The following is a 243,793-nucleotide window of genomic DNA, read 5'->3' on the forward strand; positions in this document are numbered from 1 at the left end:
GCATCAACTACCAGATATTTTATATAATGAAGACTTGAATTGGATATTTCTTTTTTCAATAATGGGACCTTGTGTGTAGTGAGCAGGTACTCTACCACTAAGCTATTCTGCTACCCCTGGAATTGTTTTTTAAGGGAAAAATGCAAGAGTCATTCAAAAGGAGAAATTCTGGATTTTGCAACTAATTAGATTTGGGAACAGAAGAAAGGGAAAAGTTCAAAATTATGTCCATATTTTTAGATGGAATAAATAGAATAATGATTATGACATTAACATAGGGGAGAAAAAATGAGACGACCCATTTGGGGCCAATGGAGTTGAATTGACAGCAAGACACAGTTATCACCACCTAAGGATAGATGGTGACTCGTGAAATGTTATGTTCAGCCTTGATCACTCAGATTCCAAACGTCAGTTTCATATGGCTACTGGGTAGGATCACAAGTTCAAGGCCAGCCACAGCAATTTAGGGAGGCCCTAAACAACTTAGCAAGACACTGTCTCAAAATAAAAAATAAAAAGGGCTGGGGATGTGGCTCAGTGGTTACTCTCCACTAAGCTATCTCCAAGGCACCCCCAACTCCAAATATCCAAAGTGGAACTCATCCTCCTCCTCTCAAAGTCCTCTTCAAGTTTCCCTAATGTGGTAGATGGCACCCCCATTCCTTCAGAACCGCCAGAATCTTAAGAGTCGTATTTCACGACTTCCACCGATTCCCACCATCATTTCTAGTCTGCCACCGAGGACTACATGATGTCTGTTTTTCACATCTTTATGCCTTTGGCTCATCTCCATCTCTGGTCCATCACAATCACCCAACTACCATCGTCTCTCACTTGAACTACTCCCAGCCGCATCCTGACTCCTCTCTCATCTTGTCTCTACCCGGCAGCTGCAAGATATTTTCACAATGAAACTTTGATTGAATATACCTCCCTGATTTAAAAACATCTCAAAACCAGCCTTTTGATTTCAAGATAGAGATGAAGTCACATGGGCTACACAAGGTCTGTTCCTTAGCGCTCTCTCTCTCTCTCTCTGACTTCATCTTACACAGGGTTAGTTGTGTTCTGTGTTGTTTCACACTCTGGCCTTTGTTTATAGAATACTCTGCACCCACCCTGCTATCTCCCATCTGAACCAGCCACCACCACCGCCCCACCGCCCCAGCTAACTTCTACTCTCCCTTCTCATATGGTATCCAAAATCCCTTCCATGGGGACCTCCTCCAACCTCTTCGCCTAGTTTAATTCCCTTATCATGGCTCTCATGAGACCATACACCTAAAGCCAAGAAAAAACAGAGCCACACAGGCCTATTGAGAACAAAACAAGATATTAATGTCTCCTACTTGCCTTCCAGCTAAGGATATTGTGTTCCTTCTTTCAAGGACAACAGATAGACTTATGCAATAACAAGATAGGTAGCCAGCATAAGCCCTCTGAAGTGGCCTGTGTTCGTCTCAAAAAGTTGAGACAAGCAAGATATTCAAGAGAGACGGATAAAGAATTCTCTGCAGCACCCCCTGGTAACCACTGTTACAGCCGCTCAGTCCTGCTGATTGAACGGTTTCCTGGTTCTTGCTTATTCTGACTGTGCCTGACAGTTCCAGTTAGTAGACTCAGAACCTGGGGCTAGTAATTTGTACTACGACATATAGATGTGCTAAGGGAGAGGTTGTGGGTCCAAGTTGGAGAGAGGAAATCCACTAGAGTACCCCACCAGTCACCACCCCCACTAGAACACATAGAGCCAAGAGCTCTGTACCCCACCGTCCACTGGATAGCCCTGGCCTTTCCCAAACCGCACAGAGTCAGACAGAAGTCAAGGATGAGAGGTCACAGATGGCTTTCCGAGTGGTGTTCCCTAGGAGACAAGTCAGGGAATTGAGGATGCATTTATCTCTGTGTTAAAACATGGGGCCTCACTCAAAGTGGGCCTGAATCAATGTTTTCTTATTGATGAATAAATAAACATTGACTAAAACCAAGCTTGTGCTGTCCCCTCTGAATCAGAGGCTGCACCTGCTCTCCAGCCTGTCCACTCCGCACTCACCCAGGCTTCCAGGCCCCATATGTTCCATTGTAAGCCAACAGTCCTCGTGGAGAGCTCTCATTAGGCCATTTCCCTGCTCAGAAGCCTGCCAAGGACCCTGCTGCCCAGGCCAGTCCGACCCTCAGAACCACACAGGGGGCTGGGAATGCACCTCTGCCCTCGCCTGTATAAGGCCCTGACTGGGTTCAATGCCCAGCACTGGAAAGAAAAAAAAAAAGAAAGAAAGAACCATTTGGAGTTCTTCTCAAATAGGCAGAACCATCCCTGATGATTCTCCTGAGCAAAATGGAAAGTGAACTCATACTTCTTTGGTCCCTGATGCATGTCAAGCAGTGTGCATACAATACACTATTTGATCCTTTCCCGTTCCTTAGGGGGTGTATGTCCATCACCACCGTAGATAGGAAATGAGGCCCCGAGACTCAAATAATTCGTCCAAGATTACACAGTGAGCAAAGGAGGCGACTGTTAATCCAATGCCAAGACGGTCTTTATTGTGTCAATACAGCCTCTGGTCTTCCAAATTTCTTACCTGTGCATTCAACGCCATGAAAAAGTAAGACTTCTAGATGGGTACGTTAAATTGTATGCAAATAATGACTTAATTTAAAAGTGAAGATGACTCTTGAAACCTTTGCTACATCTGGATTTCTCAATAGTGGTGAATCCAGGTGGCATCTAACAATGGCAGCTCCTCTGCTTTTAGCCTTTCTTATTTGTACTTAAAGCTGTAAGCGCTGCTTTAGCTGTGACATACAAGTTCTAGCATGTAGTGTAGCATTTAGTATTTTTTAAACTGAGTGCTATTTAATAAAATGCTGTCTAGAGTGTGAACAAACAGGACTTTTTAAAAATTTTTATTTGTTCTTTTTAGTTCTACTTGACAGTAATGACAGTTGAGTACATTTTGGCATATCATACGTACATGGAGTACAGCTTCCCATTCTTGGGGCTGTACGTGATGTGGAGTTACACTGTCGTGTGCTCCTATAGGAACCCAGGAAAGTTGTGTCCAATTTGTTCCACTGTCTTTCCTATTCCCAACCCACTCCCTTCAGTCCCCTTTGTCTAATCCAAAGTACTTCTATTCTTCCTTCCCCCTCCATATTGTGTGTTAGCAGGGACAGCATTTTTAAAGTGTGAATTCCATTATGGCATCATACTTGGAAAATAATGTCTGGATGGGATTGATTCTTTGGAATTTATTGAAGCTTCTTTTATGGGCCTATTTTTGTGACTGTTCTAGGTATGTTCCAAAAAAAAGGGTCTGCTTTCTGTTTATTGTGGATTTACATATATTTTATCGTATTTTCAGCTCATTTGTATCCATGCTACTTTTATTTCTATTAGACCTAAGTTTCTTAGAGATGCATGTTAAAACATTTCCAACTATAATTTTCATTTACATAGTTTTCATATTTATTTGATATAGCTCAAGAGTATATTGTTTGGTGTGTGTGCGTTTATGATGATTATATTGATTTTTCCACTGTTCTTTAAACAACTTTAAGGTATGAAATATAATATATATATATATATATATATATATATATATATATATATATGCAGAAAGCATATAAAGCTTGTATATATATTTAACTCCTTAAAAAGCTAACATACTTGTAGCCAATAAAACACTGTCAACATTTTTTTAAACTTAACATTCAACCCAGTTTTCTTCTTTAATATTTTTTTTAGTTGTAGATGGGTACAATATCCTTACTTATTTATTTTTAGGGGGTGCTGAGGATGGAACCCAGTGCCTCGCAGTTCAAGGCAAGCACTCTACCACTGAGCTATAGCCCCAGCCCCCCCACCCAGTTTTCTAAGCTTTCCTGATGTCCATCTCCTCCACCAAGTTTTCCTCGAACTTCAGGCTTCTCAGGGGTCAGGTCAACCACTGCCATGTCTCCTGCCATCATTCATCACACCTGGCCATCTCCAGTCCTAACCTCACACTTTGTGACTCCTCCTTTATGGGGGCTCCTTATCCCACCTGCTCCTGCCAGGAAACCTCCCCAGGCTTGAGTCTCGACTACTCAGCACCTCTGTGCAGTCTTCCTGCAGCCCGTCCTCTGAAGGGACTCTCTGCCTCTCTCCTCTTTGTACCGCTACACATTAAAAAAAAAAAAAAAAAAAAAAAATTACCCATAAGCCAGTTTCCATGTCCTCTTCCTACTGTAGTTATTTTCTTCATCTACTAGATTTAGGATCCTTGAAGGCAGACTGGGGTTTTACCTTCCTGATTCCTCACAGCACTTGTAATTGCACAACCAGTATTTTTTATTGTTTGTTTTTGTTTGGTTGATTGGCTGGTTTTTTTGTTTTGTTTTGTTTTGTTTTGGGGTACTGGGGATGGAACCCATGGGTACTTAACCATTGAGCCATATCCCCAGCATTTTTTATTTTTTATTTTTTAATTTTAAGACAGGGGTCTCACTAAGTTGCTGAGGCTGGCTTTGAATTTGTGATCCTCCTGCCTCAGCCTCCCACACCCAGCTTTTCAATCAGTATTTTAAAGAAATGAATAGAATGTCTCTTTATTCCAACTATGTTTCATCTGTCAAGATAGCAGGCATTTTTTTTTCCTTTAAAATGTCTCTATGTTGATTCTTCTCTGCTTGGATTGCTACTTATTTCAGGCCTTTATCACACCCAAATAGCTGCAGAAAGAGATGCAGGGGGTGGGTGGAGAAGAGGAAAGAAGGAAGGGCAAGAAGGAGGGAGAATGATATTCTGCTCCAACTCCCTCCCCAGACCAAATACATCAGAATTTCTGGGGAAGGGGGTCAAGGAATCCATGACTGCTCAGTGTGCCTCCAGGGCTGAGGACAGTTCCCTTTTAATTTGATCCATCTGACCTCCAAACCTTAAACCTAAAAAAGCAATTCATCTTTCTAAAACACAACTTTCAGTCCATGTTCTACTCTGAAATCTCTTCGGCCAGAGACCAGATGATTTGCATAGTAGATGCTCAGAACAAGATAAATAAACAAAGGAAGGAGAAAAGGAATTGAAAGGCTTTCGGGGCCTGGCATAGGGGACCCAGTGGATAGCTTCTGCTGCTCCTGCCAACAGGCCCCTCTGCTGCAGTCTTCTCCTGGCGCCACATGTGCCCCATTACACTCTATTCTTTGCTCCCTGTACCTGGAATTTCCTTCTCCCTTCCCCCCACTCACATCCTAACCATCCTTGGTGGCCTTGCCCATAACTTAACTCCTCCACAGAGCTTCCCAGACTTCTGTCTTCCTCCCTTTCTAAATTCCTGTGGTGCCGACGATTAATAAGATTGGTTTATAGACTGCAAACTTGCTAAGAGAGTAGATCTCTCCACGTGCACAAGAGAATGTAACTGTCCGGAAAAGGATATGTTGATTTGCTTGGCTGCAGTAATCACTGAGCTGTGTATATCTCTATCAAAACTGGGTATTGCACACCTTAACTGTCTGCAATTTTTTTTTAAAGAAAAAAAATAAGCCAATCAGATCAACACAAAATCCCAAATGAGGAACTTGTCACCAACATCAGTGTATGAACATGTCTCCCCCCAAAGCACAGAGTCCTTAAGGAAGGGCTGGAGATGCTATACCTCCTCCCCCTAGCCTGGGGCCTGGCCAGTGTGGAGAGGGGATGGTGAGCTAATTGTGTGCTTTCTCCAGAAGGGGCCTGGTAGCCCCCACCCTCTCCTGCTGCAGATAAGGGTGAAGCAAGTCTAGGTGACTTGTTGGAGGTGGCACACCTAGGGGATGGCAGCGCTTGAGATTCAAAACACTTTACATGGTTTTTAGAGACTGGCTAAATACTAGTTGTTTTTGCGCTTACGGTTTACAAAATAAAGTAATGCTTTGCTGTCTTGTTTATTGTTGTCTTAGTGTAAAAGGGGTTCACTTGATGCTTTGACTATATCCCTTGTGGCTTGAAAATTTACATTTTTTTTCTTTTTCCCAGTCTTCTTTTCCCTGAACTTCTCCTCCCTGATCTCCTCCTGCCTGATCTCTCCTCCCTAATCTCATTTTCTCTGAATCACCTCCACAAAAGCCCCCTGTTCCTGTGGGTGGGCAGAATCACAGCCTTTGGGACAGGAGTGCCCTGTGTTTCTCCTTTGCTATCAAAGCAATAAACCATCTTTTTTCCTTTTTCTCAAAACCATGTCCTTGGAGACAAAGACCGAGCCTTTGGCAACATTAGCATGATCCCTGCCCTATGTACACCTTGTCCAGTCACCAGCCATCTGCCACCGTGGACCTCTGGACTGCTCTGATGCTGAATGCTCTTAACTGTCCACACCCCACTGGATAGAGAACAAGAGCTGTGGATCATTTCCCCCAACTCCACCTTCTTCCATCAGGAAGCAGCTCAGAGAGGTCATCCCCCATTTTCCCCATAGAAATGGAAGGTAGATATTATCGACAGTGGGAAAGATAACAGTGGTCCACTTTATGCTTCGAATAGAGCACTGGCTGCTTGGTCGCTGCAACTGACTTTTAAAATGGACAGGTTTCTTTCTCTTCCTCTCTGCCTGCTGCTCCCTAATCTCAGGGGAAACAGGATTCTTCCCCATTTTAGACAACTATCTGTCCTTGAGCACACACCCACCATAGGAATGAAGTTATCCAGATTGGGGGGATGATACCAGAAGATCTCAGAAATGACTGTCTTCCAAATTAACAAGTAAAGTACAGCTCCAACAGAGAACATGTCTCCACGTGGAATGGAGCCTTTGAATCACCTCTTTAAAAGCCCCCTGTTCCTGCTGATGGGCAGAATCACAGCCTCTGGGACAGGAGTCTCCTGTGCTTCTCCTTTGCTAGCAATGCAATAAAACTTCTGTTTCCTTTTTCTCAAAAAAAAAAAAAAAAAAAACCTCAAACCTCAAATCTCCTGAGCTCAAAGCTCCTGTCCAGATGCTCGCCCGAGGTTCTCCTTGTTCTCAGGTTCTTCCTCGGAGGGGCAGAAGGCTCTCTTCTCTCATCTTACTTATTGGGAGTAGCATCTTTCCCAGTGAGAGGTCACTCACCTGGTGTCTTTGGTGACAGTCCTAAAGAACAACACAGAATCACTTAATCAGGGAAATTCAGATACAACTTGGATTGTTTTCCGAAAATCTTTCTCCAAAGAATCGTTCTTCACATATGTGGGGAACAGTTCTGGACTTGTCACTGATATACACCTCAAAGACTAAGTTTGGGGCACTGGGGTTGTGGCTCAGTGGCAGAGCACTTGCCTAGTCCATGTGAGGCACTGGGTTTGATCCTCAGCACCACATAAAAATAAATAAGTAAAAATAATAGCAGATGGAATAAAAAAATTTAAAAAAAAAAAAACAAGATTGTTACCCTCTGGGTTGGATGGAGGAAGCACTCATCTTAAATTGGCCAGGGAGAGGCTTCAATAGAGGCCCCAGAAGGGCAAGCCACTATGGAGTATAAACGGGAAAAAAAAAATAACACTTAATTAGAAAGACCCTGTTGCCACCAATTTGGGAAGATGCAAGTTCTGTGAGCCAGTCTAAAGTCGAACTAGCAGAGGGAAAAGGTGCTACTGGAGAAGCCAAGTCTGTTCTCCTTGCAGAAGCAGCTCCTAACAATGGCAAGCCTGGGAATTCAGGCTGAGAGCATGTGACAGCGAGATTAGAATTCTGCACTCCAGCAATAATGGCTTATGTTGTCCCAAGTCCTTGGCAGTCGTCAAAATGATTTCCATTCCCATGGGATAGAGAGATGCCAGGAATTTCCCCTGAATTTCTTGCTGGGCAAGACAATTGGCAGGGTCTCCAGTGAAGGGAAGGGAAGAGAGGAAGACAATAGAGGTGAGCCAGGCAGGTGGCTGCTCTCCACATTTGCAGCAGTTGGTGGCCCAGACCAGGGCCAGCCTCCTTCCCAGGCACAGCTGAAGGACACCAGTGACCAGGACAGCCGCTGAAGGTGGGCCCTCTCATGCCCTGTGTGCTAAGGATCCTCCCTCTTATGCATACACCCACTCACACCTGGAACCACTTTTCCAGCCTCCAAGAGATTTAGAGAGTTGGAGCCAGAGGATTTTGTAGCATAAAATGGCTGACTCCTGTTTGTGCAAAATTGGACCAGAAAGCAAAGCAAAGATGTGCCACCTATCTGTAGTAATACAGATACCCAAGCCACAAGAAGGAGGGCTCGCCATCTTTCAAGTATGTGTCCTTGAGCATGGTGGGTGTGGCTCCTGATTCCCACTTCTATCAAATGAGGAGGGTCAACAAGATGACCCAGTGGAAATCACCCTGACACTTCTCTAGTTTCACAATCAGGAACTGGACGAGAAGGCCATACAGCCAATTAGGGACACAGCAGGACAGCAAACTGCTTCCCCAGTGATTGTGGTACTTCTCTGCCCTCCAGGCTCCCGATTCGGCTGCCAGAGGAGGATCCTTGAGCATTAAGTCTGGAGGAGACACTGCCCCACCCCAAGCGGGTGGCTGCAGGGGAACTTCCCAACTCCCAGAAAGGACCTCGCTGCCCCTCTGTCAGCCAACAAAACAGACAATGAGTTCAGTTTCACCACCAGGGTGCTTAAGGGACAACTTGACTTTATAGGCACTCTTTGAATTCAAGCAATTGAGTTTCCCAGCACTACTTGGATAATTAAAAACTGAGTACAGATGTAAAATTATACTATCAATTTGCTCTTCTGTTTTTCTTTCAGCCTCAGTAATACTTGGTAAAACACAAACATGCCACAGGTGGAACATTCACACAATTCCCTGAGGATAACAACCACAGCTGAGATTTACTGAAATCACCCCATGTGACATTCCATGTATCATTTCATGTCATGTTTACCACAACCTAAGAGGTATGTGCAGCTGTGGCTCGCCCCTTACAGAGGCAGCTCAAGTGTCTGGACACACAGGGGGAGATGTGGAGCTGGCCCTGCCCTCAACCCATGTTTTTCTGACTTCTCGCCCCACATCCCTAACCCTTAGATGGCACTGCCTTTGGGTGGATATTTATGCTTGGCATTAATGTGTCTCTAGTGCCTTTTCTGAAATCAGGTTTGACAGTGCAAGAAAGACAAGAGAGAGAACTTCAGAGTACCTGGGTTCAAGTCCCAGTTCTATCACCTACTTCATGAAAGTTTGGGAAAGAAAGCTTAACCTCTATGACCCATAATGCCCCATTGATAAGGTAAGAGTTTTTATAGATACTGCCCACAGGGTTGTTGTGAACACGTTTAAATCAGAGAATTTCACTAGAGTTCTCAATGCAATGCCTGATAAGCTCCCAATAAATAGTAGATTTCCTCATTGTATTCCGGACACCAGAGATCAACCTGGCCCCATGGGCAGTGCTGCTGATAATCAGCCCCGCCTGGAGGGGTCATCTCCCACAGTTGCTGGCTACCCTGAACATTCTCTATGGCTTCCAGGAAAGGAACATTTGTTCCCGAATTAAACTGAGATGTCAAAGACCAGCTGCCATTCGTATGGAGTGTCTTGTGGCTGCAGGGACAAATTGTGGGTGATGCCAGTCCTTCAGGGCCCTATCACACATTCCCCAGGTGCTAACTAGTAGAGAATTCATGAGCAGGCTGCTTTAGAAAGTCCTCGGTCACCCCAGTGGACTGTGTTGACAACAGCAATCTTGATGTATCATCTGAGCCTGTGTTCGGCTTAGCTGTGTGTGACGCCAGTTAAAATCGTTTAAAATGTAAGTGACACTTCTCACCTTTCTGTCTTAAAAGCCAAAAGAAATGATCTCAGCTGTTTTTATTTATGCAAGACAAACTCCAGAAGGTATAAACTTTCCAATGCCATCTTCGATGCCAAACTACTACTCACTGCTCTGAAAACGTGTCATGCCTCTGTACTTTTGCTCTTGCCCTAAGAATGGGTCACTTCCTGGTCTCCATTTGAACTCTTCATTACTTCCTCGCTTTCCATTCTTTTGCATGAGGTGTTGGGTATGCATTTGGCTCCCTTCTGAACTGAGCATTCTTGAAGACAGAGCACCCTCATGTCATCTCAGTGTCCTCCAGACAATTGGAGAAGGTAAAAAGAGGAATTGGGATGGCCCTTCAGATGTGACGCAGATGTATTTGCAGAGCCGTAAATGGTAGTTTTCCAACCCTTGTCACAAATGTCAAGCCACCTGACTTCCTTAGCCTTTTACAGATTGTAACACATCATTATAAATTGCAAGTAACCAAGATATTGGCATATTTTGTGGTAAAGAAGAGCGAGTTTGACAACTTTAAATGATGCTTTTTATTCTTTATCATTTTAAATGTATCGTTCCTTTTGATGCCGTACTTAATGATATTTATTGCTTCCTCTGCAAAGCACAAGTCGCTGGCTCACTCTCAAATTCAATATGGACCTGAAGAAAGAAGCTAAGTATCACGAGGCTTCACTTTTCCATTCACTGTAGTAAATCCCTCTTGTTGGGATTGTAATTGCAGGTGGTAATCAGAGAACGCAGAGACCTCTGAAGAATTTGATGGCGTTCCAGCCAGGACACAGCACAGCCTGGAGACTTAAAAACTGGAAATGTGGACAGTCCTACAATGCTAAGACCAACCAGCAACTGAATGGGTTCTGATGCAGTAGGGCAGAATTTTTAGAGGACGCCTCCCTTTATTTAAAAATAATTATTTTTTCCGTATGTATTCAGTATTTGTGCAACATAAGCATTCTGGTATTGCAGAGTTATAACACTGTAGCTATTCCCACAATGCCTTTCCTCCTACAAGTTCTTTTCTCTTTCCATTCTCTTTAAATCTTCTCCCATCTGGCTTTTCTAAATTAATTTTTTTTTTTTTTTGTAGCCAGAGCTTCCGTTTCAGAGCGATGGTTACTTTTGTGTCTCCGATTGCTTTCTTTAATAACTTTTAATGACCTAAGAAATAGTTGGCTGGGTTCCATTTTTCACTTCCTCCAAATCCAATGATAGCACCTCCTACACCCTGTGTTTACAAGTATCACAGAAGGCAGTGCTAATTCCTTTTGCCTTATCTCCACTGAAGGATGCCTGGATTCTTGACAAGACCGGATAGAAGGTGCAAGTGGTTTTTGACACCGCTAAGAAACAACAAGCCAGTAGGACATCACGAGAACTAGCCACTTGAAACCATCCCTTCATTCTTTCACATATTTGCTGCACGTTTCCGGGTGCCTCCCGTCAGAAGGACGCCAGCTATGTGCTTTGTGGGGTGCAGAAATGGGAAAGTGAAAAACAGACATCGAGGAGTTTTCATTCTGCAAACGGGTGCTCTGATCAATACCGCATGGGTTGCATGGATGAGGTGCCCCAAGAGAGGGACAAGTGGCTGAGGAAGTTCAAATGAGGGAGAGATCATATCCCCCCAGGGGAGACTCTTATGGAGGTCCAACTCCATTCTGATTGATGAGTTTGAAGTCAGCCGGCTTTCAAGTGCAACAGAAGAGGGCAGTGGGAACCCAGGACAGAAACCCAGGAAAAGAAGGACGAGTGGGAGGTAAAGATTCCAGAGCCGACTTTAGAGAGGTTGTAGTTCCCTTGTTATGTTCGATTTCAGGACCCTTAAAAGACCACCAGAGACCAAGATCAATGTAAGCAGCAAAGAGGTGTTTATTGTGAGCTAGCTCGGTCCTACACACGCACACAGCAACTGCTGACGCTGAGAGGCCCCGAGCCCAGGGTTTGCAGCAGTTTTATACACTCTTTGGGGAAGGCAGGGACTTCACATACATCATAGCATCTCTTAGCAAATCATCTAACCGCAGGAAAATCATAAAACAACTCTAAAACATGATTAGCACATTCACTGGCGGGAACAAGTTGGGTAGGGTGATTGGTTACTACAAGAGGGGGATTCCTTTGAACTGATTGGTTTAAGCCATGAGGGGTGTACGTGCTGAACTACATGGTTTCCCAACATGTTATCTACCACCATAAACTACTGGGGGGTCATCTAGCATCCCAGGTATTTCCCTGTCTCATGCTGATTGGTGGTTGCTAGGGGGTTGCTATGGGTCCTCACCTAGCCTGACTGAGTCAGGGACACCTGGCGCAGCAGATCTCTCCTGTTATTTGTAGATAAACAACTCAGCAGGGTGGGAATGTGCTTAGGAGTGCTCTGTGGGTCTTTCCAAGGACAAGGGTCACGCCCCCTTCCTTGGACAGGCTTTGCTCTGAGGTAGAGGCTGGTTTCTCACCCTGACTCCTGTTTGGACTACCAGGGCCCTTCCACTGCGGTGGCTTCCAGAGCCCAGGACAGCTGGGGCTTTTAATTTCCCAGTCAAGAGACTTCCTGCTGCAGAGGTGTATTCAGGACCCACGGTAGGTATTTCTGCTTAGGAAAAGTTGCATTTATTTTTTAAAGGAATGGGATTTTTTGTAAGGTCAGGCAGAGTGGCGACCACAATTGATGTAAGATCAGGCAGCAGTGACCACAAGGAGACAGATTTAAAAAGGCTTTACTGAGATTTCACTGGTGTGGGGGGTGGCGCTCAGACTGACAGAGCAGGTAACAAGAGGGTCTGAGGAGAAGTGCACAGGGGCTAGACTGGACTAGAATTTTTATTGGGCTTAGGACAGGAAGGGAGGGCTTAGGACAGGAAAAGGGGGTTTTAGAGTCCATTGTCCTTCTGGGGTTGCTCCCGGGTAGCTGGCTAAGATCCAGGATTGGCCAGGAGATCCCCCTGATTGACAGACAGCTGTGTCACTGCCTGATTGGTGGTTCTTTGGGGGGTGTGGGTTGCTTGGTGCTTTGTTCCTCAGCCACCTCCACCTAACATTTTTGTTTTGATTTGTTTTTATTATTTTGTTGTTTTTCTCATTTTTAAAGTAATCTTTACGGGTTAGATATGAAGTGTACCCCAAAAGCTCACGTGTGAAACAATGCAAGAATGTTCAGAGGTGGGTGGGTGTGGTGGCGCACACCTGTGATCCCAGCAGCTCTGGAGGCTGAGGCAGGAGGACCACAAGTTCAAAGCCAGCCTCAACAAGTTAGCAAGGCCCTAAGCCACTTAGCAAGACCCTGCGTCAAAGTAAGAAATAAAAAAAAAAAAGGTTGGGCATGTGGCTCAGTGGTTAAGCACTCCTGAATTCAATCCCTGATACCAGGAAAAAAAAAAAAAAAGGATCCTTCGGAGGTGAAATTATTAGATTATGAGAATTGTGACCTAATCAGAAGATGTATCCACTAAAATGGATTAACTGGGTGGTAACTATAGGAAGGCAGGGTGTGGCAGGGAGGCTCACTGTGGGTGTGCCTTTGGGTTTTACATTCTGTTCCTGGTGAGGGGAGCTCTCTGCTTCCTGGTTGGGGTTGGGGGGCTGCTCTCCTCCTCCATGCCCTTCTGCCTTATCTGGGGCCCAGAGCTGTGGAGTTGGCCTGTTACAGACTGAACCTCTCAAACCATGAGCCAAGACAAACTTTTCCTCCTCTATGTTGTTGTCAGGTCTTTTGGTCACAGCGATGAAAGAACTAACTAAACAAGTAATACTCATTGAGTATTTTTAATCTTTAAAAAAATCTGTATTCCCACTACTCAGAGACAATATAGTACATGTACCAAAGTTTTCTATTTAATTAATACAAATAAATGGTTGCATATTGATTCTATTTTTTTTACTTGCATATATTTAAAAAACAAAATTTAGATGGGTGTTATACCTAATTTTTGGTATGATTTTCCTTCACACTAAATTAAAAAAAAATTATGATCTCTTTTGACTTCTGCATCTTTATCATTTTGGATTCCTACAAAGTATTTCAACTCTGATTGATAGTCAGGTTATTTCAATTTTTATGCTACTTTTAGACAATACCATGATAAACATCCTGGTATGTCTATACTTGTGGGTGCAGCTAGGCATCTTTCCTTAATAAAGATGTGCAGAAGTAGGTTACAGGGTCACAGATGTGTCTAACCACGTTAATATACAGCCTCCATAGATGAAGATTAACATCAGGTGGTTTAAACTTTGGCCCCATCATCCCTCTGTGTTCAGTGCACCTCCCCCATGAGGCCCTACCACTTCCCATTCATGCCGCCATCTTGACTCTCATTCTTGCAAGGGCTGAGTTGACTATCAGCTAATCATTTTAATCATTAGGACATTCACTTTTATGGCTTTTAAAGCTATGACTCATTTTTTATAAAGATTAAAGTGGCTTCTAGAGTTAAAAGACTGAAGATGAGACAGGAAAACTATTATGGAGGGGACCCTTGACTGATATACTTCAAAGAGACCCTTACTGCCCCGATGGAGGCATCCTGAGCTAAGATCAGATAATCTGCCCATCGGCAGTGGGGGAATATTCTAGATCTTTTCTAAGCAGAATCCTTTTCATTGAAACGGTCACCAGAATTTTCATTTCTAAGATCTCCTGCCTCTTTCCCCAAAGTACCATCTACTGCCATTACAGAGAAAGAAAATGTTCCCCGCTAGTAATGAAAATGCATATTTGGACCAGTTCTCCCCACTGTGTCCAACAAAGTGAGTTCACAATCCCTTGGCCTCTGAATTCCTTTCTGTGGTCCATTTCCATGGTTATTGCCACTCAGGATTATGAGTCAATAATCACTAAATCCATTCATCTCAAACTCTACTGCAACAACCACCAACATCACAGGCTAAGATTGCAAAGCACACATGTGGGCAGTCCACGGAAAGCCAAAGACAGTTTACCATGGGATTCTGGGGATCTTAGTCTACACCCATACGTTTCTCTGAAGAAAAAAAAAAAAAAAAAACCGTGACTTGTAAACACTGAGTCAAATTCTTACAAATCTGTACCCTTCACAAAACAGAAAGGGAACATACTCTTGAAACCTTGGTCTAAAAATGTCAATGCATATATGTAATTTTTAAATTACAGCCAAAATGAATGTCTACTGTTTTTTTCTTTCTGATAGTTAGATGTTTGAATAGATACCTTGCTTGCCACTGTGAAACTTTATTCTCTATTATTGCTTTACACACAATAGGCATTAAATAAATGTGTGTTAAAATGAACTAAATTTAATAGTTAGGTCAATATCTTTTCATACATGTTTATGATATTTAATAGTTGGAAAGTAACATTAACTGCAGCCATTTCCATAAATATCATTTCCTTTGTCCATGTGGAATGTAAAAACATTACCAATGGGAACTGTCCCGAGGTGCCTGAGTTAAGTTATTAAATTCTAACTTAATTACAGCAGATACTACCAATTTTTGTTTGTGTGTTTGTTTTGGTACTAGGTATTGAAATTCAGGGGTGCTTTACCACTGAGCTACTTCCCCAGCGCGCCCCCCCTCCCCCCGCCGCCACTTTTGTTTTTGGAGGAGAGAGGGTCACTAAATTGCTGAGGCTGCTCTTGAATTTATAATCCTCCTGCCTCAAGTTGCTGGGATACAGGCATGCACCCCTACCCCTGGCCCTACCAATTTGTTTTAAATAACTTGTCCCACTCTTAAAAAGGAAAATTGATTTGAGGAGCAGAAGTAAATGAAGAAAATTGATATTAAATGGCAGGAGTGAAGCAAATATTTGAAATTCTGGTTTCCTGGAGTTTCAGGAAGAGTTGAAATCTCTCCTTACTAGAAAATAAATTCTGGCATCGAAAACCATTCAGATCATGGTAGATTTCTATCTCAATTCTATCTCCTCCTCCTAGGCAGCCTATTTACTAAAGCAGTATTATAGCTGTTAATATTGTTATTTAATAAACATATAACCAATGGAAAAAATAAAACCATGGAATAAAGGTGACTTCTCAAAACCTCTGCTGCTTTTTCTTTCCCGTTGATCTGCCTCCTAGGAGTCAACCTACACCAATCCATGGAATTAGGAACAGGAAAACATAAAGTCTGCTCTTACGTCCATGTCTTCTTCTAGTCTGAGAAAAACAGTATGCAGGAAGGACAGGGCAACAAGAAACTATCATTTAAAAGGCTTTAAAATATTTTTTAAAATTGAAAACCATATTCAAGCAGACCTATTGTTGTTGTTGTTATTTGTTGTTTGTTTTGTTTGTTTGTTTGTTTGCTGCTGCTGCCGGGCACTCTGCCACACCGTTCAAGATTTCCTAATGGGCACGTATACTTCACGCTTCGCTGTCCTACGTGTTCCTTGGTTAACTTCCCCTCGTGTGAACAGATTCAGAACCGACACAGTTCATGCTCTGTTGTCTACAGAAATTTACCGAAAGAGAAGACTTTCAGGCACAGATCTTATCGTAAGTGAAAAATATTCTATTATCGTTTCGTGAACAACTTTATAAATATAATCATAGCAATCTTTTGAAAGATAAGATAATGTTCCTTTAAAACCAATTAAAAATTTTTAAAAGATTATTCAGGATTGTCCTCGTGTTAAAACTAAGAGTCCCAAGTCCTGGGAATCCCAACACACAGACCCAAACTAAGGCAACTGGTCACCCTCACATCAGCAATCCTGAATATAAATACCAGCTCTGAACACTCCGTTTAATTGAGTTAAGCAAGACTTTATTGAATGCAGAACTGTGTCTAAAGTACTGTGTTAAACAGGAGTCCATCAAGGCCCATGCAGGAGACAGCTGGTATGGTCAAACTGAGTCATTTGAGTAGAGTTTCATTAAAAGGCTATTTACAGAGGCGTGGAGAGAGCAAGGAACCCGTGAGATGTAGAGAGGCATCCTGGGCTAGCAACAGTAGGCAGCCATGCGCACCCTCAGGGGAAGCTGCCCAGCCTGAATTCATCACAAGCCAACGGGGAGGGAACCCAGGACCTTCCTCCCCCACCCTCCAGATATGAACTAATGCCTCCCCAAATCCAACCGGAAAGAAGAGGAAAGGAGTGTCTGGTAAGGGGGTCTGCAGCTTCCCAGGCCACAGCACAGGGCAGAGAGTGGTGGGGAGGTGCCCAAAGAAGTCCTAAGCCTGACATTTCAAAAGAAATGCTAAATGTAGGTCTTTGGAGCGATGACATTATGGGTATCACTGTTATTTTCTTCTACACTGTGCATTTTCAACATTTGGGCATGGAACATGGATTACTTCGGTCATTTTTCATCTTCATGTTCAACACTGAGTGTGCCATTTGGCTGTGGTGGGAATATTGTCTTGCTGCTACCACTTGTGTTTAAAGTTTACACTTCTGCAAATGCATTCTGTGATGGCATTCATCGTTTTAACACTTTCAGTTTGCATAAATCTCGTTGTTAACTAAAGCGTGGCCCCTGCTCTTAGTAACTTAAAATCTAAGGGCAAGTTGAAGGTGTTAGTTTAGGCACATACCAACGCAACTTAATAGTAGCAATACCCGAGTGTGCAGGTCTAACTAGCTCTTGAAGAAGTAAGCAAAAACCAAAATCAAGATGTTGGTTTTATGCCTCCTGACCTGGCTTGCTTTTAGTTAATTTGGAATTAATGGACCCTGGAAGTATTTTTATACACATGCACACATATAAATATATGTGTATGTATATACATATATGTATGTGTATATACATATATATCTATGCATACGTATATACATACATGCATATACACAGATATGTATATACATATATATTTTCAGACATAAATATATTGACATCTAAATATATGTAAGACATATTTATACGTCTTAATCTTTTTTTTTTTCTTTTTCTCTTTTTCTTTTTCAGTACTGGGGATATTTACCCAGCGGTGCTCTACCACTGAGCTACACCCCCGACACCTTTTTATTTTTTATTTTGAGATAGGATCTCACTAAATTTGCCATTTGGCCTTGAACTTGCCGTCTTCCCTATCTCGGCCTCCCACGTAGCTGGGATTACAGGCATGTGCCCCTGTACCCAGCTGTCTTTGTCTGTTTTTTCTGTAGTTAGTCACACAATGCCACAGACTGAGTTATAAAGAAATCTATTTGGCTCCGTGGTTCTGGTCCAAGGTCAAGGAGCACATCTGGTGGTGGCCTTCTTGTGGGCAGTGTGCCCAAGTGGTGCAGGGAATCACGTGGTGAGAGAAAGAGAGCACGCAGGACCCGACCAGATTGGGTTTTACAGCAGCCTCGCCTCAAGGTGACCTATGACCCATTAGTCTATTAATCACGTGAGTGGATGGTCCATTCATGAGGGCTGTTAGTTTGGATCTGGAATGTGCTCCTTGTGTTAAAGGCTTGGTCCCCAGCCTACTGTGCTATTCATAGGTACTTGAAATTTTAAGTGGAGAAAGAGACTGAGAATAGCTCAGTGGTAGAACACTTGCCTAGCAGGCCCAAGACCCTGGATTCAATTCCCAGTGCCACAAAGAGAGAGAGGTGGAGCCTAGAGGGAGGTTTTATGTTATTGGGTGCATGCCCTCAGAAGGGATTGTAGGACCCTGGTCTATTCTCATTCTCTTCTTCACACCCTACCCATGAGGTAAGCAGTTGTACTCCATCACCTCCTCCCCTTCATTATATTCTGCCTTGCTATGGCCCACCAGTCATGGACTGAAACCTCCAAAACGGTGAGCCAAAATAAACCTTTTGTCTTTATAAACTGATTATCTCAGGCATTTGTTATAGTAACAGAAAGCTGACTAATACAAAAGCAGAGACTTAATCACTTCTTCAAAGTCCCACCTGGTCTCACCTCTTAATATAATAGCAATTAAATTTCAATATGTGTTTCAGAAGGGACAAACCATACTTGAATCATAGAATAAACTTTAAATTATTTTAGTCATCCTATTTGGCTGTACTAGTTTCATGATTGAGCCTTCATATAAGTCCTGCATCAATTCCCCTCCCCTTATAATTACAAAAAGAAAATGACATCAGGGTACCCATAGCACTGAGGAGCTGACACTGTTGGATTTATCTTCAGTATTCTGCCCATTTTCACTCTGAAGCCACCTGCTCTTATTGAAGATGCATATATCCATGCTTCTCCAAAATGTATTAATTCTTGTCAAAGCCAGAAACAAATGAGCAAATTGCAAAGCAGGGTTTAACTATTTGTAAGCTGTCTGCAACTTCTGACTTGCAAAGCCGCAACTTCAGTTTTCAGAAAGAACGTTATAGGAAGTTATCGCCCCTGCAATCTCCAATGTGGCCCTTAATATAACCATCTTTCCAATGGTTAGAGTTTAAAATTCTAAAACACATATCACAAAAGCAGATTTCATTCTTATTGCACTGAACCACAGAAATCTCTCACTCTGTGGCATCATAGGCGCTAATAGCTTATGAACAGACCACAGGTTTTCATATGAAGGGTGCTTGTTATCTTCAGAAGGATTTGGACCGAGTACTCTAAGTCTCCTTTTCTTCCATTGGAAAATGGGAGAAATAATGATACTCATTGGTTGTTATAATGATGAATGTAATTTCCAAAAAATATCTGACCCTGAGTAGGCTTTAAAATCAGGATTCCCACCATAACACTCTTCACCTTAGCCAACATGGTTTCAGTAACTTTGTGTTTAGTAACTTTACATTTAAATAACTTAAGAAATATATTTTCTATCAAATGTCTTAGAACTTCTAAATATACTGGTTCATCTCTGCCTGCCTGACACGGAGAGTAGCCATTTGCAAATACAGGGATGAAATGAGACAAATATAACCCTCCTTTGATCAAAAGGTTTCCAGAGAAGCACGAATTTTCTTTCAACCTAATTGATGTGTAATCCAAATCAGTAACCAATGAAGTCTATCCAAGTGATGTGCATTCAGGTGAGGGAGATGGGGAGGGATCTTCACAAGTTTATGGGCTCCTTTTTGACACCATGAATGCAACTCCCTTTCCATACCTGGGGTAAACAAGCCAGTCTTGAGCCTTACTAGTCTTGAGCCCACCTTCCGTAAGAAGTATGAATGTGCAGCGTCCACACGCCTGTAATCACAGCGGCTGTGGAGGCTGAGGCAGGAGGATGGTCAGTTCAAAGCCAGCCTCAACAAAGGAGAGGCACTAAGCAACTCTGTGAGACCCTGTCTCTAAATAAAATACAAAATAGGGCTGGGGATGTGGCTCAGTGGTTGAGTGCCCCTGAGTTCAATCCTTGGTACCCCACCAAAAAAAAAAAAAAAAAAAAAAAGGTATGAATGAGGTACAGACAATGAGGAAAACTACCGAATCGTCTCTGGGCAATTCTAACCAAGTCTCACTTGCTTTTTCAAAAGCCTACTGTGTTTTTCTCTCTTCCATTCCATTTTTGCCCGCTTCCCCCTAGCAAAAGAAAATTTTAGTTTTTCGAGTACCTCTACTGGACGTTGTATTTAACAGAAGCCCCCAGTAGACATAGATTCTCCTTGAATTTTCACTGACAGACTGCTTCCAGCTGCCCTCGGGGTGGGACGCCACCACAATAAAATGCAGTGTTTGCTGAGGATTTCAGCAGCCACCTGGGGGCCCAAGGAACTCAATGAATGCTATTTAGCAGGGCCGAGCGGTAAAACGGTGACAAATGGCAGGTTGACTTTTTTTTTTCTGTTTGTGGTTTTAGGACGGCTTGGTTTCAGCCTCTGCTGGCTCCTTCTTCTGTGTTGCCAACCTTTTCCACATTAAAAGCCTGTAACGGCCTCTCCCAGCGTCTGGCAGCCAGCTCGGGGCTGTTGACAGAAGCCATTTATTGGTTAGATGTGGCCTGTTGGAAACTACTGGCAAATACTGATTTGAGAGTTGATCCATGCTTCGGAATTTGTGTGCATTCTTTTTTTAAGGGAAATTCTTTAACTATCCCAGTTTTTGCTCTTTAGAGTGTTATCATTTCAAAATGACCACCGACTGTTGGCTTCTTTTATCTCTGGTCACACCCAGTAAAATTAGGCTGGTTTGCAGATGATTAGCCCTAGACTGATCCACCTCTGAGCTAAACCTCCGCTGGCTTTGCTGGTTGGTTGGACTCTGCGCAGGCTTAGCCCCTGGGACACCCCCTAGTCACCTCTACAGTCCCCAGAGCCCCTTCCCTGCCTAGGCTCTCAGACTCTCCGAAGCTCACTCCTCTGGAGAAGGCTCATTAGCCTCGGCCTCCTCCTCCTCTTTGCTTCCGTCTCCTTCCACAGCATTCTTCCCCCATCCCTCTTGGTTCTAGAACGTTTCCAATTATTTCCGCCGCGAGGTTCTGAGTTCAGAGTGTTGACTGAACTAAAATATGGAAAAGATGAGAAGAGCCTGGCACTGAGAGGCCAATTAGTTAAGTTGTTCAATGATCCCAAGCAAGGCCGGTTTCTCTTTCACTCCTGATGAGTCTTGGACTCATTAAAGGGAACTCAAGTTTCACTGAAGGCTTGTCCAGGAATTCCCCAAAAGCTCTTGAATCGAAGGCTTCAGCTGCCCGTGTAGATTTCTGTTTCCAAATGTGAAAAGACCTGAGAGCATTTCTCCCTCCAAAAAGATGTCATGGATTCAGGGCCCTTTCTCTGCCCTGCTCCGGATCTTGCCCACTCCAGGACTCAAGGTCAGGTGCTGCTATTTCAAGTTGAAAAAAAATGATATTTCTGTAATCCAAATCGATTTTGGGAAACGGTCGATAGGCCACTTAAAGTGTTGCACAGTTTCACACGGATCCCATATTTTACTACCCAGACTTCAACATGGTCTCAGTTCTACCTTCTAGACCCAAACCCAGCGAGCGGCACACCTTCCCAAAGCTCTTCTTTCCTCCCACTTCCCAGTCTCCCTCTTGGGGTTAAACCAATTCAAATTAAGCTATTTAGTGCGTCCCGTGCGCCTCTTCCATCCCGTGTGCTAGTGGGGTGTGTAAACCCATGGACTACAACACAGAGTGAGCAGGGCAACCCCAGAAGTGAGATAAAAGCCCTCTTTCCCAAACACACAAATCTCACCTCTGTGGCACCTGGAATTTCCCCAACTGGACCCTTCCTCACGCTGACCCACGACCCAGTTCAAAGTTCTAAAGAGGCCTTACAACCTATTTTTGCTCAGACTTCCTTCGAGACTTGAGCACACACATGCACACACCCAGGATCAACATGTCACACTAGGATTACAAAACCCACACCCGTATTCTTCCAGACCCTCTTACCTTTCCAGATCTTTCCAGACCAATCCGTTCAATTGTTCTATAGAGGCAAAAAGTAACAGCTCGGATGGTGGTTATCTCCAGGTTATTCACTATTTTAGAGAAGGAAATATTTGTCACCCGTGGACATAGATCTAACAAGTCATCTCACATGCCCACATGCCAAAAGGCCCATCCCTCAAGTATTCAGAAATCCATCATCTAAAAAAAAATACTATTTAAGAGTGGCCCCAGAGCCATTTCCCTATTAGGATTCAAAGATAGATTGTAATGCAGGAAATGTCTAAAACTCTCAGAGCTTTTTTTATTCTAAAAGCATCAAGAGATTTTTTTTTTCTTTAAGGACACAACATTTTTTTCTGATGATGCTTTGATTAAGGTATTATTAGTTTACAACCACGGGTAATCTGGAACACGGTAAAGGTGATCTCAGGGCGGCACAGTGGAACTGGCCCGATTAAAAGCATCGCTAAAGGTCAAGTGGACAATTGATCATGGAGACATAATTCAATGTTGTTCTAGGATTCTATAACTAGATAATGTAATTTACATTATCCTTCCTTCCCAAGGGAGGGGAGGAAGACCTATGGGAGGCAAAGCTTAATGGTTCCGGTACTGGCACCAAATGTCTTCTTGCTCAACAAATCTGTTTCAAAGTACTGCTCATGAGCTAAGCTGGATACATATACAGGGGCCAAAAATTAACAAGTCAAGGAAACATAGATTGTTTCGCATAAGTTGTCCCCCATAATCGATAGTCAAATCAGCCAGCATATATTTACATGTATCTGTCCGGGGATGGAGGAGAGGGGTTTAATAAAAAATTTAAAAAGACAGAGGCTCCTGACTTCAAGAAATTTGGAGTCCAGACAGAGCTATAAATCTAGCACCTTCATCCAAGTTGGATACTGGGAGAGTGGCTCTGGGAAGGACTGCTCACAGAGGTAGTAGCATTTGAACTTGATGTTGAAGGATTTAAAAAAAAAAAATTTGGTAGAGAGAGAATGCACGGACAGGGAGGCTAGTCACAGGCTGCTGCTGGGGTGAGCTGTGCTCTGCGGAAAGGAAGAGTAGGAGGTTGACGGGGCCCTGGGTGCACAAGGACACGTCACCAGAGGCATCACTGGAGAGGCAGCTAGAAATGAAGTCAGATACCAGGCCATGCAGGACTTGGAATGCCATGCTAAGAATATAAGCTGTCATCCTGGAGACAGGGAAACTGCCACCTGTTTCTCAGGACCATGACAAGCTCCCAACTGTGCTGGAGGAGAAAGTCTTCACCTTACTAGGGAAGGACCAGAATGGAGATGAGCGGAAAGGCAGGAGACAGTAAGAAAAATGACCTCAGGCAAAGTCAGATGAATTCACAGACAGGACATCCCGACTGTCTGCCTCCTCAGCTCCCCCTCCCTCTGCATTTCTCTGAAAGGAGGCAGAAGTGATGGTCCCCACCCTAAGGCTGTGGTTAGACACTCTCACTCCCCGCCCATTCTTCTCAGCTTCCTCTGGATACATCCTGTGTCCCTGTCCCTCTAAATTCTTTGCTCCTGTTTGACAAACATACTGGAAGTCGGTTCCCACCCCCATGGCCCTGCCCCTCCCTCCAAATGCTAAATGTGGCCAATGTTATTCCTCACTCTGTATTTTCCACGTGTGGCCTCGGAACAAGGATTCCTTTGATCATTTCATCATGGTGTTCAACGCTGAGGATGCTGTTGGACCGTAGTGGGGCTACTGTGTTGCTGGTATCCACTGTGTCTGGAACTTAACGCTTCCAATGATACATTCAATGATTGACTTCATCCATTACCAAACCACTTAACACTTTCAGCATCAGATAAGCCTTGTAGTTGGCTAAAGCCTCCAGGTCGCTTTCACATGAAATGTTCACATCAATCATGACTCTCCTCTCCTGTTCATCTTTGAGTAGTGAAGATCTAATCCTTCTCACAGTACTAAAGGTTGCTTCTGTATTAAACTATCTAAGTAGCCAACATGCTTCTGAGAGGGGACTGTCATGATCTAATTCACATGGTAAGGATTCCAGGAACTGGGCAGGTGGCCCTGGCTCCCTCTATCTCCCATCCTTCCACCAAGGAACCACAAAATATTCCTATATATAAAAATGAATACATAAAAAAATTCAAGATGCTGTTAACCTGTGCAGGGCATAGAAAGATTGGTAACGCTTTAAGTCTTTGGTATATCAAATTCTCTTGTATATATGAAATATTTCATGATGAAAATGTCAAATATGTCCTAATTTTAAGTAATATGTAGGGACAATTTAGGTGGGAAGAAAATTCTCAGTATCCCTCGAATTTTGAGTAAAAAATAAAGGTCATAGAGAAAAAAATGAGAAGAAAGAAGGCATTTAATTAAGAAAATTAAAAAAAAAAACATAAAAGGGGAAAAGGAAGTAAAAGAAGAATGAAGGAAATAAGAAAATAAATAAGTCTGAAAGACGAGCTGAAATAATGGAGTTGGGGACTGGGGATGTAAAGCATTTGCCTAGAATGTTTGAGACCCTGGTTTCAATCCCCAGAACCAAAATAAATAAATAGGAAAGAGAGAGAGAAACAGAAAAGAAAGAAAGAGTAGGGTTGAAAGGAAGGTTTGGCCAGATGGGAGTGGTGGAGGTGGTTGATCAACAGGTTGATGAAGTATCACAGCCAGGTGCGGTGATGCACACCTACGTTCCCAGCAACTTGGGAGGCTGAGGCAGGAGGATGGTAAGTTCTAGGATAGCCTCAACAACTCTGTGAGACATAGTCTCAAAAATAAAAATTAAAAAGGTCTGAGGATGTAGCTCAGTGGCAAAGTACCCCTCAGTTCAATCCTCAGTACCAAAAAAAAAAAAAAAAAAAAAAAGGTATCACCAGGTGAGGACTGCAGATGCAGACTGGTGGAGGACAGGGAGCCATGGAAAGTGCCTCAAATCCTCCAAGAACCATCAGCAAATCCATGATGGCCCTTGGCCTTGACTTCAGCCACCCCAGGGATCAGTCTTTCACTGTTGTCCAGACTGTGTGGCGCAAAGTCAGGAGGCACAGGAGCCAAGTTCCTGCTGGTCTTTAGCCAGTCCTTCCCTCAGCTGTGGGTGCAGAATCTCCTGCTCAGGAGTGTCACTGAGGTGACTCAGCATGCTGTCCTTCCTTCCCCTCCTGCAGAGCCTGCGCAGTAGCCTGCCCAGCCAAGAGAAAGAAGAGCCCTACAAGCCTCCAGAGGAATGGCAACATGTTTCTCCCGAAACCTGCCAGGTAGGTGTGCAGTGACGGTCCAGGGGTCTCCTGGCCACGTTGGCAATTCTAACTTCAGACTAAAAACAAGGTTGCCCTCTGCCCCACCTGGCATGAAAAGTCAACTCCAGTGGGATTAAAGAGTGACATGTTTATTTAAAAATGAAACCATAAAAATATATATGATTCGAATACGTGGGGGGAAAGGGGGGTCTGTTTAAAAAGAGAGCCAGCAGAAAAGTTTCTCCAACCCCTGTCCAAATCTCCAAATTGCTGGGCCCTTCTTGACTCCTTGGGCTGAACAGATGGCTCTTTAGTGACTCAATTTGAAGAGCAGCTGTATCCAAGTCATTAAGATTCCATTTCAGGTGTTTAAAAGTTCAGGAGGCTAAATCAGAGATTAATTTTAATCCCATTCAAAGGCTTCCCCACCTCCCTCCACCATCTCAGGCCTGACTTGTGACCCAGGGGACTGTTTTGCAATTTTGTTTCTCTTCATCTCTCTGTGGCCCTCTGAGGTTGGGGGAAGAAGGGTGGAAGGCTTAGGGGGAAGGAGTCATTCCTACAGCTACAGTCCTGTCTCGGGAGGGTCTCCCGGTGCAGGTCCTTCTGATGTCCAGGTCTCGTCAGTCACACTATTGCTGGATGCACTGGGGGGTCCCACTTTTTTCATAGCCCCACTTTAAGGCTCCCGCCCACCTATGCCCATCAGAGCCGAGGGGCTCAGGGAAGGGGGCTCCGCACCAACCATCCAGCCACATTTATTGGCCCACATTTATGGGCCCACAGCCCGGTCTCCCATCCTGGACGCTCTGGAAGGGGGAGAATGGGAGCTACCCTCTCCTGGGGTGGGCTGCTGCAGCAAGACATGGCATCCCAAATTCTCTAGATGGAAAAGAGAAAGTAGGGATCAATTTTTAGGTTCGCACAGGCCCCTAAACTCCGAGGGGGGCGGTGCAGATCCATCCGTCTTGAGCATTTTCCCAATTGCTCTGTGTCATGGTGGAGACAGGGTGGGACTCCAGGGCCCCTGCATCTCAGTAAGCTGCCAGCAAGGGAACAAGTCCACCGCCTCCCTGTCTGTAGAGAGGGCTGGCTTTGTACTCTAGATGCTTCTCAACTGACTTAGGAGGAGGTGATGCTCCCCCCACCCGCTCCATAAACCCCTCATAAATGGAAAATGCATTTAACTCACCTAACCTTCCAACACCCCCGCTGAGCAACCCTGACCACAGTGGAGTGTCTGCTGCTCCACGTGGGATCGGGGGTGACTGGGAGCCGCGGCTGCTGGCACTGCCCGGCACTGAGGCAGAGGACTGGACGATTCTGGAAAAGACCTAAGTTCAAACTTTGCAGGTACAGTTGCTACTGAATGTGCATCACGTTCACCCAATCATAAATTTAAAGGAAAAAAAAGTAAGTCGAATCATTATGTTGGGACTGTTCCTAGTGGTGACCTTGGAACCCCTTATTTGGCTTAAGGGCCAGTAGGGAAAGCCCCCCACATCACACACTGCCCTACTAGATCCTTCCTGTGCTCTGTTCCTTTGGCAAAATCTCATGGGCCTCCTTCTCCAAATAGTGCTTTTAAGTACATAAGATAAAATATACAGAATTACAAAAGAAACCAATGTTATTGAAATGCAGTTGTCAAAATCACTTTAAAATTGATGCTCTAATAATAATCCTTCCTTTTTTAAAAAAATCACTTTATTGAGATGTGATTGGCACACAAAAAGCTGTATGTATTTACTATATACAAACTAAGGAGTTTGGAGACAAATGCATGTTCATGAAACCATCACCACAATTTAAACCACAAATAATCTCCAAATATGTCCATCAGCTTCAAAAGTTTCCTCCTGCCCTATTCATCCATCCATCCATTCATTCTGAGAACATGTAACATAAGAGCTACTACCCTCTTAACAAATTTTTAAGAATGTCATAGAAGATTGTTAACCAGGGGCAGTATGCTGCACAGTAGGTCTCCAGGACTTACTCATCTTGCATAAGTAAAACGTTGTGCTTTTTGCTTCCTCCTCCCCGGTCCTGGCAACCACCGTTCTACCCTCTGCTCCTACGTGTTTGACTTTTTTGGTTTGCTCATTTACGGGGTATCATGTGGTATTTTTCCTTCTGTGTCTGGCTTATTTTTGCTTAAATGCTGTTTTATTAATACTTATCAATAAGTTCTAGCAGTAATTTCTCAGTAGGGATGAATCTAAGTGACATTTCGAGATATCCACAATGACTGCATATGATGTGAAAAAACCTGAGGTTTCCATTGGTGACAGAGTTACCAATGTTGCTAATTCTACTGTACCTTGTTGGCTACATTCATAATCCAAGGATATACTAAACTTCAACTACAGAATAGAGAAAATAAGGATGGAATATTTTTTCCACCCTTGATCTTGGACCTCCTGAAATCTATCCACAGACTCCTGGGGACAGATGAGGAGGCCCCATACTGCAGGCTGCCTCCTCCAGGGATCTCCCCACATCCTTCCTGGGCGTATGTAGGTCAGCGGGGGTGGAGAGGAGGTGGCTGCAGGGCCGGTTTGGTGGCCTGTTGGTGAGGTTTGCAGGTCACCTAGCAACTCCTTTAGGAGTGGAGCGAAGTTACAGCCCGAAGTCCTCAGCTTTGAGACACGCAACTTGAAGAAGAAGTCTAATAAAGGACCAGTGGCTGTAAATTCTGTTTATGCTCCCTGTTCCTTACAATGTTCAGAATTGATTCCAAAGAAGCTGTTGAACTACTGAAACTATTGACTACCTCTGGGGAGTAGAAATGGAAGTTAGGAGGAGGAGGGAATAATTTTTCATGTTAAACTCTTTTGTGCTGCCTGAAAAAAAATTAATTAAAAATTCATTTTAGTGGGGAAAAGGGTACACTTGTACATTGCTGGTGGGACTGCAAATTGGTGTGGCCAATTTGGAAAGCAGTATGGAGATTCTTTGGAAAGCTGGGAATGGAACCACCATTTAACCCAGCTATTCCCCTTCTTGGACTATTCCCTAAAGACCTTAAAAGAGCGTACTATAGGGATACTGCTACATGGATGTTCATAGCAGCACAATTCACAATAGCTAGACAGTGGAACCAACCTAGATGCCCTTCAATAGATGAATGGATAAAAAAAAATGTGGCATTTATACACAATGGAGTATTACTCAGCACTAAAAAACGACAAAATCATAGCATTTGCAGGGAAATGGATGGCACTAGAGCAGATTATGCTAAGTAAAGCTAGCCAATCCCTAAAAAACAAATGCAAAATGTCTTCTTTGATATAAGGAGAGCAACTAAGAACAGAGCAGGGAGGAAGAGCATGAGAAGATCAACATTAAACAGGGACGAGAGGTGGGAGGGAAGGGAGAGAGAAGGGAAATTGCATGGAAATGGAAGGAGACCCTCATTGTTATACAAAATTACATATAAGAGGAAGTGAGGGGAAAGGGGGAAAAATAAAAAAAATAAAAATTCATTTTAAAAATATCTTGTTCAGGGGTTGGGGTTGTGGCTCAGTGGCAGAGCGCTCGCCTAGTACGTGTGAGGCCCTGGGTTCGATGATCCTCAGCACCACATAAAAATAAATAAATAAAATAAAGATGTTGTGACCTACTAAAATAAATAAATATTTTTAAAAAATAAATAAAGATATCTTGTTCATATGATGGAAAAGAAGTTTGAAAGAAAACTTTTAAGTTTTTCTAAAGGAAACTGATGTGACTTGAACTTATCTGAGGCAAGTAAGAATTCTCTGAGTATAAAAGTAATAAGAGAAATGATGGGGAAATTGAAAGATTTGATTACACACACACACTTGAAAATATGGTCAAAACAACAATATCACAGATAAAACTCAAAGAGAGCCAGGCATGGTGGCACTCATCTGTAATCCCAGTGGCTCATGAGGCTGAGGCAGGAGAATTACAAACTCAAGGACAGCCCCAGCAATTTAGTGAGACCTTAAGCAACTTAGCAAAAGCTTGTCTCAAAATTTAAAAAAATAAAAAATAAAAAGCACTGGAGATGTGGCTCAGTGATTAAGCCCCTCTATATTCAATCTTTGATACCAAAATAATAATAATAATAACAATAATAATAATAAGCATGAAGAAATATTTGCAATTAAAATTACAAAAAAAAAAGAGCAAAAAGTCATATATTGTGAAACAATCTAATAAATCAGAGAGGGAAAAAAATAAGATACTATAAATAACTGTTTGGGACTATTCATTACTTTTCTTTCTGCCCTAATTTTACCATATCTACCTCCAGAGAAAAACTGAGCAGCAAAAGAGATACATAGTGAAAGCCAGGCTTGGTGGCACACACTAATAATCCCAGTGCACAGGAGGCTAAGGCAAGAGGATTGCAAGTTCAGGATCAGCCTCAGCAATTTGGTGAGGCCCTAAGCAACTTCATGAGACCCTGTCTCAAAATAAAAAATAAAAAGGGCTGGGGTTGTGGCTCAGGGGTTGAACATCCCTGGGTTAAATCCCCAGTACCTGCCAACCTACCCCCCCCCCAAAAAAAAAAAGAGAGAGTGAAGCCCAATATACAGATCAAATGTCAGCATTCAGTGATGGCAGATACCACTTCCACCTCACTTTTGTACCCACTTTAGGCTCAGGTTTGTTACTGGCACTGGTGCTTTAAGCCAGATGGAGAAGCATACACCAAACTGGACCTGAACTTCCGCAACCCTGGAATGCAAACAAATAAACTTCAGATTCTCCATTCTATCTTGCACCTAAAGGTATTGATCAGACCCTTACAATAAAGATGCAGGAAAGTTTCTAGAAAAATAAAATATCATGCACATTTGCACCAGGCCTTCTGGAACCAGCATTGTGCTGTGTGGAAAGGAACATGGTCTTTGAGACCAGACAAACATGGACCCAGTCCTGGCCTGCCGCCTTTTACTGACAGTGCAACTTGGGCCAGTCATGTATCTGTGTCTTGGTTTTCCCGTCTGTGAAACAGGAGCAGTGTGCACCCCATAGACTTGCTGTGAGGTTGAGAGATAACACATGAATCACATCCTGACCTTGCATCATATACACAAAATACTCCAGATGGATCAGAAGATAAACGTTGAAGTAAAACATTAAACCTCTTAGAAATGCAGGATAATGGTTGTATGACCTTGGAATAGGAAAAGATTTCTTTAAAAAGTCCCCCAAAGGCCAAATGATAAAAACAAACATATATAAATTGAACTGCATCAAAAGTAGGAACGTCTACACAATAAAAGACATCTTGGAAAAAAGTAAAAAAGACAACCCAAAGCCAGGAAGAAGCTGTCTGTAACCTATTTTAAAAGAATAAAGCATTAGTATGTGGCACATACTAAAATTCTTTTAAATAAATTTGTTGAAGAAAACCAAGTTAAATAAGTGGAGTTAAAAAAAAAAAAAAAAACCTCAAATAACACCTTTTCCTGATCTAAAAGAAAAGAAAACCTAATAGAAAATGAGCAATTTCTATTGCTCACGGGGTGGTATAATTGACAGAAGAAACACGGAGGTCAACAAATGCAAGAAAAGAAGCATAGCTTCACCGCACACATGGAACTGCAAATCGATCCCCATTTCAGTCCTATCAAATAGTTCCCCTTTCATAAGAACTGAAAAACTCCCCTAAGCTTAGAAAAATTGTAAAATCCTAATAATAGCGTTGAAGAAGATTGTGCAGAAAAGAGGATTCATATGCTCCACTAGTGGGAGTATAAATTGATTCAACCACTTTGGAAAATAGCGTAGCTTGATTCAGTAAATGGGCACAACCTCCCATCAACAGTTCATCTGAAGAGACCCTAGTGCCTGTGCTCAAAGGGGCAGATAAGGCTTTTGCTGGAGTGTAGCTTTTGGGTGGAGATGAACTAAAATCAATGTGAACCTCTCTCTGTAGAAGGATGGACAGATGGACTCCAGCACCCTCATACAGTGGGATACTATGTGCCAATGAAAACAAAGTTGCCAGATTTACATGAAACATCAAGGGTGAATGATAAAAAATGCAATTTTTAAGTTAAAAAATGCTGCAGAAAGTTTTATACAGTTATGACATCACTTGTGTAAATACTTATGGATACTCAAAGCTACACTAAATGTTCTTTACATATGCGTGTACTTTATGGTTTGCATCTTCAATGTCTCCCAAGACCCATGTGATAAAGACATGGTTCTCAGCTCATGATGTCCATTGGAGGTGGTGGAACCTCAGGAGGTGGGGCCTAGCGGAAGGAAGTTAGGTCATTGGGAGTGTGCCCTTGAAGGGGATACTGGAACCTTGTCTCCTTTCTCTCTCTTCTCTCTCTCTCTCTCTTTCTCCCCCACCTCCATGAGATGAGCAGCTCTCTCCTGCACCCCACCGTGATGTACTTCTGTGCTGCCAAAGGCCCACAGCAACAGAGCCAAATGACCATGATCTGAAACCATGAGCCAAAATAAACCTTTTCTCCCTTTGAGCTGGTTATCTCAAGTATTTTGTCACAGTGACAAAAAACAGAATCTCTGTAATATAAACACATGAAAATGTGACCTGGATACACACCAAATTTCTAATGGGAAAGAAATTGGGAAAGATACATAGGAGAGTTGTGGTTATACTTTTGTCTACTTTTAAAAAGCTTTTCTGGCGGGAGGAAAGAAGTAAATAGGAAGTACTAAGGAGAATGCATGGCCTTTATTAGTGCCTTACTTAATTGTAGCCATTTTTAAGTTATCTACCAAGTATAGGTAAGTGAAATGTACTTTGGTCCTGTGGCCCTGACTATACCCAGCTTGTAGCTTCTCCCTGCCCAGTTCACCAGCTTGAACAGCAGACTGTGTGTATGGTAGAACACGTGAAACTGATGTTAAGCCTCACAGTAAGCCAGCGGTTCTTAGCCGGGGACAAGTGTCACCCCCAAAGGACACATAGCAATGTCTGAAGTCATCTTGGCTGTTACAACCAATGTGGAGGGTGTTGCTACTAGAATGCAGAGCATAGAGCTTGGGGATCTACTTTCAACCTGTGATGCATCCAATGCCCCCACCACAGAGACTTAGCTGGTACAGAACAGGAGGACTGGGGTCAGGGAGCCAGCACTTGCCTAGTATGTGCAAGGCCCTCTGTTCACTTTCCAACATTGCCAAAAAAACAAAAAGAAAAATAATAAAGGAAGCAAAGAAAAGAAAGTAAGAAAGGGAGGGAGGGAGAAAGAAATGTCAATAGTGCAAAGGTTGAGGATCCCAGTGTAAGCCCACAGAAAATTAAAAACACACATCCCTTGAATTGCAAATAACATACTAAAGTTAACTACTTTTCGGATGAGTCCTTTTTCTAAATAACTGGGGATTACTGAAACCACTCCTCTTTTTTAACCCAGACACTGGGCTACATCCAAGAGTGTGGAGGACTAGAGATGTTTCTGCCCAAACTGTAGCCTCCAGTTCTCTTATCCAGGTCATCTGCAGGAGGGAGCATATACTCCAATCATTTCAGTTGAGAAAAATTCTCCCAAATCTGAATACGTATAGGTTCGCGTCCTATTCAGACTAATGCTGTCTGTTTCCAAAACTAAAGGAAGCACAACATGGGTTGTTTCCTTTCAACCTCCCAGGAAATCATTTAGCAGATCCAGGGACTCAGGCCTCAAATCCACACCCCTAAATCTATTGCTCCATATTCTTAAAGTTCAATGGGCCAAATCATGCATGAAAAGTGTATCAATCATGATCCAGCTTCATATGAGCAAAGCCCCATATATAGTGGCTTAAGTAAAATTGAATTTGATGCCTCTCTCGGTCAATTGAAATTTAGAGTTAGCCCAGGCCAGGTTTGGCAGCCCCAGGATGCTTCTTAGTATTCTCTGTAGCTTGGCTCTTTTTATTGTCCAGGATAGCCGCTGGCATGTCACAAGAACATCCACCTTCAAGTCAGAAGAATGGAGAAGGGAGAAGGACATGCCTCTCCCCTTTTAAGAAGTCTTCCAGAAAATTCCTTGCCACACAATTGCTTTTAGCTCATTGGCCAGAATTTAATTACCTACCTAGCCATACCTAATGATAAAGGAGGCAGGGAAATAAAGCCGGCCCTCAGTGTTCACATGAGATTGGTCCCAGAACCCCTGTGGATACCAAAATCTCCAGGATGTTCATGTCTCTTCTGTAAAATGACATAGTATTTTCAGATCACCTGCACATATCCCCTGTAGACTTTAAATCATCTCTAGGTAACTTATAATACGTAATATAATGTAAGTGCCGTGGAAATAGTTGTTAACACTGCATTATTTAGGGAATAATGATGAAAATGTCTACACGGGTTCACTGCAGATGCAGTATTTTAAAAATATTTTTGATCCACTGTTGGTTGAATCTGCAACCATGGAAGCTTCAGGTGAGAAGATCCAATTGTCTAGATTTTTTTTTTTAGCTGAGTGGCAATATGCCTACTAAAAATCAGGGGTTTTGTATCAAAGAAGAGCAGTGTGGATTCTGGAAGGCATCTAGCATTTTCCACTGTGGTCTGCTCCTTTGGCTCCCCAAATACCCATGAATGCTCTTCTCTTTCATACCCATGCATTTTCCTCAAAGTCTCATACTGTTACTAAATCTCACTTAAAGTCCAGGTGACCTAGACTTTAAGGATCCCTAGATGAAACGCGATCGTCTCCATGGAGTCCAGATGGGACTCCTTGTGCTCTGCTCATTTTTAAACCCAAAAGCAAGTTATCCACATCTACATGCAACATCACTGCTGGAGCAGAAGCCAGATAACCACCATAAAAACTCTCCCCCAGCCAGGCATGGTGGTGTGGTCTGTGGTTCCTAGTTTCTTGCGAGACTGAGGCAGAAGAATCACATGGTCCTCAGAGTTCAAGGTCAGCCTGAGCAACACAATGAGACCCTCATCTCTAAAATAATTAATTTTAAAACTCACAGTAGACAAAGGACAAAAGATAAACATCGCAGGAATTTGTCCATGGCAATGATCAAATCCTGCTCAATGGAAATGGCAAAGACCCCCACTCCTTGCTGTCCGTGTGAGCCTTGACTGCCGCTCTGGCAGCTCTGCCTTGGAGAAACTCTCTTGTCCATTGTCCGACGTGACCTCTGTCCGCCCTCTAGGAGGTTCTTCTATGGAGGGAAACGGACAAGCCCCGTGCATCAGAAGTTATGATCATTTCCGTAGCCAACTTCTTGCTTTGGAGGGTGTATTTGAGAGCTGAATGAGCAGACGTTTTCGCAGGCCAAGCCCAGGGTTTCTGTCCAAACCTAAGTAAGCTGCCATCCAATCTATTTGCTTCCAGTCGGTTCCCAACATGAGTTACTACAGCCCAATGTTGTGTCCAAAAACACGGTGTAAGCCTGAAGGTTCTGATCTTTTATTTATGTCTCTTTATGCTTTGCCCATCCTTCCCTCTCAAAGTGATGCTAGCTCCTTTGAGACTATTTGAAAGGCAGAGAGAAAACATTGGGTGGGACGGCACATCTTTAAACTGATCACTGGGGCTGGGCGCAATTCCATTGTCCAGAGGCAACTGCCAGGAAGATGCCTGGGAAGGGCCTGGGGCCACATCCTTATCTCCTGCCAAGGCCCATGGGCTTGCTGTCACTCTGCTACTGTTTCCATCTGGGGGAAGAAGCAGTTGGATTTTTCACCCCTGCAAGGCCCACAATTCCAGGACTCCTGGTGGATTTAGATTGCAGGCAGAGACTCTTAAAGTGCATTTTTTTTTTTTTTTTTTTTGCTTACACTTCTGCTGGTGGGTGGGATAGCTCCAGCTCAAGTTCATATCTTTATTACAGTTCATAGCTAGAAGCTATAAGAAGTAATCAACGCTGGGCATGGTGGTGCACACTTGTAGTCCCAGCAGCTCAGGAGACTGAATCAGGAGGATAACAAGTTTGAGGCCAGCCTCAGCAACTTGGCAAGGCCCTGAGCAACTTAGCAAGACCCTGTCTCTCAACAAAAAATAAAAAGGGCTGGGGATGTTGCCCAGTGGTTGAGCATCCCTGGGTTTAATCCCCAGTACCAAAAAAGGAGGAGGAGAGAGAGGAGGGAGGGAGAAGGGAAGAGGGGGAGGGAGGGAGGGGGAAGAGGAGGAGGAGGAAAGAAAGAAAGAAAATCAATACAAACTTTTACATTTCCTATCTCTGGCCCTAGCTACACCCTCAGTTTGCATATTACTTGCTTGACATAATACATCTGGTGATCATTTGATCAAACGTTTTGCTACAGCATAACAAAGTTACAAACTATACAACAAAAATATCCACTCCATTTCTGCTCTATACCTGACTTTCTTTACTAAGCCATTAACACAATTGGATTTTATTACATACACTACCCAACTGCCAGGTGTCAAATTTCATATTGATAAGGATACAGTTTAGTTGCTTAAAACAGAAAAATGCAAAATAATGTGATTTGCTCGTAGAACAAAGTGCTAAAAACCCCACAGATGGGACTTGTTAGCCATGTAACATGACAAGAAATACATTGTGTTAGTCAGTTGACTGTTACTATAACAAATACTTAAATAATCAACTTACAAAGAGAAAAGGTTTATTTTTACTCATAGTTTTGGAGATTTTGGTCTATGATTGGTTGATGCCATTGCTTTTGGGTCTGGGGAAGGGAGTGTATGGTGGAGTAAAACTGGTCACCTTATAACTGGGAAAGCTAAAAAGAGGGAGAAAACAACATCTATAATCAGCACTCCCCCAGTGACCTAAAACCTCACTGGGCCCACCTCTTATAACTTCCACCAATAGCATTAATCTAGGGAGCAAGATTTAACACATGTGCTTTGGAGGACAAGGACAATCCAAATTATTGCACACATTATTAATCATAACAGATTATTAATTAAAATAGTTCCTAGCAATAACCTGCACCCGAGAGTTTAGGATTTAGATAAAACACCACCAGAAGTGAATGTGCTAACCATCTCTTTTCCTATGAGCTCATAAGCTTTTTCTCAAGCTGGAACAGAATTTCAGATGATGTCTCTCATAAGGAGAGATCCAGATATTTCATGATAATGTCAATTGATTCCTGACCCAGAAATAGAGCAGAGGCTGGTGATGGAGGGGTGGGGGCATACTCACTGCTGAGGGGGACAAAGGTCAGATGGGAATTGGGAAGAAGGACATGGAGGGAAAGCCCATCAGTTGAGGTCCATCAGTCCAGACTCTGACTATAAAATTGCTAAATTAGGAGAGACAGAGAGAGAGTCACTTGTTGAAATCAAAGAGAAATCCAAAATCCTACTGCTATTGATTATTACAAACAACTCTTCTTGTTTGTTTGTTTGTTTGTTTTTAGTACCGGAGATTGAACTCAGGGTGCTCGACCACTGAGCCACATCCCCAGCCCTATTTTGTATTTTATTTAGAGACAGGATCTCACTGAGTTGCTTGCTGCCTTGCCGTTGCTGAGGCTGGCTTTGAGCTTGCAATCCTCCTGCCTCAGCCTCTCCAGCTGCTGGGATTACAGGCCTGCACTACAGCGCCCAGCACAACCAACTCTTTTGGAGAGCGCTACTGGGGATTGAACCCAGAGCCTTGCCCAAGCTAAGTAAGCACTCAGCCACTGAGTTTCACCCCCAGCCCTTTTTGTTTTGAGACAGTCTCACTAAGTTGATGTTTTAGTTATTAGCTTATCATTGCTGCAACCAAAATACCTGACCAGAACAATTTAGAGGAGGAAAAGCTTATTTTGGCTCATGATTTCAGAGGTTCAGTCCATGGTTGACTGACTCCATCGCTTGGAGCACAGAAGAACATCATGGCAGATGAAAGCAGCTCTGGATGTGGAGACCAGGAATTAGAGAGAGAGCCTCACTAAGGACAAAATATAAACTTGAAAGGCACGCCCCCATGACCTACTTCCTTCAGGCACACGCTACCTGCCTGTAGTTAACCACCCAGTTAATCCATATCGGTGGATTAATCCACTGATTAGCTTACACCTCTCATAATCTAATTATCTCCCTTCTGAAAATTCTTGCATTGTCTCACAGGTAAGTTTTTTTGGGAGCACCTCAGATCTAAATCGTAGCAGTTGCCAAGGCTGGCTTCAAATTTGAGATCCTCCTGTCTCAGCCTCAGCTGGGCTTATAGGTGAGCAACACAGTGTCTGGCTGACCAGTAACTATGTTCCAAGCAATGTACTAACTTCTTTATATGCTACAGATAAGGAAACCAAAGCTCAAAGAGGTTAAATAATTTACCCAAGGTGATGACAAATAGTGGAATCCGGGCATGAACTCGGGTCTCTTGGAGACCTGAGCTAATTAATCTCTTGAACATTGTGGTACATTGTTCAGATGGTAAATTTGGGGCGGTTTGGGGGTTTTGTTATTGTTTTCTGTTTCGTTTTGTTTTGTTGGAACTGGTGATTGAACCCAGGGGCATTTTACCACTGTGTGTCACATCCCCAACTCCCCCGTTTTTTTTGTACCAGGGATTGACAAAGGGGTGAACCACTGAGCCACATCCCCAGCCCCCCCCCCTTTTTTTGAGAGAGAGAGAGAATTTTTTAAAATTATTTTTTAGTTGTAGATGAACACAATATTTTTACTTCATTTTTTATGTGGTGCAGATGATCGAACCCAGTGCCTCATGCATGCTAGGCGAGCACTCTACGACTGAGCCACAACACCAGCCCTGTTTCTTTTTTTTTTAATTTTGAGACAGGGTCTCACTATGTTGCTCAGGGCCTCACTAAGTTGCTGAGGCTGGCCTCAAATTTGCGATCCTCCTGCCTCAGCTTCAAGAGACACAGGGATTACAGGCATACACTGCCGTGCCCCCACTTTTTACTTTGTTTTCTTCAGAGGGACGATTCCTGGCTGTGTTAATTATTCAGTAGTATACAATCACCCGTTATCTGCATAATCAGTCTCATTTCATCACAAGGAAAGCCACTGCAGCCCCACATTCATAATTGGCATTTTCAAGCCACATATTATAGTCTTTATGCGCAGGAAGGAGGGGAAAGGAAGAGGTTTGCATTTAGGAAAATGAGCAAACAGACCAAATGGGATTTGAAGCCCTCTCGTCCTTCCTTCCGTCCCTCCATCTGAGCATCCACTCCATTCTGCTCTTAGATTGCAAACGTCCCAAAGCCCAGCTCTGCACTCATAGAACAGGCGCTGGGGTGGGTGGGCAAGCTCAGGAGCTGTGTACCCTTGAAAACCATGTCACCCCCCATCTGTGGGAAATGGGGGTAGAAAGGCTTCCTCTAGGGCTGGAATGTAGCTCGGCCATAGAGTGCTTGCCCAGCATGTTCAATGACCTGGGTCCATTCCCAGCATTTATAAAGTAAAAATTGCCCAAGTGAAGACCTAGATGGATAAATAATAGAAGCCAGCCAAACCACGTGTCAGAAGGTCATCCGAGCACAGGAGGCCACCTGTGCAAAAGCATGTGTTCAGGAACTGTTGAGGACGGCCAGGATTGGGGAGCTATCGGAAGGGATGTGGCAAGAGACCACCCGAAGGTCAAATCCTGAAGGTCTTCATATTCCCCACAGACTAAAGTAGGCTGCATCCTCAGGGAAGCGGAATGTTAACCACAAGAGGGACATCAGATGTGCTCTTTAGGAGGGCCATTCTAGCACAGGGGTAGAGAATGGTTTGAGAGGTGACTTAAGGTGGGCAGTGCCCGCGAGCATCTGTCAGGGTACAGGAGTCTTGAGATGGGGGTGGCCCAGCTCAGGGGCAAGACCAAGATGGGACAGAAGCAGAGGGGCTGCTGTGCCCCTGAGGAGGCTGTTGCAGTCTGAATTTTCACCACTGTGACCAAAACACCTGACAAGAAGAATTTCATAGGAGGAAACGTTTATTTGAGGGCTCACAGTTTCAGAGGTCTCAGTTGATAGACGGCTGACTCCATTGCTCCAAGGCCTGAGGTGAGGCAGCCCATCATGGGGGAAGGAACTGGCTCAGGACCTGGCACCAGGAAGCAGAAAGGAAGCTCTGCTCAACAAAGACAAAATATATACCCCAAATATGTGCCCCCCCATGACCCACCTCCTCCAGCCACACCCTACCCGCCTTCAGCCACCAGCCAATCAATCCCATCAGGGATTAGTACACTGATTAGGTTAAGACTCTCCTAACCCCATCATCTCACCTCCAGAGTTTCTTGTACTGTCTCCGCTGTGATCCTTAGGGGACACCTAATATCTAAGCCAAACCAGAGATGGAGAGAGCACAGTATGGTAGATGAGACAAGAAAGACAGGCAAGTCCACGTGGTGGATTCTGACTTAGAGTGTTCGGTGGGTAGGAGGAACAAGGAGCAATTTGGAGACAGTTACACGTCATGTAGAGGTCACGGAGTTCAGAGTCCACAGGAGAGCTCAGGCCCAGGAAAGCAGGTGTGGGACTACTGGCATACAGAGTCTCTAGAGCCAGAGGGACAATGACATGGTCCCAGAAGAGCACCGCCGGCCTCCCTCCTCTGCCTCGGCACGCCCTGGCCAGTTCTTCCCACTGTGCTGGTCCTCGCTAGTCCCCTCCTCCGAATCTGGCCAGCACTTAAATAGTTGCCCCCATCCCCATCCAAAATTAGTTCTGAGTCTCTTAGTGTGTCTCTCCTAGCCATTCTGATGAATGGTTTATAAAAATTATACAGGCATTCAAATCTTGTTGTTACTTACAACATTTCTGGATTTTAATGGAAGAGAATCAACAAGATTTGAATCCACAGAAATCTCTGAGGTCTTACTGTCTTTCATTTATTTGTTTACTTATATTTGGTTGGTGGTTAACACTGAGGTTAACGTCCCTTCAGTCCTCCACCCATGCCACTAGAAGCCCCATTTCTTCAACCACATATTTTTTTAAAAAATTGAGCCCTTAGCTTTGTATTTAGATGTCTTTTCCACTCCAGTACTGGGGGTTGAACCCCGGGCTTCATGCATGCTAGGCAAACACTCTGCCACTGAGCTACATCCCCAGCCCCTGGTTTTTTGCTTCAGAGCCATGGATATACATGGACTGTGCAGGTCCTCATCCTTTTTATCTAGGAGCATAAAGTACACTGCTCTATCTGTAGAAGTGGACAACTCAGGTGCTGGCTACTTTAGTGCTGGACATGGACAAAACAGAACTGGAACATATATCTGTTTCTGACCCATGCAAGGTCCCCAATGTCTGAGCCACCTGGCAGTGGGTGGCCAGGAAGAAACCACTGTGCTGTGAAAGTCAAATGCCGCTACCCCAGGGAAGCTCTCCTCGGGAATCATTAGGGACTGCTTTGCCATGTCCCGTGGCAGTGTGGCATTTGTCAGACTGGGTTGTGATTCTTTTTGTTTACAAATATGTCTTTCCTCCTATTCTGTAAGTTCCAGGAAGAGAAGTGTCCTATCTTACCCATCTTCTCACTCCCCGTCCCTGGGCCTTAACACAGTGCCGTGTGCAGCAGGCGTTCCATCAATATCCACTGAACAAACAGCTTCGTGAATGAATCTGCAGAGACAGATCCCACTCACAGAACGTGGGGATAGCAAATGTGCAGATGTTTCTCAGCTGAGAGACTGAATGAGTGACGGCACAGAGGGATGCCACCCTGGGCACGTCGGAGGGATTCCCAAGGCACCAAGCCACATAGGCAGGTTCTTCAGGAGATACGAGATTCTTACTGTCTGTCTTCCTTCTGGGAAAAAGCATAAGAAATATTTATTAATAACACAGGCCACGAGGCAAATGGCTAATGGGCTAGGTGGGGAGAATTCTGGAGAGATGGAAATGGGTAGTGAGAATTGGAATGGGACATAACCGGGGCACGATGGCTTTGAGAGATGCCAGACAAGTGACAGAAGGCAAGAGGATGAACGGCAGTGGGAGGAGGGACAAGGAAGATGACGTGGTCGGATGGAAAGACAGACAGAAAATGTAAATTCTAGTAAAAGAAATAATAAAGAAGGAAAATCTTGGCATATTGTAAAATTGAAATTGAAAGACAAAGGAAAATATTCAAAATTACTCATCCCTAAAGGTTCCTACCATCTTATTCTCTCTACTATTCAAAGCTTTCCTGAAATTCTTCTCTTCCTAGAAGCCTTCACCACCATCAGAGGAAACACTCCCTCCCGTCCCACCGGCCCAATGCTGGCACGTCCCCACCACTGACCTGCACCCCCAGCCCAGGGGCAGCTTAGCTCCTATAAGAGAACCGCAGGACTGAAAGGAATCTCTGAGGTCTCCGTCTCCTTTGCCTCACAGGACCTCAAGGGCCACTCCCTTGCAGACACATTGTCAGATCATATGGAGCCTGAGCCCAAATCGCAGTCTCTGTATTTCTAGAACCATGTTCCTCCAATAGATACTCGTCTCATGCTCCCATTTTTCCAAACAGATGACTGTCACCGATACTAAAAAAAGAAAAGCCTACTTTTGAGTTGACAAACATTTCTATGTGCAGGAGTTAAGCAGTCAGCCTGGGAGGAAGCGCTGTGCTTTCACCGTTGTACTTCTAGGATTGAGCTCAGGGCCCGGCACATCCTCTTCAATAGAGTGTTATTGGGTGGGTGGATGGATGGACGGATGGATGGAGAAAGGGGTGGGTGCATGGATGGATGGATGGGTGGGTGGGTGGATGGATGGATGGATGGAGAAAGGGGTGGGTGCATGGATGGATGGATGGATGGATGGAGAAAGGGGTGGGTGGGTGGGTGGATGGATGGATGGATGGATGTGTCCTATTAGTGATGTCATCACTACCCAGATGTCAATTAAACAGACATAAGTATTTTCTGGTGTTATAAAGCATCTGAATCCAACTTGCATCTGCAATGATCCCAGGTTGTTTTAAAGAGTACGCAGTAAATGTTGATCTGATGAATGAAGGAGACTAGTGATATTCTCAAATAAGTTATCATCTCACTGGAAACATGAGACACGGACACAAGTAGAAATGATTAACAATGTAGGAAAATGGTGTGTTAAATACCACATGGCTGCCCACACAGTAAGAGCTAAGAATAGGATGATTTACAATTTATCCTTTAAACTGGGTCTCGTTTGAGAGTAAAAAGTGGCTTTGTTAATATGCATAGACAATGGAACCAGCTGGGCCACATGGTCAAGATAGGTACAAGGGAGTTCAAAGAAAGGGTCAATGTTCCGTTTGCTTGAGGAAGCCTCTGGGCCTTTGCATATGTTGTTCTCACAGCTGGAACACTTCTCATGGCTCATTACTATTCAATTTTTAAAATAATTTTTATTTATTTATTTATTTTTTTAGTTTTAGGTGAACACAATGTCTTTATTTTTACTCAGTGCTGAGGATCAAACCCAGTGCATGCTAGGTGAGTTCTCTCTACCACTGAGCCACAACCCCAGCCCTATTTAACTTTTATAATTAATAAATATGATGCATTAAAATGAGGAGACAAAGTATACATAAATGACAAAGGCTAGAAAGAGAATAAAAGGAAATTCTGCCCATGCTTTAAGTTTGTAGACATGAGCATTTCATGGGGATTAAAAAAAAAAAAAAAAGCCAAGCATGTCTTTCTAGATTCCAGATATTTATCTTTGAGTAAATTTCTCTTAATAGTCTAGTGAAGCTAGTCCAGAATTTTGACTTTTTAATGAAAGAAATGTTGCTAAGAAAAAGGTAGGTTCATACCCTTGCTATTCAGTGTGCTCCATAGACCAGTAAAGCCCACATCACCTGAGGATCTGCTGGAAATGTGGATACTGAGGCCTCACCCCAGACACACAGAGTTAGAATCAGCCTTTGAACGAGGCCTTTAGTTGTTTTGTAGGTACATTAAATTTGAGATAAACTGGCCAATGGCACATTAATTCTTCCAAAAGAGTAAATTTTATTTAAACATTTAAATCTACTTTCTCCTTTATAAAATATATTCAAATTGTGCTTCTTTATGCTTTGAATCCATTTAATTGTATAGATCTTAAGTAATGATCATGAGGAGGACGCTGTCTACAAAGAAAACGGTACATTCCCACAAATGCATTCTGCACAGGGGTAACAATGGAAGACAAATTCCCACAATAAGCTGCTCCATCCCGGACTAGATCTACTTGAACTTTATTCAACTAACTTTCTTTTTAAAACTCCCAGAGGGTTGGGGCTGGGATTGTGCCTCAGTGGCAGAGCACCTGCCTAGCATGTGTGAGGCACTGGGTTCGAATCTCAGCGCCACATATAAATAAATAAATAAATAATTTTTATCAACGACTAATAAAAGTATTAAAAAAAAAAAAAAAAAAAAAAAAAACTTCCAGAGGGAGAAACAAAGAATGATAGAAGCAGAAACCATACTTGGAAATGCCAAGTATTCCAGGAAATCTTCACTTTTAGTTGACTGTAAATATTTCACAAAAGGTTTTTTCCTGAAGGAATCCAGTTAAAGGAATACTCACACGCCATGGGATACCTTGCCCATCTTTTCCTGTGCCTGTTTTGCTGGCTCTGGGCCCAGCATGAATATGGTTACACCAGGCAAGGCCACAGCTGCATGCTGATCTGCATGGCCTCTTTATTTGTGTAGCCATTAAATAGCTTCTCAATCTCCAACATGTGTTGCTGCACGTGACGTGTGACCCGATGATTCAATGCCCTGTAGAATGAAGCAACAATAAGAACTCTGGGGCAATTAGCACAGGGTGGGTGGCTCTTCCTCACCGGCTCTTGCCTGTGTGAATATTCACAGCACATTCTGGGTAGGTGCTCCTGGGAACTCCACAACTGCCCGGTCACCATCACCAGGATAGGAAGGGCACGGTTTGTGGTGGGCCATTTCCTTCTTTTCCCAAGACAAAAGCTGTGAAGGGCCCGTGGGGGTGGGGCCAGGTTTGAGTGCCTTCAAATAAAGGTCTTTTACAGCTCTTTAAAGCCGTCATTCAGTCATAGACTCTTTTGCCTGCTGGCACGACAACTTTAAAAATTTACATTTCTGAACTGGTGCTTTAACAGGCTTTTATCATTACTTCTGGGAAAATTTAAGTGTAGAGTCTGCACTGAGATCAGAATAATATTGACTAAGCTTCCTACTGGGGCTTTTCTAACATAAACAATTACCCTGCCTCCTAGGATTTCATATTCCAAAAAGGATAGTAAATGTTAAAATAATGCAATCCCTTATGCTGAAAGGCTAGATAAACAAGGTATTTTATAGTGAAAATTATGAAATAGCTCTCAAAGAGATTTTAAAGATGTTCTTCCTTTTTTAATAATTGCCTATAAAATGTGTTAGTCAGCCTGCTATCACTGTGACAAAATACCTGAAATAATCAACTTAAAAAGAGAAAAAGGTTTATTTGGGTTCATGGTTTCAGAGATTTCAATCCATAGTTGCTTAGCTGGCTCTGTTGCTTTGGGCCCTAAGGCAGTACAGTACTTCATGAAGGGAGTGCTTGAAGGGGGAAGCTTCTCACCTCTTGGTGACCAGGAAGCAAAAGAGAGAGGCAAGGAGTGGATCCCAGTATTCACTTCAAGGGCACACCCCCAATGACCTAAAGACCTCCCACTAGGCCCCACCTCCTACAGGTTTCACCACCTCCCAACAGCACCGTGGGCAGGTGACAAAGCCTTCAACATGAGGTCCTTAACAAGGCACTTTTCCAAACTATAACAGTAACTTTCTAAGAAAAGCTTTCCCTTTTCCCTTAGGCCATTGGTAGTAGAATAATTGTATTCTGAGCTCTCGTTACAAAATACAACCTTGAGTTCTTTGTTCTATGATTCCTTAGCAAAATTCTAATTTTTGAGAAATGATGTTTGTGGAAGGGTATGAGAATTCTCCATCCTGCTGGATATCTTAAAATTTACCTTTGGATCAAGTCTGATCATCAGAGCCATGTGTATGTAGATCACAGATGTTTGCCTCCTTGTAGAACTGATTTGACTGAATTGTGCTTATGTGAAGGGGTGCTACCCAGTCAACACTAAGATGTGCATTCTTACATTTAACTCAGGGATTTTACTGATAGCCCAATCTGAGAGAGTGCCAGATTCCTCTTCATAAGGACCCACAGGAGATATTTTCCTGGGACGACAGCTGCAAGAGAACTTTGGCTTCACTGAACACCCTTTATCTTGCTGGGTGAGGTGGTCACACCTACAATCCCAACAACCCAGGAGGCTGGAGCAAAACAGACTGCAAGTTCAAGGCCACCCTTAGTAATTGGGCGAGGCCCTGTCTCAAAATGAAAAAAATCAAAAAACACTAGGGATATAACTCAGCAGTAAAGCATCCCTGGCTTCAATCCCCAATAAATGGTGCAATCCCCAGTCCCTCCCTCCCCACCACATACACACACACACAAAAAAAAAAAAACACACAAAAATTTGTTTTTGTACCAAGAATTGAACCCTGGGGTGCTTAACCACTGAGCCACATCTCCAACCCTTTTTAATATTTTAATTAGGGTAAGGGTCATTCTGAGTTGCTAAGTACCTCCATAATTTGCTGAGGCTGGCTTTGAACTCAGATCCTCACCTCAGCCTCCTGAGTCACTGAACCCGGCAAAAAAAAAAAAAAAAAAAAAAAAAAAAAAAAAAAATATATATATATATATATATATATATATATATATATATATATATATATATATGTTAGCTTTACTGTACTATACTGTTCCTTTACTGTAATAAAATACCTGAGATATTCAGCTTAAAAGAGGAAAGATTGGGTTGAATATACAGCTCAGTTGGTAGAGTGCTTGCCTCTCATGCACAAGGCCCTGGGTTTGATCCCCAGCACCACAAAAAAGAGGAAAGATTTACTTTGGTTCCTGGTTTCAGAGGTTTCAGCCCCTGGTCATTTGACCCCTCTGCTTTGAGCCTGGGGCAACACACTGTAGCAAGACTGTGTAGTGGATCAAAGCTGCTCATCTCATGATGACCAGAAAGTAGAAAGGAAAGAGGAAAAGTCCAGGGTCCCATATACTTCAAGGCCATGACCTCAATGACCTTGGACCTCCCTCTGGCCTCCACTTTTTAAGGTTTCCACCACCTTGCTGGGGACTGAGCCTGTAGCACGTGGGCCCTTAGCGGACATTTCAGACCTGACTGTAACGCGAGGAGTACTTTTCCTTTTGCTCTGGCTACTAGGAAATGTAGAGCCAAATTTATTTAGAAAATGGATTATATTATTCTATAGTGATCTTATCCTTGGCTTTAATTTTCTTACCCTTTCCCCTTTGCTGATATATTTATCTTTTTGCCTGCTCATATCTTGTAAGCTTTCTTGTTTTTAAAATCAGTTGTGGTGATATTGAGGCAGAGGGATCATAAGCTTTGGTGATTTACAGCCTGTCTCAAAAAATAAAGCTGGGCATGGTGGCTCTCGCTTGTAATTCCAGCAGCTCAGGAAGCTGAGGCAGGAGGATCACAAGTTCAAAGCCAGCCTCAGCAATGTTTAGCAAGGCCCTAAGCAACTTAGTGAGATCCTGTCTCAAAATAAAAAATAAAAAGGGCTGGGGATGTGGCTCAGTGGTTAAGCACCCCTGGGTTCAATTCCCAGTACTAATAAAAATAAAGTAAAAAATAGAAATTAAATTAAAAAGAATCATTGCATTATTTTATTTATTCTAATTTGTTATATAGGACAGCATAATGCATTTCAATTCATATTACACATATAGAGAACAATTTTTAAAAAATTTTTTTTCAGTTGTTAATGGACCTTTATTTATATGCAGTGCTGAGAATCAAACCCAGTGCCTCACACATACTAGGCAAGTGCTCTACCACTGAGCCACAACCCCAGCCCTAGAGCTCAATTTTTCATGTCTCTGGTTGTACACAAAGTAGAGTCATATCATTCATGTCTTCATGCATGTACTTAGGGTAATGATGTCCATCTCATTCCACCATCTTTCCTACCCCCAAACCTCCTCCCTTTCCCTCCCTCCCCTTTTCCCTATCCAAAGTTCATCTATTCCTCCCATGCTCCCCACCATCTCCATTATGAATCAGCCTCCTTATATCAGAGAAAACATTCAGCATTGTTAGAGTCTGTAAACAAGCCTGGATGGCGCCTGGCATTTTGCCAGAGGGAGTGGTTTGTGAAGTAACGCCAGCGAGCCATTAAGTGTGGAGATTCCTTATTGGTTGACTGCTGTATCTAGTTTATGTTAATTAGATAAGCTGTGTGGAATGTATAAATACCTCTGTTGTCCTACAATAAACGGGGCTTCCACTCCTGCTGTATCAATCTACACAAGTTCCTCATCACCCCCCGGTTATTTTGCTGCAGCCGGACTGCGGCACAGCATTTGTTTTTTTGGGATTGCCTTATTTCACTTGGCATTATATTCTCCAACTCCATCCATTTACCTGCAAATTCCATGATTTTATTCTCTTTTATTGCTGAGTAATATTCCATTGTGTATATAGCACGTTTTCTTTATCCATTCATCTACTGAAGGGCATCTAGGTTGGTTCCACAATTTAGCTATTGTGAATTGTGCTGCTATAAACATTGATGTGGCTGTGTCACTGTAGTATGTTGTTTTTAAGTCCTTTGGGTATAAAATGAGAAGTGGGATAGCTGGGTCAAATGGTGCTTCCATTCCCAGTTTTCCAAGGAATCTCCATACTGCTTTCCATATTGGCTGCATCAATTTGCAGTCCCACCAGCAATGTATTCATTGCATTATTTTCAAAAGTAAAAGCATTTAAAGATGGATTATGTTAACTTCATAAATTTCAGAAGAATTTGCTTAGTTCTTGATATTATTTTCCAAGGATTTGGAAACCCTAATCTAGCTTGAGCTCTCTGCTTTGAAATTAAGAGTATACTGACTTGTCCAAGGTCACACAACTCACTAATACAGACCCAAAGTGTATTAACTCTCCACACCTCACTCCTTGAGTGTGTCTTTCCAAAAAACTGTCTTTCCGACAAACAGAAAGAATTGATTTTCCACATGACATTTGAAGAAAAGACTTTATAATTTTTGTTCATCAATAATAAACTTACTGAAATCTTTCCAAAGAATGACTTTGTTACTGCATGGAATGAACTGGATTAAAAGCTATACATCTTTTTTTTTTTTTTTTTTTTAAACCAGGGATTGAACCCAGGGGCACTTAACCACTGAGTCACATCCCCAGTCCTTTTTATTTTTTAATTTTGAGACAGGGTCTTGCTAAGTTGCTTAGGCTCTTGCTAAATAGCTGCCTGCAATTCTAGATGCTCAGGCAGGAGGATCATGGGTTCAAAGCCAGCCTTATCAATGTAGCAAGACCGTGTCTTAAAAATAAATAAATAAAAGGGCTGGGGATGTGGCTCAGTGGTTAATCGACCCGGGGTTCAACTCCCAGCACCAAGAATAAAAACAAACCTTATAATTTTAAGGGCTACCTAACGTTATTATTATTGTTTTTCATATCGGGGATTGAACTCAGAGGCATTTAACGGACTGAGCCACATCCCGTCCTGTCTGTTTTATTTTGAGAGGGGGTTGTGCTAAGTTTCTTGCAGCCTGGCTAAATTGCTGAGGCTGGCTTTGAACTTGCAATCCTCCTGCCTCAGCCTTCCCGGTCACTGGGATGACAGGCCTGTGTGTCACCACGCCCAGCCCTAAGGACTACCTAATATTATATTGATCTATTTAGTCACAGAGATGAGATAGGGAAGATGTTCTGAGTTTGCTTTTTATTAACTTTGCAGATTCTAGAGCTTAAGCCAAAAGTGCCCATTCATCTCTTTATTTTTAGAAATTATAGAACTGTCCCAATAACTTTCCTTCTACTCCTGTTCCCAAAAGCCTGTCTATCACTGCTTCTGCTGAAGCTAGACAGTCAGCAATCTCTTGTCATCATGATCTGACCTATGATTGGATACACTCACATCCTCCAATACCCAAGAAAGCACATGCCCCACGTCATGTTCCATAAACATTTATGGTAGGAATGCCACCCAGAGTGGATGGCATTTTGACCTCACCATCCAGGGCTCCTGTGTCCTGGGAACTCTGGGAACTCACGTGTTCAAAATATTGTGCAAGTCTGCCTTTGGAGCCCTTTCTTTGTAAAGCAGGGTGGTGACGCATTCACACTCATACACACAAGGACAAAGACAGAAAGCATAGCAATAAAAAAAAAAAAAAAATGATGATCCAAGTAGAAAACATACCCCAGAATAAATAAATGTTTATGCTACTTTCAAAGGACTATGCAGTGTTGATGGGTTTGGTGCTAAATGCTGAAGGCATCAGTTCTTTATAGATTGGTCAGGAAAAAGTTTGCTCCCTTAGAGGAATATTCATGGCATTGGCAAGGAACAGAGAGACGAGAGGAAGCTTCAGCAGAGTGGGGAGGGAGGAGAGGCCGACTATTTCTGGCCTCCAGGAAGGTAGATGTGAAATTGAGCTATTCAGAGGGAGAAATCTGGACCTAAGCTATGAGGAGATTAACATAAAGGAACAAAAAAGAAGCCTGAAAAATACTTGGTTGAAAGATTTGTAGTAAAGAGGGGAAAATATGGGCTTAAAGTAGGTGGAACTGTCAAAGATACGTCTTACCTTTCAGGGGAAAAAAAAAAAAAAAAACAGATATATCAGTGGGGCTTCACTTCAAGCTTTTTTTTCTAGAATTTTCTCCCAACCAACCCAACTTCTAGGCCCATCCCACCCCAGAAAACTAAAGTCTACTGCCCTTGCCTCATTCTTTGATATGGAAATTGAACATGTTCTCAATTCCATTCAAGTGTTATCATTCAATGCAACTTGATATGGAACTGGGTTCCTCTGACTGTGCTTCCTACTCTGCGATTGAAATAAGCAAAAACTCTCCTTGATAGAAATGTTCAGAGTAACTGTGGCAAAATTAACGTTTGCTCTCAACCATTTCATACATTTCCTAAAAACTATTTCCACAACCTGAGAGCTAATTTAAGACAAACTCTTAGGGGCAGATGAAGGCCCAGATTGAGCACTCCCAGTTACAGTTAAGTTAAATAGATCTTTAAATAGATCCTTTCAAAGCTGTATTTTCAAGGAATATAGAGTACCACAGGGGATCTGTTGCATACATATCTGGTATAAAGGCTCTTTCCCCATGATTGTCAAAGGGAACGCCTCATGTGGTGTTATTTGAGGGTCCAGAGACCACCTCCTCTTAATTAGCAAATAAACAGCTTGTATTCTATCTACGACTTTGCCCCTCCCCCTTTTGGGGGGTACTGGGAATTGAACTCAGGGCTTTGGGCACTGAGCTACATCCCCATTCCTTTTTATTTATTTATTTTGAGACAGAGTCTCACTAAGTTGCCCAGGCTGACCTCTAACTAGTGATCCTCTTGCCTCAAACTCCTGAGTAGCTGGGATCACAGACGCCATCACCCCAGCTCAAGACTTTGGTCCCATTTATTATTTTTTTTCTATTTTCCCCCATTCTTCTTCTTTTTAGACATACATGACAGCAGAGTGTTTGTTTTGTTTTGTTTTTTGAGTATGGGGATCGAATTCAGGGGCACTCAACCACTGAGCCACATCCCCAACCCTATTTTGTATTTTATTAGAGACAGGGTCTCACTGAGTTGCTTAGCGCCTGGGTTTTGCTGGGAAGCAATGAAAGGTTCTCATGTTATTCAGGAAGTGACAGAGGTATAGATCTGACAGTAAAAGGTAAAGGGCACCACTGTATATTGTAAAGGAACAAATGACTTTCAAGGTAATAATGAGGAAAAAATAGTCATTTTATTTTTCCAAAAATTCTCAATCAATGATTGAAGAAAAAAAAAAAAACAGGTAGGATAAATAGAAAATGCTCAATAGCTGGGCTCGGTGGTGCACACCTGTAATCCCAGCAGTTCAGGAGACTGAGACAGGAGGATCATGAGTTCAAAGCCAGCCTCAGCAAGGATGAGGCGCTTAGCAACTCAGTGAGACCCTGTTTCTCAATGAAATACAAAATAGGGCTGAGGATGTGGCTCAGTGGTCGAGTGCCCCTGAGTTCAATCCCCAGTACCGCCCCCCCCCAAAAAAAAAACAAGAAAGAAAATGCTGAATAACATGGAAGAGTCAAAACTGCACATATCAATAATTACCTTTAATGTAAATTCATTAAATGCTCAAATGAAATGGCAAAAATTGTCAGAGTGAATAAAAAAAATGAAATTGCTATTTTTAAGAGACACATGGAAATATGAGGATCCAGAAATGTTAAAAATACAAAGATGGAGAAAGACTTTTCTATCACAAAAACATGAATCCAAAGAAATTTGATATCTTAATATCAAACAAAGTAGATTTAAAGTCAAAAGCATTATTGTTGTCTTCATGATGATGAGAATGTTTTGTTTACCAGGGAAATAAACAGTTTTAAATCTGTATGTACCAAATAACATAGCTTAAAAATATATAAAGCAAAAATTAAACAAACCAATAGTCATACGCAAATTCACGATCATAATGGGAGATTTTTAATATGCCTATCCTAGGGCTGGGGCTGTGACTCAGTGGTAGAGTGCTTGCCTAATATGTATGAGAGCCTGGGTTGTATTCCCAGCACCACCAAAGGAAAAAAAAAAAAAAATATATATATATATATATATATATATATATATACCTATTCCACTAACTGAAAGATTTGAAAAACATAAATAGTAAAATTGAATGTATATATGGTGAGAATACTATGCATAATAACTGCAAAATTCACAGTCTCTTTGAAATACCACAGAATATTTACAAAACCTGAGAATATTTGTGATATATATGAAATCAACAAATTTCAAAGGATTGAAATTCTACAGATTGTTTTTGATCACAATATCATTAATCCATAAGTTAAAGTAAAAAAAAAACTAAAAAATTCCCTGTAACTTAAAATCAAGAAATATACTTTTAACAACCCATAGTCTAAGTAGAAGCCACAAAGAGTATACTTTGAAGTAAATGATAATAAAACATAAAATATTAAGACTTGTGAGATGAAGAAGAATTTGTAAATTTAAATATAGATTTGGAAAGTAGAAAAATTGAAAATCAGTGAATAAAATTGTCTTAAAAATTAGAAAAAGAACAATAAGACCCAAAGGAAAAAGGAATTAATAATAGTAGGAGTATACCAACGTAGAATAGACTTCACAAAGCAGAGAATCAAAAAAGTCCAAAGTGGGCATTTTCAAAAGACTAGTAAATTAATACACCCCTGGAAAAGCTGATAAAGAAAAAATGAGAAAACTCATACATACTCTCTCAAGAATCAAAAATGGGGCATGACTATTGATCCCACAAGTATTAAAATTTTATAAAAAATGTTATATCATTAATCTTGAAAATAGATGAAATGGACAAATTGACACAGGAAGAAATAGAAAACCCGAGTATTTCTTTCTTAAAGCACTGAATCTTTAATCTAAAACCTTCTAACAAGAATGCTCCCTTATTTGATGATTTTACAAGCAAATGCATAAAATACTAAAGGAAGAAATAAAGCATTCATAGATAAACTAAAAACTGGAAAAGAGGAAGTACATGACAACGTCTTTAATGAGATTTGTATAACTTTGATATCTGACAGGGGCCTGATGTGGTGGTGCCTGCCTGGAATACCCACCACTTAGGAGGCTGAGACAGGAGGATGGCAAGTTCAAGGCCAGCCTTAGCAATTTAGTGAGACCCTGAGCAACTTAGTGAGACCCTGTCTCAAAATATAAAATAAAAAGGGCTGGGGATGTGGCTCAGTGGTAAAGTGCCCCTTCGTCCAATCACCGATACCAAAAAGAAAGAATGAGAGGGACTAAGGTTATGGCTAGAGGGGTTGTGGCCTAGCATGCGTGATGCACTGGGTTAGATCCTCAGCACCACATAAAAATAAAATAAAGATATTGTGTCCACCTATATCTAAAAAAATAAATATTAAAAAAAAAAAAAAGAATGAGAGAGAGAGAGAGAGAGAGAGAGAGAGAAAAGAAAGAAAAAACCTAACAAAGACATAAGAAAGGAAAATTTCGGGTCAACCTTCCTCATGAATATACATTCAAGATCCTAAACACATTATTGGCACACCAAATCCAGTAATTTATAAAAAGCATAATACACCAATACCTTATTTAGTATATTCCAGAAAAAGAAAATTGGCTTAAGATTAAAATTAGTGCCTTGGGTTTAAAAAAAAAGAAGAAGAATATAAGTCAACACATTTATAAAATGAAGAAATAAAACCAGATGACAAAATTTGCTATCCATTCATAATTTAATTGAAAAAGATTTCTGGAAAACTAAGATTGGAAAGGGACTTCCTTATTTGATTAAAGATGCAGCAAAAATTCCTTCAGCAAATATTATTTCTAATGGCAAAAGCTTTCCCTTTGTAATAAACCCTAGGAGAAGATATCCATTATTGCTACTTTCATTCAGTTTTACATTGGAGAGCCTAAATTGGGTGCCTGTCACCTAATGGCCTTTGGAGTATGCACTTGGCATCAGCTAACTAGGATCACCACATTTTTATTTTGAAATAAATTCATATCTAAAACCAACAAGCAGCCAGGCAAGTTGGCACATACCTGTAATCCCAGCAACTCAGGAGGCCAAGGCAGGAGGAACACAAGTTTGAGGCCAGCCTGGAAAATTTAGGGAGACCCTATATCAAAATAAAAAATAAAAAAGGGCTGGGGATGGGGCTGGGGTTGTGGCTCAGCTGTAGAGTGCTCGCCTAGCACATGGAGGCCCTGGGTTCGATCCTCAGCACCACATAAAAATAGAATAAATAAAGGTATTGCATTCAACTACAACTAAAAAAAATATATATATATATATTTTAAAAGGGCTGGGGATATAGCTCAGTGGTAGAGTGTCAAGCCCCGGTACCACAAACAAAAAAGCAAGAACAACAATAAAAACAAACAAACAAAAAAAACTCACAAAGCATCCAATTTAATGCAATAATGCAAGAATTCCCTAACTGCTCCACCCTATAACCAATTCTTCATAGAGCCAAGCTTTTTAAAAACACAGATCAGATCAGAGTGGCGCCTGTCTATTTTCCCAGCAGCTCAGAGGCTAAGGCAGGAGGATCACAAGTTCAAAGCCAGCCTCAGCACCTTAGTGAGGCCCTAGGTAACTTAGTGAGAACCGGTCTCAAAATAAAAAATAGAAAAGGGCTGGGGATATGGCTCAGTGGTTAAACGCCCCTGGGTTCAATCCCTGGTACAAAAACAACAACAACACCCCCCTCCCCAGCAGAGCAGATTGTTGTTCACAAGACCCAGGACATTGTCATAACCTACCAGACTCACCTGCCTCTTCACCCCCACCTTTGTCTCTCTTCCTGTTCTCTGCATTTCGGTTCTTTCTGGTTCTCAGAGGTGTTTGCTCCTTCTACATCAAGGTCTTTGCACCAGTTCCATCTGGGACCGTTTCCACGGCCCTCTTGTTTAAGTTTGTCCTTCAGATTTCAGTTCACTAATTTAGGTATGTCCTAATCGAAAAGTAAAAACAATCTCCAGGAGCAAAGAACACACCTGGCACCCAGATACTGCTTTCTAGCATAATATTGCTTTTTTCATGAAAGAAACCAGCGCTCCTTGCAGAAGTGGCTGATTCTAGGACTAGAGCCGAAAATATACAAGATGAGCCTGGAGTGTCTTATAGTGCCAGAAAGAGAGGAAATGCTCAAAATATACACCCCATAAGGATGGGTGTAATTCAAAGGAGCCAACTAAAAGATCTCCCACCAGGCACCCTGACGCAGGCCTCTAATCCCAGCAGTTTGGGAGACTGAAGCAGGAGGATCACCAGTTCAAAGCCAGCCTCAGCAACAACGAGGCACTAAGCAACTCAGTGAGACCCTGTCTCTAAATAAAATACAAAGTAGGGCTGGGGATGTGGCTCAGGGGTCAAATGACCCTGAGTTCAATCCCCAGTAACCACCACCCCCCCCCCCCCCGAAATAAATAAACATAAAAGAGTTCCCAATGGCCAGAGCTGGAACAATTTGAACAAGAAGATAAATAAAGTAGTATGAATTATAATTCAAAATATAAAATAAATGTCCAAGAGTCTATACTGATATAAATGATTAATTAACTAATAAGTGGGGGAGAAGAGACAACTCTCTTATGCAAAAGAATTCCAAATTCTTTTGTATATGTTCTGCCGTGAGGACTGTGGGTCCTCATTGCTTAAGTGTGGACTCTTACTCTGATGCTAAGAGCACAGTATGGAAAAGGGGGCTCAGGGATGTGTGGGACTGACAGGCTTGGCTGCAACCAGGTGATCAAGGTCAAGGTCAACAGTGATAAGTAATGTTGGTTGCTATGTGCCCTTGATGGGATGTGAGCATGGCACTGAACCTCTGTGGTCTTCCTTACCAAAACACTAAACCCCAGTCTAATCAAGACCTGATATCGGACAAATTCCAGCTAAAGAGATTCTGCAAGCACTCTGCAAAATAACTGACAAATATCTCCCAAACTGTCAAGGTCGTTAAACAGAAGGAAAGTCTGAGAAATTGTCACAGCCAACATTAGCTTATGGAGGCAGGGGAACCACCTGCAATGTGACATCCTGAATGGAACCCTGGTATATAAAGAGAAAATTAGGTGAGGACTAAGGTTGTCTGAATAAAGTTTGGACTTTGGTTAATAATGTGTTGGGCACAGGTTGTAACTTGGTGGTGGACACTGTGCTTGGTATGCACCAGAGCCTGGGTTCAATCCCAGACACTGGGGGGGGGGGTAATAACAATAATAACATATCAATATTAGTTCATTAATTGTGACAAATGAAACAAACTAATATAACATGTTAATCATAAGTGGAATTTGGGTGTGGAGTATATGGGAACTCTCTGCCCTATCTTTAATTTTTTTTTCTGTAAATCTAAATCTAAAATAAGAAAACATTAATGAGAAAACATCAACAATTCAATATGCCCCCATACTGAACACAATATGGTATACTTTATACTTCCCAAGAGTTATTTAAAAGTCTGCCAAAGTATAATGGCAGGAACACAGGATTATCATTCTTTTTAAAGTAAGAATTAGGTCCACAGGCCTCTGTTGTATTATTCTTTATACTTTTTTTTTTTTTTTTTTATATTGAGGATTGAACTTAGGGGCATTTTGCCACTGAGCCACACTCCCAGCCCTATTTTTATTTTATTTAGAGACAGGGTCTCACTGAGTTGCTTACCACCTCACTTTTGCTGAGGCTGACTTTGAACTCACAATCCTCCTGCCTCAGCCTCCTGAGCCACTGGGATCACAGGCGTGCGCCACCATGCCTGGCACTTCTTTATGCCTTTTTGAAAGTCAAGTATTTCACTTTTTAAGCATGTTAACTGAAAAGCAATCATTCAGAAGGAAAAAAAAATGTTGATTTCTCTCATGATGTCTGCTTAAAATTTTTTAAGCTATTAATTTATTTGAAAATACTTTTCAGTGATCGTGCTTTGTTGGTTCCCCGGCAGGTCCCCTGTGCCCATAGGGTGATGGGCACTGTCTTTTGGAAAGCAGCAGGACAGAGTCGGCCTTAAGTGGTCGAGGCTCACAGCTTCTTGCCATTTTCCTTGATTAGTAATTAAGAATGTTTTTTCCCCTGACAACTTAATGTCTATCTATTCCAGTAGATTGTGAGCTGTCTGGGAGCAGGGATGATTGTATATATATTGATTAGTAAGGGGCCTGGAACACAAGTGGCCGGAAATATTCATTGAATGAATGAATGACTCTAACTTGGTGATGAAAAACCCAGGCACTAGAGTTACCTAGACCTGAGCATGAATTTTTGTTTCCCCAACTTCTGGGAATAAAGTCAGTTATGGTGCTTATTCCAAAGGGTGCTTTTGTGGACAAATGTGCTTACTTAGGAGTCTTTGTAAATGTTAGCTATAATTTTATCAGGTGCTTGTTGAATTAAAGAGCTTAATATTTATGAAGTGTTTAGAACAGTTCCCAGCACAGGGTAAAGGCTTCTTATTTGTGTTCTTTTTTTTTTTTTTTAATGGTGTTGCTGACCAAATTAAACTTCATTCATTTTATTCAGTCTTCCACATTCTTTGGAGAGAAAAGGACTAAAATACATACTATAAATGTTCATTAGTTTAAAATACACCACTCTAGGATATGTGATAATTCAGCAAGGAACCCGGTCTGAACACCTTTGTAGTATTTATGGAGAAATAATGTGTACTACCAAAAAAAAAAGGGATCATTACACCATTGAAGAAAATGGTTTCAGAGCTCTTAGGTAATACGATTCATACAATATTAACAATCCAACTTTTCAAGGGGTTTGTTATCCATCTTTACAAACATTGGCTTTCAAAATTTTTTGACTTAACTCAAAATGTAAGAAATACATTTTGATCTAGTCACAATAAAATACATGTGTGTGTGTATATGCACATATATACATGTATGAACATGTATAAGTACAATGGAAATTGATGAATTTCATGACACAATAGGTACCCTAAGTGACTTGTTGAATGTACTATGATACTTTCCCTACATTGATTCCATTCTATCCATTCCCTTCTGTCTCATTTTAAAACTGTTAGTCAAGATCTACTAAAATGATCTAATGATCTACTCATGATTTGAAACCTTTAGCTTGATGAATGTATTGCTCTAAACCAGTCTTTCCAAATGTTAGTTTGTATTAGAATCTCCTGGGGTATTTGTTAAACAGATTGGCAGGCTCCAAAAGGTGGTAGGGTGAAGAATTCACATCTCCCATCCACTGCAGACCTGGAGCTTGAAACTTTGGCCTTGCGCGTACAAGGCAAGTACTTTGCTACTGAGCTAAATCTCCAGCCCCAAGTATTTATACTGCCAACAAATTCTAAGGTGATACTCTTGCCCTGGTCTGGGGACCACACTTTGAGAACTTCTACATTAGATAATATTTTTGATTAAAATAAATAAATAAGTCCCACTATGTGTTTTCCAATATTGTTTGGCCCCAGTTTTACTTTCAAATTCATTTATACTTTGCTTTAGATTCGGTGCCCACCTGCTTGGGTCCTGAGCTAATTCTGGGTTTCTCTATTTTGGGCAGACCTGCTGTTCCTATATTCCTTACCAGACACAATGTCCACACTCATCTCCTACCTAGTTATGTACTCTTTCTCCAAAACCAGAGGGTAAGGAGGTTACTGGGGATGGTCTTGGTTAAAGATAAATATAATTAATCATCAAAATAATTCAAGAAAAAGTTATATTTACTGCCCCCCCCCCCCCCCCCCCAGGATTCAAAATAAGTTAGCTACTGCCGTAACTGGCATAAAATCAACCAAGTCATAGGAGTGCCTTGGACTCTTTGCTCTTTATGATTTCAAGTCTTTTTTCTTTCCCAAGGTGGGGTGATGTTTAAAGCTATCAGTAAAAACTTCCTTGCTCTTACTCAAGCACTTCAATTAAAAGAAGACACAACAGATATAAGGATTCTTTCATAGAATCACCATCAAGTAAATAAAAAAGGGACTACAGTTAAAAATACTAAAACTAGTTGAGACAGAAAAAGATGCTTAATTGTCAGTTGCCCTTTGGGTAGTGGTGGTACCTAGCTCAAGAGGAAACTGGTGAAATGTTAAGAAGTCTCAGAATCGACATCATTAGGGCAAAGAGTTAAATAAATGGTGTTTGGCTGGGAAGCAGCAGTGTGGCAGCTGGTTACTGGCTTCCATATGAAAGAGAGAAATGATACCCAGGACCAGGATGGAGAGAGGCAGGGAGAGGATGCCAGTTAAAATGGGGAAATTGACTATTTGGCCAAGAAAGGAAACAGAGGCTGAAACCAGGAATCAGATGTTATTGGTTGGCTGGAAAAGGGCGCTGGTATCCAATTTAAGCTCTCTGGGAAGGCAGAACTGGTTGGCTCCAAGTTCATAAAAGTGCCCAAGCATCTGAATTCATCTAATGACTGGTTCTCTATTTCTCTTTTTTGCATATCAGGTTTGCAATGTTCTTACTTTCTTGACTGATTGAGATGGATAGATAGTCCACCAACTTTTATGGAATGGATATGCTATAACAAGAACAGTGATTTCTTTTTAGTCTCAGTGTGTTTAAACAAACAAACTTAGGTCCCTTCCTCATAAAAACCACAATTAAATTTTGAGTTTTGGAGCAGGTTGTGAAGATAGAGTATGCTTTTGGGATACAAAACTGCTGAAGGGACTCAGGACTCACATCTTTTCACAGCCACCCAAGCTTAAACTGCCTTTGGCTTGGGGAGCAGTGGTTGCAAGATTTTGGATTCTTTTGTCTTAAAAGTCCCATCCCCCACCTCCTCTTGCGTGCCTTGGGATTCAAATGCAGATGAAATGCAGATTATCGAGGGAGAAAGGAAGGAGTGGCCAGTTTGGCTGTTGAGTGGGGAAAGGAGAAGACCTCGAATTTAAGATTTTAGTCATTGTTCTTCCAAAATATAAAACGTCTGTGATTCCATATCAGAAGAGTCTTGGGTAGACTGGTTGTCGATTATCAGTTGTTTGGATATATTTGGAAAAGGTGTAAAATGGATTATGTGGATCTCCATCACTGGCTCAGGTCAGGTAAGCATTGGAGTTTATTGCCGGTAGATGTGTATTATAATTATGTGTGTCCTTCATCTCTCTTGTTGACCACTTCTATAATCTTTTAGAATGGCTATATCTTTATAAGCACATTCTATTGTACAATGTGTATTTTTGGTACAGTCTTCCTGATGTTTAGGGAATGTGATTTCGCTTTTCTCAATCCACCGAGAAAGTACTTTTGTAAAGAGCACCCACACACGTGGTCATGGTAACTACTGTAAAACTTCACTATTTTATAAAAGATGATATAAATTCAAAGCCACTCAGTGATATCGGGCATATTTACTTCAGTGATGAGCATCGATAAAATGTCGTTTATATTAAAAAGTGAGAGAGGAAAGCAGAATTTGCTTAAAAGTAAGATAAACTGAACTGATGAAATAAAAAACAAATTAAAATAGCATTCAGTAAACTAGTGGGTGTTTTAAGTGGAGGGCAGCCAGAAGAGCAGGTGAGATGAACAAAAGTGGACAATAGAAAACGTGGCCAACTTCTCAGTCACTAGTTGGGTACCTTAGTACTGGCCTTTTCTGCGTTGGTGGGAGCAGCTCATTGTTGGAGGAGAGAGGTGGTGGAGCTGAGTTTAGAGGTTGGCTTGTCCCAGCCTTGGTACAGATGCTACCAATGGTAATACTTTTAACGTGGATGAGTACCCATGGCAATATACTTAATCCAGATAACCAGGATTAAAGGTCTAATGTAAATTGACTTTTTTGAGTTACCTGTTTTAGGCTGTAAATCGCCCCCTTCTGCGAGCGTGTGCGCGCACGCGCACGCGCGCGCACACAAACACAATGAGAAGAATCACCATTCTCTGTGTGTACTAGCTCAGTATCTGAATATGGTTGTCATGGATGGGCTTCCTTCCTACTTGCCCTCTCTCCTTGGGCAAAAGTGATAGTGTTTGAGGCTCTTTAGAGATAATATATTTAACATTTAACATTGAGTCCATGATGGAGTATCATGTGAATGCTTAACAATTTCTGTTCTGAAAGTGGCAATCAGTAGGATGGTCCTGGGAAAAAGAAGAAATACTCATATTTATATTGATCTATCGCTGTATATAGGTTTATATGTGAGATGTATCTGTTCATTTTATATCGAGGATCCCCTTTTCAGTCAAGAGTTTATTTTGTTTGTGTGATTTTTTTTCTTTAAAAAACATCACCTGCAAGTATCTGAGCACTTGCTATAGTGTTTGTATGGGTTCTAATTGCTTTGAGACTTCTCAAATGTATAAAACCCTGCTCCTTACCTTCAAAGGGCTTGCAATTTATATCGATGAATTGCAGCTTATCATTTGTATTGATGCTTGGCACACCTCGGAAGATAATCGCAAATAATGGAAATGCTAAATGAGGGGAAAGAAGTGCTCTTTGGAGGGGAGTCAGAGAATCGGACCCTTAGGGAAAGACGTCTGGACTGGCAGATGAGTTGGAGGCTTTGTGATTCAAGGAATTTGATAATGGGAATTGTGGGTAACTGGCTTTCTCGTGAACACTTAAATTCCACTGATTGGACATAACGACTTGTTTTGTATGTATAGGACGGTGCTATGAGCAGAAGAGTCAAATTGGAAGTTGAGGTCTAATTGAAGGTCATGGTCTAGAGATGGGGATGGGACGAAGAACGGATAAACATTAAAACATACTGAAATAAGTTCTGCAATGGAGCACGCATGGGTGCTTCCGAAGCCCCTGGAAAGGGGGTAAGTCTAGAAGACCATGCTTTGTGAAATGACGTCGGAGCTGGGAATTCAAGGTTCCAAAGGGGCTTTCAGGCAGTGGGAGCCCAAGGTAGCGACACGCGCGTGAAAAGACGCGGCGATGATTTGACTTCTGGTCTAGCGTTGTCCTTGTTTCTGGGCGTGGGGAGGTCAGGAAACTCCGCGAGGTCTGTGGTTGTTAAAACGCTGTTCGGACTGGTTGGAGGAGCCTGGTGGCCGAGAGGTTGGTTAGGCTTGAGCACTAAGGAATGGGTGGCTGGGGAGGGTTCACTGGAAGAAATGTAGGAACTGGTGAAGGCTTCCAGATGTAGGGTCTGGGGAAGAACATGAAAAAAAAGAAAAAAGTCTCTGCAGGGCCTGGTGGGGGGAAGTTCCGCCGTATTTGGCGGGAGGGTTCGGAGTTGCCGGCTGTTTGGGGGAGTCCGGCCCGGAAGCCCCCTTTCCTTTCCCCACAGATGGTGAAACGTCTAGTTCCCCGCAGGTGAGCTCTGGCAGGTAGCCCTGCGAGCGGGGCTCACTTTGGCCATCTCCCCTGTATGCTGGGGGAAGGGCCGGCCCTTCAAACCTTGTGGCGGAGAAGGCTTGTCGCGTAGTTGTCCACACCATGCCCCCAACGAGTACCATCATTGACAGCTTTCTTCCATTAGAACCCGAACCTCCCGGGAGTTCAGATTCCGGTCCCAGCTCCCCTTCGAAGGAGGTGGACACTCCAAGAGGAACCCGAGGCCCGGCGCGGGGGAAGCTGCGGGCAGAGCCCGGGCAGCCGCGCCCTCGCGCCGCCCTCCGCGGCGCCGGACTCCCGCCCCCGGCTCCCACCCCCGGCCGGCGGCCCAGCCAGCGTGCCCGCCGGAGCGCGCCCAGACACTCGGCGGGGCGCGAGTCCGAGTTCCGGGTCTTGGCGGCGGCCTCCGGGGAGGCGGGCACGTGGTAGGGCTGGGGTTCCACCTGGCCACGCCGCTGGCCTCAGCGCGCTGGATGACTTGTCTGGGACTCGCGGACAGAGGCGGGCGCACAGAGGCGGCAGCCCCGCCGTCCCCGGGAGAGGCGCGCGTTAGGCGGTGCGGCCGCTGCCGTCGGGGCGCAGGCCTTTTAGTCTACAAGGTCCCCTGCCCAACTTCGGCTCGCCGATGCCTGTCCCAATGGGCACCACCGCCCTTCTCCTGGGTCCTCGAGGTCCTGGTCCCTTCCTCTCAGAACCAGCCTGCACCCACGTCTAGGCTGGTCGGTGGGCGGCGCCACAGTTGGGCCGACCCCCGCGAGCGGGACTCGGGGAAGCCAGAGTACCGCCCACCGCCTGGCCCCGCCCACAGCTCTTCTGGGCCCCGCCCACCACACCGGCTCCTCCCCTTCCTGCTGGCTGGCTCCCGGCCGTCCGCCAGCCCGCCCGCCCGGGCCCGGAACGGAGCCCACTGCTCCCCTCCGCCGCCCCGCCCCGCCACCTCCCGGCCCCTCCCGCGAGGGCGTCCCGAAAACCCGGAGCGCGGGAGCGCGGCTCCGCCGGGCCGGGTGGCCGCACTGGGCATGCTCAGTAGCCAGGGCAGGTTTTTTGGTCGCAAGTAGGAAGCTTTTTGCACTACACCGGAGAGGGGGAGCCGCGGATCCGGCCGCGCCGCCTGCACCGCCGCCGCGCCCGCCTCAGCCCGCTTGGCCCCGCGGCGGGGCGCGATGAGCCCGAGCCCAAGCCCCAGCCGGCCCGCCGGGGAGTGAGCGCGGGGCGCCCAGGGCGCGTTGCGCAGCTGCTCCTGCGCACAACCCCGCCGCCGCCGCCGCCGGCCCGCACTGGCCGCGGAGTGGAGAGGCTCGTCCGTGCACAGCGCCCGGCGCCGGCAGCGGGAGCAGGAAGCGCAGGCCACGCAGGGACCCAACTGAAACAAAGTGTCGGCCGCCCGGCGCCGCGCCCGCCCGCGCGCCCGCAACTCCGCCGCCCACCATGGCTTCCGAGGAGCTGTACGAGGTACCTCCCCTCCCCCCGGACCCTCGGGCCGCCCCCCGTCGCCGCCGCGCTGCCCCTCCCCGGCCCGGCCGCTGCCAGCCCGACGGCCCCGCTCCGCCGCCGGCGCCCGCCGCGGCCCCTCCCCCGCCGCGGCCGCAGTTTGCTGGACGGGAAATGTGTGCGAAGGGGACCCCGAGCCACGCTGCTCCGAGGGGCCCGCGGGCGGAGTGGGGGCTCCTGGAGTTGTCGGGCCGGAGGGGGGTCCCGGCCGTGGGGAAGTAGCGCTGACATAAGTGACTTGCTTAGACTGAGCCCGAAGTGTTGGTGGCGTGGGCAATGGGAGTGAAGCCCCTGTGGGCGCTTGGCGGGGTCTGTGGGCGGTGCAAGGCGGGTGGTGGTGTTTTTCTTGTCCATTTAATAAAGCATTTGGGAGAGGGTTTTGTCTCTGGTGGGGGGGGGGCAGGAGAACCAAGGCAACTGTCTCGACTCTACTGCTAACTAAAGCGATGCAAAATATCGCACCGAAAATGCTAAACGGTGACCACATGCTTTAATTAGGTTAGCATTGTGGCCAGAGCCAGGAAATTTAAATTTAACGCCGATACACCGTCGCCGCAGCGTTGCAAATAAGAAAGGGTACAATCAGAACGCTAAGTTATGGGCGATGGGTTTGCCAGCTTCAACTTCCGAGAGTTATCCATTTGGATCTTTGGGCATGTTTTGTATGTCTTGATTTAACTTCTTGATGTAGTTCAAAGTAGACTTGCTGAGACTACAGAAGTGTGGCAGGATAGATGGTTCTCCTGCTTCACACGTACTTGTAAATGCATCTTTTTAAGAGCCTTAAAACTTCTGGATATTCTCTACACTCATCTCTATGGTGTCTTTAGGGACCTGGTGTTTAGGGACCTGGGTGTAAGCGTCTGTAACATGTAGAGTCCCTTGGCCCTAAGTGATCCTTCCAAGGTGTGGTGTCTTCAGATTGTTTTTGCTATTGTCTTGGAATGGAGCTTTGTTGACAGTGATAGTCTTTAGCAACTTTTTTGTTGGTTTTAAAAAGCAAGTGTTTGTAAAGTTATCCAGAGGAGGCTGCCTTCTGTAGACTAATAGTAGGTTGTTGCCTCTCCCGACATTGTGTGTGGTCAGTGTGCCTTAGCTGGTACTGAAAATGTTCCATTATTTTCAACCATTTTACATACTAGTTGTGTCCTAGTGTATTCAAAATGCTGTCTTAGATCCTTTGAGGATCTAAGCTTCCCTAGAAGCTTCCCTTCTAGGAAGGATAAGTGTTTTGTGTGGGGAAGGCCCAGAGTAGAGGCTAGGATGAACGCTTGAGGTTTTACCAGCAATGTTCTACAGTGGGAAAATACATAGGATGAAGTAGGAGGGATTTTACTTTCTGTATTAGATCATTCTTGGGTAGTTTAGTCTTTGGTGTTCACTCTTGCATTTGGTTTTGTGATTTTAAGTAATGGGTTCAGTTGGTGTTTGGATGAGAGTAGCACCTTATACGTAAGTTGTATCTATGCCTATAAAAATGAACCTAAAACAATGTATTCATCACTAGTGCTGCTTAATTTATTCTCTATTTATTCTCTATCTTCAAGTTTCTCTTCTTCTATTTTTCTAGCAGAAATTACTTATAAGTAACAATTAATACTGTTTTGTATTCATTCAGCGTGTTTATTGAGTGCTTTATGGAGATTCTATTGTGCTGTATGGAGGTTCCATTGAGAAGATGGAGTGGTGAGAATGTTCATGCCCTCAAGGAGCAGCTACTGGGGAAGAAATAAGTACATTGCAAAGAAATGATGCATCTGCACATTCGAACTTTCCATTCTGTTTTTTTTTTTTTAATTGTTGTTGTTTGTTTTGGTAGGTTTTTTTTTGGGGGGGGGGAGTGATACGTGTAAAGAGATATAGCATGTAGTAAGTGCCTAGCGGCCAGTATCTTTTAGGCTATTAGTTCTAACTTCTTGTAGTGAGCACTGTGACTATACTACTATTAATTATCTCTCTCTCTCTCTCTTTTTTTTTTTTTTTTTTGGTACCCAGGATTGAACTCAGAGGCACTCAACCACTAAACTGCATCCCCAGCCCTATTTTGTATTTTGATTAGAGACAGGGTCTCAGTGAGTTGCGCAGAGCCTCTCCATTGCTGAGACTGGCTTTGAATTCCTAGTCCTCCTGTCGTGGCTTTCCAAACCACTGGGATTATAGGCGCGGGCCACCCGGGTCGGCTGCTATTAAAAATTGACATGTAAAAGTTTTGCATTGTGGTTGAGGGCCTGGATTTGGAATTAGACTACTAGTTATTGAATTCCAGCAGTGTCTCCTTGGGTAAATTAGCCCTGAATGCCCTGTTTCCTCCTCTGTGAAATTGGGATCAGTGTTTCCCTGGTAGAGCTGTGACGTTTAAATAAGAAAATACATAAAGTATATCCTACGATTCCCACTGCAAGCACTTAGTAAGTGATGATTGTTATTGTATGGTAACTGAGGTTTTTATTGTTTTTCCTCACTGAGTCCTGTTTTTCTTTGTAAATTCATAGAGTTGGATTGTTTTGGTCAAGGCAGTCTTATTTGTGGGGCAGTGATGATATAAAACTGTAAATGAATACTGTGGTCCTACAGGCTGGGAAGAACACCAAGGTACTTTTCTGGACAGCTCAAGAGACATAGTGGCCATGTTTTTTCCCAGTTGTTCCCAGATGAAAATAAGTTTCATGTTTGGCCTGAGGTTTCACAAACCTAAGGGAATGTTGAGTCTCTAAGTTCATGGCATGGTAGGAGGATGGGTACCTAACTTAACTGGTTAGCCTTTGTTTTCCCACCTAAAAGGAAGTAACCTCCTGTGTTTAGCATGGCCCCTGGTATATGATAATATAACCTTATAAATATTTAAATGGTTATTGAAACTATGCTTTGTAAAAAACAATAAGGGAACGAGTCCTGGAAATGTTGGTGGTCTATCAGTCTTGCAAATTTTGAAGTGTTCTTGTTAGTGGAAGGATAGAATAGATTTACCTCCTGTGTTGCAGCAGGTTTTTGGTTCAGCATAGATAAGAACTTCAGATCTTTCACAAAAAGGCCAAGCAAGCACCTTTTATTTTAAATTTAAAAAGTTAATCTTTCAAAAAAATTAACATAAGATTGTGTTTCTTATGTATAACAATGTTTTGAAGTCTATATGCATTGTGGAATAGTTAAATCTAGCTAGTTAAGAAGAGTAGTATCTCAATTATTTTGTAGTGAGAACAGTTAATATCTACTCAGCATTTTTCAATGATACAGTGTGTTATCATTAACTGTAGTCACCATTGTTGTCTAATAGATCCCTTGAACTTAGTCTTCCTATCTAACTATAATTATGTGTCCTTCGACCATCATCCCCTGAACTTACCCCCCCATCCCCTGCTCCCAACTACTCCAGCCTTACCACTGTACTATTCTCAACTTCTGAGCTCAGCCTTTTTAGATTCCACATATGAATGAGTTCACATAGTATTGGCTTTCTGTGCCTGGCTTATTTCTCTTAATATAATGATTTCCAGTTTGATCTATGTTGTCACAAATGACAGAATTTCTTCCTTTTTTATGGCTGAGTGGTATTCCTCTATGTATAGAAACCATATATTCTCCCTTCATTGATGAACTCAGGCTTGGCCCATATCTTGTTGTGGTCAACAGTGTGTAATACACAAGGGAGTGCAGGTGTTTCTTCAATATTGGTTTTATTTCCTTTGGTTATATACCCAGTAGAGGGATTGCTAGATCATGTGGTAGTTCTGTTTTTAATTTGTTGAGGAACCTACATACAGTTTCCAACAAAAGTTGTACTAATTTACGTTCCTACCAGCAGTGTGCTAAGGTTCCTTTTTCTCCACATCTTTGTTCGTGGTTACTTGTTATTTTTTTGCATAGCCATTGTAACAGGAGTTTCATTGAAGTATTGATTCTCATTTCCCTGATGATGAGTGATGTTGAATATTTCTAATAAACCTGTTGGCCATTTGTGTGTCTTTTGAGAAGTGTTTATTCAGGTCATTTGTTCATTTCTTAATAGTTTTTTTTTTCCCCCTTGTTTTTATCCCTGCTTTGAATTGAGCTCCTGCGTAGTTTGGTCATCGACCCTTTATCAGAGGACAGCTTGTGAGTACTTTCTGCTGTTCTGGAGGCTGCCTCCTGCTCTTAGTTGGTGCTTTCCTTGGCTGCAAAGAGATGTCTTAGTTTGCACAGACCTACTGTGTTGCTCCTGTGTTTGAAGTCATATCAAAGCAATCATTGTGCAGAATGACGTCTTAGAGTCCCCCCCCCCCCCCCCCCGTGTTTTCTTCTAGTAGTTTCATAGTTTTGGGTCTTACGTTTAACTCTTTAATTCCTTCTAGTTGATGTTTTAATATGGTGAGATGTGAGTCTATCGTTCTTCTGAGTGTAGACAATTCGTTTTCCCGACACCATTTTTGGAAGATCCTGTCCTTTCCCCGTTGTGTGTTCTTGGCACCTTGGTTGAAGATCAGCTGGCTGTAAATGTTAAGCTATGTTTTTGAGCTTTCCAGTTTGTCCCGTTGTCTTGTCTTTTTATGCCAATACCTTGTTCTTCTGGTTACTGTGATTTTGCAGTGTATTTTGAAGTCAGGTGGCATGATGCCGCCAGTTTTGTTCTCTTTGCTCAAGACTCTTTGGTTATTTGGGGTCTTTCATGGTGCCACCTAAATATTAGGATTGCCTTTTCTGTTTCTGTGAAGAAGAGTGCCATTGAGGTTTCGATGGAGAGTACACTGAATCTTTATTAGCTCACTTTGGGTAGGATGGACATTTTAACCATTTTATTGCTTCCAAGTCATATCTTTCCACTTATTTCTTTAATTTCTTTCACCAGTGTTTTACAGTTTCCAGTGTAGAGGTCTTTTTCTTCAGTCTGTTCCTAAGTATTTTATGTCATTGTCGTTATCATAAGTGAGATTTCCTCTCTCAGATAGTTTGTGGTTAGTGCATAGAAACACTACGGATTCTTGTTATATTGGCTTTGTATTCTGCACTTTAATTGGCCCTGATAGTTTCTTGGTGGCGTCTTTAGGGTTCTTATGTATAAAATAATATTGTCTGGGCATCGTGGCCCATGACTGTAATCCCAGTGACTTGGAAGGCTGAGGGGGGAGAAAAGGACTGGACTGGAGATGTAACTCAGTGATAAAGCTGCTGGGTTCAATCCCCAGCAGCCCCCCTGCCCCTCCCTCCCAAAAACCAAACCAAAACAACAACAACAATAACAACAAAAAACAAGAATCACATTGTCAGCAAACTGGGAGAGTTTAATTTCTTCCTTTCCAATTGGGATGCCCTTTATTTTTCTTGCCTAATTGCTCTGGCTAGGGTTTCAGTACCATGTTGAGTAGATGACGGTGGCATCCTTGAGTTGAGTAGAAGATAGTGGGTTCCAGACCTCAGAGGAAGAGCTTGCGTGTTTTCCCCGTTCATTATGATGTTATCTGTTGTTGTGTTGAGGTGCATTCTTTAATTTGTTGAGGGTTTTTGTCATGAAGGAATGTTGAATTTTGTCAAATGCTTTTTCTACACCTGTTGAAATGACCGTATTTTTTTGTCCTTCATTCTGTTAACATGATGTATCATGGCATGGCAAACCATCCTTATATCCTAGGATGAATCCACTTTATTTTGATTTTTATGGATAATCAGCTGTCAAATTGGGTTTGCTACGACTTTGTTGAGGATTTTACATCTGTGTTCACCAGGAATATGAGCCTGTACTATTCTTTCTTTCTTGTGTTTCTGGTGTCAGAATACTGGCCTTGTCATGTGAATTTGGAAGCATTCCTTCCTTTTCAGCTTTTTTTTTTTTGAGAGATTTTAGAAGGTGGTGTTTGTTCTTTAAATATTTGGTAGAGCTGGGCATGGTGGCTCACGCCTGTAATCCCAGTGGCTGGGGAGGCTGAGACAGGATGATCGCGGGTTCAAAGCCAGCTACAGCAATGACGAGGCGCTAAGCAACTCGTGAGACCCTGTCTCTAAATAAAATACAAAATAGGGCTGGGGATGTGGCTCAGTGGTTGAGTGCCCCTGAGTTCAATCACCAGTACCAAAAATAAATAAACAAACAAACAAATAAATAATTCGTAAATGTTTGCTTTGATGGGACCCTTTTTATCCTGATTCAACCAGTATTTTTATTTAGTGTGTTCAGATTTGCTGTTTCAAATCCAGTCTTGGTAGGCTATATGAGTCCAGGAAGTCGTTTCTTCTAGGTCATCCAATTTGTTGACGTGTAATTTTTTTTTTGAAGGTGTGAGGGATACCAGGGACTGAACTCAGGAGCACTTGGCCACTGAGCCACATCCCCAGCCTTATTTTGTATTTTATTTAGAGACAGGGTCTCACTGAGTTGCTTAGCGCCTCTCCATTGCTGAGGCTGGCCTTGAACTTGTGATCCTCCTGTCTCAGCCTCCCAAGCTGCTGAGATTACAGGCGTGTGCCACCACACCCGGCTTGTAATTTTAATAGTTTCTTAGGATTCTTTGTATTTCTTGGTATCTGTTGTAATGTCTGCTTTTTTACCTCTGATCTTATTTATTTTAAATATTTCCTCTTTCTTGTCTGAATATTTGTTGATTTGGTTTATATTTTCCAAAGCCAATTCATTGTTCTTAAATTTGTTAAGACTTCTTTGTGGGCTCCTAATGATCTGTTCTGGAGAATGTTCTGTGTGCAGTTGGGAAGAATCTGAATTCTGTTAATGTTGGATGGAATGTTCTATGTATGTCTGTTAGGTCCATTTTATATCTTCTATTTTTCTAGTTTCAGTTTTATTTATTTCTGTTGTGATCTTTATTGTTTCCTTCCTTCTACTGATTTTGGACTTTTATTCTTGTCTTTCTAGTTTGTTGAGGTATAAGGTTTGGTCACTAGTTTAAGGTCCTTTTTGATGTGTATTTATTGCTTATATACTTCCCTCTTAAAATTGCTTTTGCTGAATCCCAGAGGTTTTGTATTGTGTTTCCATTTTTGTTCCAAATTTAAAGATCTCCTCATTTCCCCATTGGTTGTTCAGGAGCATGTTTAATTTTCATGTATTTGTGAATTTTCTGAAGTTCCTTCTGTTAATCATTGCCAGTTTTATACCACTGTGTTCAGGGAAGAAAGATACTCGACACAGTTTCAGTGTTCTTAAATTTGTTAAGACTTCTTTGTGGGTTCCTATGCGATCTGTCCTGGAGAATGTTCTGGGTGCAGTTGGGAAGAACTGTGTTCTGTTGATTCTGGATGGAATGTTCTGTGCATGTCTGTTAGGTCCATTTGTTCTAAAGTGTGCGGTTTCCTTGGTTGAAGTCCAGTGTTTCCTTGCTGATGCTCTGCCTGTGGCTAGAAGTGGGGCTGTTAAAAGTCCCCTACTACCCTTGTGTTACAGCCAGTTTCTTCCTTCAGCTCTGTTCACCTTTATTTTACAATTGTTACATCCTTGCTGAACTAACGCCCTTCATAATTGCATAGTGCCCTTGTCTCTTAGTTTGATTTAAAATCCACTTCATCTGATCAAAGCGTAGCTACTCCTGCTCTCTTTTGGTTTCCATTGGCAGGGCTGTCTTTGCCATCCTTTCACTTTCAACTGAAAGTGAGTCCCTTGTGGGCAAAATGGCCCGATTTAAGATCTTTTGACTTTATTATCGTGCCAAAACTATACACATTCAGTAGAAACCCTACTTTGCATTTTGAATTTTTATTTTTCCTGGGCTGTGGTGTGTGGTGTGGTCCTCTCAAAAAGGACCTTAAACTAGTGACCAAACCTTATACCTAACAAGGAGCAGGGGCTGTGAGCCACAGTGAGCCCTGGAGTCGTGGGGGACACTGATGCTCTGCAGCATCCTCTGTTGCTAAGTCGCGATGCTCTGCAGGCCAGGCGTGGTGAATGCATTTTAGACTAAACAGTATTTCAACTTAAAATGGGTTTATCAGGGCCTAATGAATTGGGGAGCTCTTATAGTTGTGTCGGGGTTTTTTTAAATCCATTCAGCCACTCTGCCTTTCTGTTGAAGAGTCTAATCTGTTTGCATTCAAGGCAGTTATTGACAGGTGAAGACTTAGGGATACCATTTGATAATTGTTCTCTAGTTATGTCATGAGTCCTTTTTCTCTTAATGTCTTTCTAGTATTATGTTTTGATTCCTTGCTTTTCATTTTTTTCTCTGTTTATTATGAGTTTTCACTTTGTGGTTACCATGAACATTATAAAAAGCATTTTATATGTATAACAGGTTATTTTCAGATTTTTTTTTTCCCAGCTAGAGATTGAACCCAGGGCCATGTGCATGCTAGACCAGAGGCTTTATTACTGAGCTACACCACCAGCATGATAGGTTATTTTAAGCCAATATAACAACTTAATTTTGCTCACAAAAAAGACTACACTTTTACTCCCTATCCCATATTTTGATTAAAAAAATTTTTTTTTGGTACTAGGGATTGAACCCAGGGGTGCTCTACCACTGGGCCACACCGCAGCCATTTATTTATTTATTAATGGTACTGGGGATTGAACCCAGGGGTGCTTTAACCACTAAGCTACATCCCTATTTATTTACTTACTTAAAGACAGGGTCCCATTAAGTTGCTGAGGGCCTTGCTAAATTGCTGAGGCCGTCCTCAAACTTGTGATTTTCTTGCCTCTACCTCCCAGGCCCCTGGGATCACAGGCATAAACCACTGCATACGCCTCTCCCCCTTTTTTATTTGAGACAGGTCTCTCTGTCAGAGTTTTTGAGTCTAGTCTCAAACTTGGCATCCTCCTGCCTCAGCTTCCCAAGTTGCTGGGATTACAGGCTTGAGCCACCATCCCATCTCCACATCTTGAATTGTTGATGTCATGGTTTACACCTTTTTAGATTGTATGTGCATTACCAAGCACCCTTAAATCGCACTCTGTATGTAAAGGGGTTTATAGGCAATATTGTAGTCTTTGCAGGCTATACAGTGTTCACCGCAGCTACTCAGCTGTGTTGCCAGTATAGAAGCAGCCATAGAATGCACTGGAAGTTAGCATTTCATTTCAATGTGTCATGAAATGCTCTTTTTCTCTCCACTTAAAAATGCCAAAACTGTCCTTAACTCACAGGTTCCACAAAGACAGCCAGTGGGCTGGCTTGGGCCTGTAGGTCATAGGTTGTAACCCTTGCTTGAGAAGATGGCATCTGCTCAGGAACTGAGCTGTACAGGAGAGCTGGAGCCTGAGGAGGTTGGAAGCTGAGTGATTAAAGGCCTTCTGTTCTGGCTCTCGTAGAGGTTTTGAATACCACTCTTCCCTTCTACTTAATAGCTATGTGACTTGTCAAGTAGCTGCCTCCCCTGAGCTTTGTCATCGGTAAAATGAGTTTGATGATGACTGAACATCCGTGAGGCTATTGACGTTACCAGTGATAGCAATTTATAGTTGATGAAATGCTGTGGCAAGTTGTGAAGTGATTACTTCATCCAATGAAATGTCTTCTTCCATTCTTTTCTTTTGGAGGGGGGGTGCTGGGAATTGAACCCAGGGGCATTTAACCATTGAGCCATATCTCCAGCCTTTTTTTTTTTTTAAGTATTTATTATTTTTTAGTTGTAGTTGGACACAACACCTTTATTTCACTTGTTTATTTATTTTTTTGTATGTGGTGCTGAGGATCAAACCCAGGGTCTTGCATGTGCGAGGCGAGTGCTCTACCGCTGAGCCACAACCCCAGTCCCCAGCCTTTTTTATTTTGTATTTTGAGACAGGGTCTCACTAAATTGCCTAGGGCCTTGCTAAGTTGCTGAGGCTGGCATTGAACTTGTGATCTTCCTGGAGCTTCACCCTCCAGAGCTGCTGGGATTGTAGGCATGCGCTCCTACATGCCACTGCACCCAGCTCTTCTTCCGTTCTTAGAGAAGAACAAAAACCAAACAAGCCACCTACCTTTCATTTCCTGAAACTCACTCTATTTTTCTTAAAACTTTGAGAGTTGGGATTTCATTTGAAAGTATCCAGTGACTTGATTATTTTATCAAAGAAAACTGAGATAAAAAGGACCTCACTTTATCCAGTGGTCAAATGTACGAGGCACGTTAGCAGCAGTTTTCTTTTTTTATTTTTTAAATAATGTTCTGGTGGCATTTCATTTTATTTTGGTTCATAATATTTATTATGAGCAAAATTAAACTGCTGAATACTATATATATATGACTGACTAGCAGGTAGACTTTGAGTTTTACAAAGCCTGGTACCCCCCTCAAAAAAGGGAAAACATCCACAGCTTTTGATTATGGAAAACATACAGTGCAAATTGAATTGGCCCTGGGGTGTGTGCACATGCAGATGTGTGTGTTTGTATTGATGACAAAGTTGGAAATTTGTATGTGCATGTGGTTGTGTAAGTGAAGTAGCACCAAGAAAGATATACTCACACAATTGAAAAAAATAACCTTGGTGATTGTGATCACCAGAATGGGGTGGGGAGGTTTCTAGAAATTGAGTGGTGGGTCAGTGAAGTCAGACAGTATGTGTGCTTTGAAACTTTCTGGGTTATCTTGAATGATCTTCATGTTGTGGATTGCTGAGGAAATTTATTCATTTGCCTAAGCAAGCATGTGAAGACATCTCATGAGCTGTTTGTTTACATTTGCTTTAAGCCCTGAGTACAGAACAAATTTTGTTCTTTTCTTGTAGTGGTGTGTCAGAGTCATGGACATTTCCTCATGCTCTATGTTTTTTTTTTTGTATTGGGGATTAAACCCCCAGGGTGCTTAACCACTGAGCCACATCCATGGAGTCCATTTTCAGGGTATATAGGCAACACTTTATTTGCAGTTTTCTGGTTCGTCATTTTGACTATCTATGATGCACAAAGTCAGTTCTCAAATTAGGCAATCTTTTGTAAATCCTAAGTAATAGTTTTTCTGTTTTGTGTGTTCATTAGTGGAACAAGATCATTAGAGGGTCCTTTTAAAATACAGATTGTTAGGCCCAGACCTTTAGATTGTAATTTCACGGTTTGGATGGAGACCAGAATCTGTTTCAGGAAGCTTGTTTTCCTAGAACGCTGGTAGATTTTGGAACTTCTGGACCCCACCTTTTGGGCACCTAGGCTCCAAGTGGAGGTGGGAAGGTCAGGAGATCAGCCCAGGAGAGTAGGAGCTCAGCAGTGGGCGAGACTGGCCCATTTTGCAGACTCTTTGACCATTGCTGGCTATTAACTGAAGCCATTCCAGGAAGGAGAACTCTGAACACACAAGGCAGTTGGCTAAGGGCATTGCAGTTTCTGTTGGTGTCGTCTTTGTGTGGTAGCATGTTTGCTGGAGTGTGAGTGCTTTAGCTAAGCATCATTTTGAGGTCATTAAATATTGCAGGAGTTGCATGAGTGTTGAATTACTTCAGTGGAAGAGTGAATTACAAGACCCCTGACTTCAGCATGCCTGTGCCATCCTTTACACCTAGTTTGTCATGTGCTTTTTTCATGGCAGAACTTCTAACTTTGCCTTCTCTCACTCAATCTGATTCTCTTCAGCTTTTCCAGCTGGATGAGTTCATGTTCTCCAGGGAGTCTGGATTTGAATGGAAATTTGTACAACTTTGTATGAACATTTTTTCTGAGACTACCAAGAGCTTTCTTAAGATTCTCAAGAGGGTTCTAGAATCCTAGCTCAAGTGTTAAACTGCTCTTGAGACCCTTGGAAAGCTGTTGTCTGTCAGGCTGGGAATGTAGCTCATTGGTGAGGCCTTGGGTTCCATCTCCAGTATGGTGGGTTGTGGTGATGGACACATGGCAACACCTTTAACTTTGTCTGCTCTTTATTGACCGCTTTGACATTATTTTGAAATTATTTTTGGTCAAACTCATTAATGCTCCAGCCACAGTCTGTCTACTTAAAACATTGCTGATTGAGTTTTGAAGTTGTTTTGTTATTTCCAGTTTCAAAGTGGCTGTTCTTAAATCACACATACATAAAATCTGAAGTTAATCAATATTAATGTTACTTTTGATGATACAAGAACTTTAGAATCTTAAAACTCTGATTCATCCCTCACCGTCTACTATTTTCCAGCGTCTTATTATGCCATAAAATAGAACATTGTTATTTCATATAGATGACGTTGTTTAGTTTTATACTTACATCTTTACCAATTTTTTTTTTTAATCATCAATCTTCTTTCTGAGAACTTTCTTTCTCAAAACTTCTTTTTTTTCTCCCTTAAGTATATCCTTTAGGCATCTCAGACTGTTGATAGAAATGTTTAGTTTTTTTATCATCTGGAAATGTTTTTATTTTGCCCTGTATTTCCTGTAAAGCCAGTTGATTGGCATTTTGAAGATACTCTTCTGTTGTCTTTAGGCCCCTGTTATTCTTGAGGAGCTTGTCAGTGTAGTTGCTTTGCAGGTCTGTCTTCTGTCTCTGGTAGTTTTTGAGATTAACTCTTTGACTTTGGTGTTCTGTAATTTGACCACAGTGTATTTTGTGTGGTTTCTTTTTTATAAATAAGCTTGGTGTGATGTGCTTCTTTTGTGGGTTTGTGCCTCTTTTTCAAAGACTGCTTCAAAGATTTGTGCATTCTGTCTTCAAAGGCTGCTCTCTTCTGTGCTCCTCTGGAATTCCAGGTAGCCATGTATTGCATCTTCTTGTTGCTCCTCTCTGTTGCTTACCTCCTCATTTCCATTTTTTTTTAATTTTTAAAAATTTCTTTCTTTTTCTATGTATGTATGAAAATCATTGTTCTGCTTTGCTTTCTTTTTGTGAGGTGCATTCTAGGTGTTTCCTTCACTCTAGGTTTTAGATCAAATGAGCCGTGCTTAATTTGCTGTTTAATTCATCGGTTGCATTTTTAATTGCAAAAATTAATGCATTTTACTTCTAATATCCTGGTATTGTTTCTCCCACCAGGTCTGCTGCTTGCCTCTTCAGCCTTTGGTGCTTATTCACTTTCATGAGTGCATTATTCATTATGGTGGAGTTGGGGAATTAGGAAGGCACTTGGATATTTCTCTTGCTTCTTGCAAGCCCTAGAAAGTATAAGAATTGTAGTTTATTGATCATCAAGTTATTTTGTAATGGGCAGCCCTCAGGAACCATCCTTCCTTCCTTCCTTCCTTCCTTCCTTCCTTCCTTCCTTCCTTCCTTCCTTCCTTCCTTCCTTCCTTCCTTTCCTTTCCTTTCCTTTCCTTTCCTTTCCTTCCCTCTCTCCCTCCTTCCCTCCCTTCCTCCTCCCTCCCTCCCTCCCTCCCTCCTTCCTTCCTCCCTCCCTCCCTCCTTCCTTCCTTCCTTCCTTTCTTTTTTGAAACTAAAGAAGCGTTCTTGACTTGGAATTTGTATGAAATCATAGATTTCATTATGATTGAGGATTTGAGGGTTTGAGCCAACAGTGAGATTTACCTACTGATATTGAAAAAGCAATGAAAGTATAAAGTAGATTTCATGGGTACTGTTTATGAAGATGGATATGGTAGTTAATTAAACTGTTATTCTGAAGCAAAATGTTCACCTCCATTGTGACAATTTTGATGCATAAGCATACTGTCTCTAACTTTTCTTCCCCTGAGGTTGTCTTATTCAGTTGGTTTGAATTTGGCTTGTTCACACCTATATCCCTTCCCCTGTACCCGTGAGTCGTGGTTCTCCAGTGAGTGGGAGGTTCCCCCTTCCCGGCCTCAGTGCCCATTCTACTTTAGAACCTCACCTGAGCGGAACTCCCATTCCCATCTTGTGGGACCAGTTTACTCTTGGTTTCACACTATAGTTCTTAGTGGTCACTTGTTCACATGCTATTTTTTTTCTAGATGTGATGTCTTGTGTACCTTTTCTGGAATGGTTGGTGAAGCATGTGCTTTTTGGTGTATCTAGTGCCTAGTCTGAAGACTTGAATGTAGCAGTCAGACACTGCTAACCCACCGTTAGCTAAGACATGCATGTGATTACAGTGACTAGAGCCACATTGTTGGAGGTTTTATCTTACATGTCAGAACCATGCGTTTAGTTATCTTGTTTGAGGAAACCCTACAAAATGTCTTAGAGGCAAACTAGAATTCTAAATTTGATGAAAATAATTTGAAGAAGGAAATTGTGTTCCTAGAAAGAGAATTTGGATTTTTAGCATTGAAGTGGATTTTATATTTAAAAAACAAATGTTTTTTTTTTTTTTGCGTGTGCAGTGTCAGCTAACAACAGAGTGGAGTAGTTGGAGAAGTTAGCTTCGGTATATTTAGGGAAGTGTTTTTACTTTGTCTGATTTCCATTTGTAATAGGCTCTGCTGTGTGCATTTTTCTAGAGGATGGTAGTTGCCTAGCATTTGTTTATTGCAGGTCATGAATATTCTTTGGTTAAAATGTACCCATTTTTCGCCAGTAGTTTACTGGAGGATTTCAGAGTCTCACAAAGCTGCATACAGAAGCATTTCTTATTTTGACATGTAGCTAATCTGGCTAACTCAGCTATTTAGCATATATGAGAACTGGGACCAAAAAAGAAAAATAATCTTAATTTATAAAAAAGACATCGTGTCCCATGGCCATTGGTCAGCTTTGCCTATGTCTCCCTTGGAGACTCTTTATTTTGGGCATAATATGCTTGGACTTAACCGGCTTCATTAGCATGTTAGAAAAGGAAGTTTGGTGAGGGACAGGGATCTGCCAAAGGCAGGTAAACTGGCACAAGTAAGTTTGCTCATGCAGTCAGCCAAAGAGGGCAGCTGGGGTTGGCACCTCCAGGCCCTGGGGAGGCAGAGTCTCCTGCTGGTCCGAACCTCACACGGCATGGGAAGGGCAGGCCAGTGCAGAGAAAGGGCACGTGTTGAAAGAACAGCCAAGAATGGTTGAAAAGTCTGGGTGTGTACGTGACACAGTTGGATTTACTTCCATAGTCCGTGTTTCACAGTTGCCACCCAAGTTCTAAGAGCAGAGGAGAGTGATGAGATACTCTCACAAGGAGTTGGAGGAGGCGGGGGAGTGGCCTCCGCAAGCCTGCCCTGTTTGCTTGGCCTGTCACCCTAAAACTGTTTTGATGCTTTCAATGTATTCCACAGCTTTGTGGGGAGGTTCCATGTTAAATGTTTTAACAGTTAACTCTTCTGACTGGTTAACTCTCTCCCACAAATCTTCCCCAGGTGTTGTTTTAGGAAGACGAGGCATGGGTGAGTAGCTTCGAGGAAGCCTCGTGCTCCTGCTACATGTGGGTGCTTGGTTTAAGAACAGGGACGTGTACTGTGCTCACTTCTGGAGTATGCTAGGTGAAGGAAGTCTTAGCTCATTTGGTGATAATAAATGAGAAGGTTTGAGTCATTAAAAAATCTTGTTTCAGTAATTGTTTTCTCAATGATCTTCAAAGATTCCTGTTTTCTGTCTAAATCATCTTCTTGCTGGGTGTTTGGGAGGAAGGGTGACTGGCTGTTGTCATCTCACGTCCGCCTGCTGCATCTCTGTACTTGAGAGAGAGATGCTGCTGCTGCATGGAGTCAGCTGTGGAGCTTCGTAGGTTGCTCTTGGCATGAGGGCAGGTCTGCTCCACAGTGCCCCATCCACGAAGGAGGGTGAGGTCCCCACAGACACCTCTTTGTCTTCCAAAGAGCTGTCATCTACATTTGCAGTGTTTTCCAGTGGCTCATGCATCAAAGGCTTGGTTGCCTGCCCGTGGCACTATTGGGAGGTAGTGGGATCTTTAGAAGGTGGAGCCTAGTGGAAGGAAGTTAGGTCCTTGGGGGTGTGCCCTTGAAGAAAGGGGTCTTGGGACCCCAGCCTCATCCTCTCTGCTTTTGGGCTGCCATGAATTGAACAGCTTCGGTCCATCATGTGCTCTCTGCCATACTGTTTGCCTCACCACAGGCCCCAAATGATGGAGGCAACCACTTATGGACTGAAAAATAAGGAGCCAAACTAAACCTTCCCCTCTTTCAAGTTGATTTTGTCAGGTATTTTGTTATAGTAACAGAAAGCTGACAATATACTGAGGAGTCTCCATCATCATCCCCTCTCTCCCTCTTGGATCCATGCCCAGCTCTGGTACTATGTCTGTTGTGAATTTGTGCTTCATCCTATTCTGACTATTCACTCTGGCCCTGCACTTGCGTATTTCTTTCCGAGGTCTGGCTTAGAAACTAGGATACTGACTGCCCACTTTTGCTTACCTAGCTTTTTATCTGTACAGTCCAAAAGGAATTCCCTTATACTCCAGGCACCTGAGGCAGAGCTTAGCCAACTCTTGGCCAGCACAGAACTGCCCAGACCTCAATTCCCTGCTCACCTCTTGTATGCAGATAAACTTTTAAGCCTAAAGCAGGAGGATTATTTTATTACCCCTTCTAAGGATGAAAAGGGTGTGAGTGTGTTTGAAAGTTGCAACTAAAAGATGGTTTGTTGTTTTATTCCTTCAGACTACTGTGGTACTTACTCCGTGGGGACATGCTACAAGATCTCCAGTGGGTGCTAAATTGTGGGTAGCACTAAGCCCTAGTGTATCGAGTTTCCCTATTCATATTGAGATGTTCCCCAGAGGCCCAGGTGGTAAAGGCTTGGCCACCAGCTTAGTGCTGCTGGTGGAGTGGGAGGACTTCAGGTCATTCAGGGTGTGCCCTTGAAGGGTTGGTGGGATCCTAGTTCACCCTGAGGTAAGTGGTTTGCTCTAGTAGACACTCCTGCCACCATGTGCGGCCATAGGCCTGCAGCAAGGGAGCAGGTCAGTCGTAAACTGAAATCTCCAAAACTGAGAAAAAATAAAACTTTCTTCTTAGAGTATCTCTGATATTTTGTCACAGAAATGGACCTGGCTGACACAAATACATACCTAGGGTATTTAATTTATTAATTAAACATAGTAAGAGATTAATCATAATAATAAAATAGAAAAATTATAGCATTATTCTGCAATAGGTTAAGTGACTGTGCTTTCTTGATTTATCTCTTTTTCTTCCCCCAACTTTTCTGTACTTTTACCTTTTCACTTAAAGGAAGCATTGTATAGCTTCCTGCTGGCGTAGTTGCCTGCATTACAACTTTTGTACTTTGGGCATTTAAGTAAAATAAGGATTACTTAAACACAAGCTCTGTGAGTCTGTGACAGAGGGTCTGGTAACTGCGACAGCTGTCAAGTGACTATCAGGCAGGTAGTGTATACAGTGTGGATATGCTGGACAAAGGCATGATTCATTTCCTAGGTATGATGGAGTGGGATTTCATCATGCTACTCAGGAAGGTGTGCAGTTTAAAATTTATGACTTGTTTATTTCTGGAATTTTCCATTTAGTATTTTCAGACTGCAGTTGACTACAGGTAACTGAGACCACAGAAAGTAAAACTGTGAATAAACCATAAATACAGGCAGTGGGCACTGTTGTCTGAGTAACATTTCCTCCAGAATTATTTAGTATGCCGTCCTTCAACTAGATTCTGCTCACAAATGAGTGTTTTGAGGATGTCTTGATTCAACTGATAGATAACATCTGAATGTTTATTTCTCAGGGAGATGCTGCTTCCTAAGTAGCCCCAAGTTGGGGCTGCTAAAAAATGATGAGTTGGCAGTGATCGTATGGAATAAGTTTAAATGATCATGCTGAGGTGTGTGGTATCTGTGGTGAGAGGAGGTTGACTGGTAAGACCCTAACCTGATCAGCCAGTGGGAGAGAGCTGGGCAGCCACCTTCCCCTTGGTCAGGAAGATCGCGGGGGTGGGGGGTGGGAGACCACCATGTAGTAGAGGTGGGCAAGGGTTGTTATAAAATCAAGACTCTTCGTTATAAAAGGAAACCTAAAACATGAGGGTCCTCACCTTGGGGCTAACTTTGGTGGCACTGGAGGAATGTGGGTGAGCTGTTGGTTTCTAGTGGAGTAGTTCTCCCCCTTTGAAGAACAGTACTCTGAAGAGTTAAAGGAAACATCAGAGCAAATAAGGGCATTCTTGTGCCCTGAGAAGGGCCAGGGAATGCCTGTGCACACCCTGAAGTGCAGCAGCAGATTGGAATGCCCCTGTGTGTTCCGAGCCCTGCGGGAACTAGAGGAGCTGGGAAATTCCCGTCCTCTGTGAGCTTTGCCACTGCCCTGATCCCGTCAGACCTGGGGTTTTCATTTAAGCTTGACCCCATCTACCCGCACTTCTCTGGAGTTTGTCTGATAGCCAGCTCCCTTCCCACCTCACCTGTTAGGACATGGCTGACTTTATCTGTCTGCTCTCCTGGGACAAAGGGTTGTTGCCACTATCTGCTTGGTGCCTGTTGGGACAGCCTCCTGCAGGACCCATTCTCCCATGGTGTTGTGATGTGAGCTAGAGGCTTCCCTGCCCCGTGCAGTGTGGGCCTCACCCTGGCAGGAACGGAGGCTCATACCTCTCCTTCTTCCTCCTTTGACTTTGGAGGGACAGGTGAAGTGTACTGCTTCACCCAGGGTCTCTTGCTTTTCAGGAGCATCTTCTGTCTCAAAGCATCCCGGGGAAGGGGAAGATCCCGGGGATAGACACCGAGCCAGGCTCACAGCCCTCGCCGCCCCCCTGCAAGGCCATACCAGCCCCATTTCGCTTCTCCAGTCCTGGCAGGCCTCCCCTCCAGGCGCCTCTCCCAGGCCCAGAGGGTGTGGAACACTAGAGATGAAGCAAAGCACCTGTTTCTACAGGGCCGAAGGTTAGCTATTGAAGACCACTGTGTATTGGAAGCTCCTGTCACTGAAAACTGTTCCAACAAGATCAATTATTGAACTAAGAAGTGTTTCCAAGTTCCTTACTTTTGTTTTCTGGAGCCTCTCTGACATTAATAAGTTTACCCACGCGATTAGCTAGAGAGGGGAACTGGGGGTGGCACCTCTAGGTCCTGGAGTAGCAGTCCCCTCTCCTGGGCCCACACAGTGTGGGGGGTCATGTTGATGCAAAGAAAAGACATGTGTTGAAAGGACTTGTCGAGAATGGCTTTTAGGGCTGGGGTTGTGGCTCAGCTGTAGAGCGCTCGCCTTGCACATGCGAGACCCTGGGTTCGATCCTCAGCACCACATAAAAATAAATAAGTGAAATAAAGGTGTTGTGTCCAACTACAACTAAAAAATAAAATATTAAAAAAAGAATGGCTTTTAAAAGTTTTTGGCCCGTAGTCTCAAAGCAAGGCGCGTGTGGCCCTGTCTCGCTCTGCTCAGAGTGTGGCTGTCTCCTCCACTTCTCCTGCCACCTCCTCACACACCCCTTAGAGCCTCATTCCCTTCCTATGTGCTCCATCTTGTGATATGGAAGTAAACCATTCAAAAACCTAGTTTTCTATTCTTTGTGAAAAAAATCAGGTGCACAACAAAATTTGTCTTTCAAACTCAGCTAAGCTACTACTTGGGTGTTTGTCCACTTCCCTGTAGGTCCTCAGTGGAAATGGATTTCTTGTTTTTGCTACACATCGTCAGTTTAGGGAGTACCATCCAACCAAGTTTTTGCTTGTTTTTTTTTTTTTTGTTGTTGTTGACAATCAGCACTGATACAGAAGAACAGCAAAAATAGAGGAAGACTGACTTTCTCCCTAGTCACCTATTTTTTACACATATGAGCAAAAACCTATTTTCTGTTTCAGTAAGCATGCTGTGTTTGTTAAAGGTGGTATTTCAAAGATTTCTGGAAAAGAGTTTATAAAAAATGTAATGCTCGTGTAATCATTTATTTTATGTCAAGTTTCACTGTGTTGCCCAGGCTGGCCTCAAATTCCTGGGTGTAAGTAATCTTCCCACCTCAGCCCCTCAAGTAGCTGGGACTATAGGAGCACACCTTCTAATGGAATCATTTCTAAAATAATTGATTAATTTATTCTAAATAGGTATATATGACAGCAGAATGCCTTTTGATTCATCGTGCACAATTGGAGCACAACTTTTCATTTATCTGGTTGTACACGATGTAGTGTTGTACCAAAGGTGCAGTCATACATGTACTAGCGTAATGATGTCCATCTCATTCCACCATCTTTCCTTCCCTCATGCTCCCCCCCACCCCGCCCCTTTGCCCAATCAAAGTTCCTCCATTTTCCCCATGTGACACCCCTCACCCCCATTATGGATCAGCATCCACTTATCAGAGAGGACATTCAGCCTTTGGTTTTGGGGGATTGGCTTACTTCACTTAGCATGAGATTCTCCAACTCCATCCATTCATCTGCAAATGCCATAATTTTATTCTCTTTTATTGCTGAGTAATATTCTCTTGTGTATATATACCACAGTTTCTTTATCCATTCATCTATTGAAGGGCATCTAGGTTGCTTCCACAATAAGGAAATCTTTTAAATGTGAAGACAGCCAAAACATTTCCAAATTCTTTTCACCTAAGAACTTTTCCGTGAGCAGCTAACAATCATGTGACCTCATGCTATATGCCAGTGGCCTGTGGGTACTGTGTGACAGTGTGTCTGAGTACAGGAGGTGTCACTTCTGTGCTGCAGGGTTGACTTTGGTGTGCTAGAGTTGTCATTGTTCTGTAGGACACAGTAATAACAACTTAAAACAGCTTTTTCTTGGTTTGAGGACTAGAGATATGAGGTTATCTTAAAATCTTTTTGGTGTAAGTTGACACGTGATGGTAATTCATTGTCAAAGATAAATCTGTTCTTCCATTGTCATCATATTTGGGGTCATTAAGCAGAACCCACTGCGGATATGACTAAAGTAGTGACGTGTTTTCTAATGTTGCTTGTGGAAGGAAGTAGAATAAGCAGACTCAGCTGCTAATTGCCTGGAGTTTCAGAGGCAGCCAGTAGGTTTCCTGTACTCAGCATCATGGAAGTCTTTTGTATGGACCAAAATGTGTGGCTAATGATGGGATAGAAAGTTCATAAGTTTTATGCAAGGTGAAGCAAGTTTGCAAGGTGAATGAACTGAAGGCATCATCATGGATAACATTGTTTGTTTGTTTTTTTGTGGTGCTGGGGTCTGAACCTAGGGCCTTGTGCTTGCAAGGCAAGCACTCTACCAACTGAGCTATATCCCCATCCCAATAGCAGTGTTCGACTGTCATCAAACATTTCAGGTTGAGCAGGTGTCTATAGGGGAAGAACAAAACACTGATGGAAATGAAGAAATCAGAGATTGGATTTGTCCAGGTAGGTCAACTGAAATTTGTTTTTGTCTTTTGATCACTAGCAAAAGCTCACTTTGGAATAGAATTTGAAAATTTCTACAAAATTGATGAAAATAGAAATTATGATCTGACGTATGAGTTTTTATTTTTTTGTAAGAAATAGAATGGAATGTGTTTGGGGAATACATTAAGGAGGGTGACTTGTCCTGTTTAGCAGCAAGCGCTGGCATTCCTAAGAGGCAAGAAAGCACCAGTGTCAAATCAGCATGTGATCTTTGTTACCAATAGCATTGTTCATTTTTTAAATAAGTCCATAGGTCAGATAAATTTAGCTTGTGGAAATCAGGAAGTTTTGAAAGTCAAAGAAGAGCAAAGGGAACAAAACAGATCTGCTAACTGTGGTGGTACATGCCTATAATCCTAGTGGTTTGGAGGCTGAGGCAGGAGGATTACAAGTTCAAAGCCAGCCTCAGCAATTTAGCAAGGCCCTAAACAGCTTAGTGATCCTGTCTCAAAATAAAAAATAAAAAGGGTTGGGTACATGGCTCAGTGGTTAAGCATCCTTTGGTTAAATCCCTGGTACCAACTACCCATAGCCCCCAAAACAAAAACAAAAAGACAGGGGTCTAATCATAGATTTCCTTGTTAGAACACTTTACTGTGTGGGAAACAACTTTTGATTTACAACATATCCCCGGCCTCACTCATTAGACATCTGGTTCTAAATTACTCTAGTTCATTCCACAGTCCATTTCTCCTTTAGTGAGTGAAGACTTGGCACCTCGGAGGATATTGCAAAGATCATGTCAGAGGACAGCACTAAAGGAAGAGAAAGTTCTGGGAAGGTTTTGTGTTGTCCACAGCCTGTTTGAAACAAGAGTTTGGCCTTCTATGTCACTGTGTCATGACCATGCTGTTTAACAAGACAAAATTGATGAGAAGGAGTAGTAGGATTTTACATAAAATTCTTTTTTTTTTTTTTTTTTTTAAGAATTTTAATATTTATTTATTTTTTTTTAGTTATCGGCGGACACAACATCTTTGTTTTGTATGTGGTGCTGAGGATCGAACCCGGGTCGCACGCATGCCAGGCGAGCGCGCTACCGCTTGAGCCACATCCCCAGCCCCATAAAATTCTTTATATATCATTGGCTTGTTTTTCTTATTGATTTGTTGGAATTCTATGTAATGGTTACTAATTTTTGTTATGTTGGAAATGCCTTTTGGTACATGTTGTGCTTTAGATCTTCCATAAAAGTCTTTTAAGTCAGTCGCATGTTTCACCTGTAAAATTGATGAGAGTTTTACGTTTTAATGTGGTCAAATTTTTCCTTTGTTTTCCCATTTAAGAAGTCCTTTTTGCTGGGTGTGTAGAGCATACCTGTAATCCCAGTGATTTGGGAAGCTTAGGTAGGAGGATTGCAAGTTCAAAGTCAGCCTCAGTAATTTAGCAAGGCTCTAAGCAATTTAGCAGGACCCTGTCTTAAAATAAAAAGGGCTGGGGATATGACTTGGTGGTTAAGCACTCTTGAGTTCAATCCTGGTATTTAAAAAAAAAAAAAATCCTTTCTACCCCAGTGTCTTCATCTAAAAGTTTTGCTTTTTATAGCATGAATTTTAATCTGCTTGTATTTGTTTTTAATGTATGATATAAGATAGGGGTCTCGGTTCTTTTTGAAGTGTGGATTATCTGTAGTTTATTTTATTTTATTTTTTATTATTATTTTTTTAAACTTTTTATTGTTGGTTATCTGTAGTTTATCTGTCCCCTACCCATTCGCCACGACTGGTATGAGAAGGTTTTGCATGGGTCAGACCTTCTGTTCAGTTGCTGTCAATGCCACACTGTTCATCTGTGTGGCTTTGCTGTGCATCTTGGAAACCTGCCCTGCCACGTGTCTCTGCCTTGTTCTCTGTGGCGCACTTCTCAGTTCTCCTTGGCGGTGGTTGTGCTCTTTACACACTGGAACCATCTTGATGAGTTTCATGAGAAACCTCGTTGGTGTGGGTTGGATACTGCGTCTCGTCAAGGCCTCCTCTGTGGCTCTGGGGAAGATATGCTCCTGCCCTTGAAGAGCTTTTATTCTGCTAATGGAAGAAAACTAATTGGGATCTGGAGTACTAGTGGTGTGGGGAGGGGATGTTATTTTTATGTAAGACGATCAGTGAAAGCTTTGTTGGAAGGTGATGTTTGAGATGAAGGTCTGAATGCTGGCAGGCCACGGAGGCCAGTGTGTCTGGAGACCTACAGAATGGCTAATGAGGTTGGGGGGGGTGCGTGGAGAACCTTGTGGACATGCTAACTACTGATGGGAAGCCTTGGAGGAATGATGGAGTGAAATTGAAATTTTAAAAGGATGGTTGGATATTATATGGAGATAAGGGGGCACACTAGGAGGAACAGGTGGACCGAATAGCTCGCTAACAGGTAGTTCGGGCAAAGATGGCAGAAGTTTGAGGCAGGATTGAGTAGGACTGGGGAGATGGCGAGGAGGGATTACGTTTCATACATACACGTGTTGAAGGTAGAGCTCAGCAGGGTCCATTTGTGGACTGTACATTGAATGCAAGGGAAGGAGAAGGAGTGGAAAGAACCCAGGGTTTTTAGACATTAAGATTTGAGATTTATTGAGATGGTGTGGGGGGGTGCTGTTTAAGGTGCAGCTTTTGGTTTCATTGCCAGGGAAGACTGGAAGGTGGATTTTAGGAGTTGGGTGAGAGACAGGGCAGGTTGGAGATGCCTGGATTCAGGAGATAGATGTTGAGCTAACAGTAAGGTCCTGTTTAGGGCAGAAGGTAATCTGGGGAGTTGTCATTGTGTATAACATTCCCAGTCCTTTATTTTTATTTTGAGATAAGGTCATGCTGAATTGCCCAGTGTGGTCTTGAACCTGAGATCTTCCTGCATCAGCCTCTGTTGTACTGAATTACAGGCGTGTGCCGCTGCATCCAGCCTGCAAACTTTTACAATTAACTTGTTCTTTGAAAATCTGTACGTTCTTTTAGGTTATGATTATTGGTCCTATTTAGATAGGACGTGTACAAGTAGGGATGGTCATACTTTTTCTTTTCAAGCTTTCATATGTTATTTCTTTTGTATTTTCTGGGACTATCCAATACAGTGTTGATTATAGAATCATTCTATAAAGTTTTATTAAGTAAAAGCTGTGAATATTTGCTAAAAACTATTTTTTAAAAAAAAAAAATCTGGTAAAGTTTCTGTGTCTACCATGTGAAGAGTCTTTAATCATGGAATTGTATATTCTGTGTTTATTGGAGAATTGTCACTTTACCCACCTTTTAATTTTTTTAAAAAATATATTTTTAGTTGTAGATGGACCTTTATTTTCTTTATTTATTTATATGTGATGCTGGAAATCAAACCCAGTGCCTCACACATGCTAAGGCAAGTGCTCTACCACTGAGCCCCAGCCCCAGCCCCAGCCCCACCTTTTCATTTTTTAAAGTAGTATATTGATAGATTTTTCTGGTTGAGCCATCCTTGCATTTCTGGGCTAAATCCTTTCAGTCACATGTGGTATTTTATGCACATTGCTAGATTCTTTTCCTAATCATTGTTTTTATAGCCTTATTAGAAGAGCAGTAATGTTTTTTTCTATTCATAGTTCCCAGAATTTTTGGATTTTCTGCTTTCTAGATTTGGTTTTAATTGCTTATGAAATGATCTTGTAGGAAAAGGGGAGATATTTGGTCACTAGCTCTTGTTGATTTATTAGTACCTTTTATTCCCCACCTCCCTTTTGGTTTTAATTGAATTGCATCATGGTCAGAGAATAGTCTTTAGGAAGGTACCAGGGATTGAACTCAGGGATGCTTAAGCACTGAGCCACATCCCCAATCCTTTATATGTTTTATTTTGAGACAGGTCTTGCTAAGTTACGTAGGGCCTCACTAAGTTGCTGAGACTGGCTTTGAACTTGCTGTCTTCCTATCTCAGCCCCCTAAGCTGCTGGGATTATAGGTGTGTGCCACCACACCTGGAAGTGCTTTTTTTTCTTAAGTCAATTATGGCCGAACGGTTTTTAGATAAGGAGATTCTAAGTATCTTTAAAGTACTGTCCCAGACTTAAAATTCAGTAGGCCTTGTGCTTTTTGTACCTTTCTTCTTACATATATTTTCTCTTACTTGATTTTTTAAAGAACCAGTTTTTGGTTCTATTGTCTTGCTCTTCCTTGTCTTCAACTTTATTATGTCCTCCTCTGTGTTTCCTTCTGCCTTCTCTAAGTTATTTCCCCCTTGTTTATTGAGATGAACACAGCCCATGTTGCTCTTTAGTAAAAGCTATGAAATTACCTATGAGTACAGCTTTAGCTGCATCTTATAAATTTGATGCATTATAAACTCAGTCTTATGGCTCTGAGAATTTTCTTTTCTGTTTGAAATATGTTCATTTGTTTGATTAGTATATTTATTCATATGTTTAAAAAGTATAAAAAAATTTGACAGCCACAGATTGGTTTGTTTTTGAGAACACTTATATTTCTAAGGCATTTTTTTTTTCTTTCACAGTTAGACTTCAGAATTCTACTTGAATCGCATCATGGTCAGAGAATAATCTTTAGGAAGGTTCAAAATTTATGAAATTTTCTTTTTATGACCTTTGGGGATTCAAGTTTGGTATTTGTGGTGTTCAGTATTCAGTATATACATAGGCATTGAACTTATTATAGATTCATTCATCATTACATATTCTGCATCCTTTTTTTAAAAAAAATATTTTTAGTTGTCAGTGGGTATTTATTTATTTATTTATTTACTTGCTTGCTGAGACTAGAACCCAGTGTCTCACACATGCTAGGAAAATGCTCTACCTCTGAATCACAACCCCAGCCCAGGCCCCCTGTTCTGCATGTTTTGAGCCTAAGCTTTAGATGCAGTCAAACTCATGATTGTTCCTTTTATTAATGTATAGTGACCCTCAATGCATTTTCCCTTAAGTTTCTTATATATTGCTATACTTACTGGTTTGTGGTAATATTTTTGAGTCACATCTTTTTCTTTCCTTTTCATTTAAAAATGTGGTTTTATGCCAGGTGTGCTGATGTGTTCCTGTGATCTCAGCTACTCAAGAGGCTGAGGCAGGAGGTTTGCTTGAATCCAGGAGTTGGGTGCAGCATGGCAACACAGTGAGAACCTGTCTCCAAGAAAAGAAAAGAAAAAAGTCTGGTTTTGTTTAGAGCTGTAAGCAACAGCCAGCCATATTTAAAATCTTAAATATGATCTCTCTTCTGAATTTGATGTGTTTGCTTATTATGACCGCTGAAATATTTTGGACTTTTAGTGTTGTTCATCACTCTTGTTTGCTTGCGTTTTTCTTCTGTTTTGAGACTTTTCTATATGAGTTTGCTTTTCCTTTGCCATTTTGGAAGGTACAGATCTTAAGTCTGGCTTTATGGTTGCCATTAGTTTCATTAAGTTCTGCCTAAATAATATTCTGAATAATCAGATAATTCAGTTATAACTTTTGGAACCTGACAAGAATGTCAGCTTTCTTCCCTCTCCATCTTATATTCATCCCGAATTTTGAATTCCTTTTTTTTTGTACTGGTGATTGAACCCAGGGAAGCCTAACCACTGAGCAACATCCCTGCCCCTTTTTTATATTTTATTTAAAGACAGGGTCTTGCTAAGTTTTTCAGGGCCTCTCTAAGTTGATGAGACTGGCTTTGAACTTGGAATCCTCCTGCCTCAGTCTCCCCAGCTGCTGGGATTACAGACATGAGCCACCATGCCAGGCTATATTCTTTTAAATGTACAAAAATGTGGTGCATATGTTACTGAAGCTCTAGTTATCTTCCTAGAAGAAAGATACAAGGAAATTTGCTCATTTTAATTCTTTTTGAAATCTCTAGGCTTCAACTCCAGTTAGCTTAATTCTTCTGTTTGCATTTTATTCTTAAAAGATAGACTGATAGGGGCTGGGGTTGTGACTCATTGGTAGAGTGCTCACCTGGCATGTACAAGGTCCTGGGTTTGATTCTCAGCACCACATAAAAATAATAAAATAAAGGTATTGTGTCGAACTACAACTAAAAAATAAATATTTTAAAAAAAGATAGACTAACAATTTTTTTTCAAATCACAGGTTATTTAAATTTTCCTACATGTGTTTTGAGTGCTAGCTGTTTCTTTTATTTCTTCCATGTGTGCTGATTTTCCTTCATGAATTATCCCCCCCCCCCCAAGGTATAATTCACATGCTATAGAATTTCTCTTAAAATATACAGTTCATGGGGTTTGGGCATATTTATAAAGTTGTGGAGCAATCCACACTGTCTAATTCCAGAACGTCTTCATCATTCAGAAAGAAACTCCAATAGTGTACAAAATGATACCTGTCAGTCCCTGTCCCCAACCCATGGCAACCACTAAACTACTTTTCATCTTATGAATATCTGTGCTGGGTATGTCATGCAAACAGAGTCATGCAACATCCGGTGTTTTTCATCTGGCTTTGTTCACTTAGCGTAATGTTTTTAAGGCATCCACTTTGTAGAAGGGATCAGTGCTGCATTCTTTTTTTTTTATGACTGAATAATCTTATTTTGAGCACACACATTTTATCATTTGTTGGCTATCTGAGTTGTTTCTGTGTTTCATTCTGAATAATGCTGCTCTGTCTTCATGTAGACGTATTTGTGTGAATATATTTATGTTAGGTCGGAGAAGTGGTCATGTTTTAATAGTTTTTTTAATAAGGATTTAGGATTCTGAATTCTTTATTCATATGTTGAAACATAATCTCACTGTCATCACTATTGGTGACTTTTTAGCTGCATATAAGTTTATCATTTGTGATTTTTATTAGTCTTACCATCTCTTTTTTTCTTTCTGGAGGGTTAATATCGCCTTCCCTCAGCTCTGTGGGTGAGTAGATGTGGTGTACTTTTGATCTGAATGATCTGAGGACATTCGGTCCTGTTACTGTATGCTAATGAGGAAGTGTGTGTGTTCAGAAGGTTCATGGATCTATCATTGTTTTGCCTGTTTCATGTCAGAGTTATACTGGCCTCATAAAGGAGTTAGGAAGCATTCGCTCCTCTTATTTTCTGAAGTTGGGTGTGTTAGGTTGGTTTTGATGCTTCCGTAAATGTTTATTAGAATTTATTAGTGAAACCATCTGGGACTGAGATTTTCTTTATGATAAATTTTTAAATTATTGTTGAGGGTCACAGCCAGTCGGAATGACACCTGGCATTTTGTCAGAGGGAATGGTTGAAAGGTGACACCAGGGAGCCATTGAGATGATGATGGTTAGTTAAGTTGTGTATTCAGTTGTATATTAGACCTTTGCGTCCGGCAGTAGGGGTGGCTCTTGCTGCCTCCCCTGCTACTTTGGAGTTCCCATTGAGTTCTTGCCAATTCTGAGAGAGTTGGGGTGGAGCCGGGTGGAGAGCTGGGAGAGTTCCCAGGGAGTGTGCGTGGAGTGCTGGTGGAGTTCGGGCAATAAAGTTTCCTGTTTGAACATACAAGTGCTTTGTGGCAGCTGGGTGATTTGTGCCCAGCCAGACTGCGGCAAATTATAAATTTAATATCTGTAATAGACAATAAGGATATGCAGACTTCAGGGTTTTTTTGAGTTAATTTGGTGTAAGCTACGTCTTTAAAGGAATTAAAATGCTGGATTATTGGCTGATAATTGTTTCTGCTCTTTATTATTTACCTTTCACTTATTTCTAATTTTATTTGCTTTATTTTTTTTTATTAAGGTGAAAGTTTATCAGTCGAAGACTTTCTTGTTGGTTTATTTTCTTATGTGAACGTTCTGTCTAAGCGCCACACCAGTGGATCCTGCAGAGTTTGATATGCTTTCCTTTTAATCCAGTTCAAACTATCTTCTAACTTCCCTTGTGATTTCTTTGACCATAGATTATTTAGAATTAGGTTAATTTTCTTACAGTCAAGTTTCTAGATGTTTTGTTGTTGATTTTAATTCCATTACAGTCAAAGAGCATTTTCTGTAATATTTCAGTCTTTTGGAATCTCTTTAGGCTTGTTTTATGGCCCAGTATAACATCAGCCTTGGTGAGTGCTCTTGGAGAACTTGAAAAGATGATAAATTTGTCAGTTGTTAGAAGAGTGTTTCATAGTTATCAGCTAAATTAAGCTTAATATCGCCACTTAGATGTCTCATATCTGTCCTGTTTCTAGTCCAGTTTTATCAGTCAGTGAAAAGTATGTTAGAATCTCCAACTATGATTGTGGATTTGTTTTCCCTTAGTTTTTGTTTGTTTTGAAGTTATTGAATGCATGCAGTTTTTTTGGTGGGGGGGGCGGACCAGGGATTGAACTCAGGGGCACTTGGCTACTGAGCCACATTCCCAGCCCTGTTTTATATTTTATTTAGAGACAGGGTCTCACAGAGTTGCTTAGTGCCTTGCTGTTGCTGAGGCTGGCTTTGAACTCACAATCCTCCTGTCTCAGCCTCCTGAGCCACTGGGATTATAGGCATGCGCCGCCATGACCGGCTGTGTGCAGATTTTAATATTGATTTATTTTCCTAATCTGGCTTTTAAAAATTGGTATGAAGTTTTTAAAAATATACTTATTTTTAGATGTTGATGGACCTTTATTTTATTCATTTATTTCTTAGTGGTGCTGAGAATTGAACCCAGTGCCTCACATAGGCAAGGCAAGTGCTCTACCATGGAGCTAATAACCCCAGGTCCCCCTCCCCATTTTCTGTTTTAGTAGTACTTTAAAGTCTGCTTTGTTTTACAATAATATCCATTTAATCCTTGATGATTTTAATGTTTTGATGTTACTTTTAGTTTGTTTCTGTCTTTATATTTAAAGCCCTTCTTTAGATATTTGAATGTAGTTGGTTGTTGCTTTTTTTCCTAATCCAACCTGACAGTCTCTGCCCTTTTATAGGGATGTTTATACCATTTATATCTAAAGTAATTATAAATATGATTCTATCTAGGTCTATCATTTTGTACCTTTTTAGAGAGGGGATTTTATTTGCCTTTTCCCTCTTTCGTATTAATCTATTTTAAATTCCATTTTAATTTTCTTAGCTTATAGCTGTATCTTTGCTTATTTTGTGTATAGTTGATCTAAGGGTTACCGTATATATCGGCGATGTCACAGTCTACTTTAACATTAATATTGAATCTCTGTGGTTGTAACATTGAAGTTTTTCGGTAATGTTTTCATTTCTCCTTTTAATCTTCAGTATTGTCATGTGTTATGTTTATATACTTTGCAAAACCGTCACTAATGGTTTTAACATGTTGCTTTAAGCTGTTATCTTTTATAGGGTGTGCTTATTATATATACCCACATAATTACCATTCCTGACTCTGTTTCTGCCTGTAGATCCATCTTACCACCTCCTATATTTTCCATTTGGATTAGAGAATCTTTTTTAGTATTTCTTGTAGCACAGATTGCCCGTGACAGATAGCATATTGGAAATACCTTCATTTAAAGGGTAGCTGTGCTGTGTGCTGGAATTCTGGGTTGAGAGGTTTTTTTCCCTTCTCTTCAGTGGTTGGGATGTGGTGCCAGTGTCTTTGTATGTCCATAGTTTCTAGTGAGCAGTTGGTTTTGTTCTGAGCATGATTGTCATTGTTTTCCTGTCTGTGTCATATCATTGTTTTGTAGCTACTTTTCAAGATTGCCTCTCTTTGGCTTTTAGCAGTTCAGCTAAGATGTGTCTGGGAGTTGTTTTATTTGTTAATTCTCTTTGAGGTTTGTTGAGCTTTTTGGGGGTTTTCAGATTTATGTATCTATATCTATATCTATGTCTATATCTATATCTATTTTTTTTCCTCATCCTTCCCTGGCCCCTGCAACATTCCAAGTAGTACACTACTTCCTATTGTTGCTCATGTCATTGAATTCTCATTTTTTTGTTCCAGTTATTCTGTATTCAAGTTCATTGTAGATGTTAGAAGAAAGCATCAATCTTTTGCTTTGCCAATCTAGTTGGAATTTATTTTAATAAATGTTCAGATCTATAATTTTCACTTTTCAAACTTCATTTTCTTTGAAGTTGAGATTGTCTTATCTGTTCATTTATTGGTACCATATTTTCCTTCAGTTTCTTGAGCAAGTTTTAAAAAATTCTTTGACACACTTATAGCTGCTAGGTCTAATATCCAAGGCCAATGGAATCTATTTTGATTTACTCTCTTTTTGTTTGCATATTGGTCATGCTTTTTTGAAACTTAGACATACTATAATGAGTTGGAACTCTTTTGTGTTCATATGAGGATTATTGGGTTTTTATTGTAGCAGACAGTGAAATTGCTTGGAGTCAAACCCTGTGGTTCGAAGCTGATCATCTCTCTCTCTGCTCAGTTTTTATGTCTTCCGCTGATTCTTCTTCATTTTGCCCTGCTTGCTCTTCTCCCCTGTGCCTGCAAGACTTGGAGGTCGGTGGAGGCTCTGGGCAGAGTGGTCCTGCTCCCTTTGTAGTCTTCTTTCTTGCTGGGTTCCCCTGCCTTCTAGCTACTCTGCCATCCTTGAGCTGGCGCTCATGACACTTCAAGCTTCTGCCCCCCAGCTGAGTGTGGTTGGTAGAAAGCACCCCATTCACAGATCTGGCTCCATGTTCACTCCTTACGAAGACCTCTTCCAGGTCTTGGCTTCTTTTACCTTGCTGGCTTGGAGTCCTCGGTGCACACGTGGTTAAGCTGTCAGTGAGGATTTCAGTGTTTGGTCCTCTGCATTTGGGTGCCACTCCTGCAATTCTAGTGCTGTCAAAATCCTTTAGATTTATGGTTGCTTCCCAACTCTAAATTCTGATTAGTTTATAGCTTGGTATGGCCATAATTGTGCGGATTGGGAAGTGCTTGTTTTAGGCAGGTTTTTTTTTTCTTTTTTTTTAGGGGGGGGTGGGGTCAATGACCACAGTACCTGACAAGAACAACTTAGAGGAGGAAAAGTTTATTTGGGACTCATGGTTTTAGAGGTCCAGTGCATAGATGGCTGACTCCACGCTCTGTGCCCCAGGCGAGGCAGCATGTCCTGGGAGAAGCTCCTCAGCTCATGGCAGGGTCAGAAGCCCACAGAGGAAGGAGCAAAGGGCCTCAGGGAGGGTGCACCCTCCCAGGGCACCCCCAGTGACTCACCTCCTCCAGGCATACATCTCACCCCCCAGCCCCCCAAGTTACCACCCAGTTCATTAGGTCACAGCTCTCACTTGCTCATTTTTCCTCTGAGTGTTTCTGCATTAACAGGAGCATTTGGGGGACACCTTTCATTCAAACCATTGTTTTTAAGTCAAAAGGCCACAAATTTACCATTCTTCTCCCTCAGGTTGTGGTTTTAATTCTTAACCTGGCTCTTTTAACCTCTGTCTTTAGATGGTCTGTTTTTTGTTTGTTCTAGTCCACTTACACATGTCACCTGTGGGTGTTCCTGTGTCCCTCTCACCCTTAGCCATTATAGAAAGTTGACTTGTAGTTTGGGAATATTAGGGCATAGATGACCTGTTTTGTAAGCATATCTTTCTGCTGTGCTTTCATTGCTTTTAGGGTCATTTTTCTGTTCAGTTTTTTTAAATGGAGATGATTTTGTATGAGATTTAACCACCATCCTTTTTCTGTAGTTAATTTTTATTTGAAATTAGTTTCTGTGCACTTTGTAGGGGGATGGGCCAGGAGAGGTTTTCTGAAGCCACAGCTCTAGAGCTCCCTCTTCTGTCATCTCAGTGAGTGTTTGAAAATGTGTGCGGCACTCTCAGGCTCCACCTCCCCTTCCACTCTCTTTCCACTGCCCCTCCCCTCCCCTCCCTTTCCCTCCGCTCCTCTAGGTGCTCTTCCCAGCAGTTCTTGGTGGAGGGGTGCTGGAAGGGTGCTTTGGCTGCTTTCAGGAGCTCCAAGGTTTAAGAACAGCAGTCCCTTCCCCCTGACTGATCCCTGAGCTCACCTGCAATGGAAATGTGTCAGACCCTGTGGTTTAGGCTGCTGCTCTGATGTCGGCTCACTGTTGCAGCCAGGGATGTTGTTCCCATCCACTGACACCCTTTGCCTGTTTCTTCCTCCTGCATGGACTCTGATACATTGGGTCTTTAGCTTTTGCTGATTTGTTCCTGCCCAGAGTATTTGGTAGCTTGTGGGATACTAAAACTTTTTCTTTGGCTGTTCTCTGAAGATTTAGGTTTTTACCAAGGGAGCCAGGGAGATGGAAAGCCGCCTCAGATGCCCAGGTCTCCCTTATTTCCTCCTGTCTTGAGGTGTCAGGTTTTATCCTGCTTCAAAGGCAGGAATGTGGGTAAGCATTCTCTCACGAAGCTGCCCTGCAACTGAGGTTTCCTGATGGTCTCCGTTCCCTAGTCACCATTCTGCTTGAGAGGGTAGCTGGGGATCTAGCCTGCCTGTGTGGTCTCCAGGGTGACCCCCCCACCTCTCACAGCTTTGTGTCCTGACCACTAGATCACAGGCATCAGCACATGTTTTTGGTGTATTATCTTCAGATTTGATTACTTTCTTAACTTTTTTATTTTTTATTTTTTTTTAGGGTCCTGGGGATTGAACTCAGGGCCTCATGGATGTGGGGCAAACACTCTACCACAGAGCTACATTCTCAGCCCTTGATATTAAAAAAAAAAAATTTATCTGTATATTACTCAAGATATCCCTTTTTGCTCACTTGAGTGATGCCTTTTAAAAGTATTTAAAAGATACTTTACTCAACTGTGTGTGTGCAGTTAAGGTCCTAGAAAGGACCTTGTTGACCACATTGGTGAAAATGGAAATTTCATTTTTTTCCCTTTAAGCTTGTCTGATCCTTTTTATCACGACTTCTGTGCCATGGCTCATCATACTTTCTTTTTGTCTTAATCCTTTCTGACTTTGGAAGCCTTTGCTTTCTCTGTGTGTTCTAATGCTTTGCTATCCTCTTCTTAAGAAACCAGTCTAGAGGCTGTAACTTTTGTGCAGTGTTTTGGATGTTCAGTCACGTAAGACCCACCTCCCAGTGTAGATGGTAGGCAGAAGAAAGAGGAACATTCAGTTGTAGACTGCTCCTGCCCGGGCCACACCCACATCTCACAGACCAGAGGCTGTTCCTGTGAGAGAGGTCCAAGGCATAAACTTTGCTTAATCACCCTCTTCCTGTGTTGGGACTGAGACCCAGGGAAGGTAATTATTGAATCATGACCAAGTGCAAGAGTTTAACCCACATATTCCTCTCAGTCACTGTAAGGCAAGTGTTAGTCACCCCTTTTATAGCGAAGGAGCTTCAGGTATGTTGAAATATCTCAAGGACCTCCATCACTCCAGGGCTGTATCTCCTGGCCCGGGAGCCAGAGAGCACACCCCTTTGACACCAGTGCCCTGGCCTCTCCCTGCCTGGAAGTCAAGCGTAAGTGGGTTGGTTTGCTCCCTCCCTAGCCCCACTGCTCCAAGCAGCAGAGCAGCCTCCCACTGTTAGTAGACCTGGTGCCTGTCTCCAGCCTGACTCACACAGACTGCTGTCACCAGTCAGAAGTCTGGTAACGCATCCCTGTGCATTGTCTGTCCTATGGCCAGTGATAGAAATTCCTAGTTCTTTGAGAAGTGCTTTTTTGGTGGCAAGATTACCCTGTAAGAAGAAGCATTAGACTTGATAACTGGACTTTTTAAGGTCATCACTTAAATGAAACAAAATTGGTAAATCGTGTGCATTATTGGCTCATGTATATTTGTCCCATATCTATATCTTCTCCTCTCCCCTCCCCCCCTTTGGTACTGGTGATTGAACCCAGGGTGCTTAACCACTGTGCCACATCCCTAGCGCGACCCCCCCCGCCCCCCCCTTAAATTTACTTTGAGACAGGGTCTTGCTAAGTTACTTAGGGCCTCACTAAGTTGCTGAGTCTGACTTTGAACTTGTGATCCTTCTGCCTCAGCAGGTGTGCACCGCCATGCCCAGCTATACATTTATCTCTGTGTTCCAGATTATATCATTTTTGAATATGATTAAAGTAAGGGAGAAATAGTTCGTAGTAGATCATACTTAGTAATGATTTTAGTTGAAAATAAAGGTTTACATAAAATAAACTATACAAAAAAAAGCCACATTAGACTGGAAAGCACTTTAAATAGCAGTAAGGTATGTCTAAAACTAATGTCTTAGGACTCCAAAAGCTATTGATATGCTAATCAACGAGTTAATTTTCTTTTTCCTTTCAACTTGTGAGTCAAGTTTGTTTTAATTTTTAGAGAATTTTAAAATCAAATTCAAGGGCTGCTGCTGTAGCTGAGCAGCACAGTGCTTGCCTAGCATGAGACACTGAGTTCGATCCTCAGCACCACATAAAAATAAACAAATAAAGCCATTCTGTTCATTTACAACCACAAATAAAATCAAACTTGATAACTCATGTTAGTATAGATACTTTGGCACTGAAGAAATGTTAGAACTTGTATTAGGCAGGGCACAGCCAGTAGTTAGCAGCCACACCAGTAATTTGAATGGGTGGAATTTTCAATAAAGAGTTGGTAGGTGTTAGGATTCTCCAGAGGAATAACCAGCAGGGTATACATAGATATGTAGACTCATTTCTTACAGGAGTTGGTTCATGTGATTATGGATGTTGGAAAAAGTGTCTACCGCATGCCATGTGCAAACTGGAGACTCAGGAAAACCAGTGGGACCCAGACTCGGAGGCTTGAGAACCAGGGGAGCTGTGACGTTGAGTTCTAATCTGAATGCAAAGGCCTGAGAACCAGAAGCACCAGTGTTGGAGAGCAGAGGTGATGTCCCGGCTGAAGCAGAGAGTGAATCAGCCCTTCTTTTGCCATTTTGTGCCCACCCACATTGGGGAGAGCAGTCTTGCTCACAGTTGCCCATTCAGGTGCTGACCTCTTGCAGAGACACCCCTGTAGACACACCAGATGTAGTGCTTCACCAGTGCCGTGGACATAACTTAGGCCAGTCAGGTTGACATGTAAAAAACTGTCACCAGCGGGTGAAAGAAGGCTACTGTGTGCAGAAGTGGCACCCACAGAAAGCAGCTAATGAAGAGGGACAAGGAAGGAATGCAGTGGAGGACAGCCTGCCTGCTGCTAAGCCTCCTACTACCAAGGATGTATGTGTCCCATAAGAACCCAGGACCAGCCAGCACTGAAGTGAACTGTGGGGGCCTGTGTGCAGACCTGCCAGCTGACCGACTGGCTGGTTCCACCTGGAAAACGCTCAGCAGAAGGAAGAAGGAAAAGGGAGGATACCTCCCTACAGTGTCCCTTCAGCACCCTCTGTTGGCAAAGCAGCCGTGTCAAGTCAGCCATCCAGTGTCACACAGCAGGGCAGACAGTTTGGAGTTGAGTGTAAATTCACACCTCCTCTGTTGCTCCCAGAGTGGTCTTTCTAAAACGGTGAAATGATCCTTGCCTTCCACTATCAGAGCATTTTAATGGCTCTTAATATTTAAAAAATTATTTTGGAGTAATTTTAGACTTGCAGAAAAGTTGCAAAAGTAGTACAGGATCCTCAAATACCCTCACCCAACTTCCTGGATTTTAACATCACTCATAGCCATAGCACAGCCATCAAAACCCGGAAACTCATTGGGACATGACTTTATATACACAGCCTTTATTCACATTTCACCAGTTTCTCCATTAATGTCTCTTTTCTGCTCCTGGATCTAGTGTTGCATTTAGTTGTCATTTCTCTTTAGTTCTCTTTCAATCTGTGACAGTTCCTCAGTCTTTCTGTTCATGACCTTGACATTTTTAAAGAATAAGTTATTTCGTAAAAAAAAAATCCCTCAATTCAGTGGTAGTACACTTTTGGCAAGAATTTCACAGAAGCGATGTTGTCTTCTTCTGCATTTTTTCAGGGCCTCTATAACAAAACACAGACTAAGTGGCTTAAAGAGCAGAAGTTGATTTTCTCACAGTCTGGAGGTCAGAGTCTTGTGCAAGGTTTGAACTGGTTTGGTTTCACCTGAGGGCTTTCTTCCCTCAGAGGACCAGAGTTTTGCCATCCTCTAGCCATGTTCCTGCGTGCTCTGTCCTCTGCATGCATGCCACCTGGGGTCTCTGTATACAGATTCCTTGTAAGGGCTCCAGCTCTGTTGGATGGGCCTACCCACAGCTCTCATTTAACATAATTCTACTTCTGAAGGCCTGCCTCCCAAGCAGCCATATTCTGAGGTTGTGAGGATGGGGGCTTCAACTTATAAATGGGGTGGGGGGTGTTCAGCCCTTCTCTCGCGCATCAGTAGGAAGATATGTGATGTCATACTTTTTTTTAAGTTGTAGATGGACACACCATCTTCCTTTATTTATTTTTATGTAGTGTTGGGGATCGAACCCATGCCTCACATGTGTGAGGCGAGTGCTCTTCCACTGAGCGACAGGCCCAGCCTGTGATATTATCTTATAGACTTGATCACTTGGTTTAAGGTGGTATCTGCAAATATACAGCATATTGTTTTAGTCAGCTTTTTCACTGTTGTGACTAAAAGACCTGACCAGAGCAAGTTTAGAGGAGGGAAAGGTTATTTGAGGGCTCACAGTTTCAGAGGTCTTAGTCCATAGACGGCCGGCTCCATTCCTTGGGCCTGGAGATGAGGCAGGACATCATGGTGGAAGACTCAGCTCACAGGATGATCAGGAAGCAGAGAGAGAGGTCTCCACTTGCCAGATACTAATATATACCTCAGACTCATGCCCCCACTGAACCACTTCCTCCAGCCAAACCAAGTCTGCCTCCAGCTGCCACCCAGTTAATCCCATCAGGGATTAATTTACTGATGAGGTTAAGGCTATGACCCAATCTTCAATCCCTGCGTTGTCTCACATGTGAGTTTTTGGGGGACACCTCACATCCAAGCATAACACATACAGAAAGTGTAAGGTTTATAGTAGTTAGTTTTTACTTTGTAGTTAATACATGTTTTGGGGAGATAACTTTGAGACTGTACATAAACCGTTATCTCCTCAAGCTTTTGCCCATTAACCTCAGTGTTCGGTTTGTGAATCTCATCTGCAAAATTTGTTTCCTGATGGTGACTGTTTATTCTCCTGTTTCCTCTACATTTGTTAACTGGAGTTCTTTTATAAGGAGGAGCTGTCCTTTCCCCATGGATGTTCATTCATTCATTTCTTTCTGCACTCAATTCTTAAAAATTCTATGTTACAATCCAACATTATCATTTTGTTACTTAGATTGTTATAATTTTGGTCATTGGACGTTCCTTCAGTTTGGCTGCTTTATCTTTACTTTGTACCCTCCTCCACTTTCCTTTTTCAGCACTTTAGACTATCCTTGCCCCGTTGTGGAGTGAAACACTCTTCAAAGGTGCCCTGTTTAGTTTTTTTGGAGAGTGGCATTTAGAAACCCAGATCTGGGGGCACAGTGTGCTTCTTGCTGCACAGTCTCCTGTAGGACAGAGCTGTGGACACGTGTATGGTATCAGTCCTTACATACCTCCACATCTTTATATGGATCTGTCTGTATATAATTAAAACCACCTATTTGTATTGTAAGTTCCATTTCCAGTCCAACACCATAGTGTCCATTCTGACTTCACTCCTTTAAAAATAACTTATTATTAATTTGTTCCATCACCATTAGGAAATAAAATTCTAGTATGTACATAAAAGTAGTTTCAGACTTGCTAATCCATGTGCCTATGAGGAACAACTTTATCAACTAGAGCAGGGATCAGTGACCTAACTATACCCATGGGCCCTATCTATCCCCCTCCCATTTTATGAATAATATAGCCTGCCTGTTTTTGTTTGTTTTTATATTATTTTATGTGGTTCCGGGAATCACTCGCACATGCTAGGTAAGCACTCCACCACTCTAACCTGGCCCACTAGCCTGTCCTTCCCACTGCCTTCAGTGTGGTTATTTAATTCCTTTATCATGCAGTGGCTGCTTCCTTACAGTTTGTGTTCCCGTTTTAGTTCCCCCACAAACTCATCCTGGCTAACTGTAATTGTGTGTGTGTGTGTGTGTGTGTGTGTGTGTAACATTTTTTTAAGTTGTACATTGATACAGTACCTTTATTTGATTTGTTTGTTTTTATGTGGTGCGCTCTCCCACTGAGCCACACCCCCAGCCTTTTTAATTGTGTATTTTTGGGGTATGTGAAACAGTGGTGCCAATGGGAGGTGTCATCAGAAGGTATTCTCAGAAATGCCACTCCTCGGTCCCACTTCCCCATTGCCATTCCCCCAAGCTCCCGACTCCTTTCCTGCTTGCTCCCTGGGGGGGGGACCAGTCTCCTCCTCCCTCCTTGTCTGTCACGTTTATCTTTGGAGTAGAGCAGCAGAACCTTGTGTACTTTCATGATTTATTTCTTTCTTCTTACAAGAAGAGTGGCACACAATAAGACACTGTTTTGCACTTTGCTTTCTTAGTAGTCATTCTTGGAAATTACTCTAAATCAGCTCTGAGAGATCATCCTTGTTTTAAAAAGTAGCTCAGTAGGACTCCATTGTGTGGCTGCGTCGTAGCCTATTTGACTACTCTCCTAGGTGTGACATTTAGAATTTCTAATATTTTAATGTAATAAACAGTGCTGTAGTCAATAACCTTATATATGAATAGTTTTTTTTTTTTTTTCTTTTACTGTTATTTCTAGAATGGGATTGCAGGGTCAAAAGGCAAAGCACAAATGTCATTTTGTTAATTGTTCCCAAATTCTTCTCAAGAAGGGTGGACCAGTCAGCGCTCTGTCAGGTGTGGGAGGCCTGCTTCCTCAGTGCCACCAGGAGAATATGTCATCACTGTTCCCTAATTCAATAAATAATTTTTATCTACATATATTAAACTTGGAACTTCTCTCACAATGAGTTTGAACACATTTTTTCATGTTTGATATGTTATATTTTTTGGTATTAAAAATTTATTGTAGATGTGAATTGTCTGTTTTTGTGTTTATCCCAGTTACTATCAGAGTTTGGTCTGTGTTCTTCAGTTTTTAAGAGTTCTTTGTATGGTACGGATGTCAGCCTTTGGCGATACTTCTGTGTGTTTTCTCCAGGTGGACTTTGAGTTTGATTTTGTCTGCATGGCTTCATTCCTTGCCTGCAGGCTAGTCCCCTAATCCCTAGTTCTCTGGGTGCTCCATTGCCCACACTCTGCTCTTGACAACTCCTACTCAACAAGTCTCAGCTCAGGGGACAGTTCCTAAATGATTTCTCAACTAGAATGAAAGAAAGAAATGGATGGCCTTGATGCCTTCCCAGGGGGTGCTGCTTAAAAGTTGTTTGATCTTCATGGTACCCTTCAGTGACTCCTTGTGACTACGTGACTAGTGCTGGTTAACTCAAGAGTTTCACATTGCATCAGCCCCAGGGTCTGTTTAGAATGATTCACCATTGGATTAGAGACATTCATCCTGCTTAATATTTTCTGATTTCATCAATTTATTTTCACCAAAACCTTTTCCTTTTTTTGTGCCAGCATATGATAAAATTGATGTGTTCCCAAGTGAACTTGGGTAGCGTCCTAGTCCATTTGGGTTGCAGTAAGAAAATATTATAAATTGGGTGGCTTATAAACAGCAGAAGGTGATTGCTCACAGTTCTGAAGGCTGGAAGTCTGAGATCAAGGCTCCAGCAGATTTGGTGTCCAATTAGGGCTCCTTCTGTGATTCATGGAGGGCTCCTTCTCACTGTGGGGAAGGGCGTCACTGGCTCTCCAGGGCCTCTGTGGTAAGGGCACTAAGCTCACTCCCGAGGGTGAGACCTCCTGACCCAATCGCATCTGGAAGATCCCACTTTCTAATGCCATCATGTTGGGATCAGGTTTCAGGTTGTGAATTTTGGTGAACAGACATTTAGACCAGAGTGAATGGCCATTTATGGACAATAAATTCCAGTTAGCCTTTTCAGTAGTGAAATAGCTAGTGAGTGCACACCATAATAGAGCAGATCAGCCATAGCAAGGCCAGTTCACAGGGAGTGAATGAAGCTCTAGATTTAGGTACCCTCACTCGCAAGGGCCAGCTCTGGAGTCTTTAGTAGTTGGCTATAGAAAAGATATTTATGCAAGCTCATTAATTGGATAGTTAAGAGTGACTTCCTCTGGAAGGATTAATTAACAAGAGTAGGAGATGAATGAAATGTAGTAGGCCACATTAAAAAAAGAAAAATCCTGAATTACAGTTGCATGAATACTACTACTTCAGGTAGAAATAGCAGTTATTTTAAGTAAACTTATTGGACTTAAACAATTTTAAATAAAAGGCGACCACATAATGTAAAATAGTGTTTTAAAAAGTACTTCTGCAGTAGTCATGAGCTGTCACCACCAGCTATTGATTAATTTCTCTTTGCTGCTGTTCTCTTCTGGCCCAATTACTGATTCTTGTTTGAGGAGCAGAGCCAGCCGGCCAACCTTAATTGACTCTCTCTGTGTACTTACCATTATGAGACTCGTAGAATTTAGTAACTATATACTTAGAAGTTTTCTGTCTGGGATTTTAGAATCTAGTTTTTAATTACACAAGTACTCAATTATATGATTCTTGTAAAATAAATTAAAACATTATAAATAAGCCCCAAACCACTTTTGACTCCTGCTTGCGATCTCACTTGTCTCCCTCTCTCTTCCCAACTTCTGTAACTGTTATTGTTCTTCTCTAGAACCTCCCAGAGGAAGGGGAACACTCGTATTCAAGGTCGCCCATGGATGTCACCAAGCTGCAGCACCATCTCATAGGAGTTGGTTGGAATTACAACATCTCAGGCTCTACCCAAATCTACTCTGTTGGAATTTGCATGTTAATAAGATCTTTAGGTGATTGTAGGCATGTAATTATTTATGCATGTATTAGGAAATGTAGAAAGTGTTGCAGATTTATGCTTAAAATTTACCCAAAGTGCATAATGTGGCAACTTTTCCCAACAAGCTGCCCTATGGTCTCTCCATGTTGCTGTGTGTAGACCTCTTTGATTCTGGTTTCTTTCTTTCTGTGGTACTCAATGATTAGCCATTTCTTTTTTGAAGGGCAATTAGGTTGTTTGCAGTTTTATTTTTTGAGACGTCCAGTTGGCAGTGAGCTCCCAAGGTGTGTTTTATGTATATATGCCAGGAAGTAGCTGGATGGAAGGGTATGAACATTTTAAACATAATGATCCCAGCCAAATTGCCCTCCAGAGTGGTGCTATCAATTTGACACTAATTTATTTCTGTGTTCATTTTGCATATTCTTTATTTTTACAACAATATTTTAATTACTGCAGGTTTGTAATATTTTCACATCAAGTCGCTCAATTCCCCCTTTGTTCTAACTGTTCAAAGTTCTATTGCCTTTTTAAGAAATTTCTTATTCTTGTATAATGCAATTGAAACTCAGCCTGTCAAGTTCAATGAAAAATTCTGGTCAGGTTTTCATGGCAGGAGAGATGGCATTGAATTTCCAGGTGAATTTCAGCAGAGAGGTAGTCTTGTTTTAACTGTTGAGCTTTCTGATACTCTTTCCTGACCCTGGATGGTGTTTCTCTCCATTTCTTTTAGTTGTAAGCCCTGTAGTGAAGCTTTGTAGTTGGATGGAAATGTATATTTTATATATATATATATATATATGTGTGTGTGTGTTACGTATCGTAGTTTTCTTTTTTATATGTGGCGGGTGGTTTAATCTTAATTTTTCTAGCTCTTTAAGAATGGGATGGGGCGGGGTGCTACTGGGGATTGAATCCAGGGCCTCACTCATGGTAGGCAAGTGCTGTACCTCCAGCCCTTGTGGGACAGTTTCACTGAGTTGCCAAGACTGGCCTCTGCCTCCCAAGTAGCTGGTATTATAGGCCTGTGTCACCCAGCTATGAATGGGATTTTTGAGAAGTCTTGATTTCTAATTGAATGCCAGTATACAGGAAAACCACCAGGGTTTTGGGGGAATCTTGATCTCCTATTTGGTTCCTTTGCTGGATACTAATTGTCGGATCACTAGAATTTTTCCAGTTGGCAATCAGATGCCTTCTAACTATGGTTTCATATATTTTCCTTGATATTTTGTTCTCATTTTATCTTCTTGTCTAATGTAGGCTGGGGATGTGTAGGCAGGCGGGTGTTCATTAGTAGCATGGTAGATGGCATTGCTGTCGGGCTTTGCTTACTGCAGGGCTTCTCAAGGCTTTCCCACAATGTCTTACATGTACTCTTCCATCCAAACTTCCTGGTGAAGAGGTCTTTGTCACTTTTAAAACTCACAAGTGGGTTTTAATTTGATATATGCTTTTGCAGCATTCATCGATATTTGTAGATTGTTAAGTTATATAATGAGGTAGGATTGAATTTTCCTAGTATTCCTGTGATATATTGTACTGGGTTACCATTTATTTTGGGAGATACTGGGAATTGAACCCAGGGACACTAACTAAGTCATGTCTCCACCCCTTTTTATTTTTTATTTTGAAACAGGGTCTCACTAAGTTGCTTAGGACCTTGCTAAGTTGCTGAGGCTGGTCTCAAACTTGTGATCCTCCTGCCTCAGCCTCCTGAGTTGCCAGGATTACAGGCATGTGCCATTACACTCAGCCATTTATTTATTCTTTAGTTACTGATGAACTCAGTTTGCTACATTATTTGTTTAGGAAGTCTAAATCTCTGCTGTGAGAATAACTCTGTGTGTGTGTGTGTGTGTGTGTGTGTGTGTGTGTGTTCGCGCGCACTATTTTTTTTTTTTTTTTCAAAGTTTTGGTGGAATTTGCCTGAAGTTTCTCAGACTTGTAGGCAGAATTGTTAATGCTTTTTTTTTTTTTTTTAACATTTCAAATAACAATAAGCATTAACTTTGGGTACATCTAATTAGGTATGTGTTTCAGTTATTTTCATTACTACACTTAGTTAAAATTATTCTCAGCATGCTTTTGGGAACAAACCAGTTTTAAAAAATATTCGAGTAAGTTTTTTAAAACTTACTATGAGAAACTCTTTGTATTTATGTATTTATAGTCATTTTAGAGATGAAATTATGAGGGGAAAGAACCCTTACGTCTTGACTTGAACCTAGTAGAAAGTGAAACTGAGCCGAGGTTTTACTGCCCCATTGAGCACATATGCAAAGTTAACCTCAGAGATCACAGCAGTTTAATTCGGGAGGAAGTTCTATTTCCGCTTGCTGTGGGAATTTAATGTTACCAACGCGGGGCTGACAGACGAGTGTAGGACTGAGACCAGCTCCTGCAGATGTGCTCTGGTGTGGAGGACATGGAATTCATGTCCTGTTGTCCTGAGTTTTAGTGGAATCCTTTCAAAGTTAAGGGAAAGGATAAGTAGATCAGCCGGAATGGTGAATAGTGGTAGTGGTGTGCTGTCCAGCTCCTTGGTGACAGATCTCTCAACTCACTTGTCACAGACTTTCCCATTTTTCTTTGTGCCTTCCAGTTGGCTTTCTCTTCTATCCCAAAGTCACATTTTTAAGCCTGTCAGTAGGAACTTGAGTTTTGATGGTAATATGCTTATCTTCTAGTGATAAATATAGGCAGGAAAGAGGAATTTTTTTTTCTGATCCTCCATCTTGACCTTCTAGAACATGCATATGTGTGTGCACGTGTACGTAGTATTATCCCATAGATAGATTTTTAAAATATTCACTGAAAATGTACAAAGATATAGCTATGTGGCTTTTTCCTTTGCAATTTAAGAATAGTTATTTTGCCTATCATTACATTAGCCCATCAGTCATGTCATCCTACCCTCCTTGAGACCTCAAGGTTTCTGTTTCCTAGCATATAAACTGAACTTACTCAGCCATTTCTCTGTTGAGTTTTAAGTGGAAGGCAGGTTTTCAGATGGTTTTACTGAGTCAAAAAGCACACACACCGAACAGTTCCTGTGTTGCCAGGTTGTCCTCCGGTCGTCTGTTTGTACTTACAGGTTGAGCACCGGTTTTCTTGTGCGTATTGATGGTGATCACTGTCTTTTGCTAATTTAATAGACAAAAAGTTGGCATATTATTGTTTTTATAGTGAAGTTGAACATTTTTCTACTTAATCATTTTTAAATTTTATTTTTATTTGCTCACTTTATCATTTGTTTTTCCCTTTTGTAAGACACGCTTACATTAAGGTTCTTCCTCATCAGTACATAGTCATGCTTCATACTAAATATATAGTCTGTGTCACAGCGTTTCCTCCTCCTCTGCTGCCTGTTTTGACTTTTAAAAATATTCTTTGCTCTACAGAATTTTTTATTTTGATAGTCCAGTCTTTTTCTTTATGACCACTAGCTTTTGTGTCTTGGTGAAATTGTTCTTTCCTGTATCAAAATTGTAAACACCCTTTTATATTTTCTTTGAGTATTTTTATAGTTTTAGTTTTGTTTTCTTTTAGATTATTCTGTTTGATTCACCCCCCCCATGAGAATTTAGAAATTGAATTTAAGATTTTTTTCCATATGAAATAGCCAATTGTCTCAATACTTTGAGTTTTCCTCCTTCAAAAATCCTACTGAGCATATACTAAGTTTCCATATATTTCTGAAGTTTCCCTTTAGTTTCATTGAACAGTTGAACTGTTCTGCAACAGTATCACAAAATTTTAATTATTATAGCAGTAGAGTTTATTTTGATAATTCAGTGTGCATGTCTCCCTCACCCTTGTTCTTTTTGGCCAAAATTCTTGTGGCTATTTTTATGTATGTAGGCTGATTTTTTAAAAAAGAGATTAACTTTGGATTTTATGATTAGTAAAGGAAACATTTTATGAAGAAAAAAATGTAATTAATGCTGCCCATATCAATACTATCATGTAGTTGGTATTCTTTTAAGTTCTTTTTAAGTATTGTTGTGGAAGAAGCAGTTATTTCTCAGCAATCATAGAATTAATCTGATTGTGAGATTGAAATGGGGAACAACGGCAAGCCAAGAACTCTGCTGTCATCTAGGCTGTGAGTGGTGTAGCCTGAGGTAGACGGGGCTCCAGCCTCTCCCCCGCATGTACACCAGTTCACACACCTCATGTTTAATGTCACTAACTGTGATTTGTGTCCTGCTTTTTACAAGTTTTCGCACTATCATGAAACACTTTAAGTACAACTCACGAATGTTTTATATCCTATTTGCTGTATTGTTTTAAAATCTGCTTAATCTTTTAGCCATTTCATTTTTTCCATATTTTTTTCTTTTGTAAAGAGTGTCCCTTACAGTTATGGTGCATAACCTGTGGAGCCGCCAGGAACCAGCTAACCTCAGCTAGCCTTTTCAGGGCTCAAGCTTGGAGGGTGTGCTCTCTCCCAGTAGGTATTTGATTACTGGCGTCACAGTAGTACTGTGACGTGCTCTCAGAGCGTTTTAAGAGAGGATTAAAAAATGCAGTGAAATTACTGGATCCGAAGCTGTGAGCATGTGAAGCTTTTGTTGGAGCCAGCTATCACCCGGAGGACCTGAGAGGCCTCCGGAGCATCCCTTTCCTGCACTGGGCATCATGCAGCAAGCAAAATAAAAAACCAGGCTCACTTGATAGAAGAGGGTTTCTTTTAATTTGTATTATTCAGATCAGTAGAAGCTAAGTAAGTGGGTTTCGTTAGCCCTTTTCTATTTACCAACAATTTCACATTATCTCTTCATATTAACACCTTTTTATGGCAGATATATTTCTCAATTTATTTTCTTTATGCTTTGACACTTTTTATTTATCTCTATTTCACTTTTTTAAATGTAGGTAGGTCCATTGGTCTTGCAGTTTGTAATTTGAACTTAAATGCCATTCCCAAGTGTAATTTTAAAATTTTAATCATGTTAAACTTTTAAATTTGTAATTTGCCTGGCAGGATTTATTTTGCCCAAGCTGTGTCTTGAGTGGTCTAAGTTTCATATTCAGCCAGTATTGCCAGTATCACTCACGGCTCATCTTTCCCCTTTACCAAAGGGAAACTTTGTATACTGGGATCTGTTTGGGGCAGGTTTACGAAATCAGAATTAAATAAATTTATCTGTGCAGTTCTGTTTCTTGGGATAAAACATTTCCTTGAAGAAACTTTGAAAGTATATCTTTTACCTATTAAGAATGTTCAAGTATTGGTAATTCTTGTTCTGTGGCTACTGCTAAAATTGTGTTTCCTCAGCTTCTATACCCTTGAATAAGACAGTAGCTGACTACTAAAATTAAAAATAGGAAATAACCAAGAAAGGCAGTGGATAGTAAAAGTGATATGATACTGGTAACCCCGGGAAGGATCACTTGTTCCCAGGGAAGGGAAAGGTTTTGGAAGCCTTTTGAAGAAAACCTTGGTAGTGTCTTCTGTGTAGGGTTTGTACTGTGTACAACTGGATTGGTCTGCATCTTTGCCCTTGTTTGGTTGTCTTGGCAGTGAGTGTGTTCTGAGTTCTTTCTCCATTAAGTCTCAAGACTCTCCATGAGTTCGCCAGACTGGGGACCCATAATTTAATTGTCTTCCATGTTTTCCTGCTCATACTGTGCTCGTCCTGCTTCGTTGGGCAGCTTTTGACACCATTTTAACTCCGTCTTCAGGAGGGAGGCACAGTTGTATTCTGTAGTGAAACGCTAAGTGGAGAAGGCGTGAGAGCCAACTCTGAACCATGCTTTCAGTATTAAAATTGTGGACTGAAAAATCATGTTAGGCTGGGGGTGTGGCTCAGTGGGAGAGTGCTTGCCTAGCATGTTTGAGGCACTGGGTTCGATACTCAGCACCACATATAAACCAATTAATAAATAGAATAAGAGGTCCATTGACAAGTTAAAAAATATTTTAAAAAATCATGTTATGGAGCTGGGGGTGTTAGTGGTAGAGTGCTTGCCTAGTTATGTGTGAAACACTGGGTTCAATCCTCAGCACCACATAAAAATAAATGAATAAAGTAAGGTATTATGTCTAGCTAAAACTAAAAATATATATATATTTTTAAATCATATAATGCTTGCACATGGCCCTAGGTTCAGTCCCCAGCACTGCAAAAAAAAAAAAAAAAAAAAAAAGTTATGACAACTTGGATTCCATTCTTTTAACTAGGTGACTGGAGGACTTCTGTTTTTAGTCGTTTTTCTTTTCCCAGGGGCTGATGTCCTGCTCCTAAGTCTGTTTTGAAAGTTAACCCAAGTGCTATGTAATTGCAGTGCTCTCTGGAGGTCCTATAGTTGGGAATGCCTCCCCGAGACCCCCAGAGATGAACTTGGGCCCACAGTCAAATTTCTGCATATCTTGAAAAGGAAGGTAGAGGTGGCACTCTGTATCCGTGGGTTCTTTATTCATGGATTCAACTAATCCAGACAGTAAAACAGTTGTGTATACTGAACATGTGCATTTTTTTCCTTGTCATTATTCCCTAAACAATTCAGCATTTCAATCATTTACATAGCATTTACAGTGTACCAGATATTATAAGTAATCTACAGGTGATTTAACGTACCCAAGAGGATATGTGTGGGTTCCATACAGATGCCACACCATTTTATATAAGGGACTTGAGCATCCACAGATTGTGTTATCTGAGTGGTCCTGGAACCAATTCCCTGCAGAATTGGAGGGACCACTGTACGACTTGCTTAAACTTTTTTTTTTTCTTTTTTCCTTTTAATGTATAGCTCCTCACTGTTCTTTGTGACTAGGGAATTGCTTTGGATGTAATCTTTTGTGATAAATCTCATTAGTATTTTGAGATTTTGAATGCTCTTTGCTAGTTGATGACTACTCCTGTATGTCGGTCACTGTGTGTAAGCCAAGATGCTCCCAGCCTGGGTGGTGCCAGTGCTCAGGCTGTAGGATGACATGGTCTCTGTGTTGCCCACTGTTGGGCTGGTGGGGGAATCCAAGCCCAGAAGTGGGGGGCTTTGCTCTACTCATCCTGGTTCCAACTCTTCTAACATCCACTTGCAGTGTGGCTGTGACTTCTGCCCTTTCTGTTGCTGGCCTGCTGATAACCCCCTGTTGATGAAGTTTGCTGCTTTGGGGGCCCAGGTTAGTATTACAGGCGTCATCATGACGATGACATGAGGTGTATGGTATCCACAGTTTTCGTTTAAGATCTTGAGGATAAAAGAAGTTAGTTGAGATGCTCTCCACCACCCCCTTTGGTCCCTGCTTATTTTTCCTTTTGCCCCATAGTCTGGAGCAGGTGTTTATGGCAGGGGTTTTCAAGGGGGAATGTGGATTGAATTTGCTTCCCAGGGACATTTGTCAGTGTCTGAAGACACTTTGTCAGGACCAGCTTGGTATGTGTGTGTGTGCGCGGGGGTGCTCCTGGCACCTGTGGGGAGGCTAGGGACGCTACTGATCATCCTGCCATGTACAGGACATCCCTATAGAGACTTAGCTGGCCTCAAATGTCAGTAGTGCTGGAGTGAAGGAACCCTGGTTTATGGGAATGCCCCAGGTGTTAGTGATGGGGTAAAGTCTGGGGGAGACCCTAGCAGGACAAGGGACTGGAGGAAGGTGGATTTAGGCAGTGAGGAGGAGAAGGGGCGGAGCTGAACCAGTGCTGGGATTGCATACTGATTTCTAATCCATCTCCCTCCGCCATTCTCTCTGGTGGTTGGTCCTCATGCCACACAGATATGCTGAGAGCTCTTAGAAACAAATAACCATGGAGAGATCTAGATTTTTCCCTAAGAGAGTGCAGTTGCTCCCAACAGGCAGATAAACAGCCTTGTTTCCTGCAATTGTAGCATTTCTGTTGTTTCAGAGCCCTGAATATACCTGGTGACTCCAAAGTGATTACTAAAAATACCCAACTTACTTTGTGGGGTCAAACAAAAAATTTAGAGATCCAGTTTCACCAGTGGTTGGCTGTGAAGGTGGCCTTTTTACTTCCTCTCACCCTGATTTCTGTGCAGTAGTGAATCAGGCTCAGTGATTAGTTAACAATTCTAAACCCAGTCTGTACCAGGGGAAAGAAAGATGAGTTCCTCTGCTGTTTGGATTCTGCCAATTTCTTCTCTCTTTCTAGCAGCGTCAAGCTTTATTCAGGGTCCTGAGGTTCAGCTCCTGCATCTTGGCTGGTGTCTCTCAGTGAATGGGACAGAGGAATACAATATTCATGCCAGTTGATAGTGTGCATTCTGTTCTCCTGCCTCCTGGTGTACTTAAGAGGCATACAGACAGGAGACTTAGCTCTGTGAAGGAGCACAAGATCAAGTTAAACCAACTCCATGGTGAATGCTTGGGGAAATGATGTATTAGTTAGAAATGATGTCCACAAAATGACTGAGCTACCTTAATTACGTGGATGGAAACAGCCCTTAAAAACTAAAAGAAAAGTACAGTGGTAAGATACACTGGCAGGCCTAGAATATACCAAAATACCAGAATAGTGAAACTTTTAAAATCCATAAAAAAACCTAAAGTTTTTGCCTTATACCTAGATGTGAAATCCTGTCTTGTATCTTTACTGAGTTCTGGGCACAGAAAATATCCAGTGGAAATAGCAGTGAGAGCAGTTTTTGTGTTTTCTAGTCCTGCATTTAATTATATTAATCTTATTAATGATATAATGTAGACTCTTATTTCACCTTTATCATCATTAATCTCTTTTTCACCTATTCATCTTGTGACTGTAATGCTTTTGTAGTCCAAGGTATATAGAATGTTTACAGAGAAGCATTGATCATCACTACCACATGGGAATTCTTTGTGTAAAAGTGTTCCTTGGATTTCCATGTATTATTCTTAGCAATTGTGATTTAAAAAATGAAAAGCTTGTGCCTGTGGGATTATGTAGAGGAAGGTATGCATCTGCATTGTCCATATTATAATTTTGCTCAATTTCATTTGCGCCCAAACCCACATGTTATTTTTGCAACACTGTGTTTACCACCTGTCCTGGTTTGGCTCTTCAGTGTTCCACAAAAGCTCACATGTTGAAGGCTCAGAGGTGGGGCCTAGGTGAGGGAAATAGGTCCCTGGGGGCTTGCCCTTGAAGGGGATATGGGGACTCCAGCACCTTCCTGTTCTCTCTTTGCTTCCTGGCCACCATAAGGTAAGCAGCTTTCCTCCACCACATGCTTGCTCCTTGGTGCACGGCCTCACACAGGTCCAAAAGCAATGGAGCTGAGGGACCTTGGACTGCACCTCTGCAGCCATGAGCCAAAATAAATCTCTTCCCCGTTCACGTTTTTGTCAGGTATTTTGTTGTAGTGATAGAAAACTGAGTAATATACCACCCACAATGTTATTTTTTTATTTAAATAAATCATCGTTTTTAACATTTATGTTTAAAAGCAAACTTTATTTCTACTATAAATGTATCACCCAGTTAAATAGAAGTGTAAAAAGCATAAAACTACCGTGTTAATTTTAGAGTATGTCAATAGAAATGTTTATTGATTGATAGATTTATAGGCTCACATTCATCTAATTGATGTGTGCACAGTTGGAAAGTACAGAAGATAACTAATCATTTTCTTTATTTTGGTTGAATACCAAGAATTTCGAATGCTGGCATTGAAAGTGACTTTGGTTTCAGGGAGCCAGCAGAAGCCGTTCTCAAAATCTGAGAGTGTCAGGTTTTGGGAGTAGTGTACAGACAGCAGGGTAAGGGCTTAGCCACTCATTGCTGATATGTTATTAAATGAAACTTATTTCATGCCTTTCAATTTCTTTATAATGTGGAAAATGTTTTCAGTGACTTTTTCTGGTAAGATCACCAGGGTCCTGCAGACAGTGGAGACAGCCTCCGTACACTGTACAGTTTATGAACCCAAAGCCCTGCATGTGTGCTCACAAGGGAGTTAATCTCTTCCTGAGTGTGGGATACCACCTTGTAAGCACAGGTCTAGATGCCGCGAGCACGCAGATGCCTTGAGTGAGCAGACGCCTTGCAGAACACACCGACTCCTGAAGCCTACACGGTCGTGCCTGTGCCTGACGTGGACCTTCCTCCATTGTGATTCCATGTCCTCCCCTATGTCCCTTCAGAAGTTGGGGAGAAGAGGTGCAGGATTCTACAGTTTTCTTTAACAAGTTGTTACATTTTGAGTTTACTTCTCTATGTAAAAACAGTAAGTAGAATTTAGAATTTCACACTAGTATTCATATTTCCAAGATGACTTTTACCTTTCAGACTTTTTAATCACTTAATTGATCTTAGTCACAGTGGGTCCAACAGAAGGAACAGATATTCAGAAAGCAGCCTCAATCCCATTTCCCAGGTATGTGAGCTTGTACAGCGCACACTATGAACATGCTGCCGGTTTTTAGGAGTGGCTTTTTGATCCGTCACTGATAAGACTACAAGGGGCACGTGGGGTAATTCAGTATTCACACATCTCTGTTAGAGGTCAGGCATGTTATCCATCGCGTCTGTATTTCTAATTTCTTATGATAAACTGAATGTAACATAAAATTTGCCATTTTAACCATTTTAAGTGCATGATTAAGTGACATTAATTACAATGTTGTATCACTATTGCAGAAATGTTACTCAACTTAAACAGAAACGGCAACTACCGTGTAATAATTTCCCATTCTCTTCTTCCCATAGTCCTGCCTCAGTGAATTTGCCTATCCGAGATATTTGGTATAAGGGAAACCATTGCAATATTTCTCCTTTATTTGGCTTTCTTCATTTAGCATAATGTTTTCAAGGTTCATCCATGTTTTATGTATCAGAATCTTATTTCCTTTGAGAGGAAGGGGCTTGAACCCAAGGCCTTGCTCATGCTAAGCAAGTACTACACCAGTTGAGCTACGCCTCCACCCCCTGCCTTTGCCTTTTTATGGCTGAGTAATACTCCATGCTATAGTCATACCACATTGTATTTATCTACCTTAGTGGACATGTGGGCCGTTTTCCTATTTTGTCTATTGTGAATAATGCTGCAAATTGACCTACACATTGTTTGAGCCTCTTGTTTTCAGTTATTTTTGATCCATGTCTAGGAGTAAGTCATATATCGTATTGTGGGTCATTATTGGGTCATATGGTAATTCTGTTTTTAACTTTAAGGGACTGCCAAACTTTCACACTGTGGCTACACCATTTTACATTCTCACCAACAAAACTCCATAGCAATTATTTTTAGGTTTTTTTTTTTTTTTGTAGTCAGCCTAATAGTTGTAAAGGGGTATCTCATTGTGGTTTTGATTTGCATTCAAGGAGAAGCATTTTATTTTTGCCAAAAAGCCTATTTTAATTTTAATAGGGGTTGCATTGAATTTGTGTATCATTTTGGTTTATACTTATTGCTGGTATAGAGAAGTGTATTGATTTGTGTGTGAATCTTGTATCCTATAACTTTACTGAATTTATTAACTGTAGTGGCTTTCCTATGGATTCTTTGGAATTTTCTATATATATTCTCTTCTGTTGTATGTGAGTAAATATAGTTTTACATCTTTTGTAATCTGGGTGTCTTCCCCCTGCCTCCTTGTTTAATTGCTTTGACTACACCTCTCAGTACAGAACTGGTGAAAACAGGCATCCTTGCCTTGTTCCTGAAAGTGCCAATCTCTCATCATTCGGTAAGTTGTTAGCTATGGATTTTTTTGTTTTTTGTTTTTGGTGGTGCTGGGGATTGAACCCAGGACCTTGTGTATACAAGGCAAACACTCCACCAGCTGAGCTATATTCCCAGCCCAGCTATGGATTTTTAACAAATACTCTTTATCATGTTGAGGAAATTCCCTTTTATTCTCAGTTTTTGCTATGGAAGGATGTTGGATTTTTGTCAGTACCTTTTCTACATTGATTGAATTGATTGAGGTGATGTAGTATTCTTTTCTTCTGTTTAAAAAAATTTTTTTTTTGCTGTTGTCATTGTAGATGGACTCAATACCCTTACTTTGTTTTTTTGTTTGTTTGTGTATGTATGTATGTGTGTATGTATGTATGTATGTTATGTGGTGCTGAGGATTGAACCCAGGGGCTCACACATGCAAGGCAAGCACTCTACCACTGAGCCCCAGCCCCAGCCCCCTTTTCCTTCTATTCATGAATGGATTCTTTGTGATGTTGGTTGAACCAACCTTGAATTCCTGGGAATAAATTCCATTTGGTCATGTTTCATAATCCTGTTAATATCCTGGGGGATTCAGTGTATTAGTATAGTCAGTCCTCAATATTCATGGATTCCACATTTGCAAATTTATGTAGTGACTAACCTCCAAATGAATACTGCAGGAGTTTCATGTCATCTGTGGACATGCCTAAAGAAGCACCTGACATTCACCTTCTTGGTTGAGATTGACCATGTCAACACACTGCTTGTTCAGCTTTTCACAGAGAGGTCAGCAGATGGAAGTATAGTGCCCTGGGCCAGTTTATGGGGTTTGCATCCCAACTCTGGTACCTGTCTGAAGGATGACTCAGGCAAGTCACTGACACTTCTGGTTTGTTTTGTTTTTCCTCTTTTGTAAAATAGAATCTACCAGGATCAGTTTATTGTAGGATTCTGTGTGATGAGTGAATGAGTGTGAGCAAGTGAGCATGTGTATTTGGTGTGACAGCGGTGGTTTATCATTTACTAATTCAGTTTTCTTAGTATCTTCATAAAATAAAACTGCTACTAATATAACAATTCACTCTATTTTGTTGAGGATAGTTGCATATATATTAATAAGGGATTTTGGTTTAAATGTTTTCCAATTTAATTAGTTAATTTGTTAATTTAATAAAAATGTTTTCTTTTCTAGTGATATCTTAGGATAATATAGGTATCAGAATGAATTAGGAAATATTCTTTTATTTTTTGGAGGAGTTCAGGAAGCTTGGGTGCTAACTTTGCTTTAAATGGTTGGTAGAATTCAGTGATAACACGTGGTCTTTTACTTTGTTGGGAGGTTTTTGTTGTTGATTCAGTCTTGCAAGTTTGTTGAGGGTTTTAATCTCCTCTTGAGCAGATATTTATATGTTTCCAGGAATTTGTCCATTTTATCTAGGTTTTTCAGTTTATAGGCATACAACTGTTTACAGTATGCCCTTCAAATCTTTTCATTCTGTGAAGTTGGTAATAATGTCCCCACTTTCATTTCTGATTTTAGTTATTTGTATCTTTAATCTTTTTTTTCCTTTGTAAAGATTTGTAGATTCCTATAGAGCTTTTAAAAGAACCAACTTTTTTTTTTTTTTTTTTTGGTAGGGGAGGGCACCAGGGATTGAACTCAGGGGCACTTAACCACTGAGCTAGATTGCCAGCCCTCTTTTGTATTTTATTTAGAGACAGGGTCTCATGGAGTTGTTTAACACCTTGCTCTTCTCTGAGGCTGGCTTTGAACTCATGATTCTCCTGTCTCAGCCTCCCTAGCTGCTGGGATTGCAGGTGTGCACCACTGCGCCCAGCTGAAAGAACCAACTCTTGGTTTCATTGATTTGTCTGTTTTTCTCATAATCTCTATCTTTTAAAATTTCTATCCTTCAGCTAGTTTGGGCTCATATTTGACTTTTTAAAAAAAAGTTTCTTGAGATATATAGTTAGGCTATTGATTCAAGATTTCTTTTTTTCGGTAGGATTTACAGCTATAAATTAACATCTGAGCACTGTCTCCACTGCATTTCATATTTCATCTGTGTTGTGATTTTGTTTTCATTTGTCTCATTATCTTCTTTATTCCTTGGTGATTTCTTTTCATTCCAGCAGATACCAAAGTGTCTTTGATTTCAGTCTTTTAAAATTTGAAACTTTTTTTTTTTTTTTATGGTGCTGGGGATTGAACTCAGAGCCTTGTGCATTGCGAAGCAAGCACTATACCAATTGAGCTATATCCCCAGCCCTGAAACTTTTCTGAGGTCTAATATTTTGTCTGTTCTGGAAAATGATTCATGTGTACTTGAGGAAGGTGTTTTTCCTGTGTGGTGGAATGTTGTACGTATTTCTGTTAGTGTCATGGTTCATGGTTTCAGTCAAGTCTCTGTTTCCTTACAATCTTATGTCTGGTGTTCTGTCCTTTATTGAAAGAGGTGTATTGAAGTCTGCAACTATCATAGTAAAACCGCCTTTCTCTTTTCAGTTTTGTCAGTCTTTGCTTCACATACTTTAGAGCACATAAATGTTTGTAATGTTATATCTTTTTTAATATTTATTTTTTATAGTTGTAGATGGACAGCATGCCTTTATTTTTTTTTTTTTTATTTTTTAATGTGGTGCTGAGGACCGAACCCTGTGCCTCACACATGCTAGGCAAGTGCTCTGCCACTGAGCTACAGCCCCACGTTATGTCTTTTTTAAAAATTTATTTATTTTGTTTATATATAACAGCTGAATGCATCACAATTCTTATTACATATATAGAACTCAATTTTTTCCATGTTATGTCTTTTGATTGATTGATAGATCGACCTTTGAATCAATGCCTTTGGCTCCCATAATAGTTTTTTAAACTTTGTTTAGTCTTTTTATTCATTTATTTTATATGGTGCTTAGGATCAAACCCAGTTCCTCACACATGCTAGGCAAGCCCTCTAGCCCTGACAACCCCAGCCTCCCTGTAATAGTTTTTTTCTTAAAGTCTATTTTGCCTGAACTAATGTACCTACTCCAGGTCTGTTTTCATTATTGTTTGGTCAGGTTTTTGTATCCATTTTGCCAGTTGCTCCCTTTTGTCAGAAAAGTTTATCTTGCATTTAAAGTAATTACTAATAAGGAAGATTTTCTTCCATTTTGCCGTTACCTAGATTTTTACTTCTTTTGTCCGTTATTTCCTCAACTACAGCCTTACGTTATTGGATTTTTTTCATTTTTGATAGTGGATAGTTTTAATTCCCTTCTCATTTTCTTCCTTTTTTTTCACCAGGGATTGAACTCAGGGGCACTCGGTCACTGAACCATATCCCCAGCCCTATTTTGTATTTTATTTAGAAACAGGGTCTCACTGAGTTGCTCACCATTGCTAAGGTTGGCTTTGAACTCATGATCCTCCTGTCTCAGCCTCCTGAGCCCCCCTGGGATTACAGGTGTGCGCCTGGCTCCTTTCTTATTTTTTTTTCCTCTATGTATTTCCTTTGTGGCTATCATTAAGATCACATGTAACAATTTAAATTTATAATAGTGTACTAGTTTGAATGGTACCAACTTAACCATAGTAGCTTACAGATGTCTTTCTCTGCATCCGCCCCCTTTCTGTGTGCCCAGTGACTTGGACTTGTGATTATTTTTCATGCATTCATCTTAAAATCACATATGGAATAATAAATGGGCTTACAGTCCCAAAATACAATAGTGCTTGTGTCTTTACATTACCACCGATCCTTCTTCCTGCTTTGTTTTAGGCTTTGAGTTACTATCCGGCTTGCTCCCACTTGAGGACTACCTGTGGCATTCCTCGTAGGACAGGTGTAGTGGTGGTGGGCTCTTGCAGCTTTGTTTATCTGTGAATGTTTTTCTTTTTAAATATTTTTTAGTTGTAGATGGTCACAATACCTTTACTTATCTTTATGTGGTATTGAGGATCGAACTAAGTGCTCTACCAGTGAGCCCCAGCCCCAGCCCTGTTTTTCTTCATCCCTCATTTTTGAAGATCAGTTTGTGGGATATAGGCTGATTGGCTCTGTGTGTGTGTGTGTGTGTGTGTGTGTGTGTGTGTGTGTGTGTTCCATTCCCCACCCACTTCAGTACTTTAAATGTCATCCCATTGCTTTCCAGCCCCTGTGGTTTCTCCTGAGAAATAATGCTGTTTATCTTATTAAGTTTCCTCATATGTGTTGAGTCACCTTTCTTCCTGTTTTTAGGATTCTCTTTGTGTGGATAGTTTCTGCCAGTTAATTGTAGTATGCTTTTGTGGCATTTTTAAAATTTTAAATGGCTTGGAGATCATTGATTTTCTTGGATTTGTAAAATCATGTCTTTCCTCAAATTTGGACTTTTAGCCATCATTTTATAAAAAATTAGTCCCTCTGCCTCTCATATCTCTTCTCATCGTTAGATCTCTCTTAATTCATTGGTTGTTGTACTTCATGGTATCCCATTAGTCCTTTGGGGTTTGTTTAATTATTCTTATTATTCTTTAAATTGTCCTGTTTTTAAGTGATTGACAATTTTTATTGCGCAAATCTGTTGTTGAACCCCTTTAATTTCAGTTATTAAATTTTTCAGAATGTTTCTTCGGTTCCTTTATGTAATTTCTATTTATTGGTTTTGCCTATAGATCATTTTCCTAAGTTCTTTATTTCTAATAACTTTTTGAATATATTAAGAGGGTCTATTCTTTTCTCAAGTTAAGTTTGATGTCTGGGCTTCCTCGTAGCTGGTTTCTGTCCATTTTTGTTCTTCCGAATAGATTGTACTTTCTAATTTTATGAGCCTTGTGATATTGGAAACTGAAATTTGATTATTACAATATAGGAATTCTGGACATCAGATTCCCCCTTCCTCAAGTTTTGCAGGATTTTTTAATTGTTGAAGGCTATTGCAGTTTGCTTAATGACATCTCCCCCCGCCCCCCTCCTTTTTTTTTTTTTTTTTTAAATAAAGACCATATTCCTTGTTGTGTGTTGTCAACTGAAGTCTCTGATCCTTAGCCTGTGTTTCACTAGTGCCTTGGCAGAAATTTCCTTTGTATGCACAGAGCTAAATAAAGCAATACCTCACTTGGTCCTTGCATGCTGACCCATGATAGGGCATTCCTCCCACAATTAGCCAGGCTTGCACTGAGCCTGGCTGAAAGCTGAGGGTCCTGGGCATGTGCATGGCTTTCTGTCAGCCCCTTTACTCCTGAATGCTTTTTAAATATCCTGGTTTCCCAAAGGCTCTTGCCCAGCTTTTCTGTTCCAATGTCCTTTGAAGTGCATTGTATGCCTCAGTTGTGTGATCTTTTCTCTCACTGTCTGTGGGTGTTTTTTAATGTGCCCTCACTTTTCTTGCCTAAGGGATCATGTAACTGTCCTGAAGGGGTGGCTCCCAGTCAGGTTAGAACATATCTAAACAATTTGTAAATAAAATCTGCTCTGCTTCCTTTGAGTAGTGAGCCAGGGACCCCAATTGGGAATGCTGGCTGCCGGGTGGGGAAGAAGGTGGAGCAAGAGAAAGGTAAAAATAACCACAAAGCTTTTTTACTGTTTTAAAGCTGCCTTGTTGCATGTGTGATTTGAGGTCACTTGTTGGTTGTAAACCTTTGTCCAGAGTTCTGACAAAATTCATTCTAACAGTCGATGCTGGTTTTGATGTTTCTGTTGGGAGTAGGAAGTCAGAGCATCCTGCTCCACAGTTTCTGACCCTGTCTGTGCTTCTGAGTGGTCAAAGGTCAGTAGAGATTTTAAGTGCTCTAGTGTGCAGAAGCATGGCCCCTACAGCTTAGGGTCTGCATAAGAAAAGCCATCATTCCCTTAAACAGCTGGTACTTCTCGAAGACCAGAGGGGTATGGCATCTAACAAGGATGGAGCCCGTGCTTGCTTTATTTATAGCGGTACAGATCAAAGGGGATGGGTAGGTGTCGCCATCAGTGCTATTAATAATTGTCTTTAAATGCAAGTGTATGTTTGACCACTCCAATTGTCAAATATAAACAATGCAAAGTGCTGGGTGTGCTGGAACACCCCAACTACCATTCCGTGCACACTAATTAAACACTATAAGCAAATCACATAATGTTAGGGCAACCACAGGCCCCCAAATACCTCACAGGTCATGAGACTTCTCTTAGCCAAAGAGCAGAGTTGTCCTTGTCTGGACATGAGGGAATGGTGGAGCCGGTCCAGGGGCCTACAGCAAGGCAGGCAGTCTCACGGATGTCATTGGAGCAAAACTCTTCAGTGTGGCAGGACAAGCAATTTAAGCACAGTTCCAAGTTGGTGGTGTCATTTGGTGATTGGTTATACCCAGTGACAGTCAGTGTCCATTGGTTATGTCCAGTGAGGTGATGAATTGCAACTGCGCATGTTCTTTGCACATGTCCGTGGAGCTGTGCTCCCTGTCAGTTGTAACCAGTTGTTGCTAAGCGTGCCTATGGCTAGTGCTGCCTACAGCTCTTTATCAGTTGCAAGCAGACATGACTAAGCAGTTCAATGGCTGCTGTTCCTTATGGCTAGCAACTCAATGAGTCCCAGCATTTCCCAGCATGTCTAAGGCAGATGCTCCATACAGTAGGTCTAAAGCTTCAGTGTGGGAGGAGTCTTGTCTCCTTCAGGAAGTCCTGCTTCTTCAGGGCAGCAGGATGAGAGAGTAAGCAGCCTGTATGGCTCTTAGCAGGTGACGCTCATCTCCACTTGAGATGGAGCAAGGCAGGATGCCACGTGAACCAGGCATTCTCAAACCAGTGAGATTACTACTAGTTCCTAATGTCATGGCTTCAACATCGCTTTTAGTTCACACACAGTTCATGGATGGCTCCCCACGGGTGCTAATGTGCATAAAGTAAATACAGTGTTCATAAATTTTAACATTCATTCTGTGCCACCCAAGCAGTCATCTTGGGTACCCCTGGAGGACAAGCATCATGCCTAATCCCCTATCATAAAGACAGACCTTGGATAGTATTGGCAGTTTGCTTCAGCAGCCCCCACTCTATTCCAGTCCAGGATGCTGTGTTTAATATGTCGTAACAGCCTCATTGACTTGCAGGCACACCACAACTCATGGTTTGTGATCTGAAACTTTCCCCCCCAATTGGTGTTTTTTTTTTTTTTTTTTTGTTTGTTCTTTCTTTTCTGTTTTTTGGTACCAGGATTGAATTTAGAGACACTTGACCACTGAGCCACATCTCCAGTCCTATTTTGTATTTCATTTAGAGATAGGGTCTCACTGAGTTGCTTAGTGCCTTGCTGTTGCTGAGGCTGGTCTTGAATTTGTGGTCCTTCTGCCTCAGCCTCAGGAGCCAAGTACCTGAGATTATAGGCATGCACCCCTGCATCCAGCCCTAATTGGTGCTTTTTGATCTGGGAACTTTTAAATCTGTTATTCACAAGGCTTAGGTTTCTTTGTCAGCTGCAAATGCCATCCATGACTATGTACGTAGAAACAGGTTCTCCAGAACCCAGAGTGGGTTTTATTTATTTATTTTATATATGTGCTTTCAGAATTCCAACACTCTAGAGGAGCTGGAATTTTAACTCAGTGTGGTGAATTCTCTTTATCCCCCACCCCCTTCTTTCTTTCCTTCCTTCCTCCAGTTTTTATTTTCTTCCTCCAGGGTCCTGGGAATTTGGACCTTCTACTCTCTTTTCCAGAGATACCACTTGTCTTTGTCCACTGTGGAGCAGGGGCTCTTGCTGTCCTTCCTCCTCTTCTGTTTCTGCAGTAAGTACTTTTCTTGTTAAAATCTTTTAAGAAACTACTCGTTACATTTTTCTTTTTTCTGTAGTGTTGAGGATCAAACCCAGGGCCTCATGCATGCTCTGCAAGTGCTTTACCACAGAGCCATACCTGCTGCCCCTAAAATATTTTTAATTAGGGCAAAGTGAGGATCCTAAATGCTTTTTAATGCATATCACCACACAACAGGTTAAAAATTAATTTGCACGTAAATGTTACACAGAGGAATGAAGCAGCTTAGTGAAATTGTGGGGCTAGCTTGACTCTCGGTGTGCTGGTCTTTAGTGTGGCAGAGGGAAGCCAAAATGCCAGGACTGTGTATGAGGAGTAGGTGGAAAACAGCAGTGGGCAGGTCCCTGTCTGCCTCTGCACCTTGCTAGGGTTGGGCCTGTGACTCAGCTACCTTGTTCTGGGTGTATTGAGAATTGGGAGATAAGGAAGTGGATGGAACAAAAATGGGGTTCATCTGGATTGGCTCCCTGGGATGGAGGGGGGGGGAGAGAATGTGTGTGTGTGTTTTCACTCCCATGTCTGCCTGTGATTTCACTTCCTCAAAGTAAGGCAGGAGCAGTGTCCCATGTCCCCAGTGTCTTATGCAATGCCTTGTACATAATAGTCACTCCTGTGCTAAATGAATGAGGGTCCAGATAAGCTAGAGCAGCCATTCTCAGAGGCCTGGGCCCCAGTGGTAGGCATCCCGAGTTCAGTGATACAAATGGCCATTGGTTTTAGTTCACTAATTTGTCTCAGCATACATTCCTCACCTAATGTTTTACCTATAGATGGTCCCCAATTTATGACAGACAGTTCAGCTTAATAATTTTTCAACCTTATGATGGTACAAAGACAATACACATCCAGTAGACACTGTACTTGGAATTTCTAATTTCCCTCTCCTCCCAGTCTAGCGATACATGTAACTTCCAGCCAGTTGCACTGTTACCAGAGGAAAGAGCCGATACCGTACTCTGCAATGTACTGTGCTTAGTAAATCACACGAGATAGTCAATGTTTTACCATAAAATAGTTCTTTTTCTTTTTTTTCTTTTGGTATCAGGGATTGAACTCAAGGGGGGTGCTTTACCACTAAGCCACATCCTCAGCCCTACAGGGTTTTTGTTAGATGATTGTTGCCCAATTCTAGGCTATAGTACGTGTTCTGAGCACATTTAAAGTAGGCAGGGCCAAGCTGCGATGCTCCGTAGGTTATGTGTATTAAATGCATCCTCAGCTTAACAGTATTTTCAACTTAAAACAGGCCTATCAGGACTTAATCCTTTTGTAAGTCAAGGACCATCTTAGAGTGACCATATACAGATACTCCTCCTTGGCTTACAACAGGCTTACATCTTGACAAACCCAACGTAAATGGAAAATCTAAGTCAAAATGTATTGAACCCCAATAAAACCATCTTGTAGTGGAAAAATCCCAAGTTAAAAAAGTTACAGCATTCAAATGGAGACATGTGAAGAGCAAAAGGGGCTTACAGATTGTTGTATGATTTTTGAAATATTTTTGACCAATGTGTTTGCTTTATTCATTCACAAGTAATCTAAAGTGAACTTCTACGGTCATTGGAACATTACAGAAATTAATAATCATTCTTGCTGCATTTTTTGTAGTTTTATCATTTCTGTTGCAACATGGTGTTATTAATGTCATTCTGAAGAATGTTTCTTTCTCCATTGTGGGTTTATTTGTGAAATTCTTACAATTGCCTGCACACCTCTTTAAAAATGTTTTCAAGTTAATATGCTTGAGATAGTTGACATTTTTAGTTTATTCTTCTCTGTACACCATCATATTTTTCTATTGAAAAAAATACTCTCTTGGTGGTAAGGGAGCTTATTAGTAAGTTCAGAGTAACTTCTGAAGGGAAAATAGTTTTAGTTGTTGTTTTGTTAAATTGAAATATGAAGTATTGCTGCTTAAATATTTTCACAAGAACTGTCTTTTATTTTTTTAACTTCCATTCAGAATGCCTTTGTTCAACAAATAATCTTACCAGACAAAACACTGTCAAGTAAATTGCTTCTTTCATTCTTTTGAATATTTGGCTAAATTTAGATGTTGTGAAATTTAATGTCTTTATTCAAGTAAAAATAGGAGCTCTATAAAATAATTTCCACAAATTGAATACTCTAAAACATACAGTGAATTTCAAAATTATTCTACATTTTAAACCTGTTTTTTAAGTTAGCTTCTTGATTTATGAGGATTAACTTTATCATGTTTTCTTATAAGTTTTAACTAATAATTGTACTTTACTAAGGGCTTAAAAATTGACCCCCCCAAAAAAAATTGTTGAAAATTTTGATCTGATTTTGAACAAAATAAAGCTCAGATTTAAATATCTTACTAGAATAGAGTCCAGATCATATTGTGATACTTGGATTGATTTTCACAGTACTCTCCTGAAGGCTTAACTTGGTGAACAGCAAAAAGAATCCACACTTCGATTATGCTGGAGTTATTTTTAACTTTGGTTTAATTTGTTCCTTGTTACTATGTATGTATGAAAATCTGCACTTGTGTTAAAATCATAAAAACAAGTCATGTTCTATATTGAACTTTTTACAGCATTATTTACAGTAATACTGGATTTTAACCTTCTGAGGTGTCAGAGTCAGTGAAGTGTTCCTGTGAAGGGCCAGGGCATTAATGGACTATTTTGTGCTTTGTGGGCAAGACTGAAAGTAGCCGTGGATGTTATGCAAATGAATGAAGACGGAGTACCAGTAAAACTTCATTTATGGGCACTGAAATGTATTACAAATGGTTATTCCTCTTCCATTCTTTTTCCAACCACTGAAAACTGTGTACATCATTCTCACCTGGTAAGCCATGCCAGAACAGGTTGCAAGTGGATTTTACCTGCAGGACATAGTTTGCAGACTCTGATCCCATGAGTTGGATTGAAAAAAAATAGATCACTTTCTGCTTAAAAACTGGAACCATCCCATCTCTTATGTTACTTTTATATGTACAGGAGAACATTTAGAGGAGAAACTGGGTACAATTAATTAAAACAGCTGTTTGATCTAAATGAAAAGTTATATTTCAGAAGGAAATGTAAATGCTGCAGTTGTGTAAATGCCAATTCTATTTCTGCACTTGATAATTAGTTTGGTAACTGCCTTCTTTTAAAAACAACTATTAGGGCTGGGGCTAGGGCTGAAGCTCAGCAGTAGTGCACTTGCCTGGCATGTGTGAGGCACTGAGTTCGATTCTCATCACCGCATATAAGTAAATAAAAACTAAAGGTCTGTCAACAACTAAAAAAAATTTATTAAAAAAAACCCCAACTATTAAAGTGCATATTGACACTAGTTCAGAGTTCTTCTGGCCTTCCTGGGTCCACTGATAATGGCCCCCATGGCAAATGTGAACAGAATGTGGAAATTACAGTCCATTAACTTTCTTAAACAATTTCCGTACTTATTAAGCCCACATTTTAATTTTTTAGTTCAATGCCACTGAGTGACATATTGCAAAATAATAGTAATCAAAAAGACAAACAAACCAATCAAAGTGTGGATTTATACCTTTTAGTCAATAGCAGACTTGTGAGACTGGTCTTGGGTTGATTCCCATGCATTCGTGCCCAGGAATCTGCTGAGGCTAGCACACTTCATTCCGTCAGCGAGTGTGCCCTGTGTGCCTGAGGAACTGCTGGTTATTGTGGAGCTGGAAAAGGTCCAGAAAACAGGTGGCTTGTTTCTGGTTGACTTTAATAACATGGTGAAGTAAGGAGACTGGGTGCACGCCTTGCATACCACCAGAGGAGACTGGGGCAGAAGCAAGATACACAAAGTGGAGGCTGCTAAACTCAGTCTGGCATATGTTAATGCTGTGGTGAATCATAATACACAATTAAAAATGGAAGAATGCAAAGGCCAAACTACTTAGGATATTGAGACAGCAGGTGTTAGACAAGACTGTTCTCCATAAGCCAGGACATATGGTTATCCTGTTTAAATCCATAAAATTGAGCTTTGCTGTAGTTTGGGTAGTTTTCTCTTTCCTTGTCTCAATTTAGTTGGCAAAGTAACCACCTAGGTGCCTCCAGGGGTCTGTTCCACTCAGCTTGCTCTCCCTGTTCTTACCCTGCATGCCACCTTTGTGCAGACCTGTTGTGTGAGCTGTGAAAACCTGACACTGGCTCTCTGTACTTCAAACCCAGAACGAGCTCCCCATAAATGTCACCTGTGGTCCTGCAGTTATGGTATGCCACCAACATTACCTGTATGTGAGGCTTGCTGCAAATTTCTGGTTCCTGTCCCAGAGATTTGGGGTTCAGTAAGTCTTGAGGAAATGCTGGCACATGGGAAATTAGGGTCCTGTCTGTCTTGTTACTTCATTACTATCACATCCCTCCAGTACCACGGCTGATCCCAACTGCTGTGTGTCCCGAGTGCCCTGTTAAGTGGAATTTCCCCCATCAACTAAGGGCTGTTATCACACATCTCCCTGTTGGAAATATATTTATCGCTTTTTAAAATTCCCTTTCTCTCTAAACTGGGTATCTTGCGGGGTCTAGGTTAGATCATTGCTGAATTCTTAACCTGACACCTAAACCTCATGGTGACTCTTGAGTGATGATTATCCATATAAAATCCAAGGTATGATCTTCCCATTGTTGTGTTTGTCATGAACTGAAAGTTGAGTGAATTGAAGTGGAATTTATGTAGCCACTTCATTGAGTTCATTGTTGATCTCAAGTTCTGCGGCCGAAGGTTCCGTTTTCTCCAGGATCAGTCGGTGTGGTGATTTTTAATTTCAGACTTTGAAAATCATGTTTTAGAGCAGAGGAACACCTGTTAAACACTAACAGCTTCTGCTGTATTTTAAAATAAATAGTAACTGCATCTCTCTCCAGCCACAGTAGAGCTCAGCCAACGAAAGCTGGAAGATGCTGGAAGCCTCCCGCTCCCCAGGCTCTCAGCTGGAGTCCTGCGGTTGATTTTATGTGTTGATTGCCACAAAGTTGGTTCCAAAAAGACCTTCTGAAGCTTTTCTGTGGGTTCATGCCAGTGGGACATGCCCTGCACTTAGTGAAGACCTGGTGGAAATCTAATGACCAGAGGTGAAACTGGGAACTTCTTTTTCTTCTTAATGCTTTTGCTTATAAATATTGACATTTGATAAAAATTTAACCATCGTTACCTCTTACTCTATGAAACCAGGTAGGCCTTTTCCAGAAATTTGTGAGCCTCATGAGGCAGGGGTTTTATTATTGTTGGGAGTCTGTGTATTTGGTCCCAAGCTCAGCGTCTGACACCGTCTGTCACATCATCAAATGAACAAGCTTAAGGTAAGGCTCCAAATATGGCAAATTGATTCTTTGGTGTTTTAATTTTTTTTCTATGATATTTTTTTCCTTCCCTGGAAGACTTTTAAAAAAATAGCTTGTGATATCCTCTCCCAAATAGTCAATTTGAAAACAGTTGCTGGTACCTAGAGCCAGAGTTACTGTGCTTCCTGTCCCAGAGTTCAGAATGTTCTCTGTGTGATTCGTGCATGAAGGACCAAGACCATAGCAGTCGTGCACAACTTCTTGTTCAGTGTCAGCAAGGAGTCTTCAGGGCAGGATCTGCATTGAGTCTGGGCACCTGGCCTGAAAGTCCAAGTCAGTGCCGGGGCAAACATCTTGAGGAGAGTAGTTCTTCCTGGAAACTGGGTAATTTTAGTTGTGAGGCTATTTCTGCTGCCTGATGGCTTGTGTGGGGTTTAGGACATGTTGAGTGTTCAGGGTCTTTGCCTCAAAGACAGAGTGGTGGTGTGCTCCTGTGAGGCTGGGTGGGACATCTGGGGCCAGTTTGGCCTTGATGGTGACACCAGCAAGGGATGGAAATCACTGTGTGTATAGGATAGTTGAAGCTTATCTTGTCAACTCGTTGATAATATTTGACATTTCCTTTGGGTAACAGCAAAATAAAGATAGTACAGTAATAGAATGATCGTCATCAACTCCATAGAGCTAATGCCATTTTTTTTAATTGATCAAATTTAGTTTTAATTATGTCTGATTATTTTGGGACAGCTAGATGAAACTCTTTTGCCTTAATGCTTGATCTCTCCATTAAGTTACCAAAGGCATGATTTATAAATTGGTAAGACTCTTTTAAAGACATGGGGGCTTCATAATGAAATTGAAGCCTTTAAAATGTGGAGAGAGAAACCAGTTACAAAACAGATAATAGTGACTTTTGGCAAAACAAGTCTTTATGGAAGCATACATTAGTGATTATCTGCCAAATGCAATTGCTTTCTGAGGTTAACAGAATTATAAACAGGAAGCTACAGACACAACGATCAATACTGAGCAGCATGATATTTACATAGAAAGTTCTTTAAAATATTCTTAACAATCTTAAGTATTGGGTGTGGAATGTTACTAATTAATTTGGTTACTTAATTTGGGTATTTAAATAAATGTTCTTTTTTTTCTTCATTGCTTTTGTATGTAAACTTCAGTGTTCAGAGGATATTTATATATAATTATATTTTTATCCCTTTATTCATTCTTTTTGTTTGTTTTAATGTGGTGCTGAGGGTCAAACCCAGTGCATCACATGTGCCAGGCAGGTGCTCTACCCCTGAGCCACAACCCCAGTCCCATAATATATTTTTAATAAAAAATTTTCCCAAATTATAAAATTAGTCCAGCCAAGGGGTAAAAAACCCTTCCCTGGTTTGAGCATGTTAGATAATTCCTGTTTGTTCTGCACCTGTCATCATGTGCTGAATACTTAGAAATTCAAGTGAGTCAGCAGGAAACAAAACTGATGAACTCTTCATGAAACTCACATGTAGACCATAAGGAAATGAGTCGGTGAGATGGCATTAAGTGCTCAGGACAAAACAGAAGGCAGAGAAAGGGAATAGGACTGCGGCTGGGGGCAGAAGAAACCAGTTCACACTGCCACTAAGGGGTGTTAAATAAGGGGTGTTAGCTGGGTGACTTCAGGTCAGTCATTTAACACTGCAGTCTGTTTTCTCATAAATAAATCGGAAAAAAAGGCGTTCAACCTGTTCAGTGGGTAAGAGGAATATTGTTAGTAAAAAGGCAGCGCAGGTGTATATAGTGATAATTTCCGCCTTTATTCAGTACCAGCTTATTGAATCTTAACAGTGACGCTCCACAGCATCACAGCTCATTCCTTCACTAACCAGCAGATACTCCTTGAGTGTCTCTGCTCAGCACCTGGGACCTAACTGGGTTTTAGATAGTGTGAGATTTCTGTCTTCATTCTGGTAGAGTCTAGTTGAAGACACTTAGTGTCATGTCATATACATCTTATGTTGCTTTACAGAAAAAGTTGTTTGGTGACCTTTTGTCATTTAACTGCAAAAGTTTATATTTTAGTAGAACTTGTGATCAGATACTTAGTGTTTTATTTTCCCTTGTCATCATTTAGCATAGTAATTTGTTTCATTCCATAAGTATCTTGATTTTAAGATGGAAATGAAATGTGCCATTTGATCATCAGAAGCATTTAGTCCAAAACCACACGCTGGAATTTAGCCGAGTTCCTGAATGCTGACTGGTGAAGGAGGTAAATCGTTCTCCATTTGGGATGGAGGAGGAAGAGGAGCAGGAGGAGCAGGAGGAGGAGGAGCAGGAGGAGGAGGAGGGATGGAAATAATTTGGATACTTAAGAGAAGTTTTCAGGAGTTAAAATACTGTTTGAAAAAATGTATGATTGAGGCAGTGTGATCATGACCAGTTAAGGCTGAGCACTGAAGTCGGACTGGTTGTGATTGATTCGGGTTTGTGATTTTATCTGTGGCTGTAAAGGTCTGAGGCAGCCAGGGTACTGTACTGTACCCTCACCAATTCCAAATCCTGACATTGATGTTTGGGGCCATGACTGGGTTTCGATGACAGCACTCGGTGTGGAGGCAGATTCTTCCAGGTGGACTTAGTTGCGCCCTTTCAAAGCCAGAGCATATCTCATCAGAAAGTAATCAGAGCCACTCGGTTGCTTACTCTGTAACCTCGAGACAGTATCTGTTGCTTTGCCATCTGTGAATGGATGGTAACAGGATGATGAGAACCGAAATGAGTTGTTGGTGCACGTTATGGGATTAGCCTGCAGCAGGGTACAGACTCTAGAAAGTGCTTCCCAGTGTTGATGAAGGAAAGGTTTTCCCTACAGTCCTGAACACTCTACCATGTTCCAGTCTCTGCTTGGAAATGTCAGTACTCTCCCAATTAGGAGTGAACCTTTGATGTCTACAGTGGCAAGTTGCATCTGTGACACCTTCTGTCATGTGATCATAGGAAGCTGGAGTCGGGAGGTTGTTAAGGGGTCTTTGGGAAGGTAGAAACAGGTGACTTGCCTGCCCCTACCTTCCTTTGTGAGGGAGCTTTCAAACGGGGACCTGGAAACAAATTTCTGCTGAACTCTTCACTGTTCCTTTGCACATGCAAACATCTGCCCTTGGTAAAATTCTCCTACCAAGAATCACGGATAGTGATGTGTCACTGCTGTGCGTGCATTCAGCCTTATGCCCATAGAAATGAGTGGCTGCCATTCTTCCTACCACATTTGGGGAATGACCCAGGGGGTGGGTGTGTTGAAACTACCAGCCTGCAGTGGAAGTGATGATGATGATACTAACTGAAAGTAGGCGGGCATCTGTACCCTCTGCTTCAACAGTCCCTGCTTTTATTTATTGTATTTGTTGAGTTTTTGAGATGATGGGGCCAGTTTCTTGTTGAGAGTCTCACATTCTGGATTCGTTGGACTGTTTCCCGGCAGTGATGCAACTTATTTCCATATCCCTTGTACTCTTCTCCACTGGGGAGGTTCTAAAGGCTTTGTGAGACTTGGGCTGCTCCATTCGACGCGAGGCAGCCTCTGCTGTGCTGTTGGAGGTCCCACTGCCAGGCCCAGCGGCAGCTTGTCCCAGCGGTTGGCTCTGGGTTGATGGCTTAGTAAGTGGTCTGTCTTGTGAAGGGATGTGTGCCCCTTGCCTGTTGGTGACACTTGGCACCAGGTGGAACTCCCGTTTCCCACTGGTGATTCCTGCTGGGACTTGCTGTGTGTCGCAGTGGGATTTTCTAGGTTTGCCGTTGCTGCTGTGTTTCGTGGGTAGAATATTATGTAAAGGGGTTTTCTCTCAGCACCTGGGGTTCTTCCTAAGAAGACGGGCTACTTTTTATTTTTAAACCAATTTTTAAAGTTTAGATTCAGTCTAATAATTACCTTCATTGATGATGATAAGTGAGGATTTAAATTTTATCATGTTTTACTGTGGGCTTATGATTTTTATTCAGTGGTGCAAATAGTCAATTTTTTTGACCATCAAACTTCTATCCAGTGGGAACCATTTCTTGTGCATGTCTCATTTTTTTTTCCCCCTCTGACATCCATCCTCACTGCCTCATTGGTCTTTAAGTTCTTTATTGCTTTTTGGCACAGAAAGATGGCCCAGGCCTACCTTCTCTGCATAGTTGACCACAATAGTAATTACAGTAGCCATCACTGGACACTGACTGGTAATTCATGAGAAGTGAATGTACCACATTCAGTCCTTACCACAACCTTGAGGATATGGGTACTTTTATTTTTCCATGTAAAATGAAGACACCAAAGCTCAGTGAGCTTAAGAAGTGGTAACAGAACTTCTCCAAAGCTAGGTGCTAATGGTACAGCCTGCATCCGATCCAGTAGTTGCCCTGTTACTGTCAGTCAGCTCCCGCAGACCTGCCCCCACCCCACCCTGCCCTTTTGCACTAAGGATAGCCTTGCAGCATCTCCTGGCTCTTCTCGGCTTCCTCTCCTTGCTTTAGGTGCCCATTCCTCTTCTAGGTTATTGCATCGGGTCTCTGCCTCCTGCCTTCCACCTCCTCATGTGATCAGTCCTGCCAGCATGATTTTGTTGTTGTTGTTTTTAGCTAAACATGACATTAGAGTGTATTCTGACATGGGGTATAACTTGGTATTCTTGCAGTTGTGCACGATGTGGAGTTACGCTGGCTGTGTATTCAGTATGCACATAGGGAAGTTATGCCCGACTCATCCTACTGTCTTTCCTATTCCCACGCCTCCCCCTTCCCTTCATTCCCTTCTGTCTAATCCAGTGAACCCCCACCCCCCACCCCGTGTGTTAGCACCCACATATCAGAGAGAACATTTGGCCTTTGGTTCTTTGGGATTGGCTTATTTCATTTGGCATGATAGTCCCCCGTTCCATCCATTTACTGGCAAATGCCATAATTTCATTCCAAAAGGGTTTTCTGTTAAAGGGCAGCTCCACTTGGTGGACGGTGCAGAGCCAGCCTTCTCCATGACACGCAGGCTTCTCCCACCATACCTGCAGGGCAGGCCAGCTTGTCTTCTCCTCTCACTGATACTTGCTCTTACACCTTGCACATTTTGTTTCTTCTTGGAATCCTTCCACTCTTAAATTTTCATTTTATTTATTTATTTTTCAAAATTCAGCCCAGAGGGGCTTCTCCTGGGAATGTGTTTTCCCATTTCTCTCTGCAGAGGTATCCCTGCATCTGGCCAGTTCCCCTGAAGCACAGTACTTTCTACATGTGTCCTCAAGGGTACGGCCATCTCCTCTAGCAGGCCACACCAGGACAAAGCTCCACAGACCCATCTTGTGCAGCTTTCAGTCAGCGTGTAAGTACCAGTTGTGAACGCTCAGCACACACCTGAACAGGCTCAAGCTTGGTTCTCCTCATGGGAGTCGCCCCTTGGACTCTTTATTCAGTTGATGCTGTCTTGTGGTAGGGTTCAGCTTGTCCTCAGGACGTTTTTTTCTCATGCCAGTTTTCTTAAAAACTCAACATTCACAGTTCTCAGCACTCTGTTTATGGGTTGTAGTACAGTCCAATGCTTAGTTATATGTTTAGTCCAGCAGATCACAACATTTGAACTTGATTCTTCTCAGTACAAAGAACTGTGCACTCTGTAGGTTCCTAGTGAACAATTTGGTGTATTAAATGACACAGACTTTAGTCACCAGGAGCCAAATGTGTACCCTCCTTTTAGAAGTGTTCCTATGCCAAGACTCTGCTACAGCAAGAATTTTCAAGTGTGGAAATGCCAAGCCACCTGGGATGAAGTACCAGACAATCTCATGACCCCAGTTGGGGGAGATATGTGGTCAAGACTGGCAGGTGCAAGTTTGTCCCATTTAGGATAAATATTGCCTCAAGGTTAAGTCCCTACCTATTTATGGCAGCACAAGCGAGACCCAGATGATCCCCCCGCCCCCGCGCCCCCGCCCCCCGCCATGTGTGCAACCAGTGACATAGAGACCAGAACTGCAGAGCACACCCCTGAAACACTCCACACTGCGTTAGATGTGGCTGGCATCCTTGACTACTTGCCTTTAAAAAAGTAAAAAGAGTGATTAAGGTTAAGGCCAGTCTACTGCGACCCCTGAGGATCACCAGCCAAGACCGCATTGAGTCGGGGCTAAAGTTGGAATTCGACGGAGTCCAGTTACAGTTTTATAAAACATATGGAAAAGAAGCTTCTTTACTAAGCACTGGAATTCTAGATCTAGTCTGTGTTTAGGCAAAGTTGTTTTAGGATAAAATGAAAGGATTATTTCACAGGTAGTAAGCTTGGTATTTTAGGTGGACTGTATAGCTAGATTGAAAATTATTTGCATAAATGAATGGATCCATAATGGATTCTCAACAGTGAAAGCCTCAAATCTGATTCTTTGAAATAGAGTGAGAGAGACTCAGCCCTCTTTTCTATTAATACTCTCTTACCAGCAGTCTTCAGCCTGCACACACAGTAGTTCCCTTCTGGGGTCTGCTCAAAAGCCATGCATCCTCAATCTGGAAAGCTACCCGTGTGCCCCCAGGTTTCCCTTGTGAGGAGGGCCAGCAAAGTTATTTGTGGACTCTTTCTCTCTAAAAGTTGACCTCAGGGTATAGTGGGAAATATTTTAGTACATCACCATCTACTGCACACACTTGTTAAACATAAAAAGCACTGGCCTTGCTATGTGCTCTGTCATGGTGTAGTTCATTTTATGAAGGGCCATCAGTTAAAGCAACTTCATGGCTAGTGGGTCTGCACCTGCAGTTGGACAAATGTGACTCTCAGCGGGCCAGGGGGCCAGGTGTTAGAACCCTTGCTTTATCACAGTCAGGCTCTGTGTCAGAGTATCTCATGTTTGCACATAGTTCTTATAGTCATTATCTCTTTGTTGCTTAGGATGACAGATCAGGTCTGATATGTGCTTACCTCAAGCACTCAGAAAGAATTACAGGTTGGTCTCTGGCATATCAACAGTATCGAGATCTGACCCACACTAGTCCTATAAATTGTAGAGCTCTTACCTTCTCGGCTGGCATCCTTGACTACTTGCCTTTAAAAAAGTAAAAAGAGTGATTAAGGTTAAGGCCAGTCTACTGCCTCCTTGTGGTCAGAGCACAGATGTGTAAAGAGCTGCAGGGTATAGCAGTGAACAGATGAGACAGGTGGAGTTGGAGACAAAATATGTCGTATGGCAGATTGTGGTGGGTGCTAAGGAGGCAAAGCAGGGAAGGGGACACGAAGGGCTGGGATAAGGTTTGGGATTTTAGGCAGGGTCACTGAAGTGTTAGCATTGTGTGTGTGTGTGTGTGTGAGAGAGAGAGAGAGAGAGAGAGAGAGAACATGTACCCCCGCAGTGGGGGTTAACCCAGAGGCTCTCCTACTGAGGTACATCCCAGCCCTTTTAATTTTTTTATTTTGAGGTAGGAATTTGCCAACTTGCCCTGAGTGGGAGGGTCCCATGGTTTCTGGAGAGGAGGGAGGGGGCTGAGGGGACAGAGGGCAGCCTGTTGTTGATCAGGCTTGGGGAGCACGGGGTATCAGAGGAGCTGCATGCAAGGTGCGCAGGACCTGGTGGGATGGTGGCGGCAGGAACAGCCAGAGTGCCCCCATTCCAGAAAGACTGGATCTGGGCAGGAGAGGAGAGGAGAGGAGGGCCGAGCTTGATGCCGCCTGGACAGACTGGGAAGACTGAGGCGGGGGCTGGGGCATCAGGCGCCCAGCCTGGGCCCGCAGGAACTTGGGATGCGACTCAGTCTGATCGGAAAAGCCAAGAGGGTGTCAGGATCCTTCATTTATAGTTTTGCACAGTTCTTCATTTGTTTGAAAAAGAAGCCCAAAACAGCTTCTGGTGAGAGTGGCCATGACATTTTTGTGCTTGGCTACTATGTTTTTGTGTGTGGCTGTCCCCACTCTGTCTTTCCTGTGGGGCTGAGTTCTTGGTAGTTTCTTTCTCAACCAGCCAGGGGAAGGAAGTCTGTTGAGCAGAAAGAGAAAACCAGCTGTGAAGAGGAGAAGGGTGCCTTTCCTCCATCTTTTGGCACCCATATGGTTCAGTGGTATAATTTGTGGCCTTTTCCAATTAGAGAAATGTGGGTTTAAAAATAAAATGGTAAAATACACCTAATGCAAACTTTAACCTGGGAGCCATTTTTAAGTGTGCAGTTCAGTGGTATTGAGCACATTCCCGCTGATGTGCAGTCACCACCTCAGAACATCTCCAGAACTATTAAAAAATGAAATTCTGCACTTAGATCTCCTTCTCAAATGTACCTCAGAGTTACCCAAATTTACCATGAAAAATTACTATACAGACATAAAAATGTTTTCATATAGATTAAATATTTGATTCTAAAAATGTCATGGAAGCCTCTCTAGAGGACAACTTCTCCACTTGGGGTCTAAACAGAATTCTTGTGAAGTCCAGGGGACTCTTGCCGGACTCCACCTTTTCTGGCCAATTCCCCCTTCAGCAAATGTCCTCTTGTGTCTTCTGGATGGCTTTGTTGGCCCTTAAAGTCCCTTCCAAATTGGGCTAGTTATGTAGACCCCTTGTGGCCTTCAGATACGTGTGAATGCTTTTCAAAGTCTCCTGCCGCGAAATCCCAGGGGATTCTTGTGCTCACAGTTGCACCTGTGTGCTGAGCGTCCCTCTCTGTGTCCCTGAACTCTGTTACTGGACTCAAGAATCCTCTTCCTTGCCATTTGCTTCTCCCAAAACAAAACAAAACAACAAAACAAAACAAAATAGAAAACACCTGTTGAATTAAAGCCTGTCCCAAGTCCTTCAGGTGTCTTTGCAGGGTCTTGCCTGATGTTTGCTGCTTCACCTTGAACTCTCTGCAGAATTAAAGTCAGCTTTATTCATCCTTATTTCCCATTGCACCTGTTTAGAAGAACCACCGCCCCGCTTTGCTGAAGTAGCATGATTTAGAGACCTGGCTTTGCTGCGTCTGATTGTGCCCAGCCAGTCTGAAGATTTTCCACCTCACCAGTCAGCTTGTCCCGTTTACTGGTTCTTACGTGTGGCACTAGCTCCAGGCTCTTGGCTCCCTTCACCGGCTTTGCTCGCCCTTCAAAGTCATACTTGTTTCGGATTATGAGAGTTTCAACTGGGAGCCTTCCGCGTTCACTTTCTTTTATCTCCTTTTATTTCACAGTGTGCTTGTTGTTCACATCAGGCTTTTATTTCGTTCTCCTTCAAATAAAAATAGTTTGTATTTTTAAAACAAACTTATGTAGGGGTTATGGCTCAGTGGCAGAGCGCTTGCCTGGCATGTGTGAGGCTCTGGGTTCGATTCTCAGCACCACATATAAATGAATAGATCAAGGTCTGCCAACAACTTTAAAAAAAAACTTATCTAGGGGGGGAAAAAACAAGCAGTGAAGGGAATAATGCCAGAATGTGGAAACTCACATAAAATTTAAGCATCAGAACTAAATCACTGTTACATTAATCACATCATCATCTTGTTCATATGCAGTAATGGCAACATGAATGCTGCCTTAGTTACCAACTTCCAAAATGCTTCACACCCAGACACATGAGTTGCTTTCACACCAACCCTCTAGGGGTGGGTACAGGTTGAACATCTCTAATCTAAAATCTTAAATACCCCCAAATCCGAAACTGTTGGAATACAGTCAAAATGCACATAACATTTTTGGGTTTTGGGAGCATTTCATACTTGGGGTTTTTTAGATTAGGGTGCTCAGCTGGTCAGGTCTGTGCAAATATGCTCAAATCCGAAAAACTCAGAAATGTGAGACACTTCTGGTGCCCAAGCCTTTTGAATAAGGGATACTCTGACAACTGCTGCGTATCTATGCCGATGAGTGAACCGGAGCCGCTGGAGCCTGTGGAAGCTGCTCAGAGCCACTGGGCCAGAGCCGGGCAGGTGTGCACTTGGGACCCAGCCAACCTGTCTGTGACTTCCTCTCCTCCTTGCTGTGCATAGCTAGAGCAAATGTATTTTTCTGTGTCCTGCCTTTTTTTTTTTTTTAAACTGAAGTATATATTAGAAATAGTTTCATATCTTTGTACAGATTAAAATTTAAGGCCGTCATGAAGGTAGAGAGGGGAGACTTCTGCATTAGGCTACCTCTGTTCCCTTGATGAAGTTACCTAATCCTCTTTGTGCCTCAGTCCCTTCTCTGTAGAGAGGGGAGGACAGATTAGGGTTCTGCAAGAATTAATGAGTTAATATAGATAAAGAGCTTAAAGCAGTGGTTGCAAAATAAGCACCTGCAAATGTTAATTACCCATGTTAAATGTCAGGTACCCGCCGCGTCCTTTGTTCATTCTGGGCTTATTCATGACGGATTCACTTGGGAGGGTGCTTTGATAGTAGTGCTGGAGCCAGTCATGTGCACTTTTTTTTAAACTGATTTGTTATCTAAGTGTCATTCTCAGTAAGGTTCTCTGTTGGTTTGGTGGCTGGCGAGTCTCTTTGAAGCTTTCATTAGTGGTGTGTTGTTTTCAGTGAGTCACATTGTAGGTGTGTTCTGTGGAACAAACCTGTCCTTGGATTATGACAACAGGGAAATTTTATTTCAAGGAAGCTCCGTTCTGGGAGACGGGTGCCTCTGCCTGAGGTCTTTTCTCTCTCTGCCAGTTAGCACCAGCTACTTGCTGCCCACTGTTGCTGTTGCAGATCAGCCATGCCTCAGTGAATTGCTTAACGCAGAATTCATTTAATTCAGCCCAAATCAGTTGTCCTGGCCAAGCAGATGGGGAACAAGCAGGGTTATGTCCCTGCCACACCCCACCTGGCCTCCAGGGCTTCACCACGTTCATACAAGGCAAGCTTCATTTCTTTTCTATGATTGACAATTGCATAAAAGAACATTTTTACTGTGATTTTGTTGTGAGAAATTGAGACTGTTTGGCTGGTACTAGTTTTGCACACTTTTGCATATTAGGGATTATGCCTTATTTAGGAGGTATGTTATCTTTTGGGAGCCCCCATCTACAAGCACTTTTAAAGTTCAGGTTCAGTGTTTGGTGAACAAGTAGTGTCTTGTTTGCAGGAACCACCTCTTCTGTCTCCTCCATTTTCCCTCAACCTGACCACTGACTACAGGTCCTCCAAGTTCTGAATAGCTGTGTCCTGGCTGGACCAACAGGATGAGTTTAATAAATACACAGTTTATAAGGATCATAAGAACAAGCTTGTACTTAATGGTTTTATTTTTTGAAGTTTGATTTGCATATTTCATGACATGTGCATGATGTATATAATTATCGCCACTACTTCTTGCCAGTCATACTCTCTCCTCACTTCCTTTCCACCCCGCCGGCTGCTGTGTTGGGGCTTTACATTAGTGACTTGAGATCCTGTCGTGTGCAGACATTAGCATATAGGTGATGAGGCTCCAGTTATGAGCTTGTTACCAGTGATCAGAATAGTATAGAAGGTGACATTAATTCATTAGCAGCAGTTATTTATTTCTCTGACGCAGAAGACCTAAAAATACAGACCAGTTAAATGTCAGTGAAAAACACAACATTATGAGCAAAATATTAGGGAGGCATACCCATGTTCTTTCTGGTCATATCTATTTTGGGCTCACACAGGGAGGCCTACATTAATTAATTAATTCTCTAGGCTGGTCACCCAGGCCTGCACCTAGGCGCAGAGGGCTTGGCTAGCTAGAGTTGTCTGGGGGCCAGGCTGGCTGCTGGGGAGGAGGTGGCCCCAGTTCTCCTTCTTGAAGGTTGCTGACAGTTGTGTCACCCATCCGTCCCTAAGTAGCTCTTCAAAGTCACCTGAGTGACATGCTGGAGATGTTGCCCAGGCCTTGGCCATGTTTGAGCCCCGTTCCCAGCACCAGATTCCTGTGAGGGCCAAGCGGGCCAGGAAATGATGGTCCAGACTTCCAGGAGAAGAAAGGGAAACCCACTTCTTAAGGTGCATACTGTGATGTTTAAGGAGGTCCTTAGAAGTAAAGCTGTCGCTGCACTGTGCACCCCATGAAGGAGTTTTAATTTTATGGGGTTGCTTTTTAGGGAGAACAGTTAGAAAAGATTTGCTTCTAAGGGCCTCCGGAAACTGCCCCAGGAGTTGAGCCTGGTGCCCTTGTGCTGCTGTGTGGCTCCCTGTGTAGTTCACCTCCTGTGCCTCGTGTCCGTGCAGTTCTACTTCTGTCCTCAATAAGCTGTGAGCAACTTGGCTGCCAGAGGCACGAGAGTGGTCAGGTTATGAACACCGGTGACCATGTCCTTCAAATCAGCACCCGGCCCAAGGGTCTATTCCCTGTTAAATCATAAGCCAGTCATATGAATGCATAACCCTGGTCATGAACCAGGAAGAGACCCCTCTGCTCCTGCCAGCCCCCCTCCAGGAACTGGAAACAGGGTGCTAACTAAGCAGCCTTTCCCTGGGCGCCTGGTGGTGGTGTTCTAACAGCTCCTGCGAACAAACAAAATGCTTTAGGATGAGAAGCAAAAGGTCCCTCCTCCCTGGGGCTGTGCCTGATCCTGGAGACCATGTGTGCTTTAGCTCCAAAAGAAAGGTTTAAGTGCTGCTGTGCCTGCTGTTTGGTTGGAGGCATTTTGTTCTTTTTCAAGGGAGTAGGGTGAATTTACACTGACTTTGGTGGAGCCTTTAAAGAAGACTTAAGCTCACAGCCGAAATCTCAGCTCCACCTGGTGACAGCCTACCCGAACTACTCCCTTTCTTTTGAAAAGAAAGTAATTTTTGCCAGAGCCGTAAAACTTAAAACCATAGTAAATAGCGCTCATTGTGATTTCTATTAAAACAGTATTCTTTATAACTAACCTGTGAAAGACCTCTAAACATGACCTAATGGATCAACAAAGTTCTTTGCCTCTTGGGGGCAGTTCAGTTAATAAAGTTGGAAGCCTGCTGCAGCCGTCAATGTGGGCTAAGTCAGACGCATGAAATGCTTCAGGACAATTATTTGATTTGTTCGTCTTTATTTTGCAGATCCTAGGCCTCTTACTCCTGAGTAGCTTCAAAGGGAATTTGCCTGGTAGTGACTCTTTGGCTTGTCTATGGCGAGGCCTTTCTAGTCTACCTTGGTGCTAAGGGCCTGGTATGGCTTCCCAGCTAGTCAGTGTCTGCTGATTAGAGCAAGAAACGTCTTTTCAGATGGGTGCTTCCTGAAGAACATTTCTAGTTCCACTTCATGCCAGAAATGGGGGGAGGGGGCCGTTTGGTTCCTTAATCCTTTGGAATTAATTTATACTCACAAAGAATAACCCTCCAAGAGTTTCGACTAGCCAGGTGTTGCTCGAAGTTTGCATTTGTTGGCATCCTGCCTAAGCGATCCTGGCTTTGACACAGCTGATTCCTATTGCAAAATGGTATTTCCCATGGGGGTGAGTCTGAAAAGATGCTCCAAGAAAGCCACTTTCTCCTACAAGCATCTAAATTAATCAGGGAAATAAATAGCCATTTGAAGCTTTTCATAGGAATGCAAAACAAATATTTAATGCAGAGCTGATCTCAAAAGCGGCTTAGTTGTAAATGCCTTCATTGAAATAAACTTACAGTTCTGATCTTTGCTTCTTGTGGGACCTATGGCTGTGACTGAGGCACAAGAAGGTCCAACTGTGTAAGTCAGTTATGTGTTTCTGAGTAGAGAAAGGAGGGTCTGATGAAAGAATTTTGGAAAAGATAATGGTTAGGAAGATACCATTGTAGATTTAAAAAAAAACCAGTTCTCAGCCGGGCATGGTGGTACACACCCATCATCCTAACAACTCAGGAGGCTGAGGCAGGAGGATCATAAGTCTGAGGCCAGCCTCTGAAACTTAGCAAGACCCTCAGCAACTTAGTGAGAACCTGTCTCAAAGTTTGGAAAAAAAAAAAAAAAGTGGCTGGGGCTTTAGCTCAGTGGTAGAGTACTTACCTCACATGTGTGAGGCCCTGGGTTTGATTCTGGCACCACATAAAAATAAATACATAAAAGATAATGTGTCAATTTGCAGCTATATATGTGTATGTATGTATATACACATATATATTATATATATTTAAAGGGCTGGGGACATAGCTTGAAAGTACAGTACATGCCTAGCATGTACAGTATTGGAAAACAAAAATAAATGTCACAGTTCTTCATGAAGATAAAATAATCTTAAATTTCTTTATCTTTGGAAGCATAGCTTCAAAATATATAAGGCAAAGCTGATATAACCTCAAATCTGTAGTTAGTGGAAATTGTTGAATGACTTCTCCATAAGTGACTAGTAGGTTGATCAGAGAGAAACTGTTGAGATAGATTTGAATAGCTGCAGTTTTGTCTGAGCTAGTGGACAGGAAAACCCCTTCTTTAATAAGTAGTTAAACTTTTAAAATGTGAGACATAATCTTAATTTTTCCGTGTACTAAGCTACAAAACAGTAAACATCAACAAATACCAAATTTATACTATGGTCTCTGATCACAGCTTATTAAATTAGAAACTGAATTTCTAAGCACATACATTTTGGGAATTTGAATTCAAAATAGCTTTGAAATACCACTAGGAGTGTACAGGTATTACCACACTGCACTTAAAAGACACCAGACGATTGAGAGGCGGCTGAGAGCAGTCGGATTGCTCAGAAAGCAGACAACTCCTACAGACACCTGCGGGGACGCAGGTCGAGCAGGGAGCCTTGAAGGAATCAGCGGTCTGACCTACTCATCCACACCGTGCCCCCACACCAGACCCAGAGAGTTCCCAGTGCACCCCAAGAAAAAGTCGAAGGAAGCCAGCAATAGTTTAGTGTTAGGGAGTTTGTTTGTGGGTTACTGTGACGCAAGTTCAAGAGATGTCATTTCTTCCAGTGATAACTCCAGTGTACAGACGTTCCTCAAGTTACAGTGGGGTTGTGTCTTGTTAAGCCCATCCAGGGTTGGAAGTACAAGTATAAAATGCATCGAGTGCCCCCAACCGCGGCACATCAGAGCTTAGCAACACCTGCCCCGTAGGGCAGGTGTACCACCCCCTACCCCCACTGCCCCACAGGGCAGGCGTACCACACCCCCCTCCCCTTACTCGGCTGCTTGGAGCTTTGGCTGCTTCTGCTGCTCTGCCTTGATTGGAGCGCATGTTGCCAGCCAAGAAAAGACACACACTTGAAGTGCAGGTTTTTTTTTTTCCCCTGAATGCATATTGATTCAACATCATCCTAAATATTTCTAACCTAATAGGACTGTAAGAATACTATAATACCATTATATTTTAATAATAACCACCATTACATAAAATGATATTGATTCAAAATGCCACTTTTACAATTGGCTTATTTTAGTTGGGCTCTAAACTATGACTCCACATTTGGCTGGCCTGACTCTTTCCCTCTATTTTATTGTCCTCTTTCCAATCATTCCTTGAAAGAACCAGGGCATTTGTGGTGTGGATTGTCCCAAGTCTGTAATAGCTGACTGCATCCTAGTTGTATTTGTTTTTCTGTCCCCATGTAAGTTGCGAATTTTACATAAATTGATAGTTACTGGATCTAGGGGCTTGTTAAATTCAGGTCAGTCTCTTTGTCAAGAACCCTTAGAGACAGTGCTGCAGCCTTCCGGTGGCATCTAACCAGGAAGCACATGATATCTGGTTGTCCCACTTTTAGTGAGGTTAAGATTCATCGGTGAATTCAGGTGTTTTTATGTCTATGAACATAGGCATAAAATTTCCTAAAGAGAGTGTGAGCAAGAATTCAGCAGTGTATTAAAAAAATGACCAAATTAACATACAAAAATGGCATGTAATATATGTCATTATCATAAAATCATCTCAACTAAGAGATTGGGTCTTTTTTATAATTTATTGCCTTTAATTAAAAACTCTTAGCAAATTAGCAATAGAACCTGCTCTGACATAGGGTATCTACTCAGACTTGCTTTAAACATGGTGAATGATGAAATGTTACAAGTATTCTATTTAAAATACAGAGCAGTGGGCTTGAGACCTGGAAACCAAGAAACAAGGCTGTCCATGTAACAGGCAGGTGTGGATGTCAGTAAGGGGGGACACAAGGTAGACCATGAACTGTTTTTCCATCAGAGCACCAATTTAAATACTTAAGAAAACATTTATAGTAGCAACAAAATCATAACCACAAATCTATAAATCCAAATGTGCAAAATCTTTATGAAAATAATTAGAATGTTACTGAAGACAATTAAAGAGAACCAAATAAATAGACTAGTGTTCCATGCTGGTGGATGGGAAGGCTTGTTACTTTTAATTCTTACCCCTCCCCATTTATAGATGCAGAATAATTTCACTAAAAATCCCAAAGTGAGAAGGGTTTTGCTTTCCTAGTTTTTGTTGCCTCTCCGTGTTGGTCACTGTTGTGTGACACAAGATGACAACTTGTATGCGAGAACACTGTTCCCGGAATGGCCAGATAGTTTTCACATAGAGGAGGTGGGTGGCTCACCCTGTCAGACCCCCTCACCTGCCCTGGCGTGGTGGGGCTGTCTGCTGTCTTCCTTGGAGCCCCAGACCTCCTTTGGTGTTCAGCAGGCAACAGCTTTTCTCAGCATTGGTTTTTGGGAATGCCTTTCTTTTGCCTTCATTTTTGAAGGAGCATTTTGTGCAGCATAGAATCTTGATTTTAATTTGGTGCTTCGAGGATGTCTTCCCCTGCCCTCTGGCCTTGCTCCTTGCTGATGGACAGTCAACCCCCCGGGCATGGTGGCATTTTGCTTTCCTGGCTGATTTCAGGCTTTTCTCTTTGCCTGTATTTCCAGATATTTAATGGACGCACTTATGCATATATTTTTGTGTTTTATGTTATTTGCATTTTGCCGAGTTTCTTGGGTCCATTAATTTGTTTAGTTTTGTCTTTGTTGTTGGGGTGCTGCACATGGAGCCCAGGGTCTCCTGTGTGCTAGGTACATGTTCTACCATGAGCACATTCTCACCCCTCTTCATTTTCTTACATCTTTTTTGTGTGTAGCTTGCATAAATTCTGTTGCTCTCTAAATAATTCACTGATTCTTTCTCCTGCCATCTCAAAATCTGGTGAAATTTTTAAAAATTTAGATTGTATTTTTTAAGCTTAATTAAAAAAAATCTTGTTTCTTTGTGGATGTTTCCTACTTGAGTTATTGTCATGTTTTCCTTTAGTTCTTCAAATATTCTTTAAACATCTGTGTGTCGGGGGCAGGTACTGGGGACTGAACCCAGGGGCACTCTCCTGCTGAGCTGCAGCTCCAGTTCTTTATACTCATCATCATCATCATCATCATTATTTATTATCATGTAAAGTTTGGAATAGGTTGGCGGGCCTCAAACTTGGGTTTCTCTTGCCTCCGACTCTTGAGTTTCTGTGATTTCATGTGCCACTGCTCCTGGTTTAAAATATCTTGAATGTTTTTATTAGCCTAGTTTGAAATCTTTTCTCAGCTAAATCCAATTTCTGGAAAAACTGGAGAAAATTTCCATCAAATGTTTCTATTCAAGCTGGGCTCATGCTTTTCCTTTTTTTTTTTCTTTTCCCTCCCTTTCCTACTCTGTTCGCTTGCTTGCTTTCAGGATATAAAAAATTGTTTTGCCCAAAGCATTTTGGGGTATGTGTTTATATGTGTGCTTTAAAGTTACTTGTTTGATGTAGCCCAAGAAATGTTGTCACACCGACTTTTCTGTTCAGCTCCCCACCATCACCCCACTTCTGAGCCTCACTCTCTAGGAGTCACTCTTGGATATCTGGAGGGTTTACTTGTGAGCCAGGTTTGGTGGGAGGCCATGTGTGAACCTCAGGAACCCACAAGCTCCCGTCCTGCTTGGGCTGGGAATGCAGTGGAGGCCCGGGCCACTGTCTGGGCTGCCCCAGGTCTTTCTGGGCTGCTCGGGTGTGCGCAGAGGCTCGCAGAGGGTGGGGCCGTGCAGTGCTCATTGGGAGCTTTAGAGGCCCAGGACCCTCGTGGTGTCTGCCTGCCCTGCCAGCCAGTCACTGCCAATGTCACTGTGCTGTTCTGGGGAGACCCTTTCCCCCAGCCTTATCACTTGCCTGTTTTGGCTTTCTAGAGCCTGGAATGATTATTTTTGCTAATTTTCTCAAGTTAAAGTTCTTTTCCTCCCCGGTAGAAAGGATCAGTCAGACTCTGTAGCGGAAGTCCCCCTGCCAGGCCTAGAACCTATATAAAAACATCTGACTCGTTGATTGTCCCCTCTTCGGAAGCCTGGCTTTGGGGACACCACTTCACTGGTTCCCTGCCACTGCTGTGCCCCTCTCTCAGGTCTCTGCGGCCTGCCTCCTGCTCTCTGGGTTCTCAGCTGGGTGAGTGCCCCGGGCATCGGCCCTCGGGCTCCTCTCTCTTTCCCTGGTCCATACTCACTCCTGGGGTCTCGGGAATCTGATGACCCTTTAGTGCCCTCTGATGCCAGCTCTCTGTCTAGCCTGAGTTCTGGATCTGTGAGTCGAAAGGCTGCTCTCCCTCTCCTCTCAGCTTGTTAAAACTAGACCCTTGGGTCAGTCACGTTTCAGTCAGCATAGCTCCATCCTTGGAGTGGTCGCTCGGGTCAGATTCCTTGGTCAACCTTCACCCTCCATGTCTCTTCTGTCCATGCCCAGGGCGTCAGGAAGTCCTGTGAGCACCGGTACTGGTGATCTCCAGAGAGAACCCGCAGGACACGGATGCCTGGAAGGGTGGATGATGGGGTGTGTGTGCATGGGGGGCATTGATTAGGGAAATTGGCTCATGTAATCGTGGAGCCTGAGAAGTCCCCAGGTTGGCACTGCCCACTCCTCGGAATATTCTTCCTCGGGCATCCACATGACTCACGGCCTCCTGGACAACTTCTCTGCCGTTACCCTGTCCTCTTCCTGTGGGCTTTCTCCCAACAGTTGTGTACATGACTGTGCTAAACTTATTTGTTTTGTCTTACTCCCTCACTTGAACATAGCTTTGAGAATAAGAGGGAGAAGTGATGTCTGTGTTTTCTTCTGTGTTATAGTCTCAGCAACAGCAGGAAGCCTGACGTGTTGTGGAGTCCCAGCAAATATCGGAGGAGTGAGGACTGACTGGTTAGGGAGTCCACCTGGTTCAGGGGCTTCCACCCAACTGTCAGCACCTCTTACTTGGCGGATCTCCGAGCTAGTTTGTCAGACTTGAAGTCTACAGACGTTGAGCATCACTCCCAAAGATTCTCTCTAGCTTGTTGCAGTGCTGTTTAAAATTTATATTTGGCCAAGTCCTCTTCACCCTATACAGTCTCCCTTACTTAGCTGGACTTGGAGAAAGTACACTTTTCACAAAAGCCACCCCGCACCCTGGTCTGGCTCATGCCCGTTTCTAATATTGTTGAATACCAGAGGTCCCATTAATCTTCTGCAGCGAGCCTCATGCTCTTCCTTGGCACTGTGGCTGTGTTGCTTTGTGATGTTGAAGATGCTATGGCTTCTATAACATGGTGCCAGACCTCTGCAAAAGTTGAGATTTTGATTTCTGGCCAAAGCAATTGTGTTACGGTTTGTTTGTTTGTGGAACATAAAGTGCTTTATTTGCCTAAAGTGCTTTATTTGCCTATCATTGGTTGTGAGTGAGTGAGTGTGTGTGTGTGTAGGTGTGCCTTTGCGTAGTTTGAATAGTCTTTTGTGGGCTGCATTACACACTGGAGTGAGTTTTATTCCTGGGTGGATAGATTCATTTCTTTCAGCAGAGGCTTTGGGAGTTTTTCAATACCAGTCAACTACCTCAGTGAAATCTATCATAAATGTTGCTTTTACCAAGAGTCTACCAGGTGCCTGATATATTCTGTACCTGAATGTTTTGGCATCTCTTGGCATTTTGGCTTGGGTTGTTTGTTTGTGGAACATTAAGTTTAAAAGTGAATATTTGGACAAGTGTTTCAAAATTTAAGGTGTGTGGAGGCTTGCGTATAGCACTGTAATTTCTAACTTCACTGTGCTGTTATGAAAATAGAATTAGATTGAAAATTCCCCACCTCAGACATCCTAGTTTATCTATTTTTAGTTACCCAACAATATCATCTTTGTCTCTATCCATTTAAGAACAGCAGTCTTGGAAGCACAGTAGCATCATTCAGCTTCAGAACAGGAATTTCTTTATGATTTCTTCGATCTCTCTATTTAGTAATTTTAGTTTGTGTTGCCAGTGAGAAATAGCCAATGTCTTATCCTGCTTTGAGGCATCTGAAGAGTAATGCAGTTGTTGTGAAATTAGTTCTTATAGTTATTTTTCAGTTGTAGCAGCTGTGTGGGAGAAGTTCTGATGCGCCCTGTTTATACAGTACACACATATAGATTTGATTCAATTTGTGATTTGTTTGTCAAGTAGAAAAGAAGCAAGCAGATTTATTCGTACCAGATACCACTCTACACTATTCAAACGAAACACCAGAAATGTGACCTATTGGTAAAATCTTTCAATGGCTTCTCCTTTGCAAAATATTTATTCCGGTTTTTTGAGGCGTGGGTAAGCCCTATTTAAAAAAAAATGGATAAATCAGATACTGAATTTTATGGCCCCTAGCCAAAAGGATCTTTTTGATCTCTCAGTCTCATTGGTGAGGAGAGGGCCACAGCCTGCAATTCCTTGTATCATGAGAGGCGTTTTTCATCCCTGGTCTCTAGTGTCCTCACGGGAGGGGAGGGAGAAGGGCAGTGTTGATGGTGTCCTGAGTGTTTTTCATGGGGTGGATGGAAATTCACATTTGCTAATAACCTAAGCCATTGAATTTCCCCTTTATTTTTGTTCTAAAAGTTAACTTACCATTTCACTCTTTGGAAACAGGGCTATTGAAAATTCCTGCACTTTAATTCTACCAGTGTGCTCCAAGAGTGAGTTAATTAATTGGCAGATGTAAAAATATAGAATTTCGTTATTATTGAAGGAACTAAATAATGAAATGTTGTGTATCTGGTTTCGTGCTGTGCTACGGAGCAGGCTCTGAGATCCTGCTTTGAAACGGCCCGAGAGACCTCCTGTGGGGAACACTCATGGGTACTGTGCCTGCGGATCCTGCCTCCTCGCACCTGCTTGCTCCTTCTTTCGAGCACCCATTGAATTATTTTGGGGGATTATTCCTTACTAAATTCCCATGTGAGATTGTCTTGAAACCCTTGGATGCTCCTGTTCACTTGCCCTTTGTAAGATTGTCCTGCTAGCCCCAGCAGTTGAGGAAGTGGCTTCTTCATACCCAGGAAGCCTTTTAGACAGAACATGTCTCTCACATGGGTAAAGTTAAATGCTATTCCAGGTTGATTGGTAGTTTATGTTCTTTTATGAATGGCTTAGGCAGAATTTGGTCTACTCTCAATTTCGAGTGTTGGCCTTACTGATTTGAAAGAGCTTTTTATGCATTAAGATTTAGCTTCTTAGTCACAGTCGGTCAGTCTTATTTTATGATCATTTTTTATGTATATTACACACATTTTAAATGTTTCTGTTCAGTGTTGGCATTAGGGTTGGCAAAGCCGCCTTCTCCCCATCGTGTGGTAGAAACTAGTGTGCTGTGCTCCTCACAGGAATCTGAGAGGACCGGGGGGTCTCTACAAGACCAGGAGGAGTCTTAAATATTTTTGGCCAGAAACATCTTTTTGCGCCACGATTAATTCCAGACCACGGGCTGCCTAGGTGACTTTCTGCTAAACTTGTTACATGAGGTGTGGTTCACATACAGTAAGTGTCTATGGATCTTAAGTGCACAGGTAGGTGAATTCTGACAGACATATACACCTGTGTAACTACCACCTGACAGGGATGCCTGCATTTTTATCACCTCCAGACCCCCCCACCCAGCCCGTTCCTCCCCCCACCCCCACCACTTCAGCCACTGTCCATTCCTCTTTCCTCACGCCAGTTTGCCATCTCCATGACGTCATACAGATGCAGTCACACAGTGTGTGTCCTTTAGTGTCTCCTTCCATTTGCTGAGCATGGTGACATTGCACGATCAGTAGCAGTCCTTTTATTGTGAACATCATCCTAGTGTCCCATTACTCTAACAAATCCCCGAGATGAGTCCGCTTTCAAGGAAGAAGGCTTATTTTTGCTCACAGTACAAAAATCTCACAGAGGTTTCTGTCCATGGTCACTTGTAAGCTCCCCTCTTGGGGGCCTTCAGTGAGGCAGCACCTCAGGGTGGGACCACGCAGCAGAGAAGCTGCTCACTCCTGGCAACCAGGAAGTAGAGAGTGACAGAGGCTGGTGCCCCAGAACCCCCTGCAGGGGCACACCCCCGCGATCCTGCCTAATGAGGCACCACCACCTGAAGGTTCACCACCTCTGAATAGTGTGACAAGCTGGTGTAGGCCTTTGGGGGACCCTCACCCAACTGTAGCCATCATATGAGCACCTCAGCCTGCTCACGCACTTTCCCGTTAGTGGATCCTGGGCTGGTTCCATCTGTCTCTCGGGGAAGAAGGCGGCTCGAGCAGTCTTGTAAGGTCTGCTTGTGGACTGGGCAGCATTCCTAGAGTAGACTTGCTGGGGTAGCTGTGTGTTGAAGGAACTGCCAGAACATTTTCCAGAGTGGTTGTGTCACTTTACTCTAAAGCAAGACATTGGGAGTCGCTCTTGTCTTACATCTTCAGCAACATTTCCTGTCATCAATTTTAGCCAGTAGAATAATTCTTGAACTTAGGTGTTGTACGACCTGAAGAACTTTATTCTTTTAAGATTGTTTTGGCTCTTTTATGCTCTTTGCGGTTTATTTATTTTAGAGTTGATCAAATTCTTCGAAAAAGCCTTTAGGAATCGGTGATTGGGATTATGTTGCATGGGGTTATGTTGCCTTTGTATGTCAGTGTGGGGAAAACTGACAACGAAATAATACTGTTTGCCAGTTTATAAACATGGTCTGTCTCTCGGTTTTCTCTCAGCCATGTTTTGTCATTTTCATTGTAAATGTCTTATTTTTTGTGGTTAAATTTATTCTGAATATTTTGTTCTGTGATTATTTTGTGAATTGTTGTTAAAGTTTCATTTTCTGAATGGTTACTACTAATATATAAAAAATCTTGTGATTTTTTTTCTTGTCCCCCAATGACTAAATTCACACATTTTCCCCAGTCAATTGTGAAGTCTTTTCTATTTTCTGAGTTTCAAAATTAATAATAATATATTGTTTGCCTGCAACATCTTAAAATTTTGAAATATACAGCTAAGTTGAGGATTTTGTTGAGCATTCATAAACTCATGACACAGAATCTCATTTTACCATTCATTCATCTCTTCCTCTGTTGGTCCATCTTTTTGGATAATAAGGATTAGGATTGCCGAGTTGTAGGGTAGGATTTGTTTAGTTGTGTAAAATGCTGTCAGATCTTTTGCCAAAGTGGCTGAACCATTTTAAAATCCTACCAACAATGCATGAATGTCCACGCTCCTCAACACTGAATTAACTTATATCATGTAACAAGGTTTGTGGTTCACTTTATTCATATATAGATATCCAGTCTTCTAGCACCATTTATTAAAAAGACTTGACCAGATGGATTGCTCAGGGAACTTTTGTAACCAAACTCCATCATGTGGCCATTCTTTTCCACTTTGGCCATTCTCAGGGGTATATAGTTAGTAGCTCGTTATGTTTTTAATTTGTAGTCTCTTCATTGATAGCAGGTTTCATCACTTTCTAAAATTTTTTAATTGACAAAATGTCTATCACTTTTTAATGAGCTTACTGGCCATTCATGTATCATTTTCTGAGAAGTGTCTCTTCAGATCCTTTGTGTACTTGTGCTGTCTGCCTCTTATCTTTTCGTTATGAAATTCTAGAAATTTTATTTCTTAGGTACTGGAACTATTGGGATGGGATGCATGTATTTTGTATTTGAGAAGAATATGAATTTTGGAGACTAGGGTGGAAGGAATGTTTGTGCACCTGTGGGGGCTCCTTTCCCCGATGATGGAGGTTAATCCCCAGTGGGAGGTAGTGAGGTCATGAGGGTCTGCCACGGGCTTGGCATCTTACAGAGGTCCACAGGAGCTTTTTTGCACCTTTCCCACATCAAAGACGACACATAAGGCACCATCTCACCAGACACTGCTGGTTCCTTGACCCTGGTCTTCCCAAGCCTCTAGGACTGTGAGCAGTAAATTTGTCGCAGCCCCAACAGGTAAAGACAGAGATCAGCACTGAGAGCAGAATGTGTCATGTCTGTTATCTCCTAGTCTATGGTTTGATGGGGAAGGATTTGAAATTTTGAGCATCTGTTGTTATCAGTTTTCTAATTTTTCATGGTTATTGTTTTTTGTGACCTAAGTAACCTTATCCTTTCCCCCAGGTCACAGAAATGACGGTCCTATGTTTTATCCTAAAATCCTCATAGTTTTAGATTTGGTATTTAGGTCTATAATAGATCTTGAATTGACTTCTGCATGTGATATGATAAGGTTTGCAATTTGCTCTTTTTATATATGGGTAGCCAGTCTTTCAGTGCCATTTATTTAACCAAGTTGATTACTTTGTGACCCAGTACCAACCAACCAACCATCCATATAGACCAGGAGTCTTTCTATCTATTTTCTCATGTGTCATTGATTTCTTTGTAGATCTTACGCACGAATTACACTGCCTTGAAATTTGCTTTATGATGATAACTCCTTAATTGAGGTTGTGTGAGCCTTCAAGTTCTTTTTTAGGATTGCTTTGGTTCATTTCCTTTCCATGTAAGCGTTAAAATTATCTTATGAATTTCCACACAAAACGTTGTTGGGATTATTATTGGGACTGTGTTGCATTTGGGAAAATTTATACCTCAACTGTACTTGCTCTTTTTTCATGAACATGGAATATATCTGTATTTATTTAAGGTTTTAATTCTCAGTGATATGCCTCCCACTCCTTTTTTTTTTTTTAAAGAGAGTGTGAGAGAGACAGTGAGAGAGAGAATTTTTTTAATATTTATTTATTTATTTTTAGTTTTCGGCAGGCACAACATCTTTGTTTGTATGTGGTGCTGAGGATCGAACCCGGGCTGCACACACGCCAGGCGAGCATGCTACCGCTTGAGCCACATCCCCAGCCCTTTTTTTAAAAATAGATTTGTTTTCAAAGGGCAGTGCACTTAGAGACTTTAGGTACAAGTCCAGGAGAACTGCTCTGTCCCCGAACTAGGTCCCCAGTCAGTGATGATTTCAGAATGGGTTCTCACTTCCACACACTCGCCAATATCATCTGAGTCCTCTCTCCGTGAGGAAAGGGGTCTGATATTTTTATTCATGTACATCCTTCTTATCTGCAATGTAATCAACAATTGCTTGTGGACACATTACCTTTTTTGCCTCTGTATCAGGAATTTCAAACCCAAATTCGCCTTCTATGGCCATGGTAATCTCCCCTTGGTCCAAACCGTCTAAGCCCAGGTCTTTCATAAAATGAGAATTTACCGAAAGCTTTTCTGGGTCAGTCTTGTCATGGAGTTTCAGGACGTATAAAACATGGTCCTTAATTTTCTCTAACGTCAAAAGGGTTGTGTCATTATACTGATGGCACAACCGTGTGACTGTCCATGGAATCTTCATGAGCAGTAAGGCTGGCTGCTTAGTCCCGGGTCTTGTCTAGTTCCCCTGGACACCCAGCGGGGGGACCTGGGACAGCGGCAGGAAGTCCCCGGCAAGAGGCCTGCATCTCTTGAAAAACATGATACCCCCAACCCCGTTTCTGTTTCTTTTTCAGTTGCAGTTCTAGGCTTAAACCTAGGGCCTGTGAATACCGGGCAGACTACTCCCCAGCCTGGCTTCCCTCTCTTATTTTTCATGATACAGTTTCTTTATTTCTTTTTTCTTCCTTATATGTTTGATGGAATTCAGTAGTTGAACATCTGGGGCTTAGGGAGGGAGGTTTCTGAGAATTTTTTATCAGGTGCTATAGCTTTATATTTTTGTTTCATGTTGGTGTCCGTTTTAGTTAAGTTCTATTTCTTAAGGAGTATGTCTATGTCATCTCAGTTGATGAAAATATTGGCAGACTGGTGTTCAGTATTTTGTACTTTAACGTCTATAGGGTCTGTAGTGTTGTCTCTTCATTTCAATATTGATAACGTATGTATTCTCATATTTCCTGACCACCCTGACTATATTATAATATCATAATTATATTACAAATTTATATATATTTATAAATTTTTATTATATATATTATAAATTTTAATAATATTTAAATGGAGCATCTTTTGACTTTTTGCTTTTTATTGTTGTTCCAGTTTATTTCTCTTGCTAAGTATTTCCTTACTTTTACTACTTTTTTATTTTTATGTTTTTTATTTGTAAGATGGACATAATACCTTTATTTATTTATTTTTATATAATGCTGAGGATTGAACCCAGTGCCTCAAATGTGCTAGGCACTACTGTGCTACAACCCCAGCCCTATTTTTACTACTTTGGGTTAAACTTCTTTTTGTGTTTTTTAAAGTGGAAACTTAGATTGCATTTTTTTAAAGAAAAACTTATAAATAACTGGGCTATTTTTAGATCTGATGTTATTATTGCTGTCTACTTTAATTTCCCTGCAGTCAAAGAACATAAAAGTCAATCATTTAAATTTTTACTGAGATATACTTATCTTGTGGCTGAACAAGTGGTCTCCAATTGTGACTATTTTAAGTATATTTTAATATATAGTTTTTAGTCATTGGCTGTAGTATTATAAATATCACCAGGTTAAGGTGTAAGAGTGCTGTTAAACACTTCAATGGATCATTGATCTTCTATTCAATGAAAGAGGGATGTTAACATTTCCAGCTGAGTTTGGGGATTACTCTTTGTCCCTGGATGGTTTTCCTTCATGTATTTTGAAGGCTTTTACTAAATGAGTAAATATTGAGGATTGGCATAGTGTCTTGATAAACCAGCCCAGTTGTTAAAGCCATTCTTTCTTTCTCTCTGCTCATCCTGCCTGTCTTAAAGTTCACTTTGATAAATACCAGCTTTTAAAAAAATAATTTCATGATGTCTCCTGACATATAAGAATAGTTATATTTCCATTTCCCTTTGCTTGTTTGGTTTAATGGACTTTATTTTTTTTAAGAGCAGTTTTATATTCACAGCAAAATTGAGAGGAAGGTGCGGAAATGTCTAGCGTACTTCTTGTCCCCACATACCACAGCCTCCCTCGGCATCGGCATCCCACCGGGGCGGAGAATTAGGTAGAAGTGATGAACCTGCACCCCCGCATCGTTCCCACCCAGAGCCCATGGTTCACGTCAGCGTTTACTCGCAGGGTTGTACGTTCTCAGGATTTCGCAAACGTTTAATGACCCGCATCCATCATTACGGGATCATGCAGAACAGTTTCACTGCCCTGCAGGCCTCTGTGTTGCTCCTGTTCTCCCCTCTCACCCTGGCGACTTCTATCTTATTGTCACTGCAGTGTCACCTTGCCTTCCCAGAGTGACCTATAGTTGGAATCCCACAGCGTGCAGCCTTTTTGCACTGGCTGCTTTCACTTGGCAATAGGCTGGTAAGGCTGGTCCCTGTCATTTTGTGTTTTGGCCGTCCACTGAAGAGCATTTCTCTGTCTAGATGTACCACAGCTTACTTACCCATTCACCTCCTAAGCTGTCTGCTGGCTGTTATAACTGAAGGTGTACAACTGTCTGTTGTAGGTTTTGTTTGAATAAACACCAAGGAGCATGATGGCAGGCAGAATCATATGGTAGGAGCATGTTTAGTTTTGTCAGAAACAGCCAAAGGGTCTCCCATGGTGGCTGTACTATTTCGCATGCTCACCAGCAGCAAGCAAGAGTTCCTGTCTCTCTGTCTTGCCCACACTCAGTGTCATCAGTGTTTTGGATGTGGCCGCTCTCATAGTGATGTGCCTCAGCCTTGTTTGAATTTGCATTTCCCTGGTGATGTGTGCCCTGGAGCATCTTTTCATGTCTATTTGCCATCTAGACCTCTTTGATGAGTTTTGCTCTTTTTAAATTGAGTTATTCATTTTCTTATTGTTCAGTTTTAAGAGACCTTTGTATCTTTTTGATGAGTCTTTTTAAAAATATTTTTTTGTTGTAGATGGACACAATATCTTTATTTTATTTATTTTTATGCAGTGCTGAGGCTTGAACCCAGTGCCTCCCATATGCTAGGCAAGCACTCTACCACTGAGTCACAATCCCAGCCCCTGGATAACAGTCTTTTGTCAGATAATACCTTTTGCAAATATTTCCTCCCAGTGTGTGGCCTATCTTCTTATTCCCTCAATCACCATATATATATACATATATAATTTTTTTTTAGGGGATAACATTGTTGAAATTTGACATTTTACTCTAATTGTCTAATGGCTTTTGGTCATATTAGTTTCTATTACTGTGTTTTTTTTGCGTTAGTTCTTAGTGACTGTTGTAGAATGATGGTTCTGCCTAGGCCCCAGGCTCAGCATCACATGAGAGCTCATTAGGAACATAAATTATTGGGCTGTGTCTAGGCCTCAGACTCTTGGGTGAAGCCTTGGGCATAGTTAACAGTTGAAATGTGTGGAGATGTGATGTACCACTTTATGCAAAACACATACTTTAACAAACAGTAGAATCCAATTGATTTATCTTATTTGTGCTATTGTGAATTTTATATCTGGAAATGGTAAGTCTCACAATACTATATTTCAAATTTTTCATTTAACACTACAGTGTTTTACAAAATTAAAAGAGAAATAAGAAGTCATTTATGTTTATTCACTTATTTATTGTTTTGGTCCTTTTTGTTCCTGTAGATCTGAGGTTCCACTTGATAATCATTTTTGCTTCAACCCAAATCATATTCTTTAGCATTTTTAATAATGGATATTGCTGGGAGACAGTTTCCACAAGTCTCTTGCATTTCTGCACATTTTGCTAGCAGAACACTAGCTGCTATTCTGCTAGACTGTGTTAGTCAGCATTTTGTTAGTGTAATCAAGATACCAAACAAGAACAATTTAGAAGAGGAAGAGTTTCTTTGGTATCATGGCTTCAGAGGTTCAGTCCGTAGTTAGTCGACTCCATTGCTCCTGGCCTGAGCTGAGGCAGAACACGATGGTGGAAAGGCTGCTCAGCTCATGGCAGCCAGGAACCAGAAGAGTGGGGGAGAATGACCAGGGCCAGACATAGACCAAGGCCATGCCTCCAGTGACCTCTCCTTCCTCTAGCCACACCCAACCTGCTACAGTTACCCCAGTGGTCCTTTCCGATTACTAATCAGATGAATCAATCCACCAATGAGGTTACAGCTTTCAAAATTTAATCATCTCACCTCTGAACATTTCTGCATTGTCCCCTGAGCTTTTGGGGGGACTCTTCATATCCAAACCATAACACTTCTTTTCAGGGGTGTTTGTAGAGAAGAATCTGTCATTGTGACAATTCCAAGTCACTGTTTGAAAAGGATTGGAACCCCCTTTCTTCTACCAAAGGTCGGGGCAGGCATGCTTCCATCCGAGCTCAGGCTCCTCTGGTGCAGCATAGCCCATTGTATGCAGAGGAGTCGTGCGGCTCTGTGGCACTGGAGGCTTACTAAGCTGGAGTAAGAAAGCTCGGGCACTCTGGTTACAGCAGTAACCTCTTCTGTCTGTGGCTCCAGAGTCCCTTGTCTTCTTCCAGCATCCATAAAACAGTGGCAGGCTCACTAACCAGTTTGTGGGAGAGGTGAAATCGCAGACTTGTCACGGTTTTCGACAGTGTAGGTTATGAGGATGGGGAGCTAACAGAGGACGTAGTTTCCTCAGATAAGAGCATGAGAGCTTCTTGGATTGGTTGATGAAATTTTAGGGAAATCCATCGGATCGTTATTCTGACATGTTGACCAAACTGTCAACCTACTAGGACGATCCTCCACTTCATTGCCTGCTGATGAGGAGAGACTGAGGGGATGGCTGTGACTGGCTGCCAGGAAAGAGGTTTTTCAACAGATGTGAACCAGTCCTCTGGTTGTGGCCAGTTCTTCTCTGGGTGGGAGGATCTCCTGGACCCTTCTTACAGGCCAGTGGTTTCTGGCCCTTTTCAGACAGTTAAGGGAAGGGAATTCACAGCCACAAGGGGCAGCTCTCTTGGGACATGAGGGGCAGGGGACTGGTTAAGCAGATGGTAACAGCTGGACTGCCTCACACTCACTCCTGTAGCCCTGTCCAGTTCGCCAACCTCAGGTCCCCTGGGAGATGACAACAAAAGGCTTAGCATTTATTTTTGGTGCTGGATCCTGGCTGCTGTTGGGGAGGTAACCTGACACAGAGAGACACCTGCGGGAAAACAGCGACAGGCCATCAAATAGAGGCATTAATGCGTCTTCAGGCTCTTCCTACCCAGGTCTGGTGTCTAGTGCTGAGGAAGGTGCCCATCCCATACAAGGTGAGATAGATCCTTGCAGTCTGTTCTGCTGCTCAAATACTTTCCTACCCTTCCCTAAAACATGGTGAAAACTAAGAGGCAATGTCAGGACGGCAGGACAGCAGATGCTCCTAATTAGGGCCTGTGCCTTTAAAAGTCGCTGCCAAGCACTTCAGGCCTGAGTCAGCCAAAATGTGCAAGCTCTGTGGCCCCCGCTGGAAAACTAGCTGAGACTGCTGAGGCAAGGAGTCCCCAACACTGAGACAGATGGCGCACTAGCGACCTTGTCCCCTGAGAAGAGGGGTGAGTGAGGGTGTTGGGCAGAGCACCAGGGCAGCACCGTCCCATTGCTGTGCCCTGGCCCTCTTCCCACTCTGCCTTGACCCCACTGCACTAGGAAGAGATGCTTGGGGGTCAGGTGAGGTCCCCAAGAGGGATGGCAGCTCCTGCCCACTTCTCCAGGGAGCCTAGGGAATTCTGGGCCGGGGAGGAGCTCACACGTACTCGGCTCTGTTGGATAAACTCGCCCAAGTCACTGGCCTTCCCAGTCTTGTGGGAAGAGGTGGCATCTGAATCCCACAGATGGGGTTTGGCCCAGCTGTGTCCAGGTAAGGTGGCCCTTGTGGGCGGGGCCTCCTGGATTAACTTAGTGTCCTGTGTGTGTGGTGCATTTCTACCGGCGGGTTCCATGCTTGCATTTCCCTCTCATCAGTGGTGGGAAGAGCTGGGTGTGAGCTGGGGCCTTGAGGCATGGACGAGCTCCTCCCCCATCTGCCCCTGATGAGAGGTCTGGGCTCACAGGAGTGCCTCTACCCTCTGTTCCCAGAGCTGTCGCTCTGTAGGTGATGCCCTGATGTGTGGCACATTGAAATGTCCTCTGAGACTCATGTGCAAGGCCTGTCTCCTAATGAAGCCGTGTTCGGGGTGGGGGTGATTGGATCGTGAGGACTCCGACCTCCTCAGTGGATGATCCATTGACGGGTTAATAATCTGTCGGTGTGGGGGGTTGGTTGAAGTTTTAGGAGGTGGAGCATAGCTGGAGGAAGTAGGTCACTGGGGCATGCCGTGGAGAGGGTCTCCTGCCCTGGCCCCTTCTCCTGTCTCTTTCCGCTTCCCGGCGGCCACAGGCTCTGAGCAGTTTTCTCCCATCGTGCCTTCTGCCTCCTGTCAGGCCCAGAGCAATGGAGCGAGTTGACTGCCGACTGAAACTGCTGAAATCTTGAGCCAAAATGAACTTTTCTAACTCCAAGTTGTTTGTCAGGTATTTTGGTCACAGCATCGAAAAGCTGACTAACACAACATGTTAGAAGCCTCAGTCTCAAGTGCCCTGAGTGGCTGATACGCATACCAGCAGATGGCCCACTTGCCACATAAAGGTTTCTAGGACTGTGCGGGCAGAGGCACAGTGCTCAGGGGGTTTCTTTTAGAACTCAGTAGTAACTGCTGTCTGGCCCCTGCATAGAAAAGGAGCCGTCCCCTAATTGGACTCTGGGTATTGGAGACAGCATGGTCCTCACTGGGGCATTCTGCTTGTCCCTTCGTGTAGACCAAGCTGAAAGTCAGCAACCTTTGCTGGGGGTCAGTGTGACAGGTTGTGTGGAAGCCACCCAGCACTCTGACTGGGCTGGAGGCACACCCCTTTGGAAAAGAAGCAAGCTATTATTAGCTGGGTGTTTCCTTGATACTGGGCTCTCGGAGAAACCAAATGCATGTCCCATGGAGGTCTTGTGATTCTCGAGCCTGCTATTCCCTCTTTGGAGTGGTCAGTGTGGAATCCATGACTCAGATGAGACGGGCGCAGCAAGCCTCAATTGCTAAGTGGGACTGTCCTATTGAACTAGATGGCCTGGTCCTGGTAGCTTCTTGATTTTATTTAGAAAAGTGGCAGCTGTCCCTGGGGTGAATCTTTAGCCTCTTCTCTTCACCCTAAGCAAAGCCCCTGGCTCACTGGGGCCTGGATTCACAGAGTTCCCCTGAAGTGTCTGGACATGTTCTGCTCATGGTTCAGCTAAGCCGAGACTGCTGCTGTTCATCCTGTTGGCAGCTGTTCAGAACCCAGTGTGGCGGCTCTGCTCATTGGGCAGAAAGAAAGGTTTGATTCTTGGGTGGTTTGCTGTCTTTTGGTCTGCCCCTTGGAAAACCAAGCAGGCTGCTGAACTGTTTGGGGTCATTCTTGTGGGTGCCTCTGGTAAGGGGCCTATTCTTTGATGAGACCAACAGGAACCAAGCCGCTCATGGATGCAGTGTGTTCCTCTGCCTCATACTGAGAAGACTAACCTAGGCAGCAGAGGATGGCTCCAGCTCCTGCACCTGTCACACAGAACACCTGTTAACACTTCTCCATGTCCGTCCCATCCCCTTTCACGGCCGTCCTTCAGTTACTCCCATGACATGGATAATGCCACCTGGCTGGTCGGATGATACGGGACAGATTGGACTGACTGCTCTACATGGCCCTCCAAAAATAAGGATGAGACTAAATAATTTGTACTGAGCTGAAGACTGTAACATCTGTAACCAGACTGTAACCAACCACACCTATGTTGGAGGCACTGTCAACTGTGTCCCCATAATGTAAGACCCCTTGGGGGAGCCCCAATAATTATAAACAGCACTTTTTAGGACTAGTATGTACCATTGGGACTGTATTTCTTGTGGAGGCCAGGTATCAATTTGTTTCCCTCCCTAAAACACAGTTTTACTTACACCTTAGGAGGGACATAAAGACCCTCAAGTTCAAGGAGAAACTATCAAAAGATCATCTAGGTGTTGTAAGACTGTGAAGTTCTTTCCAAAGTGAGGCTACCCTTCCGCAGCTCTTCAGAGGCATAATTGATTCACTGTACACAGCTTCCATCAGCAACAGACAAGGTGGTAGGAAATTTGTCCTGGAAACACATTGGTTCTAGAAGATACCTGGACAGTCTTAACCCACTGGCGAGGATTTTATGGGTGATATAAACGTTCCACATTTCCTCCTTTGGGCCAAGACAAAGTTCACACAATTGCTAATGTGTCCTATCATACCCGTGTCAATGGCCCCAGCCAACAGCAAATATCAGTTCATACATTGAAAGAGAGTCATGGGGCCTTCTGAGGTGAGCGAGCCCTGATGTTTGGTGTTTGACCCCTGATATACTGTTGCAAGTAAGTGCTGATCTGCTAACAATTGCTAATTGTTTTTTCTCTGATGAGGAATCTTCTGCTATCATCTATGAACATATCAAAAACTAACCTAGCAGATAGTAAAATCTCAGATTCTTCTTGGTTCATCAGGTAGGTTCATTGCAAAATGATTCTTTTAGCTCTCGTTCATCTGAAAATGCCTTTATTTCTGCCTTTGTTGGGCAGGCTGGGTCCAGTTCACTGGTAGGCATGAGTAAGGTCAGCAGTGTGGTTGGCTCATCCTGAGACAGAGTCCTTTTGTGGTAGCTTTCATTAAATGTTGTGAGACACAATGAGCAGATTTGGTTCCAGCCTCTATTGGTCAGATTGATCCGATCGACTGATGGAGTGGGTGCTCTGAGGGAATGTTGCCTGAAGCCAGTACAATGTCAAAACAAGGGTATCCTTGCAAGACAGTTCTCCAGGGGTCTCTTACATTTCTGTCTTTGGAGGAAAAAAGTTGCATTTATTCTGGACTGTGATTTTCAATAGTGTTGATGGAGCAAACAGCCTTGGAAACAGAAATAGTGTCTCCCTTCAAACTTTAGGATGGGTTTTGCTCATAGTTTGTGTGGTAGGGATGGAACAGGCAGGTCGCTGCCTGTCATAGAGATGTTGGTCTCCAGAGCTCAGTTCCTCTCTGCTAATGCTGCCTGCTGGGCGAGCAGTTGTTACCTGGCCCTGTTTTTATTGCTCTGTAGGATCTGGGGCTCAGATGCTGGTTCAGGTAAGTGCTCACAAGCTGACAGTAGCTAATGCTGTGCTCTGATGAGGAATCTTTAGCCACAATATATGAAAATATCAGAAACTAACCTGATAGATAGTAAAATCTCAGATCCTTCGTGGTTCTTCAGATTGGTCCATTGCAAAAAATCCCTTTAGCTTTCATTCATCTGAAATTTCTTTGTTTTTGTCTTTGTATAAAATAGCTTTTGTTAAGATGAATTCACATACCAAGCAGTCCACCCATTTAAATTGTATGGCTTAATACAAAACAGCACAGGGTTTTGTATCCATCACCAAAGTCAGTTTTAGATCATTTTTATATCACCTCAAAAAAAAAAAAGCCCATATCTATTAGCAGTCATCCCTCTATTCGCCCTACTACCTCTTCCCAAGCCCCAAACAACCAACCACTGATCTGTTTCTGTCTGTATAAAATTGCCTGTTATAGACATTTATACTCTCTTTTCCCTTTTGGGGGCGGTGCTAGAGCTAGAACCCAGGGTTTTTGTGGGTACTCAGTCCATGTGCTACCACTGAGCTACATCCCCAGCCCTACGCATTTTCTTAAAAATTCAGTTATACAACATTTAGCTTTTTGTGACTGGCTTATTAGCATATTGGTTTGTTTTTTTTTTTTTACACTGCTCATTCATGTTATAACATGGGTGAGTAGTATTCCATTGTATAGATATATCATGTTCATTCATCAGTTAGAGGGTATTTGAGTGTTTCCCAGCTTTTGACCATTATGAATTATGCTGCTATAAATATTCATTGGACAAGATTTGATGGGAGACAAGTTCTCCTCCTCTTGGGTAGATACCTAGGAGAATTGCTGGGTCATATGGTAAGTGTGTATTTACTTGTTGAAGGAGCACCCATCCTGTCTTCCAGGATGTTGGAGCCATTCAGCATTTCCCAGGTAGAGTATGAGGGTTTCCAATCCTCCATATCCTTGCCAACACCCATTACCTTTGTATGGTAGCTGTCCTGGTGGTCGTGAGTGGTGTCTCATTGCAGTTGTGAGACACATTTTTAAAGTAGCTAATGATGCTGAGCATCTTATCTTACAAGTACAGGTTATTTGTAAGCAAAAGAAATGTTCATTCAGATCCTCTGCCATTGTTAAAATGGGTTGTCTCTTTAAAATACAGTTATAAGACTTTATATATTCTTGATACGAGTCCTTTAAAGAAAAAACGATTTTTCCCATTCTGTGGCTTGTCTTTGCAGTTTCTTGGTGGTTGTCTTTGAAGCATACAAGTTCTTAATTTTGATTTCTTTTTTACATTTTTTTTTATCTTGCTGCCGTCACTTTTGTCATATCTAGGAAACCATTGCCTGATCCAGGGTCACAGTGCACACTTATGCATTTGTACATCTGAGAGTTTATGGTAAGTGTGTACTAACTTGTTGAAGGAGCACCCCTCCTGTCTTCCAGGACGTAGGTTTAAACCCTTATGCTGGGCTTTGATCCACTGGAGTTGAATTTTGTGCAAGGAGTGAGGTAAAGGGCAGCCTGAGTCTTGCCCCAGCACTCTTTAGGGAAAATAGAAGAATATTCTCCCTGTCTTGGTGCCCCTGTCAGACACCACTTGACCCTGTATGTGAGGGTTTATTCTGGACCCTCTCTTCTGTTCATTGGTCTCTGTAACTGTGCCAGGTCCACACTGTTTGGACTTGCTGAAGCTTTGTAGTGTTCTGAAATCAGGGAGTGTGAGTCTTCCAGTTTCGTTCTTTCTGAAGATTGTTTCCGTTCTTTTGAGACCTTCAAGTCTATACAATTTTTAGGATTAGCACACCATTTTATAGAAAGAAAACAGCTGGAATTACAGGGATTGAATTGAATTTTTTTAACCAGTTTGAGGTGTATTACAATATTAACTCCTGATCTCTGAACACAGTATGTGTTTTCACTTAGTTAGATATTTCTTTGAATAATGTTTTGTAGTTTTCAGTGTATTATATTAGAATTATTTCTAAGTATGTTTCTTTTCAATGCTGTTGTAAATTAAATTGTTTTCTTAATTTTGTATTTGATTTTATCATTGCTACTCTTAAAGAAACACAACTGATTTTTATATATTGATCTTGTATCCTGAAATCTTGCTGCCCTTATTAGTTCTAATGGTTTTTAATGGGCTGAGGATGGGGACTAATTTACTTCTTTCCAATCTGCATACCTTCTCAAAATTTTCTTTATCTTGCTCTGGTAAGCCTCTGGCACACTTTTGCACAAAGTGGCAATAGCAGGCATCCTTGTCTTATTTTTGATGTTAGGGAGAAAACTTAGTCTTTCACTTTTGAGTGGGAAGTTATTTGGTCTAGATCTTTTTATATCAGGTTGAGGAAGTTCCCGTGTTTCTAATTTATTGAATGTTTATTTGACTTGTTTGCTTAATCAAGAAAAGGTATCATATCTTCTTTATCTATTGAAACAACCTGATTTCTGCTCCCTTTTCAATATTTGATGTGGCATATTACATTAATGGATATGGGGATATTAAACCAACTTCGCCTTTCTGGAATAAATCCTTGGTCATGGTCATTTTTATGTGTTGCTGGATTTGTTAGTATTTCATTGAGAATTTTTGTGTCTGTTCATTATAGACATTGGTGTATAGTTTTCTTTAAATGTCTTTGGTTTTGACATCAAGATATATTATTGGTCTCATATGATCAGTGCTGAGGTATTCTTTCTTCTGATTATTGGAAGACTTTTTTGAAGAATTGGTGTTAATTCTTTGAAGCCATTGAGTTCTGTACTTTGTGTGTGTGTTTTTTTAAATTGCGAATTCAGTCTTTTTGTTTCTTATAGATTTATTCAGAGAGAGAGAGAGTGTGAGAGTGTGTGTGTGTTTAATTCTGGGGATTCTACTCAGGGGCAATCGACCACTGAGCTACATCCTCAGCCTATTTTATACTTTTTATTTAGAGACAGGGTATCACTGAGTTGCTTAGTGCCTTGCCATTCTTGAGGCTGGCTTTGAACTTGCAATCCTCCTGCATCAGCCTTTTGAGCCTCTGAGTAGCTAAGGGTTTATTACTTTTTATTACATATTGATCAGTGCAGCTAAGGTTTATTACTTTTGTTGAGTTTTTGCAAGGGAACTTTAGGTTTTATCACTTTTAGTGTCGCTTTTCTAGTTTTTATTTCCTGACATTGCTCTCTGCTTTTTGTTGCCACCCTTCTCTGTGCTCTGGGTTTAGTTTGCCTTGGCCCTGAACTCACCCCATCCGCCCGGCTTCCACTTCTCACTTCCGGTCTGTCTTCTTTTTAAGGCAGGCACCTACAGGCATACCTTTCCCCCTCTTCACTGCACCTTCCCGTAAGTTTTCATATGTGGATTTTTGTTTTCTTTTACCTCAAGGTATTTTCTAGTTTATTTTGTGATTTCCTCCCATACCCTTGGCCCATTGCTAATGTTGTATATGTTGATTTCTACATTAAAAAAAAAAATTCCCAATTTCCTGTTATTTATGATAATACTTTGTGTGACATGGGAAATGTCCCATGTGTGCTTGAAAAGGATGTGTCTTCTGCAGATGTTGGGTAGAGGTCCCCATAGGTGTCATTTAGGTCTAGTTGTGTATTGTGTTGTTCGGGTCTTATTTTTGTGTGTGTGTGTGTGTGTGTGCGCGTGGGTGCGTTCTGTTCGCAATACTGGGGATGGAGTCCAGGGCCACATGCATGCTACGCAAGTGCACTATCGCTAAGCTACACCCCCAGCCTGATTATGTCTCCTTCTGTTTTATTCTGTCCCTTAATAGACATTGGGGTTGATTTAAAAAAAATTTTTTTTAAGTTGTAGTTGGACCTGGCACCTTTATTTCACTTATTTATTTTTCTGTGGTGCTGAGAATCAAACCCAGGGTCTTGCCCATGCCAGGCAAGTGCTCTATCGCTGAGCCACAACCCCAGCCCAGGTTGAGCCAGGTATTATTTATAGTCATTTCCCCCTTCATTTTTGTTCAGTGTGGGCTTCATATATTTTGTTGCTGTTTTAGATTCCCCAGTATCAACATCTTGTAACAAAGTGGCACAGCGATACCACCCCAATCCACAGTTTACCTTGGAGTTCTCTCATGAGGTTCATTCTATGGGTTGGCAAACGTGTAACGGCATGTGTCCACCATTGTGTAGTCACCTCTTTGTGCTCCTTTGTCTATTACTCTTTTCTCCTCTTGCCAACCCCTAGTGACCGCTGACCTTGCTTCTTACAGACTCTCCCATGGTTGGAAGCATACAGCACGGATCCTTTTCTGTTTTCAGTTTTGAAAGACACATTCGCTGACTCGAAGATTGACATGTTTGAAACAAACTTTTGACCCTGGACTATGTCTCCCACTGCTTTCTGCTCTCATTCTCTCATGAGAAGTCAGCTGTGCATCTTCTTAATTTTCTTCCACCTGAGAAGTTGTCTTGCTCCGGCTCAGTGTTCTCTTGCCTTTGAGTATTTTAACTATGACGAGTCTGTTCATAGATCTCTTCACTTATCCTCCTTGTCGTCTGTAGTGTTTCCTGGATATATATATGTTGTGGTTTTAAAATAAACTTGGAGTTTCTAGCCATTATTTTTTCTTGCTCCTTTCTTTTCTTGCCATTACATGTATATTGGTGTGCCTAAATATGTTGTTTCCTTATGACTCTTCATTTTCTTCATTCCATTCTCTTCTCTTCATACGTGTAATCTCGGTCTTTTTTCAAGTTCACCGATTGTGAACTTGAAAAGAGCCTGTGGTGATTTTTTCTTTTCAGTTGTACCTTTCAACTCCAGACTTTCCGTTTGTTTGTTATTTTACGTCTTCTGTTCATTGGTATTCTTTAAGATGGCAATGTCTTCATACCTTCCTTCTTCAGGTGTGATGTCCTTTAGTTCTTTGAACATATTTATTTTGGCTTATTGACATCTTGTTATATCTCGCATCCCTCCCTTTCACAAGTAGTCATGGGTTTGTTTTGTTTTTATTAGTTTGTTTTTATTTGTTTTACATGTTTGAGTCACTTATTCCTGGTTTCTTTGCAGGCAAAAATATATACTATATTATGTAATATTTAAATATGCATACTTAAACTGGGTGTTTTATATCTCTAGCAATTAGAGAAATGCAAATTAAAACTACGCTGAGATTTCACCTTACTCCAAGTAGAATGGCAATTATCAAGAACACAAGTAACAATAAACATTGGCGAGGATGTGGGAAAAGAGTACTCTCAGACATTGTTGTTGGGACTGCAAATTAGTGCAACCACTCTGGAAAGCAGTATGAAGATTCCTCAAAAAAACTAGGAATGGAACCACCATGTGACTCAGTTGTCCCAATTCTTGGTATATATCCAAAGGAGTTAAAATCAGCATACTATAGTGACACTGCCACATCAATGTTTATAGCAGCACAATTCACGATACCTAAGCTCTGGAACCAACCTAGGTGCCCATTAACAGAATAATGGGTAAAGAAATATATATATATATATATAATATATATGATATAAATACACAATGGAATATTACTCAGCAACAAAGAAGAATTACTTTATGACATTCTCTGGTAAATGGATGGATATGGAGACTACCATGCTAAGTAAAATAATCCAATACCCCAAAACTAAAGGTCAAGTGTTTTCTCTGATATGTGGAAACTAACCCACAGTAGGGGAGGGGATAGAAGTTCATTGGATTAGACAAAGGGAAATGAAGGGAAGGGAGGAGGGATAGGAATAGGAAAGAAAATGGAATAAATTAGACATAACTAGGAATACACCACAACAAATCTCACCATTGTGTGCGTCTACAAGACTAGGATCCTAATTAGAGTAAGATATACTCCATTTTAGTATAAATGGATTCTTCTGTCATGTATAACTATAAAGAACAAATTAAAAAAAAAAAAAAACTGGGTATTTAGGTTGCACGTCAGAGCAACTCCGTACCCTGGCTCCCCTTCCCCTCCCCAGGAGTTGTTTGGTATTTGCTTGGTGTCTTTGTTTTGTGACTTGGCTAGACCATTTTTGTGAAGCCTGTGTCCCTCCTGTGTGCTGCCTTTCATGTGGCTCCTCCGAGGGCACAGGTCTGGGGAGCACACAGTCACTCTGGGTTGACTGTAGTGTTTGGGCTCTTTGTCTTTTTCCCCGACCTTGCTGCCAAGCTGTGGTTTCAGTTGCTGTGCTACTCAGCTCATTAAATTCTGCTTATTCCTGGTGGCTGCTGCTACACTGTTTCTGAGTGTCTGGTGCATTCAACTGCTGATCAATCTGATCCTGTGAAATCTGGTCAGGGGCTAGATTGAAGCCAGGTGTGTTCTGACCCAGCAGGACTGTTCCTGGCTCTTCCCGGGTTCCCTTGGGTGGACTGGGTGCCTGCTGCTCTTAATCTTAACTGTCATTTCAGGAGTGCCCTTAGGCTTGAACCTGTCTTAGAGTCAGTTGTTTTGGGTACTGGTTCTCTTTTTCTTCTGGACTGCCTGTCCCCTGGGCAAAATCTCTGAACCACCACTTTGGGTGGTAGGCAGTGGTGGCCTTGATTGGGAGCTGAAGATGACATGGGGAGCCTGAGATTTTGGGTCCATCCCCTGGAGTAAGCAGCTGTGCCCTGAATTGGGGATTGGGCAGAAGACCGGAAGGTGATGGAGTATGGTTCAAATGTCACACGCTTTCTCTGTTCTGAGTAGTAACATTTCTCTTAAAGAAATGTTCCTTCATGCTTTCTGTGTCCTTAGGGCAATTTGCAGGACTGGTTTTCTCCAACTTTGCGTGTGTTTGGGAGCATGTCTGTAGGGCTCACTGTGTCTCCACTGCAGAAGTGGGGCTCAGCCTTTGCTTTGGCCGCATTTCTTTTCCAGATGCAGTTCTGAGCTGATGGGCCTTCCCTTCAGCATGTGGTGGGTGTGCCCTTGTCTTCCGGCCTCTGCTTTGTGGCCTTACTTCTCCGCCCCCACCCACTGGTTCCTGCTTTCCTGAGTTTTGTTTGTTGTTGTTTGTTTGCTGGTCCTTGTTGTCTATTTTCAAGTTTCTCTGTGAGGTTCGTTGGTCTGGAGTATGCTGCACGCCTTTTGAGAGTCTGGAACTTTGGTACCTACCAGGCAGTGGGTGCTGATATGACCATCCTCCATAAAAGCCCTGGCACCTGGTCTGGTTTCCTTAGCCACAGCATTTCACGTGTGTGGCCGCAGCTTGCTGGTGGAGGAGTGAAATGTGTCCTGTGTGACGGCACTAGGAGAGGACTCTTGGATTTGTGCCTCGTACCCCAGATGTCAACCCATGTACCTTTTCTCTTGCTGGTTTTTTAGTTTCCTTCTACTGTAGTAAAGTCATAAAGTTGAGTGAGATGGTATGCAGGACCTGAGCCCACGCAGTGAGTCCCAGGTGGTCTAGGGACTTCGGGCACACCAGCCGTTGCGTTTTTACTGGCCTGGTGTCATTCAGCAGTGTGCCCAGGATCTGAAGGTGTTGATATGTTGGTTTAGGGGCTCACTTCTCGGTAATGCATCCTGTCTTTATCTCCTCCCTAGATTTCAGGCCACCTTGTCAACTCCCAACTCTGTCCTCCAGCTGGTAAGACTCGGCCCCACTCTGTCAGCACCGTGCGCCAGCCAGCGGGGGGCTCCCCGAGGAGCCGAAGCCCTGTGTGGTTCCTTTTTAAGACTCCAGTCCCCTCTGGCTTCTGCCTGGATTGGATTTCTTTCCACTTTCTACAGATAGTTGTACTTAAATGACTCCATTTCCAGCCATGGAACCATCTGTCTGTTTTTATAATAGAGAATGCTGTTTGAGTCATGATGGGGCTCTTGGCAGTAAGTCCATCATAGGTTGAAAATCTCAGCAATGCGTGTAGACTCCTACCACACCAGCACCACAGCCTGGCATTAGGGCACACAGGGGAGTGCCTGTGGTTTCCCTTGTGATCACGAGGTCGACCCGGAGCTGTGGCTCGCTTCCCCTGCCCAGCATCACCAGAGGGGATCGGGTCCCATAGTGCTAGCGTGGGAAAAGGTCAGAAGTCCAGTTCTACTGAGTGTCTATTGCTTTCACACCATGATAAACCTGAAAGGGAACTGGTGTCTGTACATAAAAAACTATTCTTAAAAGTCAAGGCAACGTTTCTTCTTCTTAATAGCTGAGACAGCTTTCAAAAGGGCTGGTGCAAAGCCTACCTTACTCATCCAAGGGACTGTTGAATTTTAAAGGTCACCAGGAGTCTTTGCTACAAGCAGTTTAAATAAAGGCATTATCTTTCTCAGGAGTGAAGCTTTGTGATTTAAAACTATCCAAACCCAAGAGAAGTTTTCAGATGGCTTCAGGTTTCACTTTGTCCTGGCAGCCTGCTCACACAGTTCTGATGGCACGCGCTGCGCAGAGCCCGCATGGCTGCTGCTGACGAGGTGATTGGCAGTGGTGCGGAGCGCAGGCTTTTCCTACCATGATGGTTCTGCAGCTCCGTCTTTTTCTCGTAGGTCAGTGTATCTGCGTGCCTTGCCTTGGCTTGTTTTCTGCTGCAGTAGTGGCACAGGTGCCTTCTTCCTTCTCAGCCTGGGCAGAACCAGTTTCTTCTGTGCATTTCTGCTCACGTGGTCTTGGGCCTTGCTTCCATCCTTTCCTTTCTGACTCCTCCAGCTCTGAGTGCAGCGCTGGGCCCAGGGCTCTCAGAGTGCTCCAGGGAGGCAGAGCGAGCAGGCGGGTAGGTGTTTGGACAGTGGTCAGCAGCCTTTTTGGATGGGGGTTGCTCTGCAAACCATCACAGGGCTTTGCAGTGTTAAGGAAAGCCAGGTTTTTACTTGTTTAGCATTTTTAATTTTTTTTTTTTTTAGATTGGGTTTTAGATGAAATATCCTAACAAAAAAGTATTTTGGCCAGCTTACTGTACAGGCAACTAAGGCTATTATGATTTGGATTTTCCACTTAAATTTTTACTCCATGTGTGATTGAGGATAACAACATTATTGCAGAACAGTGTCTGTGTGATTTGGGTGAGATTTTTCTGCCTTTCTTTCTTCATTGTGTCTTAACTTTGAAAACAAATTTAGAATTTTACTGCAATTCTGTATATCCTTCCTCAAAGAGTTCATTTTGTGTAAAATTCTTTGCATTGAAATTCTATAAAACTAGAGTGACAACTGCTTAGACTTTGAGAAAGACAGTAGTACATTGATACCGTTTAGGAACAGTCACACGGGGTGGGAGACCGAGAGAAAGGAACTATGAAACCTGAAAGATTTATTTACGTGCTTGGATTAAAATTCCTCACTGACCATCCTAAAAGAAATAGGTTTTAATATTATATAACAATTTACTGAATCTAGGTGATGTCTGTTTGTAGGAGATTAACTCAAATGAAAGGGATCATACAGGACTTTGACTTTTCAGATCTGACCTTCGGATACCTCATGTCCCCAGTTGAATCTAAAGTTGGATTTGGCACTGTACCTTAAGGTGTGAGTTGGTACCTCCTACCCTGTGCTTGGCGCCACTTCACAGTCTCATGTATTGTTTCCTTGTCCCTGTGTGTGTTCCATTGATTCACACCCAGTGTCTACCACAAGAACCTAGTGGTGCACCCTGTCTGCAACTGAAGGTCTTCCTGTGCCATCATGGTCTAATGCAGGATTAGCAAACTACAGCCCACAGCTGACTCCAAGTGGTTTTTATGTTTAAATAAAGAAATTAACAGATAATATTAAAGAATAATATTTTGTGACACATGAAAATGAACAAAATTCAAAGTTCAGTGTCCATAAGTAGGGTTTTCTTGTTTAATGCCTCCCTAATTGTTTAAGTATAACCTGTGCCTGAGTCCTTGCTCCAGGGGCTGAGCTGAGTGTTTGGGAGATGGTGTGGCCCACAAACGTAAAACGTTGACTAAAACACTGGCACTTTCCATAAAGAGCCAATTCGTGATCTACCATTGCTCTCTTTCTACATCTGTAAAAACTCTGACCACTGAGCATACATATATACGTGTGCATGCCCGTGCACGCGCGTGCATGCACACACACACACACACACACACACCCTGCCAAAGCTAGTGCTGTTGTACTACCTGTCAGTTGCAGAAGGAAGCAGTATAGTACAGTACCTAGTGGGGCCTGACCCTTTAAGGAGGTAATCCCGGGAGACTAGGGTAAGGAGGAGGAGGAAGAGAGACTCACCCAATACCTCACCCCCCAGACCCTCGCTTCACAGCTTTAAGGAAATAGAGGACAGGGAAAGGGGATACCCTGATTTAATGTGCATGCTTCTGGAATGGAAATTGATTTAGGGGGAACAAAAAAGCATTAAACATAGTTTTCCCACAGAGATAATCTCTTTACCCCTTGCATTTAAAACTTTTAAACTGTTGCTGCCATGAAATTAATTTGTGTGAAATTTTCCAGAAATACATCTTTTACTTAAATGCTTGTACCTTTATGCAAAACTATTCACAAGTGAAGGAGCAGGGGGAGAAAAAACATTTTAAAGTTCTACTTGCTATGTTATGGACTGTGTGGACTTGCTCATGCTGATCTGACATTAATTTTTGACTCGGGAGATCTGTTAGGCATGAAATCTGCCTCCCGATGAAACAAGGCCTTTCTATTCTTAATCCTTTTTGCACGGAAGTAATGTGCATTGAATTGTAGGCTTTTCTGCAATTCATGGCTTTAATTCTCTGTATCTTAAGTGGATGTACTGGGTAGTTTGTCTTGACATATTAAGAATAGGGGAATGGTGGGGGTGGGTATTTTCCCATTCTGCAAAAGTTATCTACACTGTATTCAATCAGCCAGCGTCATTAGGCAGTATCAAAGTCAGGTACACTGTCGTGTCATCTGATATAACCTTCAAATTTGCCAGAAACATTGATATTTTTGATCACTGAAGGGCTCAGACCTTTGTTAAAGAGCTGCTTTCTGGCTGTGGGCCTCCGCCTCAAGATGTGAGCCACATGCTGTCCCTGATGGAGAAGGCTGATTGGAGAGAAGTTTGCATTAACTGCAGATATAACCACAGATTCTAAATTTCTGCAATAACATGAGGGCATCGTGTCAAATGTTTTTTCTTCATGTAAGCTGTAGAAGATCTCCCATTTACCTTTAGAATGTTAAGGTAGTAGAACATGTCAGGGTAATAACATACTTACAAAGCAAGGGTGTGTGACTTTACACAGTTTGACACAGAACATATTGATCATTAAATTCAGAGATTAATAGCATCTTTCTTTAAAGATACTTTCATAAAATTAAAACCAAGATTTGAAGATAAATAACCTGGCTATCCTGGACCATTTTATTATCATAAACTACCTTTTTAGTTTTGGGGGAGTGCTTCAGAATGATATTTATAATCCCAATTACATTTGCTCAGTGAGCCAACCCCACACCATGGGAAGTCCACAGTGTTTCATTGCTTGTTGCCCACTGCTGGTCACCTGAGGAGGACCAGGCCCAAGGCTGCAGATGCCCCCTCCTGCTCCAGTCACAATTTTGAAAACCAGCTCAGGTGGACAGGATTCAGTGTAGAAATAAAAAGAGCCCCTTTGCATCACAAAGAAACAAGCCACCGATGCACATCCATGTATCATCTCTTTGCTGATAAATAAAAATTCATGTCTTATTGATATTTAAAGCAAGAATACATTTTAAAATAAAATTATTTTGATAAATCATTATTGTATAATCATTGAAATTTGTTTTTGCCCAATAATTAACAGAAATCATGTATATTGATATAATGCTTTGATATATGTGTACTCTTCACACATGCCAAGCATAAAATTCAAGCCTTTTGTTCAACTCCACTTCAAGGAAATAGCCCAAATCCCAAGTGTTCTGTTACTGTTTTATTTTCAGATGATTGGGGTTGGGAAGAAAAGATCGTTTTCATGATCTATGGTGCTTTTTATTGTTTTTGATGTTTCCTTGTTAAGCTTGTACCTTTCTGAAAGCATAAGCTCTTATTAAGACTCTCTCTTTTCTCCATCAGGTTGAGAGAATCGTGGACAAGCGGAGAAACAAGAAGGGGAAGACGGAGTACCTGGTTCGGTGGAAAGGCTATGACAGCGAGGACGACACGTGGGAGCCGGAGCAGCACCTGGTGAACTGTGAGGAGTACATCCATGACTTCAACCGGCGCCACCCCGAGAGGCAGCGAGAGGGGACCCTGACCCGCACCAACAGGACCTCTCCCAACAATGCCAGGAAGCAGATTTCCAGGTCCACCAACAGCAGTTTCTCCAAGACCTCTCCAAAGGCCCTCGTCATCGGCAAAGACCACGAGGCCAAAAACAGCCAGTTGTTCGCTGCCAGCCAGAAGTTCAGGAAAAACACATCCCCATCTCCCTCGAGCCGTAAGAACATGGACCTTGCAAAGTCAGGTATCAAGATCCTTGTGCCTAAGAGCCCCATTAAGAGCAGGACCCCGGTGGACGGCTTTCAGAGCGAGAGCCCTGAGAAACTGGACCCCGTGGAGCAGGGTGTGGAGGACACAGTGGCACCGGAAGTAGCAGCCGAGAAGCCTGTCGGAGCTTTGTTGGGGCCCGGTGCAGAACGAGCCAGGATGGGGAGCAGGCCCCGAATACACCCACTAGTGCCTCAGGTGTCTGGCCCTGTGACTGCCGCCATGGCCACTGGCTTAGCTGTTAATGGGAAAGGTGAGTGTCCAGTGGGCTGCCGTGGGCCATTGCCCATTGCTGGCTGGAAAGCGACCCCGGAGGGGGCACATCCTTCTCTAGAGGCCTAAGAGCAGGATCCCAGTGGACGGCTTTCAGAGCGTCTACTTGTGCTCACAGAAATCGGGAACCTGCACAGTGTCTGCTGAAGGCTTTGGGAGATCTTCCCGACTCACTCACTCTCTTTCCCTGAAGTCTTCGGCATTCATCTCTTTAATCAGCACTCGTTGTCTCTGCGCTCTCTACTGTGTCCCCCCACTGACTCACTCTGAACAGTTTTTCACTCTAAACTCGTTGTGGTTGGTACTTCTTTGCATCAAGTTCCTTTCTGAAACTACCTACCTTTCTACCTCTACAGTAGGTCTCATCTTTAAGAACCCACCTGTAGTTTCTCAGCATGGCCAGTATAGATTTAGAAGCTGTGCTCCTCATTTTGCACACCTTCTTGAGTAACCTTAAGTGCCTTTCATCGAGGGCATCACTAGCCTAGGGGACTCCTGGTGGGAGTTTGCTCGGGTTCTCTGTTCGGATCCCGTTGCTCAACATGGCACCATGGGGGGTTTCCTCTCACCCCCTGCTCCTGCTCTTAGACTCTGCAGCTTCATCATTTATACTGTGAGCTGCCCGTCTCCTAAGATGGCTCACCTGAGACTTCTCCCTCACTTGCCCACACCTTCCTGGTCACCCGCGTTTACAGAATTCCATCATATTCCTCCCCTCCAAGGCGTCGAACTGCCTCACTTTACCTGCCATAGCTTTCCTTTCCTTTTTTTGGGGGGGGATGGGGGGGTAGTGGTGCAAAGGTTTTAACCCAGGGCCTTGTGCACACTAAGCGGGCACTGTACTGCTGAACTATGCACCGCCCCCCAATTTCTCTCTCTGCTTCCTGCCTTTGACAGCTCCCTCCATTTCCCACCATTCTTGTCCTCTCCATCCAGTGCCCCCTCCCCCATGGCCTTGGGTAGCACACGTGTTTCTGAGCACCTGTGAGCCCACCCTCACCCCCACCCTCACCTGCCTTCCCTCAGCACCAGGGCAGTGTACTCCCTCTTCCTCCTGGAGCCGATTCTCTGCCTGGCTGTGGGGCGCCTCCTCCTGGGCCCTCTTCACTCCTTGTTCTCTGGGCTGCAGTTTTCTAATCTGCCTCTGACCATCTGTGTGAGTCTCCCTCGGCCCCCGCCCACTAGAATAGTATAAAGCCAAACAAAGAGGTATCGGTTTGTTGGGGAGCTGCTTTCCTCAGTGGGAGACTGTACCCCGACAGCCTTGCTGTGGGGCATTCGGCAAGCTTCCCTTGGCCTGACCCTTGCTTAGCAGCCAAGTGGGATAGAGACAGAAATGGGGGGTTTCCCTCTAGACAGGAAATCACCACCTTGCTAGCATTTTTCAGATTCACATTTGACCCAGATGCTGCCACTCCTCTGCTCCAGTTTGACCCTCACCTGGGACGTGTGAACTTGTTTACAGATGTGCCTTCCTCTGGGTCAGCCTGTTCATGGGTACAGTTCTCTTACTTATTTGTACAGGAAGGCTCATAGAAGGTCAGAGGTGCAGGGGACTTCATAAGTCACCTGAGAGCATGCTCTGTTTTCCTGATAAGTCCAGAGAGCAGGATGTTCATGGAGAGAGCAGGCGCCAGGGAGGGAGGGAGAGTGTGCCACTATCCTCTTCCGGTGTTCTCCCTATCATGGTGCGCTGCCTCTGCTAGTCAAGAGCCTCCCGTCTTTGATGACCCAGGGTCAGGTACTAAGCGGGGCTCTGGAGCCACAGTCAGGGACTTGGGCAGGGATTAACAGCCCGCCAGCCTACCATCTAGTTTATGGCCTTCAAGCTAAATATGTTTTAACATTTTCTAATGGCTTAAAAAAATTGAGAGGAATATCTACTAGCACATGAAAATTAAGAAATTAAAATTCATGCATCTGTATATAAAGTTTGGTTGGAGGACGGCTACACGCATTCACTGATTCATTCATTGCTTCACCATCACGTGTTTTGTCTTGGCCATGCTCCTGCAACAAGGCAGAGTTGGGTCATTGAAAGAGACTGGTTTAAGGCTTGCCGATTTGGCTCTGGGAAGTCATCGTGTTTGGGCTTTTTGTTAAATTGGAGAAACATAAAGGCTTCAGAAGATTGGGGGCCCTTTCTTGGTCACAGAGGCTGTGTGTATGCACATTTTTATGGGAGGACCCGTGGATCTAAGGCTTTAACCCATCCAGGTTGAGAACCATGGTCCTTGCTGAGAACCTGGAAGGCCAGCTTTGATTGGTCACTGCTCTTGCACAGGTGTTCCTGTGGGCCGCGATGCATTTAGCCTTCACACTGAGGCTCCTCAGCAGAAGCCCATGTTCCAGTTTCCTGTAGGAACAAACAAATAAGCAACAACAACAAAAAAGTCCCAAGGGTGGCTTTGGTTAAAACCACAAGGGACTTGGAAGCATAGAGTCTTCCATTATTTTCTCCTGGTCTGTGGCATTAGGGGGATTAGTGTGGGAGTCATGCTGTCATTCCATGGCCTTTCTCCAGAAGCTACTGTCCTCTTCATCCCCTCTTGCTCCCTTCCGCCTGGTTGTTGGCCCTGCGTCCTGTGTATGGCTGAGGGCATAGGACAGTGGTGAGTAGCATACCCTGTAGCATAGCCTGTGTTGAAGTCACACTTGCACATTTATAAGTTAGAGAATAATCCTTCCTGCCATTGGAGTGTCCTTCATGAATAAACAAGATGACAAAAGCAGTAGTGTCTTGGGCAGCTGGGCCACTTGCGGACTCTTAGGTGGGCCTAGGAGGATCAGGGCCTTGGCTTCCCGGGTGCTTCGCCGCTCCATGGCACAAGTGCAAGCTCCTTGGGGGTAGTGTGTCCAGGGGGGGCCGGCTGAATGGGGGGGTGTTCTCTGCAGATCCCTGTGTGTGACTGATTCTGAGAGGATGGGTGCTTACTGAAGAGACTGTGACAAGTCCTTGTGCTGTCCCTGCCCCCCATTACTGGTTCAGAGCAACTCGAGGAGAAATGCAACCAAGATTATAAGGAACGAGGGCCAGAGAAGACCTCCAAGAAGCCACGTGTTGCCCTTTGCTGAGTGAAGCTCCGGTGGATTGTTGGGCCACACTCACCCATTTTTAAAGTGGTTGTTTGTTTCTACTTTCCAGATTAATTTTAGAGACGATAAGAAAACTGATTTGTTTTCTAAAATTAATTGAAGCAGATACTGGTAGAGTCGCTGGGAAATGAACCATCTCCTGTTCAAGACAGTAATCATGTGCACTCGAGGGATATATTTGCCACGTAAAACAACAGATACTTGAGTGTCTGGGAACCAAAAGGGTGGGTGTTTCTGGGACATTTATAGATAACCACATGGACATTTACTTTCTAACTATTCTAAGTTTGAAGCTAAGGTTTAAAAGATGAATACACTGCTTCACTCAAATGAAATTTAAAAATGCAGTTGATGCAGCTGTCATCTTATTACCCCTCTTTATCAGTAAGTTAGGGATGAATCTTTGCTCTTTTAATTGCCGAATGAATTAATCCTACAAAAGAAGCAATTTGCTTTTAAAAACTGGATTATCATGACTTTGTTCTTTCATGAGTTCAAACATACAGTTGTTCATCATTCCATATGTAAGGATTTGGAGAAAATGCTATTAGAAAACTTTGAAAAAATAAATAAAAGAGACCAGGCACCATCGCGTACGCCTGTGATCCCAGTGGCTCAGGAGGCTGAGGCAGGGGGATCACAAATTCAAAACCAGCCTCAGCAAAAGTGAGGCTCTAAGCAACTCAGTGAGACCCTGTCTCTCAATAAAATACAAAATAGGGCTGGGTATATGGCTCAGGGGTCAAGTTCCTTTGAGTTCAATCCCTGGTACCAAAAAAATGTGTAAACCTCACCAGTGTTATCATGTGGAGCTGGCCGTTAGATGTTCAAGTGAAAGCCAGCAGACATAGCAGGAAGGTGACTGGAAGCCCCTTGGCACACCTTCTGTCCCATGAGCATGTCAACCAAAGGAAGGTCTCAGGAGAGCCTGCTCTAGGCATCCTGGCTGGAGTGCGACTTCCTCTCGCTGGCAGCAGATGATCTGGCTCCCCTTTCTCCAAGATCATCAGGTTCATGTAGAGGCTCCTCACCCCACAGGGCCATTGAAATTTAAAAATGCAGTTAATGCAGCTGTCGTCCTATTACCCCTCTTTATCAGTAAGTTACGGATGAATCCTTAAGCATGTGATGTAGCTTTCATTGAAGTGTTGAGGTTCTGAAGTCAGAACTGACTTCACCCCAGGGGAGGTTAAGAATTCAGGAGGCCAGTGTCCAGTAGCAACAGCCATTCAGTGGGGTCACAAAAGAAATGTCCACTTGAGAACAGCAGATGTTTGAAGCCAAGTTAGAGCAGACAAGCAATTGAAAGTGTCTGTAAGGATTTGATCCAGAAAGGTCTCAATTTGAAACTAGCAAGCAGTTGGTATCTCTGTGTACCAGGCCCCGTGCTCAGTGCTTCTAAGTGCTCACTTAGTCCTTCCAAGGAACAGAGCTGCTTAAACATGGAACGGTTCAGAAGCTGAAAACCAAACCACACCACAAGAAAATAAGCCTTTTAGGCAAGTACATAGATACTCTCTCCCCGCCCCACCCCAGTGTGCATCGCCCATGTCCTCTGATAGAACATGTGACCACCCAGTGCAGATAGGTTCTTCCGTTTCTCACGGGCAGCTCAGTGGTCCCCAAACCTGGGTGTGCTCAAGAATTCTAGTGCGGAGTTCTCACTAGACACAATACCACGTTGAGAAGATCCAGCAGTGGATTGTCCCCGGGAATCTTGAAAACATACAAACAAAGTGTAATCATTTTATTTTAAAACTTATAAATGTATGGTTTTTATGTCAACCACTGTTGTATAGCCAGGCCCTTCAAAAGGGGATACTTGTGTTTGCCACTTGTTGGAAAGCCAGGGCCTTTCAAGTATGGATCCATTGACTGGGGTGCTGTTTCACGTAGAGCACACCCAGGAATCATCATTTACTCTTTCCAGTTCAGATTTCTTTAAACTAGAGAAGTGCTTATGTTTCTGGATCTTGAATGCATAGTCCTAGTTTTTTGTTTTGTGGGGGTTTTTTTTGGAGGGGGGAAGGATTCTTCATATTTCTTTTTCATACCTGGTTTCACATTTATTTTTAGCCTAAAGCCTGTCCAAAGCATGTGATGTAGTTTTAATTGAAGTGTAAGCTCCCCTTTTGTGGTCACATCTCCAATTTTATGCAACAGTGAATGAAACGTAACCAGTTGGACCAGCCTAAGAAGTGGAGGGAAGGAGAAAAGCATTTCCCTCCCCTCGTAGGTTCATGGGGGCCTGTGAGTAAAACTGAACTGACGAGAGAGGAGAACAGGAGGAAAAAAGGCTTGTACGCTGAATTGATGTTTTTAATTTTATGTGTTTGGGCGTTAGGCTGCCACAGAAAAGAGGAAACTCCCCAAGGAGTGGCTAGAGTTAAGAGTTTATGTGCCATTTAACAAAGGACAATAAACGATGAAGTGACTAGACAGGGCACCGAGGGCTTGGGTTCTAGATATATAAATTGAGAAAGGTAAATATCTGAGCAAACTAATGAAGATAAGGACTTGTTAGTAAGGTTTGTTCGTGGAGACTCATCTCATTTCCACCTCCATTGATAAGGGTTCTTTTCCTGGTTCTGAAAAGGAGGATGCTTTTGTAAATGGAAATTTATGCCCCACTTCTAAGCAGAAAGGGGGAGGGTACAGTGGTTCTTCCAGCTGTAGTTTCTCATTTGCCTTCAACTCAAAACAGTCCTTAAAACAAAGTGGCACATTTTCAGTGGCATGCCTGATCCTTTGCAGAAGTTAAGGGAACAGACCAGCCAGCTCTTGACCAGCACCTGTGGCAGCCAGGCTTAAACGCTGACTTTCTTACTCTGTAGGCACCAGACTTTTCAGAGAATGCCCCCATCCTTACTGTACTGTTAAAATGTTTTATGACATTATTAAGGATTTTAGGACTCTGGGCAATGCTTATCCAGTGAGCCCTTAAAACCCTGCTTCTAGCCTAGAAACTAAGTTGGAATGTGATGTGATCACTTAGTTCTCTTGTTGTTTCAACTTTCTGTTGTTTTGACTCTTTTTTTTAATGCCAGTGATTCTCATAGGTGGTACCCAGACCAGCAGCATCTGGGAACCTGTGAGATTGCAGATTCTTGGGCCCTACTTCACCTCTTGAATTGGAATCTCAAGTTGGGGCCCAGCAATCCAGCAAGCTCTCTGTGTGTTCTGATGCCTGCCAAGGTTTACTCTGTTGTATTTTGTTTTATGTTTGGTTGGCAAAGTGGAAAGTAAATAAAAATATGCTGTTAAATAATTCCATTTATAGCATATATTTAGTTTCTTTTCCTATTTTATCTTGAGATTGTTTAACTTTGCATATCTTCCCCCCGCCCCCTCCTCATGCTGGAAATTGAACTCAGTGCCTCATACATGCTAATAAGCATGTGCTCTACCACCATCCACACCCCAGCCCAAGTCTAGCATCTTGATTTAAGATTGTCTTTAGGCTTTTTGACTTGGGGAAGAGCTACTAGGGATTGAACCCAGAGGCACTTAACAACTGAGTCACATCCCTAGTCCTTTTAAAATTTTACTTAAGAGACAGGGTCTTGCTAAATTGCTAAGGCTGGCTTTGAACTTGCCGTTCTCCTATCTGGGCCTTCTAAGCCACTGGGATTACAGATGTGTGCCACTGCACCCAGCTTGATCATTTTTAATACAGATTTTAACAAGCATCACAAAATAATATAAAACACCTAATCGTTGACACACACAAAATCCCTACCTACTTTCTAGAAATAACTGCTGTTAACAGTTTTCTTCTTTTAAAAATGGTCTAAATATGTAGAAACCTGCACATACTTGTTATATGTTCTACAACTTGTGGTTTGGTTTCTCTTAGGATTGTTCCCCCCACCCCCATTTTGTAATACATCTTGGATATTTTTTCATATCCACACAAATCACTTAACTCCATTCTTCTAAAAGACTTGTGGTCACTTGTTTATCAGATTTTATACACACACACACACACACACACACACACACATATATATAAACAGTGTTTTAGTGAGCTTTTTCACTGCTGTGACTAAAAGATCTGACCAGAACAATTTTAAAGGAGGAAAAGTTTATTTGAGGTTTCATGGTTTCAGAAGGCCAGCTCCATTCCTTGGGGCTCAAGGTAAGACTGAACATTATGGCGGGAGAGGGTGGCAGAGGGGAGCAGCTCACATGGGGATCAGAAAGCAGAGAGAGAGAGAGACACTCGACTCCACTGGCTAGAGACAAATACATAACCCAAAGCCATGCCCAAATTCCCACCTCCTCCAGCCACACCCTGTCACTTCAGTTACCACCCAGTTAATCCCTGTGGGGATTAATTCGCTGATTGCGTTAAGACGCTCACAACCTAATCATTTCTCCTCTGAGCCTTCTTGCATCATCTCATAAGGGAGATGTGTGAGGGGGGGGACACCTCACATCCAAACCGTAACAAATAGTATTTCTTAGCAGGAGCACTTCGGATTTGGGCTGGACACCACCCCCCCCCCCCCCCATTTAGTGTCCCTAGTCCTGCCCTTAAGATTTTGGTATGGCTTTGGGCATTGTCATAAACCAGAGTCCCAGGTTCCCGGTGCCCACACACTCATATCCCACAGGGGCCCCTAGTCTGTGAGAGCCGCACTGTAGACATTTCAAAGGTCCCCACCATTGATGTTACAGCTGCAGGAATGTTAACACATCTTGTTTTAACCAGAAGTAGCAGCATAAGTGCCACAGATGTTCACACAAGTACTTTAGAAGTACTTTGAGCAAAACGTAGAACTTGTTACCTCCTCTCCACAGGATACTGGGTGCCCCAGAGAGAACATTAATAGCTGGGTATCATTTTAGACCTTTTTCTCTGTGTGTTCTCTTTAATATGAGATCATACTAGATACATGATCCTTCATTTTCATTTAACATCATGTCTTAGAGAACGCTCTGTTTTAAGATATGTCATTTCTCTCAAAGTTTTACCTTTATATAGGTATGATTCCATGTTCCTGGAGATGTTGCCAGACCAGTACAAGAAACACTCAGGTTCTCTTCGCCCAGAGTCACCAGGCCTTTGTCTTCCGCCTTATTTGCTTTCTCTGTCCCGTGTCTCCCTCTGCCCAGGCGTGTGTGTATACACACATATGTGGAGGCACTTTTTTTTCCCCTGAACTATTTTAGAGTTTGTTGGCAACTTGCTGTTGAAAACAGTAGCCTAACGCAGGCTCCATAGCTGATTTGAGAGTCTGATAGATTTTGCCACATTGCTGTCTCAGAAAGCTGTGAGGTTGGGACTCTTCATTTACCTGTTCCTAACAGACGTTTGGTCCATTTTTCAGTATCTGCCAGAGAAGGTAGAAAATGATATCTCGTTTAGATTTTAAACTAGGAAAACTTTAAATACGTTGACTATTTGCATGCATTTTTCTCTTACTTCCCTTTGTATATCCCTTACCTACTTTTCTTTTGGGTGGTTTACCCTTTTCAAAATGGGAAGATTTCTGGAATGTGCATGTTCTTGCCCAGGGACTACACAGTCTTCTCTGTGTGCTTGAGCTGTAGTGTGCGTACTTAAAAGGGTGCCCTTCAAAAGAGGTCCCTGGCTTATAGTCCTGACCTACTCACAGGCTGATACTTCCGTAGTTACAACTGACTAGTCCCTGCCTCAAAGGACTAGAAAACCACAAATTAATTTGCATTAATTTTATGGTTATTGCTCCATTTTTAAAAATATTTATTTTTTAATTGTAGGGGGACATAATATCTTTATTTCATCTTTATGTGGTGCTGAGGATGGAACCCAGTGCGTCACGTGTGCTAGGTGAGCGCTCCACCACTGAGATGAGGGCTCCACACCCCAGCCCTCTTGCTGCATTTTGCATACACCAAAAGATACTTCTTTAGGGGCTGGGTTGTGGCCCAGCGGCAGAGCGCCCGCCTAGTACGTACGAAGCCCTGGATTCGATCTCAGCACCACATAAAAATACATAAATAAAATAAAGGTATTGTCCAACTACAACTAAAAATACATATTTAAAACCAAAGATACTGCTTTAATTTGGAGTATGAGAGAAATTTGGATTCTTTAGGGCAGATGTCAAAGGAATATTTCTAGCTATAATTCCTGTTCCTTTTGAACTTTGGTTCAGGGACAAAAGAAGAAAGTCACATTTTTGTGTTGAACTTAATATTTTTTCTCATTGCTGTGATATTTGCTTTTATACCAGTGGGAGCTGAATACCTATTACAAGTCCCACATATCTTCTGTATTCCTGTTTTTGCTGCTGTCATTTGCAGCTGGGTACTGCTCTTCTAGAAGATTCCTGGAGTGGCATCCTGTATCTGAGGGGTGGGGGCATCTGTGCACACAGGCAGTCCTGTACATCATGCTCTCACCCCCGAGCAGGCTCTTGTGTTGCCTTTGCTTGTCTTGAGTTCCTCCAACATTCTTCCTAATTCAGAGAATGCTGCTGAATAGAAGAAACTGGTTGTGAAAGGGAAAGTGATTTGATAACAGTAACTTCAGCAGAGTTGTTGGGAGAATAGGATCCACGGTAGAGAACTCACTCCTGACTTCCATCTAGTTCTTTATAATGTTGTCACATGGTTTCAAGTGACTTTCTGTAAGTACAGTTCATACTACTGATAGGTACTATGTGAGACAGGACTTTTTCTCTTTTCAAAGTACATAGTTAAACTCAAATTGGATCAAACAGTCAAATGCATCTTTTGTCTTATATAACTAAGATCCAGGGCCTGAAAAAATAGAGAGGCAGCCCTTAACCTCCTCTGAGTGCAGGTAGACCCTTCCCACCTGGAATCAAGATACTGTCAGGGTGTCTGACCTCTCAGCAGACCAGACAGAAAAGGCACTTCCCCTCAGAAGTTCAAAAGGGGAGCCAGGCATATGGTGCATGCTTGTAATCCCACTAATTTGAGAAGCGAGCAGGACGTTCACAAGTTCAAGGCCTCTTATAACTTAGCAAGACTGTCTGAAAAAAATAAAAAAGGGTCAGGGATGTAGTTCAGTGGTAAAGCTTCCGAGGTTCAGTCTTCCATACCACCAAAAAAAAAAAAAGAAGAAGAAGTTAAAAAGGAGAGATCAACTTCATCTAAACTTCTAAACTCTAATCTAGAAAGGGAGTTGGGATTCCCTGAGGGAATTCCAGGGCCATTGGCAGTGGAAGTAGGTACTGGGCAGACCTGAACATAGAAGTCAAGAGGCTCGACACAACAAATATGCCACGTGCATTAAAAACCTACTACTTTTCAAAGTTAGAGAAATAATCACGAGTGTTAGATACTAGCCATATGAATAATAATATTGAGGAATGTGCAGCTCCGCTTTGGAGCAGTCCTTTCAAACAACCTAATCCTCCTCGTACAGCTGGGCCGGAGACTGAGCTCTGTGTTTACCTTTGCACTTTGTATTTTTAACTCTATTTTCAAGTCCTGTCTTTGGGGGGAGAGGCACTGCACCTATCCTCTCCTAACATGTCACTTTTTATCAGTCAGCCACTTCCTTACAAAAGAGAGGCTATTTGAAAGACAGTTTATTGGGAACTCTTGAAGGAAGATGCTAGGGAACAAAATTTCCCAAACTCTTGCTTTGTGCAAAAAAAAGTCTTAGGTGGCATGGAAGAGTGCAGCCCAGTGGCAGAGTTCATACCAAGACCCCAGCACTGCAAAACAGAACAGAGTGGCTGGGACGCCTACATCTGGTGAAGGAGAGTCAGTTCCCTGGTGGAATCTCTGAAAATGGAAAATGTAATGGAAAAGATTCAGAGAGATCCAGAATAGATGCACACATACACCAACTCTTCAGATGGTAGGAATGGAAAAGTATCATGACTAACGTCTCAAATCATCTTTAGAATCTCCTACATTGTCTAGTCCAATTATTCACACAGAACAGGTGCTTAACCTACATTTCAGTGTGCGTGAATGAGTTGTTGGAGGAATTTCTGCCACTTGTGCTTCCATCCTGTGTTTGCATAGTCTGAAAAGATTGTCTGGGTAATTAAGAAATTATCGAACAGGAGGAGGTAAATATGAAGTGATTCCTAAAACCACAAAACAAAGTTAACGTTACAGGACATCTTTTATAAGTTCCAGTGAATAAGGCCTCTCTGTGACGGCATCCAGGCAGAGTTTGATAGTGACCACTGTCAAGCCTCTCACCCGGATGGATCCACCTCCACAGCTCGCAGTCTCAAAATGAGCTGCAGACCAGCAGATCTGTCCCAGCTCCTAGGGTTCCTGGTCATTGGAGGGGGAAGTAACCCGGGCTCCTGTCTCCATGTGTTTCCTCCTTGTCACGCCAGCCTCAGCCTTCACGGCCCTTTTCCCCCTTGAGCTGGCTCCTGCCCCTTCTCACCCACCTCCTGACCTGGTGACACACTGTCATGTTCATGGCTTTGCCTTCATCCAATTCCCCTAGTGCTCCCACGAGGATTCCCCATACCTTCCTGCCCCGCCGAGACCCAGCCCAGCTCCCCTTGCAGCCCCTGGAAGCAAAGGGCGGTGTCCAGCAGCACTCCTGGGAGCCCTTTCCTTGTCCAGTCCTGTGTTCCAACCTTTGTCCCCTCTTGCTTTGATTGACCAGCTTCCTGGTCCTCTTCCAACATCCCTCAGAGAGGTGGGCTTTTGAGTTGAGGCCTTGAGTCACTCTCTAGCTCTTCCCGTAACCTCAGAGGACTCAGCCTGCAAGGGGAGGCCAGCAGGGCCGCCTCTGTCCTCCCAGCAATGGCTGCCATTCACAGTGCACCTGCAGTGTCTAGGCCCCCTACCCCTGTTGTCACAGCCACCAAGTGATGAAATACACCAGGCAGAAAGATGGGAAGGAGCCTGCTCAAATCACACACCCTAATCCCCAAGTCCCATTCCCACTGTGTCCTCTCCATAGTTGGGAATGATTTTCTCTTACAGGGGGGAAAAATGGTTTTCAGGTGCAGATGCCCGTCACCTGCTTCTTTCTGTTCAGTTTATGCCCCTGCCCCCACCCCATCCCCATCTTGTAACCAGCAATCTTAATTTCTCAGCCTCTGGAGTTCCCATTAGTCCCTTTTCTGCGAGAATTTTATTTATTTATTTTTTTTTTTTAAGAAAATCTGTTGCCACCTTGATCTCTGCTTTGTTCTTAGGCCACACTTCTGGAGAATTCACTTCAGTGCTGCCAGCTCTCTTCCCTTCCCTGCTTATCGCCCCTTGGTCTGGCTCGTTCCTCTCTCACAGACACTCAGCACCAGGGCCTCTGGTCTGCACTGGTGCTCAGACTCCCCCAGAACCAGCCCTCCTGGGGCTGGGGGCATTGCTCTGTTGCTCAGTGGCAGAGTGCCCAAGGCTCTGTGCCATCCCAACTAACAAGCCACACTCTAGTCACATGAAGGTTCACCACATCTTCAGATTTTTTGCTACACAGCCCCATCCCTCCCACCCCCTTCACCACGGTTCAAACCTAGGGCCTTGCGCAGGCCAGGTAAGCACTCTACCACTGAGCTACATCCCCTGACCTCTTTTTAAATTTTTTTTATGTTAAACATTTTACATATACAGTTCAGTGACATTATATGTATTTATTTTGTCATGCACAGATCCTAGAATCCTTTTATCTTTTTTTCCCTAATTTTTTTTTTTTTGTAGTTGTAGAGGGACAGTGTGCCTTTATTTTATTTGTTTATTTTTATGTGGTGCTAATCATTGAACCCAGTGCCTCACACATGCAAGGCAAGCACTCTGCCACTGAACTATAGCTCCAGCCCCTAGAACTCTTTTATCTTATAAAAGAGAAGCTCCATACCCAGTCAATACTGCCTCTCCTTCCCCATAGTCCCTGCCAGTCACCTTCCTGCATTCCGCCTGAGTTGACCACTCCTGGGTACCTCATGAAGTGGAATCGTGCAGTTTTTTCTGTGTAGACTCTTCATTTCTTGTTAGGTTGAATAGTGTTCCCTGATGTGTTATATGCCACATCTTGTTTATCCATTCCTCCATCCTGGTCACTTGGGTTGCTTTCGCCTTCGGTGTTGGGAATAACACTGCTGTGAACACGGGTGTGCAGCTACCTGCTCGAGCTGCTGCCTTCAATTCTTTGGATAAACGTTCAGAAGTGAAACTGTTGGGTCGTATGGTCCTTCTGCTCTTAAGTTTTGAAGAAATCCCCACACCTCCCAACCCCCTGGTACTGGGGATCCAACCCTGAGTGCTCTATCACTGAGTCACATCCCCGGCCCTCTTTATTTTTGAGTCAGGAGCTCGCTAAGTTGCTTGAAAGTCTTGCTAAGTTCCTGAGCTGGACTTGAACTTGCGATCCTCCTGCCTCAGCCTCCAGAGTTGCTGGGGTTACAGGCGTGCTCCACGGCACCCACCTGCACAGTTTTCCACAGCAGCTGTCCCATTCCTACGGGAGATGCACAGGGGCTCCAGTTCTCCACATCCTCACCAGAACCGTTCATGTCATCCTTGGTTTTTAAGATCCTTGTTGCCAGAACACTCTTCTCTCTGTTCACCTTTTGCCTCTTTGGCCATTTCTTCTCATTTGCCATTGTGAACTGTTCTTCTGACACCCCTAAGGGACACCGCTTGCTGCGGCACTCACGGAGGGTGTTGGTTTGGTGCACAAGATGGCCCATGTGGGATTCCGGCTGCCCAGGGCCACCTGCACCCCAGCTCTAGGCACCTGGAGGACCTTTTCGTAATTAGATGAGGTCAGCGGGTTTACGATCCTGCCCCCACGTCCCTCCTGCACTTACACTTTTTTTTTTTTTTTTTATTGATATATTCCTCTTCCCAGCAGACCCCAGCATGCACAGGACCTTCCTGGAAGGGAGAACTGAGACGTGCCATCCTTGTTTTTCCACTCCCTGCCACACTGGCACAGATGAAGCATTTTCTTCTTAACATGCTTTTCATAAGTACCTTTTTTGAAGATTAATACTACATTGTTTTATCTGAGAAAAATCTAGTTCAAAGAGTCATTAGGTTTCAACATACAAAAGGAATCATAAAGAGCACCCCCACCTGGATTGGGGGTGCTCGCCTGCCTCTGGGTATCCCAGGAATGAGGCTCTCCAAGTTCTGGGCTCCTGATTAACTATCTTCTGTGGCTTCTGAGTTCCAGAAACGTTTTTTTTTTCTTTCTGATTATCAGGCATTTATATCAACTTTGTTTTGAGGTTCTGATTATGTCCCATGCCATATACTGACAGCCACTCCTGCATGAGGACATTTCCAGAAGCCATGCCCTCTCATCATGCTTAATGAACACCTGCTGTGTGCCAAGAAGTCTCAATTCAGAAACACACTGCCCCTGACTTCTGGTAGCTTCTAGCCTGCTGGCAGATGTTTAAGAACCTGAGTTTCTGATCATGGGGCCATTTGAATGGCTTTGTAGTTGACAGAGCCGCAGGCCGCACACCAGAGGCCCAGATGCTCTGTGGTGTTGCAAGTTCTGCCCTGCAGGGGTGGGCAGCATTCCTTAGAGCAAGAGCCGGGTGCCAGACCGTTGTTAAGGAGATTGTAATGAAGTAATCCTTGCACAGACCTGCTCTTGCTGGGGTGGTGACATCTAATGAGATAAACTGTCTCTATAAAAAAGTAATTACCCTAATATAGTAAATACCCATCTCCCCTAGTGATAAGGATCTAATGTAACGGCTTCTCTGTCTAGGACCATAAATAGAATCCACCGAGGCATTCAAAATAGGGAATATTAGGAGAACATTTTTAAACCTTCCCTCCAGAGTGAGAGTTATTCCAGATTACTTCCTGAGCTGCACGCCTGCTCTCGGGGCAGATGGGTTTGCTGCTCATTCTTTCATTGTTGGGCCTCCCCCGCAACCCCCTTTTTGGGGAGATGATACTTCATTATCAGCTTTATTTATGATAACTGCTGCCCCCCCCCCCACTGTATTATTTAAGAGTTGCTAGTGTTTTTAATGGGAACGTTCTAGATTCTCAATTATACCTTAAAATAACCCCCTTTCTGCCCAGTTACCTCTGTCATGGTCATCTTAAATTCTGCTGCAGTATAAGTCTTTATATATGTGTGGCAAGGGGAGAGGAGTGTAAATGACCTTGTGCTTCAAGGGACAAGTGCAGGTGTTGCCTAGGACCTTGTCGTCTATTTAGAGCACAGCATGTACTGTAACTCCCCTCACTCGACCCTCATGCTGAGAAGTAATCGTCACAAAGTCCAGGCAGTAAAGCAGATGTTTAATCCCAGCAGACTTGTTAGTCCTTGTGACATCCCAGCTGACCTCTGGGTTAGCCCCCGCCATTTGCACAATAGACTTAGGAAGATAACGACAGCTCTTCCATTGGCTGGGCCATTGTCCCTGTTCTAGCATGTTCTGAACTAAAGAACTTATAGCCCCTGTTTATGGTAATCACCACATTTACCATTACATTTTACCATTACATTACCATTCACACCACAGTGTGGCTATCGGAATGTTGGTATATCACAGTCCTTAGTGTGGTGGTACTAAGAGGTGGGGCAGGGGCCCAGTGGGAGGGATTTGGTCATTGGGAGCATTCTCTATGTAGGGACTGTGAGTCCCGATTTTCCCAAACTCCTCCTGGCTTCTTGTCTGGCTGTGTGGTCATTTTCATATACGCCTGCCCTGATGCCATCTGCCATGCGGCTATCACCAGAGCCGAGCCAATCCAATGCCAGTGCCAGGCCCTTGAAATGCAACCTGAAAAGTTTTCTAACTGGAGTATTTCCTTATAGTAACAGAAAATACTGTTACACTCCATAGTCATAGCACCATTTCTACTATTAACTATAGTTACGTGGAAGGTCCTTGTAAAAGATAACTAGTCCTGGTAAATTCTTAAAATCAAATAGTAATCTGACATGGTCTGTGAGGAGGAGAGTCTACAATTTTAATTATGTTGGTGATGTGGGGAGAGTATTGCATTTTATCAGGTAAGGGAAACTGCCTGACCTGTGGGTGGGTGCTGTGATGTTTATTGAATGCAGCACACATTGAAACCTGAAGCTCTTAAACGAGATGGGGATTAGTTTTCATTTTGCTGATGTTTTAAGTTATGTATCCCGTGGTAGCAATATAATTCTAGCATTTTCTTCTTTGGATGATACTTTGAGCAAAGCCTGGCATTACCTCCAGAGGTTAAATGATGTTTGGGTTTTGTAGGAATTCTATAGGAAAGCGTCATGTGAACATTATCAGCAAGGACCATGCTGTTTAAACGCCGTGTCGCCATGTTGAATCATTGAGTGCTGTGCTGTGCTGCATGGCTGCCTCTGTGTGTCTGCCTTAAGAAGGTGCCAGGCTGCGGGGGGAGGGAGGGACAGGGCCAGGCTGCCAGGCCAGCTCGGAAGGTGTCACCTTAGGTACGGTGCTGCTGATCCCATGATATGAACTAGTATTGGAAGGATTTTAAAGGGAAAGTAGAAAATATTCTCCTGATCCCTGTCCTAAATTTGACTTTACTTTTTCCGATGAACCATATTCGATAGAACAAAAGTTCTAAAACTGTGGCAAGCTGTTTATTCTGTTACCTGAATTGCCACAACTTTATGACAGCAACTGGAGGAGTGGGTGAAATAGTCCCAGGCTGTTTTGTTGTGGTTTGGTTTGGTTTTATTTTGGAAGAAAGCTTGCCCTAGTCAATTTTCTACTTGCTGGGTACTCCATATGCGATTTTCTAGTAATGTGTTCTCAACAAGTGGTCTAAACCATTCTTTCCCCCATCACATGAACCATTTGGAAGAACTACCTAGCATACAATCTGATCTGTGCATTTTCCAGTTTCACCAGGGATTTTCTAATATGCATTTAATAAGCAGTTACACACTGGGTTTTCTTGATTATATACTCTGTGCACTGCTATGACAGCCCTGGGTGGCACTTTTCCATAGTCTTGAGAGTTTTACGTGTTACTGTATCACAAGACCACATTAGAAACTGTCGCTGCTCCAAGCTCCACTCAGGTGAGTATACACTCGAGTTTAGGATGGCACAGAGCATGCTGCTGCAGTTTTAGCACGCACTTCCTTAATATATGGAAGAATAGCAATGAGCCCTGTGTCAGCGTGTGGCTCTAGTATGGTTTTTAAGTAGTCATAACAGAGCTCAGAATTTGATTTTAAAATCACCATGTAATTTTTTAGATTATGTTTATAAAAACTTAGCAAGTGTGGCTTTCAGGTTTTTGTTTGTATTCTGAGTCTGTTGTGCTGAGGTCAGCCTTCTGCAGTGGATTTTGAGTAGCTTTGGACATCTGGACATCTGTGAAGCGACATGTTGAATTCCTTGCTCTATCTTGGTCCCTTCTCAGGGATTGTCATGGACTGTGGCTCAGGCCAAGGGTGTAGGTGCTGCTGGAAATACCCTGGTGGAGGGGAGGGAGCCTGTCCTTGCAGGCGGTGCCGTCCATGTAAGTGATCACTGGGACAATGGCATGGGTTTAAAGGCCATGTTAACCTCACTGTGGCGTGGTTTTGGACCCAAATTTGAGAAGCACTGATACAGACTAAAACTAACTGTGTGGTTTAGAAATTTGCTTAAGGAAATATTTAATTTTAGCCTAGATTGTTTGCCTTTTAGCTTTTCAGATTAAGCTGACTCCTTAGTGAAAATAAGTCGCCTGGGCCCTTTTGATTCTTGTCCTTCACCATGGGACAGTGTCACACACCTTCACAGTTCTCTCAGACCACAGTCATGGTAAATGGCACACTGTGGGCCAGCAGGCTGCTTCCTTGGCTCTCCACGGTTCCAGAGTCTCTTTTCTTTACCATAAAACCTGCTGCTACTTGCAAGGTAACGTCCCACCTTTGAGCTCACTGCTGTCTTTCTGCATTTCTCCACCACCCGGCAGAAACAAGCTTTAATTCTGATCAGTGTAGCCTGCAGCCCATACCCATCTGACCCACTGTAAGTTCTCCAGCAGCTCTGTCCGTCCACGTACAGATATTCCGCCCTCCTTAATTGTACTGCGACACACACTCAGTAGAAGTCTCCTTTCCCTTTCATGGTCATGTTCCTGCTGTGTTGAGATGCTGTGTTCTTTGCGAGATTTGCTTGCCTGGTTAATCCACAGAGAGTTCCTCACTTAGCCTGGACCCAGGGTTGAAAAATGCCGTGCCCATGTGCAGAAGTGGAGGCTGCTGGGCTTGAGCAGGGCTGGGTCATGGGGTGGGGTGCCTCTGCATTTCAGCTCTGTTGCTCTGTGGTTCTGTGGGCATGAGGGAAATCTCTTAAAGGAACCCAGCCAGAAAGGAGGGGAGCGAGTATATTAGAAGGAGGTGTGTTTGTCATGTGATCACTTCCGCCCTGTATTCACTTCTTCAGCTGGTGCCTTTGGCCATGAGCACTGTACCCACCAGGCCAGTTCCCGGCCCCTCTCTTCTATTCAGTCACCCAGGCCAAGCACCGAGGCTCTTTTCTCCCACCTCCTCCCCCAGCAGCCAGCCCCGAGCCCACGCCCTCCGCAGCCTCTCACCGTTGCCAGCACCCAGGCCTTAACATCCTTCACTGCCTTTTTTCAATTCATTTTTTATTTCTCAGCATATGTCAGTCATATCACTGACATATTGCTGGGGCTCTTCCCTGACTTTCTGATGTACCTGAGATGAACTCATACTGCTGCTCGGAACCCACACGGCCTGGGGGCTGGCCCTGCATTTCTCACTGCTTCCAGTGGACTGGGCTTCCTGTGCTGTATGAAATCGGCCAATTTCTCTCTTTTCTCAGGGTTTTACACGTGTTCCCTTTTTTAAAAATCTGGTTAGCTTTTTTCCTCCGGGTCTCAGCCCAGCTGGCACCCCTGGACTCCCCCCAGCTTCCCCCCACCTCAGCCACACTCTGCCACTCCACAGCATCCACCTCCAGTTCTAGCTCATGTTGGTCACTCACCCAGCTACAGGTTAGGCACCATCCATACCCAGTCCGCCTCGGCAACAGTGCCAGCCAGGCTGACTGCTCGGCGTTCTTAAGTTGTGGTCCTGGTTTCTTATCTTTCTCTTCCTGCCAGGGCAGGCTCCGTGGTCTTGTCCCTGTGTTCCTGGCCAAGTGCCCAGGAATGAAGGAGTGAAGGCTCTGCATGTGGCAATCACTGTCCTCCGACTTGGTGTACTAAGCCCACGGGACACTCTGTGCCAAGAACCACGAGGTCCACTGGTGACACACACGTGACCATGTAACTAGTCTGTGTCCAGGAGCCGGTGTTTGCTGGGGAGGAGAGAAGCCAGTGACAGGACCCTGTGGGAGGCAGCGTGTAAATGCCCCCTGGCGACTTGGAGAAGGGTTCCCGAGGTTCCAGGCGAGGGCGCGTCTGGTTGAGCCCCACGGAAGCAGGAAGAGGGGAAGGGCATCCCCATGGGCCTGGAAGGCTTTTCAGTCCAATGGTAGGGTTGGAAGAGACGGTCTGGGTGGAAGGCAGGGGGCAGAGTGTACCTGACACCTTTAGACCTTTTTGAAAAAAAGACTGAAGGCAGTTTACTGTTCAGAATTAGATGGTTTGGGGTTTGGTTTTTTCAAGTGAAGACACCAAGGCAGATGCAAACTAAAATACACTGAAGCCAAGGGAATGATTCGTCTAGAAAATTGGCTTGTCAGTGGGCAGCAAATTAGGCCTCTAGTTGTCAGGCAGCAGATCCTAAGGATGGGGTGATGAGTCAGGTTGCAGGGGCCACACACGGGGACTCGTCCATAGACCCCTCTGAACCCAGGAACCTGGAAGTGTGGAATAGAGCCTGCCCGTAGGGAGGGCTGTTTTATTAGACAGCAGGGCTGGGTGGGATTCAGAGAAAGACGGCGTCCAAAGGGTTGTTTCAGTGTGTTTGGGGTGTAGGGAGGAGCTGTGTAGAGCCCTTTTCTGATTATAGGGCAGTTCTCAGATGTACTCTCTGGAGACAAAATAATGTTGATAGGAAGGTTGCCTCTCCTGCTGCCACCACCTCCAGCCCTCTAGACCAGATAGACAGGAAGTAGACAGGGTCGCCATCTGTCTGCCCGCCTCCAGGAGAAGAGGGAGGGAAGGTTAACGAGGGGCCAACACCCAAGGGTTTGTCCACAGCAGGGGGGATGGGGAGGGCAGAGACAGGTCCCCAGTGAGGAGGAGGCCTTCGCCCTGCTGCTCCCTTAGAAGGTATCTGCTGGGCCTTGTGCTGGAGAGGGAGCAGCAGTTCAGGTTAGTGGTCATCTCAGGACAAGTGGGGCTGGGAGGACAGAGACTGGGACTTCCCAGGGTCATTCTGGTGGGACAAGGCTTGAAATGGGGATGGCACGAAGCACAAGGAACCCCACCAGACTGATGGGTCAGCAGAAGCACTGAACGTAGTTTTTAGAAATGACAGGTGCCAGTGCTGGGAAGCGGTGTCCGCCTGATCGTGTTGTGACATCATGTGAATGCGTGACGACAGAGCTCAGTGTCACGCATGACCGTAATACAGAGGGAAAAAAACCCCGAAACCTGGCTGTGGCAGTGTCAGGAAGGCGGGTGAATGAGGAGAGAGAAGGGGCAGCGGGTGGTGAGCATCGTGCCTGACTCCTTTTGCCACAGAGAATTAAAAGTAAATTGCAGGGTCCAGGGACTGTGGCCTAGCACCACACCAAGAATAAAAAGAAGGAAAACAAGAAAGTTACCTGCACTACTGTGTTTCATGAGTAGTTGTGTTTTAAATACTCCCTCTGAGTTATAGATTGGTTTTCAAAGAACCGTGTAATAGAATTGATACAATTCTTTCCAAAAATTTGACATGGCCTAAAACTGGGGAGAATAAATGTATTGAAGGAGGCTGAAACTAGAAGAGGGCCTTTGGAAACCAAAGTGCTTGGTGACCACCTGGCTCACCTTTGGTCTTGAAATTGATAGCATGTAGGAAATTAAAGAAAACGACGTGGCAAATATTAAATAATATTTAGATATATGTTTTAATATAAAAATGTCTTACATAAAAATTTACATCTTAAATAAGCTCTTCAGATCTCACAGGGATGTAGATGTAAATGTCTCAAAACTGTTGATTTTAGAATTTTATCAAAGGACTCAGCCACAGTGGGCTTTAGAGCCACCTCAGTGATTTATTTTGATGTCAAATTTTTGAGAAGTCCTCATTAAGAATCAGTTTCTAATAATGTGGAAGAGTCCCTTTTTAGATCTGGGAGATATTTGGTATTTTTCAGACAGTGATTTACATCTTCAAAGATGAAGTGCCCGTTAATATGAGAAGATAAGCAGTCACTAATTTGATTTGTCCTGCGTCTCTGTGCATACCAAAAGGAGGCCTGCCTCTTTGCCAGTGTGTTTGAAAAGGTGCTGTGCATTGAAAGATGATTGGAGGGGACATGCAGGGTGCAAGGGCTCTGAAGACAGATGTGATATGGGGAAAACAGACATAAAAAGACCTGCAGAAGTGTTAGGGAGTGTGAAGACCCCCCCCCCCCCCCCCGCCCAGTCTCAGGAGGGGGGCGGGAAGAAGCTGCAAGACCATTTGGCTTTGGAAATTTCCTGTGTAATGCTGTCCTAGGCGTGGGGTGGGATATTTATTTATTTGCTTTAAGTTTGTGGAAAGCAAGAAGATTCAACACTCACTGATATCACATGATTAAAGTTAAAATTACATGATTTTTCAAGATATAATTAAAATTACCATTATTATTTGTCTTTAATCATACTCATTTTGAAATTTCAAATGCAATGAAGAAGGGTATAACTCAGGGGAGACTGGGCAGGGATGAGAAAGAGCAGCAAGTATGTGAGGAGGGACAGCTTCATTGCTGGGGCCCGGGACGGAGAGTGGACATGGTTTGTAATAAGGACCTTACACTTGCCTTTGAGTTGGTGTGTGCAAAGTGTACCCAGTGTCATGCAAAAAACACCAAGCTGAGCCAAACCGTGAACCTGGGGATGGCTCATCCCTCGGTGGCAGTAGTACATCCTGCATCCTTAACATTGGGGACATAGCCCAAGGCCTCGCTAGACAAATTTGGCGTTGTGCAGACATCCTAGGTACACTTGCAGAAACTCAGATGGTCTAGGTCAGTCACTGGACGTGGTCTCTTGATGGGGCTAAGAGCCACGGGCTGTAGGAAGCCGCTGCTGGCAAACTTTTTAAGAAGTGGAAAGACCATACTAAAATAACAAAAAGTATAATAAACATAGTCGTCATTATCAAGTATTATCCACTGTACATAATTGTGCATCCTGTGTTACTGTACAACCAGCAGCATAGTGAGTCTGTTCACAACAGGATCTCCACAACCCAAGTAGTGCCTTGCACTACTACTTTACAGTGACTCAGAACACACTGGCAGTAGGAGGTTTTCAGCTCCATTATGATCTTATGGAACTGCCGTAAGACTGCCATGCAGTCTGCTCTTGACTGAACTGTCGTCACACTCTACGTGGCTGCGTGGTCCCAGCTGTGGGGTTTTCATAGAGGCCTTCTGTCAGGTGGGCCAAGTTCCTTTCTGCCCAGCTTTGTCAAGTGCTTTCATCAGGAATGCGTTCTCGGTGTTATCAGATACGTTTTTGCAACTATAAGATGGTTATGTGGTTTTTCACTTCTATTCATGTGTCTTAATACATTTATTTCCTTTGTGGAGCTAGCCTTGCATCCCTGAGACAAACCAAGTTGGTCAAGGTGTATAATCATTTTTATATGCTCCTGGATTCCGTTCTCTGGTGTTTTCTTGATTTTTGGATCTGTGTTCATAAGGGATATTGCTCTGCAGCTTTCAGGTCTTTGAGGTCTTTGTCTAGTTTTGGTATCAGGTGAATAGGAGGCTTCAGGAAATGAGTGCAGAAGTGTTTTCTCCTATTAAAGAGAATGTTGAAGAACTGGTGTTTAGTCTTTAAATGTTTGGTAGAATTTAACAGTTAAAGAAGCCCTCTGGTCTGGACTGGTGGAAAATTTTGCTGTTGTTAGTTTAATCTTTTTACTTATTAAAGATTTTTTAAATTTTCTATTTCTTCTAGAGTCATTTTTAGTAGTTGGTATCTTCGTAGGACTTTGCCCATTTAGTCTAGGTATTCTTAATCTACTGGCACACCGTTGTTCATAGGGTTCCCTTATAACTCTTTAATTTCTGTAAGGTTGGTAGTGATGTCTCCTGTTTCAGTACTAATTTCCAAACTTTTAAGTGCTCTTAGCCAGTCTAGCTAATGACTTGTCAATATTATTGACCTTTTCTAAGAACCAATTTCTGGTTTCTTTGGATTTTATTGTTGTTGTTGGGTTTTTGTTTTGTTTTGTTGTTGTTGTTTTGCTATTTTTCTGCTCCTTGGTTCATTAATTTCTGTTCTTTATTATATCTTCTGCTTGTTTGGGGTTTAGTTTACTCTTCTAGTTTCTTGGGATGGAAGCTTAGGCCAGTGGTTGGAAATTTTTTAAATGGAGGTATTTCCCAAATTTTCTTCTGTTACTGATTTCTAATTTTATTCCATGTGTTCAGAGGTCATATTTTATATTATTTCAGACCTCTAACATTTAGTCAGACTTGTTTTGTGGCCTAGCTTATTCTCTATCCTGGAGAGTCTTCCATGTGCACTGGAAAAGAGTGTATGGTTGTGTTTTGGTGATTGTCTGTTAGGTCTGGTTGTTTGTGGATCCCGTCAGGTCGTCTTTTTCCCTGCTCATCTTCAGTCCAATCCTGTTCATTCCATCTGGTGCAATGTCCTTATTGAAATCAGGATATTAAAACCTTCAGTTATTATTGAGTACCCTAGTTCTTCCAGTTCTGTCTGATTTTAGGTCTCTGTTATACGTGTGTGTGTGTGTGTTGTCTTGATATATTAGCCTTCTATTACTATAAAAATACAGCCCATCTTGTTTTCCTCTGGTAGTATTTTTTTTGTCTTGAGTTTTATCTGATGCTAGTATAGCCATTCCAGCTCTTTTGGTAAATGTTTACATGGTCAGTCATATTCCATTCATCTATTTTTGACCTGTTTGTGCGTTGAATCTATAGTAGGTCCCTTGTAGACAGCATAAGGTGGTATCATGTTTTTTCATTCCTTTTGCCCATCTCTGCCTTTTAAGTGGATTGGCTGCTTCATCACCTTGGATGTAATTAGAGTTGTGCACGCTTCATTCATTGATGGATCACATATATGACAGTGGTCTCAAAATTGTAACAGAGCTAAAAAATCCCTATTACCTGCACTGTGTTTTAAGATAAGTGTTATTAACAAAGAAGTAAAAAGGTATTAAATTTTTAAAGTACAGTAAGCTCGGATTAATTAATTAATTTATTATTTTAAAATATTCTTAATTGTTGGTGGGCCTTTATTTATTTATTAATTTATATGTGGTGCTGAGAATCAAACCCAGTGCTTAACACATGCTAGGCCAGCACTCTACCACTAAGCCACAACCTCAGCCCTAGATTAATTTATTAAAATTTATTAAAAATTTTAATGAATTTAGTGTGGCCTAAGTGTGTGGTCATCATAAAGTCTGCAGCCATGTGCAGTAATGGCCTGGGCCTTCACATTCAAGCTTCTTTTATGGAAAGTGCCTGAGCTGTGTACTCTTTTTTTCTTTCTTTTTTGGGGGGATATGTAGATACCAGGGATTGAATTCAGGGGTATTTGACCACTGAGCCACATCCCCAGCCCTATTTTGTGTTTTATTTAGAGACAGGGTCTCACTGAGTTGCTTAGCACCTTGCTTTTGCTAAGACTGGCTTTGAACTCATGGTCCTCCTGCCTCAGCCTCCCGAACCCGCCCCCCCAGCTTTTTCCCTTCTTCTTAATCTTTTATACTGTAGTGTAACAGTACCTTTTCTTTTGCTCTGTCATTGAGCCAGGCCCCAGCCCATAGATATATTTAGATGCACAAATACTTAACCATTGTTTTTTAATTGCCCTCAGAATTCAGCACAGTAACATGCTGTCCAGGTGTAGCTTCAAGTACCCATGTACCCTTGGTTTCGTAGGCTGTACCACATAGATTTGTGGAAATTCGTTCTGTGATGTTTGCACAGTGAAATCACCTAATGATGCATTTCTCACAACCTAATCCTGTCATTAAACAACATGTGTCTGTAGTGGGATTTACATTTGCCATTTTCTATATACTCATGCCCCAACCCCCCTGTCCCATTAAAGCATTCTTTTGTGTTAAATAAGTATATTCTAGTATACCACTTTATTTCCTTCATGTTTTCTTTACTAATACTATGTAGTTTTAGCTGTTTTCAGTGATTGTTCTGCAGATTAAAGTCAACATGATAATTTATGAAAATACAGTTCAGGTTAACAGCAGTTTAAGTTCCGTGGCATATGGAACTTTTGCTCCTGTAGACTCCATTCTCTCCTCCCTCCTCCTGCTGCCGTCGCCGTACAAGTATGTGCCCAACACAGAGTCGTTTTGTTTTATATAGGTGTCTGTTAAATAAGGTAGGAGAAGGATAAACCAAAGCACATTTATCCTGTGTTTTATATTTAACCTCTGCAGTTTCCTTTATCAGTGTTCTTTATTTCTTCTCATGGATTTGAGTCACTATCTAGAGTCTTCTCGTTTTAGCCAAAAGGTCTCCTGTTTTTGTATAGCAGGTCGGGTTGGTGATGAATCTGTTTTTGTTTATCTAGAAATGTCTTAATTTCTCCCTCATTCTTGAAGGTTAGTTATATTAAACTCTTGGTGGACAGTCTTATTTTTTCACTATTTTAGATAAGTTGCCACATTCCATTTGCCCGCTGTGGTTTCTGTTGAGAAACCAGCTGCTGTTGTCTTACTGAGATCCTTGAACAGGAGGGGCCGCTCTCACTGCTCTCGAGGTTCTGTCCTGGGCTCCTGCTTTCAGCACTTGGATCTTGCTGTGCCTTGGAGGGGGTCTGTTGAGTCGACTTTGCCTGGAGTTCCCTGGCTTCTTGGATATGCAGGTTAATGTCTCGCCATCAGACTTTGGAAGAGCCACTGTCTCTTCAGATGAGTATTTCTGCTCTCCCTTCCTTCTGGGGTCCCCAGTGCATGTCGGTGCGCCCGGCTGGCACCCCCGTCCTCTGAAGTTCTCTTCCTTTCTCTTCCTTCCCTTTTCTTCCTGTTTTTAACAGTGTTCTCACTGCTATGTGGAAAAGAGAATTTTCAAAGGTCTTTAACCATTTTCACTGATGTCACTCCCATTCAGATTTTGTGTCTCTGCATGTGTCAGCTTAGAATAGTTTGTGTTTCTAGGAACTGCATCTTCATATTCAAATCTGTATAAAGTTGGTCCTAATACTTTCTCTCTAATATCTCTTTGGGTTCTGTAGAGGTGTCTGCTCTTTTCATTCTTGACATTGGTTCTTTCTGCCCCCCCTTTCTAACTTATCTGTTTTGTTCAGGGGGTTGTCAGTTTTGTTACAATAGAAGCTTTCTGTCATTGTTGATTCTATTCTGTTATTTTATTTCATTGTTTTCTATGCTTTTATTTCCTCCATTCTATTTTCTTTAGGTTTTACTTGCTTATTTTCTGACTTACTGCTATGAGTATTTATGTTTTGGGCTCTTAGCTGTTTCTAAGTATATGTATTTAAGGCCACAAATTTTCTGCTTCCCAAGGCTTTGGTGGCATCCCGCATGTTTTGATATACATTTTTATTATTCAGCAATTTTATGCTCTAATTTATTTTCCTATAGTTGTACTTATTTGCGGGTGGTGGGCAGGAGAGTACTGAACATTGATCCTCAGGGCATTTAACCACTGAGCCACATCCCCAGCCCTCTTTTTATATTTTATTTTGAGACAGGTCTCGCTAAGTTGCTTAAGGCCTCACTGAGTTGCCAAGGCTGGCTTTGAACTTGGTATCCTCCTGCCTTAGCCCCCTGAGCTGCTGGGATTACAGCGTGGGTCACTGTACTCAGCAGTGTACTAGTTTCTAAACATTTGGAAATTTTATGTTGGACTTCAGTTGTTAGTCCTTTTTGTATAAGTTAGACAAATGTAAGTGTATTTATTCAAATCTTTAATATCTTTACTGAGATGAGGGAATTCTCTCAGCCTTTTATTTATTTGTTTGTTTGTTTGTTTTTCCTGAAGTCTTAATTGTGTCTTTGTTTTTTAAGTCAGTCTGTACTGGGTAGATTTCTCAGTTGACAGTTGTTTTCTTTCTGTATTTCAAAGGTGCTGCTCTGATGAGAGGTCTGTGGTCAGCCTCTGTTCCTGTGTCACGTGGGTTTTCCACCTGGCACCCTTCTAGACTTCACTGTGGTTCTTAGAGATTTGCAAATGATTTGCCTAGGAATGCGTATTTTTAAATTCTGCTTAGAGTTCTCAGAGTGTCTTGGGTACTCTGTTCAACTCGTGGGACTTTTCATTTTGTTCTTTTAATTCTGTTGACCTATCTGTGGAGTTGGAGGAATGAGTTCTTTACCTCTGCACCTTTTTTTTTTTATTTCTGGCCATAATATTTACTCTTTCTTAAGAGTTTCTGTATCTTTGCTGAAACTCTCCATCTGTTCGTGCAAGTTGTCCACCTCTTCCAGTCTATTTTGAACATCTCCTAGGGGACGTCCAATATGATATACTATAATCTCAAGTCACTGCTGAGTTCCAGTTCTGTTGATTGCTTTATTTCTCAAAGTGATCTCTGTGGGTTCCAGAATTTTGGTGGATACCCAACAAGCAGGAGAGATTGAGGTACATAATACTATGTCTAGACCTGGGCATGGTGTCTCCAGCAGCCAGCCAGTCAATCTCGAGCTGTGTTTACTGTGTTCCCTGATTGCCCTCAGTGCATCTGAGCTGCAGATTCCTCCCAAGATGCTTTGTGGTTCAGATGGAGGCCGGGCTGCAGGAGAGTGTTTCTCAATGTTTGTGGCCTGCTGGCAGCTATCAGCCTAAGTCTGTGCCCTTGCCTTTTCCTGGCAGGAGCCAGCCGTTGGTTTTTACTTAGCTCTTGTTGGACTGGGGTGGGGGTACAGCGGGCAGTGGGAGCGGGGTGCTTCTTTGGTCTTCTGGTTCTGTCTCAGGCTTAGAGCTCTGTACCTCAGCCTTGGAATCCATTCCCCTGCCCCAGGTCTCAAAGAGGTTTTCCCCACACTGCCCTTTCCTCAGCACTAATGGGTCAGCAGGGTTTGCTCCCTTTCTTCCCCTCCCCCACAGAGGCCTGAGAGAAAGAACAGATGGGAGGTGGAGGAGGTTCATGCCTTTCCCACAGGGAGGCTGTCTCTGCTGTGCGGAGCCCAAGTCTTCCTTGTGAGTCAGGTCTGTACACTTAGGCTGGCTCCCTCCACCCTTAGCAGGTCTGTAGGGTTTGGCTGGTCTCTCTTCTTCCTCCTTCTCCACAGTGGAGACGGTCCACGTGCCTCAGCTTTCCTTGCATGGAGCCATCTTTCTGTGGATTCAGGCTCTTGATTATCTTGCAACCTCAGCTCACCGAGTTCAACAAAGTTGTATTTTTAGTTTATTCAGCTCTTCAATCAACTTTTTACCCATTGACAGTTCTGTTCCTTCTGAGTTTTCATCTGCTTTCCCCATGGGACTTCTGTAGCAGTAGAACGTGAGGTTTACAGAATGGGTCTTCTAACTGGAGCAGGTTCTGACTTGGTTTCTTAGAGCAGAGACCACAGATGGCATCATCCAGAATGAGCCAGAGCTGGGTCTCGTGTGGCCTGGTGCCACTGCTGTGTGGTCTATAAAGCTGCCCTTAGATGGTGAGCTCATGCCCTAGTGCTGACATATTCCAGTTCAGCAGCAGAAGCCCTGCAGCTGACCCTCTGTGTCCTCAGCATGTGGGAAAGGATGAGAAGAGACCGTGCTCATGGCAGGAAACTGGGAAATGGATCCATAGGTGAGAGTGGGCAAGAGGGTGAAGCAGAGCCAGCTTGCAGAGGTCTGGCCCCGTCCTTGCCATCATGCCGTGCCCACATGTGGTCTGTGTGTAAGAATCCACAGCTCACAGATTTGCATACCATGCGTGCTCCTCAGATCATGTACATTGTGGGCATACTGTGGCCCTGACAGTATTTGCCCTTTGCTTTTGTTAATTTAGAAGTTGGGTAAACATATATATTTCTTGTAATATCTGAATAATTAACTTGATTACTTCACACTTTCAGTACCTAGAAATTTAAAGGAAAAAAGCCATAGACATGCTCGGAGTGGCCATCTTTTGGATGGCATATTTTCTTATATCCCTCTCTTTTACATGCCAGACTTTTTAAACTTTGAGGGTATTCTTTATATAAAAATCTGTTCCTATGAGTAAATTTTCTTTGAAGTAGTCCTGGAGTGATGAAATCTTTCTTTTTAAGGTTATTGTATTTTTTATTTCTTATACCTTTATTTTATCTATTTTTATGTGTGCTGAGGATCAAACCAGTGCCTCACTTATGCCAAGCAAGTGCTGTACCACTGAGCTACATCCCCAGCCCCAAGTGATGAAATCTTGACTGGGAAAAAAAAAAACCCTAAAATTAAAGATTGAGTGAATGTCATGAATAACTGCAGGCAGTTCTTGAGAAGTTCACTGTGGGTAAAACAAAGACCATGTTCCTATGTTCTGAAAGCGAACTGAAAGGCCAGCCGAAGCATGCCCAGGAGATGACAAGACTGGTGGCAGTTTCTGTTCTCCAGTCCAGCCTTCTCCTTTGGCGATTCTGACCGTTCATCCTGAGGGGCAGTTCATTCCGGGCAAACAGCTGAGCTCTGTGAGGACGGAGGTGTCTCCCCAGCCCCCTCCTCAGTCTTTCTTACTAATGGAGTCCCATCTTTTCATTCTCTGTGGTGCTTCATAAATCCAAGGAAGTGAGTTTCTCCCCATTTGCTGGGCAGCTCCTCTGAAGGAGGTCTGGCCACCTGTACAGCTGGGCGTTGGGTCTCCGTGGGTGCCCCCACCCACCAGAGTTCCTCTGCTTGTTTTGGTTTTGTTTTTGTGGGTCCGGGTGAGATTTTATTTAGGGAAGGAAAAAAAAATGGCTCTGTATGTATGAGAAATGCTAAGGGAAGAATTGGTTTGTGCAGTTTGAGGAGCCTTAACCTGCCAAGCCCTTGGCTTTTGTGGTTAAGTTTTCTTTTCCTTCCTTCTGCTTTGGGGTGGCTGAGTGTGTATGTTGACTTTTTTTTTTTAAGGAACCCCAGGGAGAGATTTCTCATGGATCTTTGAAGTACCAGTTTGTCGTCTTAAATCATAGCTGTGTTTGTATCTGAGTCCCCCGCCCCCTCCTTTTTATTTATTTTTTATTTTTTTTATTTAATGAAATCACCAACCTTCTTCTGGCTTCTAGAAACCCCAGAAGTCAAGTCTGTGGCCTACTTTCAGGAACTGACCACAGAACTGACTGTTTTCTGGGTTCTCACCTTTGGTTTTGCCTTGATGGGGGGGGCCCTGTGCTTTGGGTAGTCTTGGCCTTTGTAGCTTGATGGGCTCTTCTGCCCCCAGCATTTATAACATATAGTAACACAGAGGGAGCTGAGTGTCAAGAGTCATCGTGACGGTGTGTGGAAGAGCATTAAAGTTAACGCAGGCATTATTCCAGTTTTAACTATTTCTGATTTAGAGATAGGTGGTGGGGTGGAAGAGAGAAGTTATTGCTGTCCCGTGGTGTGTTCTGTTACTTGAATACTCAAGAAGTTGATAGAAATGGTAGCACCTGGAAAAGATGAAAAACGTAGATAACAAGTTTCATTCTCAGTCTGTTGATGTTGATGAATTAAACTGCTTATCAGCAAAGCCTTGAACATGACTTTGCTGTGGGTAATAATATAGTTCCAAAGGGGTTATTTGAAGATTTGGTTCACAAGAGGTGTCTTTGCAGTAGGGATGGAAAATTAGCACTGAACATGTTAGCCTAGACTATGCCAGTATAGTAAATATAGATTGTGAGTTAATTTTTCACTATTCTGTATGTATCTCACCAAGATAGTATCCTCCTTTAAAATCTAAGATTTGAAATTAGCTTACAGTTGATTGGTTACCTTACTAAAACAATAGTTGTAAAAGCTGGTAGGTTCTAAAAGACAACATAAACATTGTGAAGAAAATCGTTGAAATTTGAACGAGTATCAGGTAAAATGGAATCATAATTTCTGGGAACAAAAGTTTTGTTGACATGATCAACAATATGGTCTTTTATTACTTATAAGAGCTTATAGCATGTAGATATGTCATTCTTATTGTTGTGTGTGTGTGTGTGTGTGTGTGTGTGTATGTAGGTATGGGTGTGATGCTGGGGATTGAACCCAGTCATTTTTACATTTTCACTGTGTTTTTCCTGTTAATCCTTTATTTTCCATCCTAAACAGAAGGATAGGTCTGAATGGTTTTCCATTCGGTTTTGGTATTTCAGGATGACTGTTTTCTGTAGCTTGATGGGTCTTTTTTGTTGTAGGGTCTTTTTCTCTCCAGTATTTGGCCTATTTGCAAAGTATTATTGAGGAAATAAAATGAACTAAATTTGAATTATCAACTATCTTGTTGAATTTACTTTAGCAACTTAGACTGGTATGCTTAGTTAGAATGGTGGGGTTTATATATTACCTAGTAATTTAAAAAAATTTTTTTAGTTGTAGATGGACACAATACCTTTATTTTGTTTATTTAATTTTATGTGGTGCTGAGGATCGAACCCAGTGCAAGGCAGACGCTCTACCAGTGAGTCATAACCCCAGCCCCTGCCTAGTAATTTTTTTCAAAAGGAAACTAAGCTTAATAGCTTGAATTTGCATCTATAATTGAAGACTCTTAAGTTGTCCATTAACTTTTTCAAATGATAGTTCACTTTTAAGAATTTTATTCTCCTCAACGTCCTTAAATTTTGATTGTACAGTGTTGGGTATAGCTGATAGCTTTGTGGCTGCTTAATTCCATATGTGTTGATGGGCATTTACATTTCCTTTGGGTACTAAAGATTGCTTTTCTAGATTTAGGAATCCAAATCCCCTTAAGGATTAATGGTTTCTGAGGAGCTCAGCATAACTCAAAATGAAGATTAAAACTGACAGAGGGTTCTCATCCATATGATAATCAACAGACCACTGACCTTTACACCACAAAACCTTAAAAACTCTGGCAAGGACACTTGCTTGGCTCTCCTTGTACCCTGAACTTTGCATAGTTCATGGTGATATTGCCAACTAGAACGTTTTGTCCTGGAAAAACAGAAATTGTCAAGGTATTTTTATTGCCCTACGGTCAAGAAGTTGTTCAGGGAAATACAGGCATGGTGGCACACGCCTGTAATCCCAGTACCTTGGAAGGCAGAAGCAGGAGGCTTTTGAGTTCTAGGTCAGCCTGGGCAATTTAGTGAGACCCTATCTCAAATCACAAAGTAGACCAGCTGGGTAGAACCACCCTGGGTTCATTCCCCAGTTACCCTCCCCCACCCCAGGGGGGGTGAGTTTTTCAGCGAATTCTTGAGTGTCTTAAGCTCAAGTCTCAAGCTCACAACCAGATGGGGAAATGAGGGATTAATGACAAGCAGGGTCTTCAAGAAGGTTAGGAACACTCCCAGGTAATGCTGGTTAAGCTTGATGGACTTGGGATTGTAACTGGTTCTCAAATGCTTTGAATGCAGTAGTTGCTCAATAAGTATCTGCTGAATGTAAATAGTAAGAATCAGATTATGGCAAATCAAGGTACTGTGCCAGTCAGCAAAAATCCGAGGTGGCCAGATACGCCTCGATTCAGAGGACTCCAAGGACGGTTTAGGGCACAAAGCCAGAATGGAAGAGAACAGGTCTGAGTCGGTCTCGTAGGGGTTAGAGGCAGAAGTTAAATAATATGGACACAACTCTGGAGGCAATGAGGAGGGATTAAGGTGATCAAATCTCACCCACCTTCCAGGAAAACTAAAAACTGGGCCCTGGAAGAGAGGATGTGAAAGATCTTCCAAGAGTCAGAAAATGTGAAGCCAAGTGCTGATGTCACTCCAACACATGGCTCACAGCTTATTAAATTTTAAGGGCTCCCAGCTGCAGTCCTCTTGTGGCTTCTGACATCAACCTGGGAGGAAGGGCCAAAGGGACTGTTTTTCCACAAACGGGGAGAAAGCCCGTGCTGGGCCACCAGGCTGTGCGCTAGTTACCAGGGCAGAGAGGAGGCAGTGCTCCGACGTGATAAGCTTCCTCTCTTTCGTGGGGGAGTTTGCAAAGAAACACGCCAAGTAACACAGAAATGCTTTCTCCCTGTGGCTTATCGCAGCGGGGACAGTTCTGCTTTCCTGAGTGACACTAATCGTGAAAAATTACAAATACAAGAAGTAAAAGAACCAACCACTGAAGTATTTCCACATAGGACGATAGCACTGTGAAATCCTGAGCTTGCTTCTGTGGGTACAGTTTTTGATAAGGAAAGTTAGTGTTGGTGTCAGCCACTTCACAGCTCCCTGCTGGCTTCCCAGCCCCCAGCGTCCATTTCCCCATCTCTTCATTGTGATATCTGTTTGATTACTTGGAGTTTAACACTCCTTCCTCTGATTTGGAGGAAGTGTTACTGCTACTCGGATCTGTCTTGCTGCCCTGATTTTTTTGTTTTGGGCCTACCTGAATGTTCTCAAGTGTCCTCCATTGGTAAACGGTGTCAAACACACTGACTCTGCATTGTGGTCCTCAGCCTCAGCCTGCATCAGCATCCTGTGGGCAGAGGACCTGTGCTCCACCCTGGAAACCTCAGGTGGCCGCCAACATGGCCCAAGGAGCACTTTGTTAAAAGTCCCCAGTGGTTCTGTTGAGTCAGGGCGAGAACCCCCACTGTAGACGGCACATGTTGCACTTGACACATCAAACGCAGCATTATTAGGTATCCCTGGGCTTAATCAGGCTGGTCTTACTTAGGTTTAGGAAATCATAATTAACTATCTGAAGTTGATTTAAGTTACTTAGTCTCACTAGTCGTACTTCCTTTACAACTCAAAATGGTGTTTTCTGTTTAAGCCTCCTCGCTGCTTTTCATGCTGTTTTTAGACTGGTTCTCTATGAAAAGTTAGCTATTAGAGTGAATCATTTTAATTGAAGAAACTACAGCGTGTGTTTTTCCTGTTGGTTTCTGAAGTGCTTATGTGCTCTTGGGTTTTTAATGTCTTCATTTCTTTATTTTCCATTTGTTTGCCTTCCGTCTCTTTCTGGCGTTCCTCAGCTATTTGTATGCATCATGGACTAAAATGACGTATGCATCCTCCATTCTTAGGTTTCTTTTTGCTCTTTAAATAATGAGTTATTAGTGCCGGGCACAGTGGCGTATGCCTGTAATCCCAGCAGCTTGGGAGGTTGAGGCAGAAGGACCACAAGTCCAAAGCCGTTCCAGCAACTTAGCGAGGCCCTAAGCAACCTTTCTTTTGCGAAACTCTGTCTCAAAAAAAAAAGTCTAGGGATGTGGCTAAGCGCCCCTGGGTTCAATCCCTGATGCCATAATAATAATAATAATAATGTTATTTGCAACTCTTTCCCCCTGTGCTGACACCATGCCAGGAGCCATACAGTACAGAGTCTCAGGCCCAGTTGTCTTGGAATGTGGCACCTGGATCTTTGTCACAAAGTGACACCAGGGATGCTAGAAAGAGACCTGAGTCACAGAAACCTCAACTATTCATCTTAGTTTAGATTTAGTAGGTTTTACATTTTGGTTCATAGGGAAAGCACTTAAATTACAGGTGTGAGGGGAGTCATTCTGGCTGTGGGCTGGCCGGTGGCCGAGAGCAGTAGCAGGAGGAGATGCCAGAGAAGCCACCAGGTGGGTGGGGAGTCCAGGTTCAGGAGAAGGACCGTGAAATCTGCAGGTCAGGAGAGCAGCGCAGAGGGGGACCTAAGGAAGGGGTGGACAGCTTGGCTGTGAGTGCAGAGGGCAGTGGGCAGCCCAGGCTGGTGAGGCATTTGTTCCTTCTATTGCCAGAAAGGCCACCAGAGGCCCATGACCCCTGCCATTGTTAATGGGAGACTTGGGCTGCTTACCTAGTGTCCTGCTCTCCCTCTGTGTCACATGCCTCCCTGGGTGGTGATGAGCAGGAAGGGGGACAGTGATGATTCTTAGAAAGCAGGTGCGTGAGATTGGGCCAGTGAGAGCTATTCACTTATCAGATGTGCCTCGAGTGTCAGATACTACACTGGGGTCGGTATCTTCTGAGCCCAGATGAGTAAGGGGTTGGAACCCTCAGGGAGCACAGCTGGTGCTTTCCAAAAGATGTCCTTGGCACACAGAGGCACTGCAGTACCGAAGCAGCCTTCTCACACTTCTCCAAGGTGACCCGCTCCAAGAGATGATTCACTGCCCCATCTCTAATTTCTTGTATTTTATTCTGTTTGAAATAAATAATTATTGATTGGTAGCCATGCAGTTGCATTTGCATCACAGAGCTCAACAGGCACCATGGTGTGGTGTAAACTACGTCCAGAGAAAGACCACCCAGCACCCATCCAGCACCCTTAGACAGCTCCAGGGTTAGCACAGTGACCTAGAAGAAGACCTTCTGGTCTGGACCCAACATGGAAACCAGTGGCGGTAGCTGCTGGAACAGCAAGACTGCTCAGGCATTTGTGTTGAGTGGCTGGCAATTTTACAAGGCCCGGGCCGCGTCTGATGTGGTGGGCTGTTGTGGTTTCTAGCACACATATGGGGAGAAGCCCAAGTGGGGCCAGCACAGTGTAGCCCTTCCTCCCATTTGCTGCACTGGGTCTGCTGTCATCAGAAGTGGCTGTGTCCGGTGGGGCAGGATATGCCCCAGAGTGGTGTTCAAGAAGCCTTGACCGTGCTCAGTGACTTGGCCTGAAGGATGAGCAGGAACTCCTGAGTCCCTCAGGGCATGCAGGTGCGCTCCAGGTCCCAGGGCCCTTCCAAAGCTCAGGTGTCCTCTCTCTCCAACAGACAGGATACAGTCACCTTGAAAATGAGCTTGAAACTACAAAGACGATGTCCAAATAGAGACGAAGGTCTGGGAGTAGCCAGTTGTGTGTCTGCTGGGTAGAACTAGGGAGGACTAGGGGCCAAGGGAACCCTGAGAACAGGGAGAAGGTGCTCAGCAGAGGAAGCAGAGCCCCGCTTCCTGCTGAAGAACCCCGAGGCCCCGCAGGCCTCTCTGCGGCAGTGGGAGCATGGAGAAGCCTTGGCCCCGAGCTGGGGAAGCGCTTTGTTCCCAGTTCCCTCCTGTTGGAGGAGGAGCCTGCTTTGCAGTGGGGTCTGCGCAGAGCCCCTTTGACAGCCCCTTCCTCCTGAAGGACGGGTCCGTGGAGAACCCAGCACTCGGAATGTCCTTTCTTTTTCTTTCTTATTGCTAGTTGGTTTATGACATCTGAGGCATATCACCAATCAGATAACTTTATTTTTAGGACCAGGTCTAAAATGTCACTGTGAATGAATTTTCTTTGAATCAAGCGAAAAAGAACAACCGGTACTGTATAAGTCAGTTTGCTGTCATGTGATGTGTGCATTCCTGAAAATTCCACACCACTCACAGTGCTCAGTTTAAAACTACAGGGCTTAAGGGGAAACAACGTTAGGGACATGACACTCAAAAACTTTGTCACTAGGGCTGGGAGTGCAGCTCAGTGGTAGAGCACTTGCCCAGCGTGCATGAGGCCCTGGGTTCTATACCCAGCACTGCAAAAAAGAGGGAGGAGGGAACTATCACTGGCACATCAAAAATGCAAGACAAGACACTAATGAAACAGCACAGTTTCACTGGTTAAAGGGGTTTTGTGGTAGCATGCCTTGGGAAAGATGAGCAGTTTGCTTGTGGAATCGGATGTTGGAAGGATTGCAGTGTGAGGTACTGTGAGGTGGTGGAAAGAGAGTGATCTGAAATCAAGCAAAGTGTCACAGCTGGCACCGGGGCACAGCGGTTTAAGGTGTGTTCAAGTGTTTTCAGCCAGGTGCAGCTGGGAGCAGTCATACATTCCCTGAGTTTCTCCAGATAATTGCACATAAACACGTGGAATTTGCGATATAACTCATTGTCTGGGCATATCACTTGTGTTGGATAGAACATTAAGGTAGCACTGCCTCTCTTGAAGGTGACTGAGAATGAGCATTTGTCACCTTAAGCTCGGAGATCCCTGTGATTAGGGAATTTATTTAACTAAAGGAGTTGGAGCAGAGGAGATTTACAATTATTTATAAAGGGTTCACTTAACATGTCATGGAGAAAAGAGGCACTAGTGTTTAAAGCCTACCTTTTTGTTTTGGGTTTTCGGGGCAGTACTGGGGATTGAACCCAGGGCCTTGTGCACTAGACAAGTGCTAAACCCTATCTGTATTTCCATGTCCATATGAAAACATACCCTTAATGAATTCAGTTTGCAGATTATAAAATTGTTGGGGTTTTTTGGGGGGGCGGATATGGGAATGACAGTATTTTGAAATTTTTGAATGACAGTATTTTAACTCTACAAAGATGGGTTTCTGTAGATGCTATAGTTCTTGAGTCCAACTTTAGACTAAAGAAAATTAATGACCATGAATATCTGAGATGGTCAAGAATAGTTTTGAAGTCTGCCTTCATAGCATAGTAAACTTGCTGACTCTTGATTAAACAATCCTAAACTCACAGATAGGGAAATACCAGTCTGTCTTTGCCTAATGAAAAGCAACATCCAGGAACTATTATCTGGATTTGGGGTGCTATAGTATCTTTTCAAGTGGCTTCCTGATCATAACAGTAATAGCATCACAGAAATTTACAAAATATAAGATACAAGAATTATCCATCTCTGTCTACAAAAAGGAGCCATTACTAGCAATTTTATGATTCACACTCCTAATAGACTGGCATGAAGACGTGGTCGACCTCTCCCCCTCCACGCATTCCTTTGGTCATCTTTCATTTTCACTTCTTTCTTCTCGTCTTTGGAGGACACAGGCTTAGCTCTCAGGTCTGCAGGCCCAGCACACAGTTCCAGGTGCACCGTGTGGACTCCTAGAAATGACTTATGATAAGAGTTCAACATTTGTGGTATTAATGTAAATGGTAGCAGCTGTAATGCACTTATTGGATTATTTTTTAAAATCTTAACAGATACATAATATTGTCGTTTACCTATGATTAATTTGACTGTTTCCTTACATTCAGACACTAAATTTAGAGCTCTTGATAGCTCTTTTTTTGGAATTGAAAAGTTATGTGAATACCTTTTGTACATAAAACAAGACCTCATATAATTTTTAGTTTTTAGAAGTAAACTTATGAAAGTTGAATTACGTGGGCAGAAGTTGACTGGTACATCACAGTTGCTTTCTAACAATGTGCCAGTTCACGTCTGTATCCCCTTCACTATCACTGATTTAGTTGCCATAAGTTTTCCTAATCTAAAAGTAGATGATGGTTCCTTCCTTCAAATCCATTTTTCATGTTTTGGTGTTTTTAATTCCATCATTTCAGTTTGCTTTGTACACCTTTTAAGTGTGTTATATATTTTAGGTCTATTTTATTCTTTACATTTAAATCCATTTTTATCAGTGCTTTAATGTAAAAAATAGCCTTTCATTGAGGAAGTTTTCAATTTGTCTGTACTTGAATTTTTCTTTAGCTTTTCTTCTGTCCTTTTTTGTTCTTTTCATCTAGAAAATCATATGTTGTGCTGTTTTTTATTAAATAAAACTTTTTTTAATGATCAGCTTTATAGTTTTTTATACCAGATAATCTGGTCTGTAATGCAGGTACGATCACTGGGGAGCTAATTCTAGTCCATCAGCTTTCTCTGTATCAGACCTGTGTTCTTTGTGCAGACTTAGAAAACTAGTAAGGTACACGTTACTCATCAGTCTTTTCAAAGTCTCCTAGTTTGTCTTCTTGCTTAATCTTAACCAGAGATTTTGATTGGAAATCTTAGAATTAAAATTGGGAACAACAGCGAGCTTAACGGGACTTGGTGTCCACTAGAATCATAGCACTTTCTCTCCCCACTCCTTTTTTTCAAATGTTCCTTGGTAAAATAGGATTGATTTCTACTTATTCATTGTGTGTATTTCTTGAAGGCTAAGTTGACCCTAGTTTTAGTTCAATTCTGGATGGATTTTTAATGTCTGTTTTTTGAACACTTCCTAGAAAGTAGAAGAGCTGTTGTTCGGTGTGTTTTTTTTTTCCCCTGGCACTAAGATATCTCACAATTCTTAAAATGCCCTTTGCCGCAGACGATCAACCATTGGTAAATAGGATGGTGATGGTGTAATAACCAAAATCAGTGTGTGGTTTCGCTCTTGGCCGTACGTGTCAGGTTCTCCCACTGAAGCTGCCTTTGCAGAATGCATCCTGGCTCTCCTTCTAGCCCTGTTCTCTGAAGTCACTTGTTGTAGTCAACTGTTCATAACCTGCCTGGCCCCAAAATGGTCCTAAGAAGCTGCTATAGTTTAGATCTTACGTGTCCCCCAAAGGCCTGTGTGTTGAAGGCTTGGTCCTCAGTTTGGCACTGTTGGGAGGAGGTGGAGGCCTTAGGTCACTGGGGCGTGTCCCCAGGGGATTGTGGGTTGTGTTCTCTTCCTCTTGCTTTGCTTCCCAGCTGCTCTTGGGTGAGCGGCTTGCTCCTCCGCATGCTCCCACCACGGTCAGTACTGCCTCACAACAGACCCAAAGGTCACAGGACCGCGTGTGACCCTGGGTGGAGCCTCCGCAACTGATAGCCAAATCAAACACATCTTCCTTGCAAGTTGCTCATCTCGGATATCTGTTACAGTAACGGGAAGCTAACAGAAGAAATTCTTTATAACTCCCTTTCTTAACCCCCCCCCCCGGTTATTTTTCTTTTCTTTTTAATTTCTACATCAGAAATCAGTCTTGATAATTCATATTTTTTCTAACAGTGATCATTTTCTTGAAGCTATTTTAATATACTTCTATAGGATACAGGTTTTTATTTGGTTTTGTTAGGTCGATAGGAACGTAGTGGAGATATTGTTTTTCTGTGAGTGGGCCAAGCAGTTTCTACTTCCTGCTGTTAGGAACTTACACTAAATATGCAATCTGGGTAGGTTCGTTTTTACCCATATATTTTCTGCTCTGGTATTCTTCAGTCTTGTGTTTATCTACGGCTGCCGAACAATATGGTCAGTTAGGCACAGCAGCAACCCCCTTCTCAGGACCAGTTTCATTTTTAGTGACCTTCAATGCTGTGACCAAGAGACCCAACAAGAACAAATTAGAGAAAATACTTGTTTTGGCTTGTGGTTTCGGACCTCTCAGTCCCTAGATGACTAGTCAACCCAGGATGACTGTGGGCCCAAGGTGAGCCCCAACACCGTGGCAGAAGGATGTGGCAGAGGGAAGCAGCTCAGGACATGGCAGTGAGAAAACAGACCTGTCCTGTGTTGTTGAAGGACCTTTATGCTGGCTGTTTGCTGTCTAAGTTCATCTCCCCTGCCCTCGCCCCCTTCACATACTTTACAGATACAATTCCAAGCGAGGCTCAGTGGCACCCGCCGGTAATAATTGCAACTGCTCAGGAGGCCAAGGCAAGAGGATTGTGAATTCAAGGCCAGCCTCAGCAACTTGCAAGGCCCTAAGCACTTAGCAAGACCCTGATTCAAAAATAAAAAGAGCTGGAGGTGTAGCTTAGGGGTCTTAGTGGTAAAGCACCACTAAGTTCAGTCCCCAGCACCAAACAAAAAAAGATACATTCCATTTTTTTCTGTATTATATTCTTTTTTTAATGATAGTACACAGCTGTTCTCCCATTGTCTTATCTATAGTACACCTCCACCTTTTTGTCATCTTTTTCTTCAGATTTTAGCAGCTTATAACGTGCCTTAGTTTAGGTTGTGCATGTCTCCTGATCTGTTAAGTTCTTGAATAAGTAGGCTCTGGCTTTCATCAAATATGGGAAACTTTCAGGCATTATTTCTGCAGATATTTGGCACACACTCTTAAAAACTCACACTATATGTATGCTAGACTACTTGGTAGGTCTGTTTGTTGTTTTGTCTTCTCTCCATGAGGTATTTTGAATAGTCTATTGCTGTCTTCAAGTTCTCTGATCTTTTGTTTTGTAGTAGTATCCAATCTGTTAAATATCCAGTGAAGTTTTTATTTCTAATCTTCCATTTCTACACAGTGCTCATGTCTTTGAAATCCTTGAGCTTTTTCTGCACGTGTGTATGTGTTCACTCTCTTACTATCTCTATATCTCTTTCGCTCTTTTTCTAAAACAACATTTGAGGATTGTTGCTCTGAAACTGTATTTGGTTGGAATCTTTAAAATCCAAAACACAGATCATAAAGTGATATTTCAGACAGTGATACAATGACTACTAATGCTTGTCTGCATAAACACAGAGCAATGCTCTTTACAGCCGACTAGTCCGTCCCACAACCCCACCCCCACTGCCTTTACTAGAGTAAGAGCCATTAAGAGGCAGAGATTTTTTCATAGTATGATCCAGTGTTTGCCATTAGCAAAGCTCACACTTGCTGGGAGCTAGCTGGATCTCTGTGGGTCAGAAGGTAGAGATGTCACTTTGTATTATGAAGTAGGGGCCAAATGATTTGTCTGTGCTTTTTGCCTGCTTTGTGACTGGAGGGGAAAAAAAAAAAAGAGTCTGCAATCTTAATTCATTAGTATGAAAATGTAGCTCTTTATTGAAATATATCCCCTAAGAAATAGGTATAATATAAGTAAAATTTTACAGAAATATATCTAGGAGTGGGAAGGCAAATATGTACCAATTTGTGTAGGTGCCCACCTTGGTTGAACAGTCCTAGCTGCCTGGGGCATGTTCTGAAAAGACTTTTTCCACCTCTTCTTTCAATAGGAGAGCAGCTGCTGGGCTGTGGTGCACGCCTGTCGTCCCAGCGGTTCTGCTGGGGAGGCTGAGACAGGAGGATCAAGAGTCAGAGCCAGCCTCAGCAACTTAGTGAGGCACTTAGCAAATCAGTGAGATCCTGTCTCTAACTAAAATATACAAAAAAGCTGAGGATGTGGCTCAGTGGCTAAGCACCTCTGGGTTCAGTCCCCAGTACAAAAAAAAAAAAAAAAAAAAAAAATGGAGAGCAGCTGTAGTAAATTAGTGCTGTCCCCACAGGGTGCAGGAGGTCTGACTGCACCTCAAGGACCATCAACTTGCCATGCCTGCTCTCTCTCCAGTCCCGTTTACAACTTATTGTTCTATCCTTAATCTTCTCAAGTTGAGGTTACTAATTTGTGGAAATGTCCTTTTCTGTTAATTCCATCACTCTCATTTTTAGGTCTATTCTGTTAACAGATTGACTCTTGGTCATTAGTCTTGCTGCTTCTTTGCCTGTCCATATCTGGTTGGTTGATGAAAATTATGACTTTCATGATTCAGGATGCTGGATTTTGTTGTATGCTTTGAAAAAGTGTTAGATTTGTTCTGGTAGAAAATTATAACTTACATCAGTTGGATCCTTACGAGGCTTAATTTTTAAGCTTTGTTGGTACAATTCAAAGTATTCTTTATTCTAGATCTAGATTAGTTTGGCTGATAATATGTGCCTCCCTGGATTCTCCACAAATGCCCCGTGAGTTCCATGAGGTTTATTCACTGTGGCTGGTGAGGACCCTTTGTGAACTCTTGCTCCCTGCTCAGACTTGTAGGATTTCTCCCTCTGTATACCCACATTGGTGCTCAGCAAAGAAAGACTCAAGTTCTGGAACTTAATTGTGTGTAGCTCCCTCCTTTCCCAGACACTGCCCCCAAAATTGTAGCTTCCTGGGTCCCCACGTCGTCTGTGTTCGAGGGCAACATTTCTGCAAACTGCCTGGGTCTCCCTCCCTACAGGTGCAGCGTGGAGGTCACCTCCCAGCAGAAGGCTGGGTGCTCCATCAGGCCCGTGGCTTCAGCAGCCCGCCCTGCCTGTGCCCAGCGTGTGATCAGCCGCTGCATACACGCTGTCCAGCTCCCTAGTTATCAGTGGAGGCGAGAAGGCCAGGCACCGTCCTTCCGTTCTCCTAAGACCCGAGGCACGTGTCAAGGCACTTTTAGAGAGACTTTACCTTTTGAAGCCATATTTAACACATCGACCATGTTTGATGATATCTTTGGCTCTTTAGTACTTTAAAAGGAAACCAGTTATTAGAAGAGCTACTAAATGAGTTCCTTTCTTTTCTCTCTGGATTTTATACTGATAACCCATGGAAACACATTGGAGGTCTCTGCGTCCTCATCCTTAAGGGACAATCCGTTCTCAAGGCCACTGGGACTCCTCTGCTTTCGTAAGAGTTGTTGCTCCAGTGAATCACTCCAAATGTTCACACAGTTTATTTCATGGAGGACATTTCTCCCTGGGTCCCAGGGTTTGCTCCCATTTAGTCATTCTCTGACTATAGAGTTGACTGCCCCTACTCTGGCTTGAGGCAGTTGGCTATGTGACATCTGGCAAGTCATCTTATCTCTAGATCAAGGGATCTGGACTTTAAAGGGACTTGTTTTTGTTTGTTTGCTTTAAACTGGGAATTGAACCCAAAGATACTTTACCACTGAGCTACGTCCCCAGTCCTTTTTATTTTTTGAGACAGGGTCTTGAACTTGGAATCCTCCTACCTCAGCCTCCTGAATGTGATTACAGGCAAGAGTGTGGCAGGACTTCATTTCTTAATTTGTTTTTTTTTTTTTCTTTTTTCTTTTTTTTTTTATTGGTTGTTCAAAACATTACAAAGCTCTTGACATATCATATTTCATACATTAGATTCAAGTTGGTTATGAACTCCCAATTTTACCCCAAATACAGATTGCAGAATCACATCGGTTACACATCCACATTTTTACATAATGCCCTATTAGTAACTGTTGTATTCTGCTACCTTTCCTATCCTCTACTATCCCCCCTCCCTCCCCTCCCATCTTCTCTCTCTACTCCATCTACTGTAATTCATTTCTCTCCTTGTTTATTTTCCCATTCCCCTCACAACCTCTTATATGTAATTTTGTATAACAATGAGGGACTCCCTCCATTACCATGCAATTTCCCTTTTCTCTCCCTTTCCATCCCACCTCATGTATCTGTTTAATGTTAATCTTTTCTTCCTGCTCTTCCTCCCTGCTCTGTTCTTAGTTGCTCTCATTATATCAAAGAAGACATTTGGTATTTGTTTTTTAGGGATTGGCTAGCTTCACTTAGCATAATCTGCTCTAGTGCCATCCATTTCCCTGCAAATTCTATGATTTTGTCATTTTTTTAGTGCTGCGTAATACTCCATGGTGTATAAATGCCACATTTTTTTTATCCATTCATCTATTGAAGGGCATCTGGGTTGGTTCCACAGTCTAGCTATTGTGAATTGTGCTGCTATGAACATCGATGTAGCAGTATCCCTGTAGTACGCTCTTTTAAGGTCTTCAGGGAATAGTCCAAGAAGGGCAATAGCTGGGTCAAATGGTGGTTCCATTCCCAGCTTTCCCAGGAATCTCCATACTGCTTTCCAGATTGGCCGCACCAATTTGCAGTCCCACCAGCAATGTACAAGTGTACCCTTTTCCCCACATCCTCGCCAGCACTTGTTGTTGTTTGACTTCATAATGGCTGCCAATCTTACTGGAGTGAGATGGTATCTTAGGGTGGTTTTGATTTGCATTTCTCTGACAGCTAGAGATGGTGAGCATTTTTTCATGTACTTGTTGATTGATTGTATGTCCTCCTCTGAGAAGTGTCTGTTCAGGTCTTTGGATGTGAAATGGTGACGAGACAGGGCTGGCGTTAGATGGGGACATCCAAGTCTGTCTGGGGAGCTAACATTGGAACTGCCCTCCAGATGAACAGAAGAAACTGGCCATTTGAAGTTCTAGGACAGGATATTCTAGGCAGAGGAAAGAGCAAGCACAAAGATCTTGAAGTGGGCACAAACCCGGCTGTTGTAAGAACATGTGGCTTGGTCCCCTGGGATGAGCTCAGAGTGACATACATGAGGCCAGGAGCAGAGGGAGCGGGGCAGGGTTCCTGTCTCGTGCTCTTCACAGACGGATGACACAGGGTCCCTGGCCTTATACTGGGGAGGGTGTGGTAGTTGAGGCACCAGCAAGATCAGAATCTGAAATCAGCAGGGACCCCAGTGGCACAGCGAGCGAACACAGATTTCACACAAGCAGCCAAGAGCCAAGTTCAGTCGTCTTGGGCAGCATGAGCCAAAAGGAATCCGTTTCTAAATTTGCAGAACCACAGAAGGCTCCCTAGGAACTGCTGCCTCAGAAAATGTTGGGCTTTTTCTGAAGCTCACGTGTAATGGCCGTGTGGACCTCGTGTCCTAGAAATCCTGCTTCCGTAGAAGGAAGCCACCAGCAAAATTGCTGGGAGAGGAATAAAACTTTCAAACAGAGAAAGAAAAGATGCTGTGAGAAGGAAGAGCAGTTCAGGGTGGTGACTGCCAGCAGGGGAGGACCTGTGGGAGCCAGCGCAGCTCCAGCAGGGGTCAGCTCCCTTCAGAGTGTGGGGCCGGCGGACTTGTGTCTAGTGGAGGCTCCCGGAGGATTTCAGGGTCTGGATGGGGAGGGGATTCACGTTCATACCATAGCCACAGCACTCCCCCTCTGTTGCCAGGACCAATTTTTTTGTGCTTTGAAAAACAGCATCATTAAAAGTTGGATTAAGTAACTCTGAGACCCAGCACACCTTCAGGTGTGGTCTGTAAGAAGCCCTCCTCCTGAGAAGGCCAGAGGCCCAGCCTGTCTACGTGTTCCTTGTCACATCCCTCCTGCACCAGGCTACGTGGCCTTCATGCTTGCCCCTGAACCTGACTGTTCCTAACATGATCTGTATTTTAGACCAGAAAAATCCCTATTGTCAGCCTCTCCTAAATGTCAGTGTCCTCTCACCTTCAGTCGTGTTTCAGTTTTCCTGAAACCAGTATTTTAACATAATCTTATCTTTTCTTTTTTTTTTTAACTACTGAGGATCGAACCCAGGGATGTTTTTTATATTTTATTTAGAGACAGGGTCTCGCTGAGTAGCTAAGTGTCCTGCTAAGTTGCTGAGGCTGACTTTGAACATGTGATCCTCCTGCCTCAGCCTCCAGAGCCACTGGGATAACAGGCATGAGACACCATGCGCGGCTATTTTAGCGTATTCTTGATTTGAATGTTTATGGTGTTCATTTAACATGTTATGTCTGTGTTTCATTGTAGTCTGGATTCTGTGCAGTGTGCCCTCTGACCTCCCCTTGCATTACCTTCCTTCCCTTCTCCACCTCTCGTAATACCCTCAGCCCTGGTGGTCTTCTGGCTCTGGGTGTGGCTCTCCCCGGCTGGCTGGCAGCAGGCTCAGTTGCCCTCAGCTCTTTCCTCTGGAGTACTGCCTGTCAGTTCCGCCATCCTCTCTGGGCACCGGTCCCCAGTAGCCATCTCCGACCCTGAAGACCCACCCTGGATAAAACCAAGTTCTCTCCCTTTCCTGCTCAGCTCAGAGGCTCAGAACATCCATGACCCATTTTTCTGTACTCAGAAGTTATTTGGCTGTGTTGACTCTAGCTTTTAATTGGAAGTGGGTCCAGGAATGGACAGAGAGAGAGGTGGGGACAGCAGGGGCAGAGCAGGTGAGGTGCAGAGGTGTGGGAGGGAAGGACAGTGCCAGGAGAGCGGTGAGAGAGGGTCTGTGGGCAGAAGAGATTGGGGAGCACTTTAAACCCAGACAGGGAGGGTTCGCAGAAGAGAAGAGGTTAAAAGAAAGAGAAAGGATCTCTCCCAAGTTCCTCAGAAGGACTGGCAGCATCCCGTCCGACAGGTAGATCATGTCAAGTGCTCTTTCAGTTAGAAGCACTTGAGCTTGCTCTCTAGGTTTGCCAGCATTGGAATGACATGGCCAAGGCCACACACTGCAGGATTGTTATAATATTTTAAAAATCATTGAATATTAGTGTTTATCCCAGTGTGCATTAGAAAAATGAACTCTGATATATCCGTACAGTAGACTACTGTGCAGTCTGAGAAAAGAATGACTTCAATGCAGAGAATAAAATAGAACAAAACACTGTCTAGTGTGCTATCATTTGTAGTTTTGAAAAGGGAGGGAAGAGAAGTACATATTTATATTTCCTTGTCTATAGACAAGGACACTGGAAGGACACCTGAGAAGCCACCCCCAGGGGCTGACTGGGGCACAGTGGCCCGGGCCCAATAGTGGGTGCAGGAGGGGGCCTTTAACCGTATATGTTTATATTTTTAGATTCTTAAAACATATACATGTATTATAACCTCTTTAAATTTTTCAGAGGATTGAATTTTTTTCATTTCAAAGATTAAAGTAGATATTATCATTTTAGCAGTTGAATGAAAGCCAAGTTGTTTTATGGGAGAGATTATTTGACTTCTGTAAAATGACCATTTATTAGTCTTTTGGTGGCAATAGCTTACTTTCTTTTACTGTGGAAGGAATATTTCTGATTCTTAGTTTTTTAATTTTTCCTTCAGAAAACTTGTACCATTGCTAATTTTACTAATAAAATCTGATGTAGTTTTCATAATCTCTTTCCTTTTTTCCCCAAAGACTTACATTCATTACCATGCTAGATAATATTTGGAGAGTTAATATATATAGTAGAATAATTATTTGTTTTAATACTTAAATTCTTACTCTGACATCTTGGTAACTCCAATAAACTATTAATTGAAACCCTTGGCTTTTATTATAATTCAGAGTGTTAGGAACTGGGGATGTGGCTCAGTGGGATGCCTGCCTAGCATGTGCCAGGCACCTGGTCAATCCCCAGCACTGCAAAAAAAAGAGTGGGGGAGTGTTCGGAATTGGGGATGTGGCTTAGTGATAGGGCACGTACCTAGCTAGCATGGCTGAGACCCTGGGTTTCATCCCTAACAAATAAATAAAAAGAAATGTTAAGTCCAGGAGACTATCTTACGGCTAATTGTTGATGGAGAAGCCGTGGCACATGGGAACATTGGTGGAATACTTTATGTGGTGGAAGAGAAGGAAGCTGGCTTCATTTACTTAAAAGGCTCTTTAAAAAGTACCACTGGGACCCTTTAAGGAAGACATCGTTAATTTCCAGTGCACCCGGGGTAGAAGTGGTCAGAAATGGCAGCCATCACTCTGCCCTGCAGACCTGGGAAGTCAGGTGCCTGCATACACGTGTCTGTACAGTCACATTCAGAAAATGGAGTTTGGGCTATACGGCAGATGGCCTTAACTCTGTTTTCTTGAATTAGTTTCCTTTTTCCTTGAGACTTCTCAAACCTAGAATAGGTACTCTTCAAGCAACCCATTCTCTTTCAATTCTGTTCTTCAAAATTCTCAAATTTTGTAGCTTCCTTTCAGTAAGTATCTCTCCATCTTTTATCTTTTAGGCCAGATAAGTAAGTGGGTGGTTTCCTTGTTTGAAGGAAACAAATACCTTAAAAGCCAACTTTCTGAAGGTCTTGATTTTTGTGTAGTCCTGGGCTGGCAGAGCATTGTAATCTAGCTCAGAGGTGACAGTGGGAGCGAGCTGGTGGTAGGACATCACAGACCACTGTGATTTCACGCTCTTGGCAGGTTCCTCTCCGTTCATGGACGCGCTAACAGCCAATGGGACAACCAACATACAGACGTCTGTTACAGGAGTGACGGCTGGGAAAAGGAAATTTATTGACGACAGAAGAGACCAGCCTTTTGACAAGCGGTTGCGTTTCAGTGTGAGGCAAACAGAGAGTGCCTACAGATACAGAGATATTGTCGTCAGGAAGCAGGATGGCTTCACCCACATCTTGTTATCCACAAAATCATCAGAGAATAACTCACTCAATCCAGAGGTGAGATGCTCCTTGGGCTGATTTGTGCTTCATGCTTCTCCACGCCCCCATTTTCCCGGCCTGCTTTGCTGAGTTGACGCTCTTCTCTGTGCTCTTTCTGACCTCCTTCTGGGCCATCTCACGATGCCCACCAGAAGTAGGAAGCAGAGGTGACTTTGACAGCTTTGCTCCTCTTCATACTTCTGGCTGTAGTGACATGGGGACAGTAGGCCTGTGCCGAGTGTCCACTCAGTTCTCTTGGGTGTGTGAGTTCTGTGCAAACAGGGAGATAGTAGCTACACCCCTGTCTTCGCTCCTCTTTGAGCTCAGGAGCTCTTTATCTGCAGGACATGGGGGACACGGGAGCCCACACAGCCTCCCTGAAGTCACAAGGGAAGTGTTTGTGTGTGTGCTTTGCCTTAGATGTCATCAGACTCTTAACAGGTTCTTTGTTGTTCAAACAAGATTAAAATGCCCTGGGTCCCAGGCTCAGGGGAGGGGGTGACATCCTAGCATACAGATACTCTTCAGCCTAGCCCAACACAACGGCCACCCGTTCATTGTTGGTAGTACCTAGAAAGTCAGCCTCCGAAGACCCAGGAGGCTGGAGTCAAAGCTAATTCCACAGAGTATCAGGACCAGAGTGTTGGGGCTCGCTCTGTACTGCACCAAAGTTTTACTTCTGGTGGTCGGTGGTTTTGTCCTTGTGAGAAGCTTGGGCAAGTTGTTTCCAAACAGAAAACCAGAGTACAGAAAGTTGTGTGTCTGGCCAGGGTCATTTAACAAGCCAGTCCAGGCCTCTCTGTACAGTTTTAGACTGCAGAGTCCCCTCGCTGGTTATTTTTAAATGCTTCAGAGAGATCCTTTTAAATGAGTTTCTGCCCTTCTGAAATTCCCTTCCGTGCTGAGTGCTTGTACTTAATGCGCTGCTGCACCGAACCGTTGAGGTCTCGGTCCCAAGCGTGTTAGGTTGTTAGGCTGATGTGAAAGAGCAACCAAGAAACAGAACTGAACTTGTTCCTTTGAACTGGTTGAATATGCCACCTGCTGTCCAAACTGTAGAAATACCCGTTGGGTACTGTGTGTGACTTGCCTTATCTTCTGACAGCCGCAGTGGCCACAGAATGGGAAGGTGATACAAATAACCTGTCTTAAATACCTGTGCCCTATTTCTAATTACTTATATAGTCATATTTATTCTCCACTCCCAGCATCCCAGTCTGCAGTTATAGAAAATAAGAAATGTGCGAATTATTTAGTCTTGGTGGGTGTAACAAACTCCATCAGGCTGGGAATGCGTCTTCCTTGCCTAGATTATTTGATAATAAAATGCTGTGGGATTCTGTATACCCAAATGCTCTTTACCACTTGAACTTATGGTGACTTTCAGGTAATGAGAGAAGTCCAGAGTGCTTTGAACACGGCCGCTGCGGACGACAGCAAGCTGGTGCTGCTCAGCGCGGTGGGCAGCGTCTTCTGTTGCGGTCTTGACTTTATTTATTTTATACGGCGTCTCACAGACGACAGGAAGAGAGAAAGCACTAAAATGGCGGAAGCGATCAGGTATGCAGAAATGGTGTGTGGTGAATGTTGGCTGGGATGTTCTGTGCTCAGTGTTCAGTCTCTGCGAGAGCAACCCAGACAGGCTTCTCGTCTCTGGGGGCACAGCAGCAGAATGAATGAGTCACCTGCCTCTTCTGTGGGCCTGGCAAAAATTCCTGCTGGCCTTGGGCTGGTAACCAGTTTCCAGGCTGGCTCCTTCCCAGAGCGCCCGGGAAGGCTCCAGTGACCAGAGGACTCTGCAGGATCATGTGTCGGCAGGCTTTCCGTTATTTGTTGTCCTCGGCCCGTGAATAAAGAGTCGTTCTCTGGGTTCCAGATAATGACTTGATAATGACCCCACCATCCCTTGGTGGGCTTTGTGACAGGCTGGCTCCTCGGTGCGGCATGGCGAGCTGCTCTGCTAGTGCAGACCCCGCTCGCTGCGGCTTGTTCCAGCTGCACAGAGACTGGATCACAGGAGAGAGGAAGACTCCCCTTTCTCACTCCACCCCACTCTTCACTTGTATGTCTTCCACAACCTTCCACTAAACAATTTCTTTTTTATTTCGTAGGATTTATTTTTTTTAATTGACAAGTAAAGATTGCAAATACTTATGGTGTACAGCATAGTGGGTGTTTTTTTGTGTTCGCTTTTTTTTAATGAGTTTTTCATTAGAGCTTTATAGTTATACATAGTAATTGGGTTCCTTCTAACAAATTCGTACGTGCATAGAAATCAATTTAAGTTCATTACCCCTCCTTCTCTCCCTTTTCCCTCCCCACGTCCCTCCCCTCTCCAATTCTCCTTCCTCTACTCCACAGGACTTTATTTTGCTTGCCTACTAATTTATATTTGGTCCTTTATATCATCCTTCTCTCTTCCTTTTCATTGTTTAACTTTAGCATCCACATATGAGAGAAAACATTCAATCTTTTGAGTTTCTGAATTTGGCTAATTTCGCTTAGCATGATATTCTCCATTTCCATTTAGTCACTGATGCCATAATTTCATTCTTTTTTACAGCATAATGTTTTGTTATATGTCTGCATTGTCTCATGTACCCATTTTTGTGGTGAGAGCATGAAATCTACTTTCTTGCAGTTTTCAGGCATACAGTACAGTGTTGTTAACTATAGTTACCATGGTGTACAGTCGTTTTCTTGACTTCAGCATTTTTAATTGTATGTTTTATATACACACACATAATGCAGATTTGTTGTAGTTCTGTTAAATAAATGGATTACACCGTGTGCTGCTTTTTGCAGCTCGCTTTTCTCCTTTCTAACTGTAGGACTTTGAGCTATTTCCACTTCCTCTGTTGGATTTTCCACTACTGTATCATAACAGTACGAAAAGCTCCCCCTAGAATCACCAATTCCGCTGTAAGCACATCCTCTCATTTATAATACTAAGCAATGTGTGTAATTGAAAGTATCTAATTTTTCAGAGGTGAATTATATGAAACGAATGAGACCAGTCACTAACCAGGGAGGCTCGTATCTCTAGCCTAAAAGGATATATCCCTATGTGACCCCCTAAGGGGTTTTGCCTTTTTAATTTATAAAAGGATAAAAAGGATAAGAGATGCAGACTTGCAGAAGGGCAATAAAGTGGATTGGATCTCTTCCAAAGCCCCAGATACTCACAGAGTTGAAGCTAAGATTTTGATAATTACTGAGCTTTGACAGGCTGAGGCTCCGAGCACTCCTTTGTGGCACTGGGCTTTCTGGTCCCCTAAACCATTCAGTTTTTGTGGGTCTGGGTATCTCTCTGTAACAGATCCCCAAGGGGCTTTTCATGGGCACTACCCACTCAGCCCACCAGAGATTCCTGGAACCCCAGGCCTCCTAGTTATGGGGTATATCTTGGCCTTTCATGATATAGTTCATAATTTTCTGACCAATCTATGTATACACCTGCATTTAGGAGGTTATTTGTTCCTTAATCTTTTGTACTTTGCCATCTTCAGGCTATCGTGATAGTTTTTTGTTTGTTTTCAGAAATAGCTTGAAATTTATAATGTAAGTATTATTTCTGTTCTCCTCCTAAATAATTTCAGATTTATGGTATAGTACTAGATTATTTAATTTGAATTAAACTTCTTGATTGATATGCACGATTCTCCCGACAGAGCCCCAGAACCTCTGTGACTACTTGCAGCTAACCCTCACTACCAGCACACCCCGCCAGGGTAAATTGCATGAATTAAAGACTCCTTATGCCTCCCATGATGACTATTTTCTGCGAGATCACACTGAATTCACCCTTAGTACTGTGCTTTTGGGTGGCTCTGCTGCAGTGAGAAAATGAGGTTTGTCCTCCAGTGCCTTTGGAGCCACAGGGACGCTCTCCCATGTGGCGCTGCCCTGAGTGCCACTGAGTCTCTGCCATTCAGCCTACTGCTCCCTCTGCTGTGGCATTGCCCTTGGCAGAGGCCACAGCTTGTGACATTGGGACTAGTACAACAAAGAAAAGACAGGTCCAGACAGATTTAGAGATCTCGTTTCTTGGACTTCTAGATGACTTTCAGTGTTTAATTTCATGAGCCCCCACTCCCATTTCTGCTCCCAACCGCCCCCACTCCGTTCTGCTCTCCTTGCTCCCCACAAAACTGAATTGGTGTTCTGCAAAAGAGCCAAATCCTACTTCCAGGAAACCTGCTTGGTTTTACTCTAAGTGAATACATTTTTGACCATGCCAATTTTTCTTAATATACTCTGGCAGGATCAGAAAAACAATTAGTTACACCACATTCACTTAACCTTTCTCTTGCTCATTTGCATTTAAATTAATTTTTATATGTGCAAAATTGGCTTACTGTGTATATATACATACATATATGTGTGTATATGTATGTGTGTGTGTGTGTGTGTGTGTGTATAATATATATATTGTTGTTGTTTCTATGTGTCTTATCTCAAATTTCTTAAAACTTTGAAAGGACCTCATCATAGCAATGCCAAAAGAAGAAGATTGGACTAAACATTAGCTTGCCAGGTAGCTAATTCCATTATTGGAATTGTTGGTGATAACCAGTTTGCAGATTCATTGTCATAAAGTGTCCAGCTCTTTAGTGATAAACACAGAATGACCAGGAATCCATTTATGTCATTAGGCTTTTGAAGTCTGCAGGAACAGTAGCTTCCTTTCAGGTGGTGGGTAAGGAAGCAGCTTCCTCTCTCGAGGAGCTAGGTGTCTTGCCCCACCAAGGAGGGAGCCCAAGGGGAGGGGCTCTGTCCCCAGATTAGAGGACAGGAGAGGGAACAAAGGAGGGGCAAAGCACCCGATCTTGACCTCTTCCCCATTCAGTCCTTCCAGTTTCAGGAATTTTATGAATAGCTCAGCTGAGAAATGGCAGGGACTAGCCATTGAAACCCTCTTGGCCTCTTTTCCCCAAACAATTCCTGGTCTCTTACCTTAGGTGAATATCTAGCTTTTTGATGTTTATACATTGGTAAATGTACTTAATTATAAATCTTTAAAGCTAATGTTATGGCATCTCTTTTCCTTCCTTGCCCTCCCCAGCATAGCCTTTAACTCAGTTAAATGTTGCATTTCACACACTTGTGTGTTTTGTTTTTAGTTTTGAATATACTTGCTTTACACCCAGCACAAGCGTTGGTCTCCTTTGATGCAGGCTGCTGAGGTCCTGTCCAGGCCTGAGGGCTGTCCCCACTCCCTACCCCTGGAGAGTTGTAGTCACAAGGCTGAGTTCTCAGTGGCCCTGAGAAGTTTCTGTTAGACACAGCATTTCTAGAAGGGTTTTGTTGACAACACAATTTTCTGGGCAGACCATGTTTTTTTCTGGTATTGTGGAGCTCACATACAAAATGGCCAGTTTCCTCCGAGAAGAGAAAATCTTTGCTCTAGAGTATGCTGGTGAATTCAGTCCCCTCCTAAAAAGAGCTTTCGGTTTCAGTTGAATTTGTTATTGCAGGCAAAAATCAAAATAAAATTTCAGTTGCAAAAAATTCAGCAGGTTGCTAAAATCCCAGTTCTGATTTTTCTTCATCTCCTTAGAAGCCGGGTTTTTGAAGTAATTAGTTCCTCTTACCGTTTCTCTACGGAATCATTTTATTATTACCCTGGTTTTATGGTCCTTTTCATGTCACTGCCAACCCTGGTGGTTCCCAGATGTCAGCACTGGGGCATGTTATACTCCACCTGAGCCTGTATGTGGAGCTACTCCAGGCATTGAAGGAGACATATTTTGGGAGCATCTGCTCCATATCATGGGGGCAAGTCAGCAGCTCTTTCCAAGGGGCACCAGTAACTGAGGGTAGAAATGTCTTTCCATCTCAAAGCCTCAAACAGCAGCACAACTGAAGTAGCTTCTCTCCAGGCTAATTTCAAGAGCCTGGCTAAGAGGTTTCCTGACCCTCTTTGTATCAGTAGACCCCATGTGATCTTGGTGACAATGCCTCAGGTCTTCTCACTTAGCAAGTCTTAGCAAGCTCATTCATTTGAATGAATGGATTCTTGCTCAATGCAAAGATCCCACAGACCTTGGGGGTCTTGCAGTGACTAGAGCTTAACAGGCTCCTTGGCTCTGTAACCCCTCTTTGCCTTGGTCTCCACACGTACTCCTGTACATGCCCACCCTCCTCGCCTCCCCATCCTGCCCCCTCCAGAAAAATACCACTCATCCTGCCAGTATTGGGGGTGGGAGCTGTTCATGCATGCTGAGTATGATTTTCAGAAATCTGAACAGATTGCTTCAAGCTTTTTAAATTGCTGAATTATAGAGCGCATCAGATGGCTATTTTCAGTTCTAACAAGGGTTCAGGTTTAGAATCCATCCAGTGTGAAAGCTCTCTTTATTGTGCATTTCCAATCTAGACCTTGAACTGCCTTAAAGGGATTATCTTGAATTCATTTTGGTGTATGTTTACCCTTTTCTCCACTGTGTTAAGTCATAATAAGAAACAACTTCTCAGCGTAGCCTCTGGGATTGGGAGGAACGTGCTCATTCCCAATATGGTCTGACACCATCTCCCCAAATTGAAAAGCAGCTTACTTTTCCATCCAGATCCTAAAGCAGTGTTGACTCTTTAATAAAATCTGCCTGCTCTGCGGCGGCCATCCCACTCCTGGTCTTGCTCTCCTTGAGTTGCTGCCAAGTGGAGTCTGCTAAAGGGTCAGCAGGGGGTGTGGCCGTGTGCCTGCTGGACCTGCGGTTCTTGTTTTCTGGTCTGGTGTCTGAGCCATCCTGCTTCCACACACCCCAGGTCACTCACTCAGTCTAGTTCAGTCCAAGTTCAGGATGAATCTGTTGTTCCCAGATGACTAAGGAGCTGCCCCCTGGGTTGTGTCCTGGCTCTTGTTAAGCCTTTACGACACTCAGTAAATAAATCCGAAGTTCGAAACTTCTGGGAGAGGGCCTTCAACAAATTTCAGCTTATAATGATTTCCACAGAGTTTACATCTTGGTAAAAACTGAGTTCCATAATAGATTTTTTTTCATCTGCTCAAATATGCAATGTTTTGAGTAATTCCCCATTTATTTTTCATTTTAGAAACTTCGTGAATACTTTCATTCAGTTTAAGAAGCCTATTATTGTAGCAGTAAATGGCCCTGCCATTGGACTAGGAGCATCCATATTGCCTCTTTGTGATGTGGTTTGGGCTAACGAAAAGGCTTGGTTTCAAACACCCTATACTACCTTCGGACAGAGTCCAGATGGCTGTTCTACCGTTATGTTTCCCAAGATTATGGGAGGAGCATCTGTGAGTACCTTTAAAAAAAAAAAAAAAAAAAAGATCATTCTAGAAAATGTCCTGAAGAAATTTAGTGTGGTTGTTGTTTTTCTCAAAATACAGTGTGTCGTTCTGTGGGAACTATCCATCAAATACACTTGTAATGGAGATTTTGGTTCATGGGACATTATGATACTATTTTGCATCCTTCTCTAGAGAAGGACCCCATTCATACAGAAGCCTTCAACTTTGCATAACCAACACTGATAACACTGATAATTCCCCAGGTGTAAGCCAGACAACAGAGTTTACAACTGAAAAATTCTTTACCTAATAACCCATAAACCTTGCACTTGTCAGGAAAGCAATGGGGGAGCATAGTTGCAAAGGATAAAAGAGGGGGTTTCCCATGTGATTTTAGTTTGATTTTTTTAACTGTGTGAACAAACCCACCATAGCATGTGTTTGGTAGGTTTTGATTCCTTGCGCAGAAACACAGTGACACACGTACCTCCTTCCTTGGTCCTTGAATTAGGGCAAGGGGCAGTGCCACTGGTGTGCTTCCCCAGAAGCTGACAAGTTGGAGGCAACCAGTGGGCACCTGTTGAGAGACAGGGAGGACATGAGACTGCAGCTCTGCCATACCCGGGGGCTCTGGAGCCCATGTGGTCTGGACAGGGTGGCTCTGCAGCTGAGGGAGTCCCCACAGAGGCCAATGGCTGCCGGCTGGTGGCATCACCCACAACGGAGGCAAGACCTCCCTTGCAGGGTCACGTGGCACATCTCCATCCAACACAGTCCAGCCCACTGCTGCCGGGATCCCCCTCTTCCCAGGGCAGTCCTAGAGGACGAGGTCAGGCGGTAATAACTGTCCAAGACTATCAAACTGAGGGAATGGGGGCCTGAGGGAGGAAGAGGACATTTGCACCCTCTCGTTATGGGCTGTGAGAAAAAGAGCTTTTCAGAGGAGAGACTCGTGGTCAGAATCCACCAGCCAGGCCTGTGGACCTCAGTGCACCAGGCGTGACACCTGCGATGGCACAGCTTCCATCACAGCACTCCTGCCAAAGTGCACTGCTCAGTCTAGTCACCAGGAAAACCCGACAGACCCGGGCCGTGGGGCAGTCTGCAGTACTGAGCAGTGCTCCTGAGAAGTGTCAGCGGCATGGAGACACTGAGGCTTGTGGACCATTGCACCCAGGAGGACAGGGGATGGGACAGCTCAAAGCAGTCCTGGGATCCCAGGTCAGAAAAAGGGTTTGAGTGGGGAAACTGGCCAGAGTGGTGCAGGTGAGTCGTGTGATGTCAGTGGTGACGCCCAGGGTTTGCTCCTCCTAACAGGTAGGTACCTGTTAATGTAGGGAGGCCTGGGCCAGCTAATGGGAACTCCTACACGTTTTGATAATGTTTCCATAAGCCTAAATGTGTTCCAAAAGTAGAATACTCCCCCACCCCACCCCACCCCCTAAAAAAAAACCCGTGAGGAGGAGGAATCTCCTCCTTAGAACAAGCAGCAGCCCGCTGCCACTCGGGCCTTGGCCATCCTGCTTTTCAGCTAGATGTGCCCTCACCACATTCTGCTGGTGTCATTACTAACGGGCCCAGGCCTGGTCACCTTGCATTGCTCAAGCCAGAGTGGTACCACTGGGCAGGGCAGGACCTAGAGTGTCCTGTTTCACCTTTGCCCCAGGCCATGCATCCTTCCAGCTGGGGACACAACTTGTAGCAGGTGTTGGGTGTGCTGTATGCACCACGAGTCAGAAAACAGTCCTGTGCCCAGGGAACACACTGCCACCTTGGTGCTCTGCCTGCCCCTGGTCTGCGGACCCTCCATCAGGCCACAGCTTCTGTAGATGCTGTGTGTGGCTCAGCCAGACGGCCCCGTGGTCCTGGCCCCCTCCTGTAAGTCCCTCACCACTAGGAGGGTCTTCTGTTCGGGCATGATGCTCTGTGGCACTCTGTGCTGGTGGACTAGACCCTCCCTAAGCCTCAGACCTGAGGGCCTGCTATTACCAGGCAACACTGGGGGCAGGGGTGGGACATTCCCATTGGCACCACCAGGTGCCAACTGGGTGCGCTTCTAAGAACAGTGCTGTCCAGGCTGACTTGGAGGCAGCAGTAGCTAAAATCACCTTGGCATTCAGGGTCCATGCTGTGGAAACCATCCCTTGCTCAGTTCATAGGGCTGTCAGTCCTCACGGGGATGGCTGCAGTCAGGACGACAGCCCAGCCAGCCATCCAGGCCCCCCACCCCTGCTGTGGATCAGTGTTCTAACTGGATCTCCTGCTGCTGCTCCAGGTGCACCCCCCAGTTGGTAGCGTTTCCCCTCATCGCAGTTCTTTATGTCCACGGCCCTGTAAGGCATCAGTCAAGTTGCTGTTCCCCTTTGGCTTGCATACCCGCACACTGACTATGCATAGTCACAGGGAATGCCCCGGTGGCCACAGGTATGGGCTAAGGCAGGACACCTGTGCAGCAAATGTGGGAGCCTGCGCCTGCCACTGGCCCTGCCTGGCCTCACACCTGTGGGTCTGGTGTGACTCAGCTTCTGGTGGACGTTGCTGACATGTGTTTGTTTGGTGCCCCATGGCCACACACTCTAACTAAAGTCCCAGCCAGCACAGCAGGCACATCTTTCCCTTCTGAGACTAGCACCACCTTGTTCCAGGGCGTTGAGAACTATCCTGTGATCCTGCCCCTGGCTCTTCCACGTGATGTCCAATCCCACCCCCTCCACTGTCAGCCACAGCTGTCCTGGCCCTCCTGCTCAGCTCAGAGTGAGTCCCCACTCTCAGCACCATCCAGGAGTGAGGTCACACCATTGATCCTTCCTGTCAGGCCCTGGGCCATATGCCCTTAGAATGAGACCCACAAGTCTTCCACTGCCCCCACCGGTACCTTGTGGCTGGCTCTACGATTACTCTCAGGGAGGAGACAAGTTACAGGCCTGACACCTGAGCGAAGATGGGACAGGTCTTAGGGGTCTCAGTTTGTGGAGGATGGGACAGGTCTCAGTATTGTCTTGAGAGTGAACCCACATTGCCTTCAAGCAGGGCAGCGTGCTGTTAGTGGGGACAGTTGGACCATTCTGTGGACACATAGGGTCAGAGGAGTCTGAAGTTCAGGGCTTGGAGGCATCCACCCAGAGGTCCCATGCCACGTTCTGTGGTTCCCTAACAGACCTACCTTAGGCGGGGACACGTTGAAGGCCCCTGTGCGGGCACCACTGGTACTCTGCCTGCCCAGCAGCGGGCCTCCTTGCCAGCCAACAGGAAGCCATCCAGCCCCCGAGTCCCTCCCCCCGCGTTCATTCTGTTCCCACCTGCCACAAGTTCACTTCTCTGGAAGCTGAGGTGGAGTTTGCAAGTGGGATTTGGTGAGTTTGGTGTCATCGTCGGTGGAAGGGCAGGAGGAAGCAGGGTTGGGCAGAGGGCAAAGCTGGGGTGCAGCCCTGGCAAAGCCTTGTCCAGCCCCCGAAGCTCTGGAGCCTACATGGCCTCATGGTTACGCCACACTTGGCTACAGTAGCAGCCCCAGGAAGGGCCAGTCCATGGGTAAGGCCAGCTGGAAGCTCTCAGTTGCCTGCTGACCTTCTCCCAGCAGCTGGGCAGCCAGCATTTCCCGGGCTGGGGGCGTATTTTTGTCTACCCCGGGGAGTGCTCCATGCTTCCCACATGAAAGCTCGGGTCATCTGTGTTGTCCGTCTTGTCCGCATCACCAGGCTGCACCTACCTGCCGCTGCCTGGTTCCAGGTTCAAGTCATCACTACAATTTCTTTGAGTGAGTTCTCACTGTGGATAGGTGGTTTCATAATAATCCTGGCGTAGAGAATCCTTATCAACAATAACATCATGCGAATAAGCTCATTTGGGGTTTCTCTATAGAGATTGAAGTCTGAGGATTTTCTCTCCTGTTGTAGGACCTGAGAATATTTGTGAGGTGTAGGTGCACGGGAAGGGCAGATCTGGGGGAAACAGGCAGACTTGGACATCAGGCACCTTTTGGGCAAAGGCATTTTGGAAGTGGAGCCCTTGGGCCACGTGCTGCTTGGCGATGGGGGTCTTGGTATTCACTGCTTGGCAGGATTTGTAGATGGCTTGGATTTGGCCAAATCATATACAAATCTGGGTCAGTTGTCTTCCCCACTGGACAGGTCTTGACAAATAGATACATTTGGTTCCCCTAGAATGTACCTGGGGCAACTTTGCTCACCCCAGGGCATGGGGCAATGTCTGTCTGGAAATGTTGTCTTGGTTGTCCCAACTGAGGAGATGCTGGTCAGCCTCCTCCAACACACACAGCAGCCCCCACACCAAAGTTAATACCATCCCCGAATGACTCCAGAGCCCAGAGAGAAACTGCTCTGAGCAAGAGGGAGGATCCTACACTTCACACCTGCAAATGCATCAGATTTCAGACAGAGTATTTGAACCTCTACAAAAAGTAAATAAGTGGTGTTGAGGTGTCGCTTATTGGGGTTGCTCTTGTTGAAATGATGCACTTACTTTTTTGAACTTTGGGTGTATCTGAGGCAAGACTGAAGATAGACATGGGGATCACGTGATCATGAAGCAAGCTAGGAGCCCTCCATCCACTGCCGGGGAGATGACGCTTAGCCGCAGGTGCAGCCACACCATGACAGTTAGCTCAGGAGGCCATTCTATGGGTCACCCTCCTTGTCCCCAGGAGACATTCACGGGGTGCCTACTATACTCCAGACACTCTGCAAGGTCACAGATCAGCCTGTGACCCTCCACCCCACCCCCAGGAGCCTACATGCTTGGGGAAGTTGTGCACTTTGTGACTGACACAGAGTCTCGGCTGAGGAGAGCACAAAGAAGGACCCAGGCCCACAAACAGGCCCCACTTGTGAGCTTGGACCACTGAGTCCTCATGGGGCATTTGGCTGGAGCAGTGCCCAGTCAATGGCCATGTCCTTCCCTGAGTTCACCAACAAGAGCTGCCCTCCTGGGGCATTTACAGATGGCGGCCCCAGGAGTAAGTGGCAGAACCCCAGCCACAGCTGCTCTTGTAGGTCGAAACCCAGACCCTCCGCCACTCCCCCCCCCCCCCCAAGCTCTCCCTGTGCCTCTTCGTGTCCTTTTGGCCGAGGCCTGTGTTTCTCCTTCCTCCAGCATTCCTCCTCAGGTCCAGGTCTCACACGGTGACTTGTAGACATTTGGACAGTTCTGACCACATGAGTTGTTTCTGTGGGTCATCTCCCAGGGTCTCGTGTTCAGTCCACAGCTAGTGAATTTCCCAGAGACCACAGCTTGGCAAGTCTGTTATTTGGGTAGAAGTTTAAAACCTCCCATTTTATGACTAGTGAAAATGGGGGCAGGGGCAGTGGGTGCCCTGATTCAGATGGAGTCTATTAGTTTTTTCTTAATGGTTGCTTGGTGGTTTTAATGACCAAGTGAACCGTTGCCTATGTGAGGCCACCAGGGTCAGCCCCAACGTTGATACTCTGGGGTAAATTCAGAAATGCCCTTGGATGTCCGGCACATCCAGCCATCCAGACTAGAGAAAGCTAGGGTTAGGGAAGGACTTTCCACCGTCGCAGTGCAGAGCCGGCTGGGCTCAGAGGAAGACAGACCCCCGGGGCAGTGTGCTTGCAGGAGGGGAGGGCAGTTCTGATTGGCGGGACCAGGGAAGGCAGCCGTGGGAGGGATGGAGGAGAATCCTCCCCGGCCAGGCGGTCCTGGGTGTGGGAGGCCCAGCTCAGGCTCTGGTTCAGGTGGGTCTTGTTGGAGAACATCGTCCTCCTTGACCAAGGGATTGAGTGGTGTTGTCTTCACTGTACACTGAGACAAAATCCAGGAAAGCAACAGTCAGTCACCCTGGGGCGCATCACCGAGCCTGCCACAGGGGCCCTGTTCCGGCTTCCTTCCTCGCTGCCCTGGAGTCTGCCTTGAGAAAAGCTGTCTTCACAGCCAGCAGCGAGGTCGTGTCACGTTAGGGAGCTGTTCACTCCACCGGGGGCTGAGCACTCTTCACACATCACAGCTTTGTCCCAAGACTGAGCCGTAGAGCAGGCTGCACTTTGGGAGAAGCTGAGGACCTGGCAAACTATCTCGTGAGGAGCCTGTCCCCGACTCTTCTGCCCCTCTGCTGAAGGGCACACACCAGCCACACACTGCCTGTGCCCACAGCCTGCACCTGCAGGGGACAAGCAGGGCCCACAGGGGACACACTCAGTGACTGTAGGCCTTCCTGAGAGGACTTCGCTCGTGGTCAGGTCTTCTTCCCAACCGGGGAAGGGGTCATCTCAGGATGACCATGGGCAGGCAGTTGTCATGTTAGGCCACTCCAAAGCCCGTCAGGTGCGTCCTTCCCTTCTTGCCTCTCACAGTGTGAGCCGATCCACACACAGTCTCCAGGCACCTGAAAAGTGACCTGGGATCCAGGACAAAATCAGTGTCAATTATACATGTGGGTTTTTTTAAACAAAAGCAAATGTTAGCTTTGTCCAGTGGGTCTCACGTTAGCCCTCTTAAACAGATCACAGTGATTTGGGACACACTGGGGTCCTGCCTGGATCATTTCGCATTTTAATATCCAGGTGACAGTGTGGCCTTCAAAGCTTCAACCCCCAGCACACTGCCACCAAAACATTGGCTCTGTGTCTGGAGAAGAGGCCACCCCGTTGGCCTAGTCCTGGCTCGGGTCCTGGGTTCTGATTCGCCTAGCCTTACTTAGGGCTCACTTCCCCAGAATTGGTCTTAGGGACTCTCTGAGGTGACCCCACTCTCCCAGTAGGCCCCACTCTTCGTGCCCTCGCACGTGGTTTATTCTTGGTGGCCCCTGGAGGACACGGCAGATTCCAGCGTTTTTAAATCTCCGTCTCAGTTTGGATTTTGAGTGGTGGGTTCTGGGGATGGGTCTCCCCTGCTGCCTTCTCCCCAGTGTCACACCCCGTGAACACTTCTTGTTTCAGGCAAATGAAATGTTGCTCAGTGGGCGGAAGCTGACTGCACAGGAGGCTTGTGGCAAAGGCTTGGTCTCCCAGGTGTTTTGGCCAGGGACCTTCACCCAGGAAGTCATGGTTCGGATCAAGGAACTGGCCTCGTGTAACCCAGTGGTACGTGCAGTTGGTTCTTTCACCTGTATATCCTGAGTATATCCTGAGTCCCCCACACCGCAGCACAGCCACCTTCCAGCCCAGTACTGACAGGCCACAGTGGGTGCTGTCTCCCCAGACCTGTGCACCTGGTCCCCCTATGAATATCCCCCCAAATTAAAGGGGTAGACTTCATTTTGAATTAGTAATTTAAGGTGTCCACTGAATGTCTACCACAACCAGCACTGATACCGTTCTTTCCTGCTGGTGAAGCCCCTTCATATAATTACACTTAGTGTCCCCCACACTCGGTGAGCCTATTTTGTTGTTGTTTAATAAATGTGCTGAATAATAATCTTCTAACAAATTGCATTTAACACATTATAGGATGAAATGTTAACTGCCATAACTCTCATCTAAACTTGCCCAGACATCTGAACAACCTTCATAATTAAAATTAAACTTTGTTTAGAAAATGTGCTCAACAGGTGTTCTCAAAGTATCAAGGGAGTGGACATCCAGTTCAGGGGTCCACACCTGCCTATGACAGTAGTGCAGTAGAGTCACCTTCCACATCCATAAGGAGTGGTTCCAGGCCTCCCCGTACCAAACTCCTTGCGTGCTCAAGTCCCCTATATAAAAACACCTTGGTATTTGCCTCCTATAAAGCCTAATGCACTGTAAATACTACTTTGGTAGGTGTTTTATACCTTTATTATTGAGAGAAGAAAAGGTCTGTACATGTTCAATACAGGCACTGATTTTTTCAAATATTTTCAGTGCCGTGTTGATAAGAGTCCACAGATGTGGAACCCACCGGTTCAGAGGCCAGCTGTCCTGACGTGTGTGGGGGCCCTGGAGGTGGGCTGCTGGCTCTTGTAACAAGTAGTGGCTCGGGTTTGACGGTCTCCCCAGGTGGGGACGCAGGGCCAGTGCCCGCAGAGGTCAGCATGCTAACTTGCCCCCTGCTGCCCGCTGCAGGTGCTGGAGGAGTCCAAGGCCCTCGTGCGCTGTAACATGAAGATGGAGTTGGAGCAGGCCAACGAGAGGGAGTGTGAAGTGCTGAAGAAAATCTGGGGTTCGGCCCAGGGCATGGACTCCATGTTAAAGTACTTACAGAGGAAAATCGATGAGTTTTGATCGGCAGGCCATGAGCCAGCAACCCTGAAACTGGTCTGAGCAGGACATCGGCGGCTCCCAGTTGCCACGATCCATCCTCACAGCCTGAAACAAGTTTACCTGTAGCACACGTTAGAAGCAGGGCTGGGAACATCCAGGCTATTTATTATCGAGGAGTTTTTAAGTACTGTAACTTTCAAATAAATAACTACAAAGCTCCTTTGTGCAAACGTCATTATTTTATACTTATATACTCACAAGTATAAAAGTATAATGGGGAGCACTAGGCTGCTCTTGGACGCTCTAACTTTTGTTTCCTTTGGCTAGTACTGTATAAAAAGAGAATTGTGTTGTATTCATTTTGGGTGATAGAAAGTCTGGAATAATGTTTATTTTCCTCATTTTTTTTTTTTACAATTTTCCTTCTCGAACACAGAATCTAAAGGGGTATTAGCCAACCTCATCTCCCCCTCCCCCAAATAGAGATACAAAAAGACCTGAGACGTTCCTTCGTCTCCAAGGGGAGCGGTACAGATACCTCAGAGATGGAAAATTCTAAATCAAAAGTAAGACTTACCTTTAAGGAAAAGTAGTTCCGCTGAAAGACATAAACATGCACTTAGGATTTATGCTGAGATGTCGATTGATTCTTCTTTCTTATTATGTCTAGTTCTTACCCAGTTAACATGAAGAAACCACTCTCTCCAAGAAAGCTTGTTTTACAGTATTAGTGAGTCACTGAATAGCCTCAGTATGAGTATCTAAGTTATGAGTTAGTCTTAGTGGGTTTTAAATAGTTCCTCTGACCCTTTGGGAAAATAACTACATAAGCACTTCTTGTTGCTGGGTGAGAAATACTCTGTTATATACAGTTTTTGGTTTTCTATCTGCAGATATGATTGAATTACACCAAAAAAAAAAGTATTTTTATGTTTATAAAGTGTAATTTTTAGGTTCACTTAGAATATATTTTATTTAATAAGTTAAAATTCTTTTGGCACACTATTAAATACAGAAACTCCTTTCCAAACAAAAAAGAACTACCTTATATTCAACATTTAATGTTCTTGGTCTCTGCTTTTATGTCTCCACCACATCCTGAGTACAGTTCAGTGTCCCAGAGTGCCCTGTGTGGACGGGGACGCGCATTCCTTTCAGGAGTGGGGACTGATTCCTGACGACAGACGCCTGTTATTAGTAAGGCTTCTGGGCTTGCAATCATATTGAATGTATGAAGAATGAAATAAAATCAAAACCTTATTTTTGTACAGTTTTGAAGTTTATACTTAGAACTGACCCCCGCCCCGACCACGCGGAGAACTGTACAGTGTGTAAATCTGCCTTTACTTGGATTGATTGGTACAGTATTTTTGCATCTGTGGGACCTACTTTTTGTTCAGTAGTTTGAACTATATATAAACTGTACAATCTGTAAAGTTTTTATAGAATAAATATTCAGCTGTGAAAACTGGTTAAATAAAACTAATATTTCTTAACACATTTGAAATGTTTCTGTGATTCTTCACTTGCAAGGTTTCTCCTGAGATGTCTTCTCTGATCTTTTCTGTGAAATAGAAAAATGTACTAAAACGTCTGTGCAGTTTAGTGGGATGAATATACCTGTGTAACTCTCCACCAGGCAGGAAATAGGATACAGCCAGTCAGATCCTTCCAAAGCCCTACCCCCGCCCCAGCCAGGGACCACTGCCTGCTTCTCTATCCAAGAAAATATTCTTAAAATATGTTGCTGAGGTCTGTCAACTTGATACATTTATGTCATATCAGACATAAGTTCTATGATTTGGCTCTGTGACTTATTTCTTCTGTACCCACACCTGCAGTGTAGGTATTTTCGTTCCTGTCTTAGAGGAAGGAAGCTTCCCTTTTTAACATTTGACCCAAATCACAAAGGTAATCTGTCAGGGATAAGACCAGGCTTAGGCCAGGTCAGTGTGGCAAAACCCGTATTCCAGTAACGACCCCTGGTTCTGTCTGCTTTCTAGAATTGACCACTAGGGAACTAGCCCAGTAGATTCTCAGGGTAGGAATCTGGCTCCATCAGCCTGGACGTGGCTGGTCCAGGCCCTGTCCGCCCTTCTCTGAAGCACTTGGAGGAACACTGGCAACGTGGGTGAAGTTCTGAGATTCACACCCAGTCGGTGAGGGTGGAAGGAAATGCAAACTTTGATATTGGAAGTCTAAATTGGTACAATTTTATAGAATTGGATAGTCGCTGTCAAAATAGATCACTGAAAACCTGGACCCAGCAATTCCATTTGTAAGGAATAAATTCCTTAAATACAAATCACCTTAAGGAATAAATTCTTACTGGAAATGTGAGAAGAGAGATCTATATGCAGTTCCATTCATCTCAGGATCGTGCCTAATGGGGAAAAGTTAGGAACAGCCCATGTGTCCAACAATAGGGTTTTGATTAAGTAATGACAGACAGTTCCTGACTGGAAATGGTTCGACTTCTGGTTTTGCAGCTTCGTGATGGTGCAAAGACAATACACAGCCAGTAGAAACTGTACTTTGACTTTTGAGTCTATGTGGTCTAATACTCTTGTGAGGCTGGGCAGTGGCAGCTGTCAGTCAGCTCAGCAGGCACCAGGGAAACCACCAGCACCCTGCAGCGTGCCTCAGGTTACGTGTGGTAAATGCATTTTCAGCTCACAGGGTGATTACAGCTGTGTGTAACGACCACCCGATGGAATACACAGCTATTGAAAAAGAACGGAGCCCCACCTGGTGGCACACACCTGCCATCCCAGTGACTTGGGAGGCTGAGGCAGGAGGGTTGCAAGTTCAAGGCCAGCCTCAGCCATTGAGTGAAGCCCTAAGCAGCTTAGTGAGAACCTGTCTCAAAAAATTAAAAAGGACTGGGGATGTGGCTCAGTGGTTAAGCACTCCTGGGTATAATCTCTAGTACAAAAAGGAAGGAAGAAAAAGAATGGGGTATTTATAAAATAATATACTGAAGACAGCAACAATATCTTATGTTTTTAAAACCTTAAAGGGATATGCACCAAAACCAAACTATGCTCTTGTGTCTATTAGGTCCTCTTCCCTGGTGTTTCCCTGCTCCTGGTTTAAAGACTGCTCAGTCCCCTCCACCCAAGAAGCAGAGGGT

General features: G+C 43.1%; 1 protein-coding gene across 1 annotated transcript; it reads left to right on the plus strand.

Moving 5' to 3' along the window:
• Nucleotides 1-63,012: 63,012 nt before the first annotated feature.
• Cdyl (chromodomain Y like) lies at nt 63,013-242,160 on the plus strand. The gene is made up of 7 exons (XM_027948171.2): nt 63,013-63,453; nt 175,921-176,587; nt 225,005-225,261; nt 226,631-226,803; nt 232,300-232,510; nt 239,419-239,562; nt 240,523-242,160. The coding sequence occupies exons 1-7, from the start codon at nt 63,430-63,432 to the stop codon at nt 240,679-240,681; spliced, it is 1,635 nt and encodes a 544-aa protein (XP_027803972.1). The 5' UTR covers nt 63,013-63,429; the 3' UTR covers nt 240,682-242,160.
• Nucleotides 242,161-243,793: the final 1,633 nt, after the last annotated feature.

This window comes from Marmota flaviventris, chromosome 6, assembly GCF_047511675.1.
Source record: "Marmota flaviventris isolate mMarFla1 chromosome 6, mMarFla1.hap1, whole genome shotgun sequence".
NCBI classification, from domain to species: domain Eukaryota; kingdom Metazoa; phylum Chordata; class Mammalia; order Rodentia; family Sciuridae; genus Marmota; species Marmota flaviventris.

What these genes read in the sequence shown, in the direction of transcription:
- Cdyl (XM_027948171.2), top strand. Translation starts at nt 63,430, where the DNA reads ATGGCTTCCGAGGAGCTGTACGAG. An exon ending in CTTCCGAGGAGCTGTACGAG is followed by an intron (nt 63,454 to 175,920) that starts GTACCTCCCCTC and finishes TTTCTCCATCAG; the next exon opens with GTTGAGAGAATCGTGGACAA. An exon ending in TGGCCTCGTGTAACCCAGTG is followed by an intron (nt 239,563 to 240,522) that starts GTACGTGCAGTT and finishes TGCCCGCTGCAG; the next exon opens with GTGCTGGAGGAGTCCAAGGC.